The sequence below is a fragment of the Ascaphus truei genome, chromosome 2 (assembly GCF_040206685.1).
Source record: "Ascaphus truei isolate aAscTru1 chromosome 2, aAscTru1.hap1, whole genome shotgun sequence".
Lineage (NCBI taxonomy): Eukaryota > Metazoa > Chordata > Amphibia > Anura > Ascaphidae > Ascaphus > Ascaphus truei.
This window is the reverse complement of record NC_134484.1, coordinates 171012273-171300630: the sequence shown is the minus strand read 5'-3', so window position 1 is coordinate 171300630 and position 288358 is coordinate 171012273. Positions and strand designations below refer to the sequence as shown.

General features: G+C 43.2%; 1 protein-coding gene across 2 annotated transcripts; it reads right to left on the bottom strand.

Moving 5' to 3' along the window:
• Nucleotides 1-86279: 86279 nt before the first annotated feature.
• KCNG2 (potassium voltage-gated channel modifier subfamily G member 2) lies at nt 86280-263670 on the bottom strand. Of its 2 annotated transcripts, XM_075585532.1 has the most exons (4): nt 263540-263670; nt 234772-234839; nt 171650-172476; nt 86280-88336 (listed from the first exon to the last, which is right to left on the bottom strand). In XM_075585532.1, the coding sequence occupies exons 3-4, from the start codon at nt 172406-172408 to the stop codon at nt 87557-87559; spliced, it is 1539 nt and encodes a 512-aa protein (XP_075441647.1). In that variant the 5' UTR covers nt 172409-172476; nt 234772-234839; nt 263540-263670; the 3' UTR covers nt 86280-87556. The 2 variants fall into 2 exon arrangements, with proteins under 2 accessions (XP_075441647.1, XP_075441648.1); XM_075585533.1 differs by lacking the exon at nt 234772-234839 and having other exon boundaries at nt 263540-263626.
• Nucleotides 263671-288358: the final 24688 nt, after the last annotated feature.

The window sequence follows — 288358 nt, the reverse complement described above, 5'->3', positions numbered from 1 at the left end:
AAAGACTGTGTGGAGAAAGATTCAGGGAAAGCTGCCTCCTTTAAGCCCAAAAAGGAGCGCCCCATTCCTCAGGTAGTGGACCGCGGGAAAGGTCCTGGCCTCCTGGTCTACCGCATCCAAGCCGCGGATGACCGGGTAGAGGCCTGCTTAAAAGACGTTGTGCTACTCCTTCCACCAGGGGGAGGAAGTAGCGAAGAGCCAGTAACTGTCCCTCCAGAGTGTGCTCTTCAAGAAATTTTTCTGGGGGAGGCTCACGGACGCAAAAGTGAGGTACCCCCACATGATCAGTTAGGGGCACCCCACAAATGGTCTCAGCTAGTCTCGGGTATAGTGTGTGATGTACCATGTAACCTAATGTGTAAAGTCGACCTGCTAAGTGTACCAATTATGACATGCAATTTTTTATTGTGTAACCTTATGTCAGGGTATGGCGTTCTCCAAGCGAGGACGTTGGATTTTTCACCAGGGGGAGTGTGTAGCCAGGTCTCCCCAGCCTGTCAGTGCCCCCCTCACCTCGCTGCTGGTCGCGGGGGCCGCCGCGTCCAATGGCGGCTCCGTCCGGCGAGTGCAGGGGTGAGGGCGCTCAGGTCCCGGCTCGGGAGTTGCTGGGGACGCGTGCGGCTGGTTGCCAGGGCCGCACGCGTGTCACGGAGATCCCGGCGCTCTCGGAGCCTGGCGGAGAGGGCGCCACCCTTACCCCCTCGCTCGCGCATGCGCAGTGGCTGCGCGAGTATAGGGATGGAGCAGGGAGCAGCGCGGCTTCTCCTGCCTGCGGCCGGTTGCCGGGGACGCGATCGGGCCGTTGCTAAGGCCGCGATCGCGTCTCTATGGTCCCGGCGGCCGCAGAGCAGGGCGCCGCCATTGAGGACCGTCTCGCGCATGCGCAGTTGTAGCGTTAGCGCGAAAGGCCCCCAGACAGCTCGCGCGAGAGCAGGGAGAGATCAGGACAGTGTAGGGAGAGCCCCAGAGCCCGGGAAAGCTTGCGCACGCGCAGGGCAGGAGAGAGGAAGCCCGCGAACCCCTAGCCTACCAGGGAAGGCTCTGAGCTGGGACTACATATCCCATGAGCCTCTGTATGCCCCTTGTGACACCAGGGAGCCAATAGGGCTTAGGGAGCTCCTGGGGAAATGGATATATTTGGCGGGCTGGAGCACACTAGTCAGTGAGAGACCGGAGCAGCCCAGGGAAGGAGGTAGGGTACAGGAGTCAGGGACTCCCTGTACTAGGCCAGCAGCCCCCAAGGCCCAAGATAGCCCTGAGTCTCCCAGTAGAGTGAGTGTTGCCAGGGACAGCCCTCAGGATAGGGACCCTGTCACTTACCTTAGTTGGAACTGGGGAACAGAAGGGAAGATAGGGACAAGTGGGCTGAGTGTTTATTCGCAGTGCGTTGCTGTAGGCGCTGATAGGTGTCAGTTGGAGCTAGGGAGCTGTGAGGGAAGGAAGGGTGCGGGGAGTGAGAGCCGCTCCTGCACCCCATAGGTACCCACACCCCAGGTAGGCCCCAACCCCCACTAGGTAGAGTGGGTAAGTGCTGAGGGAGGCCCAAGATAGGGACGCTGCCCTTAGTGCGTTAGTGTGCTGTCTTGTCAGGGTCACGGCTGTCAGTGCGTGAGGTCTGACAGGCAGGCACCGTGTTGTGCAGCACGTTGGCTGTACACAGCCAGTAGCTTGCAGCGTGTTACTGCAAGTGCTGGAATGACTAGACGTAGTTAGTCAGGACTGCGAAGGCTAGTTGCAGGGGTAGAGTAGGACCGGGGACAGTTAAGGGAGCAGAGCAGGCCATTAACCCCTTAGGTCCCAGATAGGTTCTCACCCCCAGTTGTGGTATTACAGGGACAGGCCCTAGGTCAGGGTTCCTGTCACGTAGTGCCAAGTGTTAGTTAGGGACTCAGCGGATGCTGCGGTTCCTGTGAAGCGGTTCGGACCCACGTTGGGGTCCACAGAGACTATTCCAGAGTGAGACCGCTCTGGCGGTCTGCGTACAAAGGAGTCCGGTGTAGGATCAGACGGAACCTTCACACGACGGATCCTTTGTGAAGCCAGTTGGAGATCCGAGCACGGGAGTGCTCGGCAGGTACTATCTACTACACAAGTGCACCAACGGGCCCTTAGTTTAATAGTGACTGCGCAGTCACCCATTGACTCTGTCTGCAAGGCTGTGGGACATTGGGTGGGGTTCTTTGGACACTGGGTGGGATCACCTGGTGTTGGGGAAGCGTCCTGCTGGACGTCGCAGTTAGTGTCTCCTAGTGAGAGGGACACCGGTTATGTGATACCTGTCATGATGTGTTATATTCTGTTCTAACCTAAGTAAATAGTAGTAGTTATTATATATCTGTGTATGAGTATTGATTGTTGTGATTGTCCTGCGAGGAACCACTCCCCCTCTGGTGGGAGCCATCGCAGGTGGAGGCGCTGCATCATTGTAAGTGAGTACCCTAGTATAATTGCCCCAGGTTCCCCGTGGCGGAAGCTCAGCCCTCCTGTGAGCCAACAGGTAACGCACCACACCTGGTAACACTGTATGTTCTCTGCACCCCCACACACAGTATCTGCGATTGGGGGGGGGGAAAACCCGTTATATATATATATATATATATATATATATATATATATATATATATATATATATAAAATAATTACAGCAACCAGCACTCGTGTATCAAAAGGTATCCAGATGCTTATCCCATAGATATTCAATAAAGAAGATATTACCAGATTGAAGTCCAGTAATTAGGAGACAGCACACCAGGGGTATATTCAAAGGCAGTATGTATTGTAGAAAATACAGACACTTCTACCAACGTTTCGGTCTGCAGAGAGCGACCTTCCTCAGGGTTGTGCAATGGTACAATGACCGTGACTCCTACTTATACCCCCACCCAGTGCAACAAAACACCAATAAACCAATCAGAACCAAATACAAAAACATATGACATAGTGCAGCAGCTGTCAAGCATAACATTTACCTGGAGTAATTGCAAACTGGTGTCATGACTGTGTTCACGTGCTAGTGAGCTGACTGGATTTCCGACGCCACTTGATGACGTCGGCGAGTGGCGACGGTGTCCTCCCAAGATATCTCCTGGATTCTCCAGGAATACTGCGCATGCGCAAGCCCAAACGGAATCGCACTCCTAGTATTCTAGGTGCTCACATTACTGGCGTTCCTGCCGCACATACTCTGGCTTCTTTAAGGCTACTGCGCATGTGCAAGCCAGAACAGGCTTCCCTTCTCTCTATAAGATGTCGCAATGCTTGCTGTGAGTCCAAATAAAGCACTCACTAAAGCGCATGTGCAGGTTGCAATGTTTGTAAGTAGTCATGGCAACCCATGTAAGGGATCAGACCACTATAAGCACCATGGTCACTGTTACAAACATCATAAAACATATCATTTTAATTTAAAAAAACTTTCAAATATTATACTAATATATATAATTGAAAGTAGCTATAACACCAGATATAAATACATGAATGCTTGACAGTAAGCTGCAATAGACTATAAGGAAAAAGAGGTAAGAAAAAAACAAAAGTGTAAATAGCATTGTGCAGAGAGTGGAAAGAAACATGAAAGAATCAGTTCAAAAGATGGGATCACAAAAAACAAAAAAAAACAAGTGTAATAATTATAAAAAAACAACTAAATTTCAGTTCCTCATTCAGTCCATGGGGTGCCATAATTTTCAGATCATGAATAAACCTGGCCTCTTGTTGTAGAAGTAATTTGCCTCTATCTCCTCCCCGTGCTGGCGGCTGTACACTGGCGACACACTTTATTCGAGCTCGGCTAGTCCCACGAATTCGGGTATACCCGGGTGTATTGAGGTTTGTGACTGTTTTCTGCCCGAGTGCATTGAGGTATTTTCCAGACAGGGATTGAAGCATTTTATTCCCGCTGGCTGCAATACTGCACAATATATATATATATACTGCATTACAATTCATGAATTTATGCCATCTGGTAGACACGCGAAGCATTGAAGCCTATTAAATCCTAATCATTATCATTTAACAGATCAGCCGCCCGTCAGCCAGGCATGAACCCAGGCTGGGAAGGCAAACGCAACGGGGCTTGTCAGAGGTGAGGAGCGGCGCATTCCAGGTATCTGCCAGGTACATACTGGGTATTTGCTCGAATAAAGTGTGTCGGTGCAGTACTTGATAAATCGGCATACATCTCATAGTTGACAGAGTATGTCGATATGATTTAAAATGTCTGGCAACGGGTAAATATTTTAGATCTTCATTCTCATCCGCGCTTTGAAGCGCTTTTCTTATAGTTGAGCGGTGTATTGCCATCCGCTCCTTGAACATGCGCGTAGTTTTGCTGATGTAGCATAATCCGCATGGGCATTTAATTAGATAGACAACGAATCTTGATTCGCAATTTAGATGGTGTTGAATCTTTATTGCCTTGCCACAGTGAGGATGAGAAAATGTGGCACCCTGCTGGATAAACTGACAGTTGATGCAGCCGTGGCAACGGTATGCTCCAGGTTTTTGTGCCAGCCAAGTTTTTGCTGGTGCGTATTTTTTAATCGGGTCAGCATCTGTTAGTATATCGCCGAGATTTGGTCCTCTTTTATAGCAGAACAATGGGGGTTCCCCAAAAAAATTCCCAATCTTCTTACCATTCTCCAATATATGATAGTGTTTTTGACACTGTTTTTGATTAAACTGGATGCAGTCATATAAGAACTGACCACATTGAAACGTGATACCTCCAAGCCCTTCGTATTTGTTGTCAACAGGTTACTTCTGTCTACTTGCTACACTTTTGACAAGGCCTCCTCTATATCTGTTGAACAGTATCCCTGTTCGTAGAATTTTTTGGCCATCTGTAATAAAGCCTCATCCACCAGTTCTGGATTGCTCACGATCCTCTTTACCTGTAGTAATTGGGAATAGGGTAAGCCCCTCTTGAGGGGAATTGGATGATGACTGGAGGCATGTAACAGCGTATTCTTATCGGTGGGTTTAAGATGAACCCGTGTAGACAGTTTCCCGTCGTTCTTATATATGACCATATCCAGGTACGTAATTTCTTGTTGGCTGAAGCTCATGGTGGACCTAATTATTGAGGGTATTATTCTGGAAGCTAGAGGATCACGTGGTTATGTCTTAGCTCAGATAGTGCCAACTCGCCCTCTTTCCTAAGCACGACAAGATCTGTTTCTTTTCTTGGTTTTATTGAGGGAAAACAGGATAAGGTACAGTCTCTTGTGTAGAGGTGTAGGTGTCTCTGTGTGTGCTCAGTGATCAAGGGAGGTGAAAAGATTCTCCTTCAGCACCATTACAGGGTTTACAGAGAGGTACTCACGAATCCAGGGAAAATGGTGGAAAGGATGAATGCATGTAGAACCAAATACATACAGCTGCCACTAAGCATGCTGACAAGCAGGGCTGCAAGGACAAGGGGGGGGGGGGGTGAGACAGAAATGCAGACAGGGGTATTCCTGTTCCATGACACTCCCCGTCTGGTATCTGTAGATACCACTATATGGTAGGCTATGTGGAACATATGTGCAATGCATACAACATAACAACATAATAATGCAAAGTCCATGTCCACATAACGAGGTGATACCGGCCGGCACCACTGGTGTTGAAATCCCTTGGCAAAGTCTTTTAGCAAAGGATATTGGATGGATGAACCGCTCCAGGTTTGCTGGTTTCACCACAATGTCTTTCTGTGAAAGTCTCTGGCACTGTTTCCTTTCGACTTTGTGAGAGAACAGTCCCTTTGACTCTGTAGCTTTCTCTACAGAGTGCATCACCTCGTGGATGTGCCAGTCATGGTAGTTTGTCATCCCATCACCTGGCGTTTGGCGGGAGGAGATGGCTTTAGGTTCCTTGCGGAAGCGGATTAATGTCCCTGGAAGACTGATCGTCAAGTCTTGTCCAGTGAGGAGGGTGTCGTTCAGGGAGACTCCCTGGAGTTGAGCGCTAGGGTTGAACACTACCCGGATTTGATCGGGTTCCTGAGGGTGGTAGGCCCCAGGTGATTGGAGGTACCGACATTCTCCACCTTTCTTCATTAGAAGTGCTGGCTTTGCGTGGCCGGTAAGGAATATCTTTTGGGTGAAGGCCACAAAGTTGCTTTTGATCTCCGGCTCCCTTTGTGGGTTGTGGCGGAGCGAAGTGAACCTAGAGATGGTAGGTCCTCTATTGTTCGGGAGGCATATTTTTGGTGAACGGATTGGTAGCGGAGTCACCCAACTGCTTAGTCCGTCTTTAGAGAGCTCCTTGACTGTTAACTTCGGGAATCCTCTATCTTCCCTCGATGGTGTTTGCTTGTCATCGTCCCTTGTTGTCTGGAACGCTGTGCACCGTAGTTCATCGGTACATTTCTCTTGCACGAGAACATCTCCGCGCGGCTTGGTGAAACGCTTTTGTGTTTCTTTGTCGACTGCCATCGGGAGGTTATTGTCTCCCCGGACGTAACGAAAAACAGTCGCTTTTGCCCTAGTAAATCCCTTTGTGCAATGTCTCTGTGGCTGTCTCTTTTTAGACGTGTGAGAGGACAGTCTTTTTGACACTGCGGCTTTACCTGTGGGGCGCAATCTTTTGCGGCTATGCCAGCCTTGGCGTCTGGTTGCTTTGTCGCTTGATACTCTATGGAGAGAAACAACTGTACACTTTTGTCGTGCCATTGCTCGCGAGAGAACTGTTTGATCGTTTATTGTTTTTTGGACGATCCCTTTGTCGGTCACCTTTGGGAGGTTACTTTCTTCCTTCGGTGGAATCGACTCCTCATCCTTGGCTGTCTGGACTGCTGAGCATCCTAAGCCATTGTCGCATCCCATCGGCGTGAGGGTGTCTTTGTTGGTCTCAGGGGTATGACCTTGTCTTTTCTCTTCACTTGGCCCTTTGGTCACTTGGAGATGGCCAAGACATGGTTCAGAGAAAGATGTGTGTCCACATTCTGTCACCTCCGTTCTGCGGGCATCGACGTAGTCTTGCCCGTGCTCTTTGTTAGTGCACGAGTTGCCCACTATCACCCATCCTAGGTCGAGTCTTTGGGCGTATGGCGCGTTGTGGGGTCCGTTGTGCTGTTTACGGACTTTATGTACTCTCATGATGTCCCTACCGAACAGCAGCAGGATCTTGGCGTCTTGTTCCACCGGCCGGATGTGGTTGGCTATTCCTTTGAGGTGGGGGTAATGGAGTGCCACGTCTGGTGTGGGTATCTCGTCCCTGTTTGTGGCCATGTGGTTGCACTCGATGAGTGTGGGAAGGGGCATGTTCACTTTGCCGTCTATTGAACATATGGTGTAGCCATTCACTCTTCTCCCTGTGGTCTCCATTTGCCCTGCGCACGTTCTGAGAGTGTAAGGAGAAGCACCATCTTGTATGTTAAACATGTCGAAGAACTCTGACCTGACCAGTGATCGGTTGCTCTGGTCGTCGAGGATTGCGTACATCCGAATAGCCTTCTCAGGTTGTCCCTGGGGGTGCACTGCGACGAGGCATATTTTGGAGCAGGACATTTTGTCACCTTCTTTTCCGCAAACTTCAGTGCGCTGAGATGTGACGGATGTTGACTCTCCTTCTTCTTACTCCCCTCCATGCTCCGCTATGGAGGATGGGTTCTTGAGTTGATGGAGTGTCGTCGCCTCTGGGTGTAACGCTGTCACGTGCTTGTCACTCTCGCACATTGTGCATTTGATCTCTTCCTTACAGTCCCTGGCTAGGTGAGTCGTGGAACCGCAGCACTTGAAGCAAACTCCAAATTCTCCAAGTAACCTCTTGCGTTCCTCTAGGGACTTCATCCTGAACCCAAAGCACTTGTTGAGTGGGTGTGGCTTCTTGTGTATGGGGCATTCCCTGTTTGGGTCCCTTGGTTCCTTGTCTCCGGCGACCGACTGATCGGGAGTAGTTTGGGTCGTGGGGGGCACGTCCGTCCTGCGGGCCGAGATGGGTGTTTGGGGGTTACCATATCTCGTCGCTGGTCTCTCGTTCTTCAGGCTGCTCGCACTGTATGTGGTTTGCGCACCTAAGATGAAACTGGGATCGTTCCTTGTCCTTGCCGCTTCGCGGATGAAGCTCACGAAGAATGAGAATGGGGGGAAGACAACCTGCTTCTCCCTTTTGTATTTGGAACCTTGTGAAAGCCACCTTTCTTGGAGGTTGAAGGGTAGCTTCTCCAGGATGGGTCTCACTCCACGAGCTGAATCTAGGGCGTTGAGACCTATTAAAGAATGGTCTTTCCTTGCGAACTCCAGTTCTTGCAGCAGGTCTCCAAGATCTCGTAACTTCGAGTAGTCTTTAGTTGTGATCTTGGGGAAGCTCTCGATTCTTTCCCACACTAGGTCAAGACCTACTTGGGGTTGATGCGCGTTTGCCGTCCGAAGTCTCTGCGCTTGCTCCCTGGATACGTTCCCCAGGAACTTGACTAACAGGTTGAGCTCTTCCCTTGCTGAGAAGTCCAAGCTGTCGATTGCGTCTTTGAACGTGAACTTCCACGTCCGGTAGTTCTCAGGGCGGTCGTCGAAGCTGATGAGTCCTGCGTGCACCAAGTCGCGCCGGATCATGTACTTGGCTATGTCTGTCAGACCTGAGACATCGGCGCGTTTGCCCCGTTCTGAGGTAGTTGCTGGGAGGGTCTATGCGGTCGCCTCTTCCTTGGCGTGGACGCGTGATGGCTGCTGGCCAGTGTGAGGGGCTGTTTTCTCCCGCGTGGGTGTACCTGGATTACGAGCCTGTTGTGGTGCATCCATGTGCGCTCTGGCGTGTGGATCACTGTTGCGGCTGTGGCTATCCCAGGCAGCGTGTGCCATTGACGGAGCAGCGTCTTCTCCTCGTGGTCCTAGCGAGTCTACGTTGTCTGTGGTGTCACTCCCTCCGTGTTGAGATGGTGCGCTGGTGTTTACACTGAAGAGGCTCCTTACGTAGTCTTCAGTGCGTTGGGCTGGATCCGCTGAGGCTATCCGTCTGTACGGTAGCTCCCCGCCGTCCTGTCTCGCAGCTGCTTCTAGGACTTCGGCTTGGGCTATGGCGGCAGCGGCGTCCTCTTCTTTGCTTATAGCCTCTAGATCCGCGTCTAATTCGGCCTTTCTACGCACATTGGCAGCGGCAGTGGTAGCAGCGGCGGCGGCATTGGAGGCGGCGGCGGCGACCTGCTCCTCCTCTTCTATGCGCGCCTTTTCTGCCCTTATGGCTGCCTCTCTCCGACCATATTCGGCCCTGGCACGTGCGGCCTCTGCAGTGGCTCGCGCCTAGGTAGCGCTCGCGCTTGCGCTAGACGCGTGAGATTGCACTGATCTTGCTGACTTTGATGAGTGTCTGGATGTGCTTGAGCACTGCGATGCGGTTTCCAGCAAAAGGTCTTTTCTCCTACTCTCGGCTTCCGTGATGACGGTTTGCGCGATGCCATTACGTTCTAGGTCAATCGCCTTTTGAAGGTCGCGCTCTCGTATGCTATCTTCCGTGTTAGCTCTTGTTAGATAGGTGAAATATGCCTGTGACAGTGCTTGGTAGCGCGAGTGGTCTATCTTCAATTGAGTTATTGCCTGCTCGAGCTGTTGTACATAGTTACCAGTGCCGGCGACATTGCATATCCCAAGTGTGATGGTTTCCCAGGCCAACTCTAATTTAGCGCGGTGTGCTTCAATGTCAGTCTCATATTTTTCGCGGGCCTTTTGTGTCAGTGTGACTGTCCGTTTGGGCCTTGCGCCTGCCTGCGCCTGTTGCAGATGCGCAGCGGTCTCTGTGTCTGAGAGATCGCTTTCCTGCGTGATATCTGGTGAGGCTCTGAGTTCTGCCATGCTGTAGGTGTGTGTAGGCCTTTTGCCAGTGCGTGTGGCGTGCGGTCTTTTACCTTGTCAGCGATGGGCGTCTGTCTCAGATGATGCCGAGCGGTGTCCTGCAGCGTGCAGCGTTGGGGTAGCTGTACTTACAGGTGTCCGTTGGCTCTGGCCCGTGTCCTGGCGGGTGTCCGGTGGCGTGGCCCTCACTGTGGGGCTGAGCAGCGGGTGGACTCAGACAGAGAAAAAGGCAGTTAGGTATTGTGAGAGAAGCACTGTTTGTTGCAAGGCTGCTGTGCAGTTGCAGAGGCTGCTCTGTGTTAGCTGTGTAAGCAGCAGGCTGCTTGCAGTTTTGAGCTACTGGTGCTTCCTTTGTGTGGTGTAGAGGTTGCTCTGTATAGCTGTGTAAGCTGCTTGCTTGTACTGCTGTAGAGGCCACTCTGTATAATGGAGTCTGGAGTAGCAGCTCCTGTAAGTGTCTGTAAGGCACACGATTATCTTTTCACTATTCTGGAAGCTAGAGGATCACGTGGTTATGTCTTAGCTCAGATAGTGCCAACTCGCCCTCTTTCCTAAGCACGACAAGATCTGTTTCTTTTCTTGGTTTTATTGAGGGAAAACAGGATAAGGTACAGTCTCTTGTGTAGAGGTGTAGGTGTCTCTGTGTGTGCTCAGTGATCAAGGGAGGTGAAAAGATTCTCCTTCAGCACCATTACAGGGTTTACAGAGAGGTACTCACGAATCCAGGGAAAATGGTGGAAAGGATGAAGCAGTGTATGCTGGGTGTAAGATAGTCTGGGGACAGACCATCTGTGGGCAGAACAGAGGGGGAGACAGCAGACTAACCCATTTGGGAGAAAGGCTGGGGCTGCCATGGCAACTCTCAGGAGTGCCTGGAGAAGCTGCAACATGTAGCAAAATGTAGCATCTTAATGCAGCAAACTGCTGGGAAGGGGGAAATGGCTCTGTATTATCACACAAGCATTGGAGTTGCATGTAGAACCAAATACATACAGCTGCCACTAAGCATGCTGACAAGCAGGGCTGCAAGGACAAGGGGGGGGGGGGGGGTGAGACAGAAATGCAGACAGGGGTATTCCTGTTCCATGACAGGTATAGTATTCAAATAATTGAAATACTCCAAAAGTTGTTCTTCCGTGCCCCCCCAAATTATGAACACGTCATCTATGTACCGAACATATTTCTTAATACATCATGTGTAAGGCGCATCATGTAACACGTGTGTCTGCTCATAAATATCCATATATAGGTTTGCATATGAGGGCGCCATGTTCAAACCCAAAGCAGTTCCCATGAGCTGTAAGAAATAATTACGTTTGAATTTGAAGACATTTTTGTGTAAGATAATTTCCACAAGCAATAAAAGAAACTCTTTGGGGGGCCCAATGTAATCTTCAAAATTAGTCAACTTACTCCTGATTGCCTCCAGTCCATCGCTATGCGTTGTACTAGTATACAAACTGGACACATCCAGTGTAACTAGTATACAGTTTGTGGGATCAAATGGTAAATTGCTCATCTTTACAATGAAATCAGTCGTGTCCTTGATGTATGTCTCCATCTTTACCACTAATGGCTGGAGGAAAAAGTCCACGTATTGTGATAAAGGTTGGCAAAGTGATCCTATAGCAGATATAATGGGTCGTCTTGGGGGCAACGATGTAAAAGGGTGTTGAATTTCTATGCATGGTTAGTATTAAGGGATATAATTACATTGTCCATTTGTATGTGTAAGACAGGTGTGTGTGCATTCATACAGAGCATTATTTATGGACACAGTCCTTAGCACTCGTGGGAAGAGAGTTCTCTTGTCAGGGTAGTGGCTCATGAAGCTGCGGTCTCTGTTTAGGCCACCGGTGAGTGTCCCGAATAGTTTCATACATTTGTATTCATGCAACTGACTCTCTTTCGGTGTTCTAAGATTGTTCTAAGATTACCTTTGAGTATAGCCACCTTCAGATCATTCATTTTATGGCCAGAGTCAGAGAAATGTTCACCAACAGGGCTGTCTCTTGTTCCGCGTGTGATGCTGTGGCAATGCAGATTCATTCTCTTGTTTAGCCCCTGTCCCGTCTCACCTAAGTAGTAGCAGCCCCCTTGGCATTCCATGCACATAAGATACACGACATTGCTGGAGGAGCAGGTGAACCTTACTTTGACTTTGTATTCAAAATTCCTATGTGGATTTGTGTTGTGCTCGCTGTGTGGAGCGTTGAGAAGGTTTTGCATCTTGTGTCCTGGTATGGTCTTGTCCCGCTTTCAGTTGTATTGTTGAATACTTTACTTCTCATCATTATTTCCTTTAGATTGAGGTTGTCGGTATGATAATAAGGGTGTTTCATGGAAGACCTGTGTGAGTCTTGTATCTTCCTGGAGAATGGTTTGTAGTCCGCTGGCGATCTTGCATAGAGCTTCTATGTGTGGGTTATATGTGACCACCAAAGGTACCCTGTCGCTTGTCTCTTTCTTTCTGTATTCAAGGAGATCGCTTCTTGGTATTCTGGTGGCTTGTGGATTTGCTGGTCTACAATTCTGTGTTTGTATCCATGGTTTATGAAATCTGATCTCAAGGCTGTAATCCGCTGGCCTCTGTCTGCTGTGTTGGAGCATATCAGGTTGTATTGTATGTTTGACTGTAGATGGTTGCGTGCCTAGTGTGTGTGGGGTGGAAGCTGTGGTCCCTCAAATAGCTGGCTTTGTCTTTAGGTTTGTGGTATAAGGTCTGTAGTTGGTTGTTCTTTATAGTAATGGTGATGTCTAGTAAATGTACTTTGTCCGGGGAATGGTTGAGTTTGATGTTGATAGTCGGGTGGAACGTATTAAAGTTCTCATGGAACTGTATGAGGTCCTGTTCACCAGAGGTCAAAATCAGGAGGATGTCATCGATGTACCGAAGGTATGTAAGGGGTTTCAAGTGACAGTTGGAAAGAAAATCACTTTCCAGATTTGCGCAGAACAGATTGGCATACTGTGGCGCCATCTGAGAGCCCATAGCGGTCCCGGTTGTCTGGAGTTGTGTCATTTACAAATGTGAAGTAGTTATGGGTCAGAGAGAATTTGATGCAGTTAGTCACCATCGCTGTGAATGGATCCTGCTGTTTCAGAAAGTATCTGCAGGCTGAAATCCCATCTTCGTGGGGGATGTTTATATAAAGTGATTCTACATCCATGGTTGCTAGTAGTGTTCCTGTTGGGAGGGGGCCAATGGCATTAAGTTTGATTAGCAAGTTGGTGGTGTCCTGGATATAGCCGGGTTTGTTCCTGAAAAGTGGTTTTAGAATACCTTCCACCCAGCCAGAAATATGTTCAGTCAGTGTGCAAGATCCAGAGATAATCAGGCGCCCAGGGTTACCCTCTTTGTGAATTTTAGGGAGCATATTGAATGGGCCAGGTTCTGTATGTATGTATGTATGTGTGTGATATAGATATGTAGAGATGTCAAAAGCCTATGGATTACCCAGTCACAGGAAGAAGTCACAGAGCACTGAGAGATTTTCTAATTCTGATTTATTAAAGCCAAAAAGAAGCAAAGTTTCGACCTAGTGGTCTTTCTCAAGTGATATGCTGCCACAATATCACTTGAGAAAGACCACTAGGTCGTACGTTGCTTGTTTTTGGCTTTAATAAATCAAAATGAGAAAATCCGTCAGTGCTCTGCGATTTCTTCCTTTTATATGTTCCTGGGTATGCTGAAGGCTATCATCTTCTCGCATGGAGCACCGGTAATTGTATCAACCCCTTTTTTCTATTTATAGAGGTGTGCAGCATGTACCTTTTGGTTTTCATTAACCTGTCACAGCCCAGACTACTTAGGATTTAGGTGACAGAGGGGGAAAGACAAGTGGAATAGATATACCCTGTTTTATTATATATATATATATATATATATATATATATATATATATATATATATATATATATATATATGTGTGTGTGTGTAAATATATATATGTGTGTGTAAATATATATATATATATATATATATATATATATATGTATATATATGTGTGTGTGTGTAAATATATATGTATATGTAAATGTATATATATGTAATATACTGGTGCAAAATTTTTTTTTTACGTGTATTCACAGCAGTAGGAATAATTATATAACTCCCCTTTGCTGTGTTTTTGTGCATAATATTATATGAAAGAATCATTAGCTGTGTTTATCAGAATATTTTACATACCTGGATGGAAAGACATAAAAACTGGGCTCTTATGGAACAATTTTTAGCACTGATGTGCCGTCCCTGAAAGCAAATCCAAGTTCTTAAATTCTTTGTGAATAACCAGTGCTGTTCAGAGCATGATTGTTAGTTATGGATGGAGTGACTGTACACAAGCCTTTATTATCCCTTGACTGTCTGGATGGATTTGCAGCAAATTTGTTGTCTAGGTATGAGATGCCATGTACCACATTTTGGCAAATACACTGCCGATTTGCGATATGTAGGTGCCAAAAGCTAGGTGAAAAAATATTCAATGTCACTCTTTTAAGTGCAGAGAGAGGATGTCGTGGATGAGGTATGTGTGTGTATAAGGGTTTTTGCACTTGCCTGTGTGTGTGAGGAGGAGTACAGTATACTGTAGCATTGCCACGGTGTACGTTTGTGAGGGGGAGACTGATACTGATGCTGTGTATTTAGGGAAGATGTGCGCTGCTGTGTGAGGTTGAGGCAGACCCTTCCTTTCTAAAAAGACTTAAAGGTTTTCAATGTCTCAGATTCCCTCTGCTGAATACTCCTTATAAAATGTTTCGTCGCCTGCTATCTACATCTCTAAAATTACCTTCTAACAAAAGACACCTTCCTAACATTATATTAACTTGTATAAACTAATGTTTTACACATAACAAAAACGTATCTGGCCTAAAAGACCAAAAGGAAGGGTTCAAAATGCATCACTTTCATTTACTGTTTCCACTTTCTATGGAGCAGGTCACTTTAACATATTTAGCATCTCGCACATGATTTATTTCTTTTTCATCAACACTTCATGTTCTTATGCTTTTTTTCCCAGGGGAATTTTCTGGTGGCAGAATTATTTTATTTGATGGTCTGGCCAGCTCAATGTCTTGAATAGATCCTATCTGCTGTGGCGTCTGACAATCCAACACATCAGGGTCCACATCATTATTTCTACCCAGCTCTTTTCTTCTAATTAAGTTTTCTTAAGGGATGAGCCGGTTTTGGTGTTCTCGATTGTAACTTTTTTTTTACTTCCCATTTATCACCGCCCTCTTTGTGATGTTCATCACCTTCTTGAACATAAATGTTTGTTTCTGGTGCAACATTTAAAACATTCCTTTTCTTTCCACCTGACTCTGCTTGTGGTGGGGGTACTGTATATATTTCAGCTCCATAGAACTTAAAACGTCTTCTATAGGTGTAAGGTTGGTTCATCACTTTCTGATGTCTGTTTCAGTTTCTCAATGAGAGGTTACTTGTCTATGAAACTTTAGACTTTTCTCTCTGCTTATACTGGTTGTGTTCGGCCTCTGGGCAATCTTTAAAAGAGTGTCCATTTTCATAGCACAAGCTGCAGATAACATCTTGATTGCATTCAGAGCTGTGATGACCAATTTGTACCACACAGGGAACATCTAACTTTATCACATGCTAAGCTTAAGTGTCTAGGGGAATCCCATATAAAACATTTCTTGGGCCGACTCCAAAAAAACATCCTCCGGGATCTCTTCCCATATATATGGAGTTTGGGAGGTGACATGCCACATTATTCATATATCTGAGCCTAGCTCTGAATTTGTAGCCCCCATTCCAGAATCCTTCAGCATCCATGTTTTTGACTAACCCACTCTGTACATCACACTGCCTTTGTAGTCAAAATGATATCTCTTCTACTGCTACAGTTTCAATGTCAAGATAACATTCACTTCTACTGTCACATACCTGGATAACTTTGACAAATTCCCACTGCTGCTTATCTTTTACCGTTGCAGCAAAACGAGAATTTTCGAGCCCTCCTGGAATCTTAAAGCTAACCTTCTAGTTCTTTCCATTAGGAGCATGCAATAAGGCATAACCCTCACTGGTTGAAAGCCAAGAGAAACGTTTTAAATAAGTATTTTTCAACAACAAATCTGACTGGCTCCATATCGCACAATAGTGCAGTCTGACCACATTTCTGCGGCGTCTCATGCTCCATGCTGATTGCTGAAGGGAGGTTGATCAGTCGCTCCTGTTACTCCTGAAGACTTTAACTATATGCATTTCTCTTCTACTGCACTTCAAAAGCCTCTACTGCCTCAGCCATTTCTATCTCGGTCGGTTCTTCCTGCTCCTGAGCTGTTTGCAGAGCTGTCTGAGGTGCAACGCCAGCATTATTCAGGCTCTTACTTTATTGTACTTGGGATGTTTGCAGTGTGTCTGCTTTGGGTGTGGCTGATAATGCCTTCACCTCTCTGCTTTCATGAGCTGTCTGTAGGGTCTCTGTCTCAGGTGCAGCTGTATTGTACAGAAGTGTCTATCTCTTCACTGACTTTTGGAATAATAATTTCTGTGACTTCAAGTCTCCTTTTCTCATGCTCCGTGGACCTTTTTGTTCCTGGCTGCTCTTTTGAGTGGGTGCTTCCTTGACAGCTGTTCAATTTCAGTCCTGGTTATTTGTAACTTTCTAATAACCTTAACCATTCGAATAATATATGGCGGTAAATATCCCATATTTGAGTCTCTCCTTCGATATCTCTTACCCCTCCCTCCCCTCTCAAACGATTTGTCAAACAGTGGTGACAACCACTCTTTAAAAGAATGTCTCCATATATGTTTTTGTGAGAAAATCCCCTGAAAAATAAAACCTAAGAATATTAAATAAAAAAATAACTCCGGGTTCACCATATTAAGACCTCCCTTATTTCTAGGCCTGCAAGTGATGTCTGCTCACTAAATGGAGTCTGTTTCCCCACAATATCTGAAAAAAATAATTATTTTAAAGAAACTACAACTTTCTCAGGCGGGGGAAATACAAAACTTAAATAGACTTCCTGATGACTATGCTTTATTCTTTTTATCATTATGAGATGGTGTACTCTGCACATTAGACATTTCCCTCTGTCTATAATGGTTGTGCTCGGCTTCTGGGCAATCTTTAAAGAAATCACCACTTTTATAGCACAGATTGCAGATTATATCCTTGTTGTACTCAGAGCTGTGATGACCAATTGAACCACATACAGTGCATCTGATTTTATCACATGCTAGCTTAAGTGCCTGGGGGAAATCACATTTAAAATACTTTTTAGGCTGTCCCCAATAAAAACTTTGCCTGCCGTCCCTTCCAATGTATATGGAGTTTGGGAGGTGACATGCCACGTTGTGTGTGTATCGGAGTTTAACTTTAAACTTGTAGCCCCCATTCCAGAAACCTCCAGCATCCATGTTTTTTTACTGTACCAGTCTGAACATCACACTGTCTTTGTAGCCAAAAATGGATATCTTCTACTGCTACAGTCTCAATATCAAAAATAACATGCACTTCCACAGTCACAGGGCGAGATACATGGATAACTTAAAAAAAATTCCATTCTGGATTTTTCTTCATCTCCTTGTAACGAAACCAGCACTAGCCCTTCTGGAGTCTTAAAGCTGACCTCTTAGTTCCTGCTATTAGGAGCATGCTATTAGGCATAAACCTCACTGGCTTGCAAGCCAAGAAAATCTTTAAGTAAGTCCTTGCCAATAACAAATCTGTCTGGTAAATACTCCATTGCCCCACAATAATGTAGTCTCACTACGTTTCTGCGCTTTCTGGCATCTTCAAATCCCACATAAAATGTACCTGGTCGTCTCATGCTCCATGCTGACTGTGGGGGGTAGCTGGCTCAGACACTCCTGTTGGCTTTGCTGCCACTGCTGTTTCACCTGAGGACAATGTTTCTGCCGCTCCTGTTTCTCCTGAGGGCTTTGATGCTGCTGCAGGCTGCATGGATGTCCCTCCCATTTTAGGAACTTCCATCTCTTGTGCCTTAATAGCCTCTACTGCTTCAGCGCTTTCCACTACCTCAGCCATTTCTATCTCGGGCATTTCTTCCTGCATTTGGGCTGTGTGGTGGTCTGTCTCAGGTGCAATGCCAGCATTATTCAGGCTTTTGGTTTGGGCTGTATGCAGTGTTTCTGCATTGGGTATGGCTGCTAATTCTTGCACATTTCAGCTCTGCTCCGCTGTTTGCAGGGTCTCTGTCTAAGGTGCAGCTGTAGTTGCCTGTGCATTAGTGTGAATCTCCTTACTGACTTGTGGGATAATTTCTGTGACTCCCAGTCTCCTTTTCTCATGCTCTGTGCGCCATTGACTCTTGTCTTCATTAGGCCTTGAGTTTGTTTTAGCTGCAGTTCACTTACCCATCTGGTTCTGAGCTGAGCTTTCAGTATTCTCCAGTTCAGCTTAATTCTGTCCAAAGTTTTCAATCGTCTTTTTCCACATTTTCTTGACCGGGGAGACTGCGAGGGACCCCCCCCCTCCCACTTGGAACCGGTACCCTCATATAACAGACAAGTAATGACAGACTCAGTTTGGAGGTATAAAAGGCAGCGGCTTTGTTTATTAACGATCATAATACTGGAGTAAGCGCTAGTCCATGCCAGAGTGGGGTCAGAGGGTCAGCCAGGCCTTTGCCTGCTGCCCCCGTACCCGGCCGACCCCTAACGAGCCGGCCGTTGTCGTGAGTGTGTTCCCAGGTGTCATGTTCGCTTGACCCCACCCATTCGCTCCTACCCCCGGGCGACGCCTGCCCCGAGCCCATCTGGCAAGGACAAGCACATACCCCCGAACTGCCACCACTCACGGCTCTATTTAAACCTCCTTAAATTAGACCGTGCCGCCAACACCGCTAGGACCCTCTCCAGCTCCTCCTGCAAATCATTGTTGAAGAAGTCCGCCCCTATCTCAGATAAGTGTGTGCTGTCGGCGCGGAACAGGCCGATTGACTTGTAGTCGAACTTGGGATGGGTGACCTGCCATCCCCCACACTGCGTCACAAACTTTCCCACCATCTTGTTCAATTTGACCCGCGCTCGGTCGACGGTGCCTGGTGCCTGGTGCCCTGGCACCCCTCCACACTATCCTGCCCACTATGTCCGACCAAACGATCTGTACTCCTGGCCAATGGGCGAGTATGAGGGCTAGGTCGTGTTTTATTGAATTAACCAGCTCGAAGTAGCGTTGAGTGGCCAGATCATTGCCCCCGACGTGGAGGAGCAGGATCTGTGGCGCCCTCCTATCCCTACCCATCACCATTAGCCACGGGAGCAACTGAGCCCACCGCAGCCCCCTACCTCCCCCCCATACCACATTTGCCTGCTCCGCTCGCAACCCGAGGTTTGCCCCGCATGGGCGTTTGACAGCCCGCTTCTCTGCCCAGTGTATAAGCGAGTCTCCGATTATCCAAGTGGTTGCGGCATCTGTGAAGGCATAAAGGGATGAGGGGGTTTATCGAAGCACGCTAAATCCCAGATAATGCGGGCCTGATATAGAACCGGTATCTGTTAGACTTCCATCGCCCTATCTTTTGGATCGCAGCTACTGACAGCCCCTCGTGTGATGCTTCCGTTGCCGCCCCAATCCGGAACGAATGCGTCCCGTATTGTGCCTCGTCGAGACCCTGGTGTCTTAGGCACGTGCGGAAAACCTGCAGCTATTGGAATCTAGATAACGGTACCCCGTCCGCGTGAAGGAGCAGGGGACCCTGACCGCCTGGCCTGCATGCCAAGTATTCCCTGAGCGTGCTCACTGGGCAAAAAATGGTCCCTGGTAGCCCTAGCAAAGATATCCACGCTCCCCTTCCCCGCTGGTCTGTTTTTGACCTTTTAATGTGTAGTTTTACCCATCCTTCCCCTAAGACTATGTCCTCAAACTGCATCCCTCCCTCGCCTTTGCGCGACGCGCACACCAGCTCCCCGGCTCGCAGTGCTGCGAAGAAGGCCAATGCAAACGTCAGCCGGAAAAGCTTCGCCTCGAACCCTGATAGGCACACTCTGTCTGTGGCCTGCATTAAACCCTCTAATATCGCTGGTGTCACTGGCCTTCTGCTGTCATTTGCCGCCGTCCCCTTCGTTAACCCCGCTAGCACCCTTTTGACGATAAACGCCTTCGTTGGGTCCCCCTTGCCCTCTAGCTGCAAAAAGGAGACCCCTGTCAATTTTTTTCCTATGGATCCACCCGCTAAACCCCTTGCCCTTAAGTTTAGGACAAATGATGGCAAGGTCCCGACTCCAAATACGCCGAGACCCAATTCCCCTGCCAGACTTTGATAATCGCGCCACGCTGCCGAATAGGCCCGCCACGTACCCGGAGCCAGCGATGATCGTACCAATGAGGTTACTGGGTCGTCGCCAGCTCCCACAGGTCTGCAGGGCATGGACTGCCGATTGGGTCCGCCTCGGGGGCCAGTATCCGAAACAGCGCCATCTGTAACCGGGATAAGGCATCAGCAATGTTATTCGCCACCCTCGGGACATGTCGAGCCTTGAACACAATGTTCAATTGCAAGCATGCCAGTACGAAACTGCGCAGAAGGGACAGCACCGGCGGGGAGCGTGAACCGAAATTGTTCACGGCTTCCACCACCCCCATGTTATCTGTCCAAAAAATGACTTGCTTATTCGCGAATAAGTGACCCCACAGGTGCACTGCGACGAGCAAGGGAAATAATTCCAAGAACGCCAAGTTCTTAATGAGCGGCGTCTCCCGCCAGTGGAGAGGCCACTGCTCCGTGCACCATGCCCCATTGAAGTAGGCCCCAAAACCAATTGACCCTGAAGCGTCTGTAAATAACTGCAATTCTGTGTTGTTGGCTGGGGGACCTTGCCACAAGGTTCTGCCATTATAATCCTTTAAAAAACGCAGCCACACCATCAAGTCCTTTCGGATTTCGGCGGTGACGCGGATGAAGTGGTCGGGTCGTCTCACCCCGACCGTTGCTGCGGAGAGGCGCCTGGCGAACACCCTTCCTGCCGGCATGACGCACGCTGCAAATACTAAGTGGCCTAGCAGCGCCTGGAAGTGCCTCAATTATGTTTTCTTGAGGGCTATGAATTCGCAGAGAAGCCTGCTTAGGGCGACCAGCTTCTCCAGAGGGAGCCTGTACTCCATCGTCTCCGAGTCGATTTCTATGCCCAAAAAGGTAAGAGTGGTTGTTGGACGCACCGTCTTTTTGTCGGCCAAAGGAACGCCGAACTCACGCGCCAAGGCTGAAAATTCAAACAGCCACCTAGCGCATAAGTCTGAACCCCTGGGGCCAACAAAAAGGAAGTCGTCCAAGTAGTGCATAACCCCCGCTGCCTGCACCCTCTTCCGGGCCACCAATTCTAGGAAGGTGCTAAATGTCTCGAAATAAAAACAAGAAAGCGCACATCCCATTGGCAAGCATAAGTCTACGTAGTACTGCCCCTCGAGCATGCAGCCTAGCAAATGGTAGCACTCGGGGTGGACTGGCAAGAGTCTGAAGGCCGATTTGATGTCGGCTTTTGACATTAAAGCCCCTACTCCCATCCTTTCCACCAGCGCTGCGGCTTGATCGAAGTTCGCGTAAGACACCGAACACAACTCCCGGTCAATACCGTCGTTTACTGACGACCCCTCGGGGTAGGATAAGTGTAGTATCAACCTATACGCCCCGGCCTCTTTTTTGGGGACCACGCCCAATGGGGAAATCCTGAGATTAGGCAAGGGAGGGGACTCGAAGGGGCCAGCCATTCTCCCCAGTTCAACTTCCTTCCAGACTTTCTCCCTAGCTACGTCAACGTGTGTCCTGACCGATTTCAAGTTCCGACTAAATTCTGATCCCGCTTGATACTCAAACGGGATTCTAAACCCCTCCTTAGACCCAGCTAAGAGTAGCTGGGCTGATTCCCTATTGGGATACCTTGCTAGCCACGGTGCCAAATTGGCGACGATTATTGGTGTCGCTGCCCTCGCGTCCAAACTTCCGCCCTGCGCCCCTCCCCCTGCGACCGCCCTTCTTAAAACACTTTGCCTGGGCATGGCGGCCGCCGCAAAAGGAGCAGACGTGTTGGAAACGGCAGTTGTCAAACGTGCAGTTGGTCTGGTTAAACGGCAAACAGACGCCCGAGTTGGTGCGCGGCGACTGGCTACTCCCTGGTACGTTATTCCGCCATGTCCCCCTACCTCCGGTGCCGCTCCCTCGAAAGGAATCTGCCCTGCCCCCAGACACAAACTGCAAATAAAGGTTGACGTCCTTGACGTTCCATGGTATAACTTCCTCTTGGGCCTTCATTGATTGCCTAAAGCACTGGTCATATGTCCACCAACCCGTTCCCCTGTAAATGTGGTGTGCTTCCTCGATCATGTCGTGATAAGTAAAGAGCGAGGCGCACGCCTGGGGATCCTTCTCCCCAATTACTCCAGCCAGGATAACAAATGCCTTTGACCAATTGCGAAAGGTGTGTGGGAAAAGCCTCTTTTCCACATCCTCCTTCTTTTCTTACCCCGTCTTTGAGGACGCAGCCAACGCCACCCTGTAGCCTGGTAGCAGAGATAATATATCTACGTACTCCCCAGCCCATATCTTGTCCTTCACCTCTTTCAGCAAGTTGGTGACACTGCCAGCGCTGGTGTCGTCACCCCAATGTGACTCCCTGCGCTCGCCGACGCCCCTGACGCTGCGTCAAGGTGCGCCACTAAAGGGGATAGGGCTTGCCTTAAGCCCAACAACGCTGCCTCCATGAGCTGCGCACCAGTACACCGGGGAGATTCGCCCACTTTCACTTGAGGGGGAGCGCAAACCGCTAGTCTCTTGTGCGGGGAACTCCCGCTGGCTACCCCTTTGTCAGTTTTCGCTGGCCGTTTACCTTTCTTTGACCGCTTTTTCGCCAGGCTGAGGGTTGACCCGGGTGGCGTTGCCGGCCGCCTATCGGGAACCGCGATGGCTGCCTCCTCCCCCCGGTCTCTGTTATCGAGTCTCCCCTTGTGACCGCATGCTGTCGACGCCCCATCATCCACCCTGTATGGTGATGGTGCCCGCGCCTCAGCCTCATGCTGCTGAGCCGACCCTGTGCCGGACGCCGCCTCCCTGATGCCTGAAATGAGAGAATGGGGAAGCCTGCCCGCTGGCTTGTCCGTGACCGGCGATGGTCTTTGAAACCTCCGTGTTGACATGCCCCTTGGCACCGATTAATTGGGTCGCCGCCCTGCTTGCGGACTTATGCCCTGCCATTGCGGTGTGTCCCTTCCGTTTCCTTGTCCTGCTGCATGGCGCACAACCTGGCTGGGGGCGCCCTCATCACTTGATGAGGGCCACGCGTCCTCGCATGCGGGACCGTGTTGACCTTGTCCGCTCAACCAATCCTGCCAGCCTGACCTTGTCCGCTCACATGGCCTTGGCCATCACCCGCTCCGTGCATAAGCATCAACAGCTGCCTCTGGAACCAGCCTTCTTCCTTGCTTCGCGCATCAGCCTGTAGTTGTATGATTTTGTCTACGAAAGACATTCTGATTATTGTGCTAAGTGACGTGGGAATGTGATTTCAAATTTGAGTGATTGAAATATGTGTCCCGTCTACTGGGTTGTCATGTGAATATGGGAAGTATCGAGGGTCGACAGAGGTGGTTCCAATCCGGACGAAAATTGAATTGCTACTTGCACAAAGTACCGAAACTGACTGAAAGAAACATGAATTGATAATGTTATCATCGATACATGGAACATCCTGATAACAGAAGAGGGGAGTTAGGCCTGCTATTTGTAACCGCCCCTTTGACCCCCTCCCGCATGCATATTTGCTATACCAGCATACTATTTTTTTTTTTTTTTTTGAGGGAGGCGGGTAACCAATGGGGCCATGCGCTGAATAGGAAGTGGGATTCTGGTTCCATACATGGGCCATGCCCTGACAGGAAGTGGGATTACCTGCACCATCTCTGGCCATGTGCTGAACAGGAAGAGGGATTACCCATACCATACCAGGGCCATGCGCTGAACAGGAAGTGGGGTTACCCATACAATAGAAGGGCCATGATCTGAACAGGAAGTGGGATTTCCCATACAATATTAGGGCCATGTGCTGAACAGGAAGTGGGATTAAACATACCATACCAGGGCATGCGCTGAACAGGAAGTGAGATTAATCTCTACACGCGTTATACCCCTGAATGCAGTCTATACACACCGTATACTTATTATTTTATTTATTTATTTATAAAATATTTTACCAGGAAGTAATACATTGAGAGTTACCTCTCGTTTTCAAGTATGTCCTGGGCACAGAGTAAAACAAATAATACATGGTTACAGATACATAAATGAACAGGGTATACATTATATACAAGACATTGCGTGCACAGTTAAAGAAAATATATATTATGAGCGTATGAAACAGTTACAGACCAGATTAAAATGTGAGACAGCCTTAGATTTGAAAGAGCTTAAACTGGTGGTGGATGTGAGAGTCTCTGGTAGGTTGTTCCAGTTTTGGGGTGCACGGTAGTAGAAGGAGGAACGTCCGGATACTTTGTTGAGCCTTTGGACCATGAACAGTCTTTTGGAGTCTGATCTCAGGTGATAGGTGCTGCATGTGGTAGGGGTGAGGAGCTTGTTCAGGTAGCTGGGTAGCTTGCCCAGAAAGTATTTGAGGGTGAGACAGGAAAGGTGAACTTTGCGCCTAGACTCTAGTGATGACCAATCTAGTTCTTTGAGCATTTCGCAGTGATGTGTGTTGTAGTTGCATTGGAGAACAAAACGACAAATTGAATTGTAGAGGGTGTCAAGTTTGCTAAGGTGGGTTTGAGGAGCCGAGCCATTTACTATGTCTCCATAGTCAATAATTGGCATTAGCATCTGCTGTGCGATACGCTTTCTGACCAGGAGACTTAGGGAGGATTTGTTCCTGTAAAGTACCCCTAGTGTGGCATAGGTCTTGGTTGTCAGGGTATCAATGTGCATCCCGAATGTTAAGTGGGAGTCAAACCATAAGCCCAGGTATTTAAAACTAGTGACAAGTGTTAGGGTGTTGTTAGCGTTGGTTCTAATCAGGAGCTCAGTCACTGGAATCTTTACAAATTTAGTCTTGGTCCCAAATACCATTGTTACAGTCTTGTCAGTGTTTAAAAACAGTTTGTTTTGGGAAATCCAGTTTTCGAGTCTCAAAAAGTCAGACTGAAGTATGTGTTGAAGATCAGAGAGGCTATGGCTGTGTGCATATAGGATTGTGTCGTCTGCATACATGTGTATTGAGGCTTCCTTACAAGCTGTGGGAAGATCATTAATGAACACTGAGAAGAGTAGGGGCCCCAGAACAGAGCCTTGCGGGACACCACAAATGATATCCAGGGGGTTGGAGTTAGAGCCTGAGATGGACACATGTTGGGATCTTCCTGATAGGTACAGTAGGACTGAAACCAGTTTAAAGCAGGCTTCCCTATTCCAGAGCTCTTTTAGTGCGAGAGCCTGGCTGTTACGCTCTGTGATTATCTCATCCAACACTGCTGACCTCAAGATTAGGTCAATTTCCGCTTTGAAGCAAATGGTTGGATCTGAGGCAATCTCCGCATAACACTCACGGTTATTAAGTTGTTTGAGTGCTTCCCTCTCATACATCACCTCGGGCCAGATGACTATGTTGCCACCTTTGTCACTGGGTTTGATGATCACATCCTGTAGAGCCTTGAGTTCTTTAATCGCCATCATCTCTGCTCTGGTGAGGTTGGTATCACCCATCTGAGTTTTAATCTTTTTAAAGTCCTCCATCACCAATTTCAGATAGACTTCCACTGGTGGGCAGGTCTGCCACGGTGGACCGAAGGCAGACTGGGGTTTCAATTTGGAGAGAATGTCCTTCTCCTCTATCTGCTGTACACCTTGATCCTCCAGTAGTGATTCTAGGTCTTGTAAGCACATATCTTCTTGTGTAGTTAACTGTATATAATACACATTATCATCATTGTTGCTGTTGTCTTTGGAAAAATGTTTAAATAAAAGCAGTTTTCTGCAAAATAAATTCAAGTCTTTCGTCCACTCGAAGTGGTCCATACAGGAGGTCGGGGTAAAGGAGAGGCCTCGTCGCAAAACATTATTTTGTTCTTCTGTGAGAATAATGTTGGAAAGGTTAATGATTGTCATTTCACTGTCTATGTCTTTCATTTTTGTACTCACTTTGTTTTTTGCGTAACGATTGTCCTCCCCCTTAGTTCTCTTTGATCCCCTCCTTGTCCTCCTTCTGGAATTACAGTCTTGGTTCCTGTATCTAAAAAATGCAGTTTGTTGTGCTGTTGAAGGTATGCTTTCAACGTCTGATAGCTCTAAATCAGAGGCAGACACCCCAGATGAAAGGGAGACTGAGTTGGTACGTTTTTGAGATTTCTTATTAGTTCTTTTAGTTTTAGGTGTTCGCCTTCCTTTGTGCCACTTATACACAGTATTGGTCCTGTAATCTTCTTGATCACGGTCAAATTTGCTTTTCTTAAATTTAATTAGATCTTTCTCATATTTGTCAAGATCACTCTCAATCCTTTTAAATTAACTTGTTTCTGTCTCAGTGAGATCCTTTTCAATTAATTCAATTTGTGTAGTAAGCTCCCTTACACGGGCCTGGTCATGCTCTATTAGTATTCTAAGTAAATCAACCACCCACTACCTACATACAAAGTTAAAACAACTTGCCAGTGATATCAAAGTTACCCCTATATTTGGATACAAACTTAATTTTTTGCACCTAAGGGTCAAATTGAACATCAATATTAGACATCACACACTTATCTCCCTAGTGAGCTATTTATACGGAATGTCTTAGTACCTATCACCAGGGATTACACATATAGCTACTTGGAGATTACTCCTTGTTCCCTGTTGAAGCTACTATACCACCCATTTTTAATTGATTTTTATGAGTATGCGCCGTTGTTTATGGTTTAATAAAATTTCACTATTTTCGACCTATTTAGGTTTTTAGTGGTTGCTGTCCTCCCACAGTGTTGGGAGCAGTTACTTTGTGTACTTATACTAGCCAATTTGACATTATGTTGGGGAGTATTTAACCCCCTTTATTTCAGCAGCCACAGAGTGCAATTATTGGGGATCTTTGGGAGACTTTGTGATCTTCTGGTTTGTGTTTATGACTTGTGGGTTAACAATTTCTGTGACTCCCAGTCTCCTTTTCTCATGCTCTGCGCGCCATTTACTCTTGGCTTCGTTAGGCCTTGAGCTGGTTTTAGCCACAGTTCTCTTACCCGTCTTGAAAGCTGAACTTTCAGTATTCTCTATTTCAGCTTCATTCTGTTCAAAGTTTTCATTCATCTCTTTTTCCACATTTTCTGACTCTTGCTTTTGCAGAAGTTGCTGCACTTTAGAGTCCAGGGAAACTTCCTTATCCGCACGTTCCTTAGTATTCAGAGCAGCACGAGACCTGGTTCCAACTCTTCTCTTTCCTCCATGGTCTGCAGCCATCTTGGCCCACAGCACCTCCCCTTCCGTTGTGTGAGGGGAATCTTTTTTATTTAAATACAAAATACAATTATTTACAAATACACACACTACTTAGGCTAAGGCCCCGTTGCACGCGTCCGCACGGCTGTCTTGCTTGCCGGCGGCGCGTGCAACTCACTGCACCGCGATCTGCGGTCTGCAGGAAACTTTTTTCGGAGCGGGGGGGGCGTGGCCACATGGGTCGGGGGGGTCGCGGCCATAACATGGGGGGGCACGGCCATGACGGGGGGGGGGGGGCGGGGCCAAAACCAAAACAAAGCAGGGCTCACAGCACTGCAGCAGCTCCACACACAAGCACCCAAAATGGCGCTCTCAAGACAAGCAAAATTAAAGAAGATTGCAATTTTACTGCTTATGGACAGTGTGTATAAAGCAGCAGCCAGCACTCCAAGCAACAAATGTATTGACAGTGTGTATAAAGCAGCAGCCAGCACTCCAAGCAACAAATGTAAAGTCAAGGTGCATGCTCCATAGAAATCAATATAGAAACCCTGTCTTCCCATAAGAAAAGGCACAAAAGCAGCAACACTCAGATAAAGCAAAAAGACATGTATTAGCAGTTACAAAACAGCACACTATAAACCCAACGTTTCGGTCCTAGGCAGGACCTTCCTCAGGGGGGTGCTACCAGACAATGACACCCAGAGAACATATATACCCCATAGTTCACCATGTGAGGACAATTAGAGGCAGCTAATTGTACAATCCTGGAGCTCCACGAGTGCAATCAGTGTATGAGGTAGTACGGCGGCCATCTTGGAAATCAGGAGACAGAGCAATGTATGCTATCACACATGGGCAGATGAGTACAGGCTCCCCCGGTGGACAAAAAAATCCTAGCGTCCAATGTTGCTAGGAAACGCATGTGTGGCGTCATAAAGTCCTGGGAAGTCAGCTCAAAGTAAAGTTGCGCATGTGCAAGGCTCTGTGACAGCACCAGAGTGTCACGCCGATCTGGTGCCCCATTCAGTGTCAATTGCATCAGTGTGGCAGCTCCCTAAAGAAAATGACAGTGAAGGAACAAGTGAATCAACACATAAGGGGAATAAAAACAATTTCCAGAGTTGAGGGTGACTGTTTAGATGGCAAGGGGAGGGAGGGCAAGGGGAGGGAGGGATAACAAGGGAAAGGAGGAGGTAGAGCAAAAACATGCATATAAATTAGGCAATTGTAAATGGCATACTGGTTAAATATTAATATTCAGTACTGCACCATTGGGGAACAATAATGCAAAGTCCCGGCAATGGAAACCACAGCACCTCCCCTTCCGTTGTGTGAGGGGAATCTTTTTTATTTAAATACAAAATACAATTATTTACAAATACACACACTACTTAGGCTAAGGCCCCGTTGCACGCGTCCGCACGGCTGTCTTGCTTGCCGGCGGCGCGTGCAACTCACTGCACCGCGATCTGCGGTCTGCAAGAAACTTTTTTCGGAGCGGGGGGGGGGGGGCGTGGCCACATGGGTCGGGGGGGTCGCGGCCATGACATGGGGGGGCACGGCCATGACGGGGGGGGCGGGGCCAAAACCAAAACAAAGCAGGGCTCACAGCACTGCAGCAGCTCCACACACAAGCACCCAAAATGGCGCTCTCAAGACAAGCAAAATTAAAGAAGATTGCAATTTTACTGCTTATGGACAGTGTGTATATATATATATATGTGTGTGTGTACGTATATATATATAAATATATATATATATGTGTGTGTGTACGTATATATATATATATATGTGTGTATATATATATATATATATATATATATATATATATATATATATGTGTGTGTATATATACACCCTATACACCCCTTCACAGATGGGTCCCCCCCCACCCCCGTTCACAGCTCCGTTTCTCCTCCCCCCACCCCCTCTTCAAAGCTCCGTTCCCCCCCCGTCCTTCACTGCTGCTGTCTCCCCCCCCCCCTGCACCTCACATCAGTTTCCCCCCCCTACCCTGGTGAGGCAGCAGGTGATGCAGGAGCCGGCGGCAATATGGGGTGTAGGGTGTAAGGGCGGCAGGTGGATGTTAGGCGCGGTGGGTGGTGTGACTGTCACACCGCCGGCCAATCACAGGGGGCACAAATACACACAAACATTATTATATATATATATATATATATATATATATATATATATATATATATATATATATATATATATATATATATATATATTTATGTACACAGCTGGCGAGAAGTCGGGCAAATAGTTCAACCGGGAACATGGCAAAAACCATTCGTGACTCATTCAGGGATTATTTTAATGGTGACGGAGCAATCCCATGGCAAAATATTGTGTAGTACCTTGCACTTAACTTACTAATTATGTTTGCAACCTGTTTTGTTTTTTTACGCTCATAAGTATGTACCCCTATCCTGAAAATAAAACATATTTCATTTTAAATATTGTGTTCTTTATAAATCACCTTTTATGTCCCAAGTTCATGCCCTCTATCATGCCCTCTCATACGCCCGCTATCCTGTCCTCCTATTGCCCCCTATCCTTCACGCTATTACCTTTAGCATTAAACATCATAATAAACGACAAAATGTTGAATCAAAAATAAACTTTATTAACTTTAGGGAGGGGGTGGTGGTTTAACATTTGTGGTATAAAAACATACAAACATACAGAAAAAATTAAACTTGCATGCACTACAAACAAACTAATTGTCTTGCATCGCATTCACCACAACCATGTTGATTTGATTTCGCACGCTTAATTTTTTGATCGGATCAAAAGTCTTGATCAGTGGTAGTAGACTTTTGAAAAAAAAATAAGTCCTCACAGTCTTCTACAGGTGGTGGTGGTGGTTCATTTAATGCATTGGATAATATTGAAATTTTATTTTCTACTAGGGCTATTAATTTTTTTTGTAATCATTATTCGGCTTCCTTTTCTTGGTTGGAGGTTCTGATGGGGATGGCGGGATCACGCTGAAGGAAGTGTCCTCCACACTTACATCCAGCGTAATGTCCGTGGAATTAGTTGGGATTTCACTGTTGCTATTTTGTAGATTGCAGACATTCTGTGCAGGCGTCATTTGCTCTTTTAGGAATAGCATCATGGTGAAGTACGGCCACGAAGATGTGTACTCATGTACACTTGTTGCTGCGTCCCCTGAGCGTGGATGTTTAATTTTATTCAACTCCCTGGGGAAGGAATCCCGCAAGTTCTTCCACTTGTTTCGCACGATTTCAGCTAAAAATAAAAAGCAAAATATTAGACAAAAATGGAAAAATACTTTCAATTGTTGTAACACAATAGGGCCTACACTTCAGGCATGGGGCAATATACATTGTACACAATAGGGCCTACACATCAGGCATGGGGCAATACACATTGTACACAATAGGGCCTACATCCCTATATTTATATGCACATCCTATATACGGCCATCACACAATTAGTAAAGATACAAATGATTAACTTAATGCATGTATATTAAATTCTAAACAGTAACTTAATGCACTTAAGTTACTAAATGACATCAATACTATTTATATAAAATATTCAGACAGTTTAATTTCATATTTACTTACTTCCACAGGACATTATTTCTCCAATCTCGTTCCACAATTTCTTGCCCAGGTAACGGTCATGGTATGTGTTGGCCTTCTGGTTCCAAAGAGGATCACGTTTATATACCTCTGATATGAGCTGCTCTATGCTAGAGCTATCCATGTTCATAAGTAAATAAATATAAATAAATATAAAATAACTATATTGAACAGATATAATAAATAAATATAATAAATTATAATAAATAGCTATAATAAATAACTATACTAAACAGATAACAAATAAATAATAAATAAATAATTGTAATAGAATATCTAACTATAATAAATAATAAATTAAATAAATAAAGCTAGCAGCAAACTGCAAGCAACCTACAAGCTGAATGGCTTGAAAGCAATGTTTTCAAACACAAGTTTTCCCTCTTTCGTGTTTGAAAAAATTTGCTCCCATTGGCTAGCACTAGCTGGCTTGCCATTGGTTGATGGGAGCCAGTCTATGATTGGCCCCTTCGCGTACCATGTGACACGTTGCCGCACGGTAACACCATTCTCTTGTATCCCCTGCTGGCTGACGCGTCACAGTACGTCGTCAGTTGACAGTGAGGAGGGACTGGGACCGGATCGTGAGGTTAAACCGCAATGGTGAGTTGCGCCCGCGCCACCGGGCGCAGCGGGTCCCAGCCCTTAGAGAACAACATCCAGAAAATCACATAAACATTACATGTTATCTTACAGAGACTCTCTTCCAAAGAGATTTAAACACATTTCTCTCCAACCTCTCAGATTCCCTCTGCTGAACACTCTTTAAATCCGATACAATGTGACTCAGAATTATTTCTGCCGGCATCACATACTTTTTTAGCGATACCATACAGTACATCTGGTATTCCATAAATGGTATATAGATATCACATTAATCAGCCACAGGGTTCTATTGTGATGCTGCTTCTGGGTTTCCGGAAACAGTCCATATGCTACTTGGGGGTAGCTCTGTTTGGACAAAATAGGGATTTTTAGATGACTTGCAATTTTTTTCCATAAAAATATAGAAAATGGACATTGCAATAAAAATTGCTCCATGGTTTCTAAAACATTACAGTCTTCCCGTGGACAATTCCTATCATCAACATTCCTGTATTTTAAATTCTGCCTGACATACATTTTACTATGAAATAATAACCACAAGACATTGCTCATTTTCTGCGGTAATCTGGGATCAACAAGTTGCTTTAATACTGTGAAGCGCTATGTACATTAATGGCGCTATATAAATAAAGACATACAATACAATACAATACCACATCATGGCTGGTCTCAGGGCATTGTCTTAGTTCCAGGCTTATTGAGGGTGTTCTCTCTAGAATACTTGTATAGAGCTGCTTCCTTGACAGCTGTACAATTTCAGTCCTAGTTATTTGTAATTTTCTAATAACTTTAACCATCCGAGTAATATATGGCGGTAAATATCCAATATTTTGAGTCATTCTTTTGATATTTCCCCCCTCAAATCATTTGTCAAACAGCGGTGACAACCACTCCTTAAAAGAATTTCTCCATATACAGTACTTTGTGAGAAAATACACTGAAAATTAAAACATAGGAATACTAAATTAAAAAATAACTCCGGGTTCACCATATTAAGACCTCCCTTATTTCTAGGCCTGCAAGTGATGTGTCTCCTCACTACATTGAGCCTGTTTCCCCACAGCATCTGAAAAAAACAAATTATTTAAAGAAACTACAACTTTCTCAGGCGGGGGAAATACGAAACTTAAATAGATGAAAATAGGCAGCAAAAAAGTTTTAACAATCCTGATTCTGCTCTCAAAAGAAAATTTCCAATGTTTCCACCTGGTAACTTTGGCTTTGCATATGCCAAGTTTTTCTTCCCAATTTTGCTCATCAGAATCCTGACTATTAAATTTGATCCCCAAAATGCGAATATTTTCAGGCTCGTACTTTATACCAGAAGGGAGCTCAAATTTATTTTCTTTTTTTCCTATCCACAGTGCAATCGACTTACTTTTATTTATCTGGGAATCTGAGATGTCAGAGTATTTTTTAAATTCAGAAAGTACACTTTCATAACATTTTATTGATGTTATTAAAATAGATACATCATCTGCATACGCAGTACATTTTATACAAATCTTTGGTATTGGCTGGATGTCTCTATTGTCTTCTAACATACGTAAAAAAGGGTCTATAGCAAACACATATAGTAAGGGGCTGAGTGGACATCCTTGACGTACTCCTCATCTAATACGAAAGCAGGATCCAATCCAGCCATTTACAATTGGTTTCCCCTCGGCTTTGTCATATAGAGTTTTCAACCATGCTATGAACTGAGCTGGCAAACCATAAGTCTCTAAGACACAAAAAAGATACAAATGATTGACTCTATCAAATGCCTTCTCCTGATCTAAATTAACAATGTAACCTTCTAAGGCCCCACTTTTTGCCTGTTCAAATATCTCTCTAACACTAATAAGAGAGTTGATAAGAGAGAATAAGAGAATCTTCCTTCCTTGGATCCCACAGGACTGGCTTGTACTTATGAGCGTTTCCGCTACAGATCCCAACCTGATACACAAAATCTTTGCTAGAATTTTATAATCTGTATTCAATAACGCTATTGGGCGCCAGTTTTTTATATCTCTACTGTCACCTTTTTTATACAGTAAAGTTAATATGGACTGAGACTGCGAGGATGATAATCCGGTCTCATTCAAAGCCTCATTGTACAGATCGCTCAGAACCTCACAGAAAAACTGATAAAACTCGGAAGTTAAGCCATCAGAACCAGGAGTTTTATTTTTTCCCATGGATCTGATGGCTGTTTCTACCTCCGTTACAGAGATGGGGGAAACTATGGCTGCACAATCCTCTGGTTCTAATTTAGGCGTATTACATTGTTTTAAAACTTTGTCAATGTTGCTTTTTGCTATCTTTTTCCCATTAAATATCTTCTCATAAAAAGAAGTCACCAAGTCAAGCAATTTCGCCGGATCTGTGACAGATTCCTGCTTTGTATTGTATTGTATGTCTTTATTTATATAGCGCCATAAATGTACATAGCGCTTCACAGTAGTAATACATATCATATAAATAACAAATAAAATAAATAACATATCATGGGAATAAGTATTTCAGACATAAAAGTAACATTAAGGAAGTGGAGTCCCTGCTCCGAGGAGCTTACAATGTAATTGGTAGGTAGGGAGAACGCACAGAGACAGTAGGAGGGAATTGTAGTAAGTGCGTCTGCAGGGGGCCAAGCTTTATGTATCATGTGTCCATGATTATCCAGTGCTATTCATATGCTTCTTTAAGCAGATGTGTCTTAAGGAGGGTCTTAAAGGTGGATAGAGAGGGTGCTAGTCGGGTATTGAGGGGAAGGGCATTCCAGAGGTGTGGGGCAGAAAGTGAGAAAGGTTTAAGGCGGGAGAGACCTTTAGATACAAAGGGGGTAGAAAGAAGACATCCTTGAGAAGAATGCAAGAGTCGGGATGGTGCATAGCGAGATATTAGGGCTGAGATGTAAGGAGGGGCAGAAGAATGTAAAGCTTTAAAAGTGAGGAGGAGAATGGAGTGTGAGATACGGGATTTGATCGGAAGCCAGGAGGGGAGATGCGGAGACAGATTTAGGAAAGAGTAGAGTGATTCTGGCAGCAGCGTTTAGGATAGATTGTAGGGGAGACAGGTGAGAGGCAGGAAGGCCGGACAGCAGGAGGTTGCAGTAATCGAGACGTGAGAGAATGAGGGCCTGAGTCAGAGTTTTAGCAGTCGAGTAACAGAGGAAAAGGCGTATCTTTGTGATTTTGCGGAGGAAAAAGCGACAAGTTTTAGAAACGTTTTGAATATGAGAGAGAGGAATCAAGTGTAACCCATAGGCAGCATGCTTAGGCTACTGGGTGAATGATCGTATTTCCAATGTGGAAGGAGGTAGTAGGGCCAGGTTTGGGAGGAAGTATAAGGAGCTCTGTTTTTGCCATGTTAAGTTTCAGTCGGCGGATGGCCATCCAGGATGATATTCCAGAGAGGCATTCAGAAACTTTGGTCTGTATAGCAGGTGTAAGGTCAGGGGTTGAAAGGTAAATTTGTGTGTCGTCAGCATAAAGGTGATATTTAAACCCAAAAGATGTGATTAGGTCACCTAGAGAGAGTGTGTAAAGAGAAAAGAGAAGGGGTCCCAGGACAGAGCCCTGGGGTACCCCCACAGATAAATCAATAGAGGAGGAGGAGGTGTTAGCAAAAGAGACACTGAAAGTACGATGGGAGAGGTAAGAGGAGATCCAGGATAAAGCTTTATTCCGAATACCAAGAGTATCGAGAATGTGAAGAGGAAGAGGGTGGTCCACGGTGTCAAATGCTGCAGAGAGGTTGAGTAATATGAGCAGAGTGTAATGACCTCTGTCTTTGGCAGCATGGAGGTCGTCAGTTATTTTAGTGAGGGCTGTTTCAGTAGAGTGAGCAGTGCGGAAGCCAGATTGTAGAGGGTCTAGAAGAGAATAGGTGTTGAGAAAGTGTAGCAATCGAGAGAATACAAGACGTTCAAGGAATTTGGAGGCAAAAGGCAGGAGGGAGACAGGTCGATAGTTAGAAGGACAGGTAGGGTCAACTTTCTGTTTTTGAGTAATGGTATAACGGTTGCATGATTGAAGGAGGATGGAACGGTACCAGAGTAGAGGGAAGAGTTAAAGATCTGTGAGAGCATAGGGATTATAGAAGGAGCAAGAGGTTTTAGGAGATGGGAGGGAATGGGATCAAGAGGGCAAGTGGTAGAGGGAGAAGAGGAGATCAGCAGTGACACATTTTCCTCCGAGATAGCGGAAAAAGAGTCAAGAAAGGCAGGAGGAGAGTTGGGAAGCAGTGTGGGATGGGAGGAGGCAACAGATGGGATGTTCTAACTCATATAAAGCCCTCTTCTGTTTCCTTTCTTTACACTGCTCAAAAATATCAGGTGTGAAACGTGTAAAATCCCCACATTCCCCCTCATGGGTTAAGGAGGGGAGGCGATTATACTGTAACTCCTTCATTTGTCCTTTTATGTCACGGATGTATTCTGCCTTTACCTCTTCCCCACTTTGTATTGCAGAAAAAGCGCGATATAATTTCAATCTGAGTGACAAATATTTTTTATACTTCAAATTTAGTTAATTATGCGCTTCCTTCTTGAAAAAAACCTTAATTTCGTGTTTTGTTTCCTCTCACCATGCACCAGAGTTTTCATACAAGCTTTTTAATGTTAACCTGGCTTCCAGGAGATCTTTACACCTAGCTACGGTCTTATCACACTTTAGGATATTGGCGTTAAATTTCCAATAACCAGGCCCGGACACACCAGACTCTTCCAGATTTAGGGTCACTGCTAACAGAGCGTGATCAGAAAATTCCACAGGCCTTAAAAAAACATTATAAAACTTTGTTTTTTTACATATATTTTGTCTATCCGACTCTTAGTCACCTTTTATATATGTATACCCCGCATTATTTGGGTTTTGTGTTTTAAAGACGTCTACCAAACCAGCCTGAGTACACATATTGTTCAGAAATATGGAGTCATACTGAATACAGTCTCTGCTTTTCCCTCTATCTTGAACATATGAGACACAATTAAAATCACCGCCAAAAATGACTATTTTCGCTGTATGTAAATACGGCCTTATTAAAGAAAACAGATCTTTTCTTTCAGTTCTATTTTGAGAACCATAAATGTTAGTCTGTAATCAACAGCTTCAATTTTAACATCTAACAAAAGACACGTTCCAGGCATTATGTCAACTAATTTGTTGCAAATAATGGAAATCCCTTTGAAAACAATGCCTACACCATCACATTTATCTGGTCCAAAGGACCAGAAATAGGGGCCCCAAATCTAGTCCCTTCTACACACAAAAACGTCACTTGTAGTGGTCAAGCGAATTTCCTGCAAAAAGAAAACCTCATTATTAAAGTTCTTTAGAACAGTAAAGGCTTCAGTCCTGGTCTTTTTTGTCTTAATACTATTCACATTAATAGTTGCCACTTTCAGCGGAGAGGGACACTTTGGCACATTTAGTGAATCACCACCACCCTTTTTTTTTCTTTTTAGCACCATTTTTCTTTTTGACCATTTTCTTTTTCCCGGGGCTACTCTCAGATGGCAGATTTCTCTTATTCGATGGTCCGGCCATCTCAATGTCCTGAATAGATCCAGACTGCTGCGAGGTCTGACTGTCCGACATATCGGGGTCTGCGTCATCCATCTTTTCACCCCAACTCTTTTCCTCCAATACCTCATAGGTATTATGCAGCGAGATCTCTTCTTGGACAGTTTCTGTCGTTTTCTTTCTAGCTGAGCTGGTTTGGGCAGTCCTGTTTTTACTTGTTATTGTTTCCCATTCATTATTACCATCCTTGCGGGGTTCGCCACCATCTTTGCAGGGTTCGTCGCCATCTTTGCAGGGTTCGCTGCCATCTTTGCAGGGTTCGCCGCCATCCTTGCAGGGTTCGCCGCCATCCTTGCAGGGTTCGCCGCCATCTTTGCAGGGTTCGCCACCATCTTTGCAGGGTTCGCCGCCATCTTTGCGGGACTCGCCACCATCTTTGCGGGACTCGCCACCATCTTTGCTCAGATCGCTCCTGTGTTCTCCGTCTGACCCCCTTTGGGCTGGAAGTGTATATGTCAGACCCAGAGATTTTAAAACCTCTTCTACAGGTGTAAGTTGAAGACTTTCTGATGACTCTGTGGTATTCTCTTTATCACAAGGAGATGCTGTATTCTGTACTCTAGACATTTCATTCTGCGTATAATGGTTGTGCTTGGCTTCTGGGCAATCTTTAAAGGAATGACCACATTTATAGCACAGGTTGCAGACTATGTCCTTGTCACACTCAGAGCTGTGATGACCAATAGAACCACATAAAGTGCACCTGATTTTGTCACATGCTGAGCTTAAGTGCCTGGGGGAATCACATTTAAAACATTTTTTAGGCTGTCCCCAATAAAAACATCGCCCGCGGTCCCTTCCAATATATATGGCGTTTGGGAGGTGACATGCCACATTGTGTGTGTATCTAAGTTTAACTTTAAACTTGTAGCCCCCATTCCAGAAACCTTCAGCATCCATACTTTTCACTGGACCGGACTGAACATCGCACTGTCTTTGCAGCCAAAAACATATATCTTCAACCGCTACAGTCTCAATATCAAAGATAATCTTCACTTCCATGGTCACAGGGCGAGAAACCTGGATAACTTTAAAGAATTCCCATTCTGGATTATCCTTCACTTCTCTATAACGAAACCAGAATTTTTCTAGCCCTTCTGGTGTCTTAAAGCTGACTTCATAGTTTCTGCTATTAGGAGCATGTAACAAAGCATACACTTCACTGGGTTGGAAGCCAAGTCTTTTCCTACAACAAATCTGTCCGGTATAGGAGCCATATCCCCCCAATAATGCAGTCTGACAACGTTCCTGCGCTTTCTGGCATCATCAAATGACAAATAAGATGTACCTGGGCGTCTTGTACTCCATGCTGACTGCTGTGGGTGAGCTGGCTCAGCCGCTCCTGTTGGTTTTGCTGCCGTTCCTGCTTCAGCTAAGGACTTTGCTTTTGCCGCTCCTGTTTCTGCTAAGGGCTTTGATGCTGCTGCAGGCTGTATGGATTTCTCTCCCACTTTAGGAATCTCCATTTCTTGCACCTCAAAAGCCTCTACTGCTTCAGCGTTCTCCACTGCTTCAGCCATTTCTATTTCAGACACTTCTTCCTGTGCCTGGGCTGTTTGCTGCTCTGTATCAGGTGTATTGCCAGCATCATTCAGGCTCTCAGCCTGGGCTGTTTGCTGTGTGTCTGACTTGGGTGTGGCTGCTAATTCCTGCACCTGTCTGCAACATTCAGCTGCTTGTAGTGTCTCTGTATCAGGTACAGTTGTATGCAGTTTCTCTGTCTCCGGTGCAGCTATATGCAGGGTCACTGCGTCAGGTACAGTTGTTTGCGGGGTCACTGCGTCAGGTGCAGTTGCTTGCAGGGTCTCTGTCTCAGGTGTAGCTGTATTTGCCTGTGCATTTGTGTGTACGTCCTTGCTAATTTGTGGGATAACAATTTCTGTGACCCCAAGTCTCCTTTTCTCATGTTCTGCCTGTCTTTTGCTCTTGGCTTCATTAAACCTTAAGCTGGTTTTAGCCGCAGTTCTCTTACCCGTCTGGTTCTGAGCTGGACTTTCAGTATTCTCCATTTCAGATTCTTTCTGCCCAACATTTTCATTCATCTCTTTTTCCATATTTTCTGACTCTTTCTTTTGCAAACATTTCTGCACTTTAGCTTCCAGTGAAACTTTCTTATCCGCATTCAGATTAGCTTGAGACCTGGTTCCCACTCCTCTCCCTCCTCCAGGGTCTGCCGCCATCTTGGCTTACAGCACCTCCCCGTCCTGTGTGTGAGGGGGAGGCTGGCACTGCTGCTGTGTGTGTGTATATGAAGGGAATCCTTTAAAGAAAAATACAAAATAAAAAAAAATACAATCTTTACAAAATAACAGTATACTGAGATAATCAAATAAACTTAAATTAACTTATAGAAAATCCCTTCCAAAGACACACACATTTTTTTTCCAGTGCCTCAGGTTCCCTCTGCTGAAGACTCCTTAGGTCTGATATTATGTGAACTAATATTATTTATGCTGGCGTCACAAACTTTTTCAGTGATACTATATATTTGATATTCCAAAAGTGATATATTAATATAAGGTTAAGCAGCCACAGTTCTATTGTGGTGATGTTTCTGGTTTTCTGGAAACAGGCGATACTCTATTGGCAAAACAGAGGTACCCTCAAGTAAATGGATTTTTAAATGACTACAATTCTTTCTCATACAAACATAGAGAATGGACACTCTAATATAAAATGTTCCATGATTTCTATAGTATTGGTTATCCCGTGTGCAATTCCTATCAGCATTTCTATATTTTAAATTCCGTCTGACGTATATTTTGCTGTGAAATAACAGCTATGAGATCCTTATTTTTTTGTGGTAATCTAGGATATTTGAGTTGTTTCAAACACACATCATGACTGGTCGCAGGGCCTGTGTCAGATCAACTCATTTAAATCATCCTCTCTCTAAAATAACTTTGTAGCGATGCTTCCTTGACAGCTGTTCAATTTCTGTTCTGGTTATTTGCAATTTTCAAAAATCTTTAACTGTCCGAAATATATATGAAGGTAAATATCCTATATTTTGTCATACTTTTGATATTTCCACTCTCAAACCATTTGTGAAATAGTGGTGACAATCATTCATTAAAGGAATTTATCCACACACAGTAGCCTTTTGTGAGAAAATCCCTTGGTAATAAAAACATTAAAGTATTACATTAAAAAAATAACTCTTGTTAATCATATTTAGACCTCCCATATTTCTTGGGTGGCAAGTCATGTTTCTGCTAAATTTAATTGGTTTCCCCACAAGATCTGGAAAAATAATTATTTAAAGAAACTACAGGCATACCCCGGTTTAAGGACACTCACTTTAAGTACACTCGCGAGTAAGGACATATCGCCCAATAGGCAAACGCCAGCTTGCGCATGCGCCTGTCAGCACGTCCTGAACAGCAATATCCGCTCCCTACCTGTACCGAAGCTGTGCGTAAGCGGGGATTGTATAGAGCCTGTAACAAATGGGTTATTTACATCAGTTATGCACATATATGACGATTGCTGTACAGTACATGCAACGATAAGTGGAAAAAAGATAGTGCTTCACTTTAAGTACATTTTCGCTTTACATACATGCTCCGGTTCCATTGCGTACGTTAATCTGGGGTATGCCTGTACAACTTTTTCAGTTGTGGGCTTAAATAAAAATATGAAGTAAACTCAATTTTCAATGCTTCTACTTCATAACTTTTGCTTTGCAAATATCAAGCTTTTCCTCCCAATTACATTCTCCAGAGTTTAAACTACTAAATGTGATTCCAAAATATCAATGTTTTCAGGCTCATACTTTATGCCTGCAGGATGCTCCTTTTTTTTTTTTTCCTATCCAAAATGCTAAATACTTTTATTTGGGTATCTAAGATGTTGGAGTATTTTTTAATTTCATGGTATACAGTACATTCAGAAGTTCGTTTCAACATTAGGGAAATGTATGTCATCGGCATATGCAATACATTTTATGCAAATGTTTGGTATTAGCAGGATATTTCTGTTATTTTTCCATCATCCACTAGAAAGGGTCTGTAGAGAACACACATAGAAAGGAGCTAAGTGGACACCTCTGACATACTCCTGATAAAATGTGAAAGCACGATCCAAAGCAGCTATTTATAATTGGTTTCCCCATAGTGCTGTAATATAAAGTTCTTAACCGCGATATGATTTGTTTGCAAACCATAAGAATCCAACAATGTAAAGTGATACAAATGATTAACTATCAAAATCTTCTCCTGAATAAATTTATCACACATACCATGACAGCGATGAGATGCTCTATGACTGCTCTCTGTTGAAGTCCAGACCTTCCCTTCATTCTTATTTAAAAAAAGGACCTGGTACTCCTTTTAAATGAAGAAACTAACAGGTATGTGCTCCAAATTCCAGAAGGTCTGGCAACCATGGCTGATTTAGAACAGCCTCCATCCAGCTGCCTGGATGACCCTCAGTCACCATTTTCCTAAAATGATTCCTAACATGGCCCGGTGCAGCTCCTTTCCGTCATATCACTAATGCTGTTATTGGTGCTTTGAGTCAAGATTGTATCTCCTAGCTTTGTGTATATTGCCTATGGTTGGATGTTATATATGTAACTTTGTACTGTTCCTCCACCCCTTCCCCCCCACTTCAAATACCATAAAACTTTAGGTAAAAAAAAAAAAGCATTTTCCTGATCTAGATGAACAATGTAACCCTCTATGTTTCCAGTTTTTGCTTGTTTAAATATCTCTAACGTTTATGAGAGTTGGCAATTTTTCTTCAGGACTGGTTAGTACTTATGAGCGTTTCGACCACAGATCCCAACGTAGTATATACAATCTTTGCTAACATTTTGTCATTCATATTTAATAACTTAATTGGGCGCCAGTCTCATCTATTACCTTTTTTGTACAGTAAGGTTAATATTTAATTATAAAATGTTGTACGAGGAAGAATACATTGAGAGTTACCTCTCGTTTTCAAGTATGTCCTGGGCACAGAGTTATGATGACAAATACATGGTTACAAATACATAGTTAAATTAAGTACAACACACCCATGGCCAAGTGACCTGCATACGGGACAGGGGTTAATTCTCCGCTCGCAATCCATCCCACTTTTCACCTCTGGCAAGACAACTGCACTTATCTCGAGACTCTATCAGCAATATAAAACCCACCTGGCACATTTAGTGGGGGGCACAGTATAGGCCCAACCGGAAAAAGTCATGGCCTGTTACAAACCCAACATATGGTATTTTTAAACCCAACTTGTGACACCAGTTACCCCTGGAGCACCAGATGGATTAAAATACATATCACATGACATTATCATGACATGTCGGCCTTTAAAATAAGTGAAGCTTACACGCCAGACTCGTGCTCACACAAATACTGCCAACTCTGCGTGATGAACCGTCCATTTTGTCCCAGTCAGAGGTCCATGTCTCTACTGGCTGTGGCTTTCTAGCCGTCTCTGCCTCTGGCTGTCTACCTCAGCAGTCAGGATCTGTACTGGCCTATCACTGTCCCCCAGGTCTGTAAACACTGTCAGATCCAGGGTGATTGGCTGCAAATGGAAACTCTTGCTTCCTCCACCCAGGAAATGCAAATAAAAGATGTAATATTAATATTTGCAAGGTTCCCAGGTCCCTGTTTATTTTAGAAAAAACTATGCATTAACACACATCTGTTATAGCAAAATGTGTCCGAATATGTAAATACTCTCTCCAGAGCATGCAGAAGTTCATTCAGAGCCCAAAGCATCACTTATTAAATATTTTACGCTATATAAAAATTCAGTGCTTAGATTACACACAAAAGGATTATAAGAACATACAATTACAATAGATGCAGAACAGTTAATCAAAATGAAAGGATAAAACAGAAACCCCTATACATTACATTACCTAAATGTCATATGTTTTCTCCCAGAGAGGTCGCTGGCTCAAGAAGGTGAGGTATCACGTTTGGTGCAAACACACCTGTTGAAATCTGATTTTCATTATCTTTGCTAAGACTTAAATACATTATTTCTCCATGGAAACAACATAAGCCCACCCCTGTCATAAATCAGCTGTTTTACAGTTTTACGCTAGAGTAAAAAAAAAAAAAAAAAAAAAAAAAAAAAAAACTCGACAAAAATGACGTATAGATCTTGCCTCAATATTTAAATGTACCCATAACTTCCCATATGTAATACTTGGGCACATGTGAGTTACTTTTGGGGCGCTCATCACGTTAACAACGAGACTAATCATGACTGTCTTAATCCTAAATTTGAGCTAAAATGGATCTGAATATGAACGGTGAAGTTATAATCCAGTCTCTTTTAAAGCCTCATTGTACAGATCACTTTGCATTGGTCTGAAAGGTCCCAAAAACTGCAATGTTAAGCCACCAGAACCATATGTTTTCCTTTTCTCCAAGGGTTTGATAGCTGTTTGTACCTCTGTTACAGTGATGGGGGAAACCATGGCTTCGTAATGCTCTGATTCTAGTTGGAGTTTTTTATATTGCTTCAAAATTTTGTGGGTTCTGATTTTTTTCTCTTTTTTTCCATTACATAAATCAAGTAAGGAAGGATTTCTCCATTCAAGGAGAGTGTAGCCCATGCACTGCATGCATAAACGTGCCAAGGAGAAGATGATCCTGCCGAGTCACTTAAAAATATTTATTGGCATCTATAAACCATTCAAACAACTGCAGGTACCTAGAGGAGAGAGCTCTGACGCGTTTCGTGAGCTCTCTCCTCGAGGTACCTGCAGTTGTTTGAATGGGTTGCAGATGCCAATAAATATTTTTAAGTGACTCGGCAGTATCCGCTTCTCCTTGGCACGTTCATGCATGCAGTTCACAGCTACACTCTCCTTGAATGGAGAAATCCTTCCTTGATGTTGCTTCTGAAACCGTCGCACGCTTATCCAGGAAAGAACCAGTGAGTACAATTATATATTTTCACTCCTATATCTTTGATCCAGCTCCAGGGACATTTTTACCAATTAGTTGGGGGTCTGGCTGACCTATAGCACGGTCTTCTTAGTCATCCCCACATTCATTGTTGGTTATGGAACCTTACATAGGAGCATAATGGGATCCAGAGAATTATATTCCGGATGAATTTATACTGGATGTGCTACATATTCTTTGATGCATACAAGTATGTAAATGACATTGTGCCTATTCACACGCTATTAAGCTCTGTTTGGGAGGTTTTTTTTTCCTCCGTCCTCTATCAAAATAATTCAAATAATTTAGCAGGATCTGTGACAGTTCTGCTTTTCATTCTATAACTCATCTAAACTCTTTTCTGTTTCTTTCCCTACACTGTTATATAGTTACATACAGTAGTAGATGAGGTTGAAAAAAGACATGTCCATCAAGTTCAACTTATGCTAAATTTAGGCAACAGATACTTATCCTATATTTGTATTTACACTATATTGATCCAGAGGAAGGCAAACAAAAAACGCCAATGAAATATCATCTGATATCTCATAAGGGGAAAAATGCATTCCTGACTCCAAATATTTCACAATCAGATTTATCAAATCAAATAAGCTTTATTGGCATGACGAAAGAGCATTTCAGTATTGCCAAAGCGTGAATAATTGGGGGTAGGGTACAATGATTGTACGGTACATGGGTAAGTTATACACAGGGATTTGGGGGTTAGTGGGCGTCTCATCCTGTGGCAACATCCTTACCATGTTTACTTATTTGGTATATCCCTCTATACCTTTCCTTTCTAAAAATGTATTTATTTATTTATAAAATATTTTACCAGGAAGTAATACATTGAGAGTTACCTCTCATTTTCAAGTATGTCCTGGGCACAGAGTAAAACAAATAATACATGGTTACAAGTACAGTTACATAAATGAACAGGGTATACATTATATACAAGACATAGCATGCACAGTTAAAGAAAATATATATTATGAGCGTATGAAACAGTTACAGACCAGGTTAAAATGTGAGACAGCCTTAGATTTGAAAGAACTTAAACTGGTGGTGGATGTGAGAGTCTCTGGTAGGTTGTTCCAGTTTTGGGGTACACGGAAGGAGGAGGAACGTCCGGATACTTTGTTGAGCCTTGGGACCATGAATAGTCTTTTGGAGTCTGATCTCAGGTGAGAAGTGCTGCAAGTGGTAGGGGTGAGGAGCTTGTTCATGTAGCTGGGTAGCTTGCCCATGAAGAATTTAAAGGCAAGACAGGAAAGGTGAACTTTGCGCCTAGACTCTAGTGTTGACCAATCTAGTTCTTTGAGCATTTCGCAGTGATGTGTGTTGTAGTTGCATTGGAGAACAAAACGACAAATTGAATTGTAGAGTTTGCTAAGGTGGGTTTGAGGTGCCGAGCCATATACTATGTCTCCATAGTCAATAATTGGCATTAGCATCTGCTGTGCGATACGCTTTCTGACCAGGAGACTTAGGGAGGATTTGTTCCTGTAAAGTACCCCTAGTTTGGCATATGTCTTGGTTGTCAGGGTATCAATGTGCATCCCGAATGTTAAGTGGGAGTAAAACCATAAGCCCAGGTATTTAAAACTAGTGACAGGTGTTAGGGTGGTGTTAGCGTTGGTTCTAATCAGGAGCTCAGTCACTGGAAGCTTTACAAATGTAGTCTTGGTCCCAAATACCATTGTTACAGTCTTGTCAGTGTTTAAAAACAGTTTGTTTTGGGAAATCCAGTTTTCGAGTCTCAAAAAGTCAGACTGAAATATGTGTTGAAGGTCAGAGAGGCTATGGCTGTGTGCATATAGGATTGTGTCATCTGCATACATGTGTATTGAGGCTTCCTTACAAGCTGTGGGAAGATCATTAATGAACACTGAGAAGAGTAGGGGCACCAGAACAGAGCCTTGCGGGACACCACAGGTGATATCCAGAGGGTTGGAGTTAGATAATAAACAAAAATTGTGAGGCGCTACTTGTGAAGGTGAAAATATATATATGAATCTCAAATATTGTGATAATTTACTAGAGTGCTCAAATATTAAAAAAAATGGCAAACTTTGCTGCTCAACCCTCTTAGGAGAAAATCCAGTTTTCTCCTATTTAGAATGGTGTGGAGAAACTTGTGGGGAGTGCAGGTATCACCATAAACATGTAAGGGAAAGAATATCAAAATAGTGCAATATGTCTAAATGAATACAGCAATCTGAGCAGGAATCATGAATGGGAACTCACATTCTCCCAGTGGTATTACAGCCTGTATTTGGCAATGGATGTGGTGGGTAGATTCAGCAATGTGCAGGGGGGTCTAGCTTGTACACACTCCCAGATGATAGCAGGACGAACCCTCAATGGAAATGGAAATAAAGACAATTCTAGTGCAACACTGTATGTTCACTCAGGATATATTGAAAAGCCAATAAGTATTGCACTTACATGATCAACATGTGCTTAGACACATAACAATTGATGCACAACATAGGTGTACTCCATCCACCCCCCTCCTGAGGTCGCGTCGCGTCACTTCCGGTTCAGCCCGTCGCGTCACTTCCGGTTTCGTCGGCGAACACAGAATGGATCCTCACGGGTTCTGGGGCTAGTCTGGCACACTTCTGAACTGCTGCAGGTTCACTCAATGCGTTTCGCTGGCGTGGCAGCTTCGTCAGGAGTCCGATCTTGGAGTTAGAGCCTGAGATGGACACATGTTGAGATCTTCCTGATAGGTAGGACTGAAACCAGTTTAAAGCATGTTTCCCTATTCCAGAGCATGAACAACTGTGTCAAAAGCCTTTGCAAAATCTAGGAATACTGCACCAGTGAGTTGTCCCCGTTCCATTCCACACTGGATTTCATTGCAAACTTTTAGCAGGGTAGTTACGGTGGAGTGTTTGGGACGAAACCCAGATTGGAATTGGCTAGGGAAATTTGTCTTGGTATAGAAATCGCTTAATTGGGAGTGGACACATTTTTCCATGACTTTGGATAGAATTGGGAGAAGTGAGATTGGCCTGTAGTTTGAGACAGTGTTTTTGTCCCCACTTTTGAAGATTGGGACAACTCTGGCAGTTTTCCAGGTCTTAGGGATATGGCCTGCAGACAGGATAGAGTTGACTATGGACGCAATTGGTTTGGCAATGGCTGGGGCACCAAGTCGTAGGAACCTAGATTGTAGTAAGTTGGGTCCACATTGGCTGCTTAGTTTTAGTTTGAGGAGCGCTTGTATATTCTCCTCTTCAGATACTGGGCCAAATTGAAAATTGTGGGCAGTGTTGGGAGGGGGTGGGACTGTAGGGGTACTCCCAGGATGAGATTCAGGTTTGTGGTTTGGGCTGCGTTTCGCTAATAAGTTAGTGGCACACCCCACAAAGTAATCATTGAATGCATTTGCAATGTCAGTGGGGTTTGTCAGAGTAATATCCTCCTTAGTGATATTACTTGGTTGTTGATGGTTAGGAGGCTGGAATATATTGTTGATAACCTTCCAGAAGTTAGCTATAAGGTCAGGTGTAACCCATGGAAGGTGGGCCCCCCGTACCCTTATTTTGCGTAGTGGAGCATGGGTATCGCAGAGTTTTAAGAACTCGGATTGGAAATAGTCGAGCGCAGAATCAGGGTCGGGAATTAAATCGATTCTGTGCCATGGGCAGTTGGTAAGGTCATCCAGATACTGTTGTGGGTTAAAGTTTTTAAATGTTCTAGTGAGGAGAACTTTAGGGCTTGAATGGGGCGGTTTAATTTTTCTTACACAGTACACTATTGCATGGTCACTGAAAATATCAGGAAGGATGCCAGAGGATTGGATTCTGCTAGGGTTTGAGGAGAGAATCCAGTCTAGCAAGGAATGGTTATGCGATTTCAGGTTTATCCGTGTGGGTTGGGAAATGAGTTGCGATAGGTTAAGTGACTTGAGTTGTATCTGGATTTTGTGGTTTTTAGGGTCAAGCCAATTGAAGTTGAAATCCCCAAGAACTAGCAGCTCACTCTTCTCATTCAGAGAGGAAATGGAGCCAAGAAATTGGGTGATATCAGTCAGGGATTGTAGAGGGGCTTTAGGGGGGCGGTAGATGCCAGCAAGCAAGATGGGCTTAGAAAAGGGGAGGCAGATTTTGCCAACTAGAATTTCAAAAGAGGGTGGGCTTGGTGGGCAATTTAACAATGTAAATTGTAATGTGTCTGCAATATAAAATAACACCCCTCCTCCTCTTTGACCTATCTCTCCTAAAAATGGAGTATCCCTGAATGGCAATATTTGCATCAGGGGTTTTAGGGGATAGCCATGTTTCTGTAAGAACGATGGCTTTGGGTTTATGCATAAGGCACCATGCCCTTAGTTCGTTCAGTTTAGGCAGCAGGCTCTGGATGTTTATATGGGCGACAGATAGCCCTTTTTGGAATTTAAAGTTGGAATTCTCAGGGGCATGGGACAGAGCTGAAATGGGAGGACCTGGGTTAGGTTCAATATCACCTGCTAAAGAGAGTAACAGTATGATTAGAAATTTGGGTGGTAATTTGCAAGTTGTAAATTTGTGGTGTTTGCCATTTGAGTGAGCAGTGGTTGGTGTGCTGGTTTTTAGAGTTCTCCACCAACATTCAGTAGATAGTGCAAGGCTTCTGAGTAGTCCAGGGTGTATGGTGATGTTGGGTGTGGGCCAGGATGGAGGAGTTTGTAGTGGGTAGAGGGAGTAACATCTCCATGAGGCCAGGAGAAAGAAAAAAGTTAAAATACATAGCAGGTTCATGATGCCAGAGGTAGGCAGTGCTGCAAGGTGCTGTTGTGAGCAGAGTGAGTGTGAGCAGACTAAACAGCAGGTGTGTGCCTGTTCATTGTCAAATGTTTAGCTGTATTGCAATGCTACAGTCCGTTCAGGGTTTCAGTGTATTGTGCAGTCAGTTTTGGGAGAGACTGCAGTAAATAAGTTGTAAAGGGGTGGGGGGTTGAAATAGGCAGGTTAGCAAGCTTGGGATCATAGTGTGATCTGAATAGCTTACCGTCCAACTTTTTTTTTAACGATATCTATTGTATCTGCCATCACAGTCTCCATGGGCAATGAATTCCACATTGTAACTGCCCTTACTGTAAAGAACCCTTTCCTTTGTTCAAAAATTTCAGACCTAAAATGTGTAAATGCCCCACACCCCCCCTTGTGGGTCAAGGAGGAAAGACAATTATACTGCAACTCTTTCATTTATCTCTTTCTCTGACAGATGTATTCTGCCTTTACTTCTCCCCCTGTTATTATTGCAGAAAAAGCATGATATAATTTCAGTCTGTGACAAATATTTTTGATAATTCAAAGTATGATATTTTGTACTTCTTTTTTTTTTTTAAAAAGAACTTAATTTTGTGTTTAATTTCTACCCCCCCCCCCCCCACAATAAACTAGATTTTTCATATAAGCTCTTTAACGTTAGTCTTGCTTCCAAAAGATCTTTACACATAGATTCAGTATTATTGCACTTAAGGACATTGGCATTATTTCCAAGAACCAGGCCTTGAGGAACCTGACTCATCCTGCTTTAGCATCACTGCTAGCAGAGCATGATTCAAAAATATTAGATTCTGTTTGCTTTTTCACATATATTTTATCAATACGACTCCTAGAGTCATCTTTTACATAGATATATCCTGCTTTATCTGGGCTTTGCCTCTTAAAGACATCTACCAAACCAGCTTGTGTGCACATATGTCTCTGTTTTTTTCCGATCTTGAACATATTGAACACAATTAAAATCCACTCCAAAAACTACTACCGGTATTTTTGTAGTGTTCAAATATGGTCTTTCGAAAGAAAACCGGTCTTTTCTTTCAGTTCTACTTTGAAGACCATACATTTGAATTAACCTTTAATCAACATCCTCATTTTTAACGTCTATCCTAAAGACACTTTCCCGGAATAATATCAACACATTTTTTTTTTTTATGACAGAAATTCCTTTAAAAACAATACATATGCAATCATTTATTTAGTCCAAAGGACCAGAAGGAAGGGCCCAAAATCCAGTCCCTTCTACAAACACCTTCACTTGCAGTAGTCAGGCGATTTTCTGGCAAAAGAGAATTTAAATATTAAAGTCCTTTAGAATAGAAAAGGCTTCAGTCCTTGTCTTTTGTCTTAATTCAGTTTACATTAATTTACAACTAAATAAAGAGATAGACAGCACTCAGAACAATGCACGCTAATGGTATTAGCCACAGGGTGCTCAAGGGAACAGGGAGGACCCTAATACCTCCAGACAATATCAAAGAACAAAGGGGTTCCCAGCACTCACTGATGCAAAATGAATACAGAGATGGGAATATGCCAAATTCAAAATTGAATGATAGTCTTGTGCTTCTATAATAATGGAACCATGTCATACACGTATGCAGTAACACAAAAAAACACAGGGGCAGGGAAACAAAAGATAAGGGAATAACCACACGGGGGGGTGTAAGGGGAGTGGGAAGAGGGGAAAATAGGGGGGGGCAATGTTTAGGGGGAAAATACCCCTCCCTGAGGCCCGTTCCCTAAGGTCCCACAGACCAAAGGTACTTCCATATTCCTTGTGTCAAAAAACAAACCCCAATAATAGATCCTCAATCTATTGATAATCTGTAACGGTCGTGCTCGCCACAAACCAGAACCGGGCTGAGGTGGGGATAGTGAAACACCGACCTTAGACCACGAAGCCGGGTCTGGATTGCGTATTCCATAGTTGTGCGTAGCCGGGTCGGGGTTGGAGGAGGCAGTGTAATCCGTAGGCAAGCTGGGGTCAATACAGGCGGCACAGGAGCGATGGTCGAGGTCACAGGCTGGGGTCAAGGCAGGCGGCACAGGAGCGGAGTCGAGGTCACAAGCTGGCGTCAGTACAGAAATATGCTTCATTGTAGAGGTGTCAGCATAAGAATAGTCTCTTGAAGGGGAGTAGTAGCGGAACGTCGTGGATGGTCCTGGAAGCAGGGTATGCGGGTCGGCCATTGGGGCTGTGAAGGTATAGCACAGGGGATCCAGTGCTTCAGCACAGAACAGCTCTCCCTAGCCGGATAGGAGCTGTGAGTAGCGGACGCTTCTAGAAGCAGGAAGAATGCAGATGGCCACAGAAACACTGAGGACTTCAGTGTAGACGTTTCAGCGCGTTATAGGCGAAGTCTGCCAGGAGCAGGGAACTGCAGTACAAGAAACCTCAGAGCCCCGCACTCCCCTTCCCGCCTGTTATGTCCTCCTAGTTTATCCTAGCATGATGAGGGGACATTTCCCTCCCCATGAAAAAAAAACTAGAGCCTTTTATCAGTTGTTAACAATGATTGAGGCCCTGGTATAATACATTTAGACAGAACTCCAAAATACGTTGCTTTTTCTGGATAACATTTAACCTTAATCATCTTGTGGACCCACAGGTATCTCCCCCCCCCCTTCCTGTATCCCCTCATTTTTAGGGGAAAGTGAGCGTTTCAGTTCTTGGTGCGGACCGGGCATCTTACTGTTGTAGCTCGATGTTAGGTGTAAACTATTGAGTCCCTATTTGGTCGAACTACTTCAAAAGCCATTTTCTTGGGCCACATTAGTTTGTTAAAAACTAAAGTTATTGCTAAACATAGAAATACAGTAACTATTAGTTTCTAAAGCCCCAAGAGAGACATTGACTAGAATTACAGTGGTTACTAAGTATTCTTTGATGTCTAGGCCATTAGAAAAAATTATACAAAAATATTGGCATATTTTGCAGGGGGACAAAAGGATTTTTGGATACTTTTTGATCACCTCCAGTGGTGTCCTATAGACGGTATAATAATCTGAGAGACCGGTTGATTGGAATGGATTTTCAGCAAAAAATATAAGACCACCGACTGGTGGTTGGTCAATAAACCAGTAGGGTATGTTTCCTTGTGTATGCTTGGTCCAACGTAATGGGATTATTAAAGGAAGCAGATTATTTTTCTTTGCTGTACAGGGAAGGAATTTCTGATCAAAACATTTGTAAATTTCCAAAGTGAATTTGTAGTAAACTTTCTCAGGGGCCATTGTGAGATTATTTATGTTGGTGAACAGCCTTGTGGTTTCTCCAAGTGAATTAGTGAACAAAAAAGTCTTATTAGGCATCAATCAGAAATGTCGCTGATAGCAAAACACTTTTGTGTTTGACAAACATAAACTCCTTAAGAGTTTTTTGGACTAATATATTGGGCTCTCTGTCCCCAAAGAGACTTAATGAACAAAAAGACTTCTCCTGTTTTTTGTAGGTCTCTCTTTTAGTATTTAAGATATTACTGTGGTCGATATGGTTCTACATCTGCCTTTTGATAGGTGGTAGGCATTTTTGTATAAATTCTCCATTTGTGCTTTTCTATTAAAACTGCTTTCTATTAGTTTAGATACGTGATGTATGGTTAGTATACACAAGTGTTGGATTAGTCCAATGTAAGAATTATGGAACACTTTACTTGCAAGATGAGGATCTCATCTGTTATATTTTGTCATGTCATTGTATGTTTGATCATTTCATTAATCATTATTGTGTTCTTGGGTATAGATTTCTGATGATTTGTATTTATCATTAACACAATGTACAGTATGTACTGATAAATGTACATGTAGTACGAGGTAGTACTGGGTTTGTGTATATAGTTATATATTCACATTGCTTTTTCCGCTGCGGAGGTTGCATCACTGGATTGATGCAGATCATAGAAAATAATCTGCTACATGCTCGTGATGGGAGGACCCCATGGGGGACATGATTAGTTTAATATTATTATTATTGTTATATTGGTTATTTTTAATCCGCATCTAACACACACTTATAATGTGTTTGTTTTTTTGTTTTTTAACACCATACACCCGATCACGACGTCAATAGTGACGTCGTGACGCTTGACACGTGCAATGGTGGCCGCCTGTCATTGGCACATGAGGTGATTTGTGAATATATACAGTCCTCTTCTTTCCCACTGTTGCAGACTCTTGATAAGACACTTGTTCTAGCCTGAAACGTTGAGTCTCTTGCACTCTTGAAAGCTATTTTTCATGCTTTCTGATGGTAAGGTTGTTTTGTATTACAATTGTACGATTTCATATGCAAACTTTTGCTATTCACATTGTATATATTTTGTATGATCTGTACTGTTAACTTTGATCTTTTGTACAATGTGATTTGTATATTGAATATATTTCATTATATTTGAATATCCGTGTTGGTGTCTTATTTCTTGACTTTATCAATTTTTTTTGAATATGCATTACTGCAACTGTCATTTTTTATATGTGCTTTTTGAAACAGTATCATGTTCTGATATGTGCAAGTGTTATCGTGTGTGCATAATTTCAATCTATATATATATTCAAACTGTTTATCGCAATTAGTATATTTAAGAAATGTTGGGGATAAAATTTAATTTTGCTATTGGGAGTGTGTAACCCCCTCTTGGTTGGCTACTAATTGGTATAAGGGGTTAATGGCTTAAGGGCTTAACTGTTTGGGCTCACCAGGTTCTGCCCATCGTATTTTGCATTGTCACTAGTGATGTAATCATGGGGAGAATGAGGGTATATATAGCCACACCCAAATTCCAGAGTTCAGTTCTTCAAAGTTCTAACTGAAATGTGAGGATCGGTCTTTGGTCCCGCCTCTGGAACGGGTCCCATGACGCCACTGGTGACGCGTCTCACACTGACAGGATTGTGCGTAGGCGTCGTTATACTTTTGTCAGCCAAAGGACTCAACCAGGAGTTAACACTGACAGCAGGATAACCATCTCATCTATTTCACCTGTGGTGCTTACTCCTCCCCCTGACGATTGAGTGGGTGGATGGCAATCGGCATTCACAGCCGTACAACTCAGCGTGGATTGATTCTGATATCAAGAGGCATTCATCACATTCAGCCTTGTGCCTTTCCCCCGATTGGCTTACAGTCCTTTATATGCTCAACGATCCCTGCTCCTAATCGGCTGAGCATAGTAGTCTTAACCTGCGATGAAGTGCTAACCACAAGCACCCAGCTCGCCATGTCCTGCTTTGCCTTGTGCAATTCTGCTAACCTTGTCTTGTCTCCTAGTAATAGATAGGGAGGGATGGAGGAATTGGGAAGGGAAAGGGGAAAATCCTGCTCAGCTTAAATAAATTACTTACTAGAGAGGTGCTATCAGGGTTAATACATGCGTAAGGGGGGGGGGGAGAAGACCAGAACCCTAAGTGATGCACTCTACTCTACTGAATGAAAATAATAAATTTTTAATGGTATATAGTATCCTCAACCTCGGCTTGTACCTGGAACACCGCCTTCTCTTATCCACGACCTTGGCTTGTACCTGGACTCCCACCATCTCTACACCTCGACCTTGGCTATGCACATTGTCACGGTAGACATGTGAGTATCTTCACTGGTATATACCAGTTTTTAACTGCACTATGTTATATAAGCATATGCTTGGATATTAACCCCTTCTGGGTTTATCTCACATAACTTTAGTATGCATTTAGCGTAGGGACCTGCTATAGAGACTTACCTTGACGTGGTTAGCAGGCTTGGCATTATTTGATCAAAGGATGTAAACCAAAAGTCTCCTTTTATCATATAGATTTTTACACCATATGTATATATTCCCCAATTATTGCTCTCCCAAAGGGAGAAGCGCAGGGATTCACTGTCTGTTTTTCACCTCTATATAGCCAATCCCTTCGCCAGCTGCATGCTCCTTACATAGAGAAGCGCGGCGATTATATATTTGTTTTACATTGTCCCGGTAGACCAGGTCTTTTAACATCATTTATTTTTAAGGGATCAATCACAGGGCAAAACAAGACGGTGAAATAAAATGAGGTTTATTTTGGATAAGACCTCGGAAACACACAAGAATACAAAAATATACACACTTACGGGGGTCTGCAGAATGAGATCTACCTTTCCTAGGTGCAGGGACCCACTTCAAATGGATTTACCCTGTCCGCTTCTCTGCTTCAGGATATCAGAGTGCTGCACACAGCAGCTACTCTGACATGTACCTTCAGCTGGTCACAGTCCAACTCCACACTCCTTCCCAGAGTTTCTCTCAGATGGTTTCTACACTCCTTCCCAGAGATGGACTTTTGATGGACTGATCAGCAGTGTTCCTTAAATACCCTATGGTGGCTATCATTTAACATTGAGCAAGGCAGCCAGCCAAGAGAAACAGTGCCTGGGGCTCAGACCTGATAACTGATTAATTTAGCTAATCCTCTACCTTTATTCTGATCTTTCTATGGAGAGCTTCAACTGAGTGAAGCTTGGTTTTTCTCCATAGAAATGACAGTGACAGTGGAATATCTCATTTACTTTCTTGCATGTTAATTCCATCACCACAAAATACCAGGTATCTAATCTGGGAGGAATTGCTAACACAGGAATAAATACAGACATAAGGTAATTATGTAAAAGACAGGACTTAGAATTACAGCTAGCCCAAATCAAATCACAGAACAATGTTGATTCACTGGGGGATTGCATTTGCAGGGAATAAAGAATACAGGCTTTGAAATACATTCCCTGTTCTCCCCCAGATATTAAATTACATTTGGCTGAAATAAGCCTTACATAGCTGGCCAAGTTACATGGATTTAGGGGTAAATAGCTGGGAATTCTCTTTATTAGGTCCCCCAGCTACCCCTACCGTCACACACACAGGCTATTCTACCTCTCAACCCTAGACCACCGCGATTATCGGCACTATCCTACTTCTCTTACCCTGACCTGGCCACACGGCTACGGATCTGCACACAGATGCAGTCTTGCGGCTGCAGGTTGGTGTACTCTTAATCCCCACCTCAGCCTCGCGGTTTTGTCCTGTTTGTGGCGATCACCTGTTACACTGGGGTTCTCATGTAAGTCCGGTATATAGGTTTGTGTGTTACTAGTGTAGCCTAGCCTCTGGCCGCTACTCATTTCCTTGGGCCCTGCCAGTCTAAGCCCTGTTAGGTACAGACAGCGAATGTGTCAATTCCTCCATAAGACCTTGTTTGCTATTGCAGCCTTAGATACAGTAGCTATATCTAAGGGCGGGCCTAGCAACAGCCAGAGAGTGTCATCCTGGGGGGAGGTACTGGCTGGGTGTCATGCTGAATTATGATGACCTGTCAGTATCAGACCTGCCCTGTTATGGGGCAGGGTTACAAGCCCAACCCCAGGATATAAATACTGTCTCTCTCCCAAAAGTGGATGAGTCTCTTTTCTCCCTCTGTGGAGTGAGCAACAACTTCCCTGTATCCCATAAGGGGGCATCAGAAGGAGCACCATGCAGGAGGAAGCTTGGATGGGCCTCAAGCCATGAAGTGACCTTCTTAGGGGAAGCAAGGAAAGTGATGTACCTGCTGTGTAAGATCCTGAACATTGCAATAAATACCATGGAACCATATACCAGTGTGATTCAGTGTCTTTGGCTAAAGAAAGGTGTCAGTCTGGGCCATCCATCTATCCAGAGGATCCATGCTGACTGGAGGTGCTGCAACCATGAATAGGGTACCCTGTAAACCCTGTCCTATTCTCCCCACACCAACGCAGAGCACTCAGCCCTCCTGTTACCTCACAGGTACGCACCACACCGCAGTAAATATGGAGTAGCAGACCAAATCTTACTTAGGGTGGGGGTAAAGGGGCTACACTAGCTATGCTAGCTAGCTATGTGGTATCATGTCACCTTTTTATTATTTTGGCATTTACTAGTATGTCCCTGTTCTTAAGAAAACGCCTGTAGGGAGGGTCAGGAAGTGCATGTCTATAAGTGAGATGTGCAGCATTGTCCACATAGGTTTGCCCATACAGTAACTTGAACAAATGTCGGACCAGCCAAACCGGAAGGTTCCAAGTGCATTACTGACTTCATGCAAGTCATTGTCCAAGGATAACCAGGATGGTATTGGCAACAGCAGGACACTGAGCGCTCCACGGAACACCGGCAGTCACAGCAGCAAAAGTCCACAAATCAGCCTGTGCAGTGAACCAAAATGCAGACACACACATAACAAACATGATGACAGTGCGCCAGCTCAGCTCCGTGAACTTGGGGGAAGAGCTAGGCACAGCAGTAAGGGCTGGCATAGCCGAATAGCTTATTGAACAGAAATAACACCACAAATCAGTATGTAGAGTGAACCAAGAGAGGCACACACAGAGAGGCACCTGTCTCTGAACAAAGAGTCTCCACATATGGGAACGATTAGTATTTATGGGCATCATGTGATGTCACCTCTGTATATACCTGTGTACAACATCAAAAGGGTATTGCACTGGTCAGACACTTTTTAGACAGAGATGAGGGTCTATCTCAGGCCTGCCCAACTCGTAAAGTGAGAAGGGCCGAACTGCTCCAAGGAAAAAAAATTTGGGCCGCACGGGTTAAATCATCATCATCATCATCATCATCTCTCCTCCAGCACCTCTCATCATCATCATCCTCATATCTCCCCCAGAACCCCTCACTATCAACATTTACGATACTCCCCATCTATATCTCATACACCCATCTCTCCCCCTCACCCACACAATACCCCCATCCACATCAAACACACAATACCCCCTCCACATCCCCCCAGCCCATTCCATGTCAGCAGCCCCCCCCCCCCCAAGTCAGCATCCCATGTCAGCATCCCCCCCCACAAGTCAGCATCCCCCCCATGTCTCTCTTCCCTCAATATAACACTCTCCCCCTCCCCTAAATCACACCCTCTCCCCCTCCCCTCAATATGACACTCTCCCCCTCCCCTCAATATGACACACTCTCCCCCTCCCCTCAATATGACACTCTCCCCCTCCCCTCAATATGACACTCTCTCCGCCTCCCCTCAATATGACACTCTCTCTCCCTCCCCTCAATATGGCACTCTCTCCCCCTCCCCTAAATCACACCCTCTCCCCCTCCTCTCAATATGACTCTCTCCCCCTCCCCTCAATATGACACACTCTTCCCCTCCCCTCAATATGACACACTCCCCCTCCCTCATTATGACACACTCTCCCCCTCCCCTCAATATGACACACTCTCTCCCTCCCCTTAATATGACACTCTCTCTCCCCTCAATATGACACTCTCTCTCTCCTTCCCCTCAATATGACACTCTCTCTCTCTCCCTCCCCTCAATATGACACTCTCTCCCTCCCCTCAATATGACACTCTCCCCCTCCCGTAAATGACACGCTCTCCCCCTCCCCTCAATATGACACTCTCTCCCCCTCCCCTCAATATGACACTCTCTCCCCCTCCCCTCAATATGACTCTCTCTCTTCCCTCAATATGACATTCTCTCTCTCCCCTCAATATGACACTCTCCCTCCCCTCAATATGACACTCTCCCCCTCCCCTAAATGACACGCTCTCCCCCTCCCCTCAATATGACACTCTCTCCCCCTCCCCTCAATATGACACACTCTCCCCCTCCCCTCAATGACACTCTCTCCCCCTCTCCTCAATATGACACACTCTCCCCCTCTCCTCAATATGACACACTCTCCCCCTCCCCTCAATATGACACACTCTCCCCCTCCCCTCAATTTGACACTCTCCCCTCCCCTCAATATGACACACTCTCCCCCTCCCCTCAATATGACACACTCACCCCCTCCCCTCAATATGACACTCTCTCTCTCCCTCTATTCAATATGACACTCTCCCCCTCCCCTAAATGACACTCTCCCCCTCCCCTCAATGACACTCTCTCCCCTCCTCTCAATATGACACTCTCCCCTCCTCTCAATATGACACTCTTTCCCCCTCCCCTCAATATGACACTCTCCCCCCTGCACCTCACATCACTTCCCCCCCTGCACATGCCAGCAGCCCCCCCACATGTCAGCAGCCCACCCCCCTCACATGTCAGCAGCCCACCCCCCCTCACATGTCAGCAGCCCACCCCCCCTCACATGTCAGCAGCCCACCCCCCCTCACATGTCAGCAGCCCACCCCCCCTCACATGTCAGCAGCCCACCCCCCCTCACATGTCAGCAGCCCACCCCCCCCTCACATGTCAGCAGCCCACCCCCCCTCACATGTCAGCAGCCCACCCCCCCTCACATGTCAGCAGCCCACCCCCCCTCACATGTCAGCAGCCCACCCCCCCTCACATGTCAGCAGCCCACCCCCCCACACATGTCAGCAGCCCACCCCCCCTCACATGTCAGCAGCCCACCCCCCCTCACATGTCAGCAGCCCCCCCACAAGTCAGCATCCCCCCATGTCTCTCTTCCCTCAATATAACACTTTCTCCCCCTCCCCTAAATCACACCCTCTCCCCCTCCTCTCAATATGACTCTCTCCCCCTCCCCTCAATATGACACTCTCTCCCCCTCCCCTCAATATGACACACTCTCCCCCTCCCCTCAATATGACTCTCCCCCTCACCTCAATATGACACTCTCCCCCTCCCCTCATTATGACACACTCTCCCCCTCACCTCAATATGACACACTCTCTCTCTCCCTCCCCTCAATATGACACTCTCTCTCTCTCCCTCCCCTCAATATGACACTCTCTCTCTCTCTCCCTCCCCTCAATATGACACTCTCCCGCACCCCTAAATGACACGCTCTCCCCCTCCCTTCAATATGACACTCTCTCTCCCCTCAATATGACACTCTCTCTCCCCTCAATATGACACTCTCTCTCTCCCTTCCCTCAATATGACACTCTCTCCCTCCCCTCAATATGACACTCTCCCCCTCCCCTAAATGACACACTCTCCCCCTCTCCTCAATATGACACACTCTCCCCCTCCCCTCAATATGACACACTCTCCCCCTCCCCTCAATATAACACACTCTCCCTCTCCCCTCAATATGACACTCTCCCCCTCCCCTCAATATGACAAACTCTCACCCTCCCCTCAATATGACACACTCTCCCTCCCCTCAATATGACACACTCTCCCCCTCTCCTCAATATGACACACTCTCCCCCTCCCCTCAATATGACACACTCTCCCCCTCCCCTCAATATAACACACTCTCCCTCTCCCCTCAATATGACACTCTCCCCCTCCCCTCAATATGACAAACTCTCACCCTCCCCTCAATATGACACACTCTCCCTCCCCTCAATATGACACACTCTCCCCCTCCCCTCAATATGACACACTCTCCTCCTCCCCTCAATATGATACTCTCTCCCCCTCCCCTCAATATGACACTCTCTCTCTATCCTCAATATGACACTCTCTCTCTCCCTCTATTCAATATGACACTCTCTCTCTCCCTCTATTCAATATGACACTCTCCCCCTCCCCTAAATGACACTCTCTCCCCCTCCCCTCAATGACACTCTCTCCCCCTCCTCTCAATATGACACTCTTTCCCCCTCCCCTCAATATGACACTCTCTGCTCACCTGCAACTCACATCATACCCTCCCCCTGCAACTCACATCACTCTCTCCCCCCCTGCACTTCACATGTCAGCAGCCCCCCCTCACATGCCAGCAGCCCACCCCTCCCTCACATGCCAGCAGCCCACCCCCCCTCACATGTCATCAGCCCACCCCCCCTCACATGTCAGCAGCCCACCCCCCCCCACATGTCAGCAGCCCACCCCCCCTCACATGTCAGCAGCCCACCCCCCCTCACATGTCAGCAGCCCACCCCCCCTCACATGTCAGAAGCCAACCCCCCCTCACATGTCAGCAGCCCACCCCCCCTCACATGTCAGCAGCCCACCCCCCCTCACATGTCAGCAGCCCACCCACCTTCACATGTCAGCAGCCCACCCCCCCTCACGTGTCAGCAGCCCACCCCCCTCACATGTCAGCACCCCCCTCACATGTCAGCACCCCCCCTCACATGTCAGCAGCCCCCACCCCCCACAGCCCATTTTTCACGCACGCACGCACGCACGCACGCACACACACACACACACACACACACACACCTTTTAGATCAGCACATCCTCTCTCCCCGGTACTAAGCCCCGCCCCCCGGCATCCTGCTATTGGAAAAAAAAATACCCACGGCTGCTGCATACTCCTCATGCTGCTGTCCCCGCGCACCGCAAAACCCGGGGGCGGGGAGGGGTGGAGGAGGGGGTGGTGGTGGAAGAGGGGGGATGAATCGCCGCCATTTAATTTTTTTTTTAAATTTAATTAACTGGCGCTCGGCCGGCCAGAGTCATCGCAGGCCACACAGAGAGGCCAGGCGGGCCGCATGTTGTGCAGGCCTGGTCTATCTTATGCACCCAAACAAATTTTACTGTCTAGTATCACCTTTATACTTATTTACATTTAAAAAATTGTTCGAGGATACATTTTTTTCTTCAAATCTGTTATACGGCCATGGAGACCAGGTTCGCTCCCAGCTATGCTAACCTATTCATGGGTTAATGGGAAGATCTGTTTATTTGGCAAAATGGCAAGCTAGGGGCGAGCCTGGTCTACTATAGCTGGTACATAGACAATATGATTTTCATATGGGATGGTAGGGAGGATACACTTATTGAGTTATTTACATCTTTTAATTCCAATGATATGGGTCTAGAATCTACCTATGCTATTAGTCCTCACTCTTTGGTGTTCTTGGATTTGAACCTCTAGGTCAGGGCTGCACAACATATGGCCCGCGGGCCGCATGCGGCCCCCCTGGCCTCTCTGTGTGGCCCGCGGTGACTCCGGCCTGGCGCCAGTTAATTAAAGTTTCAAAAAATGGTGGCGATTCATCCCCCTCCCCTCCTCCACCGCCCCCCTCCCCTCCTCCACTGCCCCCCTCCCCTCCTCCACTGCCCCCCTCCCCTCCTCCACTGCCCCCCTCCCCTCCTCCACTGCCCCTCCCTCCCCGCCCCCGGGTTTTGCAGTGCGCGGGGGCAGAAGCAGCATGAGGAGGATGCAGGATGCCGGGGAGGTCAGAGCATGCTGGGGGCGGGGTTTAGTTCCGGGGAGAGGATGTGCTGATCGAAAAGAGGTAGAGGTGTGTGTGTGTGTGTGTGTGTGTGTGTGTGTGTGTGTGTGTGTGTGTGTGTGTGAAAAAAACGGGCTGGTGGGGGGTGGGTGTGAAAAACGGGCTGGTGCAGAGGTGGGGGGGTGGGCTGCTGACATGTGAGGGGAGGGGGCTGCTGACATGTGAGGGGGGGCTACTGACATGTGAGGGGGGGAGGTGCTGACATGTGAGGGGGGTGGGCTGCTGACATGTGAGGGGGGGGTGGGCTGCAGACATGTGAGGGGGGGTGGGCTGCTGACATGTGAGGGGGTGGGCTGCTGACATGTGAGGGGGGGTGGGCTGCTGACATGTGGGGGGGGTGGGCTGCTGACATGTGAGGGGGGGGCTGCTGGCATGTGAGGGGTGGGTGGGCTGCTGGCATGTGAGGGGTGGGTGGGCTGCTGGGGTGGGCTGCTGGCATGTGAGGGGTGGGTGGGCTGCTGGCATGTGAGGGGGGGTTGCTGACATGTGAGGTGCAGGGGGGGAAGTGATGTGAGGTGCAGGGGGTGTATGATGTGAGTTGCAGGGGGGGAGAGAGTGTCATATTGAGGAGAGGTGGAAAGAGTGTCATTGAGAGGAGGGGGAGAGAGTGTCATTTAGGGGAGGGGAGAGTGTCATATTGAGGAGAGAGAGACTGTCATATTGAGGGGAGGGGGAGAGAGTGTTATATTGAGGAGGAGGCGGGACGAGTGTTATATTGAGAGAGTGAGAGGGCAGGAGGGGAGAGATGTGTCATATTGAGGGGAGGGAGAGGAGGGTCATATTGAGGGGAGGGGGAGAGTGTGTCATATTGAGGGGAGGGGGAGAGTGTCATATTGAGGGGAGGGGGAGAGAGTCATATTGAGAGGAGGGGGAAAGAGTGTGATTTAGGGGAGGGGGAGAGTGTGTCATATTTTGGGGAGGGGGAGAGAGTGTCATATTGAGGGGAGGGGGAGAAAGTGTCATATTGAGGGGAGGGGGAGAGAGTGTCATATTGAGGGGAGGGGGAGAGAGTGTCATATTGAGTGGAGGGGGAGAGAGTGTCATATTGAGGGGAGGGGGAGAGTGTGTCATATTGAGGGGAGGGGGAGAGTGTCATTGAGAGGAGTGGGAGAGGGTGTGATTTAGGGGAGGGGGAGAGAGTGTTATATTGAGGGAAGAGAGACATGGGGGGGTGCTGACATGGGATGCTGACTTGGGGGGGGGCTGCTGACATGGAATGGGCTGGGGGGATGTGGAGGGGGTATTGTGTTTTTGATGTGGAGGGTGGTATTGTGTGGGTGAGGGGGAGAGATGGGGTTATGAGAGATAGATGAGGATGATGATGATGGAGAGGTGCTGGAGGAGAGATGATGATGATGATGATTTAACCCGTGCGGCCCAAATTTTTTTTCCTTGGAGCAGTCCGGCCCTTCTCACTTTACGAGTTGGGCAGGCCTGCTCTAGGTGGATAAGGATATAAATGTTGTTATGGACACACATTTTAAAGATGCAGCAGTTTACAGTTCGGTTCATGAAAAAAGCAATCACCATCATAAATGTGACACAAAGACAACCATCATAAATGGTTGAATAATATTCAGATGAAGCAACTGTTCCACTGAGGGGGGGCGAGAAAAAGTTTGTGAACCCCAATAATAATGACAGAAATATCATAGTTTTTTTATGATAACCTTCTTGAATCAAAACCAGTCTTTTCTTAAATATCCAATAGGGTTTATATGAACCAATTCCATGTCTTTTGAAAACAATATTATGTATGAATTAGACAAACGACGAGTAATTAAGAGTCAGGGCATGTGAAAGAGTAAGTGAAACACTAGTTTTATCAGCTAAATTAAAGAGGATAATTAGAATTGGGTTTGAGTAAGTAGATCTTCAGCTGTGAGTTGGGGAGACCCCACCCTATATAAAGATCAGAAACTTTGTGAGTTTGGTCTTCACCATACAGGTGTGGAAACATGTCATGCCACAATCAATAGAAATCTCGGAGGACCTCAGAAAAGCAGTTATTGATGCACATCAGTCTAGAAAGGGTTACAAAACAATTTCTAAGGATTTGGGGCTCCACCAATCCACTGTCAGACAAATGGAGAAAGTTCAAGACCACAGTCACACTACCCAGGAGCAGTCATCCTACTAAAATCTCTCCAAGAAAAAACAGGCAAATCATCCAGGAAGTCACAAAGAACCCCAGAGTAACATTCAAGGATCTTCAGGCCACTCTCGCCTTGGCTAATGTGAGTGTTCATGATTCAACTATCAGAAAAAGACTAAACAAGAATGGTATTCATGGAAGGATAGCAAGGAGGAAATCACTGCCCTCTAAAAGAACATCCCAGTGTCTGTGCGAAGTTCGCCAAACAGCACAATGATCCAGAATGTTCACAGGACAAACGAGTCAAAGGTAGTACTTTTTGGCTTCCATGAGAAACGTTATGTTTGGCAAAAAACAAATACTGCGTTCAAACAGAAGAACCTCATCCCAACTGTCAAGCGAGGGAATGTGATGGTTTGGGGCTGCTTTGCTGCCTCGGGACCTGAACGGCTTGCCATCATTGACACAACCATGAATTCTGCATTGTATGTGAAGATTCTAGAGGAGAATATTAGACCATCCGTGAGCTGATGCGAAAGTGGGTCATTCAGCGAGACAAGGATCCTAAACATAAAAGTAGATCTTCAAAAGAATGGCTGCAGAAGAAGAAATTCCACGTTTTAGAATGTCCTGGTCAAAGTACGGACCTAAACCCCATCGAAATGTTGTGGCAGGACCTGAAGCGACCTGTCCATGCAAAGAGGCCCTCAAATGTCACTGAGTTTAAGCAGTTCTGCAAGGAGGAATGCGCCAAAATTCCTCAAAACCGATGTGAGACTGAGCAGCAGTTACAGGAAATGCTTAGTTTAAATCATTGCTGCTCAAGGCGGTGCCACCAGGTACTGAATCTAAAGGTTCACATACTTTTGCACACGTGGAAATTGATTGTTTAATCATTTGTGGAAACATAAATGTTGAAAAAGTATCAAGGTTTTGTGTCATTTGTTTGACCCGGTTATCTTTATTTTTTACTAGGACTTGGATTAAGATCTACTAACGTATTAGGTTTGAAATATGTTAAATCTGTGAAAATCCTAAGTGGTTCACAAACTTTTTGTCGCCACTGTATGTAAAGGTGCCTCACAAATTAATTTCTTAAAGATAAACTCAGCAAGCACAACTTTAACCAGGTTGACCAATGAAAAGAAGTGCCCTAGCTGCCAGGCTCACTGAGAGCAGCCCAGATAACTCATGTACAAAATCTTTTATATTCTGACTTGCAATGCTTTCTGGTATGTCTCCATGCATCCCCTTTTTCAGTAGATGTCACCAATTAGAACATGCGCTCCTTTCTCACCAAGCTTGTAAATCCATCGGAAACACATCTTCTATGGTCTGTATAATAATATAGGCGAGAAATATACCTCAGTCAGTAGATCTCTTGCAGAGTAAGGGGCTCACAATATACTCTGAAACAACTGATTGTGTTATGATCATTCAAAAACTGCCATTCATGTCAGAAAGAAAGAAAGAAAGAAAGGCTTCCTAAAATAAGTCTGTTTTTCTTTAGACAGAAAATAGAACCATTGGTCTGTAAAGTCAAACAAGTCGTGGTACTTGAGGTTCATAAATTTAAAAGTAGTGATGCTCTGGATTCCCTAGTAACATCCCATTTTGACCACTGGATCCAACACTTTATTCCCAGGAAAGTAAAGTAAAAAAAATGTGGCTGCTGGACTTCTTCCTGCTGGAAACACATTCACTGCCCTTATAGATTTGCTGTTTGACAGCTTTCCTTGCAACCTTGTGCATCCCAAGGACAAAGGAATGAACAAGTTCACAGCCTACTCTTCAATCCTGTCCCTGGCAGGTTAAAATAATGCAAAAAGGAATAAATAAATGAATATAAATAAGTAATGCAGCCTGGATTGCTGCATTAACGGAGTAGCTCTTATGTTGGAGCTACAATAGTGTGAAAGCGCTCAGTTATATAACACATTCTGTACTAGAAGTTCAAAAATTCTAAGTTTGAACCCAGAAAATAAAAATGTTGAAATCACATTAACCTGTGTCGCTTAATAATACACTGTCTTGCAAAAAAGTGATTTATTTAGCAATAAACCCTACCAACGTTTCGACCGCATGAGCAGTCTTTATCAAGGTGAGGGCAGTAAAGACTGCTTATGCGGTCGAAACGTTGGTAGTGTTTATTGCTAAATAAATCACTTTTTTGCAAAACCATGTGCCTGGATGCTTTCCTCCTTCTTCGTGACCACTTTGTGGTAGTGCACGATCTTCCCCATTTCCACGTGCACCGGCAATTTACCTTGATGCTGTTACAATTGTGTGCCTGTTCTATTCTGTGTTAGCTTAATACATTGTGTTTTCTTAAGGCTAAATAGCGTATTTCAATGAGGAAAGAAAGTTGCATCATCAGATTTGAGTTATAAATCGTTTTTAATATGTACGGCTGAGCTTTTAAACTGCCCCTGTGAAATGAGTATTTTCCCATAATAGACAATTGCAGTAGAATTTCACAATGAGCTATGTGTTTTGCACAGGGTAAAGTAAGGGCAATCTGTACACAGACTGCATCGGAGAGGCTAGTGCTAAAACTTTCAGCAGCAACAGAAGGACTCTCCCGCTGCCAATTAAATAGAAAAGTGTTTGGACAAGCTACAGTAAATGCAACTGTAATGTTGAATCCTTTTGCTGGCAGAATGGTCAGTAACACATTGCGAGCCAATCTGCTGCTAGTTTGAAGGTTTTCGCCATTCAGTACATCTTCTGGCATATCCCTACAGGAGATGATGTATTCAGTACTCCCATTGTAAAGTATTATTCGGTTCAAATTGAGGCAGATTGTTATTGTTATTGTTTAAGAAACTCTGGACTCGGCCTGAAATGAGACATAGTGATATTAAAGTGTCCATTTTTGGTATTAATATGAAATGTGTCCGACTTAAAAGCAAGTTGGATGCAAACTTAGAAGACGTTCTGAAGGAACAATGCCTTTAAAAGGGAATATAAATATCAGTGAGCTGTGACTACTAAAGCAAAAGCTGTGCTATTACTGAAATAGACGTTAATTGTTCAGCTGTTTACACGATGAGTCACATAATTCTGGGCAAGATATTTCTCTATTTGAAATGTTAAAAAAAAAACACTTTTAAAGAAAATAACATTAATATGCTACAGTACAAGCAAGGAGTGCTGCTATAAACGTCCCACAGATACCAAAGATATTATTGAAGCTGTTTAAGAATTACAGCTGATGCCCCCTGATGCCACGCAGTGCTTATTTACCTTAGCCGCATGCTGTTGACCTGCAGTTAAAGGTTCAGTCCCTTTCAGTTTGATTGAGAATTACATTATGAAGTTGTTTCCAACTTTCCTTCAAACAACTGCAATCAAAGGTACATCAAACAATTGGTTATTTTTTGTGGGGGGGAAATTAAGAATAATATTTTTTTTTCATGGTGGCTTCTGAATATAGTGCATGTTACTAAAGTGTCCACTCAACCTTCCCTCTTCCTTCACCTCCCCCCGTCTACAGTGCGAAGGCCAATAAAGGTGAGAATAAAGCAGAGTAGGAGCTTTACGTGTGCAGCAATATATAATGATACAGGAAATGTACCTGATCTATTGTAGTTTGTTAAAAATGAGATACAAATGATACATTTCTTTTGTACTGTATGTCTTGTCTTACTGTATGTTGTTCAATAAATAGGCATCTCTTTGTACAGTATCTGACCAACACCGTAAGGCTAAGTCCATAGTGCAGGTGCACGCGACAGAGTGTCTGTCTCTGGAGCGATTAGTGGACTTCTGTTTGCGATGACGCACACAACAGGGGGGGCGCTTCATAATCCGAGATTTGGATGATGGGCGCCCTGCAGCAGCTGAAGGGGGAGGGGGGAACCTATCAAATGTGTAAAACAGTGGGACGCATACTGGGGATAGTTTTGATAGTGTATAAAATAGTTTTGAATATAATTTAATAATTTTTACACATTTATGTACAGCTTTATTTGTAAAGTATGAAACCCCCTTGGCTGACAGAGCGCTCTGCAGTGCATTGGAAAACTTTAATAAGATGCTATATTCAGCTGATAAAATAGACATGTATACTTCTTGCCTCTAAACTATTAGATTTAGATGTAAACCAGGCAGAAAAGTGTTGATTCGTGTAGCTTCGCCCTGATTGGTTTAAAAAAAGTAATGTGATGCGGCCGTCGCACGAAAACACAAATTTCTTGTCTGCTGGAAATGCTGCCGTCCCATCACGCTTCATTGTGTGTGCGCGCGCAAATTGCGTGCACTATGGGTGGCCTCATAGAGGAGCCGTCTCTTGTGCATGCGGTCGCGATCACTATGGACGAGGCCTAATAGTTGTCTTGGTGTTCTCAAGATATTCCAACATTTTTTCCATCTAGTGTGCGATTTTTAACATTATTTCCCGATGCTGTCTATTACTGATGGCATGAAGATGTTCCATCTCCTCCGGGAGGCTTGTGTCCACTCCAGAAACGAGAGCGCTGTGTTCCGTACGTGTATTGGCCATCTTCATCAAAATAAGGAAGGCTCTTTATTTCTATTTTCGGAAATGTATGAATTGATTTTGACGCATTGCAACACATTTGTTTGGTAGCAACGAGTCGTGGTTTATTTGTTTATACAGTTTGAAATTTAAAGGAATTTTATTAGAAACATATATACAATGAATATGTGCATTTAACAATAATTTGATTTAAAATCATTTCAATAAAAATAAATATATGGGCAACAAGTAGATAAAATCCTTACAAAACTCTTTACATGCTGCTTGAAGAAAAGGAAAATCCCACAAGAATGTCATAGATCTCCTCATGCACAAGAAAGAAGCGATAAAGAAGACCTCAAGAACTACAGTCCATTCAGTCTACTTCCATTTGGACTTGGCCCAGCCTAGAGAACATGGGAGTGCGGCAGGGAGACACCATGTCACCTGGACTTAACTTGGAATTTGATCAAACTACAGTTATATGGTGTTATATTAGAATATTTCAACCAAGTAACTTTTTGATATGTCCATTTTCCTGCCGAGACTATTGGAATTATTGATGAATTCATTTGTTCTACCTTAACCAGCCATGTGAGACTATTCTACAAATTAGCATGATCTTACGTATTGTGTTATACAGATGTAGCATCTTCTATATCAGCATCCTCAGGGTATGTGCTGGTGAACCAAGAGTCGAGTGTTCATGCCTAGTGCTTGGAAGGGGGGAATGGCCCATCACGATTAACACAGCGGGGGTCCCTGTTTCTGAATAGGGCTCCCGCTGTGTGAATCCTACCGGGCTGCATCAGTCTGTAAGAGATGCGCATTGAGAGTAGACACAGTCACTCTCCCTGCGCACTTCTAACAGACAATCATACGGTTTGTATTTTATTTTAAACACAGTATTGAAGCAGAGGGTCTCCGGAGCTGAACCGCATTAATTTCAGCCGCAGGGAACCCCTGCTCCCGGTATGGGGTGCTGGTATCTCCGCCATGTTTAAATTCTCCCATGTCATGTGTCCGGGACATTTAAACAATGTAGAGAGATTGGTGTATGTACCATTTGTCAGTAAATTGTGATATCACAGGCCTTATATAAGTTATGTCAAGTCTCATTTGACCCCAAGAAGCCAGCGGATCAACATCTCCTGGACCTGTTGGAGAAGAAAGAAGAAAAGGATGAAGAAAAGAAAGAAGAGCTGCTCACCAGGGCCTCCTCTGCAGGCAACTGAGGATCATGGACTTCTTCGCATCATATTGATGCAAAGACCTCAGATCCTGGCAGATATTTATTAATTACATATTTTTTCATACCTCTCAGGTGATGGAAGCAGATAGACATGATTGCAATTGAGTAATGGGTTAATATTAACTCATTGAAAGTACCTTGTGGAGGAGAAAGATGAGTTGTCTAGAGTAGCCGTGTGTATTAAGTCACGTGCTCACTTGTGTGCTGTTCGTGACAGATCGTATATAAGAACATATTGAGGGAAGATATTGTTCATTTGAGGGACCTTTGCGAAGGTGAAAAGTGGGTCAACTTGCGACCTGTGTATTAACCCTTGTCCCGTATGCAGGTCACATTCTCACAGGTGTGCCGTACGTGACATGTATATACAGGCTAAGCACACAAGCTATGATGGGTCTTTATTGTCAGATGCAGAAGTATATAGATCCCCCCCAAAAAACATTGTCATGTAATTCCAGGATTTAATTAAACCTTTTGGTCTCCAAATCTTATCAAACCACTTCAGCAGGTGTTGCAGCCCTGGCACAGCCTACGTTTAGCAGAGATCTCACAAGGGCTCTATGGAATTCAAACCATTTAATCATTGCACATTCCAAAGAACAAAGACAACTACTGTACATCTTACTGTATTTCTAAAATTCCAGTTTCCAAATTGAACAGGTACAATTGACTGCACTCATGTTGCTGTAATGCCACCAACTGATAAGGAGACTTTTTTTTTGCAATAGATTCCATGCCATAAATGATCATCGTCTGTTCATATGACACGAGCATATTAGAAGTAGTTGCAGGCTTTCCAGGTTGTACATGATTCATGCATTTTACGGCAATCTGGAATATATAATTTATTCAATAGAAGGTTACCCAGAACTCCAAATAAATGATTTACAGGCAAATGTACTGAGAAAAATTCTCTAATTGCCAGCAGTGTAAAGACACATCAAGAAATAAATATTACAAATGATCAAATATAAGGTGAGGCTAACGACCCCACTCTAATCTCTGAGCCCCAAAGGTGGGAAACTACCAGGGGAAAGGGAACACTACAAAATAAAACATCCAGTTTAGGAGAACAATAGACAATAGACAGTTTTGTTTTCCTAAACTATTATAGTTGTCCTGGCATTCGTGCTCTGTATACTGTATCTCTAGTACTGTCAGTGTTATTGTTAGTATTTATCACTGGATGTTTTATCTTGTAGTGTTCCTGTCCCAATTTTCCACTTTTTGGGCTCAGAGATTAGAGTGAGGTCATTGGGACACGGCCTTTTCAGCATCACCATGAATATTGTTCATTTGTAATATTGGAATACGTTCTCTTGATGTGTCTTTACACTGTTGGCAATTAGAGAATGTTTCTCAGTACATTTGAGTGCAAGTTATTTATTTAGAGCTGTGGGTAACCTTCCATTATAATACTTTTTTAGAATCGGGGGAGATTATATTGCCCCCGTACCCCGTACACCGTTTATTTAAGTGAGAGTAGTTTTTGTAGTGCTGTCTGATCTTATACTCTGTTGAAAGAAATCATTCCAGATGTGAATAAATTATAACGGTCGGTTGGATGGTACGTCTGATTTCTAAATGTGATTAATCTTAAATTGACAACTAAATGACTAAATTGTTTGTGCTAGCACAAAACCGAAAGAAATCCTAAAGCGGCAAATGCCTCTTAATAGTATGTGAATAGTGATGCTGGAGAATAAATTGTAACTTTTACTGATAAGTAACAATAAAATAGCAGTCAATTAAAATGTTCTACTTTTAATGTTGCTCTATTTATAAGTGATTGCCAGACAGTACTATACAGATATTTTAAACATATAACATACGTGGCAGCTTTGAGCGGTGTGATGTCACACGTTTGGTGTATTGTGTGACATCACATGCCACACAAAGCTGGGGCGAGGTCTGAGAGCTGATATTGGAGAAGCTGGGAAAGAAAGCTAACAGTAGGTTATTAGGAGAACCAAAACAATATATTAGCTACTCTACAACTGAGACATACCATTCAAGTTTTATTAACTCCTGGATGCAAACGACCTTCGCATTATTATCTGCACTAGTTGATCCTAGCAAACCTAGTAGTGGGAACTACAGAGAGAACGCTCTATCAGGCTGATAGCATAGACTGCTGCACCTGTCAGTATTGCCTAGGGACCACCGCCTCCTTTTTAACACATGTAAGGAAGATGTTGGGGAATATTATGTATTTTAATCAACCTCATGCTTCAGGGGTTAAAGCAGCTACAGTTTGATTTAAAAAAATACAAGAATTGTTTTTAGGACGGGTCAAGACCCTTCCTGTGTCTGTGCTGATCTACAAAGAGGGCTTAATTGGGGGGGGGAGGGGGGCTATTACTAAAAGTTAAACGCTGTATATGTTGTTTTGAGGGCCTATGTTGTCTAACTATAAGAGAAATTAAGTTATGATTGTCTAAAATCTTGACTCAATATCTAAACACTCCTAACTTTATTTTCTAATACTTAGACGCCATCTTCCCGGTTGCGTCCGCGCTCTCCACACGCGCGCACCTAATTTTTAACAGCCTAACGTCAATTTTTGCTGGAGAAACCGATATCTGTCCTTGGAACCTCTTACCCATGCAGTGTGGGGTACGGCGTGATTTGTATAATAGCAACGGTGACCGATATGTGCCTCCTATTATGCAGAGTAGATAACGTCACATGATATTCTAATTTTTTTATAAATTCCTCCAACTAAGGCGTGACCTGGTTGTCACCTGTCTCTGTGCTGCACAAGGGGTATCTCAGGAATGTTAGTTTCCTTTGGGGCAGACAGCAGTGGTAGCCCTTTTAGTAGATTAATAGTAGATAGCAATTAAGCCCTCTGTGTAGATCAGCACTGACCCAAGAAGTGTCTTGACCTGCCATAAACCCAATATATTGTATTTCCTAAATCAAACTGTAGCTACTTTAACCCTTGAAGCACCAGATTCATTAAAATACATAATATTTCCCAGCATTCTCTGTACACCACATATTCTGTCACCTTAATTCCTAAACTGTTCTCCAATGCAACTACAACACACATCACTGCGAAATGCTCAAAGAACTAGATTGGTCAACACTAGAGTTTAGGCGCAAAGTTCACCTTTCCTGTCTTGCCTTTAAATTCTTCATGGGCAAGCTACCCAGCTACCTGAACAAGCTCCTCAACCCTACCACTTGCAGCACTTATTACCTGAGATCAGACTCCAAAAGACTGTTCAAGGCTCAACAAAGTATCCGGATGTTCCCCCTTCTCCTACCGTGCACCCCAAAACTCGAACAACCTACCAGAGACTCTCACATCCACCACCAGTCTAAATTCTTTCAAATCTAAGGCTGTCTCACATTTTAACCTGGTCTGTAACTGTTTCATACGCTCATAATATATATTTTCTTTAACTGTGCATGCAATGTCTTGTATATAATGTATACCCTGTTCATTTATGTAACTGTACTTGTAACCATGTATTATTTGTTTTACTCTGTGCCCAGGACATACTTGAAAACGAGAGGTAACTCTCAATGTATTACTTCCTGGTAAAATATTTTATAAATAAAATAAACGATCCCTTCTTTATCTCTCTCTCTTATATTATGCCACTACAGGATACAATTTAAAAATAAGCATCTGATATTCTGTGTGTATTTGTATATACAGTATGTGTGAGCATGCTGTGCAAATGTCTGCCTTTCCCTGTATATATTTGTGTGTCTGTGTTACTATCGAGGGTTTTTTATAAAGCTCCCTCCCCCCTTTTAAACTTTAGTCAAAACCAGTACCAGATTTTTATCAAGGAAAAGTATTCCCATTGAAACCAATGTAGAAAAAATCGGCTAAAAGCGCTCCAATGCCAGGAAATAAAGAATATTGTAAGCCAAAACCACTTCATCCAAGGTATAAGGAATGAGTAATAGTATTAATGGTAGTACATAATAACCACTTGTATGGGTACTATCCTCCTGAAGACAGGTGGTAGATGGTACAAACCCACCCACAATCCGTCTCATTGGCAGGTTCCCCTGAATAATAAGCAATACTCTCAAATCCTAGGAGTGGTAGGCAGGCTGTGCAGCTTCCAATAGTGTAGTGAGCAGGGATAAATGGTGAAACAAAGCGCACAAGCAAAAACGGAGCAGGAAGGACCCAGAATCAAAAATAGAATTTTTAGCTTGAAGTAACAGGGGAATAAATATGAAAATACATATAAAATGAAATATAATAACCAATATATATATATATATATATATATATATATATATATATATATATATATATATATATATATATAAAGTAAACACAAAGGAGTGTAATACAAAAAAAAAAGGTCAAAAAATATATAATCGGAATATGATGAAAAAATATATAAAATATGATGAAAAAATAACAATGAAAAATAAGAAATAAAAATAAAAAATAAAAAATGAAAAAACAGGGAATGCATTAAATTGAAAAGATAAATATATATAAGGTAACCAAATATTAAAAATTATTAAACAAAATGTGTAATAACTGAAAAGAGAATAAAACAATGATATATCTCTTATAGAAAATGGGCCAATTGCCAATCAATATTTAAACCCATAGGGAAGCACGTTTGGAGAATGAAAATCCAATACGCTTCCCTACGATTCAATAAATTGATGCGATCCCCTCCTCTAGGCCTATCATTAATTAATTCAATGCCCAGGAAGGAGAAATTCCTGATACCCCCCTGACCACATTCGGAGTAGTGCTTAGAAACAGGATGATTAGTGTCATGTAATCTTATAAGTCTTAGATGCTCTAATATCCTGACCTTAAGAGCTCTAATCGTTCTCCCCACATATCTTTTGCCGCAGCCACATGTTATAAGGTATACAACAAATTTACTTTTACAATTTTTGAAATTATTAATATAACATTTCTTAATGTGACTGTTGTCGTCATCATGTGACTGCAGCAAATTATCCTGAAAAAAACTTTTGGCTGGTTTCATATGTTTGCAAACGCTACAAGAACCACATTTGAAAGAACCCCTGGTGATTAAAGATTTTTCAATCCTAGAAGTAGTTATGTCACTTAGGGAAACATATGATCCGATGGTTCTCGCCCTACGGTACACAAATGCAGGACCAGAATCAGTGTATTTTTTGAGCACAGGGTCCATAGATAATACGTTCCAATGTTTGGAAATGATAGATTTAATATTCCCACTTTGTTTGTTAAACTGTGAGATAAATAATGGACATTTATTATTGGATTTTGCAGATCTATTTGTACCGTGCAGATTCACATATTTCTCTGTCAGTACCAAGGCGAGAATCACCCATATCCCGATTGTGCCAACAATGACGATCTCTCTGTATTAAGGGCAATTTCAAAAGCAACATTAATGTGAGATTGAGAATAACCTCTATCTGAGAAACGTTTACCAAGATCCTCAGACTGGGAAAGAAAACCACCAGGTGTAGAGCAGTTCCTTCTCAGTCTGAGGAACTGTCCTTTAGGAATGGCTCTGATCACATGAGATGGATGGCAGCTGTCCGCCCTAAGAAAAGTATTCCTTGAGTTTAATTTCCTATATACATCCGTTTGAATCAATTTATCAATATCCACAAACAATTGTAGATGAAGAAATTCAATGTGACGTGAATGAAAATTGAGTGTGAATTTAAGATTATACTTATTACTGTTAAGATAATTAACAAAAGAGTGAAGTGTAGTGACATCCCCTTTCCAAATAATAATTAAGTCGTCCACAAATCTTTTATAAAAAACAATATTATTACAAAATGTGTTAGTGCTAGAAAATATAAAAAGTGCTTCCCACCACCCCATAAAGAGATTTGCGTAAGAAGGAGCAAAGCTCGTGCCCATAGCAGTGCCGATTAACTGTAAATAAAATTTGTGATCAAAGGTGAAAAAATTGTGTGTAAGAAGAAAATAGCGTCCAAAATAAATGCCTACTGAGTCCAATATAAAAGAGGATAATTTCCTAACAAATGGTTGAAGAAAATTATTGACATATCTTGACAACCCATCTCCCAAAGATCCAATACTAGAGACAATTGTCTTATGGATCTTTGGGAGATGGTAGAAGACAGGAATAATAGGCTGTGAAGAAATAATATATTTAACCTCATCACTGGAAAGAACTTCCATAATGACACCTGAGTCAAATAGTTCAATAAGGGCTTCTAAAAAGTGCAGAGTGGGATCGGCGGGTAGGACAAGCCATCCTCAAGTTGTCGTAAAGCGTCTTTGACATAACTGTCTCTGCTCTGCACTACCACAGCACCACCCTTGTCCGCACTCTTTATGACCAATGAGGAATTAGTTTGTAATGATTTCAAAGCTAAACGTTCACCTTGATTCAAACCGTCATAATTAATACTTGAAAATGAGAACCCCTGAGCCAGAAGACGAAGGTCCCTGATAACCAAGTTTTCAAACATTGTTAAAAATTGACCTTTGACATGGGTGGGATAGAAGATAGAGCTCTTTTTTAGGCCTGAATTCCATTCGGAAAATGTAGGTACAATAATTTCATCAGAAGTCTGCTCCAACAGGAGATCATTCATGTCCTGTAATGTACAAAAATCATTAAAAGTATGCAAAACAGTAGATACCGGAGGAACGGAGTCCGATGAGGGGACATTACTCTCGGTAACGAAAAGTATTCCCATTGAAACCAATGGCATGTTCTTCGTTGATAAATGAGTTGCATTCTTTTTGCAGCCAGTACTCTGACAAATTACCCCCTCGTGGATCAGTGTACATGTGTATCAATAGACCACATTCTAGTTTCAATGTGCTCTTTGCACATTAACAGACATTAAAAAACCTCGATTTGAAGAACGTAATAAGAGTATTCATTATATTGAACTATTGCTATATATATATATATATATATATATATATATATATATATATATATATATATATATATATATATATATATATATATAATGCAAAGGTGATAGTGGTTATTATGTTAGTAAGTCCTGGCTTCAGTTACCAATGCAATAACAGAGGCCAAATAAAAATATAATACTGTACATTGACCAACAAGAAATATAATTTAAATGACTTTGGAGCGTTAAAGAGTCATTTGCATTGCTTAAGCTATTCTGGACGCGTTCTCTTTTGTATTCTTTGTAAAGTTGGACAAATTGTGTTGGAGTGTTATATTTTGCACAATATACTGTAGCAATAGGAAAAAATGTAAACTTTGACATTGCTGAAGATCTACAAATTAATCCACCAGTGGAACCATCACATTTAATAAAATAAATTATCTACTCCTGTTTAAAATGTCCAATTCTTCATGAGAAAAATGTTCCTTTCGCAGCCGAGTTTTATTAATCATTTCCCTCTTATACAGTATTTTGATATTGATCCTCTCTCATGCTGGACATTTGTAGCTAAGTGCTCATTATACCAATAAAAAGATGGCATAGCAGAGGTGTTAGCTGCAGCTGAAGTCTGCAGTCTTCGCTCATTTTCCTGCTGTATTTTAATATCTGTTGAGAATTAGAATCATTATTTGCCGGTGACTGTTATAAACGTTTGCCTAGCTTTAAACATTTCTGGTATCACATTTAAAATAAGTTGTTCTGTATCATACTAACATGTAGTTGTGGCTGTTATGGCTGTTTTTTATGATGGGTTTTTCTCTCCATCTCATTAACATATAATTGTATTTAACACAATTAAATAAAAACGCTTTAACAAGCTCCTCTCTCAATAAAAAGCTCATCACAGTACTACATAGAAATATTTTTTTTGCACACACAATGTACGCATCGCATAACACAAAGGTATTTACCATGGTAACGACGGACTGCGTCACATTTACTATGACAAACTAATGTGAGCACAATAACGTCACAATTTAAAATAAACACAATATTGAAGCCAGATTTATTAAATGAGTTGTAATACATCAGTAAATACAATGGAAGATCATTGCGTCGATTACATTAATTAGAGCAATTACAATTCATAACGCACCTTCACTTTCCATCTTCAAAGCTAGCTGAAAAATGTTCTCTTAAATGGTCTCCTAACGCCTAAAGAACTTGAGTGTTGAGAATCAATGCAGCTGTGAACACAAACAGTGTACATCTGCATTGCCCCAAAGGTGGACAGCCTGATGGGACTCCCCAAGAGCTGCTCCCCTCTGCACAGGACCAGTGTGCTAAGGGTTAACATTTGCTTGTACTCTGTGGAACGTCAACCCCACCCACTGGAATGTTAATGAGCAAAGAAGACAAAGAACTTTGTGTTCACAGCTGCATTGAATCTCAACACCCCCAGTGTACATCTGCATTACCCCAAAGGTGGACAGCCTTTGGCGCAGCTAAAGGGTGTGAGCTGTTTGCTAATGTTTGGTGATGTTAAAGCTGCTGTATTTCAATCTGAAACTCCCCAGCCCTTTATCCCTTGTAACCAACTTTATCTGTCCATGAAATGCCTGTGAATTGACTGTATAACCTCTATTCTTTTAATGTAACCATGTATTTTTATAACTCTGTGCCTAGGACATACTTGAAAACGAGAGGTAACTCTCAATGTATTACTTCCTGGGAAAACATTTTTATAAATAAATAAACTCCATATGCACTTGGACTTCCTGACTTGCTGTAAGGATCCATGAGGCGCTGAGCAGTAGGCGCACGCAAAACTTACACTTCATACATCAAGATACCAGCATCGCTCCCAAACCTCACCCTGGAGCCTGTTAGCATCATAGGAGTGTGTGCGCAGCCCACGCAGACCTAAATGCCAACTCCGCTGGCCCCGCCTCCCGGTTGCATCCATGTGATGACATTATTAGCGCGCGTGCAGCACGCACCTGTATCACATTAATAATATCATCAGGAAGACTCGGCCCACCTGCCTCCTGCAGTGGAACTTCCTATCAGGACCTGCTCAGGGACACGCCACCTGCTTTGATTCGTCACAGCTTCCTTTAAATACTCAGCAGAACAAGAGGTCATCGGCTGAGCATAATCTCCGTTTGTGCGTGTGCCTCTCCACAGTCTGTTCTGTTCCAGCCTTTTCTGCCTTGCCTTGTTACCTGACCCTGCTTGCCTTTGAACTCCGCTCTTCTCCTCTCCTGACCCGGCTTCGTTTGACCAACCGCATCTCTCCATCCCTGACCTTGGCTTACTCTCGATGATCCGCACCTCTCCAATCCTGACCTCGGCTAAAGCACCCACAACTATCCACACCCCTCCACTACTGACCCCGGCAAGTATCACAACCATTCTCACCTCTTCTACCCTGACCCGGCAACCTCAACTCCTCTACACTCCAGACGCGCTCACGGCGCTGTGGGTTGTCATCATATATATTACCTCACCTCAGCAGCATGGTCCCATCTTGTTTGTGGTGAGCACACTGTCACACTTGCACTTTTAATAAATGCACTTTTACTCCTGCTGTGTCTGTTTTTCCAACTATACAACCTCATTTGTAAGCTCTTTGGGGCAGGACCTCCCTTTGCCTAATGTTATTTACTTGCTGCACTTATTCCCACTACTTTAAGTTCCCTGTATTGTCATTTTGTTATGCGCTGTACACACTGTTGGTGTTATATAATTACAATTCTAAATACAGATGTAGCATAGTGCTCAGAGGTCTAGTACTTGTACCTAGTCGATGTGCGGGAGAGCTGGGCCACGGTTGTAATTTCCACTGCTACTGATTCGAGTTTAAGGCTTGGTTGTGTGAAGAGGAGGTCTCAGACAATGAGGGCACAACAGGCTTCTTTATGGCAGCAAACAGTCTTTTATTGAACCTTAGCAGCAAACTGCATTTTACCTGAGAGCTGGGTTCCCACTGACAGGGGCACAGGCATATGTTAGGATGTTCTCCACAGGGATAGCAGAAGGCTGACCTGCTTGAAGGCGAGGACCAAGGGATCTCTTTTATCTCTGTTATGGTAACACAAAGGAATTTTGCCAAACAGCTTCCTTATCACCAGTGTTCTGCCTTTCCTGTCTTTCCTATGTAGCCTGGAGCTCCCGCAGCTCCTTGAGACCCCCTCCCTTGGAGCAGTGCGGTCGCGGGTGCCGTCGGAGCCAGCGCCGGGCCCGACGGCTACTTCCAAGGGTGGTGGCCGGAGCGGGGAGTCGCGCGCTGTTCCCTGATGCGGCCGGTTGCCGGGGACGCGAGCGGGCCGTTGTTAGGGCCGCGATCGCGTTGCCGAGGTCCCGGTGGCTCAGGGTACAGGGCACCGCCATTGCGCAACAGCTCGCGCATGCGCAGGGATAGTCAGGCGGCAGGAGAGCTCCAGAGAGGTCGCGCATGCGCAGGACAGAGCCTAGAGAGGTTGCGGCGGCCATTAGGGGTTAGCGCAGGCGCAGGAAAGGCGCGCACGCGGCCCCAATGTATTTGCAGCCTCCACGGGACTACAACTCCCATGAGGCTTAGGGGCAAGCACATCAGCTGCCTCCGTGTGGCCAATAAGGGCCAAGGATTTCCAGAGGGAGCAATAAGATACATTTCGCGCGCTGAGAACGGCAGTTGGAGCTGGGGAGCTGTGAGGGAAGGAAGGGTGCAGAGAGCATGTGCAGCCCCTGCATCGAGTAAGGTCCCCCACATCCCAAGTAAGGCCCCAACTCCCCACCAGGTTAGTGGGTAAGTGCTGAGGGACGGCCCCAGATAGGGACGCTGCCCTTAGTGCATGTGTGTCTGCTGCAGGCTGTTAGTATCTGGGAGGTAGTAGCTAGTTGTTAGTGAGTTACAGATAGGACTGGGACGAGCGAGGGGAGTGGGGCAGGTTATAACCCCGCAGGCCCTAGGAGTTTCCCCCAAGCCATCCCAGGTTGCGGTACATCAGGGACAGGCCCTAGGTTAGGGTTCCTGTCACGTTAGAGAGAGATAGGGAAGTAGCGGCGGTTGCTGTTCCCGTGACGTGGTTGCTGTCCCCTTGATGCGGTTGCTGTTCCCGTGAAGCGGTTGGACCCACGTTGGGGTCCTTGGACAATATCACCTGGATAGGATCAGATGGATGCATCGCACGTCTGACCCTTTGTGAAGATTGTTGCAGGCCCGAGCACCGGAGTGCTCGGCAGGTAACTCTGAATCATAAGTGCACCACCGGGCCCATAGAATAAATAGTGACTGCGCAGTCACCCACGTTCTCTACTAGAGTGCGGGACATTGGGTGGGGATTCTCGGGACACTGGGTGGGATCACCTAGTGTTGGGGAAGCGTCCTGCGCGACGCAGTAAGTGTCTCCTCTAGAGAGGGACACAGGTTATGATGATATTGCCGTGATCTGTTTTCATGCATGTTCAGTAAAGTCCCTAGTTAATATATATATCTGTGTGAGTATCGATTATTGTGATTGTCCTGCGAGGAACCACTCCCCCTCTGGTGGGAGCCATCGCAGGTGGAGGCGCTGCATCGTTGGAAGTAAGTACCCCTAGTATAAATGCCCCAGGTTCCCCGTGGCGGAAGCTCAGCCCTCCTGTGAGCCAACAGGTATAGCACCACCCTGAGAAGTAGTCAGATACACCTACACACCCCAATCTCACTTAAGGGGGGGGAAAGAGGGCTACACCTACATGAAGTAGAAGTCCTATGGCCCAGCAGACCGTGAATCCCAGCAGATGTTCGCTACAACTTTGGGGTCAGGAGCTCCTTTCACCAAGCTGGCTCTCATGTTGCTCCTAACCACACCAGTGGGACCTCTTATACTCTATCTAGCCTATGCTTCTTCTACTAAGAGGAGCCCTGAGATAGTTCTAGGGAGTTGGCACATTGGGGCCCTTAATGGTTGACTATACTGTACACACACATACATACAAGGTACTTCTGCAGTAAAGCAAAGTATTTATATGACCAAATGGGATTCCTCCTACCCAAGACCCATTGCTGGCAGGTGCTTGCACTAGAACATTTGATTTTGTTTGTATATTATACCGCAGGATCAGAAGCTCCTATACATCTTGGACTGGATCACTGATTCTTTCAAATAAAATAAGATGCAATCATTGTAGTACTGCCATTTTTGAACACCTTGAAATACATACGGCCGTTGAAACTATGTAGCATATGTATCAAGGCAGAAGTGGAGCAATTATGGGGCAAAATTATTGCACCGTATGTACAGTATTAATGAAAAGGTTCTATTGACATCACTAGGATTTACTTCTTTGCTGCATCTTGTGACATTTTTTTAATTTACACAATTGCTACATTTTGCCTTGCTACACCACCCCGCCCCCCCCCCCCCATGTTTTTAATGCACTGTACAGTGACTCCTACATTTTTGTGATGTAGCACTCTTAATTTGTTGTCAAAGTGATCTAAAAAAAAAAAAACTAGCAAAAACATCTGTATTTGTTAAACATTGGGGAAACATTGGTTGTAGAAAGTTGTATGCAATACTGTATCTCCACAGGAAGAGAGAGAAGCTTTCTAAAACAAACAAAAATGTCATTAAATATGTAACACCTTTCGCCCCCAACCCTCCCCAAGGGAGATTTGGTAGCTACAGGGTGTGCTCTGGTACTATTTAGCTCACCTGTGATCTTCCAGGAGGTCTGAGGGCTCCGCATGATGTAATTGGGAGCAGCAACAGGGCAGGTTTTCTCCTGGTGCAGCGCCTCCATCCTATGAGGATCCTGGCAGAGACAGGATAGATCCCTACAGGCACATACTTCCCCAGTAACAGGCTCACACCGTCAACTGTACAACTCGGTCTTTATTGATGGTACTCAGCAATCCTTCTCCACAGTCCCTGGAGCAGACCCAAGAGCCCCTCCTTAGCTCCCTTACCCCCTGATGGGGCAAGGGGAATCAACTCCCACTCCACTGAGGGAGGGAAGAACCACACACAATTTGGTAGAGTGCCAGCTGTAACCCTGCCCCACAACAGGGCAAGTCTAGGTACTGACAGGCATTACACCCAGTCAGTACCCTCCCCAGGTATGACACTCCAAACTGCCGGTAGGCCTGCCCCTTGATATGATAACAAAAGTAGTAATACGCTATACCCCCACCAACATCACACATCCATCATTGCTGTTAAGATATACTTATTAATTGTAAAACTTCGGGTGGTGGGGGAGAAATGTGTAAATGTGTATACTTGTGTTGCGTTGCTGTTCTAAAGGTCGCTGTCACTTCTGTGTTTTATTGCTTAGAGTACCGTGCCCTTCCTGCATTTAGAACTCTTTTTAAATTGGTTAAGTTGTGTTCTCGAGACTGCAGGATGGTAAGAAAATACAGTACAGGAAAGAAGAAATGAATATTGAATATCTGCTTTGCTTTTCCGGCATTGTACCTTACAAAATGCAACTGAAACACAGTAAATAAATGAGTATTCAGTGGGAGAAGACACATCGAATGATCACGGTTCAATGACTGCTTCCCTTTGCAGTCGGAGAGGTATACAGTGGTGTAGTCATGGCTTCTGTCTCTGTGATAGCCAGTAAAATATGTAATGTGTCTTACCACAATGAAACATCAGTGACTCCCGTGTAAACCTTTTATTATTCAATATAACAAACCATATCATATATGATTTTCATAGAACAGTTTCGATGTACAATTTTCTTATAAATATTAACCACTGTTGCACACAGTATATTACTTCTGAGTTATATATGTAATAACTAGTCATGATTAAAAGTGAGCCAAACTCTGCAATTATTCAAGCAGAAAACATAACTGTCCTTTGTTCCAAAAGCTTTCTGCTTGAAAGAATTTCACGCTACATTTGATGTGAAAAAGCGTACAAGACGTAGTATAGCTGTGACAACAAGGCTAAACATTGTGATGGACACTGTGCCCTATAGAATGCACGATCGGTCTGCAACAAACTTACAGCGATCCATGACTTATTCATTTCCAACTCTCTCAACCTCCTTGTCTCTACAGGAAACTGTCTCACTCCCTCAGACACCGCCTTCCCCCCTGCTCTTTCCTATGGTTGTCTTTCCCTTAGCCATGCCCCTATGCAAGGGAATTAGACATGGTGAAGGAGTTTGCATACTAATTTTCCCATGCTGCACATATCATATCATACCTCCTTTCATCTCCCTCTCCTCATCCTTTGAAGTCCATGCTGTCCGTATCTTTTCCCCAATTTCTCTCTCCATGTTTTTGTCATCTATTGCCCCCCTGGACCAAATCCCCAATTTCTTAACAACTTTGCTGCCTGGCTTCCTCACTTCTCACACTCCTACTATGATCCAGTAGAAGGGCGGCCAAAGGGATACACAAATTGATCTCTCCTCCCCTGACCTATCCTGTACCATCAAATATCTTTTTACTCATTATTTAACAATCAAAGCTATCACTTGGTACCTTACTTTTGTTCTGTTTCATATTTGAATAATGAAACAATTTTGAATAGCAAAACAAAAATATTTCTGTGATTATTTACAAACACTCACATTTGCTGCTGTTAAAATAAGCTGATTATTACACTCTCGTGTTTAAAAATCAGAGGTCTAAATTCAATTAAGGTCAATATATGAAACTGACGACACCAATTTTATTTATCGACCTGTTTACTATAGCCAGCGGTAAAGGTCTTTTAAGCAGCAGCAATATGTTGGTGATATTTAAGTAAAGCCGAATTACTTCACATGCTATTCACTAAACTAGGATACAGTACTTCGCAATATTGGTCTAATGACAAAACAAAATAATGCCATTTTTTTTAGCACCCTCACCAGGCTGGCTATCTTGTCGATGTCTGTAATTGCCACTACATACATAGTCAAGATGAGTTTGCAAATTTAGAACAGGTGATACAAATACATATACTCAACACTTGTGTATAACGATATATTAATCCCTCCGTAGCTAGCTACTCCTGGTCAACCCACAAGCAATATAGTGTGTGCAAATAAGATGAATATCGCAACTCGTTTTTTAATAAATAACTCGGTGATTCCAAAACATATAGTTGCAATACCATTTATCAATGACGTCCAATTGCAACCCAGCTGTAGCAACCTTTTTGTATTATTTGCTTTCACACTTAATAAGCAATGTACCTACTGTTTTATTGCTACAGCTGTATCCCGACTTACAGTACTTGCCCTGTGGCAGAGCTTTGCCAGGGAAAACGAAACACTGCGGCCAACCCCCCACCACCACCCCACAGTGGGGAAACTTGCAGCCACCACTGATTGAAGCAGACTTGCTGCATGCGCCTCCGTGCAGGACATTTCTTTTCTGCAGCTCCGCGGACGTAAAGACGCTCGACATCTGTAGCTTCCTCTGGTTGTTTATTTTAGAGAGGATGACGGAGCATTATGTAATAATTACACTGTTCCCTAGTTAGGGTGGGATTAATGTTTACATTCCACACTTAAATACACAGTACCACTTACCTCGCAAAATAACCAATGACAGTGACTTGTTTTGGGTGATTTAGATGGGTGATTTTTTTTTTTTTATTATTAAGCATTTTAAAATAATTTTTCAATGTTGGAAGATGAAACTTGGGTGAGGATTAACTAAAGAATTAGCAGTTTTTGCAGAAGAATCAGCATTTGAAGCCTGTTATGAGGCTAGATTTGATAGTGTCTGATATTTTGCTGTAGGGTTTATCACCATCACCTAAACCTTCTTTTCTAATGTCACACGCCACTGCAGGGTGATCCAAACTCAGTCCTTAGCTGGTCAGATTTTCAAGATGTCTCCAAATAACATTTAATTAACCACTTATGTCATTCTAATTATCACTCCAACAACATTTTGCAAATGTGTGTGCAAAGTGGACCACCATCAGTCTCAATGCGACAGGAAACCTTTAGTATTCTTCAATTTATTTACATCATAATCATTAACATTTGTTTTAATATCTAATTTTAACAGATCCCATGGGCTTACAGTTATGCTGCAAAATACATTGTGTTAGTGGACTCAAAAAAAATCTGTATGTTTAAAATGCAAATGAGATAAAATAGTGGAATAAAGTAAAATTAGGAAATCACACGTATACAACATCACAGGTCAAATGTGGTTCTTGCATTCTTTTTTTTTTTTTTATCCAAAATTAACCGTGTTATTTTTTTTTGAAAGAATTTTTACCATTCAGATTTGACGTTCATATGTAAAAAAAAAAAAAAAAAAAAATCAACAATTTTAATATATAATGCCCTCCAAATGTAATTTGTGGAAAGCAACAAATATATTTCTATATTTTGAATAGCCTTGCCAGAGACTAGAGATGGGCAAATATTGTGGCCGGATTTGGATTAGGCAGGGAATCAGCTGGTTCCTTTGGTCCGCGGATTTCAGCTGACCAATCTGAGAAAGGGCGATTCGCGTTTTTGCAGATTTTTTTATTATTATTATCATCAATAAACTACGCAACTTGTGGATGGATCAGTAGAATCCAATCCGTGGACTCAGCAATCCAGAGGCCAATTGTTAAGAACCCGCCAACGGATTGCTGAATCCGCGGATATGGACTCTACTGATCCGTCCACAGTTTGTATCCAATGGCGGGTTTTGATGAGTCTGTGCTGATTGAAACCGCCCAAATCCGTTTCGGATTTTGGGGGTTTGCATCAGTTAAAATTCAGGAAACATATCCGGGAGGATTCGTCCATCTCTACCAGAGACCTAATCTCAATGTTATAAGAAAATCCCTTTTTAAAGCCATATTAATAGATACATTGAACATAAAAAAATGGTGGCTGGAGAGAAAAGTGATTCCTCTTATTGGTGCACACCATAAGAGGAATCACTTTTCTCTCTAGCCACCTTTTTATGTTCAATCATCTTTCCCTCCCCTTCACTGCTAGATTTCACCCAGTCCACTTATCTAGGCCGGTGTAGCGAAGTTTCTCTGCCCATCTCTGCCCCTCCCTTATATATTAATAGACACATTGTTAGTAAAATGTAATGTAAGGCTGCGGCTAGGCAGGGAACGGGCGCGCTCGTGCGCTGCACCCTGCTCGGCCGGGCGATTCATGGGTGGATAGGTGCGAGCTCGTCTGGGGTCGCGGCCACGACGTCACGGAGCTGGTTCGCCCTCATTGGGCGAACCGCTCACGTGACGCGCTTGCGAGTGGCAAATTCAAATTTGCTAGCTGTGAGTACCGAGCGGGCGCAGGCGCTTGCTCACACCGGCCACACACATTGCCGCAATGTGTTTAATCGCGGCCAGCGTGAGCGCGCCCGCTCAGCGCCACCCTGGACGAGGCCTAAGGTATCATTTTTATGGTTACTCCACTGATAAAACAGTTTTTCTCTGTTTGTATTGCTAGCGTAAAGTACTTTAGCAACATTTTTCTGCGAGGTCATCTCATAGAAAAAATAAGTGTTTTTGCAGTAAAGAAGAGTACAGCCTTTTGTGAAAAACAAAACGAAGAAAAAGGGGGGCGGGAAAAAAGGAGACAAACACGTTTCTTCATTTTTACTTGTATGGAGTTTGACTTTTAACTCATACAGCAGATTGTGAAAGGATCATTTGTTTCCCATAAGTCCAACATACAAATATATTTATCTGAATGTGTCTTTTCTGTAAAAGCTTCCAGAGCCACCCTTTAAATTACAAGAAATGGTTAAAACACTAAAAACACTACATTTTGTTCATTATTTTTTTTCTTTCTTTTTATAAGAACAGCCCAAATGATAGTAAAATTGGTAAAGTTTCTACACTTGGTAGCCAATGTCCTTCTAGTGGGCTCTTGTTTTCTTCAAGTATACCGGTCTGTTCAATCTACTTCCAGCAGTAATACTAGAGAATAAACAAAACACCATTCAACTTTTTATACCATCTTATAACCCAGGATCAATGAGCAATAAGCATAAAAGGGGCAATTAAAATTCACCAATAAAATCATACAAGATATAAAGTTGGTGCTAATTACGGAAAACTAAAAATCCTAGATATCAAAAAGCAGATTTTCATTAAAAAATTGTGTTTCTATTTACTGTATATATACAGTAATAAGCTGCAGTAGCACTGCTTTAACGTATAATAACCCTTCAGGTTGCTTCTATGACACTGCTTGAAGTGTCGATGTATATTCTGCCTAGTGGTGTGCGTTCAGCTTCCGAGGACTCGACACCAGTGCAGTTCTCCCTATCCTCTAGCAAATGCATCTGCCTGCTGGCTCGTAGCTGCTGCTCCTTCAGTTCTGTATAGGAGCGGGAAAAAGTGTGAAAGATGGAAGTGACTGGGAATGCCATGAGCAAGATTCCACTCAGTATGCTGCTCAAGGCCACCACCTGCCCTGGGATGCTTCGAGGAACCATGTCTCCATAGCCTACAGTTGTCATGGAGATTACTGCCCACCAATAACTCCCAGGGATGCTGGTAAATTCGTGCTTGGCGCCTAGTTCGCTCTCCGCTAAATAAACAAGAGGGGAAAACAGCGCCATGGCAACGCACAAAAAGAGGAGGAGTAGCCCGAATTCTCTGGTGCACCTCCTGACTGTGAGGCCTAGTGTCTGTAGTCCCAAGGAATGTCTTGCCAGCCTCATGACATACAAGATGCGCAGAGCCCGGAGCACACGAAGTATCAGTCCTATTTTCTCCAGGTAGTTGTTTCCAGCTCCTCCTGTTTTTTCCGCAGAAAGGGCATCCACTATCAGAGTGATGTAGTAAGGCAAGATGGCCATCACATCTATAATGTTCAGTGGCGTCCGTAAGAAGACATACTTGCTCTCTGCCTGGATGAAACGCAGAAGGAACTCCAAGGAAAACCAAGCCACACAAACTGTCTCTAACACAAAGATGTTGTAGCACTTCTGGGAACATTCACCCTGAAAAACAGAGAACAAAAATACATTATGAATTCTCCATGAAAAAGCAGAGGTTCATTGCTCTTACCATGAAGAAATATTACCATCACGTGTTCGTGAACCAATCTTTATAGCGCACATTTGTTACAGATTGTGATACCGTTCAGTGTACACTTACAGAAGAAACATATGGAGGTTTTCAAAGCTCATTACATTATAATTTAATCTATGAAGAACTTTAACTTTGGTTCTCCAAAATGTATCATAACCTATAACGAATGGGCATTCCTCCAGGACCAGTATGGTTACTAGAGTTGAAGGCACTGACATTGAAGACCATGACACTACCTTTGAAGCAGGTGAGCCTTGTAGCTCCTTGTGACCATGGGCAAGTCACATTATCTCCCAAAATTAGAGTATAAGATCTACACAGCTGGGACTTATTGTGCCTGCACTATATAAAAAAAAAAAAGAATACTATTTTACTGGAACTTTGAATTACAATCCAGTGAGACCAGTTCTGTGCCAAAATAGCCTTCCATTGACCTTTGTTTTCACAAGTTACAGATATTGCATATATATTTATGGGACACATTTAAACAACAGTGCTGCTTAATATATTGCTAGGAATTACCTTGAAGCATTACAATTATACCTCGCTGTGGGATTAGGAACTTTCAAACAAACAGGAATTTATATAATTATTGATGACATCCAATACACAACAGTGCTTAACGAGGTCTTACACCCTGAGAGTAAGTTGCTAGCCCACTATTTTGTTTGCTGACACCAAAGAGTCATCTCTTTATACTACTGACTACTTTACCATGAGTGTTTTTTTATTTAATTGCTATTGTTGTGCTATCTCTGTGCAGCCCGTGCAGGCCCAATAATAGTCAGTGTAAGGTAAAGAAAGGAAAATTGGCCTAAAAAAGGCAACTTTTATCTTTAACAAGGCAATCCATGCAATATCTTACGGGTTTTTTTTTTTTTTTTTTTTTATTTAAATAAATCAGTTCTGTAGTATTAGATAATACTTAATGCATTTTTTTTATTTGTATTATTCAACTCTTAATGCCATTTTTAATGGGTTTTAATATACTGAGCATCCTTTTATTTCAATAGCAGGGTTTAGCACTTCTCCCCAGCAGTGCAATATATTTGTAATACTGTTTGTGATCATTTGTTGCCAATATTCCCAGCAGTTGGAGCTGCAAATTGTAATAGATAATGTGACCTTAGTACTGTAATATACAATATTGTATATACTACTATATACCGGTATATTGTAGTTGTTGAGTTACATTGACTGAAGGATTGATTAAAACTGAAAGGCAGACTTTTAGTGAACCCTGGAAAGGGGGTCTTTGCCGATCGATCATGGGAGAATGAATTGATCGGCATCTTACGTAATTCGTTTTCAATAAAGGTAATCAAAGGCTGCATACATAAAAATATATATTTTTTGGTTTTAAAGTGCCACTTGGATTCCCTATCCCAAGAAAGGCAATTTTTGTCCGGCACCAGGCAGATTTTCCCCAGTTCAGGACATTGTACAGAGATATCAACAAATACTGATATTAAACCAATACGGAGATTAGTGAGATTTGGTGGTTCTGGGTTTGAAACTTGCATTGCGGTGGCTGATGTACTGATTTGTATTAGATTCCACTGAAGTCTGAGACAGCTGATGATAAATATCAGTGAGATAGGCTTCAAATCAATGACACTCACACAAAATCATTAAGAGCGGAGCTACAGTAGAGCAAACTTTTCTGTTTTTTTGCAACAAAAAAACAAAATGATGGAACAATGGGAAATGTTTCATTTAAAGAAGCAATCCCCTCTGCTGTTCTTTTTAAAATTAATATGGAATATATTTGCTGTTGGCAGCGTGCCAACATTTTAAATTCTGTAACTGTATTCTGGAGATATAATTGTATATGAAGCTTCCACACTGGAATTTCAATCGGCCATAGCCACTCACACAAATTAAGAAAATAGAGGTGTTATGCAAATCAGTAAATGCCAGTGAAATAAAAACAAAAATTGGAAAATGCTACAAAAAATTAAAGTTGAGAGAACCTCCCCCCCCCCCCACTACTGCTGTAAATCAGAGCCCCACACATCTATTAGGAACGGGGACCCAACCCCTCTCCAATTCTCCCACCCTCCTCCCTCCCCCCACTCTCCTCTTCATCCCCCCCCCCACTGTGCTCTCTAATCCTCTATCCCTCCTCCCCAACCCTCTCCAATCACCCCACCCCAATCTCATCTCCTCCCCACCACCTCTCCTCCCACTCTTCTCTCCACACCCTCTCTTCCTCCTCTCCACCTCCCCTCTCCCTCATCTCCACCCTCCTCTCTGCTGTGGGGGAGATTAATGGGAGGGGGTGGGGGGAATAACAGGGGGAAAGGAATTAATGGGCAGGGCCCCAAGATTTCTGTTGGCAGCCCTGTGTGTATCTATATTATTATTATTACCGTGTATTTGTGAAGCGCCAACATATTTTGCAGCACGATACAATGGAGTATAGGGGCCTACTCTAGTAGCTGCGATAAAATAGCTGCCACCTCGAACGATGTGGCATCCCCCCATCGAATGGTTTGAGATTTGTGTTATCACGGTATTCAGAAAGAATCTGAAACCATTTCCACGTGTCTCAAACCGTGAGGTAGGAAAATGCCAATACCGTACGGCACAGCAGCGATGGTATCTCGGCCTCTCTCAAAGTTCTCCCCCGTGCCATCTGCCCGCAGCCTGTAAGCACTGCACAGAGAGAGCTGCATCTCCCTGCACGGCTCTTACAGGCGATCACAGTGTTTTTATTAAAATTTTAATTACAGAGTATTGTTGCAGGGGGTCTCCGAAGCTGCATGTGTTAATTTCAGGTCCGGGGACCCCCTGCTTCTCGAGTTACAGGCCCCGGTATGGGGTGCCGGTATCTCCTATGCATTTAAATGTCCAGGTCACATGCCCGGGAGATTTAAACTTGCAGGAGATACCGACACCCCATACCAGGGCCTGTAACTCGGGAAGTAGGGGGCCCCAGGGGCTGATTTCAATGCGGTTCAGCTTCGGAGACCCCCTGCTTCTGTACACTGTTATTAAAATCTGTGTCACATACAGAGCAGTGTGTATCTGTATTGTATACAGAGCAGTGTGTATTTGTAATATATATATATATATATATATATATATATATATATATATATATATATATATACACATACACACAGAGAGAGAGAGAGAGAGATGTATCTGTATCATATACAGGACAGCTTGTATCTTGTATCTTATACAGGGCAGCGTTTAGCTGTATTATATACAGAGCAGTGTGTATCTGTATTATATACAGAGTAGTGTGTATCTGTATCATATACAGAGCATTGTGTATCTGTATTATATACAGAGTAGTGTGTAGCAATGTGTATCTGTATTATTGCTTCAATTAACAGCTACTGCTGTACAGAAGTCATGAATCTAGTTTTATAAGTCATTTTTGAGGCTTCACTGCAGGAATTCAAGATTGCTACATTATAATGATATGGTCTTATCTCTCTGCAGTAATTAAAATTAATTAAAAGACAACAATACAACAGAAAATAAATTCAGCATAATAAAACTTACAACATTTTACTAAACATTTACGATAAACAAATCAAAGCTCTCTTGGAAATGTTTTGCACTTCTTACATTTCTATTTACTGATCCTATAACAGTAAAACAGCAGAAAACAGAAAGGATAAAAACTCGCTGGTTTGCTTGAGCAATTTTGATAGTACTAATGAGCTTAACTTTTGAAAAATTATATTAGCTATTTTAATGAATTTAAAAACACGCAAACCAGTGTCTCTGGGGAAATTAACTATTCCAGCTGTAGTAAAGGAAGTTATGCTTTCCATTGGGATGTGCCATTTACACATTTGGAATCGTGTCATTTTTCTCTGTCGATATTAAAGGTGTGAGACTGCCAACTCGTTTTCTTCAGTTTATTTTACGCCTGCTGGAGACAAAAATGGAGGATTAAATCTCCCTGGGCACATGGGTCAATAGGAAGATGACAGTGTCACCCGTCGCAGCTTCCTATTGGCTCACGTGCCAAGAGATTTAAGAACCAGGAAGTAATGGGCAGCACCACGGAGGGAAGTATCTCAGGAAACAGGGGATCCCTGGAACTGAACCACGTTAGTTTCAGCTCGGGGGACCCCCAGCTCAATAACCATTAAAAAGATGGAATCCTGCTTTAAGTACCACTGACATTTTCAAATTCGGAAAAGAAATGAACCCTTTACGCTCTCAGGGTAGTCGTCACCTCAGTCATGTGACCCAATCCCAAGGGATTCATGGGTCACTTCTTTTCATTAGAATAATAGAGCAACTCAATAACATGCCCCTAGTAAGAAACACAATATATCATTCATTAGCCGGTAAATGACTATCATTAATTGTTCGACACCTGGCTTCTCAACATATTAAACAGGGCTGGGGGTTAATTCAGAACATGTATTCTATTTCTTAATGACAACACGATATTTGATTAAGCCAGACCGTCACTGTAAGAAGTCAGTGCAAATGGAAACTGCCTACCCCGTGCGTGCTCTCCCATATAAGTCTCCGATTTCAACATGTTGTTTGCTTATAAAACACTTGTGCCAGGTAATAGATGTATTCACCCCTCGTGCATAAAATGAGTTATTTTAATAAACACCCGTACCTATCTACAGCTCAAATATTTCTATATGACTGCAGTCGTTTTTGTTTTTACATCTCTAATCACCGACGATGCCCCCTGAAACGTACACAAGTGCAGATTATTCCCTTCCTTGCAGCCGCTGAGTGCCCGCTAGTGATCCATTCCCTGCTTCACCCTCTCCTGGCTCCTCTCTGTGCCACGTGGCTGTGCCACACGTTGTTGCTGCTAATAAACGGGCATATCACATTCATATTCATAGGCACATATTGTGTAATGGTACAGAAGAGAAAGGTTATTTAACCAAGTGCAAAGATAAGGTCGTTTATATCAAACGGCCTGCAACAAGTGAACAGGTCTTTTCCCACCGTTTGGAGGTAATAACTGTGCGTTATTAAACATTAAATGCCATATTTAGTAACTGGTGCTGTTCCATAAGACACCTCCCAGTGTGGGAAGTTACCTTATGACCTGTCTTAGGAAATGGCACCACTTAGTAAATATGGCCCGTAATGTTTTATTTGTTGACACAAAATGGTTGCTGTGGTCAGCCTCCCTGTTGCAGCTTTCTCTTGGTGACTCCATAGCCATATTTGGAGGGGTTTTTGGTGTACGATCCATGCAATATCGTACGTCTGTTTTTTTTTAAATAAAATAAGTCAGTTCTCTAGTGTTAGATAATATTAAATGTTTTAAAATATAACTCTTAATGCCATTTTTAATTAGTTTTAAAGCATCCTTTGATTTGTATAGCAGGTTTTAGCCCACCTCCCCAGCGGTGCAAGATATTTGCAATACTTTCCTGTTTGTGATAATTTGTTGCCAATATTCCCAGCAGTTTGTGCTGCAAACTGCAACAATAGATAATGTTACCTAAGTAATATAAGAATACATTGTAGCGGCTGAATTAACTGATTGAAGGATTGATTGAAACTGAAAGGCGGCTATTTAGTGAACTCTGGGAAGCATGATCTTTGCTGATCGATCACGGGAGACCATATTGATCCGCAGTTTAGGTAATTAGTTTTCAATAAAGGGAATCAAGGGCTGCTAACTACTAAAAATAAAAGCAATCCCACAACAATGATTTCCCCTTAAACTACAGCACGCTGCAATTCCTTCCCTTTACTCCTTTGCTACGGTATTCTGCTCGGGAGGTTGATTGCTTTTGACCACTTAAAATACTTTACTTTCATGAAGGAGACCTTTGCAATTAATAATCTCTTGTGTAATACAATAACCTCAAGCATATTAATCACAGGTTATTTTTAAACTGAAATAAGACTTTCTGTCGCTGCAGTTCTCTTTGCTGGCTCATACAGTATTCATTTAACGCACACACACATTGTGTTACTGACCCCTCTGGAAACGAACGCGTTAGGCAAGAAAAGCTAGCAGGGTAATTCCACAATGGGCGATATACAGTAGTTAATGCAGCACCACGGCAAAAAAATAACTCCCATTGACCCTTAATGAAAAGGGTGTAAGTCTGTGTGTTGTTGAAAGCTGAATGAAATAAATGTAACATGGCTTATGTTCAATTCAAAACCAACCACCTGTACATTATATAAAGCCTCAGAAATGGTACCATCATTTAATTAATGCTTAATTACTCACAGCTATCTTTTTTATAGCGTACAACATTACTAAACCCTGTGGGCGGGTATTCTGTACAAACAGTACTCTTATTTCATAAATGAAATGGTGCAGAAAAAAAATGGGAGCATGAAACCGTCTAATAGGAGAAACCAAGGAAGTTACGTACATTCCCCGAGACATTAATGCAGCCCAATTAGCCTTTATTAATCCATAACTGTCATAATGTTTGACTTTCTTATTCGGTTATTAAAGTACGCGCTGCCATATTTACAAAAAGCACTTAGGGAAGTAGATAACATTGCCGCTTCTGCAGCAGCTTAGAAAGCCGAAGGGAAATCTCCTGGGCGTAAGAAGAGTGTCAACTAATCAGGACTTGCCAAAGAGTAGAATGAGAATGCGAGGTTTAAAAACAAAGTGGCAACCATGGAATCCAAGAAAACAATATTATAAACATGACAGACCAGACGTGATGTGATAAGATGGATGGTAACCATATTTGCATTGGGCAAAGGCTAAAATGTAGGACACACTATAACAGGTGCAGATTCTGACTTTATTTTGTTTGGTCTTATTCTTAATTTGCCATATTTGTTTTAAACTAAAAAGAATGCATTAATATTGTGTATTAAAGTTATGCTTTTTTGGTCAACTTATGCACTGGGTATGGTTACCAGGAGAAATTAAATGTGGCATTTGTACAGTAGCTACAGTGTACTCACCTCCCCAAATTTTAAATCACAAAGTAAATCCAGATGGTTATATTCCAGTCTCTTTAACCTGGCGATAAACAAAACTGAAAGGAGAATCAATGAAATATTCTCTAACAAGATTGATCTGTAATGATTCACATTCCAAAAATTCTACTAAAACTAATGTTGTATTACCATAATGTCTCTGTATGCAACAGTGTGGCGAAAATGGGGGTAATCAGCGCATTAATAAAGTGTCACGCTGTGCAGCCCATAGACCAGGCCAGTCCCCTGTACTGAGGTGGGATGTTGAATATACACACCGACAGCAGAGGGAGCGGGTCCGGGATGTGGTTGTAGCGTGGCCAGGCCTGGGTTAAGATTTAGAATAGTCGTTGTACTTGCCGAGTTCAGGAGTATAGAGAGTTCCGTAGTTTAAATCCGTTTCCGTGTCCAAGGGTCTGAGAGGTAAGAATCGTGATGGGTAAGCTGAAGTCGGGAGCCAGAGGGGTAAGTCAGACAAGCCGATTCAAATCTGTAGGAGAAAAGACAAACAGGAGCACGACACAGTATCCAGGCTACACAGGAAGCAAGGAGCTATGCAGAGCAAGGAAGTGAAGTCACAGCCGGATATTTAAAGCGACAGTGACCAATCCGAACGAGGGGCATGGCGGAGGCGTGTCGAGGAGCTGCTCGTGAATGGCTGAGAGACCAGGAAATAGTAGAGCCCAGCTGAGAGTCTGTAACACCAGTGCCAGAATCCAAGATGGCGACGGCAGAGTTCAAGGTATGCACTGGGCGGCGGCATGGGTAGCGACGGGGGGCAGGGGCAGCAGCCGCTGCAGTACTGGTAGTGGGTAAGGAGGAGTCACGCCGCAAGGGACGTGGCCCCCGATTCCTTACAGTACCCCCCCCTTCAGGATCGACCTCAGGACGATCCAACCAAGGCTTCTGCAGAAATTTCTTGTTGAAGCGGTCCAAGAGAACTGGGGCATGGATGTCCTCCTTGGGTACCCAAGAGCGTTCCTCTGGACCATAACCCTTCCAGTGAACAAGGAATTGTATCTTTCCTCTGGATACACGAGAATCCATGATTGTCTGGATTTCAAATTCAGGTTGTCCTTGGATCGTGACTGGTTTGGGTTTATGGGTCTTAGCAGGGAACCGTTTGCTCTGGACGAATGGCTTGAGCAGGGAAACGTGGAATACGTTTGGAATCCTCATGGAAGACGGAAGTTGCAGACGAAATGCCACAGGATTAATTTGTTCCTGGATCAGAAAAGGCCCTAAGAATCGAGGTGCTAATTTCGGGGTCGGAGACTTCAACTTGATATTCTTAGACGAAAGCCAAACTCGGTCCCCTGGCTTGTAATTAGGGGCCTGTAGTTACCCGTTCATCAGCCGCCGGCACTCCTATCGGAATGTTTGAGATTGGCAGTCGACTTGGGTGGAAACCATAATTCATGAAGAACGGGGTTTCATGCGTGGATTCATTACGAAGTGAATTGGTTGCAAATTCTGCCCAAGGTAGCAGGTCAACCCAATTATCCTGGGAATCGGAAATAAAACACCGCAGGTATTGTTCCAGTGTTTGATTTAGTCTTTCTGTTTGCCCATTAGTCTGGGGGTGATAGCCTGACGAGAAGGATAGCGCCATGCCAAGCCTCTTGGAGAAAGCCCGGCAAAATTTTGATATAAATTGCGTGCCTCGGTCCGAGACTATGGAAGTAGGTATCCCATGGATGCGAAACACCTCCTTGGTGAAGATATCAGCTAGGGTGGGCGAGGAGGGAAGTCCTTTGAGTGGAACAAAGTGGGCCTGTTTTGAAAAACGGTCAACGATGACCAAAATGGTATTCATCCCTCTGGAAGGGGGTAGATCCACAATGAAATCCATTGAAATATGTGACCATGGACGTTCAGGTACTGGCAAGGGCATGAGCAAGCCTGAGGGTCTTTGATGAAGAGTCTTGTTTTGTGCGCATACTGGACAAGCACTAGTAAATTCATGAACCATCTTTGCCATATTAGGCCACCAAAAAGTACGTTTGATAAGATCCAAAGTTCTTTTGAAGCCGGGATGGCCGGCTGAACGGACAGAGTGACCCCATTCTAATATCTTTTGATGAAACCTGGGTGCGGCATAAAGAGTTCCTTTCGGTACCTCTAGACCACTCGGAATTTGTGTTTGAGCTTCAACGATCTTTTCGAGAATGTCAAATGAGTTGGCGGAAATTATAAACTTAGAGGGTACAATAGTTTCAGGGGTCTCTTCGGATCTTTCCTCCGGAGAAAATTGTCGGGACAAGGCATCAGCTTTTGTGTTCTTAGAACCAGGAATATAAGACAGAGTATAATTAAATCTTGAGAAGAATAGTGCCCAGCGAGCTTGACGAGACCCCAGACGACGTGCATTTTCGATATACAGAAGATTTTTATGGTCGGTCAATATAGAGATAGGTTCGCGGGAACCTTCCAGGAGATGTCTCCATTCCTGTAAGGCCATCTTGATAGCCAAGAGCTCTCTATTGCCAACATCATAGTTCTTTTCAGCGGGCGAAAACTTCTTTGAAAAAAAACCGCATGGATGAAGCTTATCTTGAGGGAAGAATCTCTGGGACAGGATGGCGCCTGCACCACAATCAGATGCATCAACTTCTAAAGTAAAAGGAAGACTAACATCGGGATGTCGCAGGATGGGTGCCGAGACGAAAGCTTGTTTCAGGGTTTCGAAGGACGAGACGGCCTGCGGAGGCCATACAGACGGGTCAGCTCCCTTCTTGGTAAGGGCCGTAATAGGAGCCACAGTGGTGGAAAAATTTCGGATGAATTTCCTATAGTAATTGGAGAAGCCCAAAAAACGCTGGATGGCTTTGAGAGAGTTGGGCTGAGGCCAATCCAAAACAGCCTTAAGTTTTTCAGGGTCCATTGAAAATCCTTTATCAGAAATTATATAGCCTAAGAAGGCAGTAGAGGTTTGATGAAAAAGACATTTCTCGAGCTTAGCGTAGAGATTATTGACACGAAGGCGAGCGAGAACGAGCCTGGTATGCTGGACATGATCTTGAAGATTTTTAGAAAAAATTAGGATATCGTCCAGATAGACAATTACGAAAGAGTTGAGAACATCACGGAATACATTATTCATGAAATCCTGAAAAACAGCAGGAGCATTACATAAACCGAAGGGCATTACAAGATATTCGTAGTGGCCGCTTCTGGTATTGAAGGCAGTCTTCCATTCATCGCCTTCTCGGATGCGAACAAGATTGTAAGCTCCTCGGAGGTCTAGCTTGGAATTTTTTTTTGCCCCTTGAAGCCTATCAAAAAGTTCGGAGATCAGCGGAAGGGGGTATCGATTCTTGACTGTGATGAGATTGAGCCCTCGGTAATCAATGCATGGTCTCAGGGATCCATCTTTCTTTTTGACAAAAAAGAAACCGGCACCAGCGGGGGACGAAGAATTACGAATGAATCCTTTTTCAAGGTTTTCTTTGATGTATGCTGCCATGGCTTCAGTTTCAGGGAGAGACAAGGGGTAGGACTTACATTTCGGAAGAACAGCGCCTGGAACCAGATTAATGGGGCAATCATAAGGTCTGTGAGGAGGTAGAACCTCCGATTGCGTCTTGCTAAACACGTCGATGAAATCCGCATATGCTTCAGGAAGAGCGGAAACATTAGCCGGGGGCGTTTCCACTCCCGCGAGGACTGTGGTAGGAGAAATGACCGGCAATGGTGAGGCATCTGACTCTGGCTCCCACTGAATTGTCTTGCCATCCCTCCAATCAATGCGTGGGTTGTGCTGCTGTAGCCAGGGTAATCCTAGGATAACTGGAACGGCAGGAGAGTGCATCACGTCAAAGGATATGATTTCGGTATGAGTACCGGCAGAAAGGGTGAGAGGAAGAGTCTCTAACGTGATGAAGGCAGGTTGCAAAGGACGACCATCAATAGCCTCGAGGCCAATTGGCGATTTCTTAGCGATGAGTGGAATCTTGTTAAGAGTAGCAAAATCTTGATCCACAAAGTTACCACCGGTCCTGAATCAAGAAAAGCGGCTGTGGTTACGCGAAAATTCGGACCTTTAAGCGAGACTGGAAGCATAATTCTCTTAGGGAGTTCCTCTTCAGAGATAGGGTGAGAAGATATTGACCCCAAAATGAGTCCCTCTTGCCCCATTGGTCGTGTTTGTTCTTTGGGCCTTAAAGGACAAAAACGTACCGTATGTTCAGGAGATCCACAGTAGTAGCAAAGGCCCTCATTCCGGTGACGAGCCCTTTCGGCAGTCCGGTCATGGGTTCTATCGGCAGTCCTGTCGGTATTACGGAACTCTTGACTGGCAATCTGCATGGGTTCCACAGTGTCTAGAACAGGATGAATAGCTGGGAAGGATCTGGGAAGAATAGGGTCAGAAGAGAAAATTCTGGGACGCTGGCGTTCATGACGGCGCTGTTGAAGGCGCTGATCCACTCGTATGCATATTGCGATCAATTCCTCCAATCCCTGGGGCCTGGGCTGAACTGCAAGTTCATCCTTTATAGAGTCGGACAAACCTTGCCAAAACACAGCAATAAGGGCTTCATGGTTCCAATGCGTCTCCGCCGCGACAGTCCGGAATTCCAATGCATATTTGGCTACGGACCTACGACCTTGAGACAATTGAACAAGAGAAGCAGCAGCAGTATCTCTGCGGGCGGGAATATCAAATACCTGCTGGAATTCTTGGCGAAAGAGCTGGTAATCCTGGGTGGTTTCCGCACGCAACTCCCAGATGGGAGAGGCCCATGCCAAGGCGTCCCCTGTTAAAAGAGAGTAAACATAGGCTACCTTGGTGCGTCCGGTGGGGAACAGGCTGGGAGAAATCTCAAACTGTATTTCACATTGATTCAAAAACCCACGACAGGCTAGAGGGTCACCCGCATATGCTTTAGGCGTAGGAATCCGGAGTTCTGATGGCCGGTCGCCACCCTGCGCGGCTGGGGCCGGAATAGGCTGTAGTGAAAGCTGGGAAAGCTGCATTACCAGGCTTGTGATCTGATTTCCCAAAGTATCAATGCATTGCACAAGTCCCCTGATAAGTTGGCCCACCTCAGTCAGGTCTGTTTCTGTTGGGCTCTGCATAATGTCACGCTGTGCAGCCCATAGACCAGGCCAGTCCCCTGTACTGAGGTGGGATGTTGAATATACACACCGACAGCAGAGGGAGCGGGTCCGGGATGTGGTTGTAGCGTGGCCAGGCCTGGGTTAAGATTTAGAATAGTCGTTGTACTTGCCGAGTTCAGGAGTATAGAGAGTTCCGTAGTTTAAATCCGTTTCCGTGTCCAAGGGTCTGAGAGGTAAGAATCGTGATGGGTAAGCTGAAGTCGGGAGCCAGAGGGGTAAGTCAGACAAGCCGATTCAAATCTGTAGGAGAAAAGACAAACAGGAGCACGACACAGTATCCAGGCTACACAGGAAGCAAGGAGCTATGCAGAGCAAGGAAGTGAAGTCACAGCCGGATATTTAAAGCGACAGTGACCAATCCGAACGAGGGGCATGGCGGAGGCGTGTCGAGGAGCTGCTCGTGAATGGCTGAGAGACCAGGAAATAGTAGAGCCCAGCTGAGAGTCTGTAACACCAGTGCCAGAATCCAAGATGGCGACGGCAGAGTTCAAGGTATGCACTGGGCGGCGGCATGGGTAGCGACGGGGGGCAGGGGCAGCAGCCGCTGCAGTACTGGTAGTGGGTAAGGAGGAGTCACGCCGCAAGGGACGTGGCCCCCGATTCCTTACATAAAGGCAGTGGGCTCAGCTGGTTACCCCTATTTCGCGTTGGGGATGAAGGGGTTAATTCTATATGCATGGCTGTCCCCATTTTGCAGGCTAATCTCTACCTGCAAAATGGGGACAGCCATGCACATAGAATTAACCCCTTCATCCCCAATGTGAAATAGGGGTAACCAGCTGATCCCCAACGCGAAATAGGGGTAACCAGATGAGCCCACTGCCTTTATTAATGCGCTGATTACCCCCATTTTCGCCACAAACAGACCTGGATACAATGGATGATTGCAATATGCAGTCATTTATCTTATAATCAATCTATTAATATAATGAATGTACCCTTCCACTACAGTACTTGTGATTGCATAGTGCTTACAGCAACATTTTCTTCGTTTGCCTCTCACACAGTTGCTTTAATTCCCCTTATATTGTGGTCGCCCTAATATGGTTCTACCGATGATTCAGTGAGTGATTATTGTCACCTTTGACTACATGGCTTGATTTCTTTATTCAAAGTGTGAAGGAAAACACATTTATATTACGACCCCCTGATGAAGAGGAAGAGTTTCCTTGAAATGCGTAGGGTAGTTTCTCTGATTGACGGCTACCTGTGGGGAATTGGAGCTATCTGGAGCAAGTGGATGTGGTGTGTGGGAGTTGATCGGAGCTTCCTGTAGTCCGCCCAGATGGTGACGTCAGGACAGTGAGATCTCACTACATCTGTGAGTGTTTTTAATTATTTCTCCAGCTTCTAGTAAAAGACTTACTTCACTACAGTATGAGTTTTGCGCTCTTTTCTTCTTTGTATCTTTAGTACTTTTGTGGACATTTGGGTAGTATCCAACAATTAGAGAGCTGCATCCCCAAAATTCGGACTGGGTTCATTTAGACTTAAGATATGTATATGTTGTTTGTGGAGATATATATCTCGGATTGTTTCCATTATACATTTTCAGTTTATTCTGGTAATCTCCACACTATGTTTTCAGTGCATTGGGCTGATTGGTATATATATATATATATATATATATATATATATATATATATATATATATGCACTGAAAACATAGTGTGGAGATTACCAGAATAAACTGAAATATATATATATATATATATATATATATATATATATATATATATATATATATATATATATATATATATACCAATCTCAAAAGCAATTGTCCTCCTGTTAGAGATTATTTATATCACTTATAGTGTAAACTTTGATATCGGGTTGTTTGAGTTGAATTGCAATGTGTACAGTAAAATTTCTCTCGAGCATTATTATAACTGCACCATGTTGAGTGTTCCCTTCATAATACATGAGGAGCTACAAATAATTATCCTTATCTACTTATATTTGGTTTCAGAACTACATTGTTCTCTTCATCAAGTCTGCAGAAGGGACCTTTCTGACATGGAAAGCTTTTGTATAAGAAAAACTGTGGGGGCTTTGCATAAAGTATTGCATTAAGTTGACACAAGAAGTGTCAGTTTCATGTTGAGATTATTAATTCTCTACGTGTCCACTGCAAATTAATACAAGAGATACACGTTGTACTGCATTAATGCAGAATATTGCTGCTTGGTACATAGTACGGTCTAGATGTTAATCTAAAAAGAGTTACCAAACACACAGGAGAGTCTATGTACTAAGCCATGGGTGTGCAACCTGGGGGGCGCAATAATTTTTTTGGAGGGCGTGGTGGTTGCAGAGGTCTTGCGCTCTTTCCCAATGCATTTAAATGAAATGCCGGGGAGCGTGCAAGGCCTCTGTAACTCACTTTCTCTCCGACGGCTTCGGGCGACGCGTCGCCATAGCCACGCAGTGTCAAATTATGCCGCGGGGTAATTTGACGCCGGGGGAGCACTGGGGATGGGTGCGGGGGCCCCCCCAGCCAATCTTGCTGCGCACCCCTGTTGTAAATGAACCCCCCCCCCGAACAGCATGCTGCCAATGGCAAAAAGGGTCAGCAAAAATCTGTCCAAAACATGTCAAATGCTTCTTATTTCCTATACCTTCACACAACTCCAATGGGCTTACCACTCTTACTGCAGTTTTGTGAATGACGCCAGTAGATAAGGACAAATTAAACACGTAATATGTACATCATAATTTATGAATTCACAAAATGCCATCTGTTTGGTTTTTTTATAAAATTATTATGAAATAAAGCAGGTTCACAAGACATGTCCCGTAGGTCTTCTACAGAATGCGCACCCATTCCATCAGAAGAACCTTGATGAGTTAAGATTTTTTTTAAAGCTGTGTTTCAGTTACATATACAGTATTTGTAACAAATATGGTCACTGTATGTGTTTGTGTTATGCTGTGTGTTCTATGTTGTGATGGGATCCTTTGTATGGAAGTTGTCACTGTGCTGTAGTTTGTCTACTTCTTCATTAGATGCATGCTAATTTGCTGCCTGATCAGAGGCTGGTTAGGATCAGCAGAGTGATCCAGATGAAATAATAAGGCATCGGTGCTACATGAAATGTGTTAAAGCAGCCATCCTTCCTACTGTAGCTAACTGGACCCCCCAACCCCCTTTTTTTTTTTACAGGATTGGAACCAAAGGGAGAGGGTGCTCTAGAGCTCAACCACACAATGTTCAGCTCCGGGGATACCCTGGTTCCCGAGATACTTATGGTGAAGGTGCCGGCATCAGTTACTGATTTGTAATGCGAATTTATATGGACGTCCATGATGAAGCCACAACGAATGGTGATGGTGCTGATTCCCATAGGCCAGAGATTCTGTAGTCATTTTGTTACCTCAGGAGACGGATTTAAATCCGTTACCTTTACTTGGAAGTATCTCAGTAACTGGTGGATCCCTGCTGCAGAAAATAGTGCATTCAAGCCCCCCGGGGACCCCCAGTTCCCATCCTGTAAAAGAATGGGGGGGGGGGGGGGTTGCTGCTTTTAGGTTACGGATGGAGGGAAAGTCAGTAATCCCTTCTAAAGGCCTGCTGGCCAAGCCATGTATCACCATAATGTTATATAAATAAGATACTGTAATCACATTTTCCAGGCTAATACATTGTTTGTGTTACTAATCATCTACTTATATATTTAAGACACCTCCTGGCCAATAAGATACACATTTATTAAGAAGTGCAACTCCATAAAACATTTTCTGTGATGAAAGAGCCCTTACAGCCCATTCACTTTTTTTTTAGGCAGTGCTGGAAGGTGTCCAGCAGTTTGAGAATTCGATGTTTGATCCAAACTCCAAATCGAGCGTCGGAACACAATTCGATATATCATTTTTTTTTAACTCGACCAAAATTATCATAATTCATTTTTTTCAAATCCAAAAGTAATTGAATTTAATACTACGCTTACCTGTCCAACCCCAGACCACGGCTATACGGATCACTACAATTCTAATGTCTCCAGCTCCAGACCACGGCTAACGGACTTTACTATTCTAACTTCTCCAACTCAAGATTCTGGCAAGTATCTGATAACCCACTCTCTTCAATCCAGATCCGGCTACATTGACAATCTGCCTGCCAGGCACGCTTCGCTGCTGTGGGTGTGAGGTTTAATACCTTCCCACCTCAGTACCGGGGTCCGGTCTTACTCGTGGTCAGCGCAAGCAAGCGCTACACCCTGTAAATACACCCCATGTAAGAGAAGTACGACGTTTCCTGCCTTTATCTGGGACTAAAAGATGCTACAACGTGGTGTGGACATCACTAATATATATATATTACTCATATATTATATATATACTCATCATTCTTCCACGGAAGCTCCATCGGGTGATTACAAAAGACTCTATATCTATGTCTCTATAGCTATGTCTTTATTTACTTGCACATTGTAAGTGTCCGTGATTCACTTGCACGTACATTTTAATTATTAAATTACAATATTATGCTATGGGAGCCGCACTGTTTTCTTTTCTAAAAGATGCTACAACATGGTGTGGACATCACTAATACATATATATATATATATTAGTGATGTCCACACCACGTTGCATGGGCGTCCGCAAAATATTTTTTGGGGGGGGCATAATTTTAACTCATTGGTAGTGCTACCAATGAGAGCCACCTCATTCCCGAGTGCTGGGGGGGAGGAAGGGAGGCGGGGGGCGGCGTGAGACTAGCGGGCGGCTGCTGCTGGGTTGGCGCATGGAGGCGGGCGCGAGACTGGCGGTGGGCAGCTGCATCCCTCGCGGATGCTGCTGGGTTGGCGCCTGGAGGTGGGTGGCTAGGGGGGGGGCGAGATTTGCGGGCGGCTGCAGCATCTCCCGCAGCAGCTGCTGGGTTGGCGCGCGGAGGTGGGCTGGGGGGGGACACGTCAGACTGGCAGGCGGCTCCAGCATCCCCTGCGGCTGCTGCCTGGGACAGGAGGCACGTGCGGGGGAACCTGGGTTGGCGCACGCGCGCGGTGGATGCTGGGTTGGCTGGGTTGGGTCCCCACCCTCCGTCCAACGTTGGGAGGGGGAGCAGGCCCACAGGCAGCAGGCCGGACACCCTGCTTGCCCTGCGGGATCTCGGGGCTGCGAGTGAACCAGGGGGGGGCAAGCGCCCCCCCTTGCCCCCTCCTGCGGACGCCCATGCCACGTTGTAGCATCTTTTAGAAAAGAAAACAGCGCGGCTCCCATAGCATAATACTGTGATTTAATAATTAAAATGTACGTGCAAGTGAATCACGGACACTTACAATGTGCAAGTAAATAAAGACATAGATATAGAGTCTTTTGTAATCACCCGATGGAGCCTCCGTGGAAGAATGATGAGTTGGTGTCCAGCACACTCCTGCCGTGGATGCCAGGAGGGTGCGCGCGCACCCGATCTCTCCCTGGTAGTAGATCTCGCGAGAGTGTGTGTCCTCCAATGTCACAGGATGCTGACGCAATAGTCAGACTTCCTGCATCAACCGTAATGGTAAACCAAGTACCGGCTCCAAAAAGCGATCGAGTTGCTAGTAAACTCGAAATATTCTCAATTAATGAGTAATAAATAAGTGCAATACTAGCTCCTTCCCTACGCGTTTCGTCGCGATATGCGACTTCCTCAGGGGAAGGAGCTATACTAACAGAAATGCCATATATATATGCCAGTAAAAATGAAGCACATAGAAACACCTGAATATTAATTGATGATTAAAACCATTTACTCTTGAAGGGCTGGAAAAGGGGAGGGAATTGAAACATAAGGAAACAATGGGTAAATACATATACATAGAACATGGTGAAAGTGTTGACAAAAATAAATATATATATATATATATATATATACATAAGTTTACATATCATCTGTATATACGCAATAAAAATAATGTCTGTGATGATATTACTAAGCACAAATGAAACGTGATAGAAATATTGATATACAATATACAATAATAAACATGTTATAATACTAATCATAAAATGAATATAATAATAAGAATAAAGACAAATAACAATAAATATAAAAATAAAAATAATAATAAAAATGATAATAATAAAAGATAAAAATATATAAAAATATAAATGAAAAAGGAAATAATATAATAAAAATGAAAACAATAACCAATATAATTATATATATATATATAAAAATAAATACTTCATTTCCCAATAATAAACGCAGGCATCAATTAAAATTGTGTCATTAAGTTGATATATATACACCTAAAGATGATGTAGTCATCAGACGAGAAGGGGGACTGTAGAACACTAGACCAGTGTACTGGTATCTATATGTTCATTGAACCCTTTCTGTGACAGAGTATCCAGCGTGTGGATCCAAAAGGTCTCTCGCAAACATAGCCTCTTGAATCTATCACCCCCAATGTGAGACACTGGTATATGTTCAACACCCTTAATAGTTAGAGATGCCGGATCTTTGTTATGACAGATCGAAAAATGTTTAGCGAGACTATGAGCCAGATTTCCATTAATGATATTACGTCTATGCTCTAGAAACCTGGTACTCATAGGTCGAATCGTTCTCCCTATATACTGTAGACCACAAGAGCACGAGAGGAGGTATACTACATAGGTGGAGAGACAATTTATCCTACCCTTGACCTCATGCCCTCTCTTGTTGGAGAAAGAACAGAATTTCTCACCGGCAATAAGATGTTTGCATGTAAGACATCTAGTACGTCCACATGAACAATTGCCGGAGAGACGGTCAGAGGAGACTGAATCTCCACCGGTAGTTATTCTCAAACGACTGGGGGCCACAATATTTTTGATGTTTCTAGCTTTTTTATATGTGACCGGAATATATGCATATATTTTGTATGCAGACTGATTGAATTTGGTGATAAATCTAGGACACATATGATATAAGTTCAAATCAAGACAAGTGTCCTAGATTTATCACCAAATTCAATCAGTCCGCATACAAAATTAAACAGATATTGAACAACCATTGGGATATCCTTAAGAATGATCCTTTTTTGGGACCTATTCTACCTGCATATATTCCGGTTTTTATTGCGTATATACAGATGATATGTAAACTTATGTATATATATATATATATATATATATATATATATATATATATATATATATTTATTTTTGTCAACACTTTCACCATGTTCTATGTATATGTATTTACCCATTGTTTCCTTATGTTTCAATTCTCTCCCCTTTTCCAGCCCTTCAAGAGTTAATAGTTTTAATCATCAATTAATATTCAGGTGTTTCTATGTGCTTCATTTTTACTGGCATATATATATGGCATTTCTGTTAGTATAGCTCCTTCCCCTGAGGAAGTCGCATATCGCGACGAAACGCGTAGGGAAGGAGCTAGTATTGCACTTATTTATTTATTACTCATTAATTGAGAATATTTCGAGTTTACTAGCAATTCGATCGCTTTTTGGAGCCGGTACTTGGTTTACAATTACGGTTGATGCAGGATGTCTGACTGCCGTGTCAGCATCCTGTAATATTGGAGGACACACACTCTCGCGAGATCTACCACCAGGGAGAGATCGGGTGCGCGCGCACCCTCCTGGCATCCACGACAGGAGTGTGCTGGACACCAACTCATCATTCTTCCACGGAGGCTCCATCGGGTGATTACAAAAGACTCTATATCTATGTGTTTATTTACTTGCACATTGTAAGTGTCCGTGATTCACTTGCACGTACATTTTAATTATTAAATCACAGTATTATGCTATGGGAGCCGCACTGTCTTCTTTTCGTTCTGCAGATTGAGAGGAAGGTGGTTTTTTCCTGAAGACCGGCAGCGACACCCAGCAGCTGTTTAAAGACACTTTTATTTTTACTTTTATCCATTCACCGATCTCTTGGGGCTTTTTTCCTTTACCTCTCCCCACCCCTCTCCCACATCCACCCTCCCGTTCCCTTCCACCTGTTTGTGTTGTATGTTTTATCATGTTTTATTTCTAGCAATCACATTTTCAGGTATTGGTGTACTCCTCTGTGTATATATTACCACTGTGCAACGATCACCTTTGTTGTTTGTTGTTCCAGCTAGCACAGCAGTGTTTTTTTTCCCTTTGTTATATATATATATATATATATATATATATATATATATATATATATATAATTAATTAAACAAAGACTGAAAAGTGAAAGTGCCCAGCCCACCCTTACAGTTTAGTAAATATGGCTCTCCGTATCAATGGCAGAGCAAGCAATGGACCCAATATCGAACAAAGAATAAAAAGGAAAAGTTCACAGAGTGAGCTACAAAACACGTGCTTAGACTGGTCTTATGAGATAAGATGTCACCACAAATGTCCCCTACATTATTCATGCACTAATGTCAGGTTACTTCGTGTTAATCTACACTGCTTGATCTTTACCGCTGTTCCTGATTATCCCCAATTTCTAGGCTCTATTCTTACAAAATAAATGTACTGTAGTCCAACGTAACACTATACAGTAGAAGTGCATGTACTGCAAGTTAAAGCACTCATCCACCTAGCTTCTCAGGTCTATTTGTTACTGGTACGTTACTGGGAAGCATCTTTAGTTTATGTGCTGCCTGGCTCCTAGCATTCCTGCCTCACACATGACTGTGTTCACAGCTAAGGAAGCAGTGCCAGGCCCAGTGCTAGCTTTCTTTGTGACTTTCGCCTATCACTTTACTTACCTGTGTATCGGGCAAAAACATTAGATTTTAAGTTCTTCGGAGCAGGTACTTGGTGTACGCAGTGCAGTTTGCAATGTCAGTGCTGTTTATAACAAGAAGTACAGTATTATGAGAATATCGCTGGTGTCACTGCCATCCAGTCATGCAGTGCTACGATTCAATATGATCAAAAAGACTGCCATGAGCCTCAAATAAAAAAAATACAAAGACAATGCTTTACTTCCTAGTGTTAGCATACTTATGATATCATTTACAAAACAATACTTTGCATTATTGTGCCTGTGATTTGCCTATAATGCATGTCTACTTAATAGAAAAATAAGAAAATATGCAAGAATGTATAGTACATTATATGTATCATAAAGAGGGAAGTGGGCAACAAAATAGATGAAACATACAGAACACCTACAAGCTCAAATTGAACCCCCAAAATACTCACAACATATATATAAGCATATAAGTTTCACAGAGGAGTGCTACTGAGCATGGCAATTTATATTTAAAACCAGAGACATAACATAAAACACAGACAAAGCTCAGTGCACATCCAGAAAAACTTATATACGGTACAGTGCCTAAATATACATGTATAAATAACTAATAAATAAAATGGTCTTTTAGTTTAACATTTTGGCCAAATTGTTGTAAGCCCTTGAGCCAAACTTCACGGCAGACCACGTTCAAGGGTCCCTACACTAATATAAATTCTTAATAACCTGTGCATTGCCAGGAAGAATGATTTATAATAAATCTGTCAATATAAGTTGCAAAAGTTCTAAGTCTGATTGAAGCTTTTATTAACCTGTACATTACCAGGAAAAGCACTCTGTAATAGATTTGTCACAATCACACTGCATGCAGGCAAGTTCCCCTGATAGTTGGAGATGCCATGGAGTGAACTTTTAACCATTTAAATGTGGGAGGGAGTGAGCTTCAATTGGATAGGAGGTTGCCACCCTCCAAAACAGCCAAGACTAGCTGCACAAGAATTATAAAACATACAGAACACCTACAAGCTCAAATTGAACCCCCAAAATACCCACAACATATATATAAGCATATAAGTTTCACAGAGGAGTGCTACTGAGCATGGCAATTTATATTTAAAACCAGAGACATAACATAAAACACAGACAAAGCTCAGTGCACATCCAGAAAAACTTATATACGGTACAGTGCCTAAATATACATGTATAAATAACTAATAAATAAAATGGTCTTTTTAGGCACTGTACCGTATATAAGTTTTTCTGGATGTGCACTGAGCTTTGTCTGTGTTTTATGTTATGTCTCTGGTTTTAAATATAAATTGCCATGCTCAGTAGCACTCCTCTGTGAAACTTATATGCTTATATATATGTTGTGAGTATTTTGGGGGTTCAATTTGAGCTTGTAGGTGTTCTGTATGTTTTATAATTCTTGTGCAGCTAGTCTTGGCTGTTTTGGAGGGTGGCAACCTCCTATCCAATTGAAGCTCACTCCCTCCCACATTTAAATGGTTAAAAGCTCACTCCATGGCATCTCCAACTATCAGGGGAACTTGCCTGCATGCAGTGTGATTGTGACAAATCTATTACAGAGTGCTTTTCCTGGTAATGTACAGGTTAATAAAAGCTTCAATCAGACTTAGAACTTTTGCAACTCATATTGACAGATTTATTATAAATCATTCTTCCTGGCAATGCACAGGTTATTAAGAATTTATATTAGTGTAGGGACCCTTGAACGTGGTCTGCCGTGAAGTTTGGCTCAAGGGCTTACAACAATTTGGCCAAAATGTTAAACTAAAAGACCATTTTATTTATTAGTTATTTATACATGTATATTTAGGCACTGTACCGTATATAAGTTTTTCTGGATGTGCACTGAGCTTTGTCTGTGTTTTATGTTATGTCTCTGGTTTTAAACAAAATAGATGAGCAATACTTGGAAAAAGCACAAGAGTCTGTGAGTATTTGAGTGTTTTGGTGCATCCGCATATGGTCTACATGATAAAAACTTGTATGCAGTATCAAGCATCAGGCATTAGATATTATTAAACAATAGTTGTACTCAATATGTACGTCTTTGGAGTGGTCAAACAAGAATACATGTTATCATTGCAGCCAAAAATTCCAAACATTTCTTCAATATCTGCCCGAAAGCTTCATACTCCGATTTCGTCTTATGGCATGTTGTAAAGGTCAGTACTTATGTGAGCAAACAAGGTACAAGTGTAAATCGGACACCATACTTTAAATGTTACTCAAACTAATCTAAATAAAACAGCTGCACAGTCTTCAAACGCTTATATAATGTATCTTATGTCTGTTTATATGTTTAACAACAAAAAGGTTGTAGACTACAAGGCAATCTTGTCCCAATATTAAAAAAGATGAAGTCATAAAATGAATCATAGTTGTTTTCAATTTACAAAAAGGCTATATCAAATCTCGTACAGATTGTTCTTACTTTCCAAATGTTATTGTAGCATAATTATTTGCGAAAATATAAATTAAGGCAAAGATTCTTGTGATGCCTTTTATTGGACCACAATATACTGTACATCTCAAATGCGGTTACCTTTCTTCAGGTGCCAATATAATGGTTCAATGTATACAGACTAAAATCTACGGTTATCTTACTTTATTAAAAATGTTTTATTTTCTACTGCACGTGATAAAATCACTCTTAATTTATTCAGTTGTATATTTTTGGGATTTAAAATGCTGGCAAACTAACAGATCAAAGTATTGTGACTAAACCAATTCAACAGATTCAGTAGATTCTTTTCCAGGTAGTGATTTATTTCAATGGAGCAAGATGAGGGTCCCCAATGGATGTATTTTGTCCTTCAGTTTGCCAGTCTTCGCCCTCCTACCAGCCTAAAAAAAAAAAAAATCAACTATCTTATGCTGAGTTAAGCATTTGAAATGTGTCCCAGCATTACATTGCTATAAACTATTTCCTCTCTAATGAATCAGTGTGACATTTGGAAAGTGGAAATGCAGAGATAAATTGCACAAAACGCATCATAAGTCTTATATGTATCATTTAACACAAAACAATAAAATCAGCAAGGTCTGAAGTACTGTAAACCTGCCCACTTATTTGTTGTGTTTTCTCTGTAGTGTTTTGTGAAAAAAGTGATAAAGGCGCGAACAACTTAAAAGAAAATGTGATAAAAATAAAATAAAATGAAAATACAAGTGTTAAGATGATGAAAAAAGATAGTGTTTTTACACCCAGCTCAAAAACCTCCTGGTGGGACCTGTTTCACGGGTTCCAACGGTTAAAGCAGTATCTCAAACAATCCAGGGGGAGCATATGGGGAAAAGAAAACAAATGGTACACAAATAAGTGCAGACGTAATGAATTCAATGAATTTTTCAGAATGTGTCTTGGCTCATATGATTAATCTACTCACAGGACGTCAGCAAATCAAAGGCAGTTGGCAAATTGGGTTGCCACCCATATAGATCGTGGTAGTCAGGACCCCTCTTTAAACACTCCGTCAGCAATACACGTGTTATATGTAAGATGAGAGAGAAGACTATATAGTGCGATCAATATGGTAAATAAATCTTTATAAAACGAAGGTTTAAAAATGCGCACTTACAATAAGTCAATTAAAATCATGCATGTACACTACCGACACACTTTATTGAAGTGTGGTCGGTACCGCAAGCCGGGAAATCTCCCGGCTTGCTAGTGGCCGCCCCTCGGCGTGCCGCGCGTCATAGACGCGCGGTCACGCGTCATCGGGAGCGTGCGCCCCCTGCACGCGTGTCCAGGGGCTCCCCGAGGGAGCCCTGGTGTCCCGCGATCGCGGGACAGCGGCAGGGGGTTCCGGGGGACCCGGTGGACCCGGCAGCGGTAGGGAGAGCGCCCCGATCGGAGGGCGCTCTTCCGCTGCTTCGGCGTGCGCCCGTCACACTCGGGCGCGCGCCAGGCTACTGCTGCGGCACAGAACGGGCAAATGCTCGAATAAACTGTGCCGCAGCAGTATCACACAAATGGTGAAAAATGGAGGTTTGCCGAACTGCTCACCGCCTCCCTTGGGTATTCGGCTGGCTCCCACTGCTCGGTGACTGAAATCAGAACTCCCCTCCTTGCGCCCGTCCGGAAGGATGACGTCACGGCTGCAGGGCTGGTGTGCTACGGATCGCCTCCAAGTCCAAAATTGGTCCACTCAACGCGTTTCGCCCAGATAGCAAGAGCTGTTCTCGGCTTCGTCAGGAGTGTGTGTAATGGTATACAGATGGCTCTTTTATACCCTTTGCATGTACTCACGTAAACATTCAATTAAACAGTCAATTAAACAACCTAATCAACTCTTATTGCACTCGGGATAGGTCTGGATACAAACATAGGACATGTTATATCCTTAAAAATTGATTTACATAGCTTTACATGAGATATAATCAATACTTCTAACATATGGAGGAACATTCACACAGTGTATTTGATGCTACGCATCCAAAAGAGAGGAATAATGTATAATATAATACAATGCAGTTCCCCTGATGGGTGACATAGATAGAGGAAAGTAATTGTACAATTATACAATTATATTTTGAATTGGTGAATCCTGTCATCATCGTGACATACTGTCATAATGATATAAGGGACTTATCCTTGTGCAGTCTATATGTAGTGTAATAGGGAACTTCGTATATGAAAACATCCAATGAAATAGCATCGGATATATATATAGTTTTGTGGGGTTCAAAACCATAAACAAAGATTTATTCATTATCATAGAATTATCTTGGTGAGATTATCTATTTGTTATTCTATCATCCTTACTATTTCGGGCAACACATCCAACAGAGGGTGATCACTCCTGATTTAAATACAATACAGTGCAATCCCCTTATTGGGAATTGTCAGTTATGAAATATCATTGATCGGTTACATCTGGTAAAGGGTGAGTGAAGTCATCACCTTAGCTTAGTGAAATAATTATTTATTTCCGGGGACAGTTATCTACACATTGCGTTTTTAGATGTTTTTCTGTGTATAGCATAGGGCCTCTGAAAAAAGGAGATTGGGTGGGGAGCTAATTTTTTAGGAAAAACAGGGGACATTGGGTGTATCAAAATGTAATTTATGTATATAGGCTGATCACATTATATTCAGGGACGTTACAAATAGGTTTGTCCGAAAAAATCTTTTTTCGTTTGTAAATATTTCATTTTTAATACGATGTTGAAGGTGGAAATGGATATAAGTTAATTCTGCATCTTGCAATGCAAGTATGTTTTACATGTTGCAATACATATTTACTCAAGGATAAAATCCTATATTATATTCCGAGGGCATTAGAACCTTACAGGTGGGAGGGACTGAATTATGTCTGCCCCCAAAAATGAGCAGATGTTATAAAATGAAAACCGCTATAATGACATTTCATTTACATGAAACATGAACATCCTACACTATCTTACATGATAAAATCACAAAAAATGAGCGTGTAAATGCAGTATAATAGACACAATTATATCACTCGAATTGCATAAAATGCACGAAACAGGGTGCCAAATATGTAGATCTGGAAAGCAAGAGAGATATATGGGAAGCAAGGGAAAAGATGAAATTGAGTTAGAACAAGGAACACATATTTATCTCAAAAATGGTGCAAGATCTATCTCAGCATTTAAACCCCTTGGAGTGAGTGACTTAAGGCGGTGGATCCAAAAGGTTTCTCTTTTGAGTAGTTCTGATCCCCTATCACCTCCCCTCCAGTGTGGTAACACATGTTCAATGGCCTTAAAATTGAGACAAGTCGGTTCTCCACCATGAAATTCTGTAAAATGCTTTGGTATGCTGTGATTTATAAGTTTTCTCTTAATGCCACTCAGGTGTTCAATAATCCTAGTTCTTATAGGTCTAGTAGTTTTTCCTATGTATTGTAACTTGCAGGAACATTCCATCAGATAAACTACATGGTCTGTCCTGCAAGTCATAAAAGTGTCAATGTCAAAGACTTCACCTGTGACTTTAGAGCCCAATTTAGTTGTATTTGATGACTTGAACCGACATGCCTTACAGCTTGTACAACCAAAAAAAACTTTTTTATTTAGTCATGCATTATCACTGGATTTAGTTTCCCTAAGCGCACTGGGGGCTAATTTGTTCTTAAGATTGCTGGCTTTTCTGAAAATCACATTTGGCCTTTCTGGAATATTTAGGCCAAGAACCGGGTCATTTTTGAGGATGTCCCAATGTTTGGTAATTATACTCCTAATTTTCCCTGCTTCTCTACTGTATCCAGTCAGGAACGCAAAGTCAAACTTATTGCTTTTTTTCGTATCTTTTTGTTTTGGTATTAATAAATCACTTCTCTGAAGTTTGTCTGCCTTCTCCTTTGCTATGTTAATTGTCTCCCTTTTGTATTTCTTTTCCAGAAATCTATCTTGGATTTTTTCACATTGTATATCGAATTGGTCTTTATTGGTACAGTTTCTCCTTATTCGTGTGAATTGGCTTGATGGCACGTTGTCCATCCACCTAGGTAGATGGCAACTGTCTCTTCTAATAAAGTTATTTTTATCTGTGTCTTTGAAATATGTTTTTGTCTTTATTATCTCGTTTTCAATGTAGATAGTTAAATCTAAGAAATTGATTTGTTCATGGCTCCATTCACTGGTGAATTTCAAATTGTAAGTGTTGACATTCATTTTATCCAAAAAAACTTTAAGGGTGTCCTCTCCTCCCCTCCAAATAAAGAATATATCGTCAATGTAGCGGCGATAGAGTACAAGATCTGCACCAAGCTCTCCTTCCGACCAGATGTTATCTTTTTCCCAATCTGCTACAAACAGATTGGCGTAGCTTGAAGTACTGTAAACCTGCCCACTTATTTGTTGTGTTTTCTCTGTAGTGTTCGCAGAGTCAAAGTAGGTTCCGATACCTTTTACTAGATACGCATTGGCATTCTTTATAAATGAAAAGTTAGTGTACAGAGTTTTACAAGCGTACCGTGTCTAGTGTAAGAAATGTGTATAACAAGTTTTTCAGATTTGACGCAGACACGAGCAGAAAGAATAATACAAGGTTAAAATGTGTCAAGACTCACTTTATAGATAGCCAAGTACAGTGATGTGTGAAATAAAGAAATGTGACTGGAAAAGCAGCCCCATCCCTAATTTCAGAATTACTACAGTATATAGTTTCTTGTTTACTCTGGAATCGGAAAAAAAAACCAAGTATAATCCCCATTAAGTGATGCAATTATTAGATTACTTATACAGATGCAAAAAACTGAAAGATTTAACAATTTGTTAGAATATGTTCTCTCTATTTTCTACATTATTATAAATTCTCAGGGGTCTATTCACTAAAGACTCCCAGCTTCAAAATTGGGGCCAAACTAGTGCAAAGAAGCACAAAGGGGGCGATGTATAAGGTGTCATTTTGTTGTAAAATAGACGCACACAAGAGAAGCAACTTAATGAGTCAATGTATAAAACCAGTTAAAAATTTTTTGGAAGTGAAACATCTTTAGTGGCACCTCATTCGAACTGGGGAAAAATGGATTGTGGAGACAGAAATGAAACGGATGTGACGTCAGTGCTGGCAGTTGAGGCCGGGCTGTGTTCTGGCTCAGCCCAACCCCAACACTGACATCCCAACCGCTCAAAAAATCAGATGCGACGCTGCGCCCCTCACACGGTTGATGACATATGTGGCGGCGCCGCTCCTAACGGCCACCATTCCCCCCACATGTCCGCTGCCATGCCGCGCATGCGCAGTAGTCATGGGGATGCAGAGGAAAGCCACGCATGCGCAGAAGCGGCTGGCAGCGGTGCCGTTCCCCACCCGCTGCCATGCTGATGGACAGGAGGAGGGAGGCTGGCGCCGGCGCCGCTCCTAACAGCCGCCGTTCCCTGTCTGCTGCCATGCCGCTGCGTCATGCCAGCTTTTCTTCCGCCCACTCCACAGGCTGAGCAATGATTGGCTGCGGCCTGCGCATGCGCCGCTGGGCTCACGACAGGCAGCAAGGGGCGCCAAGCTCTGTGCGGCTATAGTCCGGCGCCGCGTTTCCCCCCACACTGTGTCCTGTTGCCTCCTCCGGTAACTGGGAGTGGGAGGGTTTGAGCGCGCCGCCGGGGGTTGGTGAAGGGGGGAGCTTGAGCGCGCCATCTGGTTGTGGGGAAGGGGGGAGCTTGAGTGCGCCGTCGGGGGGTGGGGAAGGGGGGAGCTTGAGCGCGGCACCGGGGGGTGGGGAAGGGGGGAGCTTGAGCGCGCCGCCGGGGGGTGGGGAAGGGGGGAGCTTGAGCGCGCCGCCGGGGGGTGGGGAAGGGGGAGCTTGAGCGCGCCGTCGGGGGGGGGGGGGGGTTCTGCTCAGAAGACTCAGACTGAGCCCCGCGTGTCCGCAGCTCCGCCGGGGGTGGGGGGAGTCAGGAGAGAGGGGGCAGGACACAGACAGAGAGACATACAGTGTGTACACACAGAGAGATACACATACACTGACAGACACGCACACACTGACATACACACATTGACTGACACATACACACACTGATTGACACACACACATTGACTGACACCCACACACACTTACTCTGACGCACGCACACACACTGACTGACACACACACACACACACACACACTGACTGACACACACACACACACTTACTCTGACGCACGCACACACTGATGCACGCACGCGCACACTCTGACACGCACACACTCTGACACACACTGACGCACACCCCAGTGATGTACCGAACACCGCACCTGAATGATGTGCCTATTCCTCCCCCCCCCCCCTGTGAGCTCCCCCACCTGCTCAACATTCATGATGCTGGTACTGCTGCCAATAAACACATACACACACACACTGACGCACGCACACTTTGACGCACGCGCACGCACACTGCTGACACACATACGCATGCACACTGACTGTCACACATACGCACGCACACTGACTGTCACACATACGCACGCACACTGACTGACACACATACACTCACTGACTGACACACATACACACACTGACTGACACACATACACACACTGACCGACACAGAGAGACATTCACACAACACAGAGAGAGAGACATACACTGACACACATGCACACACATTGACTGACACACACACACACACACACACACACACACACACACACACACACACACACACACACACACACTGACTGACACACATGCACACACACTGCATGACACACATGCACACACTGACACACATGCATACACTGACCGACACACATACACACCCTGACCGACACACATACACACACTGACCGGTACAATAAATACACTGACCGGCACAGATACATACACTGACTGACACACAAACAAACACACATACATACTCTGACTGACACACATACATACTCACTGACTGACACATACACTGACTGACACATGTGTGCCGAGCACGCGCGTTATAAGTCAATTTCTGTGACAAAAGTCAAAGAAGTTTCACTTACTATGCGCGTGCACAGCACACACAGCTTATTATTAGTTTTTCATGATGGCTTCTGTTCCGTGTAAGAAAACAAAGAAACCCTGAGGTGGTAAACTGAAAAAATTTTGTTTAAAGGTTTTATCCAACTAGAAAAGAGGTAATACTATGTGGATACACAAGATGCCCCTTCTCAGTTTATATGGTCCTCTTCAGCACTGTTTAGTTGTCTGCTGCAAAGACCCTTGTTAGCAGGGTATTTCACTCTATTTTACCATGTACTCTGGACAAACTACCAGTCAAATTATCAGATGTATTTGGATATATGGAAACGTGTTTAAACGTGTACTTGGAAAGTCCTGTGTTGACCTGATACGTTATCATAACACCAGGGAAGGCTTTCTCTTTACCCAACTACTTGTTGATATCCTCCCGGCTGGCATGGTACCCTTTTTGTTTCCTTGCCTCCTTTTTTTTTGTGTTTTACGAGGTGTGCGTCGGACTCTTTTGCAAAAATACAAACGAGGCTCGGAAGTGGAGGCGAAGTTTGGATGTTGTCTGTGGCACACATATGTAAGTAATATGTTATATTAAACTACAAGCATGCGCCACTTTGTGCACCAAATGTGTCAAGATTGTCAAGGTTTTCTTGGCATAAAAAGCTAAGGCAAATAGAAGCAAACATTACTTATTGTCTCCATACAGATGCAGCGGCCGTTATTCAAACAAATCACGGAGCCGTTTTCGTGTGCTCTGCTGTATTCCACACGGCATTAACGCGGCCAATCGCCCCAAGCACATGTGTTTATTGCGGAGATGTGTGCAGAGGTACATATAATGGAGACCGATTTGGGTGAAATTATATCTTGGCTTTATTGAGCCTGTTCCTTTATCCAGGCAAAACCTAAAACAACCAACAAAATAACAAACCCCTATCCCTTTGTAAGGGCTAACTTACTTCCCCAGATCTTATCTGCAGGACTGAAGGGATATTCCCATTACCAGCCTATCACCCCAAAGTTTCAGGAAGTACCTTAAGCAGTTGGCTCTCCATGTCAGTCTCTGGCAGGTTCCTGGGTCCTCTGTGTCCAGGATAGATCTCTGGGTGTCTTGATCTCAACACAGTCTTTGTGCTCAAGACAGTGTCTGTGTGCAGGCTTCTTTGCCCTCCTTCTGTCAGCCCAAATGTGAGCCAAGGAATCTCTCTCCTGTTTCCAACAGGAGGCTTTTCTTACAGACTTAATTGGCCAGAGAGAGTCTGGTTAATCGCCAGATCCCTGCTGGATTTTAGAGATAGTTTCTTCAACAGGGATAAATCCCTGTTCATACCTCCCCTGTTTGTGGGAAGCTCGGGCTTAGCACGGCCGAAGCCCATCCTTCCACTCTCACTCGAGATATCTCTGCGGCTCGAATGAGAGTGGATAGAGGAAGAGAACCCCTAGTCCCGCTGGGATTGGAGTCCTTTCTCCAGGTCAGTAATGTCTCCTCAAGAAGATGCTTGAACTCAACATTCTTAAGTTGCTCGAGGAGACTTTTTCCAAGTACAGTCTTTCTACTGACCGCGTGGTCATGAGATTTCCCTTGTGTCGGGCGATCCTCTCTTTGTAGGCAGACTGTTTGGCAACAGTCGCAGAGCGTTTATGCAAATAGCTACCTCTCGCCATCTTTTCCATGGACTTCAATTTAGCACTAAATGTCCATTCCTTGTAACCTTTGCTCAGGTCTTGCAAAGCCTCTGCCAGCTTACTTTTGAATTCTGTCTGATGTTCGGAATCTATTTCTATTATCCTAGACTCGTGCCATTTCATGGTATCACTTAAATAGCTATTCTTCAATGCTCTTTGAGTTTTCAGCGCTTGAAGCTATCCTTCTGCACTTCTTTTTCCACTCAATGCAGTTGCCAGTTCAGCTTCTTAGGAATTGAGTTGCGATTCCACATCTCCCTCTTAAATCTGTTTTCTTTTCTCTATTTCTGATCTGCAGCTGCCGGTGCTCCTCCTGGACGGTGTCCAACTCCAGCTGCAGCCGGGCCCTCTCATTGTCCAGCAATTTGCGGTCATCGGCCATCTTGGCCTCATAGCGCAGTGTCAGGCTGGCCACTTGATGAACGGACACCTTTTTGGTGAGCAGTATCTTGAGCTCAGCAATCTACATCTGCAGAGCTGTAAGTTGCTAGGATGTGTGTTTAGTTGCCAGCTTTAACTCTTCCCTTCTTGGCTTTGCTGCAAGTTCAACTCATCAGTGAGAGATCCCTGTTTTTTGAGTGCATCTTGTAATTCTCCTCTCAGGGCCTTCATCTTTTCATTGTGCTTGCTGTGAGCTTGCTTCCACGCATCCTTCATATTTTGGAGCTCTGCAGATTCCATCGCCAGGGTCGCCGCTGCTTGCGATTTCCATGTCTCTTTCTCTTGGGCGAACTGACTTTTGGGGATGGAGCAGCTGCTCTGCTTCTCCATCTCTTGTTCTAGTTTCTGGACTTTTTTGTGCTCCCTCTCATGCAAAGTCACCTGGCCTCTAAGCTTGGCCTATAGTGATGCTCTGGTGATTCTCAGAGTAGCCTTCAATTCCTCACGCTGTTCTGCAATGACATACTTGGTTCTTAGACGTTCCTGCAGTACTTGTTTTTCTTTAGCAGTCTGCAGATTTTCTTCCTAAAGAGTTCGCTGCTTCTCCTCAGCATTCTGATGGTGCGTACACAGACCTTGCAGTTGGTTCTGCAGTAGGTGTTCTGCTTGAGTGCGTTGCTCCAATGCCTCAACCTTTTCATCTTCCAATAGTCTATTCCTTTTTTCTAACTCATTAAGCTTGCTATTCATTTCACTGACGTGGTCAGTCAAATCAGAATTGACCACTTTCAGGCTGGTATTTACTCTTTTTACAGTCTCTCTAATATTCAGGGCCTCTTCATAGTCCTCCTTCCACTTACGCACTTCTGATATTAGACTCCCTATCTCCTGGTGTGAGACTTCTATCTCTAGGTTGAGGGTGTGAAGCTCCTTCTGAGAGACTGAAAGATCCATACATAGACTGTAGACAACTTTTTAAGAGATGTCGAGCTTCTCAGCGAGACTGTGAAGTTCCTTTTTAGAGACTTCCAGTTCTGTGCGGCAACTGCTGATCTCTTGGTGTGAGGCATCCAGCTCTATGTGGAGAGTATGAACCTCATTCTGAGAGACTTCCAACTCTCTATGGCAATTGCGAACCTCTTGCTGAGAGACTGTAATCTCTTTCAGTGCCTCCCATACTTCTGTTTCATATTAGCAATCATTCGGTCTGATTTTCTCTGCTTTTCATCCATGGAGGTAATAGCAGTGTTCGCAGTATCTAGATCCGTCCTTAGATACTCCAATTCAGTCTTGGCCGCAGAGTAAATTGCAAGCACAGTCTTCTGTAGCTCAGCATTATTTTCTCTCTCCATTTTCAATTCTTCATGTTGCAGATCACAGTTATGCCTGGCAGCTTGCAGTGCATCTTCAGGGCTGGTCAAGGGATTGTCACTCACTGCTTCCGCCTCCACTTCCCTGATATGGTTGGTTGAGGGTTCCTCACTGTTGGCACCGGACAGACACTTCTTTGGGGTACACAACTTCTGCCTTGGGCCTTCTGGATATTCTGTCATCCGCGTGACGAATCCTCCATTTTCTCTTGGCTGCAGGGCATCTCAGACCCCCTTTTTCTCTGCGAGATCTGCGAATGTGTCTGTTCCTTCCACGGTAAGTGTAGCACCGCTTTTCTTTTTCCGCCTTTTTGTTTTTGACGACTCCGTCCCATCAGGGATACTGGGGTCTCCATCTTTATTTGAAACCTCAGCAGTTTAACTGTATCCGGCTAGCTTTTCTTGCAGTTGCGTCAGCTGACAGGAATATTCAAGGTCATAGAGAGGGTCATTTGTTCGGTGTGTACTGAGTTTAGGCACCGCCACCATTCTTGGGGTGTTTTGTGGGTGTAACTCAGTTCGGGTTCCCCATAAGAGATATCTTCATCCTTATCTGTATCCTCATAGGACCGGAAGGGCCACTCTTCCGTGAGGTAGGGTTCATTACAGGAACGCTACATCTTTTCCTCCATTTTGTGGCTATTAGGTGTACATTTTTCCTGACCTCGGGAGGCACTATTGCAGCTGTTTTGACTGTATTCGCTAGAACCCCAGCTGGTAGTCCTACAGGGGGGCATGCTTTGCTTGCAGAATTTGTAGCTCTCACAGGCGTCTCTGTAGACGTTTTCATTTCTTCTTTACTTTGGTAGATTCTGAAACATCAGCAGTATTGTGCAAACATTCTTTCTCATCAGTGCTACTGGATGTGCCCTTGCCAAGTAAAACTTCTATATCATCCTTGTGACCACAGCACATTGCTTGCTGCGCAGTTCTTGGCACCTTGAAAAAAAAATATTCCTCTGGCTGCAGCCCTTTTTCTGGGGCCACATAGGGATCATCCGCATCATCCGAATAAGGCCTCAAGGGACACTGCTCCGTGTGGCTGGGCTCTTTAAACCAGGAACACATTTTCTTCACCATTTTTGCAGAGTTTGTATTTGACTTCAGCTGGGCGGCCATTTTAAAATCCCATGGTTTTTTTTCAGCAGTGGTGGGATAGACTCGGGTCATAGCATCAGTCCCTTGTGTGGGTCACCATCTGTCGCAGTCCTCCCAGTCAAACTGTGGTGTTATGGCTTTCTCCAGTGCAGTTGTAGCTTTCCTGCCTGGATGTGTAGCCCTTTAATTCTGGTCACTTCTGCACGTGATTCTTTTTTTGTTGTTTGCAGGAACAGTATGTAGGCAAAAGCACAACCAATTTCACAGGCATTCTCAGGGCTCCTTTGAACTTCAAGGGCCACCTCTCATACCAACTTCTGACACCATATGTAAGAGATATGTGCAGAGGTACATATAATGGAGACCGATTTGGGTGAAATTATATCTTGGCTTTACTGAGCCTGTTCCTTTATCCAGGCAAAACGTACAAAAACAACAAAATAACAAACCCCTGTCTCTTTATAAGGGCTAACTTACTTCCCAAGACCCTATCTGCAGGACTGGAGGGATATTCCCATTACCAGCCTATCACCCCAAAGTCTCAAGAAGTACCTTAAGCAGGTGGCTCTCCATGTCAGTTTCTGGCAGGTTCCTGGGTCCTCTGTATCCAGGAAATATAGGTGTCTGTGTGTCTTGATCTTAGCCCAGCCTTTGTGTTCAAGACAGTGTCTGTGTGTAGGCTTCTCTGCTCTCCGTCAGCCCAAATGTGAGCTAAGGCGCAATGTGGGGGGCGCGCCCCCAGGGGGACGGGAGATTTTTCGGGGGGCGTGGGCTGTTGCAGGGGCCCCACGCTCTTTCCCGAGGCATTAAAATTAAATGCTGGGGATCGCGTGAGGCCTCTGCAACGCTATTACTTACCTTGACTCTGCCGGCGTTCATGTGATGTGACGTCACCCACGTCAAATGACGCTGCACGTCACATGACATGATGTCACATGACCACGTGGCGTCTTTGATGCTGCATCAAGGTAAGAGAGGGGGCGCGAGCACCAGCGGAGTGAAGGCAGGGGGGTGCAGCTGCAAAAGTTTGCGCTCCCCTGAGCTAAGGAATCTTCTTACAGACTTAATTGGCCAGGTGGAGTCTGGTTAATCGTCTGCTGCACTTAACCAGATCCCTGCTGGATTTTAGAGACAGTTTCTTCAACAGGGATAAGTCCCTATTACACGTATTTATGTAGATTTTAACAACACACTTCATACAAATACTAATAAAGTGAGCGCCAAATGCTAGAACATGTTTAATGTTCACATATGCCACAAATGATTTTAGGTAAATAATTATTTAATTATTTTTTTTAATAATGAACTCCTTCAATCTGTTTAGAAAACACAAGTCTATATGTCACAAGTAAATAGCCCCCCAAATGTATCACATTTATAGCAATTTGGGCCAGATCACTGAGCTCCTGTTAAGTGACTTAACGCAATGTTAACCTAAGTTAACATCCTGCTATGCTTTAACATGCATCTTCAAAGGTCAATAACATAACACTTAGTAATGTATTCAGCCGGAAACAGCATTGCGTTTAATTATAACAGATGGTAAGGATAATTATGCGCAAAATATGCGTTCCTCCTAACAGGGCATATCTATAAAGGTCCGCTAAGGTCAATGCAACTTTACTTAAGTCCTACCTGAAGGTGGCGTTACTCCCATCTAGACTCTCTCGCCACCATCACCACTGAAAACTTATGTTTTGGTGTCTGGGTGGGAGTGTCTGCTAACACATACTTAACGGCATGTTATTGGAAGGTAATAATGTGGCATTAAGCCTATGATAATGAAATATACAATGGCCATTGTTTTGCATATAATTAGCTTTGAGGGAGATGTGTAGACTTCAGGGGAAATAACATTCATTACTGATTTAGGCAACGTGACGTTATTAGCCTAGAGGTTTGAGGACCTGCCCCTTGAAGCTTTTCATTTGATCAATCCGACAAAATTCTATGTCCACCAGTTTTGCAGCCAAGAGACTTTAGTAAATAAATCCCATATTATTTGTTACTTTAGCCCTTCCTATTGCTGAAAGGGCTGCATCTTGTTGGCAACTACATTACAGTAGAAGCCTTTGTACACCGTGGTTATATCCAGATTAAAGTGCTGCATTAGCTAGATCAGCTGTAAAGTTTATATAATGCATCTTCCTTCTTGGCACAGTAGTTTAATACCTAATTATAACACACAAACATGAAAATGGGGCTCTTGTTATTGTTGTTTTTGTTTTCAAGAAAGGGAAGCGAGTGTCATTTCTAATATAAGTATTTCAGATATGTTTCTGCAGAGTCTCTGCAATCCAAGCTTCTTTTCATGTGCATCAAAGTGCTGAATGAGCTGTTTATGCCTGGAATCCATCCAGTGCTTATCTGCAGAGATATCATACACTGCAAAGAAGAAAACCAATCAGCAAAGTAAGATGCAGCAATATAAAGAATGAAACTTCCCCAGAGTCGAGTTGCAGTAAAACCAAGCGTGAATAAAAATCCCCTGTGAATGCTTTGCACCTGATGATAGACATCTTGGTGTAACATGGAGGTGCTACAGTATATAGTATTGTAAATCTAATAAATTCATGGCAGATGTTATTTGTTCACACATGAATTATGATGTTTGACAGTCACTTTAGGTAGTTCTGGGTTTATCTTTGGCAAGAGCCACCATTGTATCACTGTGTGTGCGTGTCTTTAATGGCCCTCATTAACCCTTTGACTGCTCGGGCTGTGAAGGTGCTAGGAAGGGGCTAAAGTCACAGTTGCCCCCCCCCCCCCCCCCAAGCGTTTGAGTTAAACTGAAAAATCGAAGCAGCTGTAGTAATATACAATACTCTGCTTTCTGTGAATCCCCTCATTGCCACGGGAGCCAGTTACACATTGCTCAGGGAACATCGGAGTTCATTTCGCCCTACAATAAGTATTGAATCAATATGCTGCATGACAGTCTAAGGGGGCGACTAAGGTCACCGGGGTAATGCACCTGATTTGGCATTAACAACCACCGACTTGAATTAGGTGCGTCATTCCACAATGGACCTTAGTGAATTTCCCCCTATGGGCCAGATACACAAAGCTCCGTTTAGTGACTTAACATGACGTTAACCTAATGTCACGGTAAGCATTAACGCATAACTTCAAAGACTAGTAAAATCTCCAGGAAAGAGTATTGCGTTAACTATAACGACCGTTTGCATGGTTATATGGTTGCATATTTGCTAACATCCACTAAGGTTAATGTTGGAACTTAACATTACGTTAGTTAAATCATATAGTACCTAAACTTGGCGTAACTCCCATTCAGACCCTGATAAGAGCAAACAAATGCGGTGGTGGTAGATGAGGAGGAAGAGGAGGAACATCTCCTTTTCCACCACCACTATCACAGTTGTTGCTCTTTTCTAGGATGTGGAATGGAGTAACGCTAACACACACACTTAACATCACGTTATTGGAAGCTAAAGCCACGCTGTGCTACAAAAACATGGCGTTAAGCCTATGAAGAGACATACAACGGATGCCGTTTTTGCATATAACAAAGTTTTTTTGATATGAGTTAACCTCAGCGAAAATAACATCGGTTACTTTTTTAGATAACGTCACTTAACTGAACTTTGTGGACCTAACCATATGTAAGTGTAACACCCCTACCCCTGCCCCCCCCAGCAGCATTGGATAGGGTGTACATGTGTGAACAAAGTCCTGCTCCGCTCCCGATGGGATTAGAGTGTCAGCTCCTTGGTCAGTTACCTGTGATCTCAGGGTTCCCGTTAGCAGGTTCAGGCCTTGGCTGTAATGGAGGATAGTTGGTGGTTGCAAGAACAGGACAAGAAATAGGGCGCCAGGATCTTTTGCAACTCACAGGTATTTTATTGTCAGGCACAACAGTTCCAGGCTTGCACAGGATCAATTGTTCTCATATAGAGCACAATACCTCATTAGACAGGTTCCCTGTATAATGCTCTCTTCAGGGCAAGTTCCCTCTGTGCCCCTTCCCATTCAGGATCAGGATCAGTACTTCTGGGTCAGTATATGCCTCTAGTCCACCACACATCTTTTGGCTTCCTATCTCCTAGCACACTGACTCACTATCTTCTAGTTCAATAATTCCTTCCTAACTCCTCAACTGTCTCTCCCTTAACTGCCTGAACTAATAAATAATAATAATAATAATAATAATATTATCCCTTTTTAAGGGATAAAGGGAACTGTTCCTTTATAACTGTGCTAACTGTGTCTCTCCACAGTTATAACTCTCATCTCCTTTAACTGTCCTAATCTTAACTGTCTCCCTCAACTGACTAAAACTGTCATCTCTCACAGCTTCACTGTTGCCCAGCAACATGTAACTGCAGCCTCTCTTAACAGTCCCTATTCAAATCTGCCAGGGCGAGCTCCCTTGCACTAAAAAGGCCTTAACTGCAAATGCAGCCGCCCTATTGGCTAAGCCGCAGCATGTGACATTCCCCTGAGGCTCATGGGACTTGTAGTCCCTGTCTTGAGCCTTTCCCTATTAGCCGCCCTTGTGGGGTCCTACTGCGCTTGCGCGAGTTCTGCGCACGCGCAATCAACTACAAAATGGCTGCAGCCTGCAAAGGGAGCCGCTGGAGCCTCCGGCGACCACTCGACCAATTATGGGCCGCAATTGTCGTGCACCTGATTGCTTCCCCCCCGGCAGCACCTCACCTCTTGCGCATGCGCGAAGCTCCATAATGGCCACCGTTCATGCTATCCGCTCTGCGCATGCGTGGTCAATCATAACATGGCCGCCGCGAGTCATCCCATGCATCTGCGCATGCGCGAGCCCTGCGCGCGTGCGCACGCATAACAAACATGGAGGCGCCCTGCAGAGGGCGTCGCCGACAAGCCTGTCGCCACCCACAACAGCCCCCCACAGCAGCGAATGTAAGGGGGGGGGGACCGGGGAGCCAGAGGGGACCTGGCTACATAAGTAAATGGCAACTAGAGATGTGCAACTATTGCCCAGCATTAAAATGTCAATGTGCAAAGCAATTTTGTTTAATATGCTTATTTGCTTAATGACGAAACTATAAATAGAGCACACATACAATCCTCCACTCACTGTCTATCGATATTTGCAGACCACAAACTAAACTGCCAATATTATTAGCCCTTTGAGTCTTGGCAAAATGTTTCGCAGGGGATCACATTTTTTTTGGGGGGGGGGGGGGACACTTAAAATTGGTGCGAATGCATTTTCTTTTTGGACAGTTCAGCACATTTCTACTGGCAACTGCTTTAAACGCTCAAAACCCTAAATATTGCAGAGTGCTGCAGCATAAACAAGGAAAGTTTGAATCACAAGAGGTATTCAATGACTATATACTGTAAACAAAAATTTAAGTGCCACAGATTTATACACATCATTCATTCTGGCTTCCCAAGCATCAATATTACATTTCCTTAAGAAGACTTCCAAACCACAACCCTGTTATGCCCTTATGCAGCAATGCCTTCTATCAAATAAGATATACTTAGACATCTCCTTCTTTCAGTAGGTGCATGTGAGGCATAGAGAAAGGGTGGTTATTGGAAATCTGGGCTAGCAGCGTAGTATTTATAATTCAGAGGACATCAATCACATAGTCCTGAATATTTTGCTGTTAAATACAAGCTACAGATGTAGCCAAGGTATTGCAACACTCATAACACAGAATATAGGGTTATATCGCAGAATATCACCAATGTTCTATAGGATTCAATGGTAGTAATAACACACAATATCTCAGAATATCCCACTTAACGCAGTAGAGCGTGCAATAACCTTGGCTACATCAGTAGATGCCTCATGTGCAAAATACAAGATACAATGTGAAGGGTTCTGCAGTATGTACTTTACGTGGCATTTGTTTTTCTGTTGGTTTTCTGATCATGGGACGTACTTTTGTGTTTCTTGCTATCATCATGTATTTTTACTTTTTTAGGTCTCAAATGAACAGCAAAATGGGAGCTGGCTCATAACTATTTCCTAGGAGAAATACATCAAAATCGATGAAATAAGGATGCTGATTGGAATGGAAGTTCTCCCACATTCTATGGTATTGACAAAGCTTACCTGACAAGAGAGCGTGAGTAATAATGCCCCTCCTCCCCCTCCCCCTTAGATAACGGCAAGTCTGGTGAGTGTAGCTGCTGCATCATCAGTACATTTTTACCACACTACAGAATATCTGCGCATAGTTGCTTATGTAGCAAAGAAAAGCCCCGGAGGACACACTCGGAAAACATTATGTGGAGTTTCTTACCAATCTACCTACAAGACTGACTTTATCTGAAATTAGGACTGTGCCTCTGCTTGTATTTTCTGTAAGGGGGATGCTGTTTGATGAGAATAATGGAATACAAGTGATGGACCATGAAAATATTGAATTGAATTATCCATCAACAAAGCAGTACTGTGTTTTTTGTTTGAGCCTTTGTCCAAACGTCCCATGGTAACAACCTAATAGAACACATCTGCTTAAAGAAGCATATGAATAGCACTGGATAATCATGGACACATGATACATAAAGCTTGGCCCTCTGCAGACGCACTTACTAGAATTCCCTCCTACTGTCTCTGTACGTTCCCCCTACCTACCAATTAGATTGTAAGCTCCTCGGAGCATGGACTCCTTCCTTAATGTTACTTTTACAGTATGATCTGTTATTTATATTATTTGTTATTTATATGATATGTATTACTACTGTGAAGCGCTATGTACATTTATGGCGCTATATAAATAAAGACATACAATACAATACAACACAGAGGAACAGGAGTATTATCACTACTACTGTATACTGGGATCTGGGGGCGGGCAATAGAACATACACAGAAAATGCTACATAAACCACACATATCTTAAATGCAAACAATGGTACAGTACACAGCAGAAATGCAACACTTAGGTGAGTTTTTTGTCTGTGTTTTCCCCCTATGTGCATAGCTCCTAAAACATTTTTTAACAGTTTATTAATTTAAACTATTTAAGAGCTTTGAAAATACACAAGCGCCTAGCTTAACATGGTTAGTATTTATTCCTGTGATATGTAAAACATATGCACAGTAAGGACACACGTACTAGTAATGGAGACCTGGATTAGTAATTAAACTATTGTGACATTTTAAACCAATCTAGCTAAAAAAAAAGGGACTTTGTCCTCTCATTTGGGAGTATGGCATTTGCACTGAATCTACAGCCTTTATATTATGATAATGATGCTCTCAAGCTACTCAGATAACACAAATCTGAATTGGTAGATGGGTAAAAAGGTTTTGTGCAAACTCATTATCTAATAGCCATTTGCCTCTGTTTCATGCGTACTGGAGATTTTACTGTACTTATCTGAAGATTAACTGCAGATGAGTTTAAGACTGTAGGTTTCCAAGCAGCAGTCAGTAATGTTTATTTTGCTTTATAGGGTGCATAAATGTTTTAGGCTTTCTTTCCATTTACAAATGCAGTAATGAGAGTTGTATTGACTTAATTGTGTAATTGGCACATTATGGATAGAAGGTGCAATCAGTACATTTGTAGTTGTTGTAAGCAGAAATTTGCTGCAATTTTGTATGTAAATGCTTCACTCTGTTGTATAGTAGATCAAACAAAATGTAAGATATAGCGTTTTGTAGCTAACTCACTTACTATACAATGTAACAAACCCCGAAGAATAATGTCCTTATGGGCTGAGTTGCGTAGTAGGAAACCTTGTTTTGAAAGCCAAATGCCAGCTCCATATTGCTTTGGGCATGTTATCCCTCAGTGCCTTGAGTACCACAACTTTAGGTTGTATGTACATTGGGGCTGGAACCCCAAGCCACTGCACAAATTTAGGACCAAAATACATGATCATATTGTGTTGCAGTGAATATCAGCAATGTCTACTTCCTTCCGTAGAAAAGTTATTTTTGGAACTGCTCATACAGTGTACTATAGTAAATAGTTAAAAAGAAATTCAGGTACTTTGAGCAAATTCGGAGGTAATTGTGTAATTGAAGTAGGTGTTTTCTATATATATGCAGAAAGAAAGCACCTGTTTATAGCACAAGCATATTTACACAATGCCCATTGTTTGATTTTTTTTTCCAACCTTAAACTATAGCCGTGTATGAATTATGTACTGGTGACCTATGTCTGCACTAGGACTGAAGATGATACCAAGGAATAGTTCAGTTACTTACTAATCTACAGATAACATCCTCATAATAAAAAACCTGAACCCAACTAGTGTTTGGGTAAAGTCTATGATGATAACTAACAGGTTAGGGAAAGAGAGATGCTGTTTGCGCACCGTTATAATGCACTTTTGCCGCGTTTATATTTCTTAAAGCAGCAATCTGTGCTACTCAATTTTATTTTCAGTATAATTTCTTTTACATGCATGGAGACTTAATATATAATAGTCTCATTGATGGGATCTCAGACTAGAATATATCTATAGTCAATTACCGTACTTACCAATAACATAGGTTGTCAGGGGATTAACCGATGCTTGCACTAGTTAATAGAATAGCAGTGCAATCTAGTCTCTACTCAATGCACTTTAACATGTGACATTAGTCTGATGCCTGTGAACATCTGGGGATGTTCTGGAGTCTGGAAAAGAGAGATGGTGCTGACCGTATCTTTATATATGACCTTAGATATGTGACCTACAAAAATGGAGACTTGCTACTTGACAGAGACCGATGGGATCACAGACTAAAATATATCCATGTGAGCTAGTTATCTACAACACAGGTTGACAGGGGATTAACCTGTTGTTATGTGCATCCCATAGATATGAGACTCTATACTGCAATGTGTCTGGTTTAGATACTATATTGATAAACTCATGTAGTGTATGTATTCATCCACATTACAAGACTAAAATAAGGATATATTTAGAGCAACACAGAATTTATACAGTGTCCCCGCAGTGTTATATTCTAAGTTGACACACTCTCAGAACAGTGCTACATAGGTTTGATAGAATTAGATCAACCTTGTAGTAATCAGAATATTATGGTTCATGACAGAGATCAATCTATGCCAGTGTACTAGTTAGTATCTGTTGGATCAGGTGATGAAATACATTACTACCAACAGATTCAAAGATATATTTCTTTTTATGTACTTCATATGTTTTCTATATATAATAATGTGATACGATATTGTGTACATTTAACTAGTTTTTATAATCATTATTAGTATAAGTAAGCTTCTATATTATTTATATTGTATGTTATGTTTTGTGTATGTTTACATTTTGCAACACTTAAGTCACTTTACGCTGAGGCTGCTTTTGACAACATAACGCTTTTGGCGCCTTGTTTCACTTTGTGGTAACCTGTATGAGTATTTATAGCACAACTTTTGGCATTTGTGTATCTTGAGAAAGGCCCGCAAGCAGACCGAAACGTTGATCTATCTTTAAATAAATCCTTTGGATACTTTTTTCATCAAGACCACTTGAGTGCCGGCTTCTTACTTTTCTAGAAAGCTGCATATGACATACTCACATGAAACCATTAATGATTTTCTCTTTAATGCATGAATGAAGTCATCCAGTGCAAATGAGCCTACGTACAAAGATCATATTCAGAATCTTAAATCATAACTCAAATATGCTTAGCAGAGTTCCTAGCTCACAGGCAGGGTCACATTTCTATTGTAAATCCTTTGCAATTACACAGGAGGAAACAACCTGTGTTCCAACAGATGATCTTTGGGCATAACAAATGTCAGACAGCACCACCAATGCAAGATATACAGTATGTAATTGTGCTGGGGAGGCACGAGATCCCTGTAAATCCTTAAATATAACAATGTACAGTATAAACAATAATCTTCCCTGCACTCACAGCAGAAGAAACAAAGCGATACTGTTGTTGGTAAAAAAAATATATATTTTTTACGGCTCATTTAAAAAAAATATATATACTTCACATCATAAGTATACTATATTAAGAAAAACACAGGGTTAGTAATCCCAGGTGTGTCTCTGTCCCAATAATAGACAATGTTTTAGTGAAGGGAATATCCTGATTGATGGGGAATAACAAGACACACCGCACAAAAAAGGAGAAGAAAGGGGAGAAAAATAACCATGAGGCAATATGCCAGATTTAGCCAATTGGAGATTCATCCTAACAAGGGACGTATATCAAAAACAACACAGGATCTATGAGAAAAAACCACAGTCAATAGGGCATAAATGTAAAATATAAAGATCAAGAGGGGCAATGTCAAAGTTTCAGGGTGAACACCCTTTCTTATGTCCATACTGTACCTACGTAAACAAGAGAGAAAGAAATGCAGTACTTCCCTTTAGAAAGATCCTCCTGGAAGTCCAATGTAAGGCCTCGGATTTAGAAAGCGCGAGTGCGATGGAGCGCATGGCGTCGCGCGCGTCTGTACGAGAAGCCTGTAGGATTCCTATGACGTACGCGACAGGGAGGCGTGGTCGTGACGTTATGTAAGTGGTTCGCCCTCATTGGCCAAACCGTGCATGTGATGCGACCGTCGCGTGACAAAATCAAAACATTTTGTCTCGCGAAAAAAATCGGCCACGCGTACTACGGACGTGGCACAACAAGTCACTTAGCTCAGGAGGGCGCAAACTTTTGTGCTGCGCCCCCCTGTCACTCTGCCCCGGCTCTCGCGCCCCCCTGCCTTCATTCTTTCACGTCAGATGATGCTGTGTGGGCGTGTGACGTCAGGTCACATGGTGCCGCGGCGTTGCAACACAGACGGCTGAATCCCGGTAAGTAAATAGTTGCAGGGGCCTCACGCGATCCCCCGGCATTTAATTTAAATGCCTGGGGGAAGAGTGCGGGGCCTCTGCAACTGCCCGCGCCCCCCCAGCACAATCTCCCGCCCCCACTGGGGGTCGCGCCCCCCACTTTGCACACCGCTGACTTAGCTGATACTAGGTTGCGAGCCACTCAGAAGATCACAGCACAGAAGTAAATCATGCAGTGATCTTCTGAGTGGAGCTCTGCCTAGTATCAGTAAATCTTTACACAGCTACATGACTCCTTTTTGTTTTCTACAAGCCCTACTGTTGCCTCTAGCCAGAGTGTGTGAGTGTACTTAGTGATGTAGCGATCAATGTCGTTAACATACACCAATTGCTGCAGAGCAACACGCACATAGATGTCAGATGGAGAGACCTCCTCTGAATATATCAAGCTGCGGCCACACTGCCACGACACGCGCTTTGCGTGCTCCCTTTAAAGTAATCAAATTAGCATGACCACGCTGCGCGTGCTCGTGTATGTACGCTTAGCAAAGCTAGGCGCTTGGGGAGACAGGGAGAAGAGCCACATGACCCTTCAGCAACCAATCGGTATCAGTCAATGTACACAGCACACAGCCAGCCACAAACACACAGCCGCACATAGCCCCGGATCCAGCCAATGACACGCTCCCTGCCACGCCCCCCGCTCGCAAAATTCAGCAGGACAGCCGAGCGCTCATACTTGGAGAGTTGGTGACGTCACCGCTCTCAAGCATGAGCGCGCTCACCGGCAGCGGGGCCGCAGCCTAAGAAATCCAAGATTAAGTTCACTGACTCTGCTGCAGCATATGGGAAGAGGAATTCATGGAGACATTACACTGCCTCACACTGAGGAGACCCAAAAGGTCGAAACAACTCTCTGTGAGTAGATTGTACTGGCTGTGCACTTCTTTAACCCAGGCTGTGCTGAAAAGCTGTGTAATGCGGCAGGATAAGCTTATAGGAGTCCATATTAAAATGGACATGAAGTGAAACGTGATACTGTGTGCTTATTTGCAGGTCATTACCCTGAATCTCTGGCTGCAGTGGAAGCATGGTATGCTTAGAGATAACGGGCAAAAACAGGGTTGCAGATCTGTCTGCGACGTGAATGTGCCCAAAGGTGATATTTTTATTTGCTGGAGATATTAACAGATATAAACACTCCAAAACATATGTGCTCAACTCGTGTCCTACAGAGACGTCTTGAAAAATCCCTATGAGCCTTTCCATAAAGCCCCATCCCATGTACAATGACCTGTATTTGTTTACAAAATGGGGCATTAAAAAAAAAATGATTTAATACATATTGTGACAGAAACCAGGGGATGGTAATAAATTCCGTATATAGGGCTCCCAGGATACTGAACAGTTTCTATCCTGTTTGGCCTGGGAGTGCAGCCTTATAATACATACACTCCATCCCACAGTTTGGCAAGCGCTGGAACTGAGGGATGAGAGATCCAGACCAGAGTTTGTCTGCTGCCTGATTTCTGTCACCTGTCATGCTAATTAGGAATCAGGTATGAAAAGACTGTTTTCCTGTTTGCTCTGGTCTCTCCACAAGAGCCAGGAGGCTGGAAGGCTGCTGAACTACAGAGGGGAGAAGCCTCTTCCCCAAACAGGTTCAATCTTTCTGTTCATTTGTATAAGACTGCAAAAGTACCTTGTTTTGTTGTTGGGAGTGGAAAAGCCACTTCCAACCCTGAGTCAGGGATATCTAAGTTAAGTTATCGCTCAGGTGAGCAGCTTTTGTTTTGATCTGTTTTCTGTTGTATGCACTGTGGCAGTCTCAGTGCCTGGGACTGAATAAACCAGGCATAGCCTGTTTAAAGGAACAGTACGTGACGCCTCATCATTTAACCTACCCTAAAAGACCGTGTTCTAAACAGTCCCGGACAAACGACGGAGCCCCAGAGTAAGCCGTTTGTCACATATGGTGGAGAATGCGGGCAGCACACTAAAAGGTCTGCGGGTTAAAGAACTTTGAAAAAAAAAAAAAAAAGTTTTTTTTTCTCATCCTCTGCAAACAAGATGGAAGACGTGGTGAGTGCGCTGGTACGCAATGTCGCTGTCCAGAAAGACGCGAATGAAGCCCAGCAAAAGATTAATGCAGCCCTGCAACAGGCGAATGAAACCCAGCAACAGCTGTTAATAGCCCAGCAAGAGACTAATGCAAACCAGCAACGGCTGTCAATAAACCAGCAAGAGACTAATGCAAACCAGCAACAGGCGAATGCAAACCAGCAAGAGACAAACCGCTTGCTGAGAGAGGAGCAACAACGGTTCGCCCAGGGCTTACAGCAGGAACTCGAGATCCTAAGGGGGACTATCAGTAACCTTCCACTGGCAGGGGCAGCCCCAGTCCCGAAAATGACCAGGGCAAGCCACTACCTTCAGAAGATGGGACCCTCGGTTGATGTGGAAGCCTATCTTCTCACGTTTGAACGCACGGCACAGAGAGAGGGATGGCCAGAAGCTGAGTGGGCTGGTCTAATCGCACCCTTCCTAAGCGGCGAACCCCAGAAGGCTTACTTTGATCTAGAGCCAGCCGAAGCTAACGTCTATGCAAAATTGAAGTTCGAGATCCTCGCCCGCCTCGGCGTAACCACGGCTGTTCGCGCCCAAAGGTTTCACGCATGGTCCTTCACGATGGATAAAGCCACCCGAAGCCAGATGTATGACCTCATCCACCTCGCCCGGAAGTGGCTACAACCCGAGATCAACTCAGCCAGCCACATCGTGGAACGGTTGGTCATGGACCAGTTCTTGAGAAAACTTCCCTCTGCCTTACGCCGTTGGGTCAGTCGGAGTGACCCCCACAATGCGGATGAGCTTGTGGCCCTCGTAGAAAGGTACAATGCAGCAGAAGAGAACCCGCAACCCACAGTCGTGGAGCAACCCCACTACCCAAGGTTCCAGGACTCTTCCAGAGACGGTAAAAGGGTACCGGGGTTAAGGGGCGCTGAAGAGCGGCGACCACCTTCACGCAGCACCAGCAACAGTGGTTCGCACACTAAGGGCAATAGCCAACATGGGGAGCCGGGAAAAGGCTCTAAGTGGGACACAGACTATGTACCTAAATGTGTAAATTGTCATGAGAGGGGCCACACAGCAAAAATCTGCCCACTAAATGATGAGCCCATGCAATGCAACAGCGTGGAACCTTATGCGCTGTTGTCCCAATGTATGGGCCCTAGCCCAGAGGACCCCTTGAATAACCATTTGTGGGCATTTGTAAAGGTTAATGGTAGGAGGGTTCGGGCACTTCTTGACTCTGGGAGCATGGTCACACTAGTGTCCGAATACCTCTTGCCCATTAAGAATAAACAGGGAAACAGTTCACAAAGAGTGGCAATTTGTTGTATACATGGGGATAATCATGAATATTCCACTGTTGATGTTTTTTTTGAAACAGAGTTTGGTTCTTTAGATTTCAAGGTGGGTATTGTACCCAAACTGGCACATGATGTGTTAATAGGGACCGACTTTCCCCATTTTCTAAAAATGTGGTCCCCCGCTCAGAATAGCGCCCAGAGTTCAATAGCGGACCATAACGAAGTATTAGAAGAAACAAATCCTTTCCCTTTTTCAGAAATGGAGGTTGACGAGGGCCCAAATAAGAAGGGGGAAAAGGAGGAGTGCTGTAAAATTCCCTTCCCCATCACTACTTTGGTAGGGAATACCCCAAATCAAGATGTTGATCAGACACTTACCACCCCAGAACCGGATAAGACCCTCGCTGACCTAGAGGTCAGTCCTGGGAGTTTTAAGAAGGCCCAGTGGGAGGACCCCACATTAGCGGTAGCAAGGGGAAATATACGGGACCAGAATAGTACTCCTGGCCAACCAGATAGGTCACTTGATTACCCCTACTTCGAGGTAGAGAACGACCTAGTATATCGGGTTGATAAAAGGAAATCAGTTACAACTAAACAATTGTTGGTACCACGGACATTCCGTAACGTAGTATTACACCTCGCACATAGTCATCCATTGGGGGGACACTTAGGGGTGGAAAAGACAAAAGAAAAGGTTCTCCGAAGCTTCTATTGGCCTGGGGTTCTGGCAGAAATTACGAATTATTGTTCCTCATGCCCAGAATGTCAGATCACCGCCCCGTTCAAGGCGTACCGCAGCCCATTGGTACCCCTTCCCATAATAGAGGTACCATTTGACCGGATTGCTATGGATCTAGTAGGACCCTTAATAAAGTCTGCTAGGGGACATCAGCATATATTGGTAATATTGGATTATGCCACCCGATATCCAGAGGCAGTTCCCCTACGGAGCACCTCTGCTAAAAACATAGCAAAATAGTTAGTAGTTCTGTTTTCCCGGGTCGGAATTCCTAAAGAGTTGGCCGACACCCAAGGGGCTTATTGGATATAGCCAAAGAGACTTGGGAACATGAGGTTACCCCTTACAGAAGTGTAATAGAGCATGTTGCCCAGATGCAGGACCGCATTGCTGCAGTCCTACCCATAGTGAGGGAACACATGGAGAAAGCTCAAGAAGCACAGAGGAATACGTATAATAAGGGTGCTAGGGTCAGAATTTTTTTTCCAGGTGATAGGGTACTAGTTCTGGTTCCCACCGTGGAGAGTAAATTCCTTGCTAAATGGCATGGGCCATATGAGGTCTTGGAAAGAGTGGGAGAAGTAAATTATAAGGTAAGACAGCCAGGTAGGAGGAAACCTGAGCAAATTTACCATATAAACCTACTCAAGCCCTGGAAGGATAGAGAAGTCTTGTTAACCCTAGTACCCCCAGGTCCGTCAGAGAATCAAGAAACTGACCCAGAGGTTAGCATAGCTGAAACCCTGTCTGTTCATCAGAAACGAGAGGTTCAGAATTTAGTGAGAAGAAACAAAGAAATCTTCTCTATACAGCCAGGTAGAACTAGCGTAATTGAACATGACCTAGTCTCTGAACCGGGGGTCCGAGTTAACCTTAAACCGTACCGAATCCCGGAGGCCAAAAGAAAGGCTATAAGTTTAGAGGTTAAAAAAATGCTAAAACTAGGAGTAATTGAGGAATCCCAAAGTGGGTGGAACAGCCCTATAGTCTTAGTCCCAAAGCCAGATGGTACAACAAGGTTTTGTAATGACTACCGGAAACTAAACGCGGTGTCAAAATTTGATACTTATCCTATGCCCAGGGTAGATGAACTTGTAGAGAGACTGGGCAAAGCCCGATATCTCACAACCCTAGACCTAACAAAAGGGTACTGGCAGGTTCCCCTCACAGAAAGGGCAAACGAAAAGACAGCCTTCTCAACCCCAGACGGCCTCTTTCAGTATAAGGTGTTGCCTTTTGGCTTACATGGAGCTCCAGCCACATTCCAAAGAATGATGGATAAAATTTTAAAACCACATGCTCGGTATGCTGCCGCCTACCTGGATGATGTGGTAATCCATAGTGAGGATTGGCAATCCCACCTTCCAAAGGTCCAAGCTGTGCTTGACGCAGTCCAGTCTGCTGGTCTAACTGCTAACCCCGCTAAATGCACTATTGGTCTGGAGGAGGCCAAGTATCTGGGATATTCTATTGGCAGAGGTTTACTCAAACCCCAAACACTCAAAGTGGAGGCGATTCAAAATTGGCCAAGGCCAGTTACAAAAAAACAAGTAAGGACCTTTTTGGGGTTAATTGGGTACTATAGAAGGTTTATTCCCAATTTTGCAACTAAGGCAACCCCACTAACTGACCTCACAAAAGCAAGAGGACCGCTAATGGTAAAGTGGTCCCCCGAAACCGAACAAGCCTTTAGAAGCCTGAAAGAAGCTCTCTGTGCCCAACCAGTGTTGGTCACACCTGACTTCTCCAAAGAGTTCGTAGTCCAAACCGACGCATCTGAGGTAGGGCTGGGGGCGGTACTCTCCCAGGAGTCTCAAGGTGAGGAGCACCCCATCCTTTATTTAAGTAGGAAACTAAATCCCCAGGAGAAAAATTACTCCATAGTAGAGAAAGAGTGTCTCGCAATAAAGTGGGCTGTAGAGACGCTCAAATACTACCTGTTGGGGAGAAAATTCCGGTTGGTCACAGATCATGCACCCCTTACCTGGATGTGTCAAAACAGGGAAAAGAATGCTAGAGTGACCAGGTGGTTCCTAAGCCTACAACCCTTTAAATTTTCTGTGGAACACAGGTCAGGGCACAAACATGGCAATGCTGACGGGTTGTCAAGGATGCACTCCCTAATATCCATGGTCGCTCATCCCTCGAGGTCTGAGCTGGGGGGGAGGATATGTGACAGAAACCAGGGGATGGTAATAAATTCCGTATATAGGGCTCCCAGGATACTGAACAGTTTCTATCCTGTTTGGCCTGGGAGTGCAGCCTTATAATACATACACTCCATCCCACAGTTTGGCAAGCGCTGGAACTGAGGGATGAGAGATCCAGACCAGAGTTTGTCTGCTGCCTGATTTCTGTCACCTGTCATGCTAATTAGGAATCAGGTATGAAAAGACTGTTTTCCTGTTTGCTCTGGTCTCTCCACAAGAGCCAGGAGGCTGGAAGGCTGCTGAACTACAGAGGGGAGAAGCCTCTTCCCCAAACAGGTTCAATCTTTCTGTTCATTTGTATAAGACTGCAAAAGTACCTTGTTTTGTTGTTGGGAGTGGAAAAGCCACTACCAACCCTGAGTCAGGGATATCTAAGTTAAGTTATCGCTCAGGTGAGCAGCTTTTGTTTTGATCTGTTTTCTGTTGTATGCACTGTGGCAGTCTCAGTGCCTGGGACTGAATAAACCAGGCATAGCCTGTTTAAAGGAACAGTACGTGACGCCTCATCATTTAACCTACCCTAAAAGACCGTGTTCTAAACAGTCCCGGACAAACGACGGAGCCCCAGAGTAAGCCGTTTGTCACAATATATATATACATACACACATTCTGCCTCAGCATACTCAATTCTCTCCTCAGAAATACCACTTATGTTTTGCAATCTCATCCCTACCAATAATATTTCATGTCTTCTATCTCAATAGTGGCTAATATCAACATCTGTGTCGCCCCAAAGGTGGACGCCTGAAATGGTTCCCCAAGAGCAGCTCTGCTCTGTACATAACCAGCGTGCTAAGAAGGGTTAATATCTGCATTTGTTTACTGCTATGTTTTGTCAGACCCACCCTGTGGAGTGTTAATGACCCAGGAGGACAAAGGACTTTTAAATCAGAGCTGCATTCAATCTGAACCCCTTCAGTCTACATCTGCGTCGCCCCAAAGGGCAGCTAAAGGGTGTGAGCCATTTGCTATCGTTCGCTGATGTTTGGTGATGTTAAAGATTCTCTATTTCAACCTGAAACTCACCAGCCCTTTTATCCCCTGTACTCAATTTTCCAACTCTAACTGTCCATGAAATGTCTGTGAATTGACTGCATAACCTCTGTTCATTTAATGTAACCATGTATTATACTCTAATATTGTAACTCTGTGCCCAGGACATACTTAAAACGAGAGGTAACTCTCAATGTATTACTTCCCGGTAAAACATTTAATAAATAAATAATATAACAACACTGTACATTATTTAGCTTTTTTTTTTAATAACATACAAGAGGAAGTACAAAATCCTACTACAGAGAATGATGTCATCAGATATCAAGAAAACATACAAAGAAAATGATAATGTTATTGGGTTACATTGTTCAATCTATTTAAGAAGTCACATCTGTTAATAGCAGATAAAAAGCCCTTTCTACACAAATATATGCACAGGGTGGAATGTTAAGGAAATGAAAATACATTGAATGCCAGAAGATGTCTTCCTTGTATTACCCCACATTTAATCATTCTTTATTATTCATGGCTTCCCGAATCCCCCCTCCCCCACCCCCACCAAGATCGTTTCTCAGAGAAAAAAAGCAAAAAGCCAGCTCCCTTCAGAAATAAAAAAAATATTTTAACTAAACAAATGGTAAAGAATGAATGGAACTATCATAGTAGCACAAGGTCTATGCAAATCATACCGTCCAGAGAACACGTGTGTGAAAACGGGCTTTTGCGATGAAAATGAATGTCATCTGCATAACCAATACATATTTAGATAAACTGGCTCACCACAGCAAATATATGATTAGAAATTTAATTCTTCATGTGGCAGGGGCTCTTACATAAAGTCAAAAAGCTATTTTGTACGTGTTATAATCAACATATATCTTACAGTATGTAACCTGTTCTCAATTCTAAGTTGTTTAGTGGGCCGGTCCCTCACGGACCATGACCTTCTAGTAAGATACAGTACAAGGCGAATTGTTCTAAGGATCTGCTTGTGAAGAGGTGATGTGTCAATAATACCTTACATTGACCCAAATCCACAAAAGGGTGCTAAACTTTAGCACGCCTTCACTCCTATTCATATGATCACCATATGAATGGGAGTAAAATGGTGCTAAAGCTTATCATCCTTTTGCGAATCTGAGACGCACAGTTCTACAAAACTACTATTTAATCTTTGCACAAAGCAAGGTACAAATGTAAATCCTCAATGCCTACGCCCACTTTATCTAATCTACTATGCCTCAATCTCAGTGTCCATAGTGAGAGAGAAAAAATTGGGGGTTATTTTACCAGGAGGGCAGACTGCAGGATTAAGTATCAAATAATAAACAATTATATACAAATCATTAATATATACATCAACCCAATAAAGATGCAGATGAATTACCAAGAATGCAAATCCACACAGCACAACAATTGCATGGGGCTGAACGTTGTTGTGCTGTGTGGATTTGCATTCTCGGTAATTCATCTGCATATTTACAAAAAGTGACACGTGTGCTCATTTGCATATAATTTCCCAGAATCCCTTGCTACAGTGGAAGCACTGTATCCTGAGGATAATGGTGAAAGGCAGGGTTGCAGACCTGCCTAAGACATGTGAATGTGCTCACAATTGATCTTTTTATTCGATTGATTAATATATATATATATATCAATGAAACACAAAATGTTTATTATTTATATTAAAATAAGTGTGCACAGAAAAAAAACAGACAGACAAAATACATAACGTAAAATAGTCTGGGGTGGGTCAGGGTGAACGGTGGGTAGAACAGTGAATTACTATGGTGAGAAGTCCCTGTAGTCCTAGTCCCTGGTGACCAGTAAGGCAGGTGGAATACGGTTAATCAGTGTAACATAATGCGGTTATTATAATATGTTCCTGTAACAGGAGACTTATCCCTGTTCAGTAATGTGCCTTTAATCTAGCAGTGTGGTAGTTAATTACTAAACACCACCTACCTGATTAGATTGTTTACAAAAACCTGTCTGTTCAGACAGGAAGTGACTCTCTTTAGCTCTGACTGTGTCACGGGAGACTCCTGTGGCGGGTAGGATCTCAGTGGCCGGAACAGCACGAGCGTAGTAGGGGTCACAATCAGAGGGTCCGAGGCAGGCGGCAGACAGCACAGTCAGGAAACAAGCAGAGGTCCGAGGCAGGCGGCAGGTAGCGAAGTCAGGTAACAAGCAGAGGTCCGAGGCAGGCGGCAGGTAGCGAAGTCAGGTAACAAGCAGAGGTCAGCAACGAGGAGACTGGAACAGGACAGGGGAGCAAGGACAGGTCTGGGGGCAGGGACTGAGAACAGGAACAAACAGGGACAAGCCAGATTACCAGCAAGGGCTTTTACTGTGAACAGACTTCTATAATATAGGTACAGGTACAGGTACAGAAAACAGATCAGGATCAGAGGCATGTGCAATAGGAGTCTGACTTCAAGCAAAGGCAAAGGAAACAGACAGGAAGCAGAGCTATAAGACAGAGAGGAGAGCAACAAGAAGAAAGACAGACAGACAGAGAGGAACCCAGAGGAAACAGAAGGCAGCAGCACACCCGGTGGACAAAGAACAACTATGGCTAGGCAGGAGGTCTAGGAGACCCTGACAGACTGAGATCTGACCTTTGGAGAGACAGAGCAGAGGATCTTGAGTCCCAGGAGAGACTGACCAAAAGAAACCCCGATCTCTGGAGCTGACCGGTCTTGAGCTCTGCACAGCAGAGCTGATTTCAAGACACAGAGAAAACTACTACACCTGAAACTGAACCAGGAAGTGAGAAGATTTTCCCTCCAAACCACAAGGAACAGATAAGACTTTTATTTACAAGACTTTCTATATCTGCTTAATTCATGCTATGTGTTTGGGGACTTGGAGAAATGCTTGACTAAGGGAGATGTGAATTAATTGAATAGTGTTTTCACTAGAAATACTCCCAAGTGAATGGAAGCTTTGTTCCCCCCCCCCCCTTGTTTGGATGTTTTCCTGATAAAAAAAGGAAAAGGCAAAATAAAGCCTATTATAATTTCACATTATAAACGTCTCCAAATTGTGTACCTCTGTGAACGTCCGTCTACATTTGGTGTCAGAAGTGGGATAAGAGGTGTCTTTGTAGTTAAAAAGGACCGGAGATTTTTATGTGAAATTTTTTTTTATGCTTTTTGTCTACAAACAGTCTGAAAAAAAAAAACCTCATGCAGCAGAGATTGGAATTAAAGAGATACACACCACTGAAACCACACTGCACTGAAACTTACAAAAACCCAGAAGAGACTGCTGAAGTAGCTAAACCTTAATTTGCCTATCACAAAGTGTAATATGGTCATTGAAATAGGGGTTTTGCCTTTCAGCCATAGTCAGGGTTCAAGAAGTGAATCAGCCCTTGAAAAGGGATAGGTGTTTGTTGTTTTCAAAAGTTTCGCTCAAGCAGTGAATACAGATGGTGACCCACGAGTGATACTGATTTTGCAAATAAAGGTTGCCACACCGCATAGGACTACCAGCTGTGAATGGAGTATATGCAGAAAAGTGTGAAAATTGATACAAGACTGTGCTGAAGCAGGGGAATTTTAAGCAAACCAATGCTGAGTGTAAAATTGCCCTATAGGGGGAAAAAGTGATTTCTGAACTGTGTAAAAGGTTTTTTCAAAACCAATTGCTGAATGTTGAGTCACCCTGCCGGGAATGAAAGAAATAGTCCACTGCAAAGAATGTTTTTTTTTCTGCAAGTAAAAAAGTCTGCCTATGTATCTTGGGAGCAAAAACAGACACCCAAAGTGTGAATGCCATAATACACAAAGATGAGACAGAAAATTACTGAACTCAGGCAGAAAACCAAATTCTGTTGCTGAAGCGGAGGGATTGCACCTAGCAAATAAATGGTGTATAGCAAATAGACTTTTTTACCTAGCAACTGCACAATCTTGTATACCTGATAAAAGAAAATGCATGCACAGTACTGCTGATATTGAAAAAAAAAAGAAAAGTCTACAGAGATGCCTGTGAAAGCTACGACCTCTACAAGCAAAATATGCCCATCTGTAGGACTACCACAATTGGGGGTTCTAGCAAATACAGTGGCAACAGCTGCAATAGCGCCTCCTGAGGTCAGGAAGAAAATTACACCTGATAGCCTAAAAATGGAGGACAAGATGCAGCGTTCCTGTAATGAACCCTACCCCACGGAAGAGTGGCCCTTCCAGTCCAATAAAGAGGAAGACATCTCTTAAGGGGAACCCGAACCGAGTCACACACAAAACACCCCAAGAATGGTGGGGGTGCTTGAACTCGGCACGAACAGAAAAGACCTCTCCCTTTGATGAATATGATCAACAGGAGACAGAGCGGGAGCAGCAGATCACCCAATATTTCTGTCAGCTAAAGCAACTGCAAGAAAAGCCTGGCGTATATAATGAAGCTGCTAAAATTTCAAATGAAGATGGAGACCCCAATATCCCTGCAGGGACGGTGTCATCCAAATCAAAAAGGCGGAAAAAGAAAAGCAGTTCTTCACTTACCGTGGAAGGAACAGACACGTCCACAGATCCTGTGGAGGAAAAGGGGGACCGAGTTGCCCTGCAGCCTAGAGAAAATGGAGAATTCATCCCACGGTTAACCGAATATCCAGAGGGCCCAAGGCAGAAGTCGTGTACCCCAAAGAAGTGTCTGTCCGGTGCCAACAATGAGGAACCCTCAACTAGTCATCCCAGGGAAGCGGAGCCGGAACCAGTGAGTGGCGATCCCTTGACCAGCCCTGAAGACGTCCTGAAATTGCCAGGCATGACTGTCATCTGCTCTGTGAAGAATTAGGAAGAGAGAGAAAAAATAATGCTGAGCTACAGAAGACTGTGCTCGCAATTTATTCTGCGGCCAAGACCGAATTGGAGGATCTCAAGACTGAGCTACACTGGCGACACACTTTATTCGAGCTCGGCTGGTCCCACGAATTCGGGTATACCCGGGTGTATTGAGGTTTGTGACTGTTTTCTGCCCGAGTGCATTGGGTTATTTTCCATGCAGGGATTGAAGCATTTTATTCCCGCTGGCTGCAATACTGCACAGTATATATATATATACTGCATTACAATTCATGAATTTATGCCATCTGGTAGACACGCGAAGCATTGCAGCCTATTAAATCCTAATCATTATCATTTAACAGATCAGCCGCCCGTCAGCCAGGCATGAACCCAGGCTGGGAAGGCAAACGCAACGGGGCTTGTCAGAGGTGAGGAGCGGCGCATTCCAGGTATCTGCCAGGTACATACTGGGTATTTGCTCGAATAAAGTGTGTCGGTGCAGTAGATACTGCAAAGGCTACTATCACCGCCATGGATGAAAAGCAGAGCCAATCTGATAAAATGGTGGCTACGCTAAAGCGGAAATATGAGGAGGCACTGAAGCAGATGACAGTCTTCCAGCAAGAGGTTCACACTCTTCGTATAGAGCTTGATGCCTCACATCATCAGACCAACAGCTGCCACACAGACCTGGAAGTTTCCAGAAAGGAACTACACAGTCTCACTGAGGAGCTGGACATTGCTAAAGAAACTATTGGTAATCTTGGTACAGTTCCCAAAGTCTCTCAGAAGGAGCTTCAGACCCTCAACCTAGAGAAGGAAGTCTCACGCCAGGAGAGTGTCATTCTCAAAGCAGATGTGCGTAAATGGAAGGAGGACTGCAAAGAAGCCATGAAGAATACAGAGACTGAAAAAGGAGAAAGTTCAAGATTAAAAAGAGAAAACTTAAAACTGAAAGAAGAAAATTTTCAGTTAACAGAAGAAGTCAAGGAAAAGTTTGACGCAGAGCACCGACTGCAGAACCAACTGCAAGGTCTGCATACACACCTCCAGTATGCTGAGGAAAAGCAGCAAACGCTACAGGAAGAAAAACTGCAGGCTGCTAAAGAGGTACAAGCTCTGCAGGAAAATCTGAATACCCAGTACGTCCCCACAGAGCAGTATGAGGAGCTAAAGGCCACGCTGCATGTCTTCAGAGCATCGTTGGAAGCGGAGCTTCGATACCAGGTGACTCTGTATGAGAGGGAGCGTGATAAGGCTCAGAAACTGGAGCAAGAGCTGGAGAGACAGAGAGACTGTTCCATTCCCTTGAGTCAGTACACCAAGGAGAAAACAGATGCAGCAGCAACCTTGACGACAAAAATTACAGAGCTCCAGAATATGAAGGAGACTCTGATACAGATTCCTCCAATACGGAAAAAGGTATTGGCTCTGCCCAAGCACCAGTATCCCACAGTAACTAATGCCCGTAAGGACAAGAGTACAGTGAGAGTTGGGGACTCCACGCAACTTCAAAACAAAATTGCGAAGTTTGAGCCACCAAAGAAAGCACTAGCCAAACCTACAGCTGCCAAACAGGCAACAAACAGAGGTAGGAGTGCAGAATCAAAGCCAGAAGAATCCTTAGCTGAAGAAGCTGAACTGACGACTCCATGGTGTGGAGAAGCTGCAGAAAGACCACTTCAAGAGCAGAAAACTCTAAGGGCTAGTCCTAACTGCTCTACAACTATTGCCATACATTTTGTCTACAAAAAGAGGAGTGCCCGACGCAACAGAAATCTCAAGACCGCGCACGCGATAAAAAGACTTTACGTGGAAAAAGTCCTCCTCGAGCGACTGAGGAGTGCTGATCTCAAGCATCTTCGGGAGGAGACAAAAATAAACTGGAGAAAGGGCTCCAATCCCAGCGGGACAGAGGGTTCTCTTCCTCCATCCACTCTCATTCAAGTCACAGAGATATCTAGAATGAGAGTGGAAGGATGGGCTTTGGCCGTGGTAAGCCCGAGCTTCCCACAAACAGGGGAGGTATGTAACAGGGGACTTATCCCTGTTCAGTAATGTGCCTTTAATCTAGCAGTGTGGTAGTTAATTACTAAACACCACCTGCCTGATTAGATTGTTTACAAAAACCTGTCTGTTCAGACAGGAAGTGACTCTCTTTAGCTCTGACTGAGAGCTGACCTTTGGAGAGACAGAGCAGAGGTTCTTGAGTCCCAGGAGAGACTGACCAAAAGAAACCCCGATCTCTGGAGCTGACCGGTCTTGAGCTCTGCACAGCAGAGCTGATTTCAAGACACAGGGAAAACTACTACACCTGAAGCTGAACCAGGAAGTGAGAAGATTTTCCCTCCAAACCACAAGGAACAGATACACTGGCGACACACTTTATTCGAGCTCGGCTAGTCCCACGAATTCGGGTATACCCGGGTGTATTGAGGTTTGTGACTGTTTTCTGCCCGAGTGCATTGGGTTATTTTCCAAGCAGGGATTGAAGCATTTTATTCCCACTGGCTGCAATACTGCACAATATATATATATATATATATATATATATATATATATACTGCATTACAATTCATGAATTTATGCCATCTGGTAGACACGCGAAGCATTGCAGCCTATTAAATCCTAATCATTATCATTTAACAGATCAGCCGCCCGTCAGCCAGGCATGAACCCAGGCTGGGAAGGCAAACGCAACGGGGCTTGTCAGAGGTGAGGAGCGGCGCATTCCAGGTATCTGCCAGGTACATACTGGGTATTTGCTCGAATAAAGTGTGTCGGTGCAGTAAGACTTTTATTTACAAGACTTTCTACAGTATATCTGCTTAATTCATGCTATGTGTTTGGGGACTTGGAGAAATGCTTGACTAAGGGAGATGTGAATTAATTGAATAGTGTTTTCACTAGAAATACTCCCAAGTGAATGGAAGCTTTGTTCCCCCCCCACCTTGTTTGGATGTTTTCCTGATAAAAAAAGGAAAAGGCACAATAAAGCCTATTATAATTTCACATTATAAACGTCTCCAAATTGTGTACCTCTGTGAACGTCCGTCTACAGTTCCTCAAAAGGCTGCTTGCCTGGGTAGAACTAGACCGCACAATCAAACTGGTAAGTCTGTATATATTGTGATAGATGATACTAAGGTTTAGTACAGTGGTTTTCAACCTTTTGTTTGGTTGGGGAACCCCAGAATTTGATTGTGAAATTCTGGGGAACCCCAACCCCCACACCGGTTCTCACCCCCCGTCTCTCACCGTCTCTCCCCCACACTCACTCTCCCCCTCTATCTTCTACACACACACACACATTCTACCCCTCTCACTTACACACACACCAACACACACACTCCCCCTCTCATATACACACCCTCTCTCCCCATCCCCCACACAGACACAAACACACACTCACCCTCCCCAACACAGACACACACACACACACTCTTTCCCCCTCCCAACACAGACACACAAACTCTCTTTCTCCCTCCCCCACACGCAGGCGCACACAAGCAGACACACAGACAAACAAACTCTCTCACCCCCTCCCCCACACACACAGATAGACACACACTTTCTTCCCCCACACACAGACACACACACTCTCTCATTAAATTCTATTTCATAAATTAAAATTTCTCATTACTTGACTCTGGCGGACTGTAAAGCTACAATAGTTTAGTATGACAGTGCATTAAGTTCAATGGTGATTGAATATAATGGACGCTACTATTCTACAAATGGGCATTTTGGTTTAAGCTGAAAACAAATCATCACATTTACATGTATTAAAAGTAGTGGGGATACTTTTCCCATTTACCCACAGTAATGTGACCATGCTGTAAGTGCTTCCACACTACAATGATGTTCATTCTTTATAAATGGTTTTGTTTTGAACATACTGTAGTTACATTTCCCTTTCTTAAATTGGGATAAGAAAATGTGTACTGTACGTTGTGATACTATTTAAAGGATAAATATTAGAGGTCTTGATAGAAACAAATATAGAGTACAGAGCTTTAAAACCTTATAGATTTCTTCTTAAAGTTTACTGTGGCAGTACAGTTATAAAGAAATCCTGCTGCTTGTTCTCGTTCTCGGCATTGCCGACACATCTACGAGCTCCAGGGCTCTCTCGTGCATGCCTCTAGTCCCGCCATCATTGCTAAGTGATCCTTAGTGTGCGAGGGTGTCCCTGTATGCGCCTGCGTTGCTGTGTCGGCAGTTCAGTGCGTGGTGTAGTGTGTCACTGCAGTTCTTCCAATGGATGGCTGGTTTCCGGCTGGGTTATTCTTCCGGCGTCCCGCATTGCTAGGTAACCCGCTCGATCGCATCCCGGCATCCTGAAATGAGCCTCTAGCAGCGGCACTCGACAACAGGTAAAATGCACTCGCCCCAGGCGAGTGGGTGATTGCATTTGTTGAGGCCTGAATATATAATTTGTCACAGTTGTATGTTAAATTCATTAGCCTACTGTACTGTACCGTAGGTCTATAGCCCTATTAGCCAACACTAGCTAATAGTGCTGTAAGCCATTCCTATAGATGGGGGTTGGGATGGGTGATGGAGGTCGATGTTCTGCGGAATGAAGCCTTCAAATAATTCAAGGTTTTTAATCAGAGACACATGGAAAATATGATAATTTATAATGTTGTATTTATTCAAATGCTTTCAAATTGAGGTGTGTTCACTAGTATCTCTTCCATCCTCTTTAGCAAAAATACTATTTCACTTTGCTGAGGGAGGTGAGATTTGTAGTCATGCTTTTCCAGGAGATCTACAAATTCTCAGCCTAATGAATAAATTGTGAACATAACATTTGGCAAGTACAGGGGTTATTTTTTTCACCTTTCCACTCTGCTGCTTGTGAACTTCCCAAACTGCACGGTTTGGCAATGAAAACTTCGGAGCTACTAGAATAGGCCCCATAAAGTTGAGTGAATGTGCCCCAATGAATCCATCCCAAAGGGGCAGTCTGTGTAATGTCATAGCTGAATATGCCCCTGCAGCCCCGCTACTGGGTAATAAAGCCACAAAGCCAGGCTGAGGCTACCTATTAAATCTGCATCAGTGTTTCCGTCCCCCTACGATTAAAGTGGTTACTGTCTTAAATGTGAGATCTGCGATTGGGAAATGCCTTAAAATGTCTATAGTATAAAAAAGCTCATCTTTCGTGATTTTATGTGCGCAAAATATTCTTCAACAATGAAATTGAATGAGGATTTGCTTCATTAAATTCTATTTCATAAATTAAAAATTCTCATTACTTGACTCTGGCGGACTGTAAAGCTACAATAGTTTAGTATGACAGTGCATTAAGTTCAATGGTGATTGAATATAATGGACGCTACTATTCTACAAATGGGCATTTTGGTTTAAGCTGAAAACAAATCATCACATTTACACGTATTAAAAGTAGTGGGGATACTTTTCCCATTTACCCACAGTAATGTGACCATGCTGTAAGTGCTTCCACACTACAATGATGTTCATTCTTTATAAATGGTTTTGTTTTGAACATAGTTACATTTTCCTTTCTTAAATTGGGATAAGAATGTGTTGTACTGTACGTTGTGATACTATTTAGAGGACAAATATTAGAGATCCTGATAGAAACAAATATAGTGTACAGAGCTTTAAAATCTTATAGATTTCTTCGTAAAGTTTACTGTGGCAGTACAGTTAGAAAGAAATATACTCTATATTAAGGGTGTGCAAACTTTTTTGTCTGCGCCATCCTGTCTGCTCTCTCCCCCCCTGGCTCACACCTTCTCCTGCCCCACCCCATACCTTTACTCCAGTGGTTTCTGATGTCACAATGTCATGTAACACTGCGGCATCATTTGCCATGACGACGCGTCGCCAAAAGGCACTGGAGACAAGGTAAGTGACATTCAGAGACCTCTCATGCTCCCCTGGCATTTAATTTAAATGCTTTGGGGAAGAGTGTGGGGCCTCTGTAAGCGCCGCACCCCCTTCCCCCCCGCCCCATAAAATGTTGCGCCACCCAGAATGCACACCCTTGCTCTATATAGCCTACAGTGATGAGTATGCGTGGAGATAAACTCTGTAGTAAGTCTTAAAAGGGAAGTGGTGGGAAGAATTGCATAAACTAGCAGGAGTTACAGTAAGTACGTTAGGTCTCAGAGGTGTAAAGAAGTGACAGAATGTTATGCTTACATCTTTTCTAAAATGGGGAGCAGGAAGTGGGTTACATGTGGCCATACTGTCATTTGACTGAAATTTACTATCTTCCAACCAACTATCTGTGATAAACCTCTCTTCTGATGACCTTTCCCCAACAGAGAGATCTGTTCTGTTAAGAGGATTCATATTCTGTCCCATCCGGAAGTTTGACAGAATCAGATTCTGTGGCAAATTGGTAGAGACTTCAGACAATTGCGCCTGAAATAATTATTTCCTTGCTCTGAACTGAACACAAGAAGTCACCTCAACTGAATGCTTACATTAACTGCTTCCACAAAGGAGTCAAATCCCAAATCCTCAACACATTAGAAAACCCCCCACACATAATCTTTCACAAAAAGGAGTTACTTTCGACATATTCAAAAACATCAGGCAAAAAGTTTGCCCATCTTTACTGGTAACCCTGCCTGACCCATGATTTCTGGCATCAACACTTTGACAGAAAATATTTCGGGACTCATTTAAAACCATTCTGAAACCTCTGGTAACAGCAACCAAAAGCTTTATCTGAGACACCACAAACTTCCTGAGGAAATAACAGGCTATCAGCTAACTAACTATACAGTACATTATGGAACTAGAGAGACTGCAGAGAAGAGCCACCAAATTAATAAAGGGGATGGACAATCTGACTTAGGCCGCACGTATAGTGCCGGCGACGCTGCCCAAAAACAAATGCATTGCCGCCGCGTGCGCTTATAGTAAGCTCGATGGTGACAATGCGATGGAGCGATGTCGCGTCGCGAATTTTGGTTGCTGGCAATATTTGATTTTTCAAGGGCTGTCGCCTCATGTGACAGCCCTTAACCAATCAAATGCCAGGAAACTCGCGACCCCGCCGCAAAGCGAAATATAACTTTCGCTAACGGCGACGGTGACATCACCCGTCCCGTCGCGGGTACTATACGTGTGGCCTTATGAGGAGAGGCTTGCTAAATTAGATTTATTTACATTAGAAAAGAGGTGTCTAAGAGGGGATATGATAACTATATACAAATATATTTGAGGACAATACAAGGAGCTTTCAAAATAATTATTCATCCCAAGAGCAGTACAAAGGTCATATCTGAAGGTTGGAGGAAAGGGGATTTCACCAGCAACAAAAGAAAGGGTTCTTAACAGTAAGGGCAGTTAAAATGTGGAATTCATTACCCATGGAGACTGTGATGGCAGATACAATAGATTTGTTCAAAAAAGGTTGGACAGCTTTTTAGAAAGGAAAGGTATACAGGGATTTACCAAATAAGTATACATGGGAAGGATGTTGATCCAGAGAGAAATCTGATTGCCAATTATTGGAATCAGGAAGGAATTTATTTTTTCCCTGAGATATGATTGGATGATATTTAACAGGGTTTTTTTGTGTTTGCCTTCCACTGGATCAGTATACTGTAAGTACGGATCTAGGATAAAGTATCTGTCGTCTAAATTAGCATAGGTTGAACTTGATGGACATATGTCTTTTTCAACGGTTTAATTGAACTTGATTCCTCTGTTTGTCTTGGTCAAATCTTGTAATCAAATTTTGTCCACTTCCCGTTGTCCAATTGATCCCAAACTCTACACACACACACAAACTGCTGCTACACACACATACAACACAACAGCACACCACACACACAGAGAAACTGCAGACAGCCACTTACTTAGGCCGCCCCCCCCTGCCCCACCAATTCAACTGAATATACTCGGTCAGCTCTATTCATGGAGACAGGGGGAGGACTCAACCCGTGGCTGATACTTCCTGACCAATCCCCCGCCCTGTCTCAGAGCTGTTCCTGCTTTCTGACCAATCTCCTGCCCTGTCTCAGAGCTATTCTGAAAGCTGATTGGCTGGAAATAAACACATTGAAAATAAACACATTGCAAACTGAATTATTTATTCAGTAATGCCCGGAATTTTAACCAATCAGAGAGCAGGGATTTCAATAATGCCCAGAATTTTACTGCTTTAGCCTATAATATTCATTATAGGCTAAAGCTGGTAAATTCCGGGCATTATTGAAATCCATGCTCTCTAATTGGTTAAAATTCCAGGCATTATCCAATCAGTAATGGCCCGGAATTTTTTGCAGCTTGCCAAATTTTTCAGCCAATCAGCCAATCAGCTTTCAGTTCTCATTCACAAAGAGTGAAATTTGTTCTTAGACAAGGGAGGTGATTGGACCGAAGGCACTGACTCCTCCCCCTCCCTGCCTACAGAGAGCTCCGCACAGGAGAGTGAGGGGAAAGATTTGTATGTCTGTTGTGTTTTGTGGGTGTAGAGGGGGCCAGCAGAGTGTTTTATTAGTGTGTGTGTCTTCTGTTGGTGGGTGTAGAGGGGGCAGCAGAGTCTTGTTGGTGTGTTTCTGCTGTGTGTGTTTTGTTGGTGTAGAGGGGGAGCAGCAGTGTGTGTGTCTTCAGTGTGTGTTTTGTGGGTGGAGGAGGGGTGCAGAGTGTTTTGTATGTGTGTGTGTCTGCAGTGTGTGGGTTTACAGGGGGCTGCAGTGGGTGTAGGGAGGGAGCTGCTGATGTATGCTTTGTGGATGTAGATGTGACAGAGTGTTTTGTTGATTTGTGTGTGTCTTTGTAGTGTGTGTTTTGTAGGTGCAGAGGGGGCGCTGAAGTGTGTGTGTTTTTTGGGTAGACGAGGGGTGCAGAGTATTTTGTGTGTGTCTGCAGTGTGTGTTTTGTGGATGTAGAGCAGACAGTCTGTTGGTTTGTGTGTGTGCAGTAAAAGCATAAGAATGTAGACAATCATGCTGATAAAAATCAATATGACTACAAAAATTTATCTTTTTTATGAATTAAATTTTTTTTTACAAATAAGTCTACATTTAGCCCATAATCGTAATAATCGTAATAATCCCCTTGTCTTTGCCTCGGGCCTTCAACTCTTCCAGCCAGGGCATTATTGGCCAGTAATGCCCTGTTCTTCGGGGATTATTACTTAATTATCCACCTATTGAGCGACACCAAGTCCTAGGATTTCAAACTCTACACACAGAACTTTTATATTACAGAAAGAAAACTGTCACTGTTCACTCGTTTTATGCGTTGGCCAGTTCAGGTTTACGAGTCAGCAATCAGACTGCAATTATCAGAGCAGCGGCAGAGAAACGCTGAGTCAGACTATAAACAATTTAACAATTAGGCTATCATACATCCAATTGTATATGCATTAGTCTATGTGAACACTACAAGACAGCCAGGAACTTACCCCTACAAACAGCCACGGCTGATAGGCTCACTAGGCAACACTATAACAATTACAGTCTGATACACGCCTAATAATAACTCTGACTCTAAAAGACACAAGAAACGACTTACCTGTCTCCAGAATATCTCTCAGACTATAGTTACAAAATCATGAAGGCGTTGCTAAACAAACAACGGATTATGGGAACGGAAATCGAAAACAAACTGCAACACAACGAAAGCGACGCTTTACAAAAGGCTCGCCAAAAGTACCAAGAAAAACGTGCAGATGAAGAGGCAAAGCGTGCCAGACGTGAGAAACTACATGATCATTTCAATGATGACACACAAGAAGCTCGTGATGCTCGATTGAAACGAGATCATGAATATCACTCGCAATCAAGCGATGGTGAAACACCAGGAGCCCATAACGTACGATTACAACGAGACCCACAAAATAAGTAGACTTAGTCTTACACTGAGTCTATTTTTTGCAAGTATTTTGAAAAAGTATCAAAGAATATTCCTTGAAAAAAATTCATTCTCAAAATAAAGACTAAAAATTACAAAATAAACTCCTTAAAAAAACTACGGTTTTATTTTAAAGTGCACTCAAAAGCCGTCACCAGCTGGTCAGAATATTTTTGGACATTTGTAACTAAAAAATAAAACCGCGGGGTGCTCCTTTAATATCACTATTATGTTAATCGATGACCAACAATAGCTATAAAAAAAGTTATCAACAAATGGTACTCAATAGCATAACAAAATACTATAAAAGACTATAAGATTTCTAATAATATAGCGGGGCTATCTCTATTTGCTATTACCAATCTCATGATGGTACTTAGATGGTTGAGGTGGCTTCCTGTCTTAATAGCACGTTTGGAATCATCAAAACTATTCCATGCTAAAATTCAAGTATTTAGGTTTTGAACATTTGGAACAAAGTATAATATGAAATGGCTTGTAGCGTTCCTTTGTAAACTAAAGTTTTACAATATAAAGGGAGTGGTACCTGCTATCACTAGAACAATTGTAAGGTCCTAACGAATGTAGAATATGCGTGATATAGAATATCACGCTTCAATAATAAATAAAAAGCGTAGTATGAAATTATAATAGAAAGTTCCCCAGTGATCTGCAAAAACAACATAATAAGTATTTGAAAATACGTATCCCACGTGTATGCCTCTCCACTGCTGTGGGGGCCTATGCTGAATCCCTGAGGGCACTACCAAGTACAGGCATACCCCGCATTAACGTACGCAATGGGACCGGAGCATGTATGTAAAGCGAAAATGTACTTAAAGTGAAGAACTACCTTTTTCCCCACTTATCAATGCATGTACTGTACTGCAAACATTATATATGTGCATAACTGATGTAAATAACGCATGTGTAACAGGCTCTATGGTCTCCCCGCTTGCACACAGCTTCGCTACAGGTAGGGAGCCGGTATTGATGTTCAGGGCGTGCTGATAGGCGCATGCGCGAGCTGCCGTTTGCCTATTGAGCGATTTGTACTTACTCGCCAGTGTACTTAAAGTGAGTGTCCTTAAACCGGGGTATGCCTGTATAAGAGAAACCATCCGACTGTAACCACGTGGGGTTCGTGGATGTTGAGGTTGGAACGTGACACAGCACAGATTCTCTCTCCTGAATGTACAAGAAATTATCTTGTAAGTTAGGTTTATTTCCATCTCAGTTGGGGCTGTGGTTCTTTATATACTGCGCAATTGGTGTGTCTCTTTTTTATTCATTGCAGAGAACATCTGGGGCCATTCTGAAGACCATCAAAGCCACTCTGAATTGCATTGGTTAATCCACCCATTGCCAGGACTGTCTTTTCCACCAAGGACTGAATCTTGGATCATGGTATTGTGGACTTTAACTCATTAGCGCCGGGTACCTAGCTTTTTGTATTTTCATTTGGTATGTTAGATTTGGAACTGTCTATTGTTTGCTGTCCCCTTGGCAGCTGTTTCACATATTTGTTATATCACGCACATTTTGTTTGATAATCATATCACATTAGCCCAATTGGATCAAGCGCTGATAGAGAGCGTTATTAGTTAGTTTGTGGTTTAATAAGTATTTGAAGCTATTGAAACGCACATGTCGACTTTATTATGATATGAAAATGTTAAAATGCATAAAGAACAGCTAAAATAAAATTACAAATACTTCACAAATACCTTCAAAATAATTTGAACACAATCTACTACGTTTTTTATATTATCGGAAAGTTAAATGACATAATTATCAACCTTCTATTAAAAATGATTCAAAATAATTTTCAACTAAATTGTATCATGGAAATAAACTGAAAAATTCTAAACCAACTCAACATGCATACAAATATTTAAGGAGCACCCCACGGTTTTATTTTTTAGTTACAAATGTCCAAAAATATTCTGATCAGCTGGTGACGACTGAAAAAAAAATTATTTTTTTACTTTTGAGTGCACTTTAAAATAAAACCGTTGTTTTAAAAAAGTATTTTTAAGGAGTTTATTTCAACCTCATCTACTATGTAACTATGTATCCATGAAAAACCATGTTGGTCCGCTAAAAGGTATCACAACCTACATTAAATCTGCATTTCCCCAGGACCAATACAGCTACAGTACAAGAATGTTGAACTTAACTTGGTGTATGAATCCACTTGATCCAAAATAATATATCACTCCGCCTCTATTATTCTGATCACCCTCTTAATTATAAAATGCTCCGGTAATAGTAATAAACTGTTGCATGGAAAGGATAATTTAAATTAATATTTTCGCTACTCATTTATTACTGTTGCCAGCTGTTTCATAATTCTGAACTCATTGGTGCATCAAAGGAAGGGTTTCCACCTTTACAGGTCTTATAACAGTCACTGGAGTGGGAAGTTTCTACACATAGAACTTAGATATCACTCACTGGGGGATCTTACAGAAAGGAGTCACATTAACTAGAGGGGGTGTAACTCATTTAAAGGCACTATCATGTAAGGGCATAATGTCTATGCTGGCAATTATTACTTGAGCATACAGTACCTTGTTATGTGACACATGAATTAATGCATATTTTCCACATTGGCTTACGATACTGCCTTTTTGAATGTGCCAAGATCTTCATACAGGCATTTGAATTGATAAAGAACTATTTAATTCAATAGCTCCATAAACCAGGAAACAAAAGCTCTAAATGGCCAATCATGGCAATTTGACATGGTCATTTTTTATTTTGTTTGTGATGGACACCATCACAGCAGAAATGTGGCAGATTTTGTTTATCTGTGATCATAATTAATTACAGTAGCTAGCATGGTAATATACAAAACAATTACACTAGGACTGTCATATACTTTGCCCGGCAACATAACGGGATGAGCCATATTGGTATTTATATCAATGGTACTTATTGGGACTTCTGAATCAAAGTAAGTTGGGATGCAGGCTATGCATCTCATTTTCTAATATGTCTTGGGTTACAAATCAGAGAAGCAGCTTAAGCAGTGAATGCCATACACAATGAAATACAGAGATGTTGAAAGTGATATAGTTTAGAGAATATGAACTCCCTTCTGCTTGAGTGTTTCATGTGCAAAAATATAGCACTGATCATTTGCCTACTTCTGTGGTTACACAGGCCCCGCACTCTTCTCCACAACTAATCTGATTACCGAGGGAGAGAGCTTGGCTTCTGTAGCTCTTACCGTATCCTACACCATCTCTTCCGGCAGGGTCCCCCCTCATGGCGCCGTCGCGTCAAATGGCGTTGTGTTGCCATGACAATGGGGCATCATGTGATGTCGTAACTTGGGTGACCAGATTTGTCCCGGCAAAAACCCGGCATGTGCGATCATCACTTCCCAGCTGCTCGTGCGCATGTGCGATTAGCACTTGCCGACTGCGCGTGTGCGAACAGCGTATGCCAGTTGCTCATGCACGATCAGAGCGCAGCTGGCAAGTGCCAATCGTGCATGTGCAGTCAGTAAGTACCGATCGCGCACACGCAGTCAGCAAGGGCCGAACGCGCATGCGCACAAGCAGGCCGGGAAGTTCCGATCGCTCTTTGCGCCCCAGGTAAAAGTGTGTTGTGATGTTGTGTGCAAGTGTATCAAATTATCAGTACAATTCAGGCTCAAGAAATGTCCTCAAAAGCAAATGTAAGGACAAACAGCACAAATCACTGAAAGTCTGACAACTCAAATGGCCTCACATACATATCTCTGTGTACCAGGTACAATAGAGTAACAATAGAACAAAGTTCCATAGAAGCGGTGCTACAAACGAATTGGATAACCAATCTCAAAGGCAAATGAAGTAGATAAACTTGCTTGAAGAAACACAGTCATAGAAAATGACATAGAGTAAATAAATACTGGTGAACCCAGGGATAAAGCTCATTGAAAGGAGGTGTAGATAAATGTCTTGGTGGGTAATACAAATGGGGGGTAATATGTCCAACCCTCTGGTTCTCCTTTTTGTATAGGTAATTAGTGACTAATGCGCTCCAGCGCTGGATCTATTTATATAGATAATAACATGGACATAAGAGATTGGAATTAGTGAGATGAATAAAGATGTAAAGTCCTCTATGGGAGCCAGATATTCCCTGAAGATGAGGCTGCTTGTAAAGCCCCTAAATATTCCTCATGGGGATGGTCCCTGGACTCACAGCATACCATAAATCAGTAGGAATTCAAGAGTACTCACATACTGTCCAAATCCAAATGTCCCAAATGGCGCACAGCCAAAGAGGGTGTCACCAAGAGATAAGATGAAGAATAATCCTTTATTGATCCATAAAAACAAACGAAGGAGAGCACCTCCTACGCGTTTCGTGTATGGGAATACACTTTATCAAGGAGTACTCTCTGACGAAGCGCTGTGTACAGCATGTAACGCGTATGAGTAGTTTTTAATTTGTCTGCACCATGCTGTCTTGTGCCTATTAAAGATTATTTCATTAGCACCATGCTGTAACCCCGGATTAACCTTTATTGCACGGCTGTGCTCCGTTTTCTTTTCCCTTCTGGGATCATCTGCCTACCAGGTGCAATACATCATACTGTGACACCATTCAGCAGTACAGTGTCTTTCAAGAAAGCCTTTTTTTATGTTATTTTTACAATGGAAAAAAAAAAAATACGGGATCTTCAAAAATGTGTTTTTCTTTAACCTATCTCACTCTCTGCAATATTAATCTTTGTGTATTGTTTTATTTCAAACAAATGTTTTAAAAAAAAAAACACCACGCATTTGGGAGGCCCTTTTAATTTTTTTTAACCTCAAAATAGCCTTAAAGCAGCAGTCCAAGCTGCTGCTTTTTAAAAAAAAAAAATTTCCCCCCTTTAATATGTGCATCAACACAATCCACACAGTAATAAGTAATTAGCTAGGTTGCCGATCGATCCGTTCTTCGATCGGCGAAGATTCGGCTCAGGGGTTCACTAAATGGCAGTCAGTGCAGCAGAAGAGGACCAAAGATGCAAATTTCTGTGGGGAAGATCATGTGACCAGACAGTCACTAGATACAATTGGTGCACTGCTATAGCATTTTGTCATAGTACAGAACTGATTTAATAAAAAAAATAAAAAAATAAGATATATATGCTTGTTCTGCAGCTTTAACATCACATATTTTGCGTCATAAAAAAAAAACATTTCCCGGGGGAAGAGTCCCCCTTCCTCCTGGGGGCTGTTCCACACATAGGGTGGTCCCTCTAAAGGCAACTTTATCTGTATCTACAGCAGCAAAATGAGTTAATATGAGCAAAATGGTAAAAAAAAATGTTAATATTTTCTTGTGTTTGCCAATGCTCAAATGTGTAATGGTATTGATTTTTATTGATTATTAGCTATCTTAACAGCGCCAGGTGGTATGCCCATAATAAATCATGTTTTCAGTGTTACAATTACTGAAATATCATATTAATCAGCTATTTCAGCCCCTTTTGCAGCTTAGATATTGATGAGTTCTGAAGTCAATTATCAAGCAAGGGACACAGTATATATTTTTCAAAGTAACCTTTCCATTATTTCCTGAACTATGGCCCTCCCCGACCGCCCTACAGCATCTTGTAAAAAATAATATCTAATCAATGTAGCCTTTTACTGACATGCCAAAGTGCCTATTTCACATCATTCTACAAGGGAATGTTATTCTAAACAGTGGCTCATCATACAACCTTGTTCCCAAGTGTCCTTACATTCCCCAAATCTTTGGGCAACAGGCTGATGGCTTGGGCCTTAGGGGCTTATTGTATATCTGCCGAAGTGGCCGGTCACACCGTTTTCAGATGGAATTTCCCATTGAAGTAAAAATGGTATTGTAATAGGAATATGTTATTTTGCTGTTACCAGCCCAGCAAGTGTAGACATCAAAACACCATTTTTTATTCATTAAAATAATGTTAGGCTGTTTATTTATTCATTAAATAAATATATTTTTTTTACAATGAATTTCAATAAATCACAAACTAATATAAGACACATAAACCCAATATATACTGGAATTCGTAATTTTAGGTTTGATGCATTTTCTGAGACAACGTAGCAGAGCAGATCTTCCAAGTGGGAATCTAGGATTATTTAGTTCAACATCCAGTGACAGCTCCTTGTAAGGACGGGCAGGTCAGTAAGTAGTTAGTATGCTATCAGTGCTACTTTAGAATACATTAATATTAATCTCTAGCCGGTTTGAAATATGAAAGAAGGTGCAACATGTCCTGAATATGGAGTCAACGTATCTTTCTATGCTTTCAGTTCTGTTCAGGACTAAGTCAATGTGGACTGAAAAGAGAAAAAGGCCGGTTTCCTCAGCTGATCTGCGTGTTACAATATCATGCAGTTAAAGAGTTAGCCAGTCATCTGGAGGACACAGGCCCATAAGGACTTCGCAGTTCTTTGCCTGCTCTGCTGAGACAAGTATTTATTCCCGATTTTATATATGCACCAGACTGCGGCCCCTTTTATCCATATTGAGGTACATCCTCCCACAGTTCTAGCTACACTCTCACCCCCCCTGCACAATGTCCCAGAACACTAAGCCCAGGGACCATTTTAGCAATCTGTTCCTGGCATTGGCTAAGGTGGTTATGTATAAGAACAGGAAGCAGTGTTTGGCAGTGAAGACCCTGTGTAAGATCCTCTACAAATCTGTATCGAGACTCAGATCACACACACACACACACACACACACACACACACACACACACACACACACACACACACACACACACACACACACACACACACACACACACACACACACACACACACACACACACACACACACTGTCTACACTGGAAGTAGGCCATAGTTAGCATACTCTACTTGGCATCCCTCCTTCCTTTGTTCTCCACCTCCATAATAGAGCATTGCTTTTTTTTGTCTACTTACAGATTCAGTTTTTTTAGTATAATTTTCCAGCCTTTTATTTATGTATGTGTGTGTATATACATATATGTTTTTCCATGTTAACCTTCTTGAATCAAAACCAGTCTTTTCTTAAATATCCAATACAGTTTATATTAACCAATACGTGTCTTTTGAAACAAAATGGTTTATGAATTAGACAAATAATGATTAATTAAGAGTCAGGGTATGTTCAAAAGTAAGTGAAACCCTGGTTTTATTAGCTAAATTAAAGGGGCTAATTAGAATCAGGTGTTTAAATAATTAGATAGATCTTCAGGGAAGAATTTGGGAGGTCCCATCTTATATAAAGATCAGAAACTTAGTGAGTTTGGTCTTCACCATACAGGTGTGTAGAAACATTTCATGCAACAATCAAAAGAAATCTCTGAGGACCTCAAAAAAGCAGTTATTGATGCTCATCAACATAGAAAGGGTTACAAAACTATTTCTAAGGATTTGGGGCTCCACCAATCCACTATTAGACAGACAGTCTACAAATGGAGAAAGTTCAAGATCATAATCACTCTACCCAGGAGCGGTCGTCCTACCAAAATCTCTCCAAGAACAAATCAGCAAATCATCCAAGAAGTGACAACGAACCCCAGAGTAACATCCAAGGATCTGCAGTTCACTCTCGCCTTCGCTAACGTGAGTGTTCATGACTCGACTATGAGAAAAAGACTGAACATTGCTGCCCGTCTGAAGTTGGCCAAAGAGCGCATAAATGATCCACAATACTTCTGGAACAATGTTCTCTGGACAGACGAGTCAAAAGGTAGAACTTTTTGGCCTCAATGAGAAACGTTATATTTGGCGAAAACCAAACACTTTGTTCGAACAGAAGAACCTGATCCCAACTGTCAAGTATGGTGATGGGAGTGTGATGTTTTGGGTCTGCTTTGCTGCCTCAGGACCTGGACGGCCTGCCATTATTGACACAACCATGAATTCTGCATTGTATCAGAAGACTCTAGAGAAGAATGTTAGGCCATTCATCTGTGAGCTGAATCGAAAGTGGGTCATGCAGCAAGACAATGAGCCTAAACAAACAAGCAGATCTACAAAAGAATGGCTGCAGAAGAAGAAATTCTGTGTTTTTAGAATGGCCCAGTCAAAGTCTGGACCCTAAACCCCAATCAAAATGTTGTGGCAGAAACTGAAGCGAGATGTCCATGCAAGAAAGTCCTCAAATGTCAATGAGTTGAAGTGGTTCTGAAAATTCCAAAAGGCCCAAATTCCTCAATGTGAGAAATTGACCAGCAGTTACAGGAAACGCTTAGTTGAAGTTATTCCTGCTCAAGACGGTGCCACCAGGTACTGAATCTAAAGGTTCACATACTTTTCACACATGAATATTGAATGTTGAATAATTTGTGGAAAAATAAATGTTGAAAAAGTATCATGTTTTTGTGTCATTTGTTTGATCAGGTTTTCTTTATCTACTGTATTATTAGGACTTAGATTAAGATCTAATAACCCTCTAGATTTGAAATATGTGAAAATCCTAAGGGGTTCACAAACTTTTTCTTGCCACTGTGTGTGTGTGTGTGTGTGAAAGTTGTTTTCCCTAAGCAGTGTATAACCTGGTAAAGCCTCATCCTGCTCATGTTACAAAGTTGCCATGTACAGGTGTATGCATACTGGCAGTTGGAGTCGCATGTAAGGGGGGGGGGGGGGTGAGATGACTATGGTGTGATGCCTGTCATGTCAGCTAGGCCTGCCCCGATACTAGGGTAGAGGTCATAACCCCTCCCCAGGTATAAAAGGTGGGGGCCCCTCCCTGGTTGGGGGTCTTCTTGTTCAGTGTTAGCTCCCTCTGGGACCAGAGGGAGGTGTTCCAGCATGGTCCCTTAGGGGTTAAGGGAAGCTTAGACTAGCCCAGGGGCCTCAAGCTCCTGGAAGGCCTAGTTATGCCCTCTGCAGGGAGGAAAGGTGCCCCTGTGCCAGGAGGCAAGATAAGGGTTATGTTCTGTTCCTGTTATATTGTATGCTGGCTGCAATAAAACCTGTTGCATGAATATGGCATCCAGAGTTATTTGTCCTGCTGCTATGGAGGTTCCTGTAGGGATGAACCCCTGCTAATGGCACAGCCATCAGCCCTGCAGGATGGAGGCGCTGCACCATCGTTAAAAGACTGTCCTGTGTCCCACTCCCTACACCATCGCAGAGACTCACTCCTCCTGAGAACCAACAGGTGAGCACCACTAACACCTCTCTACAATCAAATCTCCCTTAGGGGTGAATAGGGGGGTTAGGGATATAAAAAAATATATATACATATATCCCTAACACTTACCAACCAGTTGCTCTTTCTTTTTTTGTAGTGTTAATTGTAACAATTAACACTACAAAAAAAAGAAAGAGCAACTACTTACTGGTCGGTAAGTATTAGTTTAAAGTCTTCCTTCTGTGGTGTTTAGAAGCAGGGATACAAATCGCTCATTAAACAGCATAGGTAACAACATAATGTAAATTGTACTGTGTAAATATTTGAATTGGGCAAATCAGACTTTTAGCATCCAATTCTGGCAGCGGCATTCAACTCTCTAGAGATAATACATGACATATTCAGCGATATGGTCCATTAGCGGGCTCTGAAAAAGCATACACATATTAAATGAAGACAGCAAATACAGAATCAGGAAACCTCAGCCAAGAAGCCACACTAAATTCTCACAGTAGGTTAACACATAGGGGCGTATTGTATGTATCGAGGCAAAAGTGGTGCCATTCTGGGGCACAGAGGGGACTATTTACTTAATGACACTTTTAGCGTTCACACCTACGTGCTGAGACTTGTTTCTTTGTAACATAACGTAAGCAGTGCGCTTATCTCTAATTTATGCTTCAATAAATACATTCAATAATCATCTTTAATAGTTACCATGATTATATGGGGCTAAACTAATGGATGGGTGAATATTGAACCACTACTACCATCTCTGAAGTGGCGGGCAAAAAAAGGGGAAAAAATAGGTGTGAATGTTATGTATGTAAATACCTTGATGATGCTAGGAACGCTACCTTGCATGTAGCACACAAACAGAAAGGTCTGTGCATTAGAAGCTGCTTCACAAAGGCCAAATCGGCGACCGCACAAGGTACTTTAGGATTTTAGACCCCTTTTCTAAGATTTTGCCCTTTTTCCATGTCGTAAATAGCCCCCGATATGTTTTAAACACAAGTTTAAAAATATGTAGATGTTTGCTGCAAACCAAAACAACAGTACAAAAGTAGTGATTCTAATACCGGTGCTCCTTAATCCCAGGGAACACCTGTGTTGCATCCGATGAATCCAAAGCTATGACAAATATGTTATAAAGACATTTTACTGTGATAGTGCCACAACATGACCACACAATATGGCACATATTGTGTATTTTGTTTTTAGTTATTTAGTGTGTTGGGAGTTACTGTCCATATAGGATTAAGGGAAGTACCCTTGATCCCTGTGATTTTGGGGAATTGGCCAGAAGAACGTTACCCCCTTATTTGTCTTGATCAAGGAAGAAGGGAGGAGTGGCTCAGTGAGTAAAGACACTGACTGGCACTGAGTTTGAAGCAGGGGAACCTGGTTCAATTCCTGGTGTCAGCTTCTTGTGACCTTGGGCAAGTCACTTTATCTCCCTGTGCCTCAGGCACCATAAACATAGATTGTAAGCTCCACGGGGCAGGGTCCTGTAAAATGTCTCTGTAAAGGGCTATGTAAAAAACAAGCAGCGCTATACAAGAACATGCTATTATTATTATTGATCCCTCCCTCTTTTCCCTTGTCTTTTCCTTATTCCCTTCTTTCACCCCATATTCTTCCACTCCATTTGCTGTTACTCACAGTTGTATGTATATAGCTATAGTTTGCGATTAGCTATACATATTGTGTGGTCATGTTGTGGCAATATCACAGTAACATTTCTTTATAACATATTTGTCATTTTTCTTTATATTTCTCATTTGAGTGCTGGGTAACCCCCCCCCCCCATTTCTTGTTCTATATAGCCAATTTAATAATACATTCAGAAGCAGCATTAATCCTTCAGGGAACTTCACTCTCCTCTGGGCCGTCATGGAGAGTGACCGCGAGGTGGTCACACTTAGGCTGCACTCCATTCGCTTCAAATGGTGCTCGTGCCGAAAGTAAATAGCATTCCATCTGTACGCGTTGTGCTCTTACTACATTTCTAATCATTATATGTCACAAAATACAATTAAGATGCATTTACTAGTCTATTTGTAAATTTGATACAAGCGCAGTCCATTTTCCTATGTACTACAAAGCATTCAGTGACATGTAGGTGTTAGTGCTAAACATCCTCTAATTAAATAGCCCCAGAAGGCTTTATGGTTTTGCAAAAACATTCCTGAGGAAACTGTAACATTGCTTACTGTCTGTCTCCCCAACACAACCTTTCAACACTACAAGTCAGTGGCGGATTTCTCTTTCTGCTGCCTGTAGGCTGGGGGGCGGCACTCCTCCTCAGCGTATGACGGCACGGTGCCACATTGTCATGCCTGATATGGAAAAGGTAAGAAACACAGAAAACACACACAAATGGCCCCTCCCAAAAAATTGCCGCACCAAAAAAAATTGCCGCTCTAGGCTACTTAGCCTAAAAGCAAATCAACCATTGCTACTAGGTGGTTTCCTGCATGTTGTCTTAAATATTTATTCAAATGGGTATACTTTTACCTTTTGCTAAAATTATGCAACTGAAACAGCATTTATTCAGCTAAATTTATCAAGCTGTGCTATTATAATAAGGTTGGTGACAAATCGGCTAATTATGCTGGTCTATACTTTGCACCCAACAGAGAATGGAGAACAGACTCTCCAATTATTTTGTAAAAAAAAGATTTAGGAACATCAGTTGAGACCACGCGCCTCCATTGTGAATTCATCAACTCATTTTTCCCAGGTGGTAAGGAAGCTTTACATAGCATGATTTGACACATTAAAACGGGTTTTGTATTGTTTATTTTCTGAAACTTCTGGAATTTAGTTTCTATGCATCTCTCTCTCTCTCTACACAACTTTAAAAGGCACACATTGTGTACTGAACATGTTTTTTCTTTTTAAAGTTAAAGACTTGTTGAATACACCTATACAAAAACAGAAAATATTGCCGCTCTCCAACTGTGTAGAAACTATATAAATGTAGGGTGCATACGGGAATGGTAGAGACATAAAGGAGGAGAAAGGTTATATAACCCAAAAGAATCCTATTTGCACTCACTAACAATAATAAATGGCTAGGAAAAATAGGTGTTACGGTCAATTCGTTCCGTGTGGGTTATAGAAAACCTGATGCGTTATGACTCTCCATACAGAGGGGGTATCGCCGCTGTTTAACCGCCTGTGAATTAATATAACACCGCAATAATGGGACCATTACCTTGAGAAAGCGCTAGGTGGAGCGAAAACGTACGTCGGTGGTTTTATGACGTCCTTACTGTGACGTCATCAGGGAGCGCGGGTACGGAACGGACAGTGGAAGCTTCGCTGTAACAACTAAGACGCCAGGTCCTATATCTCCTTAACAATGCCGCATTAACCATGTGCCCGGTGCTTTTATGTGACTGCTGAGAGGAACGTAGATACCGCCGCTTATATATACTGTTATAGCTGTGTTATATTAATTCACAAGCGGTTAAACAGCGGCGATACCCCCTCTGTATGGAGAGTCATAACGCTTCAGGTTTTCTCTAACACACAAGGAACGAATTGACAGTAATACCTATGTATGGGTGTGAGACATATACTCCTTACTAAGAAAAGGATATATAGCGGCTTTGAGATATTGTCCTATAGGACCATTGGTGCATCATTTATATATACTTGATGTCCTTCATCTCACTTGATAGTGACACCTTGTTTATGATTATAAGTTGTATTTATCACTCACCTTCCTGTACCTACCCCCTGTTTCTTTTAGAATTTATTTTGGTTCTTTGCATATTTGTTAATTAAAGTATTTTAATATGTTTACTAAATGACTAATGGGTCTCTCCCAAGGATTGAATTTTTCCTAGCCATTTATTATTGTTAGTGAGTGCAAATAGGATTCTTTTGGGTTATTTTTATAACCTTTCTCCTCCTTTATGAATACACCTATACCTGAGCATGGTTTTTTTTTAGACTGCGTCATGAAATAGCTGCCTGGCATCTACTAATGCCAGGTCAATTTGGGTCACTTGCAGGATAATGTGATTTGCTACCTCACAGTTATGGCCAGCCAGTGACGCTGCCAAGAAAAAGTCACGTGTATAAGCCACTTCACAGTGTTCCCCTTCATGTCACGCCTCATTCTGCCATCTTGGACACCTGCACAGAGTGACGTCAGACTGGTGTGTGCATGAGGGTTACCTTAAAGAGGCACAAAGCGCGGCACTTTAGAAAAAAAAAGTGGTTTCATAAAAGCAGCTTTTGATTACCTTTGTTGAAAACTAATTACCTTCGCTGCCAATCGATTAGTTCTCCCGTGATTGATCAGCAAAGATCCTGCTTCCCAGGGTTCACTAAATGGCTGCCTTTCAGTTTCAATCAATCCTTCAATCAATGTAATTCAGCAGCTACAATGTATCTTTATATTAGTATGGTAACATTATCTATTGTTACAGTTTGTAGCTCAAACTGCTGGGAATATTGGCAACAAACTATCACAAACAGGAAAGTATTACAAAGATCTTGCACTGCTGGGGTGGTGGGACTATACAAATCAAAGGATGCTCAGTATATGAATACTCATTAAAATGGCATTAAGAGTTGAATTTAAAAAATGTAGTAAGTATTATCTAATACTATAGAACTGATTTATTTAAAAAAAATGTAGGATATTGCATTGCTCCTTTAAGAGTGGCACAGCTTAATAGTTTCATTGTCTTTTATTTGTAGATTTGCTTTAATAGGTGAATGAAATAACGCAAGACAGCAAATTAATGAAAATAATACACGTTTCAATATTGGGGGATTGTAAAAAAGGGTAGCAGGTGGAGCTTAAACTTATCTGATATAATTTGTAAGCTATTTGAGAAACATATCCAAGCCATGTTACAATTGTAATGAACTGATCTGAATAAGAAAGCTATTACTGTTATGCACGTGACTTACAATATAATGCAGTGCCAGTTACCAAGCTGAAGCCAACAAGCCCAGAAAGGTCAAAACTAGAGTGAGAAAGTTATCCCTTAAAACAGCTCTGTAATGCAGCTAGTGGAAGCTTCAGTGTTATCCCTGCTAGAAAAAAAGTTTAGAAGGTAGAAAGTGACACTCGCTATGCTCCTTAGCCTATCCATAGCCATCACCTCTGTAGTTTAAATACATGGGCCCAGATCCACAAGGAGGGCTAAGCTTCAGCCCGCCTTTACTCGCGTTCATATGAATGGGAGCTGAGGCTTGCAAAAGGCATCCGTTTGTGGATCTGGGTCATAGAAGGCTAATTAGTAAAGTTTCCTACTTTCAAAACTTGGGCAAAACCAATACTAAAATCAGTACCATATTTATCAAAGAAAAGGAATCCCATTGAAAGTAAATGGGGATTTCCTTTTCATAAATCTGGTGCTATTCTCTTGCAGTGGTAACGCTCCAGTTTTGCAGATGGGAGACTAATAATTTACCTCTTATGTGATATTTTAGAAAATAAAACAGGTTTGCGAAACATGCTTGAATTTGAAGACATCTTCATTTATAAATCTATACAAAAGTGTATTTTATAATTCACTGTGCAAACTAGTAAGTAATCTTAGGTTAGAATATAGTCACCCTGTAATCTCAACACACCTCATCCATATGCTACTAGCAGCAGTATTGCTAATTCATCATAAAGTGGGACCATTGTTTGTTTAACATCTCCAGCTTTGAGGCACAGCCATACTTTTCTGATACCTGCTCTGAAGGATTCTGGGACATAAGTGGCTTTGTTGCTAGGGGTTGCATGCAGTAGTTATTCAAGTTGGGTAATTGCCCAAAGACAGAAACGCAACCTGATAACCATTTGAGAGCTCAGCATATCTATTTTTTAAGCCTAAACCATGTTATAAATAGATATAATCTAGTGTAAACCAGACAGTGCCACTCAATAAGAAAAAGGGGTTTGAAATATAATATGACTATAGGTGCTCGAACAGGATTCCCTAATTCCTGATCACTAAAAACAAGAACTGGTCTCCTCAGCACTCGAAAAAAATAATAATTTGGGACTACAATAGATCCCAACAAGAGTAGAAGAATGTCAATAAAATAATAATTTTTAACAATACAAGCATAAAAAATACAGTAAAAATGACAGATGGTCGCTTGAACCAGACGATATCAGGACCAGAGTTTGGAATTTTTTTCCCTCCGATTAGAAAGGCAATATATGTTTGATTGGATTCAAGTCAGGCACCTCGTGGGTAACAGTGCCACAAGAATGTTCTAGTTGTTATATTAGATACCACTTATGGTTCTACGGGGCACATGCATCAAGTACCGTACAGGTTATTGCACCCATTACAGCATTTACTCCCATTGACTTGAATGTGAGTTAATGCCAGAATGGGTGAGATAAACCATAACAGTGCATGATGCATGTGCCTCTGTTTGTCCTATGTGCTGTTGAGTTTTTTTTACTTTGGCAACCATGTAAAACCTTGTGTACATTACTCAGCAGCACAAGGCAAATAAACAATACTACTGGATGAGGCAGAAGAATTTTTTTTTTTACCAAACGTTAAATGAAACATGCTTTTTAAAATTGAGGTTCTGTCTCTAAAATGAATGTAAATAAAAAGTAAAACAAGCCTGTGACTACCGTCCCAATTTGCCAAAACATAAATATTTTTCTTCCTGTATTCTTGATTAAAGTTTATCTCCGGTGTTGGTTAAAATTGTATTGTACTATGGATGAAAGGACCATATCAGTAACACTCACCCGCTCCTCCTCTTCTCTAAGATCTGGCATGGTGCTGATACAGAGGCTGACTGCTGTGATAGCCACAAAGGAGACTGACAGGCAGGCAAAAATCTTCCCAGGGATCCCTGAGTGAGGGTTCTCCACCATGTCCCGGAGATGTTTCATGCACTGGGCAAACCGTCCGCTGTCCTGCAAGGCACTTTCGGAATTCTCCTTTGAGTTTTCGAATTCCCCCTCGTACATCTTGGCTTCGGCGAGTTCCTCTTCCTTCTGCTGCAGCTTCCTCAGGCAGCACCACTCTAGCTGCTCTTCCTCTATGCCCCAGTATATGAGCTCTTCCTGAAAGGACAGGGCACACATCTCACGCAGTATTCTTAGCTTCCCAGCTGCCAAGAAAGTCATAATAGTCCTAAAGGCACAAGGGTTGCGGTCAAAGAAGAACTCATTACAGCTGATGTCGTAGTCATCGCAGACGTCCATTATCTCATCATAGTTATTGCAAGCTTTTAGTTTTCCAAGCCTAGTCAAAGGGCAGTCTTCTAAAGTGGTCCACGGGATCTTATATTTGATGCCCCCTACGTTAATGATCAAATGCCGCGCTCTGTCCTCCACGTGCCCTCTATTACGCCTCTCCTCGCCTGGGCGGAGGAGCTTGGCTGTTTTGTAGAACACACCTTTCCTGGTCCGAACCTCGCACAGGTTATCCAGGTTTTTGAATCTGAAGGAGGTGAAGTCGGGCTCTGCTTTCCCTGACAGTAATGCCATTTCCTGATACATTGGCTTTCTTCATTTAGACAACCACTCCTTCCAGAAGAAAATCTCGAGTGGGCAAAACAGGTGCAGATCTGGAACAAGAAACCAAAACAACAACAAAATGTTTATTCTAAGAGAATTTTTACATTTGCTTTTAAGGTTTTCATATTCTTGGAGGTATTTTCTTGTATAGTACCTGTGAAGAAGAGACCTGAGAGGTCTCAAAATCTTGTGTACTTGTAAACCTATGAAAATCTTTCATGTTGGATCATTACAATACATCAAAACCTGCAACGGATCTACACTACCACAGGAGTAATATGGCTTGTAGAGCTGTTACCTTTGTGAACAAATGTTTTCAAATGTATACATATAATATGTACAGTATTTGTTTATGAAACCAAATTTCATATACAAAATGTATCATGCATTTTAAATATGATTTTCTAACTGTACGAATGAACGGTAAAAAGAAAATACTCTAGATGTCAGAAATATAAATCAAAGATGTGGCACTAATCGGAATGCTCCATTCAGTAAAGAGCTTATTATCTTACATGCCATGAGCCATGCACACAGAATGTCTCTGATATGCCAACACAGCTAGAGTGATACACTGAAGTGGACTAATCAATTAACCGTCACAGTAGCTCTTCGAATGTTCTATTCATGAGCAGATCAAGTGGAGTTTAGTATACATTCTAATTTGAAACAAACACATGCTGCTTTCCCAATTAATTTTTTTAAACGGATGCCGGTTTTAAATTAAGCAACTAGACTTCGAAACAACTTTTTACTAGGTAATAGTCTGACTTCCTATAAGTTCACTTTGCTCAGCCCTGCTCACTACCTGTGTGATACCAGCATTTTCCATAGGAGTTCAAATCCCAAAACAACGTTCACCCAACCGGGCTTCGGATGATTTTCAGGTCTACCTTTGCGGAGGAGCTCACAGAAATTAAGTTCCAGTCTCTCTTTTTTTAGAGATCAACAAGAAACTCCACATAGTGATTGTGAAATGATTGGGAATAGTGCTGGAATACAGAGTACAAAGGGAAACATGTATTGTCTGACACATTTCATTATTTTAAGCTGCATTACAGTATATATATTTTATCTAACATAACATTTTATTTGCCTATTTTTCTGACACCGCTTTAACCTACAAAATGCAATTGGTGGCATCTACTGTAATAATTACAATGCCAGTTTACTTCCATATTGCCAGGTTACCATTCTTCTTTTGCTATGTGCTAAGGCTATTTGTACAGCACACTATGCTGCACTTATCTCACATTGATTTCCAAATGTTTTTTTCAGAGTAGAAACCAAAACTGAAGTTGTCATTCTAGCAGGTCTATTATATGGTGACAATATGTTATATGTTAACACTAAAAAAACAAACTTTATTAATTTCCATGTATTACATTATTAAATAATATTATTAATATAAGTGTATTATTTATATTTTGAAAACAAAGCAAGCTGCATTATTTGGCGTTGTGTTACATTCTCGTCTGGCGCTTCAGGGGTTAACAAAAGCAGAAATAAAAAGTGAGATACTGGAGTAGTTGGGGAATGTGAAATGGAAAACTAGTGGAGAAAATGGAAAGGAAGTATGAAAGTAATCTGTAAATGAACAAAGTGGATTCCTTTACATGAATAATAATAAAAAAAAGTCTCTAACAAATCCATAATTAATAACTACAAATTATACTGAGTTCTGGTAGTATTCCCAACTTGTTTGTTTTTGCGCATAAATGCCATCTCCATATTTAACTAACTTAACAAAAAAAAAGAATTGCCAATTTTATTTCACGCCTCTATGTTTTAGAGAGTGTACACAGACTGATTTGCTGCTGTACAGTATATCTGGTGGCAATGCCCAGAGATTTTGAAACGGTGGAAACAAGTCTATACAGTAATTAATAAGGTTCTTGATTTCTTCTCACCCAGACCCGTGGCCAGCCTTTCTCAATAAGCCACTTTCCAATGTCTCTAAAAATGAGAGAAAATGAATAATGCATATTTTCTAACCAACAAGATAAGGCCCATGTCTTATTCAGGCCGAGAAAGGAATATGGCAGGTTCTGTCAGTGGGAAATGTAACCAGCTTTATTGCCAATTCTCTGTATTCATTGACTAGGATTTGGGAGCCACGATGTAAGGAAATATGTGAACTTTGAAGAAAGATTGCTAAAAATGTCATCGCTGAACAAGGTGTAAAGGTGATTGACTATTACACAGATCCTCAGGACATCGTTATTTACTTAATGATGTGCTAAATGAAGGTAAGGCAGGGCTAAGTGCTAACTGGGATCTTCAAAGCTCCCAAAAATCACCCTAAGGGCTGGGGCACCCACCGTGCTACACGACGTGTGCTCGCTTTCGTGCGCACGTGCGTTCGTCACCTGGCGCTGAATGGTAGTGTTCATTGTTAAAACTATGTGGGCATGTTCACACATCGCCCAGCAGACGGAGGCGCGTGCAGGCGACGCCATGTGTTCTCTTGCCCTCTAGCCTCTCCTAACGCTAAAACAGCCTCTCCATCAACTTGAACAGCCGTTAGTGTTAATGATATACAAAAGTGGTGCTTAAAACCCCAACGCATATCCACAGTAGGCCATTAAAATGAATGCAATTTTTTTAGTTCACATTTAAACCTGGCGTTACGGCCTAACAGCACCTAATGCTGGGTTGCAGTTATTTTTTTGGCCTTGTGGTTTCCTATATTGAATACCCTGGAGAATGCCCCCCAAAATCAGCCTAGACCTATGTATTAACCCCTTGGAAGTAAACAGTTCTCCCAAATGCAGGGGGAAAATGGCATTCCAGAGGACTTGGTAGAAAAATATTGAAAATAACTTTATTGAAGCATGATCGACGTTTTGGTCATCAACTTAGACCTTTGTCAAGATACAGCAGCTTTACCTGTATGTTGAAATGAAAAACTTGAGCAAATGCATTTTTCAGTTCTATAAATGAGTGCTGCCTGCTGTACAGAACGCTCGCCTAAGGCTGAGATTATACTGAAAAACGCCACGCGGCGCAAAAACAAAATACATGGATCCAGTTGAGGTAAACATACCGTGCACGAGGTGCGCGCCGCCTGGAACGGCAGACTGGAGAGGAGACATTTGTTCTTGGGAGGAGGCGGCCGCGTCACGTGAGCGGTTCAGCCAGTGAGGGTGAACCACTCACGGCCACGCCTCCGTGTCTCCTCTGCTCCTCTCCTGTCTCCTGTGCCTGTTCAAGAAGTCGCTCGGCAGCAGCGGGAGGATGACGTCACCAGACCGCGCTTCCGTCCAGCGGCATCTGGTATAATCAAAGCCATTGGGTTCAATTAATCTGCGTCACTGCTGTGTGGTAGCTAACTCTGTGGTGTGAAAGTTAGCAATAGTGTTTTCACCTGAGCACTCGCTGCAATCTATCTCCTTTGGGTATATAGTTACATAGTAGATGAGGTTTAAAAAAAGACATACAGTACGTCCATCAAGCTGAACCTCTGCTAAATGTAGCTCCATCTATCTGTGCTGCAGCAATACAGGCATACCCCGCATTAACGTACGCAATGGGACCGGAGCATGTACGTAAAGCGAAAATGTACTTAAAGTGACGCACTACCTTTTTCCCACTTATCGATGCATGTACTGTACTGCAATCGTCATATACGTGCATAACTGATGTAAATAACGCATTTGTAACAGGCTCTATAGTCTCCCCGCTTGCGCACAGCTTCGGTACAGGTAGGGAGCCGGTATTGCTGTTCAGGACGTGCTGACAGGCGCATGCGTGAGCTGCCGTTTGCCTATTGGGCGATATGTCCTTACTCGCGTACTTAAAGTGAGTGTCGTTAAACCGGGGTATGCCTGTATACTGTACATGAGGAAGACAGCTGTGAGGTTTCAAATGCACTGTACAGAAAGGGGCCTAAGTAATAAGCATCACATCCAGATTTTTGGGTGCACAACTGGCACATGGAAATAGTATTGTAAATGGCGCTTGTGTGCACCTATGTACCAGCCTGACATTCTCAATCAGTGGCATCAGCGCAAAAGATAATTTTTCCCCTTTTATTTGGCGCACAGAAATAGTTTGTTCTGGGCGTACAGATGTACATGTTATGCACTCAAAAATAATGTTTCTGTATGCCATCATCCAGAAATTGAACCTGGAGTAACCCCTAAAAGTTTGCTGTATATTATTAACTCATGTCCCTGTATATTATTAGCACAGAATTAAGTTGCTAAATATCAACCAAAATGTATTTGATGCAGAACAGATGTTTCCTTATATAGGTTCACAAAATCTTTTAATTTACTCATTATTATCAATAATTCATAAAGTTACCAAATAAACCCGTAACCTACTATGCATGAAGAAAGTCCTGTACAATTCAAAAGTAATTAAAGTGTTTTGATAGAAGATCTAGCATTTATGTGCCAGATCTTTCCCTGGAAGTGCAGGAGATTCAAATGATAATACTGTACCCCACTGTGGAAACAGTTAGCTAAATTCACAGGTGGTCATTAAAAATTGGTGTTATTAAGAAATTGCATTGCAGCAATATTTTTTTGAATTATTGCTGTATTCACTAAGCAGGATTTATTCATTTGCATACCAAAAAATGCGTTAACTCCGTGTTGTCCCAGCATTCCCTATACACTGTAACTACTGTAGTGCCAGGGACCCCTGCTGTGTTAATCCGATGGGCCATTAGTCTCTGCAGAAATGTCACTTAAATGTTGCAGCACGTACCCAACTGATACCTGAGTGATTGCTCCAGATTTTCCAAGGCAAGTTTAAGGCACGTTTTAGAATACTCATCGGCGCACCTGTATATGCAATAACTTATAGAAATCAGCATTGTAGAAGGGCAGGAGAGGCTAACAATGCATTGTAAAGGAATGCTTTCAGATACCAAAGTGGTTAACATACAATATGAATACCCAGAAATAAGTACAAAAAGCATACAACATCCATATGTGCAAATATTAACTCCTTAGTAGCCCAAGTTGTCATCTTATCATAGTTCACCAAGGGGTTAATATATGAACATGTCCTGCAATGTTAATATTATGTATTTTATCACCTATTGATGCTGGTCTTATTTTTCCATTATATTCATAGTTAAGATAGGCCTCATGCCAGCCTAAGGCCTTGACCCCGCTGCCTACTGCAGCGTCCGCTGTGGCGGACGCTGCATGGACGAGAGCCCTCCACTCAATGGCGCCGGGCCCGCTTGCAGGGGGGGGGGCCGCAGCGCTGGGGCGAGAGCTGCTCCTGCTCTCAATAGAATTGAGAGTAGGACTCGCGTCGAGCGATACGGCACGCCCCCCGGCGGTTCAGCCAATGAGGGTGAACCTTCCGGGTGATGTCATGGACGCGCCCCCGTCACTCCACCGCCACGCCCCCCGGTCTCTCTTCCTGCAGTGAGCTGCAGACCAGGTAATTGGCTGCACGCGCCGCCAATCTCGCGGGCGCGCGTTGCAGCGGAGATACCGGGGCCTTAGCCTAGGGTAGCTGATAAAAATAAACAATATTTTCTAGTGGTAAAACAGTGAATAGCACATTCTGCTTTGCATATGCCATGTTAAAAATACTGCAGACATATATCCCCGCAATGAAAAACCCCTAACCTCTGCTTTGCTGCTGCTGCTGCTATGGCTTTAGTTAATCAGTTGATTAAAACATTTGTGTAAAGCACTAATATCACCAATGTTTTCATTCATCAACCATTAGAGACTCTAGGTCTTTGGCCCATATGCACTAAAGGGTATTGTATAATAGGACGCCCTAACTCCCATTTGAATGGATATGAATATGGACTTTTGAGTGCAATGTGAAATATTATCTCTCTCATATTGCGGGGTATGAAATGTACTGTATTTGTATATTTTCATTCACTTGCCTTAATCTTTCATTGTGCAATTAACTTTTCAAAACTGCTTTTATTGATTTAATTCTTTGGAGGATGTGAGCACTCACCTATTTGCTTTTCACTTTACTTTCCCTTGTACAGACACCAATCTATTACAGATACAGTATACCAACACAACACCCATAACTACTTGAACGCAGGATAATCAGTGACTATGGTCGGGATTCATTAAACCGTGATGTGGGATGTCTGTGGCACCCTGATCAGGCGTTAACTATCATTCAAGCCAATGGAAGTGAATGCTGGATTGAGGTGTGATACCCCGCAGCCAAACATAATGGATCTGCCCCTGTGATGCATCCTACAGGTATGTCAACAGCTTGCTCTACACGGGCACAGGAGAAGACATGCACATGCACAGTATAACCAACATGCCCCAGATAAGTCATGACTCAGGGGAAGTGATGAATAGCATTATGGAATCATCTGTTTATATTGTTTGAAAGCATATTGTGCCTTCAGACTTTGGAAAGCCTTTCCGTGTATACTGATGCAAGATATACAGCGTAATCGTGTTACTTTCCTCAGAACTGGAGACATTTCTTCATTATTCATGTTTCAGTCTATTTTATAAAAATCAAAACATATTTTGCCAAGCCCTTGGTTTGACATGCTTCAAATATATAAACGAGGTCAGCTATAAAACTTTCGTCTCCCGAGTCACTGCTGAATACTGTATGTTATTGATAAACATCAGAAAAATGGCATGTTGATAAAAAATCAAATTTGGTTGGTAAGACACATAATTAAAGGGCTACAAGAAAGTGTAACATCATGGGCATCTTCTGTGCATTTACTGTATATTACTTTTATTTCATGATATGAAAGAAATCATTGACAATCCAGGTATAAAAGTGCAAAAGATATGATGTGTAAATATGTGGATTAGTGATGTACCGAGCACCGGACATTACCCGGACATGGCAGCAGGGGGCTGTGCCCGGCACCGGATAGGAGCCGGCGCAGAGTAATGTCAGAGTAGCTGAAAATACATCATCACTTACCTGCAGCTGGCGACGGAAGGCGAGGAAGACCGGTGAGGAAGTCCGCAGCGACATGTGGGAGCAGCAGCAGAGGTCCTGTGGTGGTGGCAGCAGCAGCAGCAGCAGAAGTCTGTGTTCAGCAGGAATACAGCACACAGCTGATACCAGTGTGAGCCGGGGAACCATGTGACCGGAGCAGGATCGTTGCTATTGGACAGCTGGGGAGGAGCCAGCTGAACACAGACTTCTGCTGCTGCCACCGCCACCAGGACCACTGCTGCTGCTCCCAGATGTCGCCGCGGTCTTCCTAACCCTGCAGGTAAGTGCCGTCCGAGTACCCGGTACCCGGCCGGGTAAAATGATTGATTTTGCCCGGGTACCCGTTACCCGGTTTTCCAAAAAATTAGGACCCGGTACAACACTAATGTGGATATATGCAATAAAATTTAAAATACTACATTTGTTTGACATCGATAAGTATAATTACTCTTGTGCCCATTAACAAAATATGTAAAAACCTATTTTTGCTATATAAAGTGTGGTTACAGTATAATATTTATTTAAATGCATGGGATTTGAAAACTTGTTGTACAAAGAAACAGTATTTGACAGCGGATACAAACCACTTGGCCCACCTAGTCTGTTCCTTCCCTCTCCATTGAAAAACATCAGACCGGATTTGATCCTAGACTTTTTTACTGTATTAGGCTCTGTCCCCTTTATTTGGAGGCTCTTTCACAAATCCAACCCCCTTTTCATGAAGAAGAACTTCCTCACATTTCCCCTGAGCCTGCCTACACCTTTCTTGGCAAAATATCACATTTATTTGTGTCCTTCAGAGGTGTGCAAAACTTTCATACAAGGTTGCGAACCATGCAAACTTTCCACAGGTCCAAGTACAGATCCCTGAGGTGCTCCACTGGTCACCTTCCCCTCTGAACATGGGTGTAGCTATAGCCCGGGCGAAGCCCAGGGGCACGCGCTCTTTGGGGCCCCGCTCTTTCCCCCCCTGTCGGCAGCCCATCTCTCTCTTCAGATAGAGACAGGTGGAGATGGTATGCGGCAGTGGACCCACAGTGTTAAACAGAGGAAAAGCCGGCAGACGAATTAGCAGCTGTTACAGAGGCGGAGCAGGACGGCAAGGGAGGAGTGTTCTCTCGCTGCATAGGCACTGGAAAGAAAGACTTCCGGGTCAGACCGCTAGAGCGCGCTCCTTCCCCGTCGCCCTGCTCCGACTGTGACAACTGCTAATTCCTCTGCCGGCTTAGACTCTGTTTAATGCCAGGGGCCCCCACAGCCGCCGCATACCATCTCCCCCCGCCTGTTTCTATTACCAACCATAGGTAGACATGGAAGAGGAGGAGGAGGGAGAGAGATGAGGGTATAAGAGAGATGATTAGGGGGAGAGGTGATGATGATGATGATGGGGAGAGCTGGTGAGCTTGATGATGATGCAGGGGAGAGATGGTGATGATAATGAGGGGGAGAGATGATGAGGAGGGGAGAGATGATGGGGAGGAGGGGGAGAGATGATGAGGAGGAGGATGAGGAGAGATGTCAGGGAGGGCGATAGATGATTATGATTATGATTGGGAGGGTGAGAGATGATGAGGAGGGGGAGAGATGATGAGGAGGAGAGATGACAGGGAGGGCGAGAGATGATTATGATTATGATTGGGAGGGTGAGAGATGATGAGGAGGGGGAGAGATGATGAGGAGGAGAGATGACAGGGAGGGCGAGAGATGATTATGATTATGATTGGGAGGGTGAGAGATGATGGGGAGAGATGATGAGGAGGGGGTGAGACGATGAGGAGGAGTGGGAGAGATGATGAGGGATGATGATGAGGGATGGGGAGGGATGAGCAGAGATAATGAGAGAGAGGATCAGGGAGAGGATGGAGGATGGAGAAAAAAATTGCAGTTAGTATTAATATTAATGGGGCACTGAACATTTTTTTGCCCGGGGGCCCGCGCATGTCTAGCAACGCCACTTCCTCTCAATCACTTCATTTACGACAACTCTGTTGTCCAGCCTTCAACCTATATCTTAAACTGGAGATCTTGATACATTGGTGCTAATAGGCACAACACAAAAATGACACTATTTGCACCACTTTTGAAGCTAATTTGCATTATTACATAGATTCCTTATTCAATAAGCCGTAAAGCAGCCGATCGCATGGAGATCGTGCAAAAACACGCATTGAATCCAAGGAGCTTATACCAGAATTCATCAAGGGGAACTGCCATTGACTTGAAAACATAGTTACTGGCAGATCAGGGTACGGAATGGGATGTTTGGCTGCGCCCATTTGACCGCAACCAAACTGGCGCTCCACCGCCTTCACTACTCACCGCAGGACACCTCACTGCAAGCCACTTTGCCGCCGCCTGACCACCGCCATCACTTTGCTATCCGCTGCCACAGCCTCCATATTTCAATTTCCTAAGGAGCTCTCATGAAGCCCCATTTCCACCGCTGCCATTTTTAAATGATCCAAATTTCCCGCCAACAATTTGCCAAAATTCTTTAATACAGTAAATGATTAAAAGCTTCATACTTTCATATATTTACATTTCCTTGGAGGGGGGGAGGGGCAGGAGAGATGAGCGGGGCAGGAGAAAAAGGGGGGGCAGGAGACACAAGGGGGGCAGGAGGCACAAGGGGGGCAGAAGACACAAGGGGGGCAGAAGACACAAGGGAACCAGGAGACAAGGGGGGTGCAGGAGAGACACAAGGTAAGTTGATATTGGTAAATTATCTAAAAAGTGTCTCAGTTGGCGCTTCCCAGTCCTTAAATAATAAATATATTAAAGTGGCAATACTAAAGCGATTTCAATATATAGTGATATAAATGAATGTGACTGTGATAGAAATATTATATATAAAACACGTGCAAATAAAAGTGCAATGGCACTCTAATAGACAGTGAATAAATATATACAATCAGTGACAATTAAAGTGTAATAAGGCACTGTGAATAGACAAAAAAAAAAAAAATCCCTGACTCAAACCCAAAAAGGGAACCTTTTCCTTGGTACCAAAACACATGTAGAATCTTAAAAATTTGGGGAGCTGTGGATGTAGTCCAATATGTGGGAGAGAAGAAAACAGGAAGAACCAATGGTGCAATATCGTCACACTAGGTATGTGGTCTTTGAATTAATCGTCCCACTAGGTTTGTGGTCGCTGAATTCATGATATGGGTAAATTACACTGTATCTCCAAACAGGATTGCCAGGTGACTTCTCCAAAAATACTGTACACAACGGTGAAAGAAGCGACGAACTTGAGACACGAACGCTCGCGTGCGCGGACACACATGCTCTCGCTCCATGCTGTTTCTTCCTCTCCTTGGCCCCACCCCCAGGCTGCTGACACCTCCTCCTTATTGGCTGAATTACCCAGCAGCAGGCAATCAGAACAGAGCAAGCTGCCCAACGCCCAAGCAACAGCCCTGCTCTCTCCCTACTCAGGAAAATCCTGCGGCCCCCCAAGCCGGTCAGGTCACTGTGTCCAGAGAAGTAATACCAGACATATACATGTCCAGTATTACAGTACCTCTCATGTTTTACTGGACAGAGTATCCAAATACAGGACAGTTTGGTTCAATACTGGACACCTGGCAACCCTATCTCCAAATACCAACCAACATATGAAAAGTTTTGGTTTGGTGTATCTGAAATACAAATGGGAGAAAGGGAATCCGAATGATCAGTTTCCGCATGAAGTTACGCCGCGATCTTGTGATCGCTCTGCAGATAGGGGGCACGTGTTTGCGGTGTGCTGGAGCGACATAGCACTCTAATACTACACTCTCAAGCAACCAAAGGGTGATTGGCTCTGGCAAATCGGGTGATTGGCTCTTCCTGGCAGCAATGCCCTTCTATATTCAATTGTGCTTCCAGTTAAAACTTGTGCTGTATCATTTATATACTGCTCTGATCCCCGCTCGTTGTACTTTATTTTCTCTGTATTGTAATTTTGTAAAGCACACTGTTGGTATTACAGTATATATATATATATATATATATATATATATATATATATATATATATATATATATATATATATGCAAATATAACTGTATGCTCATCTGCATGTCTTAGGCAGGTCTGCAACCCCACCTTTCACCATTATCACCCAGCATACAGCACTTCCACTGCAGCAAGGGATTCTGGGAAATGACATGCAAATGAGCACACAGTGTCACTTTTTGCCTCAATAACCATTTTTAACATGTTATATATATATAATGATGATGATGCAGACATACAATTATACATACTGTACATAAAATAGTTGGGTTAATAATAATGTTTTCTCCATAGAAAAATAATAATTATAATAGTAATTTCAATACACTGTGTAGGGACAGGGGAAGAGGGATCCTTCACTACAACTGCACATAGAAAAAAAGTGTGTGTGTGTGGGCCGAGCACGCGCATTTTAAGTGACACTTCTTTGTCTTTTGTCACTGTTTTCTCACAGAAATTGTATTTGTGATGGTGACATTTTTAATTAAAAATCAAAAACACAATTTTAGTGACAAAACGCAAAGCAGTTCGACTTAGAACGCGCGTGCTCGGCACACACCCCGTTTTAGCTATTTGCACTTCTATATTTATACTAACTACGAATTCCTTGTATGTTTGTGACTGTGTGTGTGTCTCTATGTGTATGTGTCTCTGTGTGTGTGTGTGTGTGCCCTTGCTTGTGCACACGTGTCTCCTTGCTTCTGCGCATGCGCACCGAAGGCCGCGGTGCATGCGCAACCAGTACTGAAGCTAGTCATAGTCGTTTGCAGTACACAGCGACGGCCGCGTCCGTAACGCCGACAGTACCGTGTGACGTCACATCTGTTACACTTTGTGTTCCTCAATGAAGGTGATTAAGTCCTATGAAATTGTAGCAGGTGCCAGCAAAGAAGTTTCACTTCAAAATATATGAATTAAAATCTGATGTTATGGTGCTACCAGAGGATTGCAATTGCATGTAGCACAAGGGGGTAGCTGAAAGGAAAGCAATGCCACTTAATTGATGCATACCCTATTTGGATTAACACTGATACAATTTATCATGGACAAAGGAATTTTGTGTCATTGCTTTGATATAGTGTTGGTACAGTAATAATGTATCACTGAAAGAACAGGATAAAACATATCTTTCATTCAAGATATCTAAAATAAATTCAGCTTGATTTTAGGTAAACGATCCCTGTTGTGCCACTTAAACGGTGGCTACCAAACTGCACCTGCAATGTTGATTGTGTGGGGATCACAGTTAGCCTTTTAACTAGTTGGTAAGAGGCACTTGGAATGATATGATGCCGTTATCACACATAAGAGTACTCAAGTGTAACATTACACATAATACAGAACCCTTATAGTGAACTAAAGTTAAAAGACAACAACTGCAAAAATGCTGCCAGTGGGGATTTAAAACATGTGGCAAGGACTGAGAGATGGATACAATTACCAACTTTTTATGATGGGTCTCAGAGTACCACAGAGGAAATTGCCAAATCGCTGAAATGAGGCAAAATAAAGTATCTTGATGTTACTAATCTCATCCAAATTTACAACAACAGTTAAGTGTCCCATATAGGATTGATGTTAATCAATCTGCCTAACCCTACGTGAAATCTTGTCTTGGCTGTGAACATGCATAAATCAGCAGTCCCAATACCACAGCATGCATCCACTACCATACACAGGATTCATAGGAGAAGTGCAGAGTAGAGGTGATGCCTTGTAACTTTCGGTGCATTTCTGGGACAACACCGCTACATCAGGGGCACACAGGTGCTCCGGACCTCTGTAGCCAACATTTCTCCTGCATTCAAACCCTACAGTGACGCAGCGTCAGTGATCACGTCTGACGTATTAAAAAAAAAAAACTTTTTAAATACATGCTCTATGCAGATATATGTGCCTTTGACTCCTTTAATATTATATTATTATTCACTTGCAACCTCTGGTCTGGTTGACAACTGGCCATGATCTAATCATTGTGCAGCCAGTTTTCATTTATAAAGCATGTGAGAAATTAATTTGGAAGTCTTTGAGCTACACAATTGCAAAGAAAAATCAATCTGTTTTGTGTATTTATGGTCCTGAGACCTCTTCTCTTTTCTCTGTACACACTCTCTCTAGGTGACCTAATAACATCTTTTGGGTTTAATTATCACCTCTATGCTGACGACACACAAATATACTTTTCAACACCCGACCTTACACCTGCTGTACAAACCAAAGTTTCTGAATGTCTCTCTGCTATATCATCCTGGATGGCCCTCCGCCGCCTTAAACTCAACATGGCTAAAACAGAGCTCCTCATACTTCCTCCCAAACCTGGCCCTACTAGCTCCTTCCACATTACTGTTGGAACTACGATCATTCACCCAGTAGCCCAAGCACGCTGCCTAGGGGTCACACTCGACTCCTCTCTCACATTCGCCCCTCACATTCAAAACATTTCTAAAACCTGTCGCTTTTTCCTCTGCAATATAACTAAGATACGCCCTTTCCTCTGCTGCTCGACTGCTAAAACTCTGACTCAGGCCCTCATTCTCTCCCGTCTTGATTACTGTAACCTCCTGCTGTCCGGCCTTCCTGCCTCTAACCTGTCTCCCCTACAATTTATCCTAAACGCTGCTGCCAGAATCACTCTACTCTTTCCTAGATCTGTCTCAGCATCTCCCCTCATGAAATCCCTCTCCTGGCTTCCGATCAAATCCCGCATCTCACACTCCATTATTCTCCTCACTTTTAAAGCTTTACATTCTTCTGCCCCTCCTTACATCTCAGCCCTAATTTCTCGTTATGCACCATCCAGACTCTTGCGTTCTTCTCAAGGATGTCTTCTTTCTACCCCCTTTGTATCTAAAGCCCTCTCCCGCCTTAAACCTTTTTCACCGGCTGCCCCACACCTCTGGAATGTCCTTCCCCTCAGTACCCGACTACCACCCTCTCTATCCACCTTTAAGACCCACCTTAAGACACATTTGCTTAAAGAAGCATATGAATAGCACTGTGGATATTCTGAACACATGATACATAATGCTTGGCCCCCTGCAGACGCACTTACCAGAACTCCCTCCTACTGTCTCTGTACGTTCTCCCTACCTACCAATTAGACTGTAAGCTCCTCGGGGCAGGGACTCCTCTTCCTTAATGTTACTTTTATGTCTAAAGCACTTATTCCCATGATCTGTTATTTATATTATCTGTTATTTATTTGATTACCACATGTATTACTACTGTGAAGCGCTATGTACATTAATGGCGCTATATAAATAAAGACATACAATACAATCAGTAATGGGCCAATCTAGCATTTGAATGAAAATCTTCTTTTGATCACCTTTTATTTAAGGTCTGACTTACAACGACTGGACTGAAATGTAGTAATTTTACTTACAAACCAAGTTTGTTTTTCTGCTTCTTGATTGGTCATTTTGGTCACGCTTCTTGGAAACTGTCGATGTCTAGGTTTTAGAATTTAAAATATTAATTAAAAAAAAAATGGTTTTGAGCATGAAATGTACACATTTTGTCTGAGCAAACTCCTAACTGCAGTGTACATAGCAGCCTGTTGCTTTGAAGGTTCTGTCTCACTATTTATGTCCTGGCCAGAAACAAGCTATTGTAGGACTGGTTGCAATCTAGGCAACCTAGCCGAGAATATTTGATTTTTCAAGGGTTGTCGCCTCATGTGACAGCCGCTGAACAAATCAAATGCCCGGAAGCCCGCGACACCGCCGCAAAGCGAAATATAACTTTCGCTAGCGGCGACGGGTGACGTCACCCGTCCCGTCGCGGGCACTATACGTGCGGCCTAAGGCGGGGTCCAGGAGACAGTGGGACTAGTAGCTACACACCTAGCGATGATCACTGTGACTACTGCAATATAAAAAATAATAATAATATGAAACAGTCGGTTATGAGTTTTCCCTACCAGTGCTTTATTATTTCATCAAATCCTTTTTTTTTTTTTTGCTAACATAATCAGTTACCCACCGAGTCTGCTCATTTTTCCTAATAACTCTGAGACAATGTTTTCATTTTTTGGACGTGCTAAATATTCATTATTTGATGTTAGCCATATGCACAGAATTTATAACAGAGCAGATCATTTAACATAGCAATACTGAATCAAAGTTCTGATTTAATAGGAATGAGAATCATACATCATATTTATCCATACTAGAGCTTACTTGAATAATTTTAGCAGAAGAATGTATCACCAATGCTACTAATTCTATACTCAAACAACAGGGGTTGGGTCGGCTCTCAACATTTCTAAAGAATATAAAGGACAAAGCAAAAACTTACAGTATCAGGGAAACTGGATTCAACTCTCTTTTAATAATAGATCCGTTAGAAAACTTTACAAAAAAAATAGAAATGGGTTAGAATAATCTAGACACATACCACTCTGTAGCATAGAAATAGCAATGTTTTAGGCAGTAGCGCAACCAGGGGGTGGGTGGGTGGGTTGGATGGATGGGTGGGTTGGGGGGGCAAAGGTGCATTTTATGATCCTGACTTTTTAGTCCCAGGGCCACAGATAAAACAACCTTTCAAGGACACTGATCTCCCCTGTTAAAGTCTGTACTTCTCCAGCATCCTTTACTAGGGGCCTGACTTTAAAGGAAACTTCACTGCTCTGGAAATCAATAAAAGGGACTCCTACACCAAGTTAACTATTTACAATTGAGATCCTTCCCTCACCCATATAGTAAACCCTTACAAAACATACGTTGTCCTCAACATCTAGGGCCTATACCAGAAATACCTTTTCTACTAACACGTCTATTGTCAAGGGAAGTATTACAAACATCTGAATATATGATAAGTACATACTAGATACTTTACAACTTATCTGGTAACTATTAGTATCATTATACCTGTTCATATACAATTTTCTAACATAAATCTTTTCTACTAATTCGCATATAGCAAACAATTATATCAGATTATCCTGAGAATATAGGCATTGTGTTGTTGCTGTAGCTTACATAGTGAGTAGTACTAAAGCGGGGGAGCCCAAACTGGGGGCGGGAGATTTTTCTGGGGGGCGGGGGCGCGGTGGTTGCAGAGGCCCTGCGCTCTTCCCCAAGGCATTTAAATTAAATGCCGGCGGGACCACGCGAGACCTCTGCAACTCAACTTACCAAGATTCAACTGGCTTCGGGACGCGTCTCCATGGCGTCAAATGACGCCGTGGGTCATGTGACGTGATGCCACATGACCCAGTGGTGTCGTTTGACGCCGCGTTGCCATGACGTGGCGTCATTTAATGCCGCACTAAGATAAGGGGGGGTGGGCGCAAGCATATAGAATGGGGCTATAACGTTTAATAAAGAAAACTTATGAAAATCCTGGCAATGTTACCTGTAGAAAGATCATTCTCAACTTTAAAAGTACTTAAAAACTATTTAAGAAATACCACGGATCAAGACAGATTAAACGGACTAACATTATTATATACTGTATTTATAAAAGAGAGTAGACAAGGATGACGTTTTTATGATACTATAAAAAACAAAAGGAAACTAGACTTAGTTTTGCAAGTTGAAATACAGCTGCGGCCGCCTTTATCCTAGTGCGGCCATATCGGCGCAACTCTGTTAACCGCGGGCAGATGCAGTATTTATTTTTATTTTTTGCCGGAATATGTTCTGGTATTTTAGCGCTCGTAATATTAGCATTATTAGCGCTGTCTGCAATACTGCAATGCCGTCTAAAAACTCAGGGGGGCGTTCGCGAGCTGTTGTCTTCAAAGTCGAATACTTTAGCAGTTCAACCTACAGTACGTCAGTACACAGTCTGTGTCTGCACGCGCAGTAATTGTAAATTTGCATATTTATACATGCATGTGCAGTGCTGTATGTCTCATTTGAACATTGTTGAAACGTATAGGCGTTTTGGCCTATACAGCGCTCTCCCCTCGCTCGCCCCCGCACACACACAGGCTAATTTACTGCATTGCAGTATTTCAACTTCTTATCTACAGTACAGTACACCTCTCCCACACCATTCCTTTGAATGTGTGTCTTTCTGGTTTCAATCACATTCCTGCTTGCTACATAGCTGATTATTACTGCGCATGCGTCTATAACTTCACCACTGCTTGCTTGCGAAGTTCAAGAGGGAGTGACAAAAAAAAATTCTCGTCATTTTTTATTTTTATTTTCTCCACAAGCCTGCCTAAACCATCTTGATATTACGATATTCAATCTGTGCTGTAGCTTTTGACTGCGACACTGTGCGTTTGACTGCACATGGTTGATTTGTGTGGTTTTTATGTATTTGGGGGTGTGGGGATCAAATTATTATGATGACCTGCCTGTTGAAAATATGTCATGTCTTTGAACTACAGTACAGCTAATCCTTCATGCAGCTGTACCCCCTCCCCCCATGCGCACATACACACAAGGCACGCTCAAGGATTTGAACCTCTTATCGACACCTCTCCAGAACCATTCCGTTTCTAAAGCTTGTCATTGTGCTTTAATCGTCCCTAGCCGAGCATCACTTCTCTGTGCCTGCGTGTAATCCTCTTTGGGAAGGGAGCTACATAGCACACCTCTCTGTAATCCTCTTTGGGAAGGGAGCTAGCTGATGATTACTGCGCATGACTCACCCATCCACCCCCCCAACCCTTTAAGGCTTTGTTTACAGTAATGCTTGGGATAATCCCTTCTCAAATTTGATATGTAAATCTGATTTGCACAGCACTGTGAAATTTAGAGTTAAAAAAAACATAATCTGATTCATGTTTTTGATGCAGTAAATTACCACTTTTTGTCATTCTTTCTTTTTCTTTGGTGTAGGGGGGGGGTGTCTATGATTATGATTACATTCATGATAAATAAATATTTTTATTTTATCAGGAACAAAAAATACAAATAATCATGAATAATACAAAATGCAGTCTTTATTCAGTTCTTCTGTCAGTTGAAAATTGAGGGCCGGTGGATAATCATGAATAATGCACATTGATAATAATATTAATTAATAATATATAATATATATATAATGATATAAAAAATTCCGTCTTTATCTTCTTCCTCATTCTGTGTAGTTCATTGAGAGGGGAGGTTTTGTGTAAATCATGACTGCACTTTAGATACACTTTACTGTACACACAGTTCACACAATGTACACATGATACCCCCCGTTCCCCTTTCCATCCTTTTTTTCTCTGAAAAGACAAGAAAAGAAAAAATTAGTGCAGTTAGGTGCATATTATGGCATTGTGTACTGTATAGCTACTCCATATTGGACTACAGTATGCAGTTAGTACTGTCAAACTAGTCTATACTGGAACTACTGTATACTGTAACTACTGTTAAATACTTTGTAACCAAATGGCTAGTGCTGCTCTCTCAGGAAAGAAAAAATCTGTGCCATACTTACCTGTATCATACAGTACTGTACTTGGTGTGCCTGTACTTACCATACTACAGTTGTATAGTGGTAAAGTGAAATAAGGCGCAAACAAATAAAAAGTGAACACTAATAATAAGTGACTAATCAAAATCTTAAATAGGTGATAATGTGATAAAATTTAAATCAATACAGCTTCACCCCCTGCTCTGGAACCCACTGGAAGGGGTAGTCTTCACTCTTCCCCCACAGTAACAGCAAAACACACAAAATCCACGGGGAGCATGGGGAGGAAACAAAAATAAATTTAAGTGCAGCAAAAAAAGGCAACGTGGAAAAAAGCCTTCAAATGACTTGGCTCTAATGAATTAACTACTTACAAGATGTAAGAGTCAAATAGGCAGGGTTGACTCAAACAGTCACAGGTAAGTGGATGATGCAGTTGTCATCAGAGTGGATCGGGTCCCCAGGATCACGTACCCCAATGTTGAGAGAAAAACTGGCATAGCACAGATCACTCGAGATAAAATAGCTTTATAACAATAAAATATTATACTCACATTCTAACAATAAGGCAGAGGCAGAGGAGTGGGGGAACGTTGCAGGACGGTGAGCCAGCTGGCTAAAATCTTCCTACACTAATGCAGTGTGATATGCCCGTATTTTATTGTTAGAATGTGAGTATAATATTTTATTGTTATAAAGCTATTTTATCTCGAGTGATCTGTGCTATGCCAGTTTTTCTCTCAACATTGGGGTACGTGATCCTGGGGACCCGATCCACTCTGATGACAACTGCATCATCCACTTACCTGTGACTGTTTGAGTCAACCCTGCCTATTTGACTCTTACATCTTGTAAGTAGTTAATTCATTAGAGCCAAGTCATTTGAAGGCTTTTTTCCACGTTGCCTTTTTTTGCTGCACTTAAATTTATTTTTGTTTCCTCCCCATGCTCCCCGTGGATTTTGTGTGTCTTACCATACTACAGTACAGTACTATACCATACTACCTTCCTGATGCTTGCCCATTGCGCTAGATCACAATGGGCAACACAATCGCAATATGGTCAATATATTTATTGCATCGTTCCACGGTGAGTACATCGTTCCAAAAACTCATTATGCCTTGCGCCAACTCATCCTTTTTGGAGGGTTTCACGACTTTTCGGATATGGTCCTTTAGCTGATGCCAGACCATTTCGATAGGATTGAAGTCTGGCAATCTGTCATTGGAGGGGGAAAAAAAGGAAAAAAAATAGTTAAAGAGATACAGTACACAGTAAAAACACTGTGAAATAATAAGAGACACGGTTACGGCACTTACTCTGCTGGCGTCTTCACCCAGTTGATACCGCGCTCAAGAATATGCGCAGTTGACGCGGTGTGCTTCGGATCGTTGTCCTGGTAGAAACGGCGACCATCTGGGAACTCACGTGTGATGTATTCCACAATCTCAGGCACAATTTGCTCTTGGGAAAAAAGCTTTATTCATGATTCCTATAACAAGAAAAGAAAAGTGCTCAAAAAACTGCACACTAGTACAGTACAGTGCATAAGGCAAAAGTGTGTGACTTATTTTTACCTTCAAAGATGACAATGCATCCTGGTCCATGCCTAGAGATGGCAACCCCACACATGCATCTTCACTGGGTGTTTTGGACGCGGCTTCATAGATATGCAACCTTTTTTGTGGGATGCAAAGGTGGCAAATCTCTCCAGCGATACAGTAGACTCGTCAGTGAAGATGCAATCCTGGAAAGTTTCTCCACTGTCGATCCATGCCTGGGCCTGGACCACTCTCTTGATCTTGTTAACGTCCCTTACGCTCTGTAATGACAAGGAATAATTTTATAGGTACAGTACAGTTTCTTAAACCACACTTTAACCTCCTGTACTAACCCCACACGTCCATATTTTCATCCAATTCTGCGTCTCATCTTCTTTATGCTGGTCTCGGATACAGTGAGATTGTGATTTTGCAGCAGAGTGTATTTGACCCTTAAGGCACTCTTCTCATCATTCTCTTCACTTATTTTGTCGACCAGAAGAGTTGTCTCCCTACAGTGTATAGAAAAACAACAATCCGGTAAGTTACAGTGCAGTAGGCCACAAATACAACACATCAATTACAGTAAACAATTATAGATGCAGAAATATAAACAATAATAGATATATTGTATTATATACTGTAGTTATATAAATATACTGAAATAACTATAAAATTAGATAGATCTATACTATATAGTTATATTAATATGCAGCAATATAAACAATAATAGATACAGCAGGGCCCCGGCAATACGGCGGGTTCCGTTCCAGGAGCCCGCCGTATTGTGAAATTCGCCGGAAAGCAGATCCGGCGATTTTCAGTTCTGTGCATGCACAGAACGGCGTTTTCGCCGTTCTGCGCACGCGTGGCCTACGGTCTGCACGCAAACTACAGTCTGCGCGCACATGACAACGGTCTGCACATGCGCTGGGCGTAACCGCCCGTTCTGCGCATGCGCGACTCGGAATTAAAGATGGCGGCCCCCTTCTCGGCGCGGGACCCTGCTGTATACTGTATTATATAGTTATATATATATACTTACGCGTTAGTTACCGTTGGTGTCCTCGTGCGTAGTTTGGGTTTTCCGTGTGCACACGGTGGTTGATGGCACAACGAGGCCAGAAGCAGCTAACCAGCGTTGGATATCTGCATTTCGGTGTCCTTAATTCTCATGCTGAGATCCTTTGAAATCTTTTTAACAGGCATTGCTGCGAGTAGAAAGAAATACAAGCACAAGAATGTATATTCGATGTTTAGTCGGTGTATTCAATGTGCAGTGAGTCCACAAAATGGATGGTGTATTTATACGTTAATGACTCACATTAGAGTACGCCCAGTTTTAACACCTGTACCTCGTCGCCGTGCATAAAAGGTTACACACTTTGCATACAGTAGCCCACCACTCGATGATCTGTATCTGAACTTTACCTTGTCAGATACTGCATTGTGCCATCTGCTTCCATGGATCAACCCCGATTCTACGGACGCAAGAAGCCACTCGCCTCTGCCGTGCCTATCACACAGAAAAAGCGAAAGGCGGCAGCCGTTTCCAAGCCAAGGCCAAAGCGACAGGCTAGGGCTAATAAAGAAAACCTTCTGCTGACCCCAAAGGCTAAGGGTTTTAATACACGTAAGCCTTATGTCAAGTAGAAATTCGGTGGCAAAACAAATGGCAGCCATCCCTGCGATCCCGCAGGCCACTTCCTCGATTACGCTTCGACGTCTCTGTCGCTGCTCTCCCGGAAATCTACAGCCCATCTTCTCCACTACTCGTCCACGACGCTGCCGCTGCTCTCCCGGAAACCCACAGCCCATCTTCTCCACTACTCTTCGACGACGCTGCCGCTGGTCTCCCGGAAATCCACGGGTCACTTTCTCCATTACGCTTGGACGACTCTGCCGCTTCTCTCCCAGAAATCCACAGGTCACTTTCTCCATCCCTCTTCGACCACGTTGCCGCTTCTCTCCCGGAAATCCACAGGTCACCTCCTCCATCCTTCTTCGACGACGCTGCCGCTTCTCTCCAGGAAACCCCCATCTCATCCTCCGTAGCATCCATCCACCCAGATGTCCACAGCACCCCATGCACAAGAACCAGCTCGTTAGACCGCATGCTGAATGGGTTAAGTGGCGATATCCCCGGGAACACTACTATGCTGGTAAAGATAGATCTTCTTTTAGAGACCATGCTCTACGGATCAACGGATGGAGAATGAATGGGACCTTCATATGTGATGAATGGGACCTTCAAACACCTTCCAACACCAAGCGCACCCCCTTCACCAGAAGAATTTGTGTACATGTATGCCGTTGACGAGGAGGATAACATGACAACCCCGTCAAGACCACGCCAGGAGGCGACCAAGACAGGAGCAAAGCTTCCTCCCAGACAAGCTACCCTCGCCCGCTGCCACATGAACACCCGCTCCCAGAAGCACACCCGCTCCCAGAATCCAACCTACATACGCTTGCATCGATACGGTGCCCGACATCATCCTGCGCGAGCTGCCACCGGCACTCAGGGAGAAGTATAGGGTGATGAGTGCTGGTTTACCCCAGAAGTTTGGCATGTTAATTTTTAAGCACCACGTGTCCTACTTGGTGTACTTAGGGTGGGCCAACAATGTAAACTACGAAGGAAATCGCGAAAAAAGGGCGCTTCCAGAAAATTTAAGGACTATTGTGGAGGAATTGCGGCGTTATTTTCCAATTTCAGATCCTTTAATGAAAATCATTCGAGACTCCATTAATGGCATTTTGCATCATACAAGGCATCGGCCCTGGAAGGACAATCTGGTGGGGATCGAATTTGCGTGACTGTTCAACTGTTATTTTTTGACTTGTTGCTTGTTTTAACTTGTATTAATAAAGAAATGTTTTTACTTACACAAGACCTGCACAATTCCAGTCCTCGAGGGCCGCAAACAGGCCCGGTTTTCAGGATAAAACCGGGCCTGTTTGCGGCCCTTAAGGACTGGAGTTGTGCAGGCCTGACTTACTGTACTGTACACCATCCTACTGTGAATGTTTTGACTTTCGGTACATAAATGTTTTCACTAGCAGTAAACCACACAACCTGTTAATGTTTTGAATTGCTGTACACTTTAAATGTTTTTAAATTGTATTTGTAAAAAAATGTTTTTGTATTCACTCCAATAAAAGAAAATATTGATTTGTTTTAAATTGTTCCATTGTCTCCTTTTATACTGTAACAAAATACAGTGTTTCTAGAACATACAGTACTGTCCAGGCATACTGTACTGTATACTGTAGGCATGCTCAGTACTCTACATCACAAGAGTATTAAAACAATACATGTACAGGTATAGAATACACATATGTACTGGAATACATGTAGAATAAATGCACACTTTTTATTTTTGGGGTTTATTATACAGTATATATAAAAAAGTATGTATACGGTCTGAAAATAACAGCATACTGTTTCAGGTTTTCTATGAAGCTCTCAGTTACAGTATTCTATCCCAATCAATAACAACGGCCACTAAACTGTAGACTCCGGTACGTGGTTTTTTAAATCCGATTCAGCAATGTGCAGGCATTGTTACACAAAGCGATATTATCCATCGAAATCCCTCAATGTGCCGTTTTCTGCATGAGATGACAAAGTTTTCTTTTCGGAGGAAAAACAAAAGTACAAGTTTTACTGTAATGGTCAGTCAGTTCCCTAAAGAAGTTCCCACAGTCAGTCACACCAATAATTTTCTCGGGGGGCATCTCCTGTTCACATGCGCATGCGCCTACTGTCGATATTGATGACACGCATATGCGTTTCAAGAAGGTTCCAATGCGCATGCCAATTGTACAGTATCTACTGTAGAAGCTGCTCAGCCAATGTTATTGCTTACAGGAGAATCCATTGACTGTGCATTGATATTGATATTTCAAAAACAGAATAAAATATGGCAACATTACTCACCATAGACTTTGCCAATCAGCTGGCGCCGAGCCACTGCCAGTCCCGTATTCTTGATTATACACGTAGTTGACAGGTGCCAGCGGATGAGGCTGGAAATCGCTTTGGTACATGCAAGCTTGCTGGAATCTGTACGCGAAATCCGTCTCAGGCTGCAGGTATCCGGGCGGGGACAGACAGCAAGGGTTGTCAGTCACCAGGTTTTCACTGACGGTCGGACCGTTATTGGTAGCAGGCGGTGCTGTCGCTGGCGCATTGCTTGCCAGCAACTGACATTTCTTAGTTGGTTTTAACATGACCTTTCGCCTTTTGAAGTCTCCATGATCATAGATACGGGAAAAATCCGGTGATATACACCAATACCCTCCAATAACACCGGGATCAATACGAAAAAAACACGGATCAATACATAACTTTTTCCTTATTGCACGCTTCCACACATGAGCATCTGGTGAAAATTTGTAAAAGTCATAGTTTTCGATAAAATACTGATAAATTTGACCAACTGTTGCCATCTTATCATCTGTTGCATTAATCGCGGCCCATATTAAATAAGCGTACGTTCTGTCGGGTTTTTGGAACACGGACTGCGGTGGTGCACTCATGTCGGGACTCTCAGGACAATAAAACACCAGACACTGTGCATGTATTTTTTAATATGAAAAGCCGAAATTGATACATTATTGTAACTTCTTCAGTACCAAGGGCAATTTACAATGGACCACTGTGGTATTTTTTTAAACACCTGCAAGTCGACACATTACTGAAGCGCATGCGCATTACAATTCATGAATATCTGCCACCTGGCGGATACGCGAAGAATTGCAACCAATTAAATCCGAGCCATTATCAATAAACACATCAATAAACACATCAACCGCGGCATGAATGCGGCATGAACGTGGTGACGTGCGTGGCATTCGGAAAAAATCGTCGAAAAAATTCGGAGATGTTGGAGAATAAAAGGGGCCGTGGCTGTAGTAGTTTAATCTTTTGAGTGCAACAATAAATACATTAATATAGTAGACATACTGCACATTGATTTATTTCCCAAACAAAAACTTTGCACCCCCTATATGAGTTTCTGGTTGTACTCCTGGTTTCAGAACCTGTGGCCCTTCCTCAGGCTTAGTCCTTTCTATTCTTTAAAAATGTTGTGAGTGTTGTGAGTGATAAGCAGCCAATCATAAGAGATCTGTGGGTATATGAAGCGCCCCCATGAATTAATCCTCCATTCCCTGACGAAGTGTTGTAAACACGAAACGCGTTGGACTGAGGGCGCATTCATTTATTCCTTTATTCCTTTATACTGGATGTTTTAATACTATACATTGTCTAATTGCTCGCGACCCTAAGCGGGCACTATACGGGACATTCTTGGGACTTCCAGCTTCCTCAAGCAGTGACTCACTCGCGCACGACGCTGACGCCGCCCGATGACGTCACGGATGTGCGTCTAGCGTTCTCCGAGTAAGCGGCTGACGGTGAGGTTCCCTGCAGCGGCATACAGAGCCGAATCATTCCCCGCCCCGTGTGGCGTTTGAAGCTGGTGTTCAGAGGGCTGGATACAGGTGATAGGACTTTCCACCGTGACACTCGGTATCGGAGTATTCTCTTCATCTGGAGTGGCAGTTCCCCTGCGGTGACGACTGCTGTATCCTGCATGCTGTTCCACGAGACCTGTGAGAAGCCAGCTGACCTAGAAGTCCTGTACCCTGAGCACAGATTGGTAACATGTCCATAACATATTCTGCTTAAATCTAACTATATTGATGTACGTGTGATACTCACCAGTTTACAAATACAATTTTGTTTAAATATTGCACAATGAGGTTTTTTGCGCTGTCTCTTTCTTTGTTTTTGCACTATTGGTGAGTGCACGTTATTTTTGTTTCTTTCTATACTAATTATATACTAACGTGGCAATTTGGTGTAACCAGTTTGTAAATGCTATTAACACTGTACCATGCAGCTCACCCCCTATTTGGATCATTATACAGAAGTCAATGTGAAACTGTATTTCTGCCTATAAAGGTTAACTCAATGTACAATTATGCTGACTTTACAATAATATTAACCTTTAAAACCATTTTAAAAGTTCACGTTAATGTGAATGTAACATTGATTTCATTGTTTAACACATATGCACAGAGTTTTGAAGCATAAACCAAAAGGACACAGTTTGATCCAAAGAGGAGACGGAATAGACGTGGCACCCTCCAACCTTCATGAAATTAACAAATATAATTCCTCATCACGCTGAAAATCCTGTGGCACATAGGGTAATATTTCCACATTTGGAGGACATGTATGTCTCTTTTCTGGAAAGATATCTCCAGGTTCCAGGAAGGGGGTTACTGAAATCACCCTTCTTTGGTACCCTTGGGAGATTTTGCTTGGTAAACCCATGAAGGGGTTGGATAGCACTCAGAAAAATGAATCACTCACATACAGTACTGACAGCTGACAGTTGCCAAATCGCTAGATCTTGGAGTGATCCCTCTCCCGAAGCCCTTTACACAGTGATCAATAAGATCTAGTTTATAACGTCTATAGAGTGCATCGCAGGCTTCCTGTGAGGCACACTAAAAACATTGAACAAAGTATGTGATCGCCGGTGTCAACACAGCAGTTTGTCCCAAACATTAGTAAGTGTGCTCTAAATTTAATGTTCATTTTAAATGGATAGCTAGGTTGAAAAATATCTTTGTATCCGAGTCATACTGGGGAGGACGCACAACTCTCACAGTACTAGCTTAGCAACAAATTGTGACATATTCTGGCCTGTAAATATGAGAGCTGCCCAGTAGCGTCCCTACAGCTCACTAAAAGTAACTTAAGCCCCATAAATATACATCTGTTCTTTTTAATTGCCTCTTTTTAGGAGACTATTCCATTTATATTTGATGTATTTCTGTCACTATAATTGTCGTACCTGGTGCTTTATATGTTCCTCTACATGAACGCAACACATCCCTCCCTGATTTTATTGCTGTGGTCGCTTCCTCCTCATCCAAAACCTTGTATGTATGTGTGAATCTTTATTTGTATAGTGCCATTCATGTATGCAGCCTATCACAGTGTAATGATGCTCGTCTCAAGCAGGAAGTGACCTGCAGGTCTGAGTGAAAAAACCGACGAGTCCTGATAAAGTAGTGAGTCATAAGCCGAAGGTCAGGGCTGGCAGCACAGTTGCGTAGTCGGTGTGGATGCAGAGGTCGAGGCAGGCTGAAGACAAGGATAGTCGAGGTACGTGGGCCAGGTCTGGTAACGAGGAAGACAATAGGTAAGCGCATTGCATGTATCAGCATGAACTGGACGGGCGGTCCTTTTAAAGGAAGTTGCCAGGAGCAAAAATGGACGATTCTGCCACAGAGGGCGAGCAAGAGCAAAATCCCGGACTTTGAAAACCCAGCATGGATTTTGCCAAACCTTATAGCACACCCCCCCACCCCCGCCCCAGAATCGATCTCCGGATGATTAAACGGGTTTGTCTGGGAACCTCCGGTGGAAACCTCGGATCAAGGAGAAAGCATCACCAGCCTTCATCCAGGAATTCTCCTCTGGACCATATTCCTTCCAAGATGCAAGGTACTGGAGACTACCTCGAGATTTACGGGAATCCAGAATCTGGCGAATCATATACTCCTCTTGACCATCCACCAGGACCAGTTCTGGAAGGGTGGGAGCAGCAGAGAAGTTGGTGTGGACCACAGCCTTTAGTAGTGACACACGGAAGTCCGGGAGAATCCTTAAGGTATCCGGTAGCTCCAATTTAAACGTGACCAGATTTACTTGTTTCACAATGTTGTAGGGACCTATAAATCTGGGCCCAAGCTTCAGGGAAGGAATCTTCAGAAGGATGTTCCTGGTAGATAGCCAGACGTGGTCTCCAACCTGGAATTGCGGAGCTGGCTACCAACGCTTATTCGCATGATCCTTTTGCTAAAGGGAGGCTTTAGTTACGTTGTCATGAATCCTCTTCCACAGAGACTATAGATCTTGGACCTTGTCATTTGCCGCAGGAACTCCAGAACAGGAGACAGACGATGGGAGGGCAGAAGAATGGTACCCATAGGCACAGAAGAACGGGGACTCATGTAGAGTTGTATTGTATGTCTTTATTTATATAGTGCCATAAATGTACATAGCGCTTCACAGTAGTAATACATGTTGTAATCATATAAATAACAAATAATATAAAAACCAAGTCATGGGAATAAGTGCTTCAGACATAAAAGTAACATTTCGGAAGAGGAGTCACTGCTCCGAGGACCTTACAATCTAATTGGTAGGTAGGGGAACGTATAGAGACAGTAGGAGGGAATTCTAGTAAGTGCGTCTGCAGGGGGCCAAGCTTAATGTATCCAGGATTATCCACAGTGCTATTCATATGCTTCTTTAAAAAAATGTGTCTTAAGGTGGGTCTTAAAGGTGGACAGAGAGGATGCTAGTCAGGTATTGAGGGGAAGGGCATTCCAGAGGTGCGGGGCAGTCGGTGAGAGAGGTTTTAAGGTGGGAGAGGGCTTTAGAAGGGGGTAGAAACAAGACATCCTTGAGAAGAGCGCAACAGTCGGGATGGTGCATAGTGAGAAATTAGGGCTGAGATGTAGAGAGGGGCAGAAGAGTGTAAAGCTTTAAAAGTGAGGAGGAGAATGGAGTGTAAGATGCGGGATTTGATCGGAAGCCAGGAGAGGGATTTTAGGAGGGGAGACGCGGAGAAAGATTTAGGAAAGAGTAGAGTGATTCTGGCAGCAGCGTTTAGGTTAGATTGTAGGGGAGACAGGTGAGACGCAGGAAGGCCGGACAGCAGGAGGTTGCAGTAATCGAGACGGGAGAGAATGAGGGTCTGAGTCAGAGTTTAAGCAGTCGAGTGACAGAGGAAAGGGCGTATCTTTGTGATATTGCGGAGGAAAAAGCGACAAGTTTTAGAAATGTTTTGAATGTGAGAGGAGAATGTGAGAGAGGAATAGAGTGTGACCCCTAGGCAGCGTGCTTGGGCTACTGGGTGAATGATCGTATTTCCAACAGTAATGTGGAAGGAGGTAGTAGGGCCAGGTTTGGGAGGACCTCAATGAGGAGTGTTTCAATGAGTTCTGTGCAAATTCTGCCCAAGGAACAAGATCCACCCAGTTATCCTGACTTTCAGAGACAAAGCAACGTAGGAATTGCTCCAAGGATTGATTAGTCCTCTTTGTGATTTCACATTTTTCATCATTTGTATACATTTGACGGGTCCCGCACTGTTGCGCTTCTTAGGCATAACATTTGTAGTGATTTTAACGAAACTTGTATAACAGGGGAGGGGTGAAGAGAATACATTCGAACACAAATATTGACCATATAAACTACAGTGATTAGCTTTCATAAGTCCTCTTCGTGAGGCCATTGGACTGAGGGTGGTATGATGACGAGAAGTGGAGTTGGATCCCCATTGATATGCAGAATGCTCTCCAAAAATTGGCAATAAACTGGGAGCCACGGTCGGAGACAATCTCAGTCTGAATACCATGAAGGCGAAATATCTCCTTGATAAAAATCTCCAAAAATTTAGGCAGTGAGTAACTTCCTGAGTGGTACAAAATGGGCCTGTCTTGTGAAGCAATCGACCACTACTAGAATGATCGTCATACCCTTAGATGGCGGTTACTCTATGATAAAATCCATAGACAAGTGGGTTCATGGTCTGGTAGGAACCGGCAGAGGATGAAGCAACCCACAAGGCAGACTCCATGGTTCCTTTATTTGATCACAGACAGCACAAGCGGCTACAAAGTCTTTAACGTCCTTGTGAATATCTGGCCACTAGAAGGGGCGTTCTATGAAATCCGAGGTCTTCCCAACTCCCGGATGATCAGCCACCTTGGATTGGTGACCCTCACTACGAAACTGTGGAGGTACAAATAACTTGGATTTCAGTGCGCACATAGGTCTAGGATCCTCCGCCTGTGCTTGTGAAATCCGTTGTAATAGAGTGGATTAAACTGCCGAAATAATCTGAGACGGTGGAATGATGGGCCCATGGTCCTTTTCTTCAGAGTCTTCCTAAGAGGATTTACGAGACAGTGCGTCCCCTTTGACATTTTTGGAGCTTGGTCGAAAGGATATAATGAAATTGAAGTGTGTAAAAAAAGAGAGAGCCCACCTCGTCTGTCGAGTCCCAAGTCTCTTGGCACCTTCAATGTATTCCAAATTCTTGTGATCCGTTAATATAGTGATGGGTTCCAGAAAATGTTGCCACTCTTGATGAGCTAATTTTACATCAAGTAATTCCCAGTTCCCAACATCGTAATTTCTCTCTGTGGAAGAACATTTCTTAAAAATAAGGCCCAGGGGTGTAGTCTCCCTTGAATCTCCTGCCGTTGGGATAGGATGGCCCCAGCTGCCACATCAGATGCATCCACTTCCACTACAAAATGAGAAAGCAGACTTCAGTCTCTCGAAGGCCTGTGCTGCCTCAGGTGTCCACTTCTTGGGATTTGCACCCTTTTTCATAAGAGCTGTAATGGGACCCAACACCTTGGAGAAGTTTTTAATGTATCTTCTGTAGTAGTTGGCATATCCGAGAAAGTGCTGAGTAGGTTTGAGACCCTCCGATATGGGCCAGTCCAACACTGCTGAGACCTTGGCTCTGTCCATCTCAAAACCCTGGGCGGATATGACGTATCCGAGGAATGAGATCTTAGATTGTTCAAATTGGCATTTCTCCAGCTTGGCATAGAGAGTGTGTTCCCGTAACCTCTGAAGAACCTGCCTGACCTGGACCCTGTGTTCGGACCGTGATGAAGAAAAAAAATCAGGATATCGTCGAGATATATGGCCACAAATTAATTGAGGAGATCTCGGAATACCTCATTTATGAAGCTTTGGAACACAGCCGAAGCGTTGCACAAATCGAATGGCATCACTAAGTATTCATTATGCCCATCTCGGGTATTGAACGCCGTCTTCCATTCATCACCCTTAATTAGGACCAAATTGTAAACCCGCAGAGATCCAACTTTTTGGAAATAGAGGCCCCACAGAGTCGGTCGAATAATTCCGTAATGAGAGGGATAAGAAAATGATTTTATACTGTAATTTTGTTCAACCCCTGGTAATCTATACAGGGATGTAGAGACCCGACCTTTTTTCCCACGAAGAAAAAACTGGCTCCAGCAGGAGATGTAGACTTGCGGATGAATCCATGTTTCAAATTCTCTTCTATGTACGTCCGAGCCTTCGTCTCCGGCACCGAAAGGGGGTACGTGCGCCCATGAGGTGGGATGGCTCCTGGGAGCAAGTCGATTGGACAGTCGAGTGCCTGATGCGGTGGTAATACCTTGGCTTGCTTCTCGTTGAAAACCTCCCCAAAATCCTAGGAGAGACACGGAAGACAATGGTGAGTCAGAGCTGGGGCGAGGTGTAGACAAGCAAGTCCTGTGACATCGCTGGCCCCAGGCGGTCACTTGTCCCGTTAACCAGTTGATTGTAGGAACGCAACCAAGGGAGACCTAATACTATAGGTGCTGAGGGTGCGTTGATTACCATGAAAGGCAGTAGCTCCTTATGTAGAACTCTGATATTCACTACCAGGGAGATTGACTCCTGGGTGATGGTACCGGGTACTAGGGATCTTCCGTCGATCACCACAATCTCTAACGGAGACTCCAATGAGCGAAGGGGAATTGCGTACTGTTTGCGAACGATAGTTTGAGGAAATTACTGGCTGCTACGGAATCCACGAAGGCCTGAGTGGAGACTGAGGCAGAACCCCATGAGAGGGAAACCGTCAGAAGAATCCGGGAAGACACAGAGGGAGGAGGGATGATAGAGATGTCCAGCGAATGCTCCCCCAACTTCACTGGGCACGGGCGAATTCCTGATGCCGCAATATTTGGTCAGTCATGGATCCGGTGGCCCTGGGACCCACAATACAGGCACAAGCCCAAGGTACACCTTCTGCTTCTCTCCTGTTTAGTCAGTCTGGTGATACCTAGCTGCATAGGCTCATCGTCCAGAGGATGCAGAGAGACTAAGTTTGGGGCCAACCGAGTAGTCAGACTCTTATCAGCATGGCACTTCTCAGACAGGCATTCCTGAATTCTGAGATCGATCCGTACGCAGAGAGAAATTAACTCCTCAAGGTCCTTAAGGAGGTCCCGGCAGGTCAACTCATCTTTTAAGGGTTCCGATACTCCCTGCCAAAAGGCCGCTTGCAGGGCTTCATTATTCAAGCCGGTTTCGGCCGCGAGGAAGTCAATGGTGTACTGGCCTACCATGCAAGTTCGCTGGCGGATCCGCAGGAGTGAAGCTGAAGATACCCGTCCTGTAGCGTCAAACACCAATTTGAACGTATAGATGAAGGCAAAGAGTCACTGATCTGGGGCAAATTCCTCTCCCAGAGCTGGGAAGCCTAGGCCAGTGCCTCGTCATTGAGAAGAGAAATTATGTAGGCCATCAGGGCTCAGTGCTTGGTGAACATGGATGGTTGCAATTCAAATTGGATAGAGCATTGATTAAGAAATCCCCTGCATACCATAGGGTCCCCACCATACTCTAGCGGAGTCGGGATCCATGGTTCTCATCTGCAACCTTAAAGTCCAGTTGATGGCTGCCTATGTGAGTGACTAAGTCCTGCGTTGCACATGATCCCCCCAAGTACTGTCCTTGCAGGGTAACGGCTCGTGCTACCTCCAACGGGGTCCATATTTGGGCCGAGCAAAATGTAACGATGCTTGTCTGAAGCAGGAAGTGACCTACAGGGCTGAGGTAGGAAGGTGAAAGAACCAACCTGAGCTGAGGGACAGAGTCCTGATAGAGTAGTGAAGTCGTAAGCCGAAGGTCAGGGCTGGCAGCAGAGTTGCGTAGTCGTGTGTATGCAGAGGTCAAGGCAGGCTGAAGACAAGGATAGTCGAGGTACGTGAGCCAGGTCTGGTAACGAGGAAGACAATAGGTAAGCGCGTTGCATGTACTCAGCATGAATTGGAACTTTGCTCGGCAACTTCCTGCTTATAGGGCTGCCCTTTTAAAGGAAGTTGCCAGGAGCAAAACTGGACGATTCTGTCACAGAGGGCGAGCAAGAGCAAACTCCTGGACCGGACTCTGAAAACCCGGCACGGATTTTGCCAAACCTCCTACACAGAAGCAATATACTAATACTAATAACACAACCAAATAATATGGGACATAATGGGGAAAAGCACTTCAAACATAAAAGAAAACATTAGGCAAAGTAGTTCCTATCCCAAGAGGGTTTTTCTAATGTTCCATATTTCCAACTAAATTCAAAATAATTACCCAAGATAAAAGAAAGTAAAATCTACCCTAAAGTTACATTGGAGGGTCACTGTAAATTAACAACGTCAATTATGTGTCGGTGACTCATCCCATTCTGCTGTATTACCAGATACAAGTAATATTTTGTTAAGTGACTTCATGCATTATTGCCATGGCAAGTGGCAGAACAGTGCCCTTAAATACATCCAGCCATACAACCACTGTTATTTGTGGATTATTAAAGTTAACTTTTTTTTAAGACAAGCTTGTGTAACAGGGTATGTCCCATTATACCTTTCTTTCCCCATTATCCCTGTTATTTAAGTCCAGGCAGAACAGGTTTAATCTGTGGGATTTTGGCCCTCCTTGTGCTCCTCTTTGATGGACAGGAGTGTGGTGATGACTCATGGCCTGTTTAAACCTATCAGGGATGGGTAGAGACCATGAGCCCGCTCCTGCTTCCTGAGGAAGCGGTAGAGCCAAAATGTATTCAGTCTTGTTCCTGCTCTGGTGGAGACAAGAAGCAAAGAGCTGTCTCAGGAAGGTGGCCCTATACTATCAGGGTCAAGCACCATCCAGAGGTTGGAATCCTATGAACCCTTGCACCGCTGTAAGCCCGTCCTGCAGTGACTGCCAAATAAAGATCCCCTTGTTCTATTATACACGTCTGGACTGAGTCAGTGAGAAGGTACTTCAAGGCTACCCACTGAAGCTGGAGGCGCTGACATCGAACTAAGATGACATCAAAAGCCTGCCCTGGTCTCCACTACATCGCAGATCAGCTCAGCTCTCCTGATATGCACCACACACACGGTAGCATAAGCTGTGCAATCTCCCAGGGGTGGGTGGGGGAGGGGAGGAACAGTGCTACACTTGTTATGTAATTTATCATGGTATAGAGAAGCTGAAGGGGTGTCACCCAGGATAAAACCTCAATAATATGATAAGACCCCATTCACATTTTTTTTGTAGTTATGCATGAGTTCAAATGAAATCTTGTCCACTGTGTGTTTACACACAGCAAGTACCACCTACGTTCCGCCACAACATCCGCCTTTTCTCTAACTTTATCACGTCCTCCCACTTCCGCCTGCAAGACTTCACCCGTGCTGCCCCCTCTCTCTGTAATTCCTTACCACGCATCATCAGACTCTCCCCCAGCTTTCAGATGTTTAAAAACTCCCGGAAAATTCACTATTTCAAGGAAGCCTACATCCATACCTCTAACATCCAACCCCTACCCCCTCCCACTCTATTTGGGTCAGCTATGTGGCTGGACCAATCTCCACCCTATGTAACATCCCCATGCCCCCCTCAAACCTTAATGGCTTCAGCTGTCAGACTGGGTCATATTGTAACCTGAGCCACATCTTATCCAACAATGAGCAGCCACCTTACATGCTGGTTTCAACATTGTCCCTCATTCCCTCTAGATTGTAAGATCTCAGGAGCAGGGCCCTCATTACCTCTATTTGTATCTGTTTGTCCTCACCTTTATGTAACTGTTTGTTTTTGTAATATACATAACTCTGTACCCCATTGTACCACACTGTGGAATATGATGGCACCACAAATATGATGATGATGATCATCATCATCATCAATAATAATAATAATCTGACAGTATGGACAATTCTTTTTTTTTTTTTTTTTTTTTTTAAGCATTAAAGCCGAGTCATTGTGTTATTGAGTCGAGCAAAAATATTTTCCTGGCCATTAGGCATTGTTTGGTCCTCTGATTGTGATGAACATCTTAACATAGATTTAATATACAAGAGAACCCTGAAGACTGGTTCTGTGCAACTAATTCCTGACATGTTTCACCGCCTACAGCCCATAATCTGAGGAATAAAATGTTCTAGTTTTATGCATGAATTATTCAGGATAGACTAAAAATAACAAATAGTATTTTGGTTATTGGGTCCGAGGACTTTTGTATTGGAATTCAAATTCTTTATTCTGTATATAAATATAAAAAGTCGTTTTAATGTTACAGAGAATTGCTTTGAATGAGGTGTTAAGGTCCAGATACACTAAAAGGTGTATGCATACCTTGTGGCCAAAGAAAAGTTAGACCATAAGTTGTGCTAAGCTTTAGAACCGTTTAGTGAATTCGGGTGTAAGAGGGTACGTTTACAACTGTATATGTGGAGAATGCAGTTGCACTTCCTGAACGATCACTGAGTTTGTGATGAATGGCTTTGTAGCTTGGAGGTGGCAGCACCAGCTAGTGTCAGTTGCAGCCCAAGCATACTTCCATTTTAACTACATCAATCACATACTGTAAATACACATTTCCCACATTTCACCAAGTAAATGAGCCCATGCTTACTTTGAATTTCTTCTGATGAGAGTCTGCTCATCTTTGGATGAATGCTGAAACTAAATGCAGACGTGTAGCGCTTGGGAGGTCTCCAAGCATCTGGGTTTATTTAAGCCAACATTTTGGTCTCATATTATGGGAATTTTATGTAAGGTGGTCTGAATAAATAACATGTACTGGGACCCCGGGGTGTTTTTCTTTTGCACTCAGTTTACAATTACTTGATTTCCCAAGGGTAGGTAAACGCCGCATTTTTTGTTCGCATTTATTATTTGATGTGCATGGGTTTTTCCTTTTTCATTTTTATGCTAATGAAGAAATTCTCAGAACATCATTTTAGAACTAAAGTCAGATGTTCAAATCTATTATACAGGTAGACCGACATTAAATTACACCCCAGCTCCTTAAACCCTGAAGATTGACAGAAGATTGGACATTTAGCAGAGTGAGCAGTGACGTCACAAAGAGAACAGAGGTATGAACAGCTACAGTACTTTCATTTCAATCTGGACACATATTTTAGGGAATAAAACAAATGAACAAATCAAATGCCAATATCTGCTGTAAAACAAATCGTTACAGGCAGTGATGACGTGTCTATAATACCTCCAATAAATTTGTCTTGCAATGGCAACAAAACAAAAAATAATAATACAGTATATATCTTTTTTTCCGTGTTGACAAACAAAGGATAGTGCATCTTTATTTTTTCTGAAATACTGTACTAACGAGGCTATGGGGGCATTCATTGAGCTGTGATAGTGTAGGTTAGTGCACTCTTGCACTGAGACGTCCATTGTATCTATATTTAACGATGCTCTTCAATTAAACAAGCTGCTTTTAGTGGGCTTTTTTTGTTTTATACAGCTGTTTATTTGCCCCAGTTTCGCATTCAGGCGACTAATGCACAGGGGCTTATACATTCATTTGTGATATGACTTCAAAGGAAGTCTCAGTGTAATAGTGCACTGACCTACAATATCACAGCTCATTGAATGCCCCCACAGTCTTGTTAGTATTTCAGAAAAAATAAAGATGCACTATCCTTTGTTTGTCTTCCATTGTACAGGGGGATAATGGTATATTGGCTTTGCACAAGCAGCCTTTTCTTTCCTTTTTTTCTTGTGCTTTAGCTTTCCAAGTGTCATATCTGTATCATACAATGGCTAAAAGATAATCTGAGGTATGTACTTTTTTAAAATAAAAGGACTGAACATTAGAACAGTGTCAAAATATTTCAGGTTGAATCAACTTCTCATTTTCTCTAAAGATTTAGTGTCAATATAGAATGATCTTACATTGCTTTAATGCCATTACACCCAATGGAAAATTCCTGTTCACACGCGGTCATACATTAGTTATCGTCATATTTTTTATTTCCTCACCAATGTCGCTATCTATCCACTTCTGGGGAAAAATGTGTGGGTGGGGTGACAAGTGCCTTGTCACTATGGAGAGAGGTGGTCTAAAGCACAAGCCCCATGTCACTATGGAGAGAGGTGAGCTAAAGCAGGGGTGCACAAACTGGGAGGCGTGAGATTTTTTGGGGGGGAAGGGGGAGGCGCGGCAGTTACAGGGCCCTGCGCTCTTCCCCAAAGCATTTCAATTAAATGCCGGGGTGCGCACGAGAACTCTCTAACTTACTTACCTTGGCTTCGGGCGGCAACGCAGCATCAAATGATGCAGTGGGGTCACATGACGTCACAACCCCACTGCGTCATTTGACTCCGGTTCCTAGGTAAGGGAGGGGGGGGGGGCACAAGCACTGGGGCCGAGTAGGCAGGGGGGCCCAGCGCAGAAAGTTTGTGCACACCTGAGCTAAAGCACAAGCCCCCTGGTCACTATGGAGAGAGGTGAGCTAAAGTACAGTTAATGATGCAGTAACTGCCTATTAAGCAAATGCACAGATAACAATGCAGTGACATCAGTTTAGATGGATGGAAGTTACTGCATCAATAGTTACCAGCTTTTAACTATATTGAATAGGGTTGTAAAAATGAGTTACTGAACCCCAGATTAATTTGCTTACATTTCATTCCATCGCTACGTTATGAAATAAAACTTTGCACACTATTTCACCCATGTAGTAAAGCATGTCATGTCACCTGCTCTTTTGGAGAAATCATTCATAAAGAACCACACGGCAACTGCACAGATTTTTATTATGGACATCATTTAATTTCATACATGGCAAGGTTGAGAGTCAAATTAACTATTGTTAGCAGAGAAGTGCAAATGGAAAAGAAATGCAAAATAAATTGAATATACAGTAGCCCCTGTTTTAAATGTATACACTTGGGTGAATGTTGAGCTGAATTAGTTATATAGTACCAACATACCCATAGTTGGCAGAAAGCTAATGTGTGACGGTGTGGTTTATTCATGTAAAAATGATTGCATAGCTCTAGAAATACCTCTTAATAAATCTGACATTAGGCTAATTACACCATGCTGAGTCTGCTTTTCTATGTCATTTTTTAAGATCTTATTTACTTTTTTGCCTATGATAGTTGAGAATACATTAATTACCAATTGTATTGCAAATGTAAGATAACGTATAATTTATATTTGGATATGGCCTTACCAGCTGCTTCCTATTTTAATTAACCATAAGATGAACGTACAGTAGATGCTTTATTTAAATTAGGCCTCAGGATATGTTGAGAACATAAGTTCTGTTGCAGAAGAGCTTGCCACGGCTTTCATCTAAATTGACAAGTGAAACAGTAAATTATCTACATATTTACATTAGCATATTTGATTGTGAATTAGATAAAATGCAGAAGTTTACCAACTCTAACTGGGTCTTCATTGGTTTCTTGTATCCTTTCTTAAAGCAGCTGTATGTAAACATTGGGGGAAAGGAATGTGTGCCAAATGCAAGTGCAATGTAAAGGCCTCTTGTAACATTTTTACGTGCCTATTATTTATAGCCAAACATTGCCATGGCAAGCACTAAATATAACTTCTAATCTAGTATATGAGTATGATGAGTCCTATAACACCTGCTTAGTACAGCATGCCACTTTTTCAGGACTCCATTTTATCATGCTGCTTATGCTAGAAAAACTGGCAACTATGGGTCATAGGTTATTTGAAAATCATATAGATGTTGGGGTTGCCACATCAAAGTATGAGTACAGTAGAATATACTATGGAAAACCACACAGTATGCTGGTTGGTCTATGGTTTCCCATATATAAAATGGGTAGTACTAGCAATAAAAAATGATGTTCTTTCTCCCGGGATAGCTCAAAGTGGGAAAAAGTAGAGTGCACTATATGTGTCATCACAGCTCCATGTTTATGTTTATGATATCATCATCCATTTAATTTTTAAGTAAAAACACGCCTGCACTTAAGGGGGCACAGCAATACATTACAGTCCGTTTGAGAACAACTTGTTAACATGGTTTATTAATGACCTTGAGGTTGGCATAGAGAGCAAAGTCTCCATCTTTGTTGATGTCACTACATTGTGTAAGGTAGTAGAATCAGAGCAGGATGCAATTTCTCTCCAGAGGGACTTGGATAGACTGGAAACTTGGGCAGGTAAATGGCAAATGAGGTTTAATACAGATACATGTAAGGTTATGCATTTGGGAAACAAGAATAACAGGCAATTTCAAATTAAATGGGGATACATAAGGAGAATCCTTGATGGAGAAGGATTTAGGAGTGCTTGTAGACAACAGGTTTAGAAATAGTGCTCAAAGTCATGCAGTAGTTGCAAAGGCAAACAAGATCTTATCTTGCATTAAACGGGCAATGGATGGAAGGGAAGTAAACATAATTATGTCCCTTTTATAAAGCATTAGTAAGACCTCACCTTGAATATGGAGTACAATTGTGGGCACCACTCCATAGAAAATACATTATGGAACTAGAGACAGTGCAGAGAAAAGCCACCGAATTAATAAAGGGGATGGATAATTTTACTTATGAGGAGAGGCTAGCTATATTAGATTTGTTTACATTAGAAAAGAGGCATCTAAGAGGGGATATGATAACTATATCCAAATATATTCGGGGACAGTACAAGGAGCTTTCAAAAGAACTATTCATCCCAAGGGCAGTACAAAGGACTCGGGCCATCCCTTAAGGTTGGAGGAAAGGAAATTTCAACAACAACAAAGGAAAGGGTTCTTTACAGTAAGGGCAGTTAAAATGTAGAATTCATTACCTATGGAGACTGCGATGGCAGATACAATAGATACGTTCAAAAAAAGGTTGGACGTATTTTTAGAAAGGAACAGTATACAGGGATATACCAAATAAGTAAACATGGAAAGGATGTTGATCCAGGGAGTAATCTGATTGCCAATATTTGGAGTCAGAAAGGAATTTATGTTTCCCCTCATGAGATATCATTGGATAATATTTCACTGAGGTTTTTTGTTTGCCTTCCTCTGGATCAATACACTGTAAGTAAAAATATATGAAAAAGTATCTGTCGTCTAAATTTAGCATAGGTTGAACTTGATGGACGTACTATATGTCTTTTTTCAACCTCATCATACTATGTAACTCAAATTAAATACAATTATTTTGTTACACAAGAATAAGACAAGAAAAGCCAGAGTTATAATAATACATAGTTGCATTAAATGAACAGATGTTATACATTCAATTTACAGACATTTCATGGACAGTTAGAGATATGATTATGGGCATATGTACCAGAACCCCAAATAAAGTCTTCCATTTTGTGCTTATTTGTAGAACTTCTATATAGTAAATGCATATATGTCTGATTGGTGCAGACTATGACCTAAACAGAGCACATGTCCCCCAAGTCAGATGTCACTGTATAAATGGTGGATAGGAACTGATCCAGTGTCAGGTCTGCTTGACCTTGGTCATATCATTTCTAGCTACGAAAAAAATGTCTTGGGATCCAGGGCGAGGAGTCTAACAGCCTGTCATGTTATTCTACTTGATGTGCAGTACTTTACATTGTTACTGCTATACAATGCTGTATTGGAAAAAATTATGGATAGCCTGCTACACTTTATTGTAGTTTAGTGAGCCCGCGCCTAAAAAAAACAAAACAAAACTACTAACTGCAAAACTGGTCAGACATTCATGTCAAACAGACATCATTCGTTCGGCTGGCGAGATCCAGAGAGATCTAAATGCTTGTTTTTTAACTGATATCATGTGAGTGTAACTCCCTTTTCTACTTACCAATTATAAATTGTACAGACGGTCTGCACTATGTCCAGTTGTATTTCTTAAGGTCCTTGGGAGTCCAGATATTTGGGTGAACACTGAGTTCTGCATCTCTTGTCTACTGAGTGAAAACTACATCCCTAAAGATACCTTTACGTGCCTTATATCTTCTCACGTTTGTGAGTATTAAATATTGAGCCAAGACATCTCATTCTGATCATAATCATAACAATATTGCACTATTACGATTTATTTATCTTTATTCACATATTGCGCTTCCCGGACACTTCTTCATAATTCATGTCAAACACTACTTTGCACATTTTCCACCTAAGTTGGACAGCTAAAAACATTATTGTGAATTGTAAATAAACCTTTTCTTTCAACATTAATCGCTGTCAAAATCAGAGTGCTTCTTAAATGAAGACATCTTGAAATGTTACCCAATGCCGATTTTTATTGAGTGATTACAAAACGTGGTGTTATTTGTAACAGCTGTTATTCTAAATAACATGCAAATGAGCTAACTAGAATTGAAATTGTAGTAGAACGAACATTAAAGAGAGCACTGGACACAGGTCTGAACTTTGTGCAGTTGTATTTACTCTAACATAGCTGCCTGAGCCCGCACCCAGTAAACCAGGGAGTGTTCAAAGAGCCTATTTAACTGAACCCTTTACAATACCCCTCCCCTTCTGAGTAAGCAACATATATCTCTAAGAAATGTAAATAACCATATATTCCCATATGTGAAGCAGATCAAAAAAGATATTGCAAACAACAACTAACAAACTGGCTGTCTGTTTAACTTAGAGAAGTCACGCTCTTCTTTTATAAGTCAAATCTTTGTGGGGGTCTACTAGGTTGGTACCAACCCTCTGGTCCTTCAATAGGAAGGGATTGGCGCTTCTTGCCTCCTACATGCAGTGCCATTTTGTTCTTGCTGACCGGTAGGATGCAGGTGGTAGAGATTGTGTTGCATCAGCCCTTTTGCTGTCTAAACAAGGTAAGACCTTGGAGTTTCTGCCTCACTGATCTAGGAAGTTGTTTGGGAGTTACAGTATACAAACTCACTGTCTTTGACTAAGTTGAAGACACGAAATCCAGGGGGAGCATGAGGGAGAAACAAAACAATTCTAAGTGCAGCAGAATGGCAATGGGTAATATAAAAGATTTCACAATCTTGGCTCTTTAGAAATGACTACTTACAAGATGTAAGAGTCAAAACAGCAGGGTTGACTATTAGTCAGTGGTAAGTATGTGAAGTGATGGTCATCAAGGTGGTTCTGGTAACTCAGGAGGATACGACCCAAAAAGAGAACAAACTGGCATAGCACAGATCAACCAAGTTTTCAAAGTTTATCTTAAGTAAAAAAGTAATACACTCACAATGTGACAGTTAAAAACGGGCATGTAACACTTAATAAGTGTATCGGAGGATATGAATAGCCTGCTGGCTCACCGTCCCGCAACTCCCGGTACTCGTCTGTCTTTGCCTCTGCTCCACTGAGTCACCGCACGGCTCGGCGTCTGACGTCAGATCCGGTTTCCTCGGTCAGGTGGGGGCTGGCCTTCAATGACTCCTCTCCTTACAGCTCCGCAACAAGATACTCCCACTCTACGCGTTTCGCTACGTGGATCACGTCGGCTTTGACACTCCTGACGAAGCCGACGTGATCCACGTAGCGAAACGCGTAGAGTGGGAGTATCTTGTTGCGGAGCTGTAAGGAGAGGAGTCATTGAAGGCGAGCCCCCACCTGACCGAGGAAACCGGATCTGACGTCAGACGCCGAGCCGTGCGGTGACGCAGAGGCAAAGACAGACGAGTACCGGGAGTTGCGGGACGGTGAGCCAGCAGGCTATTCATATCTTCCGATACACTTATTAAGTGTTACATGCCCGTTTTTAACTGTCACATTGTGAGTGTATTACTTTTTTACTTAAGATAAACTTTGAAAACTTGGTTGATCTGAGCTATGCCAGTTTGTTCTCTCTCTTTGGGTCGTATCCTCCTGAGTTACCAGAACCACCATGATGACTATCACTTCACATACTTACCACTGACTAATAGTCAACCATGCTGTTTTGACTCTTACATCTTGTAAGTAGTCATTTCTAAAGAGCCAAGATTGTGAAATCTTTTATATTACCCATTGCCATTCTGCTGCACTTAGAATTGTTTAGTTTCTCCCCCATGCTCCCCCTGGATTTCGTGTCTACTACTGTAACCTTTGGGGATGAGTGAAGACTACCCCTCCCAGTGGGTCTGAGCAGGGAGTGAAACTGTATACATATTTATATTCATTTTTGTTTTTCACTTATTCAAGTATTTAATATTGTTCACATATTAAGTGTTCAACCCTTTTATCTGTTTGCGCCTGTTTTTCACTTTATCACTACACCTTTGACTAAGTTGTGGCAGAGCACGGGTACAATAAGATTAAATATTTCACGTATGGGGCACGTTAAGTTCTCCTAGAAGGCGGCATGGTTTTTGCATAAGAATATATTATTTCATTTCTTCATGTTTTCAATTTGGTCTGCTGAAACTCTTTGTTTTTATACGTTTTCCCAGATGAAAACAACAATGGCAACTTTTTGCCAGGGCCGTTGAGAAAGAGGAGTCAGGATTTATGGTTCTCTTCTTGCCATGCTATGACAGAGTTGCACACTGAGATCAGGCCAACTCACAGCTTAGCTAATATCTATTTTCTTAGGCCAACTGAAATCATCAGCTTTTTTTAACTTGGCTGAAGGAAGCTACATCTTGGATTATATCATCCTTTTCTGGCCAACCTTCTTAACAGTACTTGGCCACTCTTCTTACTTGTCTGATTTGTCTTCTAGACATCACTTATCTATCGTACTTGTAGCTGGAATACTAGAGAAAACTGCATTCATAAACATCTGGAACTCCTTTTCTAATTGTCTATCCTCTGCAGATGGACGTGCATGACCTGGAACTCTTGATAGGGTTTTTGCTGTAATTAGCATCTTTCCTGGCACATTTGATTTTGTAGGAGTATCTTTGTAGACTGAAAATACGAAATCCTAGGATGTAGCTCATCTAACCCATTGGAGCTCAGAAGTGCTAGCAATGACTTGGTCAGTTTTAAGGACAAACTTGACATAAAGCAGTTAGGAAGACAAACACACATGTCCATGTAACTGCTAATGCTGGGTGTATCTTTTTTCAGCATCTGACTTTCCACTGGAAATAAAAATGATAGATCGCCAGTTGTTACCTTGCTATTTCAGTGTTGGTACCATTGCTAGACCATATACTGATGTGTTGACTACAATTCTATTTTCTGCTGTTGGTGAGTACTGTGTAAGGATTCCAGATGAGCCAAGATTTTGTTTAAGCTTTTAAATGGCTAACTGTTGTTCCTTACCACAGCTCTACTAATTATTATCACACACAAGGCCTTAAAGTACCCCAGTAATTTGCCATTCCCATCACTCTCCAAACATCTGCCACAGAACTTGGTTCTGGCATTTCCAATATACCTTGAGCTTTATGAGTCTAGTTCTATTCTATGTGCTGACTTTCTGTGCCCTTGGGACAGTACATGATTGCTGGAAAGCACACACTTGTCACATAGTGCAAGTCCAACCAGTTCAACCTTCTTCAGGACTTTATGAAATCTGCTGCCATGTTTTTTTGTGTTAGATCCATTCACTATTCAACAAACTGGAAGTGCACTCGTTCATGCACCTGAACTCTCTCGGTGCTTGATCCTGGTAGGGACTGCAACTGCCGACATCAAAGCATTCTCTGAAAGGGGAAGGCATACAAGACTTGTATACAACAGTATTTGTAGAAAAAAAATAACAAATCTTTACTTTAAAATATCAACGTTTCGGTGCAGTTATTACTAGTCCTGATGAAGTGAGTGAAACGATATTTTAGAATAAAGATTTGATATTTTTGTATACAAGTCTGGTGTGTTTTTTTCCCTTTCAAAGAATGTTTTGTGTTAGACCCATACACAATGACAGCATCTGCATAGCACCTTCAAATCCCTCGTGCATTTGTGGAAGCACTGTGGTGCAGATGAAATTATAAAAGTTAGGCAATTAAAGCATTAAATATTAACACAAATTCTTATGATGCTATTAACCTTTGTACCACTACCATTCCCACACACTATTCTGTAGGTTGAATCACTTAATGGGAGGCATCATATCAGAATAATAAGGAATGCAACAAAAGTTGCAAAAGGGCAATAAAATTAGCAAAAATTGAAAATGAAAAAAGGATTGCAATAGAAAAAAAGATCAACCCTAAAAAGTTCTTTAAGTACCTTTAAAGATAAAAAAAAAATACAAAATAAAATATAGGACATTTTCAGTGTGAAATGGGTAGCAAATTATTAGAGATAAGGAAAAAGCACAGATATTAAATTATTTATTTGCCTTTGTATTTACCAGGGAAGAATCAATTGCAATAGTAGTGATGCAGGAGAAAGCAACAACCTCTATATGAATGAACAATTAACTGAGGATAACTGCGGAAGAAGTTCATAGGCGGCTTGATCAAATTAAACTAAATAACGCACCTGGCCCCGATGGCATACATCCAAGAGTTCTTAAGGAGAAAAGTTCAGTAATAGTCAAACCATTACATTTATAATTCAAGGACTCACTTTCCACAGGCTCAGTACCACAAGATTGACGTAAAGCAGACATGGTGCCTATATTTAAAAAGGGAGATTGATCATAACCGGGGAATTACAGACCTGTAAGCCTAACATCAATAGTGGGGAAGCTATTTGGAGGTTTAGTACGGGATAATATTTAGGAATACCTAATGGAAAACAAAATTATTAGTAATAGTCAGCATAGATTTATGAAGGATAGGTCATGCCAAACTAACCTTATTAGTTTCTTTGAGGAGGTAAGTAGGAATGTAGACCAGGGTAATGCAGTTGATGTGATCTACTTAGATTTTGTAAAGGCTTCAAAGGCTTGTGGTTCAACACGAGGTTAGTGTACAAAATAAAGCAAATTGGACTTGGTAAAAAATATTTGCACCTGGATTGAAGTATAGACAAAAGAGTGTTGTCATAAATTGAACTTTTTCAGGTTGGGTTAAAGTTGTGAATGGAGTACCTCAGGGATCGGTACTGGAACCCCTGCTTTTTAACTTGTTTATTAATGAACTTGAGGTTGGCATAGAGGGCAAAATCTCCATCTTTGCTGATGACATTATATTGTGTAAGGTAGCAGGATGTAATTTATTTCCAGAAGGACTTGTGTAACACCTTTCCCCCCCCCTTTCACGTGAGATTTGCCTGTTACGTGTAGGTGCTGTGTGGCTCACTTGCTGTAGGCCAGGAAGCCTGAGTCTCTGCATTCTGCAAACCATGCACGCGGTTCACCCGAAGTTGGTGGGAACCATGCTCCGACTTCAGGAGCCTCCTCAGGGACCCTGAATTCTCCTTAGTGCATGTTTCGACTTCCATCTTGGGGTTGCTATTTTGCAAGCGGCCACACCGGTTAGCATACTCTACATGCACTGTTATCTCCCCCAACTGCAGGTGGGTAGTCCCATCTTGGGGGTACTGTCTTTCAAGCTGCCACTCCGCTGAGCATACTACCTCGCCCTATGCATATAGGGCACATTATTTGAGCACACACTGCAGTTCCATTCTCGGGGGTGCTGTCTTTCATGCGAGCCACACCTTGGGCAGCCTGCAACGTGTACTCGGCTGATACCATGGGTTTCAAGCACATCTAAGCCCTGGATCATGTAATGATTAGAGGAACCCGCAGATAATTCCAAATTGGGGGGATGTCTTTCAAGTCATCCACACCGTAGGCATATCCACGTGCACTCAGCTGATACCATGGATTTCAAGCACATTTCAGCCTTTTAAAGTGAAAGGACCCGGCTCTGATATAGTGAGTTCGGGCATCTCTCAGACAAGCTAAAGAACGGCCCTGATACAGTGAGTGCCCCCATTCACTTCTCAGTCAGGCAGCAGTGGGCTTGTAGTTATGAGCGGGATGCTTCCCTCTTAGGCTGAGTCCATAGAGACTGCAGCCATGCGGAGGCGCGCGGAGGCTGAGGGAAAGCGGGTGCTTTCCCTGACCTTAGAGTGCGCGGCATCTGGGGGCGGGCCAATGATGTCACGGAGCTGATTCGCCCTCATTGGGCGAACCGCTCACGTGACTGGCCCTCCACTCCCCTCAGCGCCAAAACTTAATTTGAAATGTCTCCGGCGGAAGCACCCCCTAAAGCCGCCCTCATAAAGGGTGCCGGGGGTAAGTCCGCTGCCTCAGCGCGTCTCAGCACGGGTCAGCGGCTTAGCGCTGACCATGCCAGCGGCCTTAGAGAGCACCCATGCTTGCAAGCAGTGGGAATACTTGGCAGGATACATCGACTGGATACATGGATACATCGACTGGTCCTCACTTCTCATGCAGCATATATTCCCTTCGTGACTGTCCCGTTGTTGAGCTCAGCAGCGTGTACAGCGTGTAACACCCTTTCCCCCATCTCACAGGAGATCTGCCTGTTACATATACTCTGGTGCTGTGTAGCTCACCTGTTGTAGGCCAGGAAGCCGGAGTCTCCGGAGTGGTAGTGGGAATAGCAACAGGACATATTGGTAATTCCTCGGTGCAGCACCTCCATCATGCAAGGTAGCTGCCAGGGGCAGGTAGTATTTCCTGCAGGAACTCCCTTTTACAATAAGACAGACAGGAGACGTGGAACTTTGTACCATTTATTGGAAGGTCAGTAGATTCCATATCCCACGCAAGAGAGGTACTCTATGACACCCTGCTGATGGTCACCTACTGTACCGGCGCATATTGCTGTTGCTTTGTCCCTGTCTAGGCACCCCAAAGGTTTGAGGCCCTTGGGGCTAGTTGTCACACCCTTACCCCCTGATGGGACAAGGCAGAAACGCCTCACTCACTGGGGAGTAGGCTACATCCTGGAATCACTCCTTCAATTTGAGAAGGAAGCATCTTATATACCTGGGGAGGGGTTAGTGACCCTGCCCCAAAACTGGGCATGTCTGAGGGCGGAACAGGCATCACCCCACAGTGCTGACACCTGTAACCACCCCCAGGCATGATGCTTCCTACTGCCACTAGCCTGCACCTGGCTATGGCTAATATTAATAGTGTGCTTCCGGACTTTCATGCTGGCTCGAGGAAAGATTTAACCCTGACACTGCCTGCACTTACCAGGACTTACATGCCAGGGCTGGGAAACACATAGCCAGGGGCACTAAGCTACACGTGGATAGACTGGAAACTTTGGAAAGTAAATGACAGATGAAGTTTAATACAGATAAATGTATGGTTATGCATTTGGGAAACAAGAATAAACAGGCAATTTACAAATTAAATGGGGATAAATTAGGAGAATCCTTGATAGAGAAGGATTTAGGGGTGCTTGTAAACAGCAGGCTTAGCAATACAGGCGGTCCTCGTTTTACGACGTTATCCGACGCTTGTCAATGCATCCCTATGGCCCGTTTTACGACGCCCAAACGGCTTATCCGACGCTCTTACGATGCTTTAAAAAATTGCTACAAATGAACAACCAGACGGCTGCAAGCTAGGGAAATCATTCTGAACAGTCTGTGTGAAGGTTTGGTGGTGTATTTTAGGCCCTAAACCATGGCTGATCAAAGCAAAAAGCAAAGTACTGTTACTCCAAAAAGGAATAGAAAATCTATAACTTTGGAGACCAAGCAAAACATAATAAAGCGTTCTGAGAAAGGAGAGACGAACACAGAAATTGGACGTGCCTTGGATATACCTCGCACAACTATTGTGACATAATCAAAGACAAGGCAAGAATCTTGGAACAGATCAAGGGCTCAGCACCTATGCAAGGTACAACAATAAGGCAACGTGTTGGGCATATTGCTGAGGTAGAAAATCTCCTCATCATATGGCTGGAAGAACAATCCCAGCGTCATGTGCCCATTAGTTTAGCCTTAATTCAGGCCAAGGCTTTGAGTCTGTATGAGGACATTAAGCAACAGCATGGAGAAGGGACCACTGAGGAAACGGTCACTGCAAGTAAGGGCTAGTTTATGCGGTTTAAAGAGAGGGCAAACTTGCATAACATTAAAGTGACCGGGGAAGCTGCTAGTGCGGATGAGGAGGCAGCTAAAACCTTCCCTGTTACATTGGCCAAAATTATAGAGGACGGTGGCTATTGCGCACGTCAAGTGTTCAATGTTGATGAGACTGGGCTCTACTGGAAGAAAATGCCCAGTAGAAGCTACATTGCAAAAGAGGAAAAATCTATGCCCGGGTTTAAAGTTGCAAAGGACAGGCTGACTCTTCTGCTTGGATCAAATGCTGCTTTGCTTGTTTATCATGCAGAAAACCCTAGGGCATTCAAGGGTTATGCAAAGAGCACACTTCCAGTGATTTGGAAGTCCAACCGGAAGGCATGGGTAACAGGGAGCCTTTTTGAGGACTGGTTCCAGCATCAATTTATTCCAGCTGTGCAATTATATTGCATGAACCAGAACCTCGATTTCAAAGCATTGCTGCTCCTGGACAATGCTCCTGGCCATCCCGTGTACCTGGATGACCATCATCCAAACGTCATGGTGGTGTTCATGCCCCCCAACACCACCTCATTGATACAGCCGATGGACCAGGGGGTTATCGCTTCCTTCAAGGCCTACTATCTTAGGCGAACATTTGCCCAGGCCATCAGAGCAACAGATGTGGAAGGTGGTCCAACCTTAAAAGAATTTTGGAAGGGTTACAACTTTCTCCATGCAGTGAGAAACATCGGAGAGGCATGGAATGAGGTGAAACAATCCAATTTAAATGGAGTTTGGCGTAATTTGTGCCCTGATTTTGTGTCTGATGTCCAAGGCCTTACAGAGACTGTTGCAGAAGTTACAGAAACTGTTGTGCAAATGGCCAGAGATCTCAACTTGGAGGTGGAAACCGAGGATATTGAGGAGTTGCTCGCCTCACATTCTAACGAGTTGAGCAATGAAGACCTCATGCAATTAGAAGAGCAAAAAATTGCTGAAGAGGAGGCCCACCAATCTGCTGATGTGGCACAGCCACAGCCACGTAAATCATTGTCAAGCAAAATGTTGGCTGCGGCATTCAAGCACATTGATAGCGCACTGGCCATATTTGAGGACAATGACCCTAACATTGAACGGAGTTCAACAGTCAGTCGTGGGGTGTCTAACCAAATCAGCTGCTATAGAGAGATCTACACGCAGAAAAGGAAAGGATCTGTCCAGACTTCAATGAAGAGGTTCTTCAAGAGGCCGAAACCTTCAACTGCACCTACATCACCTCCAAAAAGTCCGTTGTCTGTTGAAGATCCCCCCCCCCAATCATCTTCCTCCAATAATTGATGTGTTTTTTTTTGCTCATGTACATTTCTGTACAGAATACAGCATAAGAGATAGGAAAGGCGGATGGTCACTACTCCTAGTAACACTACAAGCTAGTAAAATAAAATTAAATTTACTTTATTAAGAAAAAAAGGTAGGACATCATAGTAGAACCACTCTAACGCGTTTCATCCCTAGCATGGGACTTTATCAAAGAGTATATGGTTCAGTACACAGACACAACTTATATACATGTGAGCCACATCTGATTGGTCAAAACCAAATTGGACACAGCAGATAGTAATAAACACATGAATGAAAACATATTAACACTGGCATGTCTGTGGTACAGCGAGAAACTTCATAACACATGATGAACTATATAATCTACTAACCAAAAAAAGGGGGGAAGGAAAGAAAAATAAAAATAAAAAATATATATAGAGATTAAAAACAACGAACATATTATAATGTCAAATACCCAAAAATTGGAAATTCTAAATAAGGAAAAAAGGAAAAGACTATCATGGAAGAGAAGAAGAATAAGAAAATAATCATGGGAGATAAAAATCAACTATGCATAATTGGTACCGTTAAGTATTAATGCAATGGTACAGGTAAGTACAGATAATACAGTAATACAAATAGGTATTATTCTTAATAAAATACATTTCATAACTTATTCAAGTTGTTCTGTTATTATTTCCTGGAATAGCAATAAGTAGCAGAAGGTTTTATACAAATGTCAGTAGTAAAATGATATAGACATAATACAATGTATTATAATATTCTTCATACCTCTATAAAAAATGTTTCAATTCCCAATCGGAGTTCATTCCGGAGGGATAGAGAGTATTAAGAATATAAATCCAATACATTTCTTTCTGATTTAATCTATTCTCCCTGTTGCCTCCCCTGGGGTGACGGGGTATATGTTCAATGGCTGTGAAGGAGAAATTGCCAATACCTCCCCTAGGGCATTGGGTGAAATGTCTGGAGACAGGATGGACTAAGTCTTTCCTCTTGATCAGACGGGTATGTTCAGCTATGCGTAACCTCAAAGATCTAATTGTGCGTCCCACATATCTGTGGCCGCATGCGCATAGAAGAACATATACAACGAAGGATGTATTGCAATTCAAAAAAGTCTTAATATAAAACTTCTTTGACCCATTTGAATAGGTTATAAATTTAGAAGGTAATGCGTATTGACACATTGAGCAATTTGCGCATTTATGGAAACCTTTAGGTATGGTGCTAATATTAGCAGTTTTTAATTTGGAGTCAAACAGACTAGGAGAAAGATGGGAAGCTAGGGTTTTTGCCTTACGGAAGGTAAATCTAGGGCCACTAGATAATAGAGGGCCAATATCCTCATCAAGGAGAAGAGTATGCCAATGTTTAGATATTATCTTTGAAATCAGTTGAGATTGAGCACTATAAGTAGTTACAAAGAATGGAGTTTGTGTATTTTTAGAAGATATATTGTTAGAATTAGTTGATTTTAAACCGGTTCTTTGAATCAAAGTATCTCTATCCATAGAGTCAGCTTTATTGAATGCTGACTCTACGTCTTGTGTGGAATAGCCCCTGGCTATAAATCTGTCAAACATTTCTTTTGATCTTGACAGGAAAATGTCATTGGTAGAACAGAGTCTTTTTAATCTCATAAATTGAGAACCAGGAATATTCCTTATCAATGAGCGGGGATGACAACTCCGCGCATTGAGAAGCATATTCCTGGAGTTCTTTTTGCGATAAATGTCGGTTTGAATAAACATCTCATTGTCAATATACAAGGTTAGATCTAAATAATGAATGTGATTAATATTGTGCTCATATGTGAATTTGATATTATAATCATTAGTATTTAAATAGTGAATAAATGAAAATAAAGAGTGCTCATCACCATCCCAAATTAATATAAGATCGTCAATATATCTCTTGTAAAAGATGATATTTTGACGAAAGAGATTTTTAGAGTGATAAATAAATTGTGCCTCCCAAAAACCCATAAACAAATTAGCATATGAAGGTGCAAAACTCGTGCCCATTGCAGTGCCTAATTTTTGTAAATAAAAATGTGAATCAAATAGAAAGTAATTGTGCGTGAGTAAAAAGAATATTGATTCTTGTAAAAAAGTGCAATGTGAAACTGATAATGTGGATAAATCGAGAAAATATCGTATCGCTTTAAGACCGTGGTTGTGATCAATAATGGAATACAGGGAGGAAACATCTAATGTCACCCACCTGTATTCCTTGTGCCATGTAACAGCCTGTAATTTGACAATGAGATCTGCTGTATCTCTAATATAGGAAGGAAGTAGAAAAACCAGGGGCTGTAAGAATTTGTCCACATACCGCGATAACCCATCTCCCAAAGATCCAATGCTCGCCACTATTGGTCGTCCAGGAGGGTTGACTAGCGATTTATGGATCTTTGGGAGATGGTGGAATACCGGAATCACGGGATGTGGACAATTCAGAAACTCACATTCCTTGCAACTGATAACATTTAGAATCCTCCCGAGGGACAACAATTCTGTAAATTCCAAGGCATATTTTGAAGTAGGGTCTTCTTTTAAAGGTTGATAGAATTTAGCATCATATAGTTGTCTTAGTGCTTCTTGTTTGTATTGGTCAGAGGATAATACAACCAAAGCTCCCCCTTTATCTGCATTTCTTACTACAATGTTATGATTTTTCTTAATGGAATCAATTTGTTGAATCTCTGTATATGTCAAATTGCCAGTATTAACATTGGAATAGGAAAAGCCTTGGGAGAGTAATTTTAAATCTCGTTCGACCAAATGTTCAAACGTGGTTATGGATGGGCCTCTGTTGTAGTTTGGGCAAAATAAAGATTTTTTTCGATACCCAGAGTCTTCAGACCCAAAGAATGGTTGAACAAAAGTATTTAAAGGCTCTCCTTGTGACTCTAACAAATTTTCCATGTCAGTGATAGCACAATTTTCTTGAAAATTTAATAAATTTATGGTTTTATTTATGGTTTTATTATCATTCTTTGTAACTACTTATAGTGCTCAATCTCAACTGATTTCAAAGATAATATCTAAACATTGGCATACTCTTCTCCTTGATGAGGATATTGGCCCTCTATTATCTAGTGGCCCTAGATTTACCTTCCGTAAGGCAAAAACCCTAGCTTCCCATCTTTCTCCTAGTCTGTTTGACTCCAAATTAAAAACTGCTAATATTAGCACCATACCTAAAGGTTTCCATAAATGCGCAAATTGCTCAATGTGTCAATACGCATTACCTTCTAAATTTATAACCTATTCAAATGGGTCAAAGAAGTTTTATATTAAGACTTTTTTGAATTGCAATACATCCTTCGTTGTATATGTTCTTCTATGCGCATGCGGCCACAGATATGTGGGACGCACAATTAGATCTTTGAGGTTACGCATAGCTGAACATACCCGTCTGATCAAGAGGAAAGACTTAGTCCATCCTGTCTCCAGACATTTCACCCAATGCCCTAGGGGAGGTATTGGCAATTTCTCCTTCACAGCCATTGAACATATACCCCGTCACCCCAGGGGAGGCAACAGGGAGAATAGATTAAATCAGAAAGAAATGTATTGGATTTATATTCTTAATACTCTCTATCCCTCCGGAATGAACTCCGATTGGGAATTGAAACATTTTTTATAGAGGTATGAAGAATATTATAATACATTGTATTATGTCTATATCATTTTACTACTGACATTTGTATAAAACCTTCTGCTACTTATTGCTATTCCAGGAAATAATAACAGAACAACTTGAATAAGTTATGAAATGTATTTTATTAAGAATAATACCTATTTGTATTACTGTATTATCTGTACTTACCTGTACCATTGCATTAATACTTAACGGTACCAATTATGCATAGTTGATTTTTATCTCCCATGATTATTTTCTTATTCTTCTTCTCTTCCATGATAGTCTTTTCCTTTTTTCCTTATTTAGAATTTCCAATTTTTGGGTATTTGACATTATAATATGTTCGTTGTTTTTAATCTCTATATATATTTTTTATTTTTATTTTTCTTTCCTTCCCCCCTTTTTTTGGTTAGTAGATTATATAGTTCATCATGTGTTATGAAGTTTCTCGCTGTACCACAGACATGCCAGTGTTAATATGTTTTCATTCATGTGTTTATTACTATCTGCTGTGTCCAATTTGGTTTTGACCAATCAGATGTGGCTCACATGTATATAAGTTGTGTCTGTGTACTGAACCATATACTCTTTGATAAAGTCCCATGCTAGGGATGAAACGCGTTAGAGTGGTTCTACTATGATGTCCTACCTTTTTTTCTTAATAAAGTAAATTTAATTTTATTTTACTAGCTTGTAGTGTTACTAGGAGTAGTGACCATCCGCCTTTCCTATCTCTTATTACCTATTTGGTATGGAGCACACAGCAGTCTCTGATGCTACAGGTGTTTACTATCAACACTGAACGGAGGCGGTATCCAGCTGATCTGCGCTACAGCAACACCCTGCATGCAGTACCCCAAGTCCCGGCACGGCCGTTTCTTTTTGGAGGCAGACCCAGTGTGATCGGAGGGTTGGAGCGCTCTACCCGGGGACCCCAGTGCAACACAGCCGGCGAGCTCTGTGACACTGCCTACACGTCATCTGCCTGAGTCACAGCGCGGCTGGTTGCCTCGAGGTATGGAGCCCCAGTGTCATCCATGGGCTTGATCGCACCACCCGTTGGACCCCTGTACAGCGCGGCCGTGGCTTTCGGAGACGCAGCCCCTACGTCATCCACATCGGTGAGCTGAGGGTTTGGCATACACGCCAGGCAGCAGATGAGTTGCGGTGTCCACCGGCAGATCAGCGGAAGGAGCACCCAGGTTCTTTGATTCCTCTGCAGCTGGGATTCCCCTGCCTTATACAGGTTGGAGGAGATTTTTTGCTTCATTGCAATACACGGCTGAAAAGGTGGCAGGATTACCGGTCGGGTCAGGTTAGCATTATTGGGACTATTATTGATCAATGGTTGATGTGGCTGCGGTCTCACTGCTTTGTATCTTTGGTTCACATTTGCAAATTAACCCCCGACTGGTGTGCCCATACCTTCATAGCCATCTTGACTTTATTCCTTAATACTTATTATCTCACACCTGCCTAAAGACATTCCTAGTTACTCCTGGACAGTGATTGCATTTTTTTGCTTTTTTTATATGATTGCAGCATTGGAACATTGGAGTTCACTCTCCATTTTTTCTACTACAGAATACAGCATAGTTTTATTTTTATAGTTTTATTTTACAGTTCTGGAATCAATAAATATAATGTTTCCATCATAATCTATGTGTGTGCTGCATATCTTATTGCTTGAGTAACATTTTCTGTATATTTTAGCATTAAAAATGCCTTCAGGAACGGAACGTTTGATTTAAACAGTGTTCCTATGGGAAAACGGGTTTCGCTTTACGACGCTTCGCTATCCGAGGCCATTTTGAGTAACGCATTGCGTCGGATAACCGAGGACCGCCTGTAGTGCCCAAAGTCATGCAGTAGCTGCAAAGACAAACAAGATCCTATCTTGCATTAAACGGGGAATGGATGAAAGAGAAGTAAACATAAGTATGCCCCTCTGTGAAGCATTATTAAGACCACACCTTGAATATGGAGTTCAGTTTTGGGCACCACTCCATAAGAAAGACATTCTGGAACTAGAGAGAGGGCAGAGAAGGGCCACCAAATTAATAAAGGGGATGGATAATTTTACTTATGAGGATATGCTAGCTAAATTAGATTTATTTACATTAGAAAAGAGGCGTCTAAGAGGGGATATGATAACTATATACAAATATATTCGGGGAGAGTACAAGGAGCTTTCAAAAGAACTATTCATCCCAATGGCAGTACAAAGAACTCTGGGGCATCCCTTAAGGTTGGAGGAAAGCAACTAGCACCAGCAACTAAGGAAAGGTTTCTTTACAGTAAGGGCAGTTAAAATGTGGAATTCATTACCCATGGAGACTGTGATGGCAGATACAATAGATATCAGCAAAAAAAAGGTTGGACAGCTTTCTAGAAAGGAAAGATATACAGGGATATACCAAATAAGTAAACATGGGAACGATGTAGATCCAGGGAGTAATCTGATTGCCAACATTTGTAGTGAGGAAGAAATGTATTTTTCCCCTTATGAGAGATCATTAGATGATATGTCACTGGGGTTTTTGTTTGCCTTCCTCTGGATCAATAGACTGTGTACGGATATAGGATAAAGTATCTGTTCTCTAAATTGACCATAGGTTGACCTTGATTGGTGTATGTCTTTTTTCAACCTCATCTACTATGTAACTATATATAATTTTGGAAATCACCCTCATGGCTTAACCTAAGGTAGAAGTGATGGTACAATGTAAAAAAGGATGACTCCCTCACAATGGAGGTGGCTTGAGAGCTATGTATCAGGGCAAAAAAGGAGGCAATTCAAAGGGGGAAAACTGCATCTGATGCACAGTATCACAGAAAAAAATCCAATTTAAATCAGTGGATTGTAAGATGTCTTCCAGCACCAAAGGTGTTTTATGGCAGCAGGATGCTTGGTATACATGGGCCACAATACAACAAGCATTCATGTTAATATTCTAAGGTTCACACAAAACAATTACAAGTCCAAATGCAAATACATTTAGAAGCATTTTACAGCACTGACTTTTATGTACTGCTCTGGTTGTATCCAGAGTTGGATGGGTGCCATGTGCTAAATTTTAATATTATACATAATAAAGCCTGTTTATGAAGTTCATTTTAATTCTAATGTATGTGTTTTAATTTAAATCACCATTTCTCACTCTCATTAATAAGTCTACAACTGAAAGGAGAAAATTGTTTCCCTAACTTGCCATCATTTTCTTTTCCTGGGTAATGTCCCATGGCAGTGCACATCAAAGGGTTAAGTCCCACCTTCTAGCTGGGACAGGACAGAAAAAAGATGTGCCCCTGTAGGAAGCTCTGTCTATATATAACCACACCTCCTCCTTACAGATGTGCCCCTGTAGGAAGCTCTGTCTATATATAACCACACCTCCTCCTTACAGGTAGTCTTATAATCGTCAACGGAAAAATATAAATATACACATTAATACATCCCTAATTTTAGGGCCGGGATATTGGTGCTCACTGCCATGGAATAGAACCCAGGGAAAGAAAATGACGGTACGTTAGTGAAACTATTTTCTCCATTCCTGGGCATATCTATGGCAGTAGTTACCAAAGGGAAGTGCCCAAGAAGTACCAAATGGGGTGGGTAAGCACAGCTATGTCATACAACAGATTGATTCTGCATACATTCTTGAATTTTTAGAATGAAAACCACCTGGAGAACTTTTCGGCCAAAGCATGTGTATGCTGAGGCCTGTCCATCTAAATGAAAGAACTTAATAAAAGTATTTACTGTATAGAAGTCCATACAGCTGACCAGTACTGTTCTGGCAAGGTAGATCCTTAGGCCTCTAACAATATGTAAGGCTGCGGGCCCAGTGCTCGTGCGACGGGGTGCCTGGCGGCACTCATTCCCGGCAGCAGCATGACCTGGTTGACTCCAAGAACAGGTAACAGTGGCGCTCCCTCAAAATAGCTGGGTGTGATGTGATTCCCTAGATTGGGAAGGGCTCAATTCAGAAAAGTGTGAAGATAAAACAAATGATACTGGCCCTGATGATGTTGCTGCTCAATCGAAAGGATCGTCCCCTGATCCTTGGTGAGAGTGCGAGTGTAGTAATGATGAGCGCATAGATGCACGTCATTGCCGTTGCAGCCATTGAGGACCTAGCCTTAGGAATGCAGAAGTTATTCTTTAGCATTCGTTGGATTCAGACAAAATTAAGGTACCACTATTTCCTGGTTCAAATGGAAAAACTATATGATTTATGGTAAAAATGGTAGTACTAGTATAAGGACTACCTTGTCCTGATGAAATTCCTGGAATGGTACCTATACTGAGCTGATGTAACTTCCACCAATAGAACCGTCTTACAGGTTAGGTGTGTAAGAGAAGTTTTTTGGAGTGGTTCAACCAGACCCTTAGTGAGGGCTTGCAAAACCGGAGACAAATCCCATGGAGGCAGTGGTGCTCTGATCTGTTTTATTCTGCGAATAGCCTGAAAAAAATGTGCTTCTAGATCCGGTGTGGACAACTGTTTGCTCAGTAACATCTATAACACTGAGAATAACTTTTAAGGAACTGGTGCTGAGACCTAATTCGAGGACTTCCTGTAGCAATTTCAAAATTGATGGGATGGATGGAAGTAATCAATGTTCCGATACTGCACCAATTATAAAAATGATGCCATATTCTATGGCAGACTTTAGAGGTAGAGGTCTTTCTGGCTTGCATTAAAGTTTTCACAACTTTTTGGGATAGACCCCTCGTGTAGCAAGCTCTGCTCAACCTTCAGGTTCTCAAAGCCAAACTTTGTGGTTTGGGATAATAAATTGGGTGTTGTGATAGGAGGTGAGGTGACACTGGTATTTCCCACGGTTGATCCCTTAGCATACTGACTAGCAGGAGAAACCATGCCTTGTGTGGCCAAAATGGAATGAAAGCCACTACTTCTGCTTTGTCCGGTACTGGAGGAAAGATGTATGCTAGAGGGCTTCCATATAGGAAGTGCCTTTAATGAAAAGCCCTTGAACAGAAAGTTATCAGTTTTTTGTTGCCGGTTAAAGCCATCAGATCAACCTGTAGCATTCCCCATTTTTGAGCAATCTGGTAAAAGATATTGTCCGATAGCGACCATTCCCCTGGCGAGACTGTTCGCCGACATAGAAAATCTGTCTGTGTATTTAAGTTTCCTGGGATATATACACTGTTATAATGTCTTGCAGATATTTCTCTGCCCATTTGAAGATAGAACACATTTCTTCTAATGCCAACTTCCCCCTTCTTTCTGCAGGTAAGTCACCGTCGTGAGATCGTCTCACCTGACTCTTAAGCACTTTCCTTTTATTTCCTGCGAAAGAAACATAATTGCTTGCATATCCGCTCTTATCTCTAAGATGTTTGCTGGGGTTTCTTTCTTTATGACTGTCCATTTTCCTTGAGCAAAAGGAGGACCAAGTTGGGCCCCCCAACCCAAACCACTTGCGTCTGTAGTTATCAAGATCCAATTTTGATCTCGCCAGGTACGGCCGTGTTTTAAATTTTCTTCCTATTGCCACTATATCAAAGATTTGTTTTACTCAATCTGGCAATTGAATTTTTTGAAGCGGGTCCCTTTTCTTTTCATCCTATTGACATTTTTAATTTGTCTGGAATACCTGTGTAACACCTCTTCCACCGGCCAACAGAAGAGGGGCCACACCGAAGTGTCCCAATGTCTGTCAGGTGTTGTATTAAAGTCAAGGTGATGCTTAGCTACTCGTATTACCTTATATCTCAGGGTGTTGGCATCTGTGCAGGCTGGTGCAGTGAACAATATTAAGGAAAGGCACCAGTAAGTTTTCTTAAACTTTATTTACAACAGTCCATCATAACTTTTTCTTTGGAATGTTCTGACAGTATTCCTTAAGAGGCACACATCTTCCTTTGCCCATCACATTCATGGCAGTACATTTGACTAAACTAATGGCTGCTCTGACTTCCACTGGGACACGTTGGCAGGGTGCCCTCTTGTTTGTGGCAGCACACCCTATCCCCCCAACATAACTTAAGTGCTTACCCTCTTTTGAGGTCAGTTGGGAACCTATCCCTCTGGCAGCTATGGGGTGATACCCTTAGGCCCTATTACTGAGGAGCCTATGGTGAAGTACCTTTCCATCCCCTCTTGTGGGTAGGATGTACCATAGGTGGGATGGGTATAATGGGTAGTGACAATACCTGCCTGGAAAAAAAAAGGGGCTTCTACCGTAGTTACCTATTACAAACTGTGTACATACATATTTAGAGGCGAGACCCATTCCTCTGCTTCCTCCTGGAATCTGAAGGTGGAGTTCTTATCCCCGTCTAGTTAAGATCTTTCTCCTTACCTCTGTTTCTGGGCAAAAGAAGGGTGGGCTTAGCCTATGCTGAGTCATCCAAATCAGGTAACCCATCCAGCATATTTTAGAACAAGGTGTGGCCAGGCACCTACCTGATCACTTTGCAACATACTATCTAAGGGCCATTACTAAGAATTAACTATTTAATTTCTTTTTAACCCCTTAGATTAAATCAGATCCCACAGGGGGCTACACCTGAATGTGCCATCTTGCCAACATGTATGGGAGGAAGAAAGAATGCTGATCAGCTTCATACAGTGTAGAGCCTGTATGTGGTTGCTGTTTCTGTAGCCTTGATCTTGTTTATCAGGCTTTGACTTCTGTCACAGGGGAGGATGACTACTCCCTTTGATGTGCAGAACTGAACCCCGAAGAACCTTAGGTTTTGAAATGGAACAAGGTGGCTTTTGATTTTGTTTACCACCCATCCATGTGGTTCTAGGAACTCCACTAACGTTGCAAGGCGCTGCAGAAGAAGATTTATGTCAGGGGCCTTTATAAAAATATTGTTGAAATAATGAAAAGTTTTGAATAGCATCTTTTCTTAGCTCTGCAACTAAAGTTACTAACACTTTTGTGAAGGTTCTTGGAAAGGTTGCAAGATCGAAGGGAAGTACTAAGAACTGATAATGGAATTGTTCTATTGCAAATCTTATATATCTTTGATGAGAGGTGGCTATTGGTATCTGAAAATAGGCGTAGTTGAGCTCTACCATCCAATCTATAATCTATATCAGTGATGATGGAGCTCCACGACTCCATTCGGAACTTCTTACCTCTAAAAAGTTGTTGATTTTCTTGAGATATAAAACTGTTCAGAATAAGTCACTTTTTCCTGTACCAGGAACAAAATGGAGTAGAGCCCCTAAAACCTTTGATGTAGTAGCACTGTTTTTAGTAGCTCTGTTCTTTAGTAGACTCATTAGGCTTTGTTTTAAGGCTAAAGCAGCCTCCCTGTTCCTTAAAATTCTGGATGTAACAAAGTTGCTTCTTTTGGGTTCTGCCCCGAATTACAAGAAATAGCACTTGTGGGTATTGCTGAGCACCCACGAGTGTAATTGACCGAGTAAGCATGTTTTGAAAATCATGGATTTTGCTGCCAACCCAAGATGATTGGACTCTCCTCATCTCACCCAAATCTGCCTGAACCTCTGAACGAGTGACCTCTTCCTCTTGAGAACCCCATGCTAGGTCTATAGGCTCCCATATCTTTAGTATTGAATCTCTCGTTTTGAAGAGTGGGCTTGGAAAATGTCCTTTGTCTTCTTTCCTGGGGTAAGAATATACTTTTTCCTCTCAATTATGGCATCTAACCGCCTCCCAAACAGTAACTCGCTTTCAAAACGGAAGAACACATAGGTTATTCTCAGATGCCGAGTCCGCAATCAACGGGCGAAGCCGAATAGCTCGTCTGGCTGCCACGGACAAAGCCATGGACCTGGCAAATAGTCTCACCGAGTCTAAGATGCCTCCGAGATGAATTCCATAGCCAATTTAATTTCTGAAAAAGCACTGACACTAGGTGATCTTTTCACAAGTCTCAAGTGTTTTCTCCACATTGGAAATCCAAAGCTTCATAGCTGTGGAGACTGAAGTAATTGCAACTGCCAGTGTGCAAGATGCTCCTGCTGCAATGAAGGACTTCTTAAGAGCACTCTCCATTTGTCTATCTATGGGATCAACAGCTAATCCATCGGATTAGCTGTTACAGTGTATAATTGTATGATTTCAACGTACATTGTTAAATTCACTTGCATAATGATATCCTTTGCATCCTATAATTTGCATAGCATTTGAACAAACAGCTTACAAAGTGTTGTGTATAAAATGTGCAGGTTGAAGGCAGTCCCAAACAGAGAACTGGGCATACCAGCACATCTTAAATTGCCTTTATGTGCTGATCAGACCTACAGTACTGTATATTGTATATCCCTCTTTGGGGCAGATTCAATAATCTGCAATAACATGTATATGCTATTGATGTAAATAATGATAACTTTGGTTGTAGGTCATATTATTTTCCAAATATTTTCCATTTTCTTTTTAATTCTTTGGATGAATGCTAAAGTACCCGTAACTATGACATATAATGTAACGGAAACAAAATAGCCCCATTTCCATTCCTTAGGCTACATTTTCTGTAATTTAAATAATGATATTACGTGATTTAATTAAAAAAATATTTCACATTGTTGCTGCAAGGTCCAGAAGAAAACATTGTTTCTTTTTAAAGACTCATTCCTGCATATTGCAAGGGGATGCTTTGCTATAATAACGTTTATATTTTGTGATCTGAGGCAAAATAAGATGACAGTCTCTGCTGCTCTAGTGATCTGTTCAACAAGCAAAATGTACTAACAGCTTCTACCCACAATGTTCCACAATGCATAGATGTGTCAGAAGAAGGCACAAGTCACACAAATTTCTCATGGCAGCTCAGGAAGCTAGTACCTTCAGAGAGACTCCCAAAGGACCGATATTCAAAGCTGGTTCTGCTGACTGAAGCCAGCTCTGTAGTCCTGGGAGAAAAGAAATAACATTGTTGTAAGGATTTTGATTGAATAGTACAAGAGTTTACTTCTCGATGAAAGGTCATCTGCAGTAGGGTCTTACAAGGTCCTCAAAGTGTATGTACTACAACATATATAATTTAGGTTGGTCCAACAAAAGGCAACAGATCCTGCAAATATGTCTGATTTCTCCTGGATAAACTAGAAAACAGGATTGCAGACTTTGGTGTATATACAGTAGTTTGATTTTTTTTTTTACTCCAGTAACCCAGCAAATCCATTATTGGAAAAGGTTTACTTTTTAATTTATGAGTGGTGAACGGACCACAAACTCCAATGAGAAGAGGAACTTGATTCAACCTTTTCTTGAGAAATGGGAGAGTGCCTTAGTTAATATTTCCAAAACTTCTATCACAACCCAGAAAATTGTTATTAGAATTATTATACTGCTGGTATATAACTCAGCCTGCCTGCATGGTATCTTTAAAAAGATGTCTCCCCTGTGTTTTGGTGCACGCTAAAAGAGACACAATTACTTACATATGGCACAAATGGGTTTTAGCAACATGTCCAACCTCTGATCACTAAATTAACAATTTAACAGTACAGTATGTGTTATTTAATCCGTGGATTTTTTCTCCTTAGTCCAACTGCTCAGGGTCACAATTCTAAAGTGGTTAAATGCATTACTCCCCTGCTTACTGCTAGGAGATGCTGCATTGCTAAAAGGAGTTTAACCTCCCTGCATCAACGAGTGACATGATCTGGTGTGCAAGTGGAAAAGCACTCCCGTTCCTTTGGTGACATGCTATGCCTCTTTGACTAAATCATTACTGAAAGTCTTTTATAAGACACCAAAGCCCCATCACTGCCCCTTTTCTATTGGACAATTTCTTAAGTGATTGTATAAGAGTTTTTGTTTTGTTTTTGTGCTTTATGTATATTTATGCTATGCCTGTATATTGAACTACTTCCTTTTTCAACAGTGTGTCCTTTTCTTTGTTTTTTTTTTTCATGTGCCCCAAAACCAGAAGAAGTGCAAAGGTATGTTGCCCACGTACACACAATTAACTTTCAGCTATTTTTTTTCTATCTAAATGAAAACTTAAAATGTTACTCCTGATAGATTTTTTCTAACATTCATACACACTCCCCCCTCTATCCCTCATTCTCTCTCCCCTCCACTTTCTCCCCCTCCCTCCTTTCTTTCCACCCTCTGTCTCTCACCCCCCTTATTCTGTCTCCTCCCTCTCTCATTCTCTCTTTCCTCATCATTATCTTTCTCCCCCTCCCTCATACTCTCTCCCCACCTCCCTCATTCTCTCCCTGACAATCTCTCTCCATCCTCATTATCTCTCCTCCCTATCTCCCCCTATTCTTTCTCCCCCCCCTCATTCTCTTTTCCCCCCTCCCTCTCTCCTCCCTCCTGTTACCCCATCCCTCCTGTCACCCCCTCCCTGATTCTCTCTCTTCCCCGTCCTCATTAATTCTGCCCCCTCCCTCTGCCACATTATGCCCCACTCCCTCCCTCATTCTGATTCTTCCCCCTTCTTTCTCCATCACTCTCTCCCCTGGACACACACACACACAGGACAGCCACATGCTGTTTCTTCCTCTTCTTCTTGGCCCCGCCTCCAGGCTCCTTACACCTCCTCTTGATTGACGGGATTACCCAGCAGCAGCCTACATGATGGAGGAAACTGCCCAGTAGGTGCCCTGCTCTGGGAGATTGGGAAAATCTAACCCCCCCAAAGGTTACACCGGCCCTGCCTGTAAACATTTGAAAAGTAAAAAAAAAAAAGTAAAAATTAGCTCCCATTTTCTAAGGGGAATTGCAATGGCAGAACATGCAGAACAATGAATGAATAACTCAGCTACAAACTACAAAAGGTCAATGTCAGAATTTTTGTTTCTGCCAACTCTACAACAAACAGCAAAAATATTTTTTAGTAACTTAAGTTCCTGTTGCTGGCCCCCACGGCAGTGAAAGGTTGGCATTTCAGCATCACTTATGCATTTCAAGATTGCTTATACTCCAGTGGCTTACTTTTCTTTTAAAGGTGCAGCACTCTTAGGCTAAGGCCCCGCTCCCAGAGTCAGCGCGCCCGCACTGCAGACAGGCGGGGCGCTGACATACACAGACCGCGATATGCAGTCTGTAGGGAGCGGGAGGTGGGCGAGAGTGGGAGGTTTGAGCGGGAGGGGGGGCGTGGCTTGAGCGGAGGAACCCGCTACTCTCCTCCCCCCCCCCCCCCCCCCTCCACGGCTCGGGCTGCTGATTGAAGGTAAGTAAAGCAACACACACACATACACACAGACAGGCACACACACACGCAGGCACTCATACACACACACACAGACAGAGGCAGGCACTCACGCACGCACTCAGGCTCACACATACACACACACAGACAGGCACTCAGACACAAACACAGACAGGCACACACACAGACAGGCACACACACAGGCACAGACAGGCACTCACGCTGCTTTCACTCCACACTCCTTCCCGCTCCCCGAAGCCTCTCCTCCCCCCGAAGCCTCCCCTCCCCATTGGCTTACAGCCACACCATGTGACGCGTCAACGCTAGGGATCACCATTCTCTTGTATCCCATAGCAGCTGACGCGCCACAGCGTGTAGTAAGCTGTGCAGCCAGGGGGGACCGGGACCGGCTCCGCAGGATTCCCCTGCTGGTGGGGAACTCGCGTGTGGCCGCCCGCGCTGCCGGGCGCACCAGGTCCCAGGCTTTAGGCTTGGTCCCCGCTGGCTGCTGCAGCGCTCGCTATGGCGTGCGCTGCGGTGACAAGAGCCGCCCCCCAATGGGGCCGGGCCCACTGCGAGGGGTGGCCGCCGCGTTGCGAGTTTTTGAGGCACACATGAAAAATTGAGATTGGAACTAGCGACGGAGCGCTAGGCCACGCCCCCGGAGGTTCAGCCAATGAGGGAGAACCTGCCGGGTGATGTCATGGCTGTGCCCCGTCATGTGCCCCTCTGTCTTTTTCCCCTGCAGCTCACTGACCGGGGAACTCTGCTGCACGCGCAGCCAGCCTCTCAGGTGCACGTGCAGCGCAGGCAGTGGGGCCGTAGCCTCAGGAGTGAACTATTTGTGGCGATGGGTTTTACAGATGAAAACTAGGTATACCGTATATAATTCTTTATTTTAATGAAGGTACAAATATTGTTCAACATTTTTTGAACATTAGAAAATGTCACTTTTGTTTTTTGATTTGAAGCAGGTACTGTGAAGATGGGATAGAGGGAGTTATTATTGTCTTGCTTCACAACATTAAAACAGGTAATCAGATTAATGGACACACTGCATATCTGAGCACTAATTAGGAATGAGAACAATGATGGAGAAGATAAGGAAGATATCGAGGTGCTAAACCCCACATTAAAACTTCAGGTTGAGAAATGATTCTCATATAAAAAAGGAAAATTACCTATTTTAAAAGTTATAAACATATCACTGCTTTAATTTAAATTTGGTGTTGAACCTTGCATTGGTTTAGTGGAAAAAAATAAAATAAAAACAGATTCAGTAACTAACATACATACATACACACAAATAAAGGAAAAGACAGTGTGATATAGATTTATATTCAATAATGTTTTCACTCAAGCATGGATTTCAGTGGATTTCATATCTACTATAGACTGCACATTTATATACAGTATTTCATCCATGCAACAATATCAATTGCAAAGGAAGCATAAATGAGACAAGAAACTGCTTCACGTTTTAGCAGCCTATTATTAATGTCGCCACCACGAATATTATTCTTGATGTGGTCGATGCCAATAAAGGATGGCCATCCTGAGACTTGATGCCCTATTATTAATAGGTGACTCTAGGTGTTTATCTAGCCGTATTTACCAGATTTAATTTGAGAATAATTCATCTGTGCTACACACCTGTAGTCCAACAATACCTCCCCATCACCCTTCCTTTTTAATTACATTGTGTGTTTATAATTATTACCTTGTATGTAGACCTTATTTTAGTAAGATACTTATTAAATCCTAAGTTTTAATCGCCCAGGAGTGCATTTGCCTCTGTGAGATATGGTGTAACTGTCTGAGGATATCACTGGATCCATTTATGTGAATCATATACAGAAACTAGCTAAGTGGGGTGTGAGTAATGCATAAAATATTACTTGATGAAAGAAAGTGTAAAATAGCTAAAAACATTAAGAGAAACCAAGGAAGTCTGTACAGCAGGTCTTTACATTAAATAAAGATTAGTACAAAGTAATGAACACATTAATGGATGTAATCCTGGGGAATCTTGTACAGTAAGTGAATATGACACTTATAAGACAAGATCAGATAACTATGCAACCCTCTCTGTCCGGCTTCTAGGGAGATTACATTGGTGTGTTATGTATGGCTACTCCGCATGGGTTACCTTGACTCAGGGGCTGGATTCAGGCGGCTGGGCGATGAGGTAGCAAGGTTGTAGGATAATGGGCGCCAGGCACTTTTGTAGTACAACAGTGATTTTGTGTGTGTCCCTGTGGACAGGGGCCGCTCATACATGTTAACAACGTTGTACTGGATTTTATAATAGACCTACATGAATACAATTCTTCCATCAGTGCCCAATATTAACACTTAAAATGAAGGTACTTTGACTTAGTTGCTCTGAGTAAGTGTGGGACCTGAACCCCCTGGTTGCTTTGGAACTATCATCGGTATTACTCTGATTACGCAGTGCCCCTACGAGAATCCTGGCGGGTCTTTTCTTACTTGACCCAATACCTTTTGCCTGTTTGGGAACTGCCGCTTCCATATCGACTGATGCGGAACATTAGCACCTATCCGTGGTTAGAGCTGATCCGCTGACATCCGCGAGATTTCTTTCCTGAGGCACTCTGTGGAGTGCCATATTCCTTTTCATTGCTTATTCAGGACTCCATTACTTCTTTCTGGGATCCTAACTTTTAACGGTTACTGTCCCTATCTACAACATAGTTTTTAGGGGGTCCTGCTCTATACTATTACTTTATAAACATTACTCATCTTCTCTCCCCAAGGCTCCCCTCCTCCTTAAATATCCCTGTGTGACGTCTGGATCCTATAGCAACCCAGAGTGGCGGACCAGCATACAATAGCCATGCTAATAACCCTTTAGGAGGGGGGGGGGGGGGGGGGGTTATAACGATTAAAGTAATTTGTATATTCCCTCTACTAGAATGGCCATATACAGTACGTAATCCGCTTCTAGATTGGTGAAACCATGAGGTCTCATCACATTCTCTATTATAGAATGGAGTATACTACTTTTTTTTTTTTATAAAGAAAAACTACTGTCTAATTGTCTTTTTAATGAAAAGGGTATTTATAGAACCATTAAAAAATTGAAATCAGAAAAACCATGCTCTTTTGCTTACAAGTGTATACTTTCTTGTAGTCAGGTACAATAGCATAAAAACATTTTCACAAGGCACATGGATCACTGGATATAACAGTCTGTAAGCTGACACAAAAATGCACAGCAACTAAAAACACAAACAATGTGATTGTGACAGGGCCTTCCCTAAATAAAAGGCTTCAAAAATAATAGCCTGTCTTTAGCTGATGAGTCCAGCTGGTTAATTTCTGCAGGAGTTAATTGACCAGTCTCCACCTGCCTCATCAAGCATGCTTTAAAGCCTGCTACAGAGAGAGAGAGAGAGTCTGTGCTGCTAGAGCAGGGGTGCGCACAATTTTTCTGGGGAGGGGGCGGCGGTTACAGAGGCCCCGCGCTCTTCCCCAAGGCATTTAAATTAAATGCCGGGGGATCGCGTGAGGCCTCTGCATCTTCACCTACCGGGATTCAGAAGCTCGGTGTGAAGCATCACCACGGCGACGCAACATCACAAGACCCCGACAAAATAGGTAAGGGGGGCACGAGCATGGGGGGGGGGGCACGAGCATGGGGGGGGGGCACGAGCATGGGGGGGGGGGGGGCGGGCAAGGGGGCACATCTCAAATAGTTTGCGCACCCCTGTGCTAGAGAGATACCAGGGGAAGAGAGACTCTGTTCCAGGCAGCATTGGTCCCCAGAACCCGCCTGAGGGAGCACCCCACAGGCACCACCATAGACCCTGGACTGACATGGAGAACATCCTGCCTACAGGTACCGCTGTTTGGATTTGTGTCAAAGGTTGGTAAGAGGCCTAGCCTTCTAGTCCTCAGATAGGGACTGTTGAAGTGTTAGTCAGTCCCCTACATAGGGTTAATCCTGGTTGTTATTTTCTGCTCTATCTTTGTTTGCTAATATGAAGCTGTTTTCTGGTTAAAGCTGCTAGCTAATAAAGCGTACGTTTATTTTTTTTGTACAAACGTTGCAGGTGTTTTACCCTCTGCTCACATCTCATACAGTGATAATTAAATGAAACACATAAAGGAAAGGAAGTAATTGAACAGAATATGTATTATGAAACGGTCAGGGAGATAAAATAAAATGTTAATTTCTCAGGACATTTTCACTTAAAAGGATGAATACAATTGTTTAAGAAAAATATTGAACAATGTTGAGATACCAGGGACTATTGTATATCGAGTTAAATGTTGCCGATTTGTGCCATGTGTTTAAAGTAACGACAGCTCTAAGCATCTTGAAATCATTTCCAATGTTATTTTGTAAACCTATAAGGTTGGAACTTCCTTTAGCGCCACTGTTTGAGGTTGTACCTTCCATCCTCTTCTGCAGGTAAAGTGCCTCCCCTTCTTATGCTTGGTCCAGGTGGGGAAGGGCAACTAAATACAGTAATTAGGACAACATCATCATAAGGCGGGGCAACTCTATGTACAAACTCCACTAAGGCTGCGTCCCCGCTAGAGCTGAGCGCACGGCGCTTGCCGCTGTTACTTACATATAACTATATATGTAAGTCCCCGCTCATGCGGTACGTGCCGCACGCTCACCCACGCTTGGCACTTGGGTAAACAAAAAAAAATTGAGCGCGCTCAACTTGCCCCCAAAAGCATGCTTGCGGAATAGCCAGGACACCCGGCGCTCATGCTTGGAGAGCTGGTGACGTCACCGCTCTCAAGCATGAGCGCGGTCAGCGGGGCCGCAGCCTAAGTAGAAAACCTTCAAGCAGTACTCCTGGCTCCTATTATTTTTTTTACCTTGGAGCCAAACCATGCTATTTCAAGTCTGGGGAGCCCCTGGTTCCCGAGACACTTACCGGTAAAGATACATGCGTTCATTCCCTTTCTGGGTAAACAAGATTAGGAGATTTTAACTGGCAATTTGTTTACCCAGAAAGGGAATGAACGCATGTATTGACGCATGTACGTGACGTGGGCCAATGTGAAGTTGCAAGCTATTAAGATGCCAAAGTAGCCCGTTGCAACTTCACATTGGCCCACGTCACGTGGGGGATTAAAAAAACAATAACAGGAAGTCATACGAGTAACTTTACTAGTATCTCGGAAACCAACGGGTCCCAGGAGCAGAAAATAGTGTGGACCCACTGGTTCCAATCCTCAAGGGCTTACAACACTTTGGTCAAAGAGTTAAACTAAAAGACCATTTTATTCAAAAGATATCGATATCTATATCTCTATATATATTTGTATATATATATATATATATATGTATATATATGTAGAGGTACAAGTACCGTGTTAGCTGAGCTTCAATAATCAAAAAATAAATAAACGATACCGTTCTGTGGCTAACGAAATGCTTTTATTTGTGCGAGCTTTCGAGATACACTGATCTCTTCTTCCGGCGATATATATATATGCACTGCACTGTGTATGTGTCAATGAATGTAGCACTGAGCTCTGTCTGTGTTTCATGTTCTGTCTCTGGTTTTAAATATGGTTCAAATCCTTTACAGAAATAAGGGGAGGGGTCAAATAGGCGGATTGCTGATTTCACAAACTTCTCATTGAGGACCATTGGCCACATCAGTTTTAGGCATCACCAGAGATTTTCACACAGTTAAATTACCTGGTTTGCATGATTGGTTGGTTGCCTCAAAGGTCTTGTCTGGCTCAGTTCTGTAAAGAGAGCTTTAAAATCCAGTAACCTAAGAGGCACTGACCCATAAAAGCTTGTAGTTTTGGCCTACATTTGAAACCTTATATAAAACCCTACTTGTGTATTTGTGGATAAGAAAACGATAGGCCACACATCTAAATAGAAAAATGGAAATTTCCTCAACTATTATTTATCTTCCCCATAGTCCCTCCATAGCAGCACATGGCATGAGGAAATATGCTCCTCCTACTTGAAGGTAGTACACAGACTTCTGACCTGTTTGAGTATTTAAAATACCCTTTTGTTCCTGCCTCTGGTCAGTTGTATGTCTAGCCAAACTGTACTATATACATATAAGAAAATTAAAAGAGAAATAATAGAATATAAATCTTTAAAAGAAGTGGAAACGAGGACTTCCGGTGACGTCACGTGAATGGAAGGGTAAGCGGAGAGCTCCAGACACCCTCCCCATAAAGCTAATAAAAAAGCACCCCAAACCGAGCGGCCCCATCCCAAAAACACCTGACAGCATCCCCACAACAGTCAGGCATGACGGGGAAGAACCAGAAGAGAGCGGCGAACCCGGTAACTAAGTTTTTCCCGCCGGCACAACGCCAAGTAGAAGGGCCCTCTGAATCCCAAGATGGCGACGAGGAGCACGAGGAAGCCGCGGAGGCGGCAGCCGTGCACCAGACAAGCCCTGCCCAGCTCTGCTTCTCAAAATGAGGAAAGGTTTCGTGCAAGATTTAGAGAAGGTACTCAGAGACATCAGAGCGGACATAAGCAAGTTAAGCTTGCGAACGGACGCAGTGGAGGCGCAAGTCACCTCAATTGCGGACTCACACTCCAGCCTAGAAGACAACCTAGTGCGAATGGGACACGAAATCACCGCGCTCAAAAATACAATCGAAGACCACGAAAACAGAGACCGCAGACAGAATCTGCGCTTCAGGGGAGTACCTGAGGCAGTCCTGCCGGAATCTCTGCCCTCCTACCTTGAGAAGATCTTCCTAAAGCTGGTCCCCGACCTCTCTGGCCACGAACTCCTGCTAGATAGAGCTCACAGAGCCCTTGGACCCAGATCAACAGACCCTAACCGCCCAAGATTATAATGAAGTTCCATACTTACACAGCAAAAGAGAAGATTTCTGCAGCGGCAAGAAGGGAAGGATCTGTTAAAATGGAAGACTGCACAATACAAATCTTCAATGATCTCTCCAGATCGACGGTCCTAAAGCGACAAGGGATGAAGCCCCTCACAACCCTGCTCAGGGAACGCGGTATCACCTACCGCTGGGGATTCCCCTTTAAACTGACGGTACCAAGGAAAGGGCGATTCTACACTATCACTGACCCTGATGACATCGAGGACTTCCTCAAGGCGATTGGCGTCCCCTCCCGGGGTGAGGAGGAGAGAGAGAGAAGCCCCCCCAAAACAGCGCGACCGGACATGACCGACACACCGAGGGCTTCAGAAAGAATAGCCAGTCAGAAAAGCCAGTGAACAACAGGACCGGCGAGCCACCGGCGAAACTAAAGTCTACCGCACCCTGGCAAACACACACCCCCCGCCCCCACCCACACCGCCCTCTGATTCTGCTCAAGCTACCTCACCCTTGCTTGCCCCACTAAACCATCACAAAACGGCCGAAACCCCCCCCCCTAATACCCAAACTCCCTTCCCTCCCCCCCAACCCCCCCCCCCCTTTTTAACCCCCCTCCCTCCAGACCTCCCCTGAGGCCCCCCTCCCCCCCCCTCTCTCCATCACCCCCTTCAACCCTTCCCCCCCCCTCCTCCTTACCTCCGTTGCTACGGACAGAATGGCAAAGTTCCCCAGCATTGACCGGCAGTGAGAGAGCCGCGGGTCCCGACCTTCACTGCCTCAGGCGAAATATCGCGAGGAAACCGGGCGCTGTGCCCATCTGCACCACAGACTCCAGAGTTCCCGTTCCATGAGCAGGACTGCGACCCATGCTGCAGGAACCCGGCGACCTGTCACTGGAAAGAAAAGTCCACGTCCAGCTTCCCCCCCCATTAGCCATTGTTTTCCCGTAGAGAGGGGGCCCACGACTGAAGTAACGGATTTTCCCCCCCATCTGCCCCAGCAAGGACAGCGAAAGGCCGCTCCCCCCCCTCCCCCCCCCTCCGACGGCACTCCTCAAAAGACAGGTCGTATGAAAACCTTCCCTTCCCCCCCCGTTTTTTCTGTGTTTCTCTCTTCTCCCTACCCAGATAACATATGATTGGAACTCCCTGCTGTTATGTATGGATTTGTCTCTCAAAATGTAATCTAACAAACTGTGCAATGTGGATACACATACAACGGTGGGGTACAAGGGGAAAATCCACATCTCTAAACTCCCCACCCAAAGCCCCCCCCAACCCCCCCCCCATCCACTCACTTTTTACACAACATGTGAATATGATTTCCTGCTAATATGTACTAGGTTATCTAAAAAAGTAACCTAACAAACTGTGCAATGTGGATACACAAAAATGGTGGTACATAAGGGATGAAACCGCACCCCAAAGCTCCCTACCCCTCCCCACCCCCCCCTCACCCCCCCCCCTTCCTCACCCCCCCCTTCCCCCCCCCACCGCCCCCCCCTCCCCCCTCCCCCTCCCTACCTAGTCCCTGCTTAGATAACATGTGAATAGAATTTCATGCTGTCAAGTACTAACTCAGTTAAAAAATGCAATCTAACAAAAAGAGAAAAACGGGCACACAGAAAAAGGTGGAGCTCAAGGGGAAAAACCCTCCTCCCCAAACCCCCCTCCCCCCCACCCTCCTCCCCCCTCCTCCCCCCCATCCCCCCTCCCCCCCTCCCCCTCTCCCCTCCCCCCACCCGCTCCCCTTATAGATAACACGCGAATGGTACCACCGACTGTCATGCACTAACTTATTTAAAAATGTGAACCACCAACCTGTGAAACGTGGGTGCTCAACAAATGGGAGAATACAAAGGAAGAATCCGCACTACCAAGACCCCCCCCCCCACCTCCCTCTCTCCCCCGCCCCCTCCCCCCCTTCCCAGTCCCTATTTGAATAGCACGTGAGTGGAAGTTCCTGCTGTTGTGTTCCTACTTACCTAAAAATATAACCTAACAGGCTATGAAAAGTGGACACACGAAAAACGGTGGCACAGAAGGAAAGAATCCGCCCTACCAAACCCCCCCCCCAACCACCCACCCCCCCCTCACTCCCCCCCCCCTCCGCCCCCACCCCCCCAACTCTCCCCTATCCCCACAAGGCCCCCCACAAGACAGAGCATAAATCGACTCGCAGGTGCGAATCTAACCCGACCTCGCCCCCCCCCTCCCCACCCCCCCTCCTTCCCTTACACCCCCCCCCCTACACTAGATCAAAATGGGGAGGTGTCGGACCTCCGAGCCTGGAAATACCCCACGATTGGCGCCCCGGAAGCCCCCACTGGGGTTTGTCTCCCCAACTCCTTGGCACACAGGTGCCAAAGGGGAAAACAAATGGGCTTCCAGAAAGCCCTTTTCTTCCTTTCCTCTTGTGTTCTTCCCACCCCCCCTCCCCCCCACCTAGACAGACCCAACCCCCCCACCCAGCTCTTCGCGAATTCCCCCCACTAAAAGCATCCGCAAAAAAAGCGGCGAGCTTATCAGTCCCCCCCCCAACAATAACCTCATCTCCCCCCGTCGTGGGATAAAAACAGGACACAGGGCCTACACCCCTGACACCACACCCCCCCCATAATGTCTACAATTAAAATCACGTCTCTCAACGTAAAAAAGGTCTTAACTCAACTAAAAAACGTAGGTTAGCGCTCCAAGAAATCAAAAAACTCCAGAGCGACATTGTCTGCCTGCAAGAAACCGATTTCAACACCAATGAACCCCCAAACACATTCAAACAGGCCTTTCCCCAGGCCTTTTACGCCTCCTCCCCAGTTAAAAAAAGAGGGGTAGCCATCTTAATAAAGAATAGCGTCACATTCGCCCTAACCAATATATCCAGAGACCCTGAAGGGAGATATCTACATTTACAAGGTTCCCTATCCGGAAACCCTATCTCCATAATAAACATATATGCGCCAAATGAAAACCAGGTACAATTCCTTCAGGACCTCCTAGACTCCCTAGACCAGGTTGCATTGACCTCATTACTTATAGTTGGGGACTTTAATATGGTCCTATCCCCGGACCAGGACAGAACCTCCCAGCAGCCCAACCAGCACACACCCCAGGCCCAACAAAAAGCGGCAAGATTTAGAGAGATCTTGAGGAGCTTCTCCCTCACGGATATCTGGAGGGCCCAGCACGTGGGTCAGAGGGACTATACGTTCTTCTCGACCCCCCATCAATCTTACTCGCGGATCGACTATTTCATAGGTTCCACAAATGTACTCCAGGCGGCCTCCCAGTCCAATATAGGGCCGATAACATGGTCCGATCATGCCCCGATAGATTTGAACCTTTCCCTTCCGTTTGTGAAGAGCACCTCTTACAATTGGAAACTCAATGATTCACTGCTTAACGACCCCCAAACTGTAGACACGATTCGGCAAAAACTAGCCTTATTCTTTGAATTAAACAAAGGGTCAGTTCCCTCAGCGTCTACACTGTGGGAGGCCCACAAAGCGCAAATCAGAGGCGACCTCATATCCTTGGCATCGTATAAAAAGAAAACAAAATTAAAAATGCAAAAAGAGCTGACTGGAAAAATAATAAAGTTGGAACAACTTCACAAAAAATCCCCCTCCAAGAAAATACTCAGAATACTCGACCAGACAAGGTCCGAGTTAAAAGCGTCCCAATTGGAAGAGGTGGAAAGAAAGCTGAAATGGTCCAACCAGAAGTTTTACGATAAAGGCAATAAGGCCGACAAACTTCTGGCATCAAAACTTCGGGGCATAAAAACAAGAACCCAAATAACCAAAATACAGACTAAAGGAGGTCTCACCACCTATAATGAAAAAGAAATTGCCCAAGAATTTGCAAAATATTATTCGGAACTCTACAACCTCCACCCCCCTAGCCAAGACCCAACAGGGGTAGACTATGTCTCGCAATTCCTAGCGAGATGTAGCCTACCCTCTCTCACAGACGGGGAACTCAAAGCTGGTAAAATCACCCAGGAGGAACTGGCACAAGCCATAAGCACCCTTAAGATAGCCAAGACCCCTGGCCCAGCTGGCTTTTCAAATGCCTATTATAAAAAATTTAAAGCGCCCCTATCCCCCTTTCTACTCGACATGTTTAACTCCTTCCTTGAAGGAGCCCCGATCCCTGGCACAATTTCAGCGGCCAACCTAGCCATCATTCACAAGGAAGGAAGGGACCCGCTACAATGCGGTAACTACAGACCAATCTCCCTACTTAATACAGACCTAAAACTCTTTAGCAAGATCCTAGCAAACCGGTTAAACCCTATTCTCCCCAGGCTAATTCATATAGACCAGGTGGGATTTGTGTCAGGAAGACAGGCCTCTGACAACACCCGCAAAATTATTAATATCATCGACCACGTGCATCTCAATAAACTCCAAGCAATGATCCTGAGCCTTGATGCCGAGAAGGCATTTGATCGCATCAAATGGACCTTTCTAGACAAAACCCTGCTAAAGTTCGGTTTCTCGGGCCCATTTTTAGCGGGGATTCGGGCACTCTACCAGAACCCCACAGCATACCTAAAACTACCAGGTGGGCAAACCAGTCCGATCCATATTCGGAACGGAACCAGACAGGGTTGTCCCCTATCCCCTCTGCTCTTCGCTATCTCAATTGAGCCCCTAGCAGCCCAAGTTAGAGCGGACCCGAACATTTCGGGTATAGCCATAGCAGACACAAACTACAAAATTTCCCTTTTCGCGGATGACGTCATTCTGACCCTAACTAATCCACATATCTCCCTTCCCAATCTGCACAAATTACTAGACCAATTCAGTCAGGCCTCAGACTATAAGATTAACAGGGACAAGTCAGAGGCCCTGAACATTTCTCTTCCCGACAACACATGGAAACTCCTCCAGTCAAACTACAAATAGATGGAATTCATCCCATATAAAATATCTAGGAATAAAAATCACTAAAATGTATTCCATGCTATATAAAACCAATTATCCTCCCCTACTCAGTCAAATTAAACGAGATCTCGAGACTTGGAATACATACCAGATCTCCTGGTTTGGCAGAATTGTCTCCGCCAAAATGAATATACTTCCCTGCCTCTTATACTATTTCCAAACTCTCCCAATCACAATCCCACTAGCAGAGCTGAGAAACACACAAAAACAAATTCTGCAGTTTATCTGGAAACAGAGAAAACCCAGCGTCCCGAAGTCGGTCCTAATAACAGCAAAGACAAGAGGCTGTCTGGGTGTGCCGGACCTGATCAGATACTATCATGCGGCACAGCTTAGACAAGCAGTGGTATGGAACAACCCACCGAGCACGGCCTGCTGGCTGCAAATGGAAGCTAATTATGTATCCCCTATTCCCCTCCCAGTACTACTATGGTCACCAGAATATAAAGACAAACAGCCCCAGAAATTGGAACTAGGAGCAATGAAATGCACGTGGTCCATCTGGTTCAAAAACAGAGGGTAATATGGCCTAACTTCAGCCCCATCTCAACTCACCCCAATACTTGGGAATCCTGAATTCCCTCCAGGATGTACCCAGGCCCAAATCGGTCTATTTCAAGACCTCCATGTTAACACGGTAGCGGATCTGCTAGAGAATAACGAAGCTCTGTCCTTCCAGGAGCTCAAAAAAAAACTAATGGCCCCAAAATTCCCAATTTTTGCATTCTTACAAGTAAGACACTTCCTCAGAGCTCTGTCCCCATCCTCAAAATTCCCCTCCCTAACCAAATTTGAGTCCCTCTGCCAAGTGAGAGAATACCAAAAAGGGTTAATCACAGCAATATACAGAATAACCGAAAACTCCCTCCCCTCGCCCGCACATGCCTATATGCAAAAATGGTGTCTAGACCTGGGCATATCAATCGAACTTGAAGACTGGGAGGACATCTGGGAAGCAGCCCCCAAAACCGGTAACAAAAGAAAACATATATAAAATACTATTTCATTGGTACCTGACCCCGAGTAGATTGAGCCAGATCTTCCCCGGCACTACGGATGAGTGCTGGAGAGGATGTGGACAAAAGGGAGACATGGCCCACATTTGGTGGTCATGTCCGGAGATCCAGAAGTTTTGGACCAGAGTTCAGAGCTTGCTGGACGAAACTCTGGGTCTGGAGGTCCCGCTGGACCCTCTGACGTACGTGCTGGGCTACCCCACAGAAGAAATTCCAACCCCCACGACCAGACTGATATCTGCCATACTCACAGCAGCACGATGCACAGTTGCTGCATCCTGGAAACAGGTCAAAGCGCCCTCAAGAAGAGCAATAATAAATAGAATAAATGTAACCATGAACATGGAAAAACTAACAGCTATGCTCAATCAAAAAATGCCACAATTTCACAATACCTGGGAGCCCTGGCTCAGCCTTAGAACACACCCCCCAGATTAGACCCAACCACTAGAAATAACCGCCCATCTGAATAACCAACCTAACTTAACAAGAGTTCCCCAACCCCCCCCCCTGCCCCCCAAAACGGTAAACAAGAGAAGAGCACCCCCGAACTACCCTCCTCCCCCCCTTACCCGCTATCCCCATTCCATCCCCCATCACCCCCTCCTCCCCCCCATCTTCTGTCGCTCCCAACTATCGCCCCAAACCTGTGTCTCCCCCTCCCCACCTTTTAGTATTACTAAACGAGAAAATGTTTCATTGAGACTACAAATGCTCTATACAATCAATGTTTGCAATATTGAAAATGTTAAAGTGTACACTGATTGTAACCATTGAATGTGACAATACATTTCTGTTTCAATTGAAAGGAAAATAAAGTGTTAAAAAAAAAAAAAAAGAAGTGGAAACTAGGAAAATGCTGCCATGGAGTGACTAGGAGAAAATAAATTATCGGTGAGTAAAAGGTATATTTTCCATTTTTTCTCCTGTACTTTCATGTCAGAGCATGACATCAGGGAATGTCCCAAAGCAATTTCCATGGTAAATTCAGGTTGGTCAAATTATAGTTATACTGCCACCTGGAGAACTTTCCTTCCAAAGGCAGCCTCAGCTGATGCTGATACATCTACTGTTTTGTGAATGTGTATAGAGATGACCAAGTTGCAGCTTTGTTCTGTGGATGCCTGTTGATTCATAATCCATGATGTTGCAATAGCTCTAGTAGAATGAGTAAAGAGTTAAATGCGCGCTGGCCGTCAATAGTCTCCTTGGGGATCCCTCTTCAATGCTGCTCCCCGTCTCCCGTGATCAGCGGGGCTTGAGAGGACTCGCACACGTAGAACAAAAAGAATGGGGGGCAAAAAAGGAAAAGAACCACTAAAAGTGCATAAATAAATGTATAAATTCATAGTACAATAACAAGTAAAAACGTACAGTAAAAAGTGGGATCATATGGATCCAAGTACACAGAATGGGTAAATAACTCAAACGGAAGATCCGTAGTCCAGGCAACATCCCCCTCTCCGGATCGCAGTTGGCGTGTGCTGAGGGAAAGTCCTAAACCGGCATCCACGTGGAATCGTATTTATGATTCTAGGTCTTATTTTCCCTGTAGCCGTTACGAATTGTTGAATATACTTTTGCTCTGCAATATGATCCTAAAAATATACACAGAGTGCCACTGCTTTTCCTTTGAGAGGTGAATGACAGACCTTTATTGAATCCAGGATGTTTGGGATTAATGCTAAATTTGGGACTACGTGATTGTTGAGGCACCAAGATCTGAAGATTGACCGTATTCTGTAATATATCTTTGATGTTACTGGTTTTCTGGCCTTAATCAGTATCAGTTACTAAGTAAGGTGCAACATTTTTAGGTTTGGATGACTGATTGGATGTTGCATAAAAAGACCCAGGAAGATCGGAAGAGACCATAAAATGTGTATTGACCTCTCTGTTAGATCCGTGAACAAAGATCTGCTTGGCCACGCTGGGGCTATTAATATAGCATTTATGCCCTCATCTATGATTTTCTGTGGTGTCCTTTTGTATCACCTGATGAAAGGTCCATATGGGACCGGAAACATTGTTCCTCCTCTGTTCTTGGCTGTCACAATAAATGAAGAATTGCATTATGAACTTATGAGTAGAGATGTACTTTGTACTCTGTCCTAGAGAAGACCTGAATTTTGAAGAATTTGTTTGTCCTTTGTATCAACAGAATTGGTGGAAAAACAAACCAGTGGAAATTGATAACCCTGGTGATCTCTGTGTTTGGAGAAAGGGAGATGGCACTTGGCGTTGTGTCTTGTTGCCATGAGAAATATTGAAGCTGACCCATCTCTGAATAATCTGCTCATAAAATTTCCTGATCTCTTGAGACTTGAAGCCGCCTTGTACTTCCCTGATGGTTTATATTTAAAAAAAGCTGTGATATTGTCAGAGTACATTTTGACTGGTTGTCCCTCCAAACAATAGGATAATGCCAAAAGTGCTTTAAAGATCGCTCTTACTTCCAAATCCGCGTTCCTTGGATGAATGTTTCCTAGCAGTTGGCTCCCCATCCTGAAGAGCTCACATGTGTTAGAAAAATGCAATTCATGGGACCTAACGATCGACCTTTTGCTAAATTGGACTCTGATTCCCATCATGAGATATGCTTTCTGGGTGTTCATGGATGGAAAAGAGCCAAGGTTACTTGATTTATGGAAGCCACCATAATTCCCAAGAGTGACATGTATTGATGTGCCGTAGGATGCTCTAGGCAAATCATTTTCCTGCATGGATTCCTTATTGGAATCTCTTTTCCGCTGGTAGGTACACTTTTGCTGTTGCAGTATTGCATTGCATCTCCAAAAACTTCAGCCTCTATGAAGGATCGAGTCTGCTGCTTTTGTCATTTTAATTGACCAACCATCCTTACTGAGACAATGGGGTCTATTCAATAAACTTCGATAACTTCAGTGCATTGCCGAGCGATTTTGCATGTTCTTATCGCACTATAAAAAATGTGTATGAAAACGGTATTCAATAAAAAAAAAATCACACATTTTTTAAAGTTCGGTAAAAAAAATGCAACATCACACTACTGTACTTGTTTTTTTTTTTTTAAGTCTTATCACACTTAAAGCTGCAGTTTAAGCAATATCCTACGTGTGTTTTTTTTTTGTTTTCTTAATAAATCAGTTCTTTACTATGAGAAAATACTTGTAGCATTTAAAAAAATTATTTTAAAGACATTTTTTATGTATTCTAATGTAACAAGAATTTTTGTTCCAACCATTTACAAAGTCACATCCCGTTCCTCTTCTGAAACAGCATCACCTTTTTGAGCCCTGCCCCCTCTCTAGCAGTGAACCAATTGAATCTAGTGCCTGCCTGGTAACATGACCTTCCTCACAGAACTTTGGCTGCCAGTGCAGCAGTCGAGGACCCAAGATGCATTTAGTGAACCCCCCGCCGAATCTTTGAGAACGGATCGATTGGCAACTTAGCTAATCACTTGTCAGTGTGTATTGAATGATTTTAAACAACAGCTTGAACTGCTGTTTAAGGCCGAGCTCCTAGTGGCGGCGGCGCTACGTGCGCGCCCACGTCAGGCACAATTCAGTACTTGGCTATAGTAGTTAGCTAAGTGCCTGTGCGCCTGCCGGCGAAGTAGTGCGTTGACGCGGCAGCGTTTTGAGAAAACAATAAAAGTTGTCTTCTCGGGTGACTGCCGCGGGACGTCAGCGTCACTTGAGCTGATTCAGCCAATGAGGGCGAACCAGCTTCGTGATGCGTCCGCCACGCCTCCAAATGCAACACTGAGTTCAGATCTCCTGTGCTACAGCAGCAGCGCGGCACGGATTGAGCTCGCACTCTCGCAAGCAAGCGGAGTGCATGAGCTCGGCCAAAGGCTTCGTCCCCGGTGGCTGTGGCTACAAGTGCGCCGCACACAAACTACAGCCCTCTATGGGGCAGGCCCCAGTCGGCGTGTGTGCGCATACGCACAAAGCGTGATGCACGACCACCTTTGCCAAACGACAAGATTTTTTTGTCTTTTGGCAAAGCCGGACAAGCGTTGGCCATGTCCCGGCGCATTCAGGCAATGCGGGCGAACCAGCCGCGTGACATCATGGCCGCGCCCTCGCTGGGAGTTGCCTGGAGTCCATCAGATAGCTCTGATGCCGGGAACGAGCGCCGCCAGACACCCTGTCGCGCGTTCTCTGCGGCCGTAGCCTTCATCTGTTGGCTTAAACTGCAGCCTGGAAGAGCTGCACAGAGAGAACTGCATCTCCGTGGACAGCTCTTACATGCGACCGTGCAGTTTTGATGTAAATTTTAATAACACAGTATTGTAGCAGGGGGCCTCGAGAACTGAACCACATTAATTTCAGCCTCGGGGGCCCCCTGCTTCCTGAGTTACAAGCCCTGGTATGGGGTGCCAGTATCTTCTCCGCATTTAAATCTCCCGGTCACGTGTCGCGGGAGATTTAAACAATGCAGGGGGATACCGGCACACCATACTGGGGCCTGTAACTCGGGAAGCAGGGAGTCCCCAAGGCTGAAATGAATGCGGTTCAGGTCAAGAGACACCCTGCTACAATACAGTATTATTAAAATTTACATTAAAACAGGTTACTTACTTTAACGGCTAGCTGCTAATGCAATGAAGGGGTTAAGCCACAGTACCAGGTTTATTGGGGTTAGAGGGGGTGGGTGAATGTGGGTACATGGCCCAGGGTGGGTGGTTAGGCCTACTAGAAAGTTTGGAGGAGTTAACCCCGTCATTACCAGAGCGGTGTTAACCGCTATGCTAATGAAGGGGTTAACCCCTCCCACTACCCACCCGGTAGGCCTAACCCTCTCTACCACCAATAAACATTAAACCCTACTTCCCCCCTCCCCTCTTCCCACTCCCCATCCCCCACATATACAGAGCAATAATGGGCAAAATTCCTATTATCCAGATATAGATAATAGCGCATTTGCCCATTAAAAATAAAATATTACCCAGCCATCATAAAGTAAATAGAAGTTGCCCTTACCCCTGCCAGGATGAAGACCACCCTCGTCCCCATTGTCCCCATTGTCCTCATCGTCCTCCCGTGGACATCAACATTACAATAAAAAACAAACTACTGGTGACTAACCCCTTAATCACCTTAGCGGTTATAGTATAGTATAGTAATTAAGAGGTTATACCCTTCCCCCCGCGAGGCCTAACCACCTTTCCCGTGCAACTACCCCCCACCCCCAAATCCTTTGATTGCCAAAGTGGTAAACCATGCCCCCAATATGGGCATGGATTGCCACACTGATAATGAATGGGCAAGCTAAAAAACACATAACAAAAAATACAATACATTACAATGAAATAAAAACAAACATTTGCATAAAAATGCATTGCTTGTCACTGATTATCTATATCCAGAAAGGGGCATGGATAAGCACATTGACTGCCAATGGAGAACCTAAAAAAAAAAAAAAAAAATACACAATTAAATAAAAGACAACCAATGTGTTTCTTACCTTTGCTGTCTTCACCTTCCGAATACTACTCCGTCACCATCTCTTGACCTGCGACGCAATGCTCCTCAACAGCCGATGAACAAGTCCATGATCATATTAATCATGTTGATTCAAGAGACTTCCCTGGTAAGTTCTTTTCTTCTGTCTTTTCTGCTGTATCATCCAATGTGGGCGGATGTTGTCCCATCGTATTCTTAAAGTCAAATAAGATGGGACAGGCCTTAAAAAAGGCCTGTGAGAACGTCACATGTGAGTGTCAAATGGTACACACCCAATCCGATTGGCTGGTGTACCATGTGACAGGTCCCCCCCCTTTTTTTAAGGATGTGACGTCATCAAAAAGGGAGGGAAGCCAGCCAATCAGGTAGTATATGCTTCCCTCCCTTTAAGATGACGTCACTTCAGCAAAAAATAGATTAAAAAAATGCAGCCATAACATGGTCACCAACCAATCAGATTGGTGTATATACCATGTGATGTCATCAAAAATAGGAGGTAAGATAGCCAATCAGGTAGCATGCCTCCCTTTTTGATGATGTCACAGAACTCAAAAAAAGAAAAGGCATCACATGGTATACACATCAATCCAATTGATTGTTGAGAATGTGCAGGCTGCTATTTTTGGCTGAAGTGACGTCATCTTAAAGGGAGGGAAGCATATCCTTCCTGATTGGCTGTCTTCACTCCCTTTAAGATAACGTCACATACTTAAAACAAAAAAAGGAACCTGTCACATGGTACACCAGCCAATCGGATTGTGTGTACCATTTGACGTCACAGGCCTTATATAAGAACTGTCCCGTCTGATTTGACTCCAACAAGACACCGGAACAACATATGCTCCCATTGGATAACAAAGAAGAGAATACAGAAGAAAAGGAAGAACTTGGGACAGCCAAAGTGAAGAGCTGTGAACTGATAGTGTTGATTGATTATACTAAGTCTGAGAAAATGGTGCTGTGTACATAAAGGATTGGTATACTGTATGTAAGTAAGCATCCTTGAGATCTACCGCAACTAAAATATCTCCTGTTCTTAAGGCACTTATGATTGATCTGACGGATTCCATCATGAAGTGTGCTTTCTTGATTCATTTGTTCAAGTTCTTCAGGTTAAGTACTGGACGAAAGGAGCCTTCTTCCTTCGGTACCATAAAGAGGGTAGAATACAACCCTTGACCTAGGTAGTTGAATGCCTCTATAATTACCTACTGCTCCAGTAAACTTTATCCTTGGCTGTGGACGACGGAATGAATCTGGAATGCAAGGGTTTTTGTAGAAATGATGTTGCATACCCATTCCTGATGGCTTGGAGTAAGCCTCCTCATTTCAGGGTGACCTGCCACTATGAGCCAGCGACGGACCCTCCTGTGGGGCTGATCCAACTATGCCTAGGGGCTGCGGCTTGTGGAGCATCCTATGGGTATAGTCTGTCTCTCTGTATACCTTGGGAGTAGTATAAGACCATCTTGGTGGGACACTATATAAACAGGGTACTTTCCCTAAATATAAAACGATAAAATTGAATCCTTACTCTATTCTATACATAGGAACTCTCAACTATTCACAGTGAATTGCAGAATTGCATAATCTTCCCCCATACTATTTATAGCCCAGTATGATGTCACTGTCTCTAGGCAAAAAGGGGGCGGGCTTAGCTTCTGCTGAGTCACCCCAGCACCATGTGATAGGGAAGGGTCGTTATTCTGTGTGGGTCCACGCACTGAACCCCTTAAGGCCCTGGTAATCCCAAAGGGGGGTTACACAAGAAAAATATAAAAATATATAGTGCAGTGTGGACTGCTGGTTTAATGAGGCCTAGTGAATATAGGGAAAGTGGGAGTGAAAAAAATGGCACATCGTTGCTTTAAAGAAAAAAGTTAACACTATTTTCCTTCTTGGTGCTCACCCTCTGATCCAGGTGTGTGGTCTGAAGAAAGGACTTGATAGTCCTGAAACATTACTATATGTATATACCTGCTCTGAGGTCTTAATACAGCAGAAGTTAATTTAACTCCAAAGTCTCCTGTGTGCTTCCTCTATTACTAATACCTTCTTAGTGAATATAGCGCATGAAGACCTACTCCTCCCCTTTCATAGTTTAATCTCCTTTATTTTAATTTAAAGCTGCAGTTCAGGCAATATCCTGCATGTGTTTTTTTTTTAATAAATCAGTTCTGTAGTAAGAAAAAAATACTTTTAGCATTTTCTGTTTAAAAAACAACAACTTTGAAATACCAATTTTCTTGTATTCTATTTTAACAAGCATGCTTGTTCCTATAGCAACGATGTACATTCCCCATATTTAAAGATGTCGCCAAACTTTGCCGATCAATAGACGGAGAACGAATTGACCGGCAGCTATGCAGTTCTTTAGGTAATTAGAGATTGCCCACATGAAACTATTGAAGTAAAAAATTAAAAAAAAAAAAGGCTGGATTGCCGCTTTAAATGCACAGACTTCATAGCAATTGGGGGTGTATATCTACTGTATGTATCGTGCCCTAAAACTGACATTCCAAACGTGTATCTCAACATCAATATACAATGTGACCCTCTTTTATCCTCCTCCTTGTAAGTGCTAGCAGTCTTGAAGTGGATTTAGTAACAAGATGAGTTAGAGAGGAATTACACTGTGCACATACTTGAATAATAAGTTTCAAATGTATCCATCATTCTTTCCCTTTTAGGTTTCTTCATCTATTAAATAAATTATTTGTATTGGTTGAATGTGTATTTTCATTAACGCAGTCAGAAAGGGGACAAAGTTTAATGTTCATTTTGACGTACTTCTGAGAATCTTGATACATACTGTACACTGTGTGGGAGTCTATTCGTTAACCTGTAAAATCAATAATGCATCAGTCACAATAGTTAACTCTCAGTCCCTAGAATCAGAGTTATCAATCACTAAAACATCTGCAGCTTAGTGAAGAGACCTCTAAATGTATTCGGTTCCCAATGTCTTAATCAAAGTATTTCTATTTTATATTCAGATACTGCTCTCACTTCCACTTTATATGTCCCCCCAGCCCGTGCTTCATCGTTGTTTACAAATATAGGAAAGATAACGATGGGAATTTAAGTACAAGACAACATTAATGAAGTAATCATAAAGAGGCAGCACTAAGAGCCTACAACAGACACCCTGCAAACAATTTCACAATATGACCGTCTCCTTTACTCATTTAATCATCCCAGCCATCTACTGTAACATGTAGTGTTACTTCCTGTGCCGGGTTTTATAGACAGACACAACAAAGCTCACGAACCTCACACAACTGTCCTCTCCTGCTGCCAAAACCAATAATAACATTCAGGATAATGGAACATTACATTCTATGTAACCTTTCTTTGCTGTTTAATGAAGTGCCTATTGGCAGGGAAGAGGTTAAAGCATAATAATATTGAATATAGGATTATTACCTGGGCACGCACTACTAATGAATGCCATGCAAGCTGTTTTGCTCAATGATTTCTTATTAACATTTCTTATCGCACCTACTCAATAAGCTATCCAGTTTCAGGACATATGTTAGCCACTTAAAACCAGAGACAGAACATTAAACACAGACAAAGCTCAGTTTTAGCACATCCAGTGAGACTCATACACGGTACAGTGCCTAAATATATATGTATAAATATCTATTAAGTAAAATGGTCTTTTAGTTTAACATTTTTGGCCAAAATTGTTGTAAGCCCCTGAGCCAACTGCACGGCAGACCACAATTCAGGGTCCCTAACGCTAATATAAATTCTTAATAACCTGTGTAATAACAGGAAGAATGATTTATATATATAAGGGAGGGGGCAGTGCTGAGGGAAGGGGGGGGCCCGGCATTACTGGAGGAGAGAAGGGAGGGGGGCAGTGCTGAGGGAAGGGGGGGGGCCCGGCATTACTGGAGGAGAGAAGGGAGGGGGCAGTGCTAAGGGGAGGGCCCGGCATTACTGGAGGAGAGAAGGGAGGGGGCAGTGCTGAGGGAAGGGGAGGGCCCGGCATTACTGGAGGAGAGAAGGGAGGGGGCAGTGCTGAGGGAAGGGGAGGGCCCGGCATTACTGGAGGAGAGAAGGGAGGGGGCAGTGCTAAGAGGAGGGCCCGGCATTACTGGAGGAGAGAAGGGAGGGGGGCAGTGCTGAGGAAAGGGGGGGCCCGGCTTGCAGCACCTCGTCAAAACTCCGCCCCCCGCATCCTCCAATCACAACCGGCCTTCTATTTGCTTTTTCCGCGACACCCCACCCCCCTTCACCCACTTGAGAGGGCAGCCACCATCCTTCGCTCCCCGCAGCCCCAAAAGCCGGGACCCCAAGTAAAAACTGGGACAATCTTTGAATTAATTGGAAACCGGGACAGCACATGAAAAACCGGAACAGCACATGAAAAAACGGGACTGTCCAAACTGGTCACCCTACCGGTATGTGTCAAAAATTCCCAGTAGCAAAAGTAGAGCAGTGGAATTGTTCTTGGGATCAGTGGAATTGCTATTGGGAGCAGTGGAATTGTTACTGGGATCAGTGGAATTGCTACTGGGATCAGTAAAATTGCTACTGGAAGCAGTGGAATTGCTACTGGAAGCAGTGGAATTGCTACTGGAAGCAGTGGAATTGCTACTGGAAGCAGTGGAATTGCTACTGGGATCAATGGAATTGCTACTGGAAGCAGTGGAATTGTTTTCTTTAATGAAGCCTCTGCTCTTCCTCTTTTTTTTGCCTCTGTTTTGCATTGGTTTTGCACCAGAAAATATTTGATTAATAGCCAGCCCAGTCTGATATCTAAATAAAATGAATTAAAGCGACTAAACCAGAACTTGCTAAGTCTTCCCCTGCTGATCTGGTGTCATCTTGTGACACAAAATAATACAGGGTTAACATAAGAACGTGTAATCCTTGTACCCCCCTGGTGACCAGTGCCCTGTATAATCAGCCCTTTCCCAGCATTTAGCCTGACACCTTAACGTGTAATTATAAATGAGAGCTAATAGCTATCTTCACAAAAGGTAAAAATAATAAATAACCCCATGGTTGCACATGGGGATTAACTGTAATGTAAATTAAAATGTTATGTTCTCAGCACTTAAATGGATGTTTGTTTGATGCCTTTTGATTTCTATTTCAAGAATAATATTTCTACCCTGCTGCAAAAATAAAGGCTAAATTAATGGGAAACAACATGAATTCTTGGTTAAATAGGTGCGACGTACAGAAAACCGCACAAGCTGTCCCTACAAAAGGGCATTTACAGTACATTTACAAAGTCTCTTTTAGAACTATAATTCTGATATTGTTCTATTAAATAGACATCTCTAATCCATGGTTTTGTCCTTTCATACATTACTGGCACCTGTTTTTATTATTAAGACTCACAGTGTTATTTTGAAGGTGACAACATATACCTTTAAGAGGGATGTCAAAAACCTATAATACATGTCAGTAAAGTGTTTACTCCAACCTTGGTCTGGCCCATTCCTGTAAGAGGATAAAGCAGGAGAAGGACTAATAGCACACAATGGGATCCCACAACAGGGACTAGCTAAAGGAAGACAGCCCCCTCCCAAGCTCCAGTTTACCATATTTACTTACAGACGTACTGTAGCGAGACTCGCCGCCCACGGCACCGCGGAAGAACAAGCAAAAGTCCACGGCACCGGGGACAGCATCCGCCACGATGGAGCTGTGGGGGGTCTAGGCTTCTGAATGGGACCCCCCGCAGCGTTCATCCTGCAGGGCCGTGACCACCGAAGTCGTGTGACCACGCGTGGATCCGAGGACGCTAAGCTTTGCTACATCTGTACTTATAGAATTTAGACATTAGATGGTTTTTTTTTTTCCCAATATGTAAAAAAAAAAAAAAAAAAGCATCATAACTCTTATTTATTAACACATTGCTGCTTTTTAGTCCCTGGACAGGCCACCTTTATTACAATAGGCATTGGAGGTCCATACTAGTGGGCATTAGACGGGTGGTGTAACATGTGAAAGTTCCCATGAAATGTGGAGATGAGTATTATGTGGACTTTCTAAAAATGAGCAGTTGTGAAACTTAAAAGCTGTGCATCCCCGTAACACCACCACTCAAGCATTCACATAGACCCCGGCAAAAGTTCTTTGCAATGTACACGCCATACAGTAGCATTCCCATTTTTCATGATCTATAATTGAGTGTGTGCCACCTATAATTACACCGTGCTACCTACTAAATTGACCAATATACTGTGCCGAGCAACTTTCGATTTCAACATGCAACACAGAGCTAATATGCTTACAGAAAAATAAGTTATTAACACTTTATTGATCCAAGAAGTTGATTAACGTAAACTAATATATTGGAGACGGCAGATGCATATGTAAACTTTTCTACCATTCTTTTGTGAAAGCCTTTTATGCTCCAGTAAAGAGCTATATTATTATTATCTGCTTGAATGTTGTTAGTTGTGTCTTCCCAGCCTCTCATCCCTTCATATGATGTAATGGAATTTGCTTTAATTAAATAAGGACTTCTAAGCAGGATTAAAAAAAAAAAAAAAAAATTAAACATTTGAAGAAAAAAAATCAAAGAAACGTATTTTGCTTTTTTGGGGGGTGGGTGGCATGTTTATGAGGGTAAAGCAATGCTGGGTTGGGTTACCTTGAGCTAATATCTGTCTGACAAAGCATACAATGCTACCAATGCAGTACGGAGACAGGGCAGCCAAAAGTTCACCCCATCACACTAATAAGCGTTACTGTCATTTTAAAGCAGACAGTATCTTAAGCAGCCCTAACATAGGTACAGTATGCTGTCGTTCTTTTTTTTTTTATCGCAGTATTCTGTTTATTTAGTCAACATGCCTAACTGCCCCCCTGTTATTGCTCTCTAAGAGGCATTATGACCGATACGGCTGTACTGTACACAGCCAGAGATTAGTCACTCCAGACAAATCATTAATGAAATGCGGTGCACTGGAAACATTCACTACACCATTTACATCTTAGTAGCCATACTGTACATATCTGGAGCTCATTATTACATATTTATAAGCCAATATGTCTGTCCCTATTTGGAATTTCATCCAAACGAGGGCCACAATATTGCTCTCATAAAATATGTAATATTTGCGTAATGAATGAATGCATGATATCCATACGTTATTATTACAAACCCCATCCATTCTCCCAGGTAAACTTTATATGCACTAGGCTGGTATTTAGGCAGCAGCACAATAACCAACATGCACACCTCAAGTTGCAGACAATACAGGAAGCCCCTGTGCACTGGTTAAGGTGTAAAGATGACTACTACTTTAATTGATTTACCAGGCTAAATATAGTCCTTTGTTACAGAATAGTGGCTCTATCAAAAATAACCTTTTTATAGTATATCAGAAACTTAACATAAATGCTTAGGCTTTTTGTAAAAAATAATAATAACAATTTTCCCTCATTTGAGGATACTATCACTATGTTGAAATGATATTATGCATAAAGTCTTAGGGATGAAAGATAATATATCCAGAAGAGACGTTGAATGAGAGAGAGAAATGATGATTTGCAATATGATGAGGCTTAATGCAAGTGAAGTAACCTTGTAATGTCAAGATAGTAAATAACTTTGAGGGGTGACAATAATATGCGTCATATAACACAATATTACATGATTATAACCCAGCTTATAAATGCCTTGTAGCACTAGTGGAAACCTGTAACCAGTTCTGCAGGCAAGATCATACATGAGAGATATATATACATATTATTGCTAATTCGTTTATTTAGTATAGTCATTATTGTCCAACAGCAACAACAATACAAATCTAAAGATACCACATACCTTAACTCATCGGGTAGGAAGTGAGTGAGGAATTTAAGTAACTCCTATACCAAACTAAGTCACCCAGAGTGGTTATCACAGCACATAATGTACCCAATATCCCCAGCCCTGTCTTAATATGCACTGTCATATTACTGTAAGTACTGCAGTCCACAGAGCACTTATGCATAGAGCCATAAAATATATATATATATATATATATATATATATATATATATATGTGATTTAATTTATTTGGATGTATATGCAGATACATGACAAGTGTGTATAATATGTGTGTGTGTGCCTCTGTATCCATCCATGTGTGTTAGTTACAGTACATTTAATAAGAAGACACACATCCATGCCACAGCTAGCAGTAAAGTGCAGTGTGTGAGAGCTGGCAGTGCTGTCACTTACCTCAGGGTGCTCAGGATGAGCGGAGCTGGGAGACCGGAGGCTCCAACTACTTGCAGATCCCCGGGTCCTGTCCCATACACACACTGATCCCACAGCAGCCAGGGAGGAGACAGCCCCGCAGCTCCTCCACCCCTCCCACTGCAGCCACTCCCCCTCCCGCTGTAATTGATACAAACACGAGGAAAGAGAAGAAAACTTACTCCCGCCCTCAGCACCGCCCCTCCCTGCCATCTCAAAGGGAATAGCATGGCAGGGAGCAACACCCGGCATACCCCGGAGGTGGATATCCCGTCTCCGCGTGTGATAGCCGGACTGCCATTGGCAGTGAGCAGCATACTATACTTATAGGGGCATCTCCGAAGCTGCCTACGCTCTTTATCACTGTATAACACACTTGGAAGTGCATCTTTATATTGTGATCTCACATAGTATCACCCTTCAGAGTGCACCCTCACTCTGTAACACCCAGCCTCTCATCTTGCTCAGAGTATCACCCTTCAGAGTGCACCCCCACTCTGTGACTGCCAGCCTCTCTCATCCTGCTCAGAGTATCACCCTTCAGAGTGCACCCTCACTCTGTGACTCCCAGCCTCTCTCATCCTGCTCAGAGTATCACCCTTCAGAGTGCACCCTCACTCTGTGACTGCCAGCCTCTCTCATCCTGCTCAGAGTATCACCCTTCAGAGTGCGCCCTCACTCTGTAACTCCCAGCCTCTCTCATCCTGCTCAGAGTATCACCCTTCAGAGTGCACCCTCACTCTGTAACTCCCAGCCTCTCTCATCCTGCTCAGAGTATCACCCTTCAGAGTGCACCCTCACTCTGTGACTCCCAGCCTCTCTCATCCTGCTCAGAGTATCACCCTTCAGAGTGCACCCTCACTCTGTGACTCCCAGCCTCTCATCCTGCTCAGAGTATCACCCTTCAGAGTGCACCCTCACTCTGTGACTCCCAGACTCTCAGCCTGCTCAGTATCAACCCTTTGGAGTGCACCCTCACTCTATGACTCCCAGCATTACTCACTGAGATGTACATATTTGAATGTGCCTTCACTCGTGGACTGGGACGTTGTAAGGCAGAAATGAGTAACATGGCTGAGGGACGGAGCTTTCAGTAGTTGTGGGGTGCAAATAGAAGTTTGTTTTGATGCATCGCAACATTTTCTGCTCGTATTTGCATCAAATGTATGGAAGTGTTACTTAGGCCTCGGCATGGGCAGCGCTTAGGCGCTGACTCGTGCTGAGGCGCGCTGCTGCTCGGCAGTGAGCCCCTACAGCCGCAATGAGAGCGGCTTTAGTAGGGGCTCGCGCACGCGTGCGGAAGCGTGTCTTAACAAATCTTTAGTTTCTGAGCTCGCCGGAGCGCAGGGCCGGTCACATGAGCGGTTCGCCCAATGAGGGCGAACCAGCTCCGTGACGTCACAGCCCCCCGCCCCGACACGCCCCCGGACGGCGCGCGGTCTAAGGCCAGGGAAAGCACCCACTTTCCCTCAGCCTCCACGCGCCTCTGCACGGTTGAAGTCTCTATGGACTGAGCCTTACATTACATCTGACGCAGATTGTTGGCAAGAAAAGTTTACGCCACCTCAGACCTGGCGGATGTTTTTGATGCAAATAAAAGATACGAAAGAGACGCAGGGGAGACGCCGAGTTTGCTACATCTCATAATATGTGCCCCTGTTGTCACTCCCCAAATTGCAAGTAACTATGTTACAATGACGCAAAGAGACACAAGATGAAAATGACACAATTTGCATCAATTTTGCTCCAAATGTGCTGATACATCACTCCCGATGATTCCTAAAAACCCCTTTGTGCTTGCATTCAATTATTGGCAAGCATTTTCTTGACTCCAGGGCCGCAGACAGCTTGCCCAGGGCCCAATTTCTTCTGGGGCCCCCACCGAAGTGTTGGCGGCCTTGCGGGAACCTCTCCCCTACCTTCTCACACACCGCCTCACTTTCTCAGCCCACGCTCTCACACTCCCCGTCACCCTTTCCTTCCCCCTCTCCCTTACACTGTTCTCTCACGTTGTCCGCCCCCCATGTATTTCTCCCTCCCACTCAATAGCCCCTCCCCAAACACACACACATACAGTGGTGTAAAAAAGAAAGTACACCCTCTTTGAATTCTATGGTTTTACATATCAGGACATAATAACAATCATCTGTTCCTTAGCAGGTCTTAAAATTAGGTAAATACATGTCATAATTTATTTAACAAAAATAAAGCCAAAATGGAGAAGCCATGTGTGAAAAACTAAGTATACCTTAAGATTCAATAACTTGAAGTAATCGTTTTCTGTATGATTTTATCAGTCTCTCACATCGTTGTGGAGGAATTTTGGCCCACTCTTCTTTACAACGTTGCTTCAGTTCATTGAGGTTTGTGGGCATTTGTTTATGCACAGCTCTCTTAAGGTCCAGCCACAGCATTTCAATTGGGTTGAGGTCTGGACTTTGACTGGGCCATTGCAACACCTTGATTCTTTTTTTCCCCCCAGGCATTCTGTTGTAGATTTGCTGGTGTGCTTGGGATCATTGTCCTGTTGCATTACCCAATTTCAGTCAAGCTTTATCTGTCGGACAGATGGCCTCACATTTGACTCTAGAATACTTTGGTATATAGAGGAGTTCATGGTCGCAAGGTTCCTAGGTCCTGTGGCTGCAAAACAAGCCCAAATGATCACCCCTCCACCACCGTGTTTGACAGTTGGTATGAGGTGTTTGTGCTGATATGCATTACGGCCAAACATCTCCACTTTGCTCTCGTCTGTCCAAAGGACATTGTTCCAGAAGTCTTGTGGTTTGTTCAGATGCAACTTTGCAAACCTAAGCCGTGCTGCCATGTTCTTTTTAGAGAGAAGAGGCTTTCTCCTGGCAACCCTTCCAAACAAACCATACTTGTTCAGTCTTATTCTAATTGTACTGTCATTAACTTTAACATTTAACAGGCCTGTAGAGTCTGAGATGTAACTCTTGTTGTATTTACCTAATTTTAAGACCTTCTAAGGAACAGATGATTGTTATTATGTCCTGATATGTAAAACCATAGAATTCAAAGAGGGTGTACATTCTTTTTCACACAACTGTGTGTGTGTGTGTGTGTGTGTGTGTGTGTGTGTGTGTGTGTGTGTGTGTGTGTGTGTGTGTGTGTGTGTGTATATATATGTATGTATATATATATATATATATATATATATATAAAATATTATATATGTATGTATATGTATATATATATATATATATATATAACAAAAACAAAAGACAATGAAGTAGCGCCTCTAATATATCCTGAACCAAAGCTATTAATTTGAATAACTATTTAACCTTAAAAAACCTTTGAAAAAACAAAGTCCTGTTCCAATGTCAATTGCATTGTCAACGTTGCTTCAGTTCATTGAGGTTTGTGGGCATTTGTTTATGCACAGCTCTCTTAAGGTCCAGCCACAGCATTTCAATTGGGTTGAGGTCTGGACTTTGACTGGGCCATTGCAACACCTTGATTCTTTTTTTCCCCCCAGGCATTCTGTTGTAGATTTGCTGGTGTGCTTGGGATCATTGTCCTGTTGCATTACCCAATTTCAGTCAAGCTTTATCTGTCGGACAGATGGCCTCACATTTGACTCTAGAATACTTTGGTATATAGAGGAGTTCATGGTCGCAAGGTTCCTAGGTCCTGTGGCTGCAAAACAAGCCCAAATGATCACCCCTCCACCACCGTGTTTGACAGTTGGTATGAGGTGTTTGTGCTGATATGCATTACGGCCAAACATCTCCACTTTGCTCTCGTCTGTCCAAAGGACATTGTTCCAGAAGTCTTGTGGTTTGTTCAGATGCAACTTTGCAAACCTAAGCCGTGCTGCCATGTTCTTTTTAGAGAGAAGAGGCTTTCTCCTGGCAACCCTTCCAAACAAACCATACTTGTTCAGTCTTATTCTAATTGTACTGTCATTAACTTTAACATTTAACAGGCCTGTAGAGTCTGAGATGTAACTCTTGTTGTATTTACCTAATTTTAAGACCTTCTAAGGAACAGATGATTGTTATTATGTCCTGATATGTAAAACCATAGAATTCAAAGAGGGTGTACATTCTTTTTCACACAACTGTGTGTGTGTGTGTGTGTGTGTGTGTGTGTGTGTGTGTGTGTGTGTGTGTGTGTGTGTGTGTGTGTGTGTATATATATGTATGTATGTATATATATATATATATATATATATATATATATATATATATATATAAAATATTATATATGTATGTATATGTATATATATATATATATATATATATATAACAAAAACAAAAGACAATGAAGTAGCGCCTCTAATATATCCTGAACCAAAGCTATTAATTTGAATAACTATTTAACCTTAAAAAACCTTTGAAAAAACAAAGTCCTGTTCCAATGTCAATTGCATCCAGGTAATTGCAGCCCGTTTCAAAGGGATCACCAATCCCTGACCAAATCTGTGAAAAAGAAGAAAAAAACAGACGCACACCTAGTGCATTAACGTAATAAAATATATATTAAAGGAACATAAAATCAAACAAATGCCCACTCACAAGAGTACTGCAAAATAAAGCATTTATGAGATTGGCTCTCATGTGCCAGCAACGCTGTCCTCTCGGTCCGGCTCGAGGCAACAGCGTCCTCCCGTGACCCTCCTTCGTGTAACCGGATAGCCGGAAATATAGTCCCTCCTATTGGGTGTTCAATGAAAAGAGTCCCTCTGGGAACTAGCAGGTGAAAATCCTTTATGCCGGTAGCAGAATCGCGGGAGACACAGGAGCCAGAGTCTCACATCCAACAGCAGCAATGTTCATGGGCAAATGACGGCCACAATCAGACCACGCCCTACGCGTTTCGTCATCGATGATGACTTCATCAGGGGTATGTATATATGTGTGTGTGTAACCCTCTTTCACACCCCCCCCCCCTACATGAGATTGGGTGGGGTACACTCCTTCTGGTTACTCTGAGTGGTCTTTGTGCTGTGACCTGCTGGCAAACAGGAGGGCTGAGGGCTCCGCGGTGTTGTGGGGAGAGCCCAAGACAGGGACAGGAGGTGGTGTGGGACAGGTTACCTTGTTCTCTGGGTGGTGCAGTGCCTCCAGCCAGTAGGGATCCCCTGGGGTCTCCAGAGGAGAGACCCCCACTGACACTCCATTCTCAGACACCAGGAACAGGGACACACACAGCAGCTTCTTTTCTGTGGATCTTTATTCAGGGCAGCATACACAGTATACAGCAGAACATCATATGCCTGATCTTGCTTCTCTGCCCTCTGCTTATGGCAGCTTAACTCCCCCCCCCCTCCTTACCCAGGTGGGGCAAGAGGGGGAGAACTATTCTCTGTCAGCTCTCTTCAATCTCTTCTCTCAGACTACTGAATAACTAACTGTCATCTAAATTTAGGAAACATGTCTCAATTTGAATATCCTAAGGGAGTGTCTCTAGCTTTGAATCATTACAACTCAAAGCTGGATACCGATTGGCTCACACACATCAGGGTGTGTTCCAACCCATATCCACCCTTTGAATTAACATGCTCAAAGGTTGCTTAGGCCCGCCCCTGAATATTGCTACAATACTCAGAGCTGAAATGCAAACAGGCCAACTGAAGGAATTAACCTTTCCACTGCCTGTTCTAACAGGACTGACAGAGGAAAGGCCCAGAATTAGCAATAGCTGCCGAAGGCCAGGATATATATATACTGTATTTTTATATATATATATATATATATATATATATATATATATATTTTCACACATTCATACATATGTTTCTAAATCTCTATTTGGTCCATGTTCTTCTTCTTCTTCAAAAAAAATATATATATACACACACACACACACACACACACACACACACACACGAAGTCCGCAGCACACTCAATAGAAAAAGGATTATTTCATCTCAATAAATCATCAGGCAATCACCAAAACTCCAGAGCGACGTACGTTTAAGACCACAAGGTCTTGAAAAGACCTTGTGGTCTGAAACGTACGTCGCTCTGGAGTTTTGGTGATTGCCTGATGATTTATTGAGATTAAATAATCCTTTTCTATTGAGTGTGCTGCGGACTTCATGTTTTGTGTATCTATTAGACTGGTTGGTGTTCCCCGTCTGTCTGCAAGCACCTGGATTTCTGCTAAGTATATATGATTCATTATTTTTGGTCTGTGGCTCTTTGTTTGTGTGCACCCAGCATAATTTTGTATGTATGTATGTATGTATGTATGTATGTATGTACGAGCTTGAGACAAAAGGTGGCACTGAGTGCTCATTTGCATGTCATTTCCCAGAATCCCTTGCTGCAGTGGAAGCGCTGTATGCTGGGTGACAATGGGGAAAGACAGGGTTGCAGACCTGTCTAAGACATGCAAATGAACATACAGTAATATTTACAGTTGCTTTATGTATATATATATATATATACATGTAGAGGTATCAGTACCGTGTTAGCCGAGCTTCAATAATCAAAAAATAAATAGATGATACCGTTCTGTGGCTAACGAAATGCTTTTATTTGTGCGAGCTTTCGAGATACACTGATCTCTTCTTCCGGCGATGTTACAATGAATGAAGCAAGGATAACTTAAAAACAGTGTCTCTTGGAATGTTATCTGTGCTTGTCCTTCCCCCGGTGTGGATGTGTTTTATGGCTAGAGGTGTCAAAGGGTAACTGAAAGCAAGTGAAGAAAGAGTGTGTATGTGTATCAGTGTGAATAAAAATGAATGGAGAGCCCACAGTATTGAAAAAGCTTTATTTAGAATTAATATATTAAAGAGAAAGGAATTACTTGTCACTAAATAAAAACAATGGATAGCCAATGATTTTAAAATGACTTTTATAACACAATATAATAGGGACAGTTCTAAAAGCAAAAGCACCATGCCAGACATTGGCCACGTTCTGAAGAGAGGCCCCATTTTAGGAAGGAAATTCCTGAACACCCCAAGGTTATTTTTTAAAAGACATCCAATTTAAAGAAAAAATAGCACCCAGAACCTTTAGGGTTAAAAAAGAAACAGATACTAACTGGTTACAGAAGCCTAACGTTTTTTTCTAAATGCATAATGTGTAAGTCCTGTACTTTTGGTTCACTTGATAAATTACATTTTAGACCATGTGATACGGGTGAAAGCTTTAAAATGAAACAATATATAAATTGCAAAATGCAATATGTGGTGTACCTGTTGGAGTGCCCTTGTGGACTCCAATATGTCGGCAGGACCTCAAGGCCTTTTATGCGTACGCATATTGGAGAACATTGGAATATATATATTTATACATGTTTTAACCCATAGTGGGTCTAAGCACTTTCATTTAGCACATCAAGAAAAATCTATAGGTCTCACATACAGGGCGATAGAATTTGTTGTGTCTAATTGGAGGGGAATCTACTTTTGAGACATGCGCAAAGAGAAACATTGGATTTTCAGATTAAAAACATTAATTCCTGAGGGTTTAACTAAAGATATCGATATGGGGGTGTTTATTTTGTAATCTATATTCCCCTTCTTATGGCTCTTGTAAAGGCATCACTATATATTTCCAACAAATAGATACCATTCAACATTCACTCTCATATGTTTTTTTGTGTTTCTTTTTCAGATGAAATTATAATGTATCTTTGAGGGTTTTTATTAATTTGAATAAATGTATAGTTGTTAGTGTTATGCATTGGGCTGTCACTGTATATAAGCAAAGAAAAGAAAGAAAGCTCCCTAATAGCCACACAAGAGAACACCTATACCTATATTAAAAATTACTATTTATTAATAAATGATTAAAATATATTTATTGCAGCAAAAAACTAACGTGAACCAAAGTGATTAAAATAAATAAAAAATGGAGGAGGTAACTGTATGCCTAGTTCAAACTAACAGTGTATGCTAGGAATAACTATTTTAGAATGTCCCACTGCTATATGATTATACTAACAGTGGTAGTTATACCAATACAGTTCTATATAGTTTGAAGACTACACCTAAATGGAGAGTATAGCTTAATATAGTGTGTGTGCTCAGAATAATATAGTATATTTGTTGAGCCAGCTAATGCTAGTATACGGATATATACACACACATATGTACCAGACCAACAGGTTCAAAGGTAAATGAACCTAGAGGTCTGTTATGTTTAGCAAAACAGCTATTTCAAGATCACAAAGTATGTGTCTTGTACTCGGAACCATGACAAATAGGAGAGTAGTCTGAGTGTTGTGCTTCCTTTAGAAGGCTCCGAAACACTCTAACTGAGAAAAGGCAACAGTCCTCTCCGATATAGCCAGCGCACTAGGTGGTGACGCTTAGCCTGCCCAACATATGTTTCACCGTTGTGGCTTCATCGGGGGCACACACACTATATTAAGCTATACTCTCCATTTAGGTGTAGTCCTCAAACTATATAGAACTGTATTGGTATAACTACCACTGTTAGTATAATCATATAGCAGTGGGACATTCTAAAATAGTTATTCCTAGCATACACTGTTAGTTTGAACTAGGCATACAGTTACCTCCTCCATTTTTAATTTATTTTAATCACTTTGGTTCACGTTAGTTTTTTGCTGCAATAAATATATTTTAATCATTTATTAATAAATAGTAATTTTTAATATAGGTATAGGTGTTCTCTTGTGCGGCTATTAGGGAGCTTTCTTTTTTTTCTTTGCTTATCATTAACCCCATCCCTGCCAGCACCACCTCCGCACTCTTATTGCAGTTTTTTGTTCCGTCACCACACATTCACAATTTATTGGTTCCCCATATCCCCATTGGTGTAGTGCAAGGCGCACAACTTGACCTTTTTAGGCCATTCTATCTTCCTCTGTGTCACTGTATATATACAACTATTTCTGGTAAATAATAGGCGATTGTAAAATATTGTAAATACAGATACTTGCAGTGACATCCTAGTACTGTAGTGGTATATTGGAAAATGTATTAATGTTTCTATATGTTAATGTTAATTAATGTTACTGTTGTAACAACATAGTGTCAGCAGGATGCATGTGTGCTGTTATGTACAGTGTTCGACAATCCTATACATTTACTCGCCTGGGGCGGGTGGATTTAACCCCCGGGCGTGTAAATATTGGCCCAAGCAGCACGTGTGTATTTTTTTTAAAATTCCCCCGTTCGCGCTGAAATTTCCCTGCTCGCGCTAAAAAAAAAAACAAACAAAAAAAAAAAAAAAAAAAAACTCCCCCTAGTCAGTCACCCCCCCCAGTCAGTGTCAGTCACCCCCCCACCCCCAGTCAGTGTCAGTCACCCCCCCACCCCCAGTCAGTGTCAGTCACCCCCCACCCCCAGTCAGTGTCAGTCACCCCCCACCCCCAGTCAGTGTCAGTCACCCCCCCACCCCCCGTCAGTGTCAGTCACCCCCCCACCCCCCGTCAGTGTCAGTCACCCCCACCCCCAGTCAGTGTCAGTCACCCCCCCACCCCCAGTCATTGTCAGTCACCCCCCCCACCCCCAGTCAGTGTCAGTCACCCCCCCACCCCCAGTCAGTGTCAGTCACCCCCCACCCCCAGTCAGTGTCAGTCACCCCCCAACCCCCAGTCAGTGTCAGTCACCCCCCCACCCCCAGTCAGTGTCAGTCACCCCCCCATCCCCAGTCAGTGTCAGTCACCCCCCCACCCCCAGTCAGTGTCAGTCACTCACCCACCCACCCAGTCACCCCTGCCCCACCCAGCCACTCACCCAGCAAACCACTCACCCAGCCAGTCACTCACCCAGCCTCTCTCTCTCTGTGTATCACCCACCCTCTGTGTGTGTCACCCACCGTTTCTCTCCTCTGTCTCCCCCACACTCTCTCTCCCCCCCACACTCTCTCTCTCCCCCCACACTCTCTCTCTCCCCCACACTCTCTCTCTCTCTCTCTCCCCCACACTCTCTCTCTCCCCCACACTCTCTCTCTCCCCCACACTCTCTCTCTCCCCCACACTCTCTCTCCCTCTCCCCCACACTCTCTCTCCCCCACACTCTCTCTCTCCCCCACACACTCTCTCTCTCTCCCCCACACTCTCTCTCCCTCTCCCCCACACTCTCTCCCTCTCCCCCACACTCTCTCTTCCCACTCTCTCCCCCCACACTCTCTCTCTCTCCCCACTCTCTCTCTCTCTCCCCCACACTCTCTCTCTCTCCCCCACACTCTCTCTCTCTCCCCCACACTCTCTCTCTCCCCCACACTCTCTCTCTCCCCTACACTCTCTCCCCTACACTCTCTCTCTCTCTCCCCCACACTCTCTCTCTCTCTCCCCCACACTCTCTCTCCCTCTCCCCCACACTCTCTCTCCCTCTCCCCCACACTCTCTCTCCCTCTCCCCCACACTCTCTCTCCCCCACACTCTCTCTTCCCACTCTCTCCCCCCACACTCTCTCTCTCTCCCCACTCTCTCTCTCTCTCTCCCCCACACTCTCTCTCTCTCTCCCCCACACTCTCTCTCTCTCCCCCACACTCTCTCTCTCCCCCACACTCTCTCTCTCCCCTACACTCTCTCCCCTACACTCTCTCTCTCTCTCTCCCCCACACTCTCTCTCTCTGTCACTCACACTCTGGATCTGGATCTCTTATTTACCCTATATATCTTAACTGCCCTATACTACACCGAAATCTTAACTACCCTATACTGCTTTCTTCCAGATCTGGCTCAAGCTTCACACGGAAGACATCGGAACCCCCCCTAACCCAGAAGACAGGTAGGGAACACCTCCCCAATGTATAACATTGCGGGAATGAGCGTACCTGGACATTGAGGGACTGCGGATCAGGTAAGATCCCAGGTGGGATTGCTGCTTTAGATATTGTGAAGCGGGGGCATCCAGACACTGGTTAAGGGGTTCAGGAAACTAGTCATTCACACCTGGCTTTTAATTCTAGATCCGACATTTACACACACACACACACACACACACACACACACACACACACACACACACACACACACACACACACACACACACACACACACACACACACACACACACACACACACACACACACACCAAGGACTAATTGTAGTATAATGTAATACAATAAATACATTTGTCAAAAACGAATGTTGTTCTGACTAGGAATTTATTAAATGTATTTTATTTATATATTTTATTTTAAAGCGGGGTTGGGGGCGGGACTAGGGGCGGGGTTGGGGGCGGGACTGGGGCGGGGTTGGGGGCGGGGCTAGGTGGCGAGTAGATTTTTTGGTTGGGCGAGTAGATTTTTGGGTGATTTGTCGAACACTGTATATATATATATATATTTTTTTTTTAAACTTATATTTGTATTAACGTTTTCAAACATAAATGGGAGGGGAAAGGATACAAAAAAAGAAAAAGGGAGGGGGGGAACAACCATTTTATATCAAAATTCTTTAGAAGCATCAACAATCACATTACATATTACAGCTAAACCCCGTTATAACGCGCCTCGCTATACCGCGATTCGGTTATAACGCGGTTTTCCCATGGCTCCCGTTTAAAAAAAAAAAAAAAAAAAAAAATTTAAATTTTAAATTTTTTTTTTTTTTTTGCACACTGCACACACTGCACACACTGCACACACTCACTGCACACACACTGCTCATTGCTCACACTGCACACACACTGCACACACTGACACACTACACACACACTGCTCATTGCACACACTGACACACTGCACACACACTGCACACACACTGCTCATTGCTCACACTGCACACACACTGCACACTGCACACACACTGCTCATTGCTCACACTGCACACACCTCACACTGCACACACACTGACACACTGCTCATTGCTCACACTGCACACACACTGCTCACACTGCACACACACTGCTCACACTGACACACACTGCTCATTGCTCACACTGCACACACTGACACACTGCACACACACTGCTCACACTGACACACACTGCACACTGCACACACACTGCTCATTGCTCACACTGCACACACTGACACACTGCTCATTGCTCACACTGCACACACACTGCTCACACTGACACACTGACACACACTGCACACTCACTGCTCATTGCTCACACTGCACACACTGACACACTGCTCATTGCTCACACTGCACACACACTGCTCACACTGACACACACTGCTCACTGCACACACTGCTCACACTGCACACACTGACACACACTGACACACACTGACACACTGCTCACACTGCACACACACTGCACACTGCACACACACTGCTCATTGCTCACACTGCACACACTGACACACTGCTCATTGCTCACACTGCACACACTGACACACTGCTCATTGCACACTGCACACACACTGCTCACACTGACACACACACACACACACACACTACACTTATACATAAATCAGCCTTACCTTACCTTGGGGATGATTTTTGAGGCATGTGGCTGCAGGGTGGGGGTGGTGCTGCGGTGGAGGGGGATGATGGCTGCTGCGGGGGCCCCCGATGCTGCGGGGGCTGGTGGGATGGCCCAGTGCAGCGCGGGGGGGCATGGGGGGGGGGAGGGCAGGACGACCCTGCGCTACGGCAGGGCCAGGGGGCCCTGTATTGCGGCGCGAGGGCCCTGTGCTGCGGCGGGGGGAGCCGGACCGGAGGGGAATCCCCCCTCCCATCTCCTGTCACGCGGTGGCAGGGGGAGCCGGACCGGAGGGGAATCCCCCCTCCCATCTCCTGTCACGCGGTGGCAGGGGGAGCCGGGACCGCGTGTAAAAACACTGATGCGGCGGCCATTTTTTTTTTTTTAAATTAGCGCGACCCCGTTAGTAACGCGGTGGTCTCGGGGTGGACCCCGAGGACCGCGTTATAACGGGGTTTAGCTGTACATATTATACAATTTCTTATAGACAATACATTCCGCACAAAACACTCCCAAATCAACTCTTCCCCCCACCCTATCTGGCATCCCAGGGATCCCAGACCCTAGCATACTTCTCAGTAGTACAGAAACGAGGTAAGTTTCTCTATTTGTTGGACATCATTAACCCTTCTAATAACCTCTCTTCTGGAGGGCGGGAGTGTTTATTTTCCACGCTGCTGCAGCGCATCTAGCCGCCGTTTGGATATGCAGGATCAACTTTAATGTATAGTGGTTCACATCATCCATGGATTTAGCCAACATAATAAAAATTGGATCTAACGGAATCTCAACATCCGTTACATCTTTTATTAACTTCAGAACTGTTCTCCAGTATGTCTGCATTACTGGACAATACCACCAATTATGTGCCAGATCTCCTAGTTGTCCACATCCCCTCCAACATCTATCTGAGGTCCCCGAGAACGTCTGTTTTAATCATTTGGGGGAGTAATACCAGCGTAGCAAAATTTTATAAATATTCTCTTTGTTACCGAATAGATAGAGGTTTTACCCGCATTTTCCCAGATATCTCCCCAGTCCTCCCTTGTTATTTCAGTCTGAAAATCCAGGGCCCACTGATCCATATATTTCTGGTCCACGTTATCCTGTTTTGGGGCTAAACCCTGATAAAGAGATGATATCAACCCCCTTTTATATTTATTTTTTTGTTTTACGTAGGTCTTCAAATCGGTTGTAGTTGGGAAATTCCTCATCATAAAAACCCTGGCACATAAAATGACAAACCTGCATATACCTAAATAGCTCAGTTTGGGGGAGGCCATACTTTCTCATCAACTCCTCAAACGACATTAGCTTATCCTTTTCTATCTCCCTCCTCCAGAATCTCTCTGTCTCCAAATTTCAAAACTCTGTCCCGAAACCCTGGATTGCCAAACAGGGGTGTGAGCCTAGATGGAGTCGACATAACCCTATATTTCTTTTTGGCCATCTGCTAAAGTTCCAAAGTAAACCCGATTACTGCGGGCTCCAATTGTCTCCCAATTCCCGTCCCAGATCCCGACCACAACAAAGAGGGCAGCCCAATCGGGCTTTCTAAATCCACCAAGGCATATACCCCTCTCGGGGAATGCCACTAGGCCATTTGTTTCATATGTGAAGCTATATACAGTAGTATTTTAAAATATTTGGGACTGCCAGACCACCTCCTTCTTTAGCAGCCAACATAATTGATCTGGCTGTTCTGTATATATTAATGATAGTTCATGTCAGAATAGGTATAACTAACATATTTTCTGTTTGTGTTAGGAATAAAGAATGTTATTTGTTTATAATGTTTAATTGCAACATTGAAGCGTCACATATGGGATGAATTAAGATAGAAGGGTATATAAGACATCCTTGTTTCCAGATACCAGATAGAAGACTCCTGATGAAGCAGTAGCAAAACACGCCATTTGGAGAGAGGAAAACGAGTACAGAATCAACAACCGCAAGACCGGAAGTGACGTGGGTGGTCGAAAGACGGCATCGGGTCTGGAAGAAGCGGTGGTGAGATCTTTCCCTGAGCAGGGGCATTGCAGATTGCAGTCTAAGGCTGCGCTTAAAGTGCCTGGCGACGGCACGCCAAAACAAATACATTGGGTCTGTCGCATGCGCTTATAGTAAGCGCTACGGTGCCGGAGCGACAAAAAATGTTGAAGCCATTAAAATTTGATTTTGGGAGAGACAGTCACCACATGTGACTGTTTCTACACCAATCACAGAGCGCTTGCTGCACTCTGCCCACCCCCTTCGTGACGTCAATGATCTTGTTGCCAGTGATGTCGCTCCAAACTAAAGTGCAACTTTCGCCAGTGATGACGGCGACGGGTGACGTCATCGGTCGCGTCGTGCAAAATCCTACGTGTGTTTTCAAATAAAAAAGAAAAAAAATCAGTTTTAGTATTAGATAATACATTAAAAAAAATTATTCAACTCTTAATGCTATTTTTAATAAGTTTCAATATACCGATCATCCTTTGATTTCTATAGAAGGTTTTAGCACAACTCTCAAGCAGTGAAAGATCTTTGTATTACTTTCCTGTTTGCACTAATTTGTTGCCAATATTCCCAGAAGTTTGAGCTGCAAACTGTACCAACAGATTATGTTACCTTATTAATATAAGAATACATTGTAGCTGCTGAGTTACACTGACTGAAGGATTGAGTGAAGCTGAAAGGCGGCCATTAAGTGAACCCTGGGAAGCAGGATTTTGCTGATCGATCACAGGAGAATGAATCGATCGGCAGTTTAGGGAATCCGTTTTCAATAAAGGTAATCAAAGGCGGCATATATTAAAACAACTAAGATATATATATATATATTTATTTATTTATTTTGAGTGCCATTTGGATTACCTCTTTAAAAAGTTTCCCTATTCCATCCCTTGGGGACTAGCCTACATTGTAGTGTATCTATTCCTGTCGCGACCCTTCATCCCAACCGGCATCCACAGACGTCTACCAGGGGCCTTTTTCCTCACACATGCACAACGCCACCATCCACATACATGCGGAGGCAAAATTTTCAGCAAGTGCTACGGAATGAGCCCCAGCGCGCGGGACAACCACATGAGCGGAATTGTAACTGCCCCCCTGTTTGACTCATTATGGTGCCGATTTTATGAACATTTCGTTGACTTGGACACGTACTTATCCTTATTTACATGTAAGTTATTTTATTGCTTTATTGTTTAATACATTATACATTTATCCTTACCTTGGTGCGCTCCTGTGCTTCTTTTCTTGGTCTTTAAAAAGTGTGTGTTACTTTTTAAGGTCTAATTTACTTTTATAATATTAAATCGGTGGCGTAGCTAGACGTGTGCGGGCCCCACAGGCAAAAACAATTTTTAGGGCCCCATTATAAGTGAACGTATTCCGTAGATTCAGGAGAAAAATTTGCCTCGATTTTAAATTGGAGCATATCTCTCCTCATCTCCCTCCCCCTCCTCCCCATCATCTCTCCTCATCGTTCCCCATTATCTCTCCTCAGCACTCTCCCCCTCCTTGGCTACCAGGGTAGGGACAGGGTGGTGATAGAGGCAGGCGGGGGGAGATGATGGTACGCGGCGGTGGTGATAGAGGCAGACGGGGGGAGATGATGGTACGCGGCGGTGGTGATAGAGGCAGGCGGGGGGAGATGATGGTACGCGGCGGTGGTGATAGAGGCAGGCGGGGGGAGATGATGGTACGCGGCGGTGGTGATAGAGGCAGGCGGGGGGAGATGATGGTACTCGGCGGTGGTGATAGAGGCAGGCGGGGGGAGATGATGGTACGCGGCGGTGGTGATAGAGGCAGGCGGGGGAAGATGATGGTACGCGGCGGTGGGCTGCCTGGGTTAAGAGTTGCACGGAGGCAGAGCAGGACGGCCGGGGAGGTACGTACTATAGCAGTATCGACACCAGAAGTAAGAAAGACATCCGGGTTGGATCGTTGGCCCCGGCATGTATTTCTCTCCCCTCCGTCTCACTGTTTCTTCCTCACTGTAGCCATTGCTACCATGCATCTTTATTAAAGCATTCTTATTTTTCACCAATTAGCCTCCAGCCCTATTTTTTCCGCAGTGCTCTACCAGCTTTTTTCTTATATTCTTCCTCACCCACCCCCTCTCACTCTCTCCCTCCATCAATTACCCAACTCTCACTCAATTCCCCTCCGTGCATGTATTTCTCTCACCTGTGTGTCACTCTTACTCCCTCTTTCCCTCACTCACTTCCTCCCTCACCCTCTCTTACACTTCCTCTCTCTCACTCGCCCCCACCCTCCGTCAATTACCCCACTCTTACTCATTCTTCCCACAAAAAAAAACACCCCCCATAGAAAAACCCTTCCCACCCACTCATAAATACATACCAAACTCCCCCCATCCCCCAAATACATATAAAAAAACTCCACCCCCAAACACATATAAACCCCCCACTCCCACAAATGCATATTAAAAAATACATCCACCCCCCATACATATACAAATACACCCACCCCCAATACATATAAAAAATACACCCACCCCCCCAATACATATAAAATACACCCTCCCCAATACATATAAAAATACACCCACACCCCTCCACTACATATAAGCTCTATAACCTCCTCCCTCTCCCCTATTTAGCCAGCAATGATTTTCTCCCAGATATTAGGATTTAGAGAGTGTTAGTTATGGTTAGTGTAAGGTTTAGGCTTATATATTAAGGCAAGGCTGGTATGTTACGGCAAGGGTTTGTATGGCATACTGGGGTTAACCTGCCATATTAGGATTGGGATTATCTGGTATATTAGTATTAGACTGGTATATTAGGGTTAAACTAAGGGTTAGGCTGGCATCTTAGGGTAAGGTTTAGTATGGTAAATTAATGATAGGCTGGCAGGTTAGGGTCATGCTGAACAAGACTTTTATTCAACCTGATGCCTGTTAAAGCTGCAGTTCAAGCTGCCATTTTTTTTAAGTGTTGTTTTTTTTAATTCAATAGTTAAATGTGTGTAATACCAACTTCCCTACTGAAGATCAAAGCTGCAGGTTAATCCGTTCTCGTTTGATTGATCAATGAAGATTGGTGACATCATTACAAGTTGGTGTCTGATAAACGCCCCCTTTTTCAGTGTGAGTGAAATGCTTATGAATATTCATGAGCTCTCCACTGACATGTGCAAGAGGGAGGGCAGGGCTCACAAAGGGGTGTGCCAGGGCTTGTGACAGGGCATGAAGGGGCTGTGCCTTAGCAAATGGTTGCTACAGGAACAACATGCTTGTTAAAATAGAATACAAGAAAATTGGTCTTTCAAAGTTGTTGTTTTTTTAAACAGAAAATGCTAAAAGTATTCTTAATACAGAAGTGATTTATTAAAAAAAACACACATGCAGGATACTGCTTGAACTGCAGCTTTAAATAAGGCTGTACAAGTCCCGTATTTATCCATATTGGTTAAATAGTCTCTAGCCTTTTTCATTGGATCTGTGTATGACCTCTCTATATTTTCCGTTTGTTAACTGCTACATATAATGGCTAAAGTAGCTGTAGGGGAAATAAAAACTGTGTGGTGAGAATCAGAAGCTATATTTATTGCTAGGAGCAAACAGTGTACAGTAGTTGAATACATTTTCTTATTACCAAAGACATATCAGATGGCTGGAAGTGCATTGTTGCACTAAGCATTGCTTTATATTGTAACATCTTCATTTTATTAGGAGCTCATCCCATACGTTATATAAGCATCTCTAAAAACCCTGTTTTACATATTTAATTGCTACATGAAACTAATAACTCTTCCTTTATTTAAGTCTTAATCGTCATTATGATGTCATCGTGATGTCAGTGGTGATGGTGAGGTCAGCTCTCCATACTAGATTCACATACTATAGTTAATGTATATGCTCAAAATAATGGATGCCAACATACAGTATAACCTGAAAGTACTGGTTTAAGTTGCATAAAAATGTAGTGGCACTATGCTTGAATTCACAAAATTGTACGCAGCCTACAGGCCATTTTTACGCAACGTTTTTTTTCCATTGACGTGCCTCCTTGAAGCTTGTACTACCTGAATCTACCTGGCCACAACACACTGCAAATCAATGATGAATAGGAGCACTCCCAGTTTATCTTTGATACCGCTACGCTCAGTCTTCCAAAACAAATGAGGATCATAGTAGAGACAAAAGTAGATTGACAATCCACTGGCTTTATGCAAAATGGTGTAAAAGTTTAATAAAAGATCAACGTTTCGGTCCTACTCTGGACCTTTAAACAGAGCAAGCAGTTTTACACGTGCTAGTGAATCTGAGAATCCTAGTTTTAAATGTAATTAGATAAAAAGGTATGTGTGTGTGTGTGTGTGTGTGTGTGTGTGTGTGTGTGTGTGTGTGTGTGTGTGTGTGTGTGTGTGTATATATATGTATAGAAAAAATAGAAGAAAAAGAAGCGCCAATTCCTAGTGCATTACTGTGCAAAATAGATATATTTAATTCCCAAAAATCTCAATAAAAATGAACTCACAAACATAGAACAAATAAAAGCATGTTATGAGATATACTCATGCTCCTAGGACCAGGAAACACCGCTTCGCTGCTGTGATGAGTCCGTGACACCACTGGATCCAATGCTGCCTTTGTTGCTCACCGCCTGCAGGAACTAACGTCATAGGCACTCCGCAATGATCTCTCCCAGGGTACACCACCAACGATGATCTTTTGGTTCCCACCGGGGATGGTAGATGCGGCACACCAGCGGATGACGTCACATAGATGGTAGTTGATACCGGATCGGTAGATGGTCTAAGCAGTTCTGAAGCGAGTGTCTAGGAAGATACACTGCACACCTTCCCTATGCGTTTCATCAGATGGACTGACTTCTTCAGGGGATGGGCTCTGGGTGTGTAGTATGACATATATATACACCCGCGAGTCCAATTAGCTGGATTGATTAACAGGCAAACAATGTGTAGGCAATCTGCATAACTAGATAATCAAAATGTGTACATATGTGAACACCTGGTAATAGATCTCCACAAGTAGATGTTTGCCAACACACAATGACATAATATAAAATTAATAACACTCATAATTATATTGATATATTAAAATATTAAAACAAACTCACAATTGATGTCCTTACTTGATTATACGGACCACAGGGTGTATCTGGAGATATCAAATACCCCAATTGAACTGATTAAACAGAGACGATAGTAATACTAATTAACACTTAATAGGTATGGCTTGAGGAGGGTAGATCTAATAACAAACATTAATGATGAAGAGTTGAATAGTTTCTGAACAATAGGTTATCTTATGGAGGTATAGTAAATAACTAACTGATTATATCTGATTTGGCTATTAGTGGATCTAAAAATCCATCATGGAATTGAGCAATAATCTATGGTAAATTATTCTTATGTTACCAAATGAATTATATAGCAATAGTGGGTAATGAGTATGATAACTAAGCATGCTTATCTAATACCCCATTACTTGAGGGTTAATGTATGTGCAAATTAGCAGGAATTCCTCCAACAAGGGAAATCTTCTAAATATATTAATCTCCCTATATAGTAGAAACAGCGTGGAAGAGAGCAACATGAAACTGATATTGAATAAATTCAAATGATATTCTAAACTAAATTTAGTACAGAGTTTAGAAATAAATTTGGAAGTTTAGACCGGACATGTATCCTAGGTCACATGTATAACCAGCCTAACAAGATTGCATGGTACAGCCAATCTCTCGACACTCCCCCATACTGCTAATAAATGAACAAAACAAGGGGAGGGGGAGGGGGGGATGGGGGGAGAAAGGTGTTGTGAATAATTATGTATATATTAATATTAAATGAGACTAAAGTGTGATACCAATCGTTTGTGAATGAGCCCAAAGGGCACTGTGATCAGATATATATGTAAATAATATATTATTATGTGTATAACTATTAGTGGATATTATATTATATAAAATTCCCCACTATATGTGATAAATATTATAAATAATGATGTGCATCTCCATATAGGTGTAAATTATTAATAATCTATAATTGGTGATCACGAAGGGAACATGTCAAGCATGTTCAACCCAGACCTCCGCGATCGCCCAACCTGTGAGGGGTGAGGTTCAAATAGTTGAAAAGGAAAAAAGGGGAAGAGTCACAATATAGGCAGATTGAGATTCAAATAACTGTGCTGACATCGATACAATCATTCAGGCCTTCTGGACTAAGTGGACTAAGCGGTTTAAAAACACATAGTCTGTCCAGACATTATGAATTGAAGCACAATAAAGATCCGTCTTCTTTAGTAGTCATGGGTATTGAGGCAATCAGTTCGACACTTTTGAGTGGAGATAAGCACAAACTTCTTAATCTTAGAGAGACATACTGGATCTACGAATTGAATACACTTAGTCCAGAAGGCCTGAATGATTGTATCGATGTCAGCACAGTTATTTGAAGTTCCAGCAGCTTGCTGCATGTGAAAGAGCAACATTTTGCTACACTTGTTGTTTACTTAGACATTTCAGTGAGTTGCTATAGCAACCTCAGCCTTTCTGTCAGAATGGGTTAGTCTGCCTTCTCCCCCTCTGCCTTGCTTACAGATGGTCTGTCCCCAGGCTATCTTGCTACCCAGCATAGACTGGCACTTCCTTTTCCCACTTTTACACTGGCTGAGTGAGTACCCCCCCTGTAATTTGCTCTACTGGCAGGACTTATCCTTTTTCACCTTTCAACACTATCAAGCGCACTCACCATAGAGACATTCTCTCACAACACCATCATCCACAAGTGCCTTTGTAAATCCATGCTTTTTCTCAATAAAGTGAAGAAAGACAAAGAACTTGTTGTGCTTGTAAAAGGAACGAGTTGAACCTATCTGGGCTAATCATATTACACATGACCCTGGCCTCCAGAATACATCTAATCCCATGCTATTCTTAAATGCTGAGATTTACCATTGACCATTGCATTACTCGCACTACCACTCATGTGGTCTACTTTTTAGAGTGTCCATGTGGTTTGATCAATATTGGGAGAATTAATACAACTTAGGAGGATTTTAGAGCATGCAAAGACCATCAAGATATTATTACTTCCTGGTAAAATATTTTATAAATAAATAAATCAAGATAGGGTTTAATAAACACAGTGTGTCACGCCACTTCAACACACACAATGGACAAGATCCATCAGGTTTGAAATACAAAGGGATTGATGTTGTTCCACTCAACCGAAGAGGTGGAGATTGAGAGATAGCCTTATCTATACAGGAGAGTTATTGGATGTATAAGCTTAAGACCCAAATTCCCTCAATGAGGATATTGATATTATAACTATCTTCTAATTTAAGTTAGAGATTAGCAGACTTCCCCCCCTTCCCCACCCCGTTCCATTATTCTATTCCACTTAATCATCGGAGTATGCATTTGTATATGTATGTATGTATATATATGTAACACCTTCCCCCCCCTCAATCGCAGATAGGGACCATGTGGGGAAATACACTTGTGTTGCCGGGTGTGGTGCGTTACCTGGTAGGCTCACAGAAGACCTGAACCTCCGCCACTGGGAGCCTGGGGTTACCTGATGATTCGAACACAGCGCCTCCACCTGTAAGGGTTCCCACCTGAGGGGGATGATCCTCTTACAGGAACACAGTAATAGTAAGACACGCACACAATATATGTTAGCAACCGGTTTACTATAACTAATAATAACCTTGGTACCCTGTACCACACAGCATAATGCATATAACCATATACAAAGCACTCCACTTGGTACACACATCAACGTAGGTATTCCCTCCTCCAAAGTACTTGGGTGCTGGGCACCAATTCCCTGATGTCCCTTATGTCCAAAACCACCCAATGTGTTGGAGATAGCGCTATCCCTTGACGTGTTGGTGCACTACTATAGATACCTGCCCGGGCTCCAGCCACGGGTGCCGCAATACAACTGGATTGGATCCGCCTGATCCGCCGAGACGTCCTCCTATGCGTGGGGTGAATTCCGGCATGGATAATATCACCATGCGCCGTACCGTCGGTGCCTTGAAGGGGATCCGTCTGCAGCCGGCAGGCCGCACTCACTGCTTGGCGAGGCCTCTGTGAAGATAGTCTATATATATGTGAGTCTCTGGGAAGATAGTCTTTATATATAGGGGTCTGAGCCCAGATCCAGGAATCAGGCTGCGCGCCACAGAGTGCATCTTTAGAGCAACCAAATAGCTAAAGGGGCAGATCTCCTTCCTTAAGGCCTGTCCCTGAAGCAAGCACAAACTGGGGGCAAGGATAACTGTATCTGGGGCCTATGGGGTTAACTGGCCTAGTGCAAGGGGCTACTGCTCCCCTGCACCCTCACTCACCCAGCTCCCTGCTCCAACTGCCGTTACTCAGAGCCCGCGAAAAGTATCAATCCGTCTGTGCAGAGAGATACTACAGCCCTATTGGCTCCCTGGCATCACGTGGGTCGCTGCTGAGGCTCATGGGACTGGTAGTCCCTTCTAAGAGCCTCCCTGGTAGACTAGGTTCACGCGCGTATAACACTGCGCATGCGCAATGCCTCTGGCTGGCCGCCGCACTCCGGCTATACTGCGCATGCGCGAACACGCGCAAGATGGCGGCGCCCAGCTCGGGAGCTGTCGGGGACCTCCGGAGCGCTCCCTGCTCTGCCCCCACCCTCCAGAAGTGCCGGCGGGTCTGTTGAGTGACCCCCGGCAGCGGAGGCAACGAGGGGGGGGTCGCGGGGCAGAGGGGACCTGGCTACATCTATCTATCTATCTATCTATCTATATATATATATATATATATATATATATATACACATATATACATATATATATTTATATACATATACATATAAGCAAATCAATAAGCGCATCAAAATTAAATTAGCAATACTATATATAAGTGAACAGTGACACAATATATAACTGGAGGAGGTGCTACCAGTGACTACCTGGCCCTGATTCCGATGCTGCCAGTTAGGTCCTCGACCCCACCACAGTCGAAAAAGTAGAATTGGCGTAGATGACCTAGGCGCAAAGGGATAAGACAGGAAGGAGAAAAGTTATATATTAATGTGGTAAACAATTGTATCCCACGCTGGAAATATGAGATTGGAGAAACAGCTGATTCGAATCTCTAATAAGACAAAACGTCACCATATAAAATTGTATCCATGAGAATAATGTCCCATATGTAGAATTCGTTGGTTAATTCAATTCTAGATGCAATAGGTAGTGGTTTGTGTCGTATAAATCAGTACAAAACTGAGGTGGATAGTGTTCTTCTTGAATTTTATTATAAAATAATGACCAACATTTAGGTATAAAAATAAAAAATGCAATTAATATATAACTTTTCTCCTTCCTGTCTTATCCCTTTGCACCTAGGTCATCTACGCCAAATATATATATATATATACAGGCACACACTTCAAATAATGTAAATATATATGAATATATTTAGACATTTCTCAACTAAATATTGTATACTATAGATTGGGATATTTGTAACCATTCACTTTTATCAGCCACTGGCTGTTGGAGAAGGATCCTGTGAGAATTACTCCCAGACAACAGGTTCTTCCCTTGCAAAAATCTAATTTAGCAGGGCTTCACACACTGAGGACTGTTGCCTGCTTGTGCCTTAGAGACTCATTGGTAGTGACTGTTGCCATTACTTGCAAAGACTGTATTTCATTAATAGTATTCTCATTTTTATGCTGTCTGCTTTCAAGCTCTTAGACTACAAGGGTTTGTCAGATATTTGGTGCACTAGCTAAGTACATATCAGATGACATTATTCATTGAATGTAATACTGCTTGGTAGTATACACATATATGTGATATCTGTTTTCAGGCTCTTAGCCTACAAGGGGTTGTCAGGTGTCTAGTGCATCAGTTTGAGGGCATCAGCTAAACATATATATATATATATATATATATATATATATATAAAAGGTGACATAACTCATTGAATTTAATACTTCTTGCATCCGCCTGGACACTTTATTTGCATTTGTTTTAACACTGGGAGGATTTTGCTGTGAGGGAGTCACTTCATGGTGACTATGGGAATGGGCCTGTAGAAGGGGTAGGTTTAATGGGAGAGGGGGTTTGGCCCGGGATTAAAGGGGTTATACCCCATTTGGCCACCCCCTACTCTCACCTGGGAAGCAAGGGGTTAACTGGACTGTGGTCCAGTAATGTGTTTTTACCTTGCTTCAGCATCCTAATGTATATTCCCTGTAAAAATGTATTGTCTCATCCCAGTGTTTGCACCAAAACATACACTGGGGTTGATGCGGGAGGCTTAAGGGGTTAATGAGCTACAGTTTTAGGAAAATACAAATATGTGTGGTGTCTTTTCAGAAATATCTGGGCATCAAAAGGCTTGATTGAAGTTGGGTGTGAAAAGTACAGAGGGGGTTTAGTGTGTTTTTACCCTGCTTCAGCAACCAACTGTATATTG

Coding starts and splice junctions, on each gene's coding strand:
- KCNG2 (XM_075585532.1), bottom strand. CDS start 172,408: ATGTATCAGGAAATGGCATTACTGTCAGGGAAAGCAGAGCCCGACTTC. Junction 88,337..171,649: donor TTAGAGAAGAGGAGGAGCGG/GTGAGTGTTACT, acceptor TCTGTTTTTCAG/GGTGAATGTTCCCAGAAGTG.